This window comes from Talpa occidentalis, unplaced genomic scaffold (assembly GCF_014898055.3).
Source record: "Talpa occidentalis isolate TD23 unplaced genomic scaffold, MPIMG_talOcc4v2.1 talOcc4.6, whole genome shotgun sequence".
NCBI lineage: Eukaryota > Metazoa > Chordata > Mammalia > Eulipotyphla > Talpidae > Talpa > Talpa occidentalis.
This window is the reverse complement of record NW_023604972.1, coordinates 106,931,088-107,219,445: the sequence shown is the minus strand read 5'-3', so window position 1 is coordinate 107,219,445 and position 288,358 is coordinate 106,931,088. Positions and strand designations below refer to the sequence as shown.

At 39.5% G+C, this 288,358-nt stretch overlaps 4 protein-coding genes across 14 annotated transcripts in view; 1 reads left to right on the top strand and 3 right to left on the bottom strand.

The window, feature by feature from the left end:
* Positions 1 to 7,048, bottom strand: part of LNPEP (leucyl and cystinyl aminopeptidase) — a 96,196-nt gene extending 89,148 nt beyond the window's left edge. Inside the window, exon 1 of the mRNA XM_037529358.2 lies at positions 6,949 to 7,048. Within this exon, the coding sequence (XP_037385255.1) occupies positions 6,949 to 6,967 (19 nt within the window). The 5' untranslated portion in view covers positions 6,968 to 7,048. The remainder of the gene's footprint in view (positions 1 to 6,948) is intronic.
* A 15,777-nt stretch (positions 7,049 to 22,825) lies between these two features.
* On the bottom strand, positions 22,826 to 66,584 carry ERAP2 (endoplasmic reticulum aminopeptidase 2). 3 transcript variants are annotated; one of them, XM_037530053.2, is made up of 19 exons: positions 66,563 to 66,584; positions 63,439 to 64,122; positions 59,651 to 59,789; positions 56,040 to 56,174; positions 54,089 to 54,209; positions 50,716 to 50,870; positions 47,205 to 47,318; positions 45,675 to 45,806; positions 45,303 to 45,434; positions 42,272 to 42,340; positions 41,206 to 41,381; positions 39,029 to 39,108; positions 37,830 to 38,013; positions 32,807 to 32,963; positions 32,165 to 32,349; positions 29,111 to 29,272; positions 28,197 to 28,337; positions 26,268 to 26,349; positions 22,826 to 25,873 (listed from the first exon to the last, which is right to left on the bottom strand). In XM_037530053.2, exons 2-19 carry the CDS (start codon positions 63,993 to 63,995, stop codon positions 25,730 to 25,732), a joined length of 2,865 nt encoding a protein of 954 aa, XP_037385950.1. In that variant the 5' UTR covers positions 63,996 to 64,122; positions 66,563 to 66,584; the 3' UTR covers positions 22,826 to 25,729. The 3 variants fall into 3 exon arrangements, with proteins under 3 accessions (XP_037385950.1, XP_037385949.1, XP_037385951.1); XM_037530052.2 differs by lacking the exon at positions 66,563 to 66,584 and adding an exon at positions 66,126 to 66,366; XM_037530054.2 differs by lacking the exons at positions 29,111 to 29,272; positions 66,563 to 66,584 and adding an exon at positions 66,126 to 66,366.
* A 52,603-nt stretch (positions 66,585 to 119,187) lies between these two features.
* On the top strand, positions 119,188 to 167,850 carry ERAP1 (endoplasmic reticulum aminopeptidase 1). 2 transcript variants are annotated; one of them, XM_037529778.2, is made up of 19 exons: positions 119,188 to 119,275; positions 126,068 to 126,607; positions 128,874 to 129,012; positions 131,928 to 132,062; positions 135,116 to 135,236; positions 135,969 to 136,123; positions 136,420 to 136,533; positions 138,067 to 138,198; positions 139,872 to 140,003; positions 140,134 to 140,205; positions 141,782 to 141,936; positions 153,406 to 153,485; positions 153,998 to 154,181; positions 155,503 to 155,659; positions 156,869 to 157,053; positions 158,930 to 159,091; positions 159,528 to 159,668; positions 160,066 to 160,147; positions 165,767 to 167,850. In XM_037529778.2, the coding sequence occupies exons 2-19, from the start codon at positions 126,081 to 126,083 to the stop codon at positions 165,920 to 165,922; spliced, it is 2,829 nt and encodes a 942-aa protein (XP_037385675.1). In that variant the 5' UTR covers positions 119,188 to 119,275; positions 126,068 to 126,080; the 3' UTR covers positions 165,923 to 167,850. The 2 variants fall into 2 exon arrangements, with proteins under 2 accessions (XP_037385675.1, XP_054544229.1); XM_054688254.1 differs by lacking the exon at positions 119,188 to 119,275 and adding an exon at positions 125,190 to 125,289.
* On the bottom strand, positions 167,511 to 280,895 carry CAST (calpastatin). 8 transcript variants are annotated; one of them, XM_037530337.2, is made up of 32 exons: positions 280,850 to 280,894; positions 266,077 to 266,139; positions 247,224 to 247,295; positions 220,284 to 220,343; positions 216,431 to 216,496; positions 215,796 to 215,837; positions 214,320 to 214,376; positions 213,830 to 213,943; positions 212,816 to 212,899; positions 209,360 to 209,422; positions 207,876 to 207,974; positions 205,763 to 205,843; positions 205,152 to 205,190; positions 204,440 to 204,532; positions 202,153 to 202,242; positions 201,020 to 201,121; positions 197,759 to 197,842; positions 196,862 to 196,909; positions 195,709 to 195,801; positions 194,051 to 194,146; positions 188,885 to 188,983; positions 188,346 to 188,429; positions 186,196 to 186,246; positions 185,970 to 186,041; positions 181,876 to 181,965; positions 179,550 to 179,657; positions 178,240 to 178,329; positions 176,798 to 176,842; positions 176,283 to 176,375; positions 174,987 to 175,058; positions 170,727 to 170,792; positions 167,512 to 169,472 (listed from the first exon to the last, which is right to left on the bottom strand). In XM_037530337.2, the coding sequence occupies exons 3-31, from the start codon at positions 247,239 to 247,241 to the stop codon at positions 170,742 to 170,744; spliced, it is 2,184 nt and encodes a 727-aa protein (XP_037386234.2). In that variant the 5' UTR covers positions 247,242 to 247,295; positions 266,077 to 266,139; positions 280,850 to 280,894; the 3' UTR covers positions 167,512 to 169,472; positions 170,727 to 170,741. The 8 variants fall into 8 exon arrangements, with proteins under 8 accessions (XP_037386238.2, XP_037386234.2, XP_037386235.1 ...); XM_037530338.2 differs by lacking the exon at positions 280,850 to 280,894 and adding an exon at positions 280,173 to 280,278; XM_037530341.2 differs by lacking the exon at positions 188,885 to 188,983 and having other exon boundaries at positions 167,511 to 169,472; positions 280,850 to 280,895.
* Between the last annotated feature and the right edge of the window lie 7,463 nt (positions 280,896 to 288,358).

Here is a 288,358-nt window from a genome sequence, read left to right as displayed (position 1 = left end):
GAAGTGATGCTGCTGTTTTAAAGAGCAATGGATTTCTTATTCCCTCTGATATCCAATATCCTATGCTTAGTCTGAGTTGTTTTCTTAATCTAGTCACACAAACTAGATACTAAAAGGACAATATGTCAGTGGCCCAAAGGGCTTAAGTACATAGCATTTAGTTCAAACAACAGAGAAACTACAGCTAATAAGAACATAAATACATATTTATGGATGTGATCTTAAAAATAAAGGACACACTGGTTCCTCCCATCAAGCTGCAAGGGCCACAGCAGCCTTCTTTACTCATAATCACAGAGGCCCTTTTGACAATTATGGGTCAAGAACAAGTCAGACAAGTATTAATACATGATTTCTGTCTTCAAATCCAACTTAAAGAAATATATTTTAAGTATTTGGCTCTCCTCAATCATTCCCACTAATCTCTATCATTTTTTCCCTAAAAAGAACCTTGAAATGGAGCAATGCTATTGAGGTGATGAATATTCTTACAAATGTTGTGAGCCTTACAACAGTTAATGTGAGAAGTACCATGGCACAAAGCCTCATTCCTCACCAGAAGAGTCCCTTTATGACACCAAATGATACCTTGAGGCAGTTGATTTGGAAACACCACCACCCAGCCCTGGTCACCATTTGCTGTGAACATTCAGGAAAGACAGAAGCACATCCAAAACTCAGACGCACCATATTTTCCCATCTTCCTGTCCCCCCAGTTTAAGAAGTTCACCCCACAGAATCATCAGGAAGCCTTCTTGAACTTCCTTCTCCAGATCATAGGCTTGGCCTCCCCCATAGCACTGATGATGGAGAAGACTTTGGACCACCCAACTCCCCAATGTACAGAAGTCCAGACTATTGGCTTGTGTTTTATTTTGGCAACTGCATTCTTGAAATATGTGGGAAAAATGCCCAGAAGGATCTTCATTAAGCAATACACACTAGAAGGAGAAAAATTTCAAAGGGTCCTCTACAAGTTAAACTTCATTCTCCATTGTATTTTGGAAACTCCCTTGGAATGCCGAATTTTCTTTTTTTGGCAAATGAACTGGTTTCCTCCTAGTGTTGGGATTTAAAAAGAAAACTAGCTGGATCATTGTGCAAGCGTAAGCATCAGTAGAAATGAGAAGCAAAACCAGGCAATAAAGAACAGTAAGTGACTACTATACCAAGGGATATATTCCTATTTCCCTTAACAAGGAGGATAGCTCTACAGTCCTCTATTTTTCTCTTGAAATCTAAAACATTCAGGAAAATAAGTCTTAACTTACAAATGACCATGAGTTTTCTGACTATGAAAGAGAGAAGTACACAGTATGATTAAACTCATGACAAATGTTTTCTACCTCCTTTTCAGGGCCGCCAAATGCCAGCCTTAACTTTCTCAATTCCCTCTCGCCAACTTCATTTGTCCAAAGAGACCCACCTACTACCCTCCTACCAATCCTGATTCTTTTAACCTGCACAACAATGTTCCACTCCCCAAATTCAGGTCACTTCTGAGCCAAAGACTTAAAATTACTTAATAATCTCTGCCTATCAGCTTCCTGCTATACGTTCAATTTCATCTTCATCACCAATTCTCCTCAGTCTCAATTGTGCCTAGAAGTGTTTGTATTCAAAGTCCTTCTGATGTTCCCAGGATAACCATAATGGATTACAACAATGAATCAAGTTATAGTGAATCCTGACCACTCTTCCATAGGCACAGGAACTTTTTACTGTCACTTTCACCAGGGCAAAACTCTCCCTTATGTCAATTTCCTAATGCTCTTACAGGGAGGGCCAAACTGCTGCTGTTTCCTAACAGGAATATTATAATACATCAGTGGAAATGAGAATTTACTGGAAACAGATTATATTATTATAAACAGGTTACAAAGACAATTGTGTTCGGGCCTCCCCTGCTGGCGCAGCGGTTGAGTGCTGGGCTGCAAAGCTGTGCGCAGCCTCAGCAGTGCCGGCTCCATCCCTGGCCACAGGGCTAGGGTCCCACATGGCACGCAGACCTCTCCTGCCGCCTGCTGCTCCCCTCAGCAGTATACTTCGTCACTCTGCCAGTGTTCTGCTCTCCTCTCTGGCTCTGGTGAATTCTCTCACCCTCCCATGCTTCTGACTGTACCCAGTGCTTGTATGAATAAATAAATAAATCTTAAAAAAAAAAAAAAACTTTTCAAAAAAAAAAAAAAACAGACAATTGTGTTCATATATTTCTTAATGAGAACATTGTTAGCTTTATTGCTTTTTTTTCCACATCTATATTTCTATATTGTTATATTAGCATGAAAATAAAACTTTATTCTTTCATATTATGTCTCTTACAGAGGTGAGAATTATCTGGTGACAGATTTATATGGTTTATTTTGTAACTGTGCCTAGCAGAAATTCTACTAGAAAGGGGACATTCCAAAGATGGTATCTGATTGAATTACTGAGCAGGAAATCACTCCTTGCTTATGATAATTTCCTTACAATCTTTCAGGTTATATATCTATTCAGATTGAGTTCTCAAGGATCATTTATAGATAGATGATAATGACTGGTTTTAACGTTTCCTAAAATATGCTGTCGATCTTTCTCAAGACACTGTTTTGGAAGTCCTTTGCTTGTTATGTAAAGCAAAAAAACTTCCATCATTGCTTTCCACTTAAATACTGGATTGGTTTCTAGCTAAAGTCACAACCTTCAACTATTAAATGATGTTAACACTTGCTTTCTATATATTCCTATTTTCCTTAACTGAAATTTAAAAACCTAAGACAGAAGCTAAAACAGAACTGAACATATTTCAGCATATGGAGAAACTAATCTTCCACTTATTAAGAGTTTTTTTCTTCAGTGTGGTAACAGAACAAGAAGAAAATAGGTGGTAAGCTCACATTTTTGGACAGAAAATGCTAAAAATATTCTTTTAAGAGAAATGCATACCTATAACACAACTGTTTTTATAAGATAAAAAAGATGAAATACAATTTTATACTGCATTACAAGCCATGAATATCTACTTTGTTGTCCAAACTTCCCATTTTAGAAGTTGAAAAATACTTTTAACTGTATGCCACTCTTAAAACAAAAATAAAAAGTTTTGAAAGACAGGAAAGTCCCCCTTGTTTAATTATGCACCAGGCTACAGTGCTAAAGTTAGTTCCTATGGGCTTTGTTCATAATTTGTTCATGTTCATATGACAAATTATTTAATATATTTTCAGTTTTGAAACTTCAAAATATTAATGTTTCACCACCCTTTCGCTTTTCTAGAAAGCAGAGAGGAAACACACATATGCGTGCGTGCGCACACACGCAGGAAAAGAAGTCTTTCTCAATCAATATGCTATCAAATCCTGAATGTTTACTTAATAAATTTCTCAAAAGTTCCCTCTGCATATAGAACTATGCATGGTGGAGGATTATGCATGTTTTGGTAGTGGGTGTGGTGAGGTAACAATCCCTTAAGAGGGAGATCCTATACCTCTTAATCACAATGTTGTAAACCAATGCTACCTCAAAAAAGAAAAATCCTTTCTGTTGAGTACTTCTAGTATCCTCAAAATGAAGCTGCAGATTCCTAGAACCAATCTCAGACCAATCAGATGGTGATCCTAGCATGTATTTACATTCCTTAACATGAATTTAAGTTTTTCTGAAATACCCCAACTCTGCCTGCAAATGAGTACACATAAAGCTAGAGTCATTAAATAATTACTTGACCTAATCTAGTACATCTAACAGAAGACCTTGAAAGTTACTATGTACTTTTTTGGTTTTGGTAATATATAAGGTAATACTTCTTAATAGTTTCACCTCTACCTTCCTTACAGAAACATGACAGTGGCAATCTTGAATACTAGTCCAACACATTCTCTCCTCATAAAATGTCCAGAACCAAACTAATTATCCAGTCTTAAGAATAATAGTTGGCAGTCCTTTCCAATGCAAGACCAAAAAAATCTCCTGAGCCAAATTACTAGCACTACAATCCTTCCGTATAAGTCCCTTCTAGAGATGTGTATATTAAATGGGTTACAGTAGTGTATATTACCTAGACAGGTTAACACAGGATGTTCACAAAATAAATCCATTATCAGCAGTCCACAAAAACAAAAAACAGAACCAGAAAGACAAGCCATACCAGGTGCAAGTTTTGACAAAAAAAGCAGGGAAAGAATACCCTTCTGAATTGATTTGTATGTACTGCCAGTATGATAAAACAGAAACTAAAGTTCTGCCTCCTTTACAAATTTATAGGTCAGAGTTAAAACCACTGAGAAAATTTTAACTGAAAGTTATGTGGTCCTCAATTATTCAAACTATTTTTGTTAAGCTCCCACACCTCTCTCCACATTAAGAAAGTTTAAGTGGTGAAGATTTTATTAAAAGAGGATGAAGGTGTAACTAAAGTCAATACCAAGCTTGATAAGTTCCGCAATCATAAATCCTATGAATAATGAAATACTCTGTGCATCAGAACACCGAGAACTCTGATAGAAGAATTATTTATACATACATTTTGTACTCAAAAGGACTGAGAATAAAGAAACATACTTTCCACTATTTCATGTGCTGTTTGAAGACACTAAAACATTCTACAACTATACTTCAAAAGTTCTGCAATAAATAACCAATCTACCTGGAACATGAAAAGCACCTCAAATTGCTAGAAGCAAATTTCTTGTTGCCTTAAGATGCTGCAGTTTCTATTCTTGTTAAAGGATGTTAAATGAGGCTCTGAGGAGTGATTAACACAGTAACTAAAATGATGCATTGCCAAACTATCTCCAACATAGACTGAAAGTTTGGAAGATAGAAAAGAATGAGAAATGCAATTTACCACACAAAGGTTGAAGCATTGCTTCCTTTTTGTTCTCACTGGAATTTTTCCACGCCTTCCCAGATGTGACAAGTTGCAAATATTTACATCTAAAGTAACATAATCTATGAGATGAGAAAAGGTTATGACTTTTTTTTTTTTTTTTTTTTTTTGGTGGGACCCTCGCAGGCGAGGAACGAACCCGCGCTGCAGAGATTGCGGGCAGCCTCGCAGCCCAGCGCTCAACCGCTGCGCCACCAGGGGAGGCCCGAAAAAGTTCCAATTTTAAGACTTGAGAATGCACTTTAATTCTGTAGGCACAGGTTCACAAATCAGTTAACAATCTTAGCCAAGTGAGTGACTAACCCTTGTTATGATTACTTTTTTTTTATTTAGAAGAAATTTCACATTAAAATCTTACAAATGGGGTGCCTCCCTGGTGGCCCAAGGGGTTAAGCACTGCACTATGAAGCAATCCGAAGCCTCTGCAGCACGAGTTCGATCCCCAGCTGGCCAGGGAGCAACCCACATGGTGCAGCAGACCACTCCTGACTCGCCTGCTGCTTCCCTCAGCAGTGTACTTCCGTCAATCTGCCTGTTCTGTTCCCCTCTCTGTCTTTGGTGAATCCTCTCATCCCTCGCCCCCCCTTCCCACATCTCTGGCCTGTACCCCAGCTCTTGTATGCATAAATAATTCTTAAAAAAATAAATAAAATCTTACAAATGGGAAGCTCTGAGCATTTTACCTAGAACAAAGACTTAATGATTTGTATTAAACATATTTTTAACATTAAAGTACTAGATGGTCTCTAAGCTCAAATCTTCCTTTTCTCTTAGTAACTTTACTAGATTATTCTTAGAACCTTAGTAATTACAAATGGAACCTAAATGAAAAAGAAAATTCAGAATTAAAGCTGTCATCATTAAGTTTAATTGAAGAGCACAGACGGGAAGACGGTAGTAGAACTGGGCATTCTGAATTAGAACAGGGAGAATATAAAGAGTAGTTCAAGTCTCATGAATGAAGGACCAGAATATAACAAAGTCTAGCTGGAGTTTGGAATATAGTGGACCACGTGTCTGTCTCTTGGGTGATAACTGATCCACTCAAACAGGGGTAGATTGCGTCCATCACAGGGACAAACTACCCGCAGAAAAACACATGTTAACTAGACAGTGACTCCTTGAATTTTTGTGTAAATTCTCCCTTACCTGCAAGTTCCCTACTTCCCATCTCACAAGCAACTATGGCACAAAATCTAAGCCATCTCTCCCCTATTTGTGACTCAGGCACTTCTGGTCCAAACAAAAGCGATCGTTTTAACGAGGGTGGGATTTCTTCTCTCCATTCAGGAAAGGGCTGTGGCTGTTTTGCAGGACAGCCTGCAGGTTCCTGCGCTGACCCTCGCCTCGAGCCACACTGTGCATTCGGTGTTCTATTCTTTCCTCCACCAATATCATCGTGACGGACCCTTGATATTTAGAGTCTTCACCTGATACACTGACACCGTCGGCAGCGGGCGAAAGGAAGCTCGCGCGCCCTCGGCGCCAGGCAGAAGGGTGGCACGCGGGCAGGACTTCCTCCCGAGCGCACGTTTCCCTTCCTTCCACTAAATTAACCTGCCGGCCCCCACCCCCACCTCGCCCAATTAGGAAAAGTCACGGCGGCAACTCGCTGAAGGGCAGGCGGACAGCTCCCGGCGCGCCTCCGAAGTTGGGTTTGGCAGGGGCCGCGCGCGGCTCCCTCCCCCGGCCCGGGAGCCGAGGCCGACGCCGCCTTCCCCGGGGGCTGCCCGGGCTGCCAACTTTCCCGCAGCCTCCTCCTCCGCGCGCAGCAGCCCAAACTTTGCCGTTGGCTCAACCTGGCCGCGCCGCGGAGCGCCCGGCATGGCCGCGCCCAGCCCCCACGCCCGGCAGGGGCAGGGCCCGCCCGACCTGCGCGCCGGCCCCCGGGCCCGCGCGGCCGCCGCCCGCCCCCAGCCCCGGCCGCCCCCCGGCCCCCTTCACCCGCCCAAGCCCTCGCGGGGAGCCCGGGATGGGGCGCCCGCAGCCCGATCCCGCGACTCCCCTGTGTCAGGACTCCCCTCGACCCCCTGGGCCCCAGAGAGCCCCGGGCCCGGCGCCACAGGACGCCCACTCACCATTGGTGAAGGGCTCCATTTTCCCCCCTCGGCGGCTCCGCGCGGCCGAAGCGCCCAGGCTTCCTACTCCGAGAGCTGAGGCGGCCCGGCGGACTGAGCATGCCCAGCGCGGGCGCCCAGGGCGGTCGGGGAGGCGCCGGGGGTGAAGCCGCTCCTGCGTTCCGGCCGCCGCCGCTCCGGGTTTTCACAGCAGCTGCAGCGAGAGCGAGCGAGACCGGAGAGAAAAACAGCGCCCAGGGTACCTCGCCTGCCCGGCGGCCCAGGGGAGGGAGAGGAAGGGGCGGGGCAGTGGGCGGGGCATGAGCAAGCCCCGCCCCGGCCAACCCGGCTGTCCCCTCTAGCCCTGGCAGCGCGGGCCCCCGCTGTGGTCTCGCAACCGACCTGGTGGTCAGCGGGCTCCGGGGTCCGCCCGGTCCCAGGCGATGGGACTGGACACTGTGCGGGAAGCACACGGCCATTGCTCCACGGTCAGAAAATAAACATAAGCAGGCACACGAGGGCCTCCCTGGTGGTGCAAGGGGTGAAGACACAGCCTATGAAGCCGTCTGCAGCCATTGCAGCACAAGTTCGATCCCCGGCTGCCAGGGAGCAACCCACATGGCGCGGCAGACCTCTCTTGTCGCGCCCGCTGCTCCCCTCAGCAGTGTGTTTGTGTCTGCCTGTTCTGTTCCCCACTCTGTCTCTGGTGAATCCTCTTACCCCCTGCACCTGTCCTGTACCCCAACTCTTGTATGCATAAATAAATAAATCTTTTTTTAAAAAAAAAAGGTACACGAAACTAAAGTAAATGTCCCGCTGAGCATGAAATCAGGGTGGTATGATGGAGAGTAAGTGGGCTGCTAGTGTAACAGGGTGGTCCCCAGGAAAGGGGGAGGTTCCCTGCCCCACCCAAGGAAGGGTGGAGCTGAGCAGGAAGAGAAGAAGCTGCAAGAGACTGAGGAAGGAAGGAAGCAGGATGGAGCCAGGAGACCTGGAGGAGGCGCATGGAGCCTAGAGACACGTGAAGAAACGGCGCTTGTCTTTGGGTCGTGGACTGGGTGACACAGACGTGGGTGAGACCTGTGGGGAGGTGACAATGGCAGCTTTTATCTTGATGTTGATTTTGCTCTTTTCCTTCCGGGCTTGTCTGGTTGTTTGTGACCCTTTTCTGTGGGTCCCCACTGGAAGATGTTTTAGACTTGTGGCAGGCTTTGGGGCCTTGCTCTGGGCCGACCCCATATGGATGGAGTTTTACCCACGAGGGGATGGGTAACTTTGGGTGCTTCATTTAGAAACTAGACTCTTTGCCTCACCTGTATAGTTTCCTAGTTTTTATTAAAGATCCTTCCCATTAAAGTGTCATATGTTTTGTGTTGATGCGGCGGATGGCAGAACCCATTTAGAATAGGCAGGTTTGCGGGGCTTGGGCTGCCCCTCTCCCTGTCCTATAACACTAGTTCTGACGGCCTGGTGAGCAGAGGTGCAAGGAGTGCCACTGAAGCCGAGATCTGAAAGCACAGCAGGAGCCTGAGGTTAGGGCGCTTCTCGGGCTGCGAAGCCGTGGTTTCCCTCGGGAAACGCGCTCTGGGCCGCTCGCTACGCCAGGGCCCGCGAGAGCCAGCTCTGCGGGTCGCCTCGGCAGGGCTGCCTACTCGGAGCAGAGCGGCCCCAAGCAGTCGGTGGCCGGGCGAAGGCAGGAAAGTCGCGGATGAGCCTCCACCCACCGACCGTGGGCCCCAAGCCCCCTTCACCCGGGGTCCAGGGCTCGGGATAGCGCCTCGGGGCGCGGCCTCCACAGAGTAGCGAATCCTAAAACCCGGCTCTGGATCCGCGGAGGGGCGCGGCGCCGCAGGCCCTGGCCGAAGGCCTGAGAGAACCCAGATTTACATCAACCCCTGCCGGCGCAGGGGTGCAGCCGCTGGGGCCCGCGGCCGGGCGACCTAGACCAAAAAAGGGAAACTTCCTTAGTAGTGCCCGTCCCCCAGCACTCGCTCCATTGCCTCCAGCCCGAGCCACCATTGTTTCCAATGACAAATCCAGACAGAGCCGGAGAACCTTCGTGATGGGGCCCCCAGGGACCAGGAGGAGCCCCGGGGAAGCGCGTGGGGGCCGCTCTCTGACCCCCAGCTCTGCGAGCGCTCCGCCGCCAGGCTAGCGGCAGGGGCCGGGACCTCCCAGCGCGCAGCCACAGCCTCCTCTCCCCTCCCCTCCCCTGCGGCAGTCCCGGCCCCTGCGGCGATTTGGCTCAGGCTGTGCCTGGATGCGCCTGCCAACTGTCACACGCTCCTCCGAGGCTGTCAACAGCAGGGTGTCGGGTGCAAACAAGCCGGCGGCGAACGCAAACAGCCTGGGCAAACAGGCTGTCAGGTCGTTTGACCCTCAGGGGAATTAGAAATTAGGTTCAAAGAAGTAAAATTGAAGCACAGTGTTGTATTTTTGGAATATTGTATTTTTAAACGTCAGTTGTATTAAATAACCCACTCCCCATTTGTGTTTTGAAGCCACCGATGGACATCAATCGTACATAGAGTAAAAGCAAAACTTCTTACCTGTTTCTGGGACTGCGTCTCCTACACGTGCTCATGATGCCTTGGCCAGAGATAACTTCTTACTGTTGCTGAAAGTCGCCAGTTTCCACCCAGCTTTATTAACCATTCTCTTGTCTGTTCTTAGCTCATGAACTGCTCTTTTTGCCTGCTGGTTCCTTCTTGTCATTTCAGTCTCAGCTCAAATGTCACCTCTGCAAGGTCTTCCTTGACCACACAATCAAAAATAGACACAAACGTGGTCTACTTTATAAAGACTGAGCCCGGCTTTATTTATTCTTCATCACTGTACTCATCACTGTTTAAAACAATGTTTTTGTTTCATTATTATCAATCTTCCTCTCAAGAATACAAACTTCACTGAGATAAGGTTTTTATTTGTTTATGCATGCAAGAACTAGGGTATAGGCCAGAGGAGGGGGGTTCAGAGGATTCACCAGAGACAGAATGGGGAGCAGAACAGGCAGATCTAGTGAAATATACTGCAGAGGGGAGCACCAGGCGAGACAGGAGAGGTCTGCTGTGTTGTGTGGGTTGGCTCCTTGGCCAGGGATAGAACTCCTGTCACGATGGCTGTCGATAGCTTGATAGTGTTGAGATTTAACCCCTGCACCACCAGGGAGGCCCTGATTACCTTTTTTGAGAATGATAGCCCAATCCCTAGATAAATGCAATAAATAATTTTTAAATGACTAGCTGAACAGATGTAATGGTATTTAGAATTCTAGTTTACCTGCATTGTTGAAAAACCCTTCCATAGAACATCTCTGTATGGAATGATGTGCTTGTGATTGGTAGAGAGAATGTGTCTGTATCAGATATCAAAAGGCTCCTCTTTCCCCACAGTGTTAAAGAATATCAGAGCCCTTAGGCTAACCTCCTGTAAGGGCACTTCAGAATCAAAAATGGGAAGTGAACTACAGGGACTGGTGCATTAGTGATTAGATATTATATAGTACAGGGGGGAATGGATTTTTGTTGAAACAACACTTTGTACTGTTTAGATAAACAGCTTTTGTCTATATTTTAGGTCATATCATGATTCTTTGGAGTTATTTTTACAGCCAAAGCACTTTGTATTAGAGATATTTAAAACTCCACAGTTTGTTAAACCCCTCACCTCACCTTACCTGCAAGCTAGAGCCTATCATGCTTTTAAGTGTGAAATATATTACCTTGCATTTTGTCTTAAATACTTTAGTTCTGCAGAGACTTGTAAAAATGCTTCACCAATGCACTAGCAGAGAAATGTAGATAATCTCTTTCTGATTTTCTTTGACAGACAAATAACTTCTTTATCCTCTCTTTGTCAACCTCTTGCCTTTCCTATCTCACATTCCTACACACACACACACACACACACAATCATTTAAAGACTTGTGATTTTGTGTTGGAGGGAAGAAATAGAGTAAAAACAAAAACAAATCCTACTTATCATCAAAAGAATAACTTTTTTGTTTTATTTTGGTTTTTTTAAAAACCATTTCATATTTGAATTATGAAGTCTTTCTGAGGGATCATAATTTCACTGATTCTCTACTGGAACCCTTTATGTTTCTATCTTTAATCTCCTTCTGCCCACCCACACAGGACTTCCTCTTTAGTTCAAGGGTATAGCAGTTTAACTTATTATGAAGCTATTATTCATTATCAGAGGAGATACTGTCTATTATACCCACCTACTATTTTCAGAATCCTTGCTGTCTACTGTTTAGCGTTTGAAAACCAAAAATTTGAAGGACTATTTATAACATACAAAAAAACAAAAAAAGGAACAACATGAGCTCCCTAAATAGCAAATAGTGTTTATTTATTTGCTCCCTGGTGGTGCAAGGGGTTAAGTCTCAGCACTATGAAGCAATCCACAGCCACTGCAGCATGAGAGAGCATCCTGGGCCAGGGAGCTAACCCATATGGCACAGCAGACCTCTCCTGTCTCACTAGCTTCTCCCCCCAGCAGTGTATTTCAGTAGATCTGCCTGTTATGCTCCCAACTCTGTTTCTGGTGAATCCTCTCACCCTTCTGCACCTCTGACCTACACCCCAGCTCTTGTATGCATAAATAAATAAATCTTTAAAAAAAAAAACTAAAAAAAAAACTTGGTTTTTATCAAAAGAAGACATTTAATCTGCTGCCATGGGTTACCTAATTCCAGCCTCAGTTGCACAGATGTGGGAACTGAAGACTAAAGAGGCTAGGAGAGCTACTCACAGTCCAGTGGTAAGTATGGGCTAGAATGCTCTGTGTTCTGAATCAAAAGTTTACTCTTGCTCCCATGTTCCCACTGAAACATTTGGGTGAGTGACAATAATTCATGAAATGGATAAATAATAAGAGAAACATAGTTAACCTCAGATTACTAGATGACTATTTCTTTAATAATTAAATGATATTCTAATTTAATTTGATATTCCATATCAGTTTTAGATTTAACATTACAAAATGATCCCTCTAATTATCTACAAATAAGCAACAAATACATTAATTCAGTGTACATATTTGAAAATGATACTTGTCCAGCACTTCTACTTGTCCAACAGATGGAGGAAACGACTTGCTGCCTGGACAAGTATGACCCCCATGAGGTTCCCAGCTACTCCAGAACCTACAGCCACTTCAGGATTGTAGGAGTTAATAGCTCCACCCCTGTAATCTATTTGCAGTACTTTCTCTGCAACAGTTAGTGCTGTTTGAAGTTATACCAAGTAAAGAAATATTTAGAGCATGAGGAAAGCAGGATAATTATCCAACAGAGTTCTTGTAGTGCATAGACACTAGCAAAAAGTTCAGATATTTAGTCTACCGAAACCAAAACCCTGAATCAAACTAGTTTAAAAATCATCTCATGAATCCAAAGATAAGGCAATCTCCAGTTACAGCTCCTCAACCTCATCAAAAATCCAACATTTCACTTTGTCCATGCTGAACAATTTTCTGAAAGACCAATTGCCTTGTGGTCAAAAAAAGGTGACTGCAGAAGGGGAGGAAGAAAGAACTTGTGTTTTGGTATTTCTTTCTTAAGAGCAAGGAAACTTCTCAGAAATCTTTCATCAGAATTCTCCTTAACCCACATTTGCCAAAACTGTATTTTGTACATTTCTAAACCAGTCACTGAAAAGGTAAAACAAGGTTGCCATGATCTGTTTCTTTGACAAAGCAGAGTTTAGGAGTGCTGAGTTCAGGATCACCTCCTTTGTTTCAAATGGGCAAGGAAATACATTTGGATAAAATAATTTTTCTTCATCAGAAGGGAAAAGTAGTGCTATGCATGAATTACTAAATCTTTAAAAATAAGAAATAAAAAAGGTGGAAAGGATCTGAAAAGACTTTTCTCTAAAGAAGTTATGCAAAATGACCAATAATCGGGCATCCCCTGGTGGCGCAGTGGTTGAGCGCTGGGCTGCGAAGCTGCCTGCAGCCTCTGCAGTGCTGGTTCGATCCCCGGCTGCCAGGGAGGGTCCTACATGGCATGCAGACCTCTCCTGCCATGCCCCTGCTCCCCTCAGCAGTGTATTTCGTCGGTCTGCCTGTTCTGTTCCCGGCTCTGGCTCTGGTGAATTCTCTCACCCTCCCGCGCTTCTGACTATACCCAGTGCTTGTATAAATAAATAAATAATTTTTTTAAAAAAAAAAAAGAGTAAAAAAAATGACCAATAATCACATGAAAATAAGTTCAATAACATTAAACTGAAGAAAGTACAAATGCAAACCAAGATGAGATTCCACCTTGTAGTATGGCTAAGCATAGGCATAGGATAGCTAGAATGAAGAAGCTGGATGACAATCAATATTGGCAAAGATGTAGAGAAACTGGAACCTTTGTATACATTTGGTGGGAACATAAAATAGTGTGACTGTGTTGGAAAACAGTCTGGCTCAGATAAACAATTTTTAACTAAGATAAAGAAAAATAGTTACCATAAGATCCAACAATTTCACTCCTAGGTATTTAACCCCCAAAATTGAAAGCTTACACTCACAGAAAAATGGGTATGTGAATGTTCTTACCAGCACTATTCATAATACCCAAAAATTATAAGCACACAAATATCCATCAAAGAAGCCAGTTACAGCAAACCACATATTGTATTATTCCTTTTTATAATCAAATGTCCAGATTAAGCAAATATTCAGATTAGGCAGATTAGAGACAGAAAGTAGATTAGCAGCTGCCTGAAATGGAAGGGAAGGAGGAATGGGAAATGCTTGCTAATAGGTATAGGCTTTCTTAGTGGGTTGATGAAAATGTTCTAAAATTGAGCGTGTTGATAGGTACACTCAAATCTGTAAATTTACTAAAAACCATTGCCTCTGTTGTGACTACAGCAAGGTACTTGACCTCCTTGTGCTTCATTTTCTCCTTTGTTAAGCATCCCGTCCACGTCCCCCCACCAGCCAACATGCACACTTAGAGCTATTGAGAGGATAAGATGAATAACATAAAGTGAAAGCGCTTTAACCAGAGACTGACACAAAATAAGCATTAAAGTATATTTGCTATTATCACTCAGTGTAAATTGTGAAACTTTAGTACCATGTATATTCTATGCAAAAAAGTCTAGACTTGCAGAGTGTAATGTGAAAACTATTTGTAATTTGACCATTCAAAATAATGAAGTTCTGAGGAAACCAAGTTTTGGTGTTGAGTTGATATGCAAATCTCACATCAGGTAGGGCCTAGCTAGTCCAGAAGGGGTGAAGATGGTGGGTCCTACTTTAGCCATGAAAAATAGTTATAGGCCTTCCTCTATAAAAATCAGAAATTATAAAATGCGTTTTAAGAAACTATCCCTAGATGAACTTTTGATTGACTTGTTCTTTCTAAAGAGTTTATACTCCCGAAGATTCTGATTCAGTTTTCATTTCCCTTTATTTCTATGCTGAAGCAAAGCCTGTCTCTGGTCTATCTGTGTAAAATGCGTAAAATTTTTGTTTGTTTTTTGAGGATGACAAGGTTCTATAATATTTATGCACAAAATTACACTTGACTGCTTCTTGGCTGACTCTCCGCTGACTCAGATGCTTTTATCCTCCCTCTGACTGATCGCTGTCAGCACAGACTGTCAGCCAGCAGCATTTGAAGCATGTCACAGTATGCAGGGCCCCTAAAACAAGACAGGAGCTAAAGTTTTGCTTTTAATATGATTGCAGTACCTTGGGCTAATCAGGACAAGCACACAAGATTTCTTCATGATGCGCAATACGTGACACGATATATATAATTGTGTACTAGCCATGCTAGCTAAAAGCAAAATTGCGAAGAAGGTTTGTCTCTAAGTTTTCCTTGGTTCCTATTTTTCTTTTTCATTTATAGATGCTGCTTCACATGGTCAACAAATATTTGCCAAATGCCATCTCTGTAAACCCTCCTTGAATTAAGTCACAGATATAGCCCTTTGGGGGTTTGCCCTCATTCCAGATACTGCCTCCAATCCTCTGTCAGTTTCAGGGTCCTCTTTTCCTCTACTTTGGACACCTTTCTCAGCTAGCAGTAAGGAAATAGGTATATAAAAAACAACAAAGTCACACTAAGGCTTGACTAGTAGTCATTTTAATTATTGGCAGCCCAAAGAAATAAATCTGCACTGGTGAAATTAGAAAAGAATAGGCAACTACATTAAGGGTATTTTGAAAAACACTGTGTGGTTTCTTTTTTAAGACAGCACTTTTTTTATTTGGATTTGCAAAGCCAACACTGCAGGTGTTATTTCTATGTCCTCAGAGAGACGGAATTGCTGACAGTTAGTGTATTCCTCTTGGCCTTAAAATCCAAATAGCTAAGCTTCCTAGAGAAACAGTTTTCTGCAATTACAAGAATAATATGCTTTTCCTACCTGATAAAGATTTTTCTGTAATATGGAACATTATTTTCCAAACAGTGCTTTGATCAGCAGTGTCTTAACTGTTAGCGATATATAATGCACAGCTTAGAAAAAAAATAAACAAATACAAAGTCACCCTCTTTCATTAACCAACAACTTATTCATTATTGGCTAAGTGACCCAAATCCAGTCCCTGAGTGTGAGTTGAATAAATTCACCCAGGAAGTTGGGCCTGACCCCTTTGGGCTTTATATGGTCCACACAGGTTTTGCATAGTTGTTTCAGACAAGATCTTTTATTATTATCAATTTAGGTCTCTACCTATTCATCCCTTACCACCTAAAATGTTCTATGCGTCCTTGAAAGAGTCCCACTTTTAGTCTTTCATTTATATCTCGAGGAATGTATAGAAAGAAAATAAAATGATATGACAGCAGTCTCTTGCCTTAGAGGCAATTATTTTTCTTTTAGAAAAAGTTCCCCTTTTTCTATTTCCTAACTCCAACTCAAAGCATTATAAATGAGTTTCAGAATTCCCAAACTCGGTTTACCAGAAAACAGCTTTTAAAGGGAACTACTATTTTAAAACTGAGAAATAATGTATATTGTATCTTTTAAGTCTTTTCATAGACAATTTGTTTGCTTGCTTTAAAATAAGGTTTGTAATTAGAACTGAGGTATTGTTAGAATAACTGAAAGGACATGAAAGGTGGAATTAATCTGACATTTCTTCCAATGTCATAAACTTGAAGTGTTTCACTGAAAGAAAGAAATATGGTTACTTCAATAGAGGAAAACATGGACTTTGAAGCATGGGAAATCATATGTGTAAATACCTAAAGATGAGGATTAATGAGTCATGTACAGAGAATAGAAAACTGATTTTCAGTTGTATCTGGGGGCATGGTAAAAGATGAATTTGAGGAAAGGAGAACAAATTAGCAAAATATCTTAAAGTTATGCTTGGGAAGTAAATCTGCAGAGGTGATTGAGACATAGAAATGTCTTTCTACCTTATTAATTAAGTTTGCATTTCTCAGACTTTCTATTTCTCCTTATTGGAAAATTTTCCTAATTTAAATTCTAAGCAAGTGTTGTATTTATATTGCTTACTTCCTATGTATGAAACTGTGCTAGGTGTCCCACAATCATATTTATGAGAAATCAATACTACAGTCAATGCTGTAAACCAATTTCTATGCTAAGGATTCACTTCTAAAAATGTTATCCATTTGCATATGGGAAAATAAATTATTATGGCTACTGAAAATATGCTGGATTAGCTATCCTAATTGACCTTCCTATTACAAATAACTAAAAATGTAGGTAAAGTATATTTAAAAATTGTTTTAATGCACTGATAATCTGGAGAGCTAGTAAAGAATACTCATGAATCAAAAACGAAGTTGAGTCAGGAACCCTATGGGGTAAACAAAAGGTTGAAGTCAACTTTCATTGTGAGGTTTATATTTTTATGCCTTTGAGGTTGCAGAGAACTGATGACAAAGCCTAGGGGCTTTCCAAGTTGAGGAACATAATTAGGAAACAATATTCACATATAGCTTGTTTACAGAAGACTCATTTAAAAGAGAAAAATTCAAAGTAATAGGATACAAAAAGATCTCCCAGGCAAATAGCAGAAGAAACTCAAGGCATAGCTATACACCTATCTAGGGAAACTATAATTTGCCATGGAAGATATTATTAGATACAAGAGGTTAACATTTGGTACTGACAAGTAAGTACACAACATACAGAGAGGAAGAAAGCGCATTAACAACCTCTTTTCAGAAAAATAATCTGACACTATTTAAATATTAGATTACATAACATACACAAATGTTTCAATCCTGAAAACAATCCTCACCCTTTCTCCCTTATGAGTTGAACATGATTTTGATAAGACTAAGGGTTCAAAAAGCAGACAATATAACAGATGATTGACTTAAGTCCAAAAATGTAAAAGTTGTAAACTACCTTATGTTGAAGTGAAAAATAGTGACACATGGATAAATAAAAGAACATTAAAAGGAAATATAAGTAAAGGGAAGTTGTAGAGTAAAAAATGTGACAATTTTAAATAACCTTGTGATTGTAGCCATTAATGTTGAATTGAAAAGTTAATTCCTACAACTATTTAGAGGTCCCCTTGTAGTTTGGGGAGGAATTTGATTTGCAAATCAGATTTGCTTCTCTCTCTGATCCTGAGGCTCAAATAGATGCAGTGACACAGCATCAAAGAATGAAATACATATGTACATAAGGGCAGACAAGAAATTCCTGTAATGGAGTCCAGCAAGATGGCAACAGAGTGAAGATGCTAGGCTCATCTCTATATACTCACAACTAGATTGCAGTCAAACAAAGCCAAAAACCTCTGGAAGAGAAAACAGACAACCATAGCACATACTTGAAGCAATGGTCAGGCAGAAAGGGGTAAGAAAAAGTTTAAGTGAACCATGTTTACAATGATACTGGGGCAGTACAACCCACAAGAGAAAGGGGTGGCCTCTGTGCAGAAACAGCTACCATTGCTGACTTGGGAGCACACACTAGTATTGTGGACCCTGAAGACTTCCCCCCAACCCCACACTGAACTGAGTAAGGGGGGCACACAGAGTTGGTTCCCAGGACAGAGGGTGCACTACTGGAGAGCAGCAGGGATTGGGTGCAAAGCAAGGATTACTGGCTTGACCCTGAGGCTCTCAATATAGAACAGCTGCAGCCTAAATCATCAGGGAGAAACAGGTTACATCACCTTTCTCTCCTAGAAAAGGTCACTCTTCAGAGCCAAGATGGGGATATTCAAAACAACTGGCAACACCACCCCCACCCCGGGGCTAAAACCAAAGCAAATGAATACTTGTATAAATTAGAATTTAAGCACCTGTTAATAATGTGGGCAAACACCCCAAATAAAGCTCTGGCCTTTGACACAATATCACTATCATCTGTGTCCAGTACTGCATTTGGTGTTCTAGTATAGAGGTAGAAGTGGATACAAGGCCATAAAAAATATTAAAACAAGGAGCTTGCCTAAAGGAGCAATTACCACACAACTGGGGTACCCACAGTAACATAGGAAGTGTGAGTAAGAGTGAATTTCTGACGCTTACTGGAAGTAATTAATCCTTTGGTGCCCCACTGCCCCAGTCCTTTCTTGTACTTATTAGCCATTATCATACCATTTCTCTGGTTGCTCCAACAGCTGTAAAGACAGCAGTCCAAAAGTCTATCCTTTTTACAACCCATTAAAAACTAAAAATGAGGAGACAGAAGAACATACCACAAATGCTGGAGCACAAAAAGCACAAAAACCCGGAGGAGTCTCAATCATGCAGAATATGACTGAACAGGAGTTCAAGGTAACAGTTAAAACATTTGTAGGACTCCCCAAAAAAAAAGAAAGAAAAAAACAAACAAAACAAAAACACACACATATATATGAATGACGCAGAGAAAATATATGACGCAGTTACAATTAGAAGTAAATGAGCTAAGAAATACCATGACTTAATTAAAAAATACAACTGTGAGGGCCACAACAACAAAGAAAGAAATGGAGAGAATTAATGAGCTCAAAGAAACAATGCTTGAGAATACACAAATAAAACAACATAGGGGAAGAAGAATAAAAACAAATGAAAATAGTGAAAGAGCCCTTTGTGATAGTTTAAAGAGAAATAATGGTCCCCATCATGGGGGTCTGTAGGGTAAGGTAAAAGGTATCAGGCTTTTCTGCTCTCCCGCCATCAGGATAGATGAGGGAACCCTGTGATCCTGAATGCATGCCTGATGGCGGGCGCCTGAAGTGGGTACACCTGCGCTAAGACTGTGCTTTTTTAAGGGCGGCGTCACAGGGATGCCAGAAGCCGAGAAAGCAGCAGCAGAAGCCGAAGAGAAGCTGAGATCACCAGAGAGCCCAGATAGAGTGAGGATTTGCTGGGGGCTGGGAGGACTGCCAGCCTCCCGGCCCCCCAGCATCCCTGCCTGCCATATGCCTGGTGAACCCCAATTAAAAAACCTGCAAAAAACCACTGAGGACTCTGACTCCTCCTTTACCCGGTCTGCATGGGATCAGGAAAACTGCACTGTGGCCTGTCCTGCCTTTACAGGGTCTCAAGCAAGAAGAACAGTAGACAGATCAACAAGACAACGAATAAATAAGAAAACAATGACCTCAAATGAAGAGGTAAACAAAATAGATTCAACAGACATCTACGGAAGAATCTACCTAAAAACCACTTCATATACAGGTTTTTCAAGTACACATAAAACACACAAGGGCACAAGGGGTTAAGATGCAACCTATGAGGGTGTCTGCAGCCATTGCAGCACAAGTTCAATCCCCGGTGAGGGAGTTACCCATATGCACAGCAGACCTCTCCTGACATCCCCCTGCTCCCCTCAGCCATGTATTTCAGTCAGTCTGCCTGTTCTATTCCCTGCTCTGTCTCTGGTGAATCCTCTCACCACCACCCCCACCTCTGGCCTGTACCCCAGTTCTTGTATGCATAAAAAAAAAAATCTTTAAAAAAATATACAAAGTACTCTCTCTGACCATAATATTACGTTAGAAAAACAACAACAACAAAAATTTTAAATAGAAAAAACTTCAAATACGTGAAGAAAAAAAAACATGCTGCTTAATAGCTATTGCATGAAAGGAGAAATTAAAGCATGAATCAAAAAAAAACCTTGAAAAGAATAAAAATGATGATACAAACTACCAGAATCTATGGGATGCAGCAAAGTTGTCTTAAGGGAGAAGATAATTGCATTAAGGATCACAATAAGAAGCAAGTAAAATCCCAAATAAACAATGCTTCTGCATCTAAAGCAACTTCAAAAAGAGGACCAAGCAAGATCCAAAGTTAGTGCACAGAAGGAAATAGTAGGAATCGATGAAATAGAGATCAATGAGCCTATATAAACATCAATCAATGAAATTAAGAATTGACTCTTTGAGAAGATAGGCAGCAAAGACAAACTTCTATCTAGACTAACAAAGACAAGAGGAAACATTAATAAAGAGAATCACAACTGAAAGAGGAGCAATCATCCCACATAGCACAGAAATACAAAGGATCATAAGTGAATAATTCGATGCCAATAAACTTAATAGCCTTGAAGAAACGACAGATTTCTAGATCAATGTCATTTACCAAGACTGACCCAGGAAGAAATGATGAGTCGAACAATAACTTGTTAACTGATGACAAGCATGGAAATTGAAACAGTAATAAAAATATCTGAAAAGCAAAAGCCTGGGACCAGATGGCTTCACAAATGAATTTCATCAAATCTTTAAGGGAAAACTAATGCCCATGTAACTGAAATTGTTTTTAAAAAAGGAAGAGGGGGCCTCCCTGGTGGCGCAGCGGTTGAGCGCTGGGTTGCGAAGCTGCCTGCAGCCTCTGCAGCACTGGTTCAATCCCCGGCTACTCCCCGGCCACCAGAGGAGGGTCCCACATGGTGCGCAGACCTCTCCTGCCGCCCGCTGCTCCCCTCAGCAGTGTACTTCGGTCCTTCTGCCTGCTCTGCTCCCCGCTCTGGCTCTGGTGAATTCTCTCGCCCTCCCACGCTTCTGACTGTACCCAGTGCTTGAATAAAAATAACTAACTAACTAACTAACTAACTAAATAAATAAATAAATAAATATTTAAAAAAAAAAGAAAGAAAGAAGAGGGAATGCTAACACATTTCATGATACCAACACTACCCTAATACGGAAAACAGAGCAAAAGAAAATTATAGCTCAATATCCCTGGTTAACATTGACACAAAAATCTTCAGGACAATTCTAGTAAGTTGAATTCAGCTGCATTTCATGAGGATTATACATCATGATCAGAGTCATACAACATGATCAATTTAACAATTTTACACCAGGAAGACAAGTATGGTTTAACACATATGTATCAATAATGTAATGCATTATATCAACAACAGTAAAGGTAAAAATAATAGGATAATATTTATGGAGGCATTTGTTAAGATTCAGCACCTATTTATGCTAAAAAAAAAAAAAAACCTCCAAATAAGATGGAACTAGAAGAAACCTACCTCAATATACTAATGCCATATATTACAAACAACTACCAATATCATACTTAATGGTGAAAACTGAAAGTTTTCCCCTTAAGATCAGGAACAAGACAAGGATGCCCATTGTCAGCATTTATGTTTAATTAGAGGTTTTGGCCAGAGACTCAGACAAAAACAGGAAATAAAATCCAAGTTGGAGGGGCCTCCCCTGGTGGCGCAGTGGTTGAGCGCTGGGCTGGGAAGCTGCCCGCAGCCTCTGCAGCACCAGTTCGATTCCCGGCCACCAGCGAGGGTCCCACATGGTGCGACAGACCTCTCCTGCTGTGCCCGCTGCTCCCCTCAGCAGTGTATTTCGTCAGTCTGCCTGTTCTGTTCCCTGCTTTGGCTCTGGTGAATTCTCTCACCCGCCTGCATTTCTGACTGTACCCAGTGCTTGTATAAATAAATAAATCTTTAAAAAAAAAAAAAAATCCAAGTTGGAAATGAAAATGTGAAACTATCACTATTTGCAGATGATATGATATTATATAAAGAAAATCCTAAGGGTTCCATCAAAATGTTGTTAGAAATAATAAATACAGCAAATCGGCAGTTTACAAAATCAACATACAAAAATCGTATAGCTTTTTATAACAATGAACAAGAACAAGAGAAAGTAATAAAATAATTCTATTATAATTGTTTCATAAAGAATTAAATATCTCAGTATTAACCTAATCAAGGAGCTAAAAGACCTATACAATGAGAACTAAAAGAGGTTATTAAAGGACTTAGGTAGTGACATAAGGAGATGGAAGGATATCTCAGGCTCATCAATGGGGAGAATAAATACACTCAGAATGACTATCGTGCATAAAATGATACATAAATTTGATACAATTGCCACCAAAATGCCAGCAATATTTTTCAAAGAAACTGAACAAAAAATACTGTAATTTATATGGCACAAAAGGCCTTAAATTGCAAAAGGAGTCCTGAGCAAAAAGGTGAGAAGTGGAAAACCACATTATCTGATTTCAAACTTTGCTATATAGCCACAGTATTAAAAGCAATATGGTATTTCCATGAAAATAGACACATGTATCAATGGAATAGAATTGAAAACGGAGATAATGATAAAACATTCATGTCCATACAATGGGGAAAGGACAGTCTCTTTAATAAATGCTGCTGGGAAAATTAGAAATTAATACATGAAAGAATGAAGTTAGATCATTCTAACTTCATACATACAAAAATTCCAAATGGATTGATATTAGGCCTGCAATAATAAAATATATAGAAGAAAAATTGGTAATACATTCCATGACATCAATGATAAAAGATGTTTTTGGTAACTTGCCCTTATGCAAGAGAAATAAAAACAAAAATAAACAATTGGGATTACCTCAAGTTAAAAATGCTTTACACAGTGAAAGAAAAATGGAAGTTTAAGAAAGACACCCCATTGAATTATTTTCTTTAATTATTATTTTATTTTATATATTTTTACATCATAATTCATTTTTATACAATGTATGTATTTTCATAGTCCTCGTGAAATTCCCACCACCCATTCACCAGTGAACTATCATCATTGTTCCTTATGCTCTTCCCACCCCTGTTTTGATACCACTCCCTTCTCTTCCCCTGCAGAATATCACCCCATTGAATTAAAGAAAATATTCACCCAATACATAACTGATAAAGTATTAATATCCAAGATACATTAAAAACTTCCTACAATTCAACAACAACAGCGATAATGACAAACAACCCAATTATAAATGAATAGCAGATTTGAACAGACAGTTCACCAAGGAGGACATGGGCCTCCCTGGTGGCACAGGGGTTAAAGACAGCACTATCAAGCTATCACCAGCCACTGCAGCACAAGTTTGATCCCTCTGGCTAGGGAGCAACCCACCTGGCAGGGCAGACCTCTCCTGCCTCCCCTGCTGCTCCCCTCAACAGTGTGTTTCAGTAGATCTTAAGAATCAAAGATATATTTGAATAAGGAACTAAGAGAAAAAGAATTTAAAACTTGGAAATAAAGGGTAGGTAAGATACAAAAGAGAGAACTTTGTATATTTATGGAAATGTTGATAGTACAGCTGTACCCAAAGTCATACACATTTTTCTTCTTAATTTACATGTTATCAAAGTAGGAAAATAGTGCTCTTTACTCTTTCGATTTCCTAAAGTACTAATAAATTCTAGAATAGTAATAACAATGGTAATATGCAGACTTTAGTATGACCCTGGCCAGGGAAAAACTAGAGTCAAAAATGCTTCAGAGAGTCCAAGAAATAATATGAAATCAAACTTAACAAAACATACATTGAGATGCCTACGGTCCATCCAAACTGTATTCTCTCTGACTATAGCACTAAGAAAAGGTTCCATATCACTCTAAAATGGATTGGATAATACCTTTCCCATTTTTCCTGCCTTCCCAGGTGAGTCAATTATTTGGGTAGTGATTCAATTTTTTCTAGAACTTACATATATCTTCATTTTAACTCATGTGGGATCATAAATATATTGTTTTTTTTAAACATTTGTTTATTTATGCATACAAGAACTGGGGTACAGGCCAGAGGTGCAGGGGGTGAGAAGATTCACCAGAGACAGAGCGGGGAACAGAACAGGCAGATCTACTGAAATACACTACTGAGGGGAGCAGTGGGCGAGACTGGTGAGGTCTGCCGTGCCTTGTGGGTAGCTCCCTGGCCAGCTGGGGATCTAACTCACTGCAGAGGCTGCATATAGCTTCACAGTGCTGTGCTTAAGACCTTGTGCACCAGGGAGGCCCATAAATGTATTAAGTTTAACATTTATATAGAGACTGATTTTTTTTTTTATTCCACATGTCTTATTCAAACAATTAAAAGAAGCATCTAGAAGGACATTTTACAGATCAAGAGGTTACCTTAAAACAAGAAGAGATGCTCACACTGGCTACAAAATATACAAAATATATATTTTGTATATATTTCAAATATATACAAAATATATTTTGTATATATTTCAAACTATACAAAATATAATCTAATTCTAAAACTTTTCAAAAGAGGGCCTCCCCAGTGGCGCAGCGGGCTGAGTGCAGCACTGTGAGACTGTCCACAGCAGACCTCTCTTGTCTTGCCCGCTGCTCCCCTCAGCAGTGTATTTTGGTCCTTCTGCCTGTTCTGCGCCCTCTTCTGTCTCTGGTGGATTCTCTCACCCTCCCACGCCTCCAGCTTGAACCCCAGTGCTTGTATAAATAAATCTTAAAAAAAAAAGGAGTTTAAAAATAAATAAAACTTTTCAAAAGATTTATCAAAAATGCAATAGCACATGGATTTTTAAAAAATGGTGTGGATAATAATTACCCTCCTGTACTGCTGCAACTGCAGATTTCACTTCATCTGAAAATGACCTCATCAAACTAACCTTGAGGCTCTTCATCAAAGTGAGGATCAGGCCAAGAGCACTTCTTGGCCTGCTGCAACTGTACTGCTGCAACTGCAGATTTCACTTCATCTGAAAATGACTTCATCAAACTAAACTTGAGGCTCTTCATCAAAGTGAGGATCAGGCCAAGAGCCCTTCCTGGCTTCCTTGATAAGTTCTGACATCTAGTTTCTAATAATTTGAGATTTGCTGACAAAGTCTCCTTTACCTGATTTTTAGATTTATTTATTCATGCATATAAGAACCGGGGTTATAGTCCAGATGCACATGAGGGTGAGAGGATTCACCAGTGACAGAGCAGGGAGTAGAACAGGCAGACTGACTGAAATACACTGCTGAGGGGAGCAGCAGGCGAGACAGGCGAGGACTGCCACGCCATGTGGGATTCTCGCGGGCCGGCTGGGATCGAACCCGCGCTGCAGAGGCTGCAGACAGCCTCACAGCACTGCCCTCAACTGCCTGCGCCACTGGGGGAGGCCCCTTTTCCTCATCTTTAAGCTTCATAGTTTGTATCAGATTTTTCATGAATGGTAAAAATTAAATTAACTGTTCAGGATGACTTGAAGGAGGGGGCAAATGAGATAGAAGGATACAAATGAAAGATTAATGAATTGGCCATTATTCCTTGATGGTAAAACTGGTTGGGGAAAAATACTAAGATACTAAGGAAAGCTTAAAAAAGCATTAAAACAAAATCCTATGAAGCAATGGAAAAGGTTTGTGTTGGGGCTAAACTATTATACCTATATTTATACAGTTGATTCTGTATCTCCACATATCTCAGGTACTTATAAATTTGAACTAACTTGAGAGGTGAGAGTAGACAGTTGTATTGGCTGATTTTTTTGTGGCTTCTTATTGGTTAGACAAAACATCCAGACCATTGACTTGAACTTTGCTCACTTCTTGCTGTCAAAAACCATAACTGATGTGTCCTTTCTATTGATTATTTAAACGTTAACTAGTAGCCACGTCCTCAGAGTAGGAAGATTCTTCTGCAGCCACTTAATATTTTTGGATATGGTTTCTAGAACAGTTTGAAAAGTATCCAGGTGTAATCCTTGGACTTCAAGAGATTCAAAGAATAGTTTCACCTAAAAAAAAAAAATAAATAAGGCAAAAAAAGAGTCACTGACATGGTTTATAAAACATTTTTTCTTACAAAAAATTTTCAGAGAGCTTTCAAATAATACAAACACAGGTGCAAGCATTTCTCTGCCAACCTTTAAAAGCTTATTTTCTTCTTTTCCTTTGCATAATTATTATTTTTTATAGAAAGGACTTAACTCTCAAGTGTAATTTTAATTTTGAATGCTATGAATGCCCATAATTTAAGAGTCAGGTTTTAGTCTTGTCCCACTTATTTGCTGTGTGACATTAGACAAGGAGCTTACTGTCTTTTAATAAAATGAGAATTTCAAAACAGATCACATTCAAGTTTACTTTCAATTGTACAACTTAAACAAACAGTTAGCGATAGTTACGAACCTCTTGCAATTCATCCTTGGAAGAAAAGTGAGATGTTGTACCAGAGATGATTATTCTCATAGCAAATGAGCCCAAGTCAAATCTGAAAATAAAAAAGGAACCCCACAGATTTAATAGATATAACAGCCTTACATTTATTACCATATGTTATAGTTTTAAAGTATGTAACATTAATAGATCTATGATAAAAATTTTGCACTGTAATAGATCCTACCAAATGCATAAGAATTACTCTTATACTCATCTAATACAATTCCAATGCTGAAATTCATCAAATTTGACCATAAAATAAAAATGGAGATAAGGATTTTAGGAAATATTCCTAACTTTTCAGCTATATTCATGTTTATATTGATGTCTGTGTTCAAAGCAGTGTTGTCTAGACTTTTTTGACTATGCACGCCATCAGGAAAGATTTTTTGAATAAGAACTTCCCAATATATTTTATTTTTATGAATTATATGTACACACTATGTTATGTATGAAAAAGAATTGAATAGCCTAAGAAAAAATATATACGGTAAACAATAAAATTTTCTCCTTGTCTGCCAAAGTGTTGTCTTGCACCCTGTCTCATCTCATTTTGGACACCACTGTGTTTGAATGTATTTATTGAGGCATTGTGACAAGGTCAAGCTATCATTCACAATCAGACTGCATCCTTCAACCCAGTGTTTTAAACAGAGAATTTGTAGTGGGGTCAAAGGGATTCAAGATGAAAAAATAAAGCACAGCTACACCTCAAAAAAAAGTTTGCAAGTCCAGGCTCTGCACAAGGTCATGCAGGAGCACAATCTCCAGTTACAAAGCAGATCTACAGCATTGCAGAAAAATTCTGATCACTTTAAAAGGGAACTGATGGTTATGCAAAAAAAAACCAAACCCACAAAAAAACAAAAAACCCAATCGTTCCATTAGTTTCTTTAAGGAAATATATATATATATATATATATATATTAAGCAGTTTCTAACCCTTTGGTCTCATGTGGACTTTTTGAAGTTTTGGAGGAGGGAGTAAATGTGCTTTTTGCTAATACAAAGCTCTCTTCTGAAGGGACTTTGAATCCTTTATAACTTAGAAATGAGTGGGAAGAAGGAATTATACAGGCTAGTTGACATCAGAGATGCTAATTGACACTAAGATAAACAGAACAAATGGCATAGCTTTCTGATTCAGCATACTTTGCAGGTAGTTCACAAGTAACATTTTAGATTTGGAAAAGGAATGATTGAGCACCTTTGCAACAGGTCTGTTGTAAGAGAAAGCACTGCCATCTTGTACATTCCAATGAAATTAATCATGTTTGTTCTCTCCAGGAACATTTTAGGCTCATGAGCATATACTGAAGTGAACTCTAGTTCTCCAATAGTTGAAACCCAGAGAAATGCAGAACCCATCAATTTTGGAAGGGGTCTCCCCCAGCATTTCTGATTGGGTTTCTTTTAGCTACTCCAAAGTCTCTCCTTCCTCATCTCAGGAAACAGAGGTGGAGAGAAACAGGGGTGGAGATTAGCTCTCAACAAAATTACACATATTTTTTCTCCAGATCAAAACTATATTAACAGAGCAAAACAAGTGAAATAAACTTGAGGAACCAAATATGACTTCACTGGATTTTTTTCTGGACTGGGGAAAGCCCTCCAAGGGAATAAGGCTGGTGACTTAACTCAGCTGATATTCGCTCCCAGGAAGTCTTTGCTTGGACTGAATGAGACAAATCTGTTCTTATTCCCCTCTTCTCATTCCTCTCTCTTACACTTGGATAGGACAAATTGGTAAATTGAGTTTTAAAGCTGACAGACTTCATCTTGATATTAGGCTAAAAATGGTATCATTTATATGCCTTGGGGACATTTGATTACACTAAGTCTTAAGCAAGTGAGACATCTAGGTGGAAGAGCACACGTTGAATGTAAAAGAATACCAACTTCTTTAGGAGATGCGCCCAGTTTTCTCTTACAAAATTCCAGGTTAATTGCTGCCCACTTGGATTTCTGGCAATTGCATGAAGAAGAGCTGGCAAGTCCTGGGTCTTGATAACCTTTCCTTCCATTCCTAGTTCAATTAATCTGAAGAAATAAAAACCATTTGATTTTTCATGGCATGTGTTTTGTAATGGAAATTATAGGTTACCAATATAGTAAAAGAATAAAATGGAAAGAGTAATCATAAAAATTTGATTTACCAAAAACATTAATAAATACCCTATTAGCTAATATTTTAAACACTGCAGTTACTTTTTTCTAGCAGTAATCTTTTTTTTTAAAGATTTATTTATTTATGCATACAACAGTTGAGGTACAGGCCAGAGATGTGGGGTGCAGGGGGTGAGAGGATTCACCAGAGACAGAGTGGGGAACAGAACAGGCAGACTGACTGAAATACACTGCTGAGGGGAGCAGCGGGTGAGACTGGAGAGATCTGCTGCGCCATGAGGGTTGCTCCTTGGCCAGCTGGGGATCGAACTCGTGCTGCAGAGGCTACGGATTGCTTCATAGTGCATGCTTAACCCCTTGCACCACCAGGAAGACCCTCTAGCAGTAATCTTATTTATTCATTAGTTCAAAAAAATTCAATTAGCATCTTACATACAAGAATATATTTTTACAATAATAATTTTCCTTTACGATTCTGAAAAGAGAGCACAGTTATTTGATAAATTAAACGATTAATTACTAGGAAATAACTGTTTTCTCTGTTTGCATTTTGTCAATATATTTTTCTGGAGACAAAGTCAAGGCAATTCAAATTCTGACTCAATTAATTTGTGACTGAAAATGTGGGGACTTCGCTGAATTTGTATCAGTTAATTTTTAAAAATTTAGTTAACTAATGCACTTACTTCATTAATTTCTCCTGGTCTTTGCTGGTTGACAATGCATATAGAATTTTGATTTTTTCAGCACCTGACATTGACAGGTCATATTGGTTTAAAAGGTAATTCCATCCTGCTGTGGTCTGAGCACCCACAGAATATACAATCTTTAAGACATCTGTAGGAAGACTGTAATATTAAGCACAAAAATGAAGAAAAAAATTTATGAAAGAAAAACCTCCCTTTGCTTATAACAATTTTAAATTGCCATAAAAGAATCATCCCTGAGTTATTTTCTGTACCTACCATAACAGACGTTTTTTTTTTGCCAAGCTTTTATAAAAATATTTTATGTAATTTTGTTTTGCAAATTATTTTTTTTCTCTATTGATGATACAATATTAGCAAGCAGAAAAATCATAAAATTTTAACCTGAGATGAAAATAGTTGATGGAATCAATGAGAGCTATGACTCTAAAATATATATTAAAGTACTTATTTTTTTTTTAAAGATTTATTTTATTTATACAAGAGCCGGGGTACAGGCCAGATGCATGGGAGGGTGAGAGGATTCACCAGAGACAGAGTGGGAAACAGAACAGGTAGACTGACGAAGTACACTGCTGAGGGGCGCAGCAGACGAGACAGGAGAGGTACGCTTGCCATGTGGGTTGCGCCGAGGCAGGTGGGGATCGAACCAGCGCTGCAGAGGCTGCAGACAGCTTCATAGCACTGCGCTCAACTGCCTGCGCCACCAGGGAGGCCCTATATAAAAGTACTTCTTACACATAATTCTATCATTAAATAACTTTCATTGGTGCTATACAATTTTGAAAGAATGATGAGTACTTGTTGCCTTAATGTCATGTTAAGAGTATTTTCTAGGGCCTACCCTGGTGGCGCAGGCTGTTGAGCGCCGTGTGTGAAGCTGCCCGCAGCCTCTGCAGCGCCTATTCGATCCTGGCCGAAGGGCGAGGGTCCCGCATGGCATAGCAAACCTCTCCTGTCGTGCCTGCTGCTCCCCTCAGCAGTGTATTTCGTCAGTCTGATGTTCTGTTCCCTGCTCTGTCTCTGGTGAATCCTCTCACCCTCCCAGGCATCTGGCCCGTACCCTGGTTCTTATATAAATAAATAAATAAATCTTCAAAAAAAAAGTATTTTCTAATGGCTTGTCTGAAGATCATCTCACTCTCTCGGTCTAAATAATTGTAATTTAGCACTAATTACTTAGCATTCAGTCATTTATAATTCTGAAAAGCAGATAAGATGCAATAAGATTATTTTCTGTCCACTTAAAGAAAACACTAAGTTTGGGTGGTTTTATTTTCCTACAGGATATTAACTACTTTTGATTCTAACTTGGTCTTTGATTTTTAATTCCAAGTATTGTTAGATAGATAATAACTGGTATTCACACTGATGACTCAGAAGAAACCCAATAGAGGAAGTAAAGACAGGGCAGGAAATTTGCATTTATGCAAATACAAAATTATTCATACCACATGGTGGGGATTGTACTAGTGCCTGCACATTTTATTTAACTATCAAGGTATGCAATGAGATACCTTACTGTTTTTAAGTGGAAATAAAACTGCAAAAGTTTAAGTAAATTACATGAAGTGACATAACTAGACATTTTGAAGATGGAATTTAAACCTATGATAATGCTTATGCTATTTACTATACCATATAAATGTGTATAAATATAGTCAATTATAATCCACATTGTTTTGATTTTTGTGTAGTTCACCACATACATTTATGAAAATTGATAGTCATATATTTTAAGTTGTTTGACGGTATGACACATAGTTGTTTGTTACTCCCTACAGTAGCTCTGGGCACAGAAGTAATATGCAAAGAATTATTTTTTGATTAATTAATGAAGTAATCAATTAATCTCTGTAAGATAATTCCTCATTAGGATAACTACTATCAGTTTTGGAGTCTAGTGGAAAACCTATATTTAATTATATATTCCGAATCACAGTATAAGCAAATATTTTCCAGATTATTTTTAGAGGCATAACATCCTATTCAACATGTTGAACCATCCTGTTTACCGTAGATAGTTACTGTAGGTCTGTCATCCCTCCTGTAATTAGCTTAAAAATGGAATATCCTTCTTTTTTGTTATAGGACAGTAGGATGTATACTTTTAGCCTGACTCATACTACCCAATTAAATATGAAAAAAGAAGATAATAATAGTTAAAAGATATCATTTCTAAAATCAGTTTCTTGCCTTATAATCTCCTTGAGCAGAAAAGCCCCCAAAGTAGAAACTAGAATTACTTTTTAAAAAAGAATTCAAGCAAGGATTTCAAAAAGCTCACTAAGATTTACTTACATGGAAATTATGATGGCATATCATACTAATTTGGCACAGGAAAAATTGACACTATTATATTATACCTTTATATTACAGGGTACTGAAATTATGAATTTTTCTTCTATTTAAAAAAGTGGTGTGATATTTACATATAAGAAATTCTACATCCAAAGCCTACGTAGCATTGTAAACCAATATTACCTCAATCAAAATAAAAATTAAAAATAATAGCCACCAGAGTCAATTTTGCCACCATACACAGCCTGTAGATATTCCAAATCACCCATTTCTCATCAAAGGTGAAACTTGTGGCCAAGGTTTAGCCTGTGGTATTTGTCAATGAGAAAGTGAACTTTTTTTTAAAGTACTACCATATTTATTTTTGTAAGTTTCACAAATGATTGCTGGTGTTTTAGTTTCATGTATATTTTACACTGTTTCTTCAAACTTCTCTTTATCTTTAAAAGGCATCGCTTTTGGAGCTTGGTCTCCCCTACTTCCACCCTTTTTTTTTTTCCTGTTCCCCTGTCATTGTTTATTAGCTTCCCCCTATAGGGACCTAAAACTTACTTCCCACTAAAATCTGTTGAGCACTTTCTATGTGGGAGCATGACACATGGGTATATAATTCCCAGCATGGTTTTTATTTTCTGTCCTCACTAAAAGGTTTTAGATCTAATGTCTTGCTTGATCAAAGGCTATAACATCAAAGTTAAAGGAACAAAGGAGAGAACAGAAGTCTATATCTACTTTAATTTTCCACTGGATTCCATCCACTGAGAGAAGAGTTCAGTCGCCTTCTGGATGCAGGGAGCATGATTCAGGTAACAGGCCAGGTTCAAGAGAGTCGAACGAAGTGTCCTGTCCCAGATGGAGCCCTCATCGCTCCAGCTTTGCGTGTCAATCACGGGCTTAAAATACCGGAGAAGGTAATGCTGCAGAAAGCACAGGATGGTTTGCAGAGAGGCTAAATTTAGTTACCACAGCTCTTATTCATCCAACTGAAAGGGCTGAACTCTAAACTGTGTACGTGAACAGAACTATTTATCTTAATAGCTCTCTTTCTGCCCCCCACCCACCATACTTAAAGAGTTAGTTTCTGCATTAAAACATATGATTAAATTTCCTTTCAGAGGGCAATATCAATTGATAAAGATAAAATCACCTCAGGAGGGATATTTTGCTCCAGATCCTGGCACCTCGCTCTTAAGATGGAGATGACAAGGAGCCAGGGGACTCAGACATTAGGTGCAGGGATATTAACTGTGCCATCAGCCAGTATCCTCAGCTCCTCAAACAGTTCACCCCAACAGTTCAATCAAAACAAACCAAGTCTCACTGATCCTCCAGAATGTGTATTTACTTAATGAATTTTCTGAAAGTAACACAAACCTTGAGATTTTCAGTGACATCTGAAATATTCCGTCTCTCTGTCATGTGGTAAAACAACTCTAAGTATCCCAGTCCTTTGAGAAGTGCAGGAACACTTCTTTCATGTTGGAGGTAGCGAGTCAGGTCAAGGGCTTTGTCTAATGTCAACCTTCCTGCACTGAATTGTAAACATATGTCAGAAGTTTGTACTTACCTTACAGTTTTTCATTTTATTAATATTGAAATATAGTAAGATTATTAATATTGAAGCAATACCAAGAACAGTTCATTATTTCCAGGTCAATTGGTTTAAATCCTTGTTTTACCACTGACTAGCTGTGTGATCTCAGAAAAACCACCTAACCTTTCTGTGCCTCAGTTGCTCCCCCTATGCAATTAGGATAATAGTATCTTCTATTGCTCTAAGAATTAATAAATTAATAAAAGTGACGCACAGTAAGAGATCTATAAATGAAATGTGAGCTGATATCATTTAGTACCAAATAAAAGTAAAATTTTCACATATGTCATTCTCTAATTGTTTCATTTGTGGGTTTGAATTAGTTCTCCAAGTGGATTTGGAACTTTAAGGACAGGTGCCAGGATTTTTCTTTTTTTGATGTCACTCCTGGAGCCTAAAGGAAGCAGCCATTATTGTTGGAAGGACAAAACAAGTATTTCCCTCCTATCTAGATTTAAAATTATATGCCTTCTCTACATTTTCTTTTAATAAGAAGAACAAACAACAAAGCTATTATTCAGAATAGCAAAGTGTTAGGGTCTTTCTAGAGAGAAAATAAACCATTGCATTGGTTTTGTCTAGTGGCCTTCACAAGAGAGTGCCTGGGTCCTACAGGATATCTAAGCCATTCTCGCCAGCAACAAATTCCCAGGTGAAGTGTAATAGTTTAATATGGAAACAGATTCCAGAACAAATGATGTCTCTGTTGAATTTTTCATTAACATAATGTCATAATTCCTCTGGGTTTTAAAATATTTTAACATGATGGGGGTAATACAAATATTACTTCAATTACAAATAAATAAATAAAATATTTTAATTCTTTTTTAAAGAGGGACTGAGATTAGAAAGAAGTGAAATTAAAAAGAAACAACTTATATTGTGAATTTGTGCTTCTTGGTCACAATGTAATACTACTTTAAAACAGACTTATGGAAAATTTTTCAAAAATTTCATGTGAATACCAAGGACAGGACCAGGTGCTCTATGATTCCATAGCCTGCTATATATATATATATTTTTTTAAAGATTTATTTATTTATTTATACAAGCACTGGGTACAGTCAGAAGCGTGGGAGGGTGAGAGAATTCACCAGAGCCAGAGCAGGGAGCAGAGCAGGCAGAAGGACCGAAGTACACTGCTGAGGGGAGCAGCGGGCGGCAGGAGAGCTCTGTGCGCCATGTGGGACCCTCCTCTGGTGGCTGGGGTGCAGCTGGGGATTGAACCAGCGCTGCAGAGGCTGTGGGCAGCTTCGCAACCCGGCGCTCAACCGCTGCGCCACTGGGGAGGCCCCAGCCTGCTATATTTTAGGGAACAAATCCATAACATGTCATTATTCCTTCCCACATGGGTTATGTATAAAATATTGTACAGTTGATACATTAGTGGATCAGCAACAGGAAGAAATTGTATATTATATTTGAGGTTCACAATTTTAAAATATTTTAACTCACAAAATTCATGTTAATCCTGTTTTTTCTTTTTGCCCAGCCTAATTTATTTCTAACTAAAACCAGTGCTATTATTAGAAACCTTTATATTTGTCAACTTGGAAAAAATTTAATCATAATATTCATTTTAAAAAAGGACTCTTCTTTTTATATACAATAGCTATTGTTTAAAATACAGCTTCTTACCACCTGCCCCTATGCTTCAATCAATGTACAAAATGTTATGTCAATGTTTGTTTAAAGATTAAACACATGTGTAAACATACATTTCAGCCCAAAAGAAAAAAATCTATATCTACTTATTTGAATACAGTCTCAGCTAAGTGGCATTTTGTGAAGAAGGAAAAAAAAGAAACCATATTCCTAAGGAATCAACTTAAGATGTGGTACTAAATAAAGTTAAGATTTACTAAAGAAAACAAACAATTTTTCTGTAATAAAATTAAACTTGTCATTTTAATTCTGCTCAACTCAGATGAAATCCAAGTCTTAAATTATATTTTAAAAGTATGAAAACCAAATTAAAATAAATATCTATGCCTGGGTCAAATTTTGTCTCCAAACCATGTGTGACCACTGATTACTTCCTTTAACTCTTAAGTAGATATTTCACAACTTTGGCAGGAAAGAAACATGTATTATGGAGGAAGAGTAGCAGGTAAACATATTTAAATCTAATATGAGAGTTTTAAATTGTTTCCTTATGCAGTTACTTTTTTTTTCTTATGAAGTTACTTTTAATGTAAAAATAATATAAACAAATTACAAAACAATTGGAAATCAGAGAAAAGGAAGGAAAGAATCATCATTTCACTACCCTACACATTCACTAATAGCCTTTGGAATATTTCTGTTTTTTCCCCCCAACACTAACTTATTTTTTTTCCCACTGTAATTGCAAACATAATAATATACAAAGTCACATTCTGCTTTTTTGCAGCTTCTCACTATTTGAAATGCAGTTTTCTATGTTGTCTCATCTCCCTACTCAACATGAGATTTTTAAGACAATGTTTATTATGTAATACTAGTAACACTAACAGTTGAAATTTATTGACCAGGTACAATACTCAGTGGTTTATCCGCATTATCTTAGCAATCCTCAAAACAACCCTGTAATGATATATATTATCATTACTGGAATTTAAAAGAATAAAAAAAATAGGCTTAAAACAGTTAAGTAATTGAAGAGGTAATACTTGAATTCATCTGTTTTAAATGAAATTTTGTACCTTAGATTCATTAACTTGTGCAAAGTAAAGAAAAGATGGTTTTTCACTGTTGTATCAATAATCATAGGGCTTCTTTCATTTAATTATAGACTACCCATAAATTTATAAGCCAGAAATAGCAAAACAAAAACCAAAAACTTTCAACTATAGGTAGTCCCTACTTTTTAAAGGTTGAAATATATCACTTCACTTAATGAAAGACCTACATTAGTACCTTTTTAAGTAACTGAAAGAAAGTCAAGAGGATTTTTTTTTCCCCTCTTACAACAAAAGCCAAAAAGTGAAAAGTCTTCATTTGCCTTGTAGCAGTCACTATAGAGGCTGCATGTACCCAGCACAGTGAGAATGCCAAGCTCCTTCCCCAGAACTACTTTATACAGTTTGTGCATTTATCACTCTCGTTTTAACTGTATGTTAGTGTTATCTTAGATTGTGTGCTATTTAGTATGATTTGATATGCTATTTTAGGGGCTGGGAACTATAAAAAAAAATTCCAGATCCTCCCTGGTGGCCCAGACGTTAAAGTCTCAGAGCTATCAAGTTATCTCCAGTCACTGCGAAAGGAGCTCGATCCCCAGTCAGGGAGCAACCCACATGGCACAGCAGACCTCTCCTGAATGGCCCGTTGCTCCCCTCAGCAGTGTATTTCAGTAGATCTGCCTGTTCTGCTCCCCACTCTGTCTCTGGTGAATCCTTTCCCTGCCTCCCCAACCCCAAACCTATGGCCTACACCCCAGTTCTTGTATGCATAAATAAAAATTAACCAAAAAAAAGAGAAAAACTTTCTTGAAAAAAAATTCCATGTAAGTGAATAGCAACTGCTTTTTCACTTTGCACCAGTTCTACTTACAAACATTTTCACAGGGAACACCCTACTTTTGGATAGTGAGGGGAACCTGAAACTGATTGTTATTTGCTGAGTTGTCAGTATTCTTCATTCTTCCTAGTCTTATATTTTTAATCTACTTACTCTGTAATGTACTCAGAGTTTGTCATTTAAGCAGACAAACCTCCATCAACTAACAATAGCCTACTTCTCTAGTCTATCATGTACCACTCATGCATAGAAGAGTGTTATTCTTAATCCTGGTTTCTGATGTGCTTTGCCACCAAGATGTTCCTTAGACCTATGAGACTGAGGATTAAGATCTCAATCCTCTCCTTTTTCCTCTCCTTTTTCTAACAAGGAAATTTTGCATTACAGAGAAGCTTTGCCTGAGAGATGTCCTGCTAGTTACTTTCACTCATTAAATAAGCATCTGAAAGGAAATACATATCACAGTGAATAAAAATTAGTACATTACAATAATTCTCAGAATAGGAAATCTTACGATACATAATATTCTACCTTAACCCCAATTTCCTCCCCCACATTGGTAAGTTTGTGACCTGATTTATTCTGCATAATTTTCTGTTGATGATAAGTGAAAAAGAAAGGAAAATATTTGCCTCTCAGGAAAGGCCAAAGGAGAACAAATATAAGCAGCCAATTCCTCTTTCATTTCCTATCCATTTCCTATTGATTTCTCATGTAAACAAAATAATGAATGGGCTATGCACTAGGCTAATAACTCATTGAAAATGAAAAGGTTAAGATTGTATTTATACTTTTGGTTTGACAGATTACATAGATTTTTGGTAAAACAGCAAGCTACTAGTATAAACAAATTTTAAATTTGACATCAAAAGTTTTTTTTTTTAAATGGCTAGGGAGTTCATCCTAAGTAAGTGAAATGGGTCACTTTTGTGAACAATTTGGGATGCAGGTGCATGAGAGAGCAGGCCTGGCTTAAAGGGGACTCTGCTCACAGCACCCTTCAGTTTCCCTGTGGAAAAGAAGACTTACAATTTCCAAATCTTCTCATGTTTAAAGAGACCCCAGCAGTTAGAATGTTTATGTAAATTTTCTACCTTTTAAAAGGTTGGATTAAATTTTAAAACACTACATGGTCCAAAATACCTTATCAGTGTGTACACTTTGGCCTAGTGACCAGTATTTTACCTCCATTCAGATCCATATCATATGCATGACCAACCCAGAAGATTTGATTTTGAAATCCAGCATATCTTGTTATGGATTAGTCATTTCCTAATGAAATCAGATTAAATTTTGTATTACCTTACTAGCTGAAATGCATCATGAATCAGACCTACTCTGTCCTTCGGTCTGAAAAGTGTATGGTTCTGATTCAACTGTATAATGAGCTGGTCCCATCCATGACCCTCATAGTGAACAATGTAGTAGCCATTTGCATCCACATTGAATTTCACCCAACTGGTCTTTTCAGGTAAATCCAGAATATCTAAGAAGAGAAAGTCGACAGAGACATTTCATTATCAGCAGACAAACTAGGAACATCTACCAAACCTTTAGTTTCTAAACTATTACTGATAAATCAATAGGAAGACAAAGTTTTAGAAGAATCATGCTATTAATTTTAATAGTCCATTGGGTGGTTTCTTTGGAGAAAGATGGTTTTATTAAATGAATAAATAAACTTACAGGAAAGGATAGTTAAATTTGTTCTCAAAAACAGTGTATAGGTTCTAAGAGGTATGCATGTGTTCAGTAAGTCAGATGATGAGCATGACAGGAATTTGATCTGACTTACTGCAGCCTTAGCTCATGGTTTAGTTATTGGTTACAAAAATATGTATATGGAAATGACTCATTTATTCAGTCTTTATTTAGGTGAAATTAAAGACTATAGGGAGGACATGACATTCTGATGAAAACCCTCTCAAATTTTAGGGAAGTATTACATTATGCCTTTTCAATACAACAGACACTATACAAAGTGGTAAAAAAAATTATAATTATCATATTCTCTCAATAACACTATGAGATGTAGTCCCCAGTCAACATAAGAGAAGAAAATGGAAGTTCAGGAAGAATTCAGAAATTTTCTTTACATCCAATGGATGATAGAGTGAGGATTTGAATCAATTCCAATGTGCATGTTGTTTCACTATACTTTTTTTCCCTTGTGGTGTAAGAGCTGGATTGTAAGTATTAAAAGACATAAGAAGAAATAAGATAGTATGCCATCATTTCTTGATATAAGTACAAACCTATATCTAAATGCTAGAAGCACATAAATTCCCACTGAATGAAAAATCCAGGCTTTCTAGCTGTAGGATTCTTTTAGTAGTTGTGTATGGATAAATGAGAACTTACCAAATCTTTTACTCTTTTAATTATTAGAAGATTTTAATCTTTTATTATTAGACTGACTTACACTATCTTTCCTCCAAGTAGTCCAGAACATGTTTAATTTCAACATTGGAAAACACCTATTCGGCTAATTAGATCATTACCTGTCTTTGATTTAAGAACATGTCTGTGAATCTCATCAGAGGCACTGGTGGAGTAGGTCAATGGGATATGCCATAGATAACTGTGTTAGGAAGAACATTACAGATTAAATGAATAGTTATACGTCACAATGTCAGACATAGCCTTATAAATTTTATAGCTTAGACTAACAGATCCTTGAGTATGCAAAATTCTTCCATGATGATGATGAAGGTCCAGCAATATATATCTAGTTGAACTGTCACAATTACCTGGGCCATCTGATCTCCAAATCTCATACCACAACAAATTCTGTTTTCTTCTAAGTAAAATAAAAAACAAAACAAAACATATAATCTTCCTTTCACATTTCCAAAAACTGACAGCCTAATACTAATTCAAATAACTAAACCAAAGTGGTAGGAAAAGCTTAAGAGGTAAGGCTCTTACTTCAGTATAATTTCCCACTTACCCTTTTGTTCAGTAAAACAACACACATCCACCCCGCAACTGTGAGTGACTATGAGTAAGCAGTTAACAATACTACAGACTGAGATCTTCAGGTCGGCCAAATTCAGGGAACAGAAAAGCAGAATGGATTAGGTGAAACTGCCTCCATCTTTTTTCAATTGTCCTACTATGGTAAGCAGAAAATGGCCCTTTTATTCTAACTTTCTAGTAGCTTCTAAAATTCACTTCTATTACATCAGTCCATATTAGCTGTAATAAGCCTACACAGGTAAAATCATGTCCCTGATAACACGAACAGATATAAACCAGAAGGAAAAGTAATTGAGGAAGCACCCATTAATTCTCTGGAAAAATATAAATTAATGAAGTAAACAATGTACATGAACTCTCTATCATAAAGGGTCAGCAGAAATAATCTGCTAATCCACAGAGCTCAGATAATGAACAAAGCAATTGAAGTATTTATACAAAAAAGTAAAAATAGAAACATAGATATTGCTATAACATAATGGATTGAGATTCCTGCATGGAATCTTGACTCTAGAAGGAAAGGGATTTTTCCGGATAAACATACCTAGGAATAAAGACAGAGTCAGTAGCATTTCATGAGTTTGGACAGATATGAATCAGAGGGTAATAATTTTATAATAGCAATCAAAACAGATCAGAGCAGATAGAGGAGAAAGATCATTATGACACAAATTTGTTATTCTGGGCCATGCATACTAGTCAACTCTCTTGTGACATTTTGGTAAGTTTCAAAATGGTAAGTCCTGCTTTGCCAGTAATGAATCAAACATTAAATTTTCCAGGCTGAGTTGCCAAGTTACAAATAGTCTGAGTTCTCTGAGGTTCAAACTTCAAAAGGACCTACAGAAAAATAGAAGGGTGTGTGCATAGAAAATGGTGTAAGAGCTGCTGTTAGATTGGAAATAGGTACCTGGTGAAATAAATGGAAACACAGACCTTGAATTTGCTTTGTGCTTCTCAGAAAAATTCTAGAATTGTCATTAGACACTAGATCCTGTCTTTCTAAGGAAAAATAATCATAAGTACTAGCACAGATTTACTTGCATTATTACATTTTAAATAGCTTCATTTATCTTACTGATAGGACTAATAAAAGATGAGAGAAATATGAACAATGTAGTGTTTCTCGATTTCAGGAAAGCCTTTAACAAGTTTTCTCAGGATGGGTTGGTAAATAAGATGACAGTATGATTAATTGGATTTGTTTTCATTATTACCAAGAACATCATATGTTTGAAGACATTACATTTCTAGTCTACTACTGAATAACAAAAGGCAACAGGAGGTCTTTGCATCAAATTTATCACACAGGGAATATCTTTTCTCTTGTGATAAGATGTTTAGATGTCATAACACTTCCTAGATATGGACCTGTCACTTTTTAGAGCCAAGAAATGTCATATTGAAGAGTCAGGGTAAATTACAAAAGAAATGTAACCAATCACCCTCTGCATCAGCACCGGGGCTCAAAAGGCAGCAATAGAATTACTAAAACTAGGGCTGCTGAACAATGCAATCTGCACCTCCTGAAACTCTTCAAATCTGTTAAAGACTTAGCTTAGATCAAGATAGATGCAGACCTTGGAGTTCGATGTAGAAATGGTATCCCACCAAGTTGCCAGAGAAGCTAATAGAAAACTAGTTAAATAATGAGCAAATCGAGAGGAGGGAAACCAAATGAGAGAAGAAAATTGGTCACCTTTCCTGCAGGGCCCCCCATTCAGGGTCCTCTTTGAAAACCCCCTTCAGGAAGCGCTCCTGTTGTACTTGGAGGAAAGTGCCTTCTCGTTTAACCACCACCACGGGGATTCCTTTCTGGAGAGTCCAGGTAGTCATCATCTCTTTGACCTCCACATGTTCTCCTAAAAAACTGAGCTGAAATGACAAGTGACAGAAGAGAGAAATCAAAGAGCAGAAACTTTGACCTCCTTAGGCTTGGGGAGGAAGAAAGGAGAACTCAGGCTGACCCCAGGGCTGCTCTCTGCAAAGTACCTGAAGGAGGGTGTGAGAGCTTGAGTGTTAGCACATGGCAGGAACCATTAACCCAACAGGAAGAGCTTGACTAGAGGCTCCCTTCTGATCCTTAAAACAAAAGAAAAAAAAAACCTCTCCATTTAACAACTGTGGAATCCTGGGGACTGAGGAGGGAAATGTCTTTGGGGAAGCTTTACATATTTCAGCAGAGCAATATTATATCACTAGAGGTACAATGACTGGAAAATAAAACCTTTAGCTTCCTAACTTAGAGTTTGGATTTCTGGTCAGTGGGTGGTGCTGAATATTCCTCTAAAAGCCACAACTTATAACTCTTTTTCTTTAAATTTGTCTTTTTTTAAATGATTTTTTGTCCTTTTCCTAAAGTATTTCAATTATATCCCAGAGAGAAACAAAAAGACAAAGGCTTAAGAAAGCCATTCACTCTGTTTCCAAACCTAACAACATGTTTGGTTTGGCACTTTTCAAGCCTAGAGAATGCCAATGCAGCAGGAACCACTCAGAAGAATTTTGAGCTGAGATATTTTTAGCTGGCATTGGGCTGTGGGAAAGCTGAGTTATAGCAATAAAATTATAATAGTAACAACATCATCCACTGAATGGCCCTAACCTTCCTTCTCTAGGCAGCTCTGTTTCAAGGAAAGTTGTGGAGTCCCTCTTCCTCTCCAGTTATTTAAAGGGACAGCTGAGCTTCTTTACATGCCACACTTACATGGGATCTGGTGACATGCCCGGGTTCCTCTACTCTGTAAGTCCCTTTGGATACTTACTGTGTTGCTTGTTGTCTTGGAATCAGAATAACAAAATCCACCAGATGTCAAATCGCCTTCTAAACAACTCTATAAAAACAAGAGTAAAAAGAGCACTGTCATTAGGCACTGACAGTTGGCTGAATATGAATATTAGACTTAAGTGCAGCCATTTATTAGCATAACTATATGAAAATTTAATTCATCTAGATATGGAAACAAGCTTAGCAATTTGAGAAAATAAAAGGCATCTTCCCAGTGAGCCTAGAAAATAACCCAAATTTACTCTTCTTGTTTTATATATATGAGTAGCTTTGGGGGTACTTCCTAGGGTCACTGTGAAGAGGCCTTTTCATTTTCATGAATTCTCTGATCATGACAAGATTGGGATGAATTAACTTTTCATCTAAAAATATTTACACTTCTGGGCCTCCTCACTGGTGCAGTGGGTTCAGCGCCACACTGTGGAGCTGTCCGCAGCCTCTGCAGTGCTGGTTCAATCCCGGCCACTGGCGAAAATCCCACATGGTGCAGCAGACCTCTCCTGTCTCGCCCGCTGCTCCCCTCAGCAATGTATTTCTGTCAGTCTGCCTGTTCTGTTCCCTGAATCCTCTCACCCTCCTGAGCCTCTGGCCTGTACCCTAGCTCTTGTATAAAAATAAATAAAATCTTTAAAAAATAATAAAAATAAAATAAAATAAAAATATTTACACTTCCTAAAGAAATGGAATTACTGTCTTAGGGATGATTTACTTTGTTGAATTTTCCTTTTATTTCTTCATTTTCCCCTAGAAAAGATCCTACTCTGTTTTTTCATTGCTCATGTTACTTATGCCCCTTATTAGCACGTAGACAACTCAGTCTCCTACTAACCTTCCCCAGCACGTCACAAATTCCTTGGCAATGGGGGCAACACCTCACTTGGGTATTCTCAATGACTACCACAGTAGTATATAGCAAGTGAATAATATATCTTGAAATGAATGGAATTGAAATGTGACCTAAGTTAATCCACAAATTGGCAACTGACCTTTGAATAACCAGGTGCTTGTGCTCTAACTATAAATGAAAAATATGACATATATACTCACTAAGGCTCCCTAAGTGCTGTTAAATGATATTGTAAAAAATAACAAATAATTCTTCTGATTCTCAAGTTGCTATTGACATGACTGAAAATTAATGATATGTAATGGTGAGTAAGATATCTTCAAGAATTTATCACTTTTATACCACAGTTTCATTTGGCATCAGGGATCAATAATACTTTAGGACTATAGGAGAGGGTTAGACAGGAGACTTTCCTGATAAATAGGAGAAGCTGTGATGCAACTGAAGCAATGAATACTGGACTTAAAATCAGAATACAGGTTTTAACTAATGACTCCACACTCATTTAGTATGTGACCTTGGGCAAATTTTTCCCTCAGTATTAGTTTTCCCATTTGTAAAAAAAAAAATGGTATAAGACTGGATGGTCTCACTCATAGCAGGAATTTAGAAAACCTAAATAAGGGATCAGGAAAAAGACTAATTATAATAAAGTAAAAATCAAAATCAACAAGCAACTATAGGGCCTCCCCGGTGGCGCAGCGGTTGAGCGCTGGGTTGCGAAGCTGCCCGCAGCCTCTGCAGCGCCAGTTCGATCCCCGGCTGCTCCTGACCACCAGAGGAGGGTCCTACATGGCGTGCAGACCTCTCCTGCCGCCCGCTGCTCCCCTCAGCAGTGTACTTCGGTCCTTCTGCCTGCTCTGCTCCCCACTCTGGCTCTGGTGAATTCTCTCACCCTCCTGCGCTTCTGACTGTACCCAGTGCTTGTATAAATAAATAAATAAATCTTTAAAAAAAAAAAAAAACAAGCAACTATAAGCCAGAGACACACTACGGGGGTCAGGGGAGGAGGGATTAGGGTCAAAATAAGGGGGGTGGAAATTGTATGGGGAATATAACCAAGATGAAAATGCATACATTGTGCAAAAATGAAAAATGATGTAAAAAATATAATAAAAAAATTTAAAAATGGTATAATAATGCCTATTATATGGTTATAAACATGATATGATAAAGATTAACATAGGGGCATTCACAGTTGGCCTTAAAGAATCCTATAGTCCCTGCTCAGAACAGAAGAGGTCTTGTGAGCTTCTGCGAAACCACACCAGTGCCTACCCATACTGGTGAAAGCCTGGACCCACATCAGGGAGGGGTGCCAGAAGGGCCAGAGACCTAGTAACCTTCCACAAGACCCTGCCAGCATTCACCCGGACTGGAAGATACTTCCTGACTTTCTATGAGACCCCATGAGTGCCCACTCAAACTGGTGAAACCCTGTACCCATGCTGCAGAGGGTGCCAGAGCAATCAGAGGCCTCATGAGACACACTGGTCCCTACCCAAGCCAGCAGAGACATTGAGGACTTCTCTGGGACCCCACAAGTGTTACCCCAGACCTACAAAGGCCTTGTTATCTCCCACGAGAATCCCGCCAGCAACCACACAGACTGGTAAAGTCTGAAGCAGTCTGTAAGGAGGAGGTAAAATAGCTAGATCTGGAAAGACAGATAAATTGAATTGCTGCAATGGAGAAAGAGTGTTTCAGGTAACAAAGGCTCTAGAAACAAATGTATGATAAAATAGGGATTGAGCAGGATTTCTTTCTATGGGGAACAAGATGTGTTTCCCTCAGCAGAGAATAGTATTGGAAAATTGAGCCAGTAGAATTCAACCTTAAAATTTAGGCAGAGACGATTACATAAGAATTAAAAATTAAAGATTTTGGTAAAAGAGCAGATAAAAGTATTGAATTAACTATGAAAGGGGAGCCAAAGAAAAGGAGACCAAATGTTCACCTCCCGTGGCTAACTCAGGGTCGCATCCTGGTTTAGTGTGGTGCCAGGGGACAAAGAAAAGAGCTGTTTTCTAGGGACCCTGGCAATGTGGCAAGAGGAATAAGTGTTGGTTGACTGACTATGTGAGTATTCATAAATGTTCATAACTGGTCTGTGACATTTTAGGCTTAACAATAGTCTACTATAACCCAGTTTATGACTTACTTTTGATAGACTGCTCCACAAATCATTGTTCTTAGCATTTCTATAGCTGAACTTCTTTAAGTAGTGAATAATTCCTCTCTGAAATTTCTCCCCAGTCAGAAAATCCTTGAGCATATTCAAAATACAAGCTCCCTATAAAACAAAAATACACATACACACACACAAGAAGATAAGGAAAATATAGCATGATGTGATTTTAAAGAAAGCTTAAATTTTATAGAACATGTGTAATGTGTGGAAAATGATCAGCAAGTAAAACAATAAAGGAAATATGTAGCAGTAAACTGGAAACAACTTCTTAAACTGTTGACTTTACAGGTCTCAGTTTATTTTTACTGAAGTAGAGCTTCCTTTAGTTATAGCATTCACTACCTTGTTATAGGAAACAGCATCAAACATTTCATGTATTTGAGTAGGAGTTTCTGCTTGATTGGAGACAGGACGGGATGAATTTAATGAATCTCTGCTAATTACTTCAAAACACACATCCAAAAAATAGTCATCCTAAATAGGAGAGAAAATTTTTTCAATTCCATTTGACACCCTCAAAACCATAGAAATCATGCTGACTTAGAAAGATATTCTTAGAAGTAAATATTCAATCAATATTCTTGCACAATATTTCTTTCCCTTTATATATTTCCCTTTCACCAATTCTCTACTTCATAAAGATTTGAATCCAACATTCACTATGATATTGGATGAATATTTGCCATGTACCAAGCCCGTTACAGAAATAAACTTTTAATGGCTCCCATCTACTGAACAATTGCTGTGTGTCTTACAACCATCATCACCAATCCTTCGACACCATTCAAGGAGGTGCATTATATGCATTTTACAAGTGAGAATATGTGAAACTGTAAATAAACATGGATTCAGCACGTAGCAAATAAGAAGATACTGACTTTGAGTCCATGTCTGTTTATACTGTATTCGATACATGTTCACCCCAAAGACCTAATTAACCTTTGTTAACTGCCTTAATGTGTGATGTTCAGACCTCGTTATGCTTATTAGAAAAGACAAGTTTGAAGAAATCTTTTACACATTTTGGGGATATAAACAAGCCCTCTGGAAATGCTAAAGGAGTAAACTTGAAATCACGCTCAGTGGAAGTTAAATGCCAAGAACTGAGCATGGATCTATAGTCATGAGCATTTACCTTGTCTGATGCCATGCAGGCATATTATAGATGCATATAACGAGGTATGTAGATGGTGATATTCTTTTCTTTCACCTCATATACGCAGCTATATATTTGTGCTATTTGAACTTTCTGTCCACCAGTTTTTGGATAAAGAACTTATGCTTACTGCTCTTTAAAAGACCCAATGTCTCCTTCAAGTCTATTATCTGTGTTGTGGACTAAATTATGTTCCCACACCTCAAATTCACACTTGAATCTGAGGTACCCAGCTCACAGTACCACAGAATGGGACTGTTTTTGGAGACAGGCCCTGTAAAGAGGGATTGCATTAAAATGAATGCATTTGGGTTGGCCCTAATCCAACCTGACTTATTAGAAGAGGAAATCTGGACCTTTAGGGAGACACCAGGGTTTGTGGGTACAAAGACCATGTGAGGACACAGCCGCCATCTGTTAGCTAAGGAGTAAAACCTCAGGAGAAACCAAACCTACCTACATCTTGATCTTGGACTTCTCACCTTCAGAACTATGAGAAAATAAATTTCCATTGTTTGGGCCACCAAATCTTTGGTGCTTTGTCAGGGCAGCCCTGACAAACCATTATAAGTATGTATCTTACAAATCGAACAAAACACCACAGGTTCAAAGACACAATAGTATATTGCTTTTCCTCTAACATTTACTGAAAATTGTAATAGGAAATTGATGATTCCTTAGGACTTATGGTATGACGTATAAAATTGTAAACTTACAAGCTGTAGCTCTGGATATGTAGCACTAACAGAGACAAGTTCCATGTAGTTTGCAAAACCCTCGTTGAGCCAAAGATCATTCCACCATTCCATTGTAACCAGATTGCCAAACCACTAGAAGGTAAAAACTCAAAGTTATTACAAGTTAAATATATATATATATATATTTAATATAATGGGTATTAACACTTTTTGTCTCAATAATTAAGGCATCTACTGTATCTTTGCTGTTGACTTCTTTTGGCAAAAATTCTTTTTTTAAAAGATTTATTTTATTTACACATAAAGAACTAGGGTGTAGGCCAGAGGTGTGGTGGGTGATGGTGAGAGGATTCTCCAGAGACAGAGAAGGGAGCAGAACAGGCATATTGACTGAAATATACTGCTGAGGGGAGCAGCAGGTAAGACAGGAGAGGTCTGCAGCACATGTGGGTTAGCTTCCTGGCCAGGATTGAACTCGTGCTGCAGTGGCTGCTGATAATTTCGTATGTTGAGAGACTTAACCCCTTATATCACCAGGGAGGCCCCCTTTCTGCAAAAATTCTTAAAATGATTCCCCTGTCTTCTCTTCTAGCCACTTTTGCTTGCTTCACTTTTCTTTCTTTTGTATCCTTATTGCTCCCAATATTACAATTTCATCTTTCCTCCCAGTGTTTCCTAGTTATTAGATTTAATATTAAGGAAGAAATGAAATATTTTTGGAGTGTTCTCTATTTCTTATACATTAAACACAATTCAGATAATCTCACTTTATCCTTGATTTTTGGATTTAAGGAGAATATGAACCAAAATACACTGTTGGGTAAGTCAACTTTTTATATTGAGTAGCAGGTATATTTAAGAGAATCATAAGAATTCATTTAAGACACACTTAGGACATATTATTGTGTTACATATTATTACTGATGGCAAACAGTGTTAACCTTTTCCTAACTTACTTTCAGGATTGAATTTGGCCACTACAGAGAATTAAGTGCTGACATTTAAAATATGATAAATAAAATTTAAAGTATGCATAAAGATAATCTAAACAGAAATTTACCCATGACCTATATTTGATTTGTAATACAAATGAAATATTAAGATATTTTCATGTAGTTTTTATATTTTATTTGTATACTCAGTTTATGTATCCAATATTGTGCATTTAGTTCATCTATTTTAGGATTGCAATTGCCAGGACAGAAAACTTGAAACAGTAAGATTCTAAGATCCAGAAGAGCCTCGCTACACTTAGAGGGCAGAAAACACTAGATATGTCATTTCTAGAAGTTGGTTAAGCACTATTCCTTTTCTGGCAACCCTTAGCTCATTGCACAAGTAGGTGCCAATCTTCTCAAGGGCATCTGTGAGAAGGGACAAATGTTTCCTCGATTTGAGAATCAATGAGTATGAGAAGCATAGGCTGAGATGATTCTACTCACTTTAGTAAGACTGATTTTTTCATTCATTCATTAAATATCTATTGAGAACATACAATGATCCTGGTACCATACTATATATCAGAAATACAAAGATGTATATAATTCAGTCATTGCCTCAATACAAATGATGGCGGTAAACCAATAGACAAATACATGCAATAAGCACTACTGACACTGTGATCATTGCCTGTACAAAGGGGATTCCAGGAGTAAAGAATCAGCTCGATGGCATAGTGTATAGGAAAATCAGAAAATTATTATTTCCCTGAGCCTTGCAAGTCCTCCAGGAATGTTGGAAGTGGGGTGTGCTCTATGCAGATCTGATAGCTAAAACAAAGACACAAAGGAGAGGCCTTTCTGGTGGCTTAGGAGGTTGTCTCAGTGCTATCACACTGTCACTGTGCTGTGCCTTGAGTTCGATCCCCAGCCAGGGAGTCAACCCACGTCTCCCCTCAGCAGTGTATTTCAGTGGATCCACCTGTTCTGCTCCCTATTCTGTCTCTGGTGGCTCTGCTCATATTCCCCACACCCCGAACCGAACCTCTGGTCTACATGCCAATTGTTCTATGCATAAACAAACAAACAAACAAACAAACAAATAAATAAATAAATCCTTAAAAAGAAAAAGACACAAAGGATGGCACAATCTAGCATGTTCAGTAAGTGGCAGGCAGGCCAGCATGACTAAAGCTTAGGGTGTTAGTAAGAGATGAGGCAGGAGCAGTGGAGAAGGGCCGGGTCATGGGGGACTTGTATGCCAACCTATGAATCCTGATGTTCACCAAGTTGACCTTGGACATCTTTACTAGTGTTTTACACAGAGGAGTGTCATAGTTATATGGAGACCAGTGGTATGCCAAAATAGTCAGAGCAAAAATTTCGAAGTTGCTGGCTACTTCAGTCCTAGACTTTGAAATATTCATGAAAGAGAAGCTGTTAATGGAAGACCCAGAGGGAGCATGGATTGTCAGAGTCACATCTCTCCTATCATTTCCATACAAACATTGGGTAGCAAGATTATGAATCCCCAGACTCTCTTAAGAGTTTTAGAGTCCCCAGTGACTAATGATCAATCCTCCTAAAATGGGCCAGCAGGGAGATTCTAAACCAAAGGAAGCTGCTCAATGTTCTCAAAGTATAGTTCTAAGTATGGCTCCAATGTAATTGGGTGCTTAGGTAGGTGCTTTTTTTTTTTTAAAGAGGAACTAATTAATATAGCAATGATAATGTTGAAAGTTAAAAAAATAAGAGTTTTTACTATTTTCTACAATGGAATATTTTCCTACATGGTGAAGGAGAATTTCCAGTGCTTTTAATAATTCAGAACATTACTGGGAATTTTCAGAAATGAAGTAGAGAGGAAATAGACTCTGATATCCATAGAGCTAGTTTTACAATTTCCTATTTGTATGTAATACAGTGCGGAGGGGTCTTGGAAATCTTCTGCAGAAATGGTAACAGCAGTGGTGTGTCATCATTAATAACTAACATTTTTTGAGTGCCTACTATATGACAGGCACAAACACTTCTTTCTGATCCTCACAACATTTTTAGAAGCAGGAACTATTGTTAATGTAATTTTACAGACGAGGACATTGAGGTTTAGAGAGATTATGTTTGCCCAGTCAGCAGCCAACGACTACTGGGTCTTGAAGCACTTCATTATGGCCATTTACTCACTCTTCCTAACTGAAGGGAGATTAATTTTTCCCTGGACTTCTAGCCCTAGGAAGTGAAAGGAGAAATATTTTTAATAGATATTTCTATTTGAGTTTCCAAAGCTGAACTTACATATCTGCAGAGTTATAGTCCACCCTTCTTTCCAAGAGGTATTTGAAGGTTTTGCTTTAAAGAGTTTTAAAGGATATAGTGGCCACTTCTACTGTGATAAAATTCTCTTCTGATAAAATGTCATATAGTCTAGAAATTGAGCCCTCTGTTACTTCACATATATATTTGGTATGCTAATCCCTAAGATTCCCTCTAGAAGTGAGATGACACGACCACACATTGTTTTGTGAAGGTCAGTGATACCAGACAATGGTCTCTTGGAATGATATTAAGAGAATGCCGTAGATGTCAGTTACCTGGTGTGCTAGTTCATGGGCTATGACTCTGGTGACCCACAGTTTATCAGAAGCAGAAGAGGTTTTGGGATCAAAGAGCAGTGATGTCTCTCGATATGTGATGAGCCCCCAATTTTCCATGGCTCCGGATCCAAAGTCAGGAATGGCAATTAGATCTAAAAAAAAAGGAACAATGACACTTGATTATGTGGCATCCATGCCAGGAGTGGGCCTTGCTTCCTCCTCAAATATCTTTCAATATACAAAAGCAGACTTTCCAAAAACACCAAGAATCTCTTAACATTGGCATGTTATTTTGAGGCTGCACTGAAAATAAACAGTACCCATTACCAAGGAGAATAAACTCTGTAAATATAGTTTTGGTTGTAGCTGAAGTAACCTATAGACATTCAATCTTTTTTTTTAAGATTTATTTATGCATAGAATAGCTGGAGTGTAGGCCAGAGGTGCAAGGGTGGGGGTGAGAGGATTCACCAGAGACAGGGTGGGGAGCAGAACAGGCAGATCTACTAAAATACACTGCTGAGGGAGCAGTGGGTGAGACAGGAGAGGTCTGCTGCACCATATGTGGGTTAACTCCCTGGTTGGGGATTAAACTCAGGCTGTATAGGTAATAGCACTGAGACTAACCCCTAGGCCACCAGGGAGACCCCAATCATTTTTTTTCCAAAAGTACTGAACTCTGAAAATAGCCTGGGTGTATCACTGCTAAGAAAATAATTTATTCTAAAATAGTCATATTGTATTTTATATCAGTACTGCTAAAAACTTTAAAGATAGAAGGTATCAAATAATTTATAAAATGTTTGATATTCATCATAAGATTATGAACTAATTTCTACAAAAAAGAAAGACAAAGGATTTTCATATTTTTAAAAGATGACTTTTAGAGAGACATTAACCAAAACAAAGGGACACCCTACTGATTGGGAGAAAATTTTTTCACTCCACACATCTGATAAGGGATTGATCACAAAGATATTAAAAAACTCATATGGCTATCAATAAAAACAAAATAAACATTTCAGTCAAAAAATGGGCAGAAGAACTCAAAAGACACTTCTCCAAAGAGGAAATGCAAATGTCCAATAGACATATGAAAAAATGTTTAACATCCCTCATAATCAGGGAAATGCAAATCAAAACCATAATGAGATACCACCTTACACCAGTAAGAAGGGCACATACTAAAAAAACTAGCAACAACAAATGTTGGTGAGGATGTGGTAAAAAAGGAACCCTCCTGCACTGCTGGTGGGAGTGCAAACCGGTCCAGCCACTGTGGAAAGCTCTGTGGAGGTTCCTCAAACTACTAAAAATGGAACACCCATATGACCCAGCAATTCCACTCATAGGGATCTATCCAAAGGGCACAAAAACATTAATTCAAAAGGATACCTGCACCCCTATGTTTATTACAGCACTATTTATAATAGGTAAGACTTGGAAACAACACAAATGTCCAAAAATAGATGACTGGATCAAGAAGATGGTATATATACACACAACAGAATACTATTCAGCAATCAAAAAGGTAAACTAATGCCATTCACAGCAACATGGATGGAGCTAGAAGGGATTATGCTCCATGAAAACATCAGAAGCAAAAAGAAAAATATTGGATGGTTTCACTTATAGGAGGAATATAGGGGGAAAATAAGGGATCAGGGATTAAAAATAACAGTTAAAAAACACACACACACACACACAAAAAGATACCTTTGAGGAGGAATCTCCAAAAATATTTGAATTAATTTTTAATTCAATTAATTGATATTGACTCAATTAATGAATATTTGAATTAATATTTCAAGCATATGTGACCTGTTTTATGAACAGGTGTCCTAGGACAGTATAGGGGGAAAGCCATGGGCATTAATGCTTTCTGGCTTCAATTTTCTTTTCAATATTGATCTTTCCTTTACTTCTTAACAAAGTCTGGGGAGGGGGAAGTAAGATTTAATCACCTTTGAGCAACTCAGGTATAAGGTTTATTTACATTGTATCTCTGTGTGTAAGTATAACTTTTTGCAAAGACTTCATATAGGTTAGAAATTTTATGGCTAATATTTAATATTGGAATTCATTTTTCTTATTCTGCAAGGTCATTGTGTAAGAAGTACTATTTGGCTAAAAAGGAAGGTAAGTTTTTCCAAGTTTGTAATGAAACAATGCATTTGGTTTGTAATCACTTTTCCTGGAATTAATACTGGTTAAGTCCAGTGTATAAAGTCAATTATTTATAACATGGTCAAAAAATAAATTAGCAATATTAAAGATTAGTATTCATTAACACTTCAAATGTGGGAATGACTCCTTTCTAAATTGCATTGATAATTTTATACTAGAGGTCCCTACCACTAGAGGTGCTTGTTTTTATTCTATTTTTTTCCTTAAGTTAGTTTTTCTCTTCTTAGTTTTCAAATACATTTCATATGATCTTCAAGGTTGCATTTTTTTCATGCGCAATATAGCATAGTTGATAGCTGTTGATTGATTTTTTCCTTGACTTTTGACATACAGGAAAGCAGCAGATTATGGGTAAACTGAATTAAGTAAATCTGTACTAAGGGGTTTATAGAACCTACACTATAATAATATGGTGAGACTCAGGAACTGTAGGAATAAGTCCCTTGGGGATGTCTTTTAATGGTCCTTTTTAACTTTTCTAAGAAAAGCTGTATGGAAGTTGGGAGGAAAGGAGAGGAATTATATGATAAGGAGTATGTCCTAAAGTCCAAAGGAGAAAAAAAGGTTTTTGATTGTCAGAAACTCTAAAAACTAATCTACATAAATTATAAAACTTGTCATGCTTTTTATATGTTCTGCAACATTCTAAAAATCACAACTTTTATTTTTTGAGAGATAAAATTGAAACCAAAATAGGCTATTTGTATCTCCTCTTATAAAGATCTACCACTACCATATTCATGTTATCTGTTTTCTACAAAAATACTTAGAGTCTTATATTCCCTGGCTTAATTTCCAATCTCAATGCATTCTTAATAACATATAAAGGAATAATTTTCTGCAGTTTATATAATCCTTTTTTATATATACTTATATGAAAGATTGCTGGTCTATACGAATATGGTATAGAAAAAATATGGGCTCCAGAAAACACATCCAATTAAACCTAGTAGGCAATGCTGCTATTTTAATATCAATCTGATAAAATAATAGAAAAAAACAATTTCACTATTCAGTTTTCATATAAATACTTTATTTTCTGCACTTAAAACCACTCTGAACTATAAATGATTGTGTCCTGGGCTTACCTTTCAATCTTCATTTAAATCACATATAGAGAGGGAAGAAAGCAAAGCAAGTCTAGAAGTAAAAATAAAGGAAATGATGTGGAATTTGAACCTACCTAGCTTGGGGAGCGCATAGTTGATATCAAAGTAATTTTCATAAAAGTCAAGTAGCTTCAGTGATGCTTCCAAAGCGTAGTGCGTTTGATCCCATTTGTCTGGGGATGCATAGATGGACACCTGAGAAATATTGATCAGAAATAGTCTTAGGTGAGAACTCTGTGACAGCATAATTCTATTTCTAACAACCCTCATCCAAGAAAGGCAGGTGGCACTTTTCAAGAAATTATTAGATACCATTAAGCATAAGTAAAGTATGAAATCATACATGAGTTTGGAAAATTACAACTGGCCCACCACCTTTTATTAGAATCTATTGCCTTGGTGCTGATTGATAAATTTCCAGTTATATGAATTCATTATACCAGGCGTGCCCTTGAACCCATCACTGATATATCCTAATACTTAAGAACTAGCTTTCCAAAAGCATGACCACCAACACAAATTCAAATACAATGTAGGTCCATGCTGTGGGGAACCTTTAAGAATTTACTGAATTACACAGTGACCCTCTCCCACCGCAAGTAACTAGCCACAATGTGGGGAAAAAAATGATAAGCTGCCAAATTTCTTGGTTCAAGTATTTTCATTTCATGACCCATTTTCATGCTCTGAATTAGCCAAAGAGCCATAGAACATGTAAAATGAGAATATATATTTCAATGGTTTATCAGGTACTGTGCTAAATGCTTACATGTAAAGTCTAATTTAATCCTCTCACCAGCCCTATGAAGTAGGTGTTACCATCTTCATTTTAGAGTTGAAACAATGGAAACACAAGGAGATTAGGTAACTTCCTCTAAATCACTCATGTATAGTTATAGACCTTATCTATGCACATATATAGCTAAGTGCAGGAGTGCCTCAATATTTATGGAGTGCCAAGCTCATTATATATATGCAAAGCTCCTAATACATTTATTATGCAAAGCTCATAATACATATGTGTGTGTATATACACACACACACACACATATATATATATATCTGCATATCCACAGGAATATGTCAATTCTCTGTAGCCTAAAATGCCAACAGCTATTTTAGAATTATTTTTATAAGCATTATTTTATAGTTCTTTGAATATGATTTTATATTTACTGTTTGGTTCCTCGGGAGAAGGAATTCTTTTTTATTTTCAGTGTTTCTACTGACATTTAAAAATTTATAATTATTGAGTGCCGTTTGCAAACATTGAAAATTCTAAAAATTATGACAATCTCCTGTCATTGAGGAAAAACTTATAGAGAACAAATTAGAAAAAATAAGATTGTTTTAAATAAGATGCTGATTAAAAAATTCTTATGGTACTTCCATGTAATATAGTATCATGCAATTATAATATTCTAAAAATAGTGGCATAATTTAATGAAAATTGAGCAAAACAATATATACATTTAGTATATATTGTTACTGTTACTGTATATAGCCTCTTATATTGAAACATAGAAGATAGGTGGAAGGTTTACACTAATATCAGAAGCTATATTTTGGTGATGGTGATTATTTTATTTTTTGCCTATCTCTATTTTGTAAAATAAGCATGATGCTCTTATAGTAAGCGAAAAAGCTTGAAGAAAATAGAGGAGTCCACTGTCCTTTTCTGCACTTTTTTTTTAACCATTGTTTTATTTATGCATACAAGAGCTGGGGTACAGGCCAGAGTTGTGGAGGGTGAGAGGACTCACCAGAGACAGAGTGGGGAACAGAACAGGCAGACTGACCGAAGTACATTGCTGAGGTGAGCAGTGGGCGTGTCAGTAGAGGTATATTGACCATATATTATATGAAAATTACAGGAGAGATCTGCTGTGCCACGTGGGAGGCTCCCTGACTAGGGATCGATCTCGTGCTGCAATGGCTGTAGATAGCTTCATAGGTTGCATCTTAACCATTTGCGCCATGAGGGAGGCCTTTTTGCACGTGTTTGAAATTAGAACTCAGTCTCACCTTAACCCCTGAAGAGCTTGTGCCACTCACAGAGTTGAAATCACAAACTATGTAGGCTACAAGGTATGTACTCATTTTTACAGTAGTTTCAAAATGATCTTCCAAGAGGCCTCCTTCAAGTTCAATTGTCTTAACCTATATACAAGAAGGGAAAGAACAGAATTTAAAAACTGGAATATTTCACAACTATACCGATGACTTAAGACAGATAAATTAGAGGAAAATCTGGCACTCCCAGGAGACTGGATGCTCTAATAAGAGATTAATGGCTTCTCACACATTGCAGCCTTCCCTCCTTACTTTGTCCCTGAACTTCCTTAAAAACACAATGCAGTGCTTTGGGATCCCAAAATGATAAATCTTATTTTGTCACTTTAAAGCATAAAAACATTTTGGATGCTTCTTCTTTCTAGGAATGTAATTATTATTAACACTGGCATAAATTCAATTTCCATGCTTCTAAGTAAAAGTTCAGGAGAACGGTCCCTTTCCCTTTGTTATACAATAAGCAGTGATCTCTGTTGCAGAAGGAAACAAGAAACAACCCAGGGCTAGATACTTTGCATTATATTTAATCCTCTTATTATTTGTGTATGAGGTAGGTGTTATTTCACAGGTGAGGAACAGTTTCAGTAATGCTAACTCAATTGCCCCAAGTCACACGGCTAGTTCCATGGCAGAACCAAGACAGGATGTGAGCGTGTGACTGCAAAGGCATTGCTCATTCTTCACTCGCTGTGTGACTGCTTGAGTCATAGTCTTATTTTATCTTTGCTTCATTGATTCAGCAATGAGAGCGGTCAGGCCAAGGAGGTCATTAGTAATTTAAGCTTCTCCTATCTACTGAGGAAGCAAAAGGCTTTAAACCTACAGACTAGTCAGTTATAGCCATCAAATTCACTGTGTCATCACTAAGTTGTACCTTTATTTACTCTGGATGGTTCTTCCTATGGGTGGTCTCCACCATGGTACAATAGTCTTACTATTAAATATATATATATATATATATATATATATCAATTATTCTGAACATATCACTTTCTTCAAATTGGTAACAACTCTTAGACTACATCATTCCCCCTGCATTGCCACCCCTCTCCCCACCCCCACCCCCCCCACATTTCAGGTGTGTATGACAGTGCTAACCAAGCTTATTGTGACAGTGCTATGCAAGCTTATTGAGTGTGTTTTGTATTTGAAAAAGATTAGTTTGCTTTGAGGGAAAACAGCTTGAAGCATGACCATAAACTGCCAAGTGGCACATTTTTGTGCTATTAGATTCTATAGAATTAAATTAAAATCAAATTTAAATTTGACAGATTTTAATTCTATAGAATTCTATTTAAAGAAAACAGTTCCTAAGTTCTGATAAAGCAGAAGATACTGACTGAATACTCTAATAAAGATAAGGAGTATATAGAGGGCTGTAATTTTTATGCCTGCTTAGCAAATTAATTTTACCAACTGCAAAATCCTTTTTTTTAGGAGTCTGATTCAATCAGAGTTACATGGGCACATATTCCAGCAGAGGAGAGTGCTTGTGGTGAATGCTGAGGAAAGAGCATTGTGATTTTCTTCTGACCAAACTCAGCAACAAAACCACTTAGTTAAGTGTGTGGAGGGTGACAGGAGGAGGAAGACTTGGACTATGCGGACACAACAATCTATGACACTAGACAACTGGTGGTGGAGATGGCTAGGAGACAGATGGAAATTCCCTCTAATTCCCTCCCCCCATAAAGATGGACACTGCATTTTGTATAGGGATCTGGAGTGATCCATGTGGATTAACACTGCCTTAAATGGAAACGTATGGGGTATTAGTATACATTCTTTCAGAATGGTGATGTAAGCTCCAAGTATAAAACATTTGTTGCAAGACAAAGATTTAGCTGTTTTCTCAAGGCTGGCAGGACTGTGCTTGCATCACAAGTGTCACCCCAGCAGGTGTGAGTTCCCTTAAGGAATGAAGGGAGCAAAAACATGCCCAGAAGATAGGCTGCCTTTACCAGTGCTTGGGTGGCTACTGCACTGCCCTTAAATGTTGCATTCTTAACTAGACATTGAGAACTGAGTGTGTGTTGCTTCCTCCCATGAGTCCATAACCCATCTGATGTGCTATGATTATTATCCAGGGAGTATGATTACATATTTACTCCAGTGCTGCCTTTTTGGCTAACCATGAAAGCCTGGGTAGGGTATGTCAATGAGAAGCAGAAAGTTAACCCAGTATTTGCTGGGGAAAAAGTATGATCCAGATAACTGGTCAACAAGGCAATGCAAAGATTCAGGGATTGTATAAAATATTTCTGAAGTATTCACTTGCTTTTCCCTAAATATAAAAAGTGTTTGGAGGTTTCTGAAATTAGAAATTTTCAATTCTAATACAAAAATGAAATGGTAACTTGTGTTTGCATCACAGTTTAATTAAAAATCTTTACCAATGAAATTTTCACATTACCCTCCAAGATTATCATATGAAAAATTATATTAATAAAAAGCTGCAAGGAAAGAAACTAAATTGCCTTTAAATTCACATTTAGTTAGGAAAAAAAAAAGACCTGGAGTTAAGTCAGGAGATCATTTTACCTGAAAACGAGAGGGCTAATAAAATTGCTGTCTGTACAATCACGGAAAAACTGGGGTATGCGTCACAGGGACTCTTGTTCCTTTTTCCCTTGATCTGCTCTGCCTATATTTCAAAGCAAATACCTTTCCCAGCATTAAACAAACATCTGGGGAAATTCAGTGTCTAGCATTTCAGCTCAATTCTCCCTTTCCTCCATGGAGGGGTCACTGCTAAGGCAATGAGGACAATAGGATAGGGCCACCTGCTGGCTTATGAAGACTCAGGAGAGCCTCTATTTTTGTCCTACTTTCCAAGCAGCTATGGGGGAAATATTTTACATTGTGCTCAACAGCACAAATAGCAAGTGCATCATTAGTGAATATCAAATAAAGCTCAGGTTCTGCCACGTCTTTGAGGGTTTCTGCATTTTTGAGTTACAAATACGAACCAAGTGTTTCAAAGGTCTCTTTCAACTAAAAAATGTATAACCACAATAAATAATTTTTATAAATAAATTTAAGAAGCACCTGTGGAACTTAAAAGAAGGATTTCTAAATTTCATTGTAGAGTCCTGATCAAAATTTCCCAGAGTGTGCACCAGACTGGACCCTCAAGGAACTTTCCATTTCATTCCCTGAGTTGGCAGCAGTGGCAGCACCTGGGAGCTTGTTAGAAAGGCAGGATTGTTAGCTCACCCCAAGAACTACTGAATCAGAATGTGAATTTTAACAAGATCCTGGCTTGATTCATTGTGAGTATTATAGTTTGAGAAGTGTTGCTCTAGGTGATTCTGAATTTCATTGCTGGCCAAGTAACCCTGACTTAAAAGAACACTGTTTCCATAAAAACAGACAAAAATATAAGTCACATTCTTGTATAACAAAACCTCATGTTAAAATATAGATGGATGGGGATTATTATATATTATATAGATGGATAAAACAAATTAATGGCTTACATCCTGAAAACAGAAGAAATATTAAAAAATACCATGACAAAGACCAAAGCTCAACTTAAAGGTGATTCCCCAATTTAGCAATACCTTTGGCATGTTGGATAGTGCAATGTGTCTGCTCTCTCTTCTTATCTTGATTGAAAAGTTGGCTTTGAACAATGGTTCATCAAAGCAAGGGAAAGCCATTCGTGCTTCGGTTGGCTCAAAATCTGTTACTGCAATTGTTCTGTAAAAAAAAAATGCAACCCCACCCCAATCCCTGGTCAGAATATACAAGCGAAAATAAAACAAAACCAAAAAATGAACTTGTGCCTTTGGAATATTACTTGTAGGTAATATATTTTATTGCTCAAACTATAATCCTAGAGAACCCAGACTCTCTATGGAAGTATGAAGGGAAAATTGTATTTCATAGTTGCCAAACATTAATAACTTAGAGGGCAACTCTCTTTTGATTCTCTGCAGACAAAGATGTTGAGGCTCAGGGAACTTGGTTATCTTACTAGTAACCTTAGCCAGTAAATTACTAAGATAAGCATGCCCAGTCCCTTTGACCTCAAAATTGATCATGAATTATCAGTCAGTGCCATCTCTAAACCAGAGGGTCTCAACCAGACATTCAAAAATTACACATATGAGTGATGTCTTAAGTTGTGCCCCCAGGGAGCAGACACTGATTGATTTAGAACATGTTGCCAAGAGAAATCAGTAAGGGAGTAAGGGAAGAAGAGCAGGGAAAAAGAAGAAGTCAGACCAGGTGTCTACTTCACCTTGATCCTTGAAGTTCTGGACTGGAAATGACACCTTTAAGGTTCTCCCTACTGGAGGAGGCAGGGCTTCACTCTTGACTCTTACCCTGGTACCATTCTCAGCCCCTGGTTTTTGTGGGGGACCAAACACTAATAGCTCTCTCTTCTCTTCAAGGCAGCTCCAGGCTTTAAAATATGCAGGTAGATAGGTACTCTGGCAAATCTCTATACTTCATCACTTTGATAATGCACAAAAATGTAAAATTACTCATTTATTCTCTGGACTTAAAACTTCAATTAAGAAGTAAATCTGGAGAGCAGATTTTGCTTGGAGAAGAAGGGAAAAATAGAAAGGCTGAAGGTCAGAAAAAGGATGAGAAGGGTCAAAAGGGAAAAAGAACTATCAAGAAATTTTTGCTCAGTTTTACTTTCTTTCTATAATAGAGACTGGAGAAAAGAGACTAAAGAGTTAAATGATTTGCTTGGGACTTTTGGGGGGTTTATTTGGACCTGGTAGCAGGTAGTACAAATGTAAAGGAATTCCAAGGGTATGGAATAACTTTTACGACTTTAAAATTTTGATTATAGTAAGTATACTTTGGAAAAACCAAACATTTTTAAGATTTTCTTTGCTACTTACACAAGTAATTTTAGCTCTGCACACAAAACAATGACCTGCTTCTCAAAGAACTATTATTAACTGAATTATGTTTGTATTTTAGATTAAGGTAGTGTGTGCATGTATATGTGTGCGTGTATATATATATATATATATATATAGTGTGTGTATATGTATATAATGTATGTGTATGTGAGAGAGATTCACAAGATTCACTTGACATTGTCCTGTGAATCATCCTACATGCTAGACTTACCAGGTGCCTGGGTATGAAGAGAGCCGACTAATCTTAAGAGTGAAAAATGGCCTGTGGCTAATTTGGGAAGCACTCTGGAAAGACTTCCAGCTCTTATTCCAAAAAAAATCTCCCCCTGTAGTTTCTCATGTCTCCCAAAATGCTATTCTAAAGATTATTTCCTTGGGAAGGAGACTTTATCACTTGAAAAAATGCAAGAAGTCACCACTGGTTACAAGGTGACTTAGCGAAGGTCTTAATAAGTTTCCTATCCAATCTGTGCTGACCCTGAGAACTGAGGCTGCAGAGAGCAAGAACATCCCCAAAGGGAGGGTAATGAATGAACTCGGCAAGGGACTGTCCAAAGTAGACTGCCAAGGGCTGTAGGGTGGGCCTGTGACCCCCCAATGGGCAGTAAGTATCTAAGGTGGGAGGAGAATAGTAGCATGCAGCGGACACTGCTAAAGTTGCCTACCAATATCCGTTCCCCTTTCTCAGATCTCACAGAATCTGGACAGGCATCTGTCCACATGGAAGAATCACTGCTTCAGACTCTCTTACAATGTAGTGTAGCCTATCTTTCTGGCCTAGTTGAACTTACTGGGTAGGGAAACTTAGTCAAAGGAGGTAGACTCAGCTGGAATATATCTTTTTGCCTTTTCTTTGTGGCATTCCCTCTTATTCCTGTGAGGGATGTAAACCGAGTGCTGAGAGAGGCAGAAATCATCATGTATTAAGAAGAAAGCTATATATATGCCAAGGGTGTTGAGCAGAAAGATGAAGCCTGGGATCTGCTAATGCTAAGGAGCATTGTAACAAACCTGAGTTGTCCTACTTCTGAATTTCTTGATGCATAAGAAAAATAGCCCCCTACACGGTTAAACTATTATATTTGGGTTCTTTTAACTGACACTTGAAAACACCTGATAAAAGGTGGGAAAGCCCTGAAGTCAGACACCTCTTCTCTTATAGAATAGACCCTTAATGAGAACGCATGCTTGATTCCTCTCCTTCTCTCTCCTCACATTACCAATATGTAAGCAAATTCTGTCTGTTTCATGCTCCAGAACACATGCCAATTTCAATCACTTCACTCCATAAGCATTGCATTAACCCGGCCCAAGCCATGATCATTGCTTGCCTGAATTACTGAGATGGACTCCTAAATGGATACTTTCTTCTATTTTTCCTTTTTTTTTTTTTTTTTTTTTTTGTGGGACCCTCGCTGGCGGGGAAGGAACTGGAGCTGCAGAGGCTGCGGGCAGCCTCGCAGCCCAGCACTCAACCGCTGCACCATCAGGGGAGGCCCTATTTTTCCTTTTAATAAAGCACCCTCAGTAGACACTAGATTTTTATACACCACCAGAGTAAAGACCTAAATTCTTTACAAGCGGCCCTAAGTTATTGCATGATCTGACCCTTTTCTACTCTATTTCTTTTCCTTGTCACTCTCCTCAAGCCACGCCAGCCTTCTTTCTATTCTCAATCAATCACACCTTCCAACCTTTGCATTTTGTTGCTCCCTTTTCTGGAGACACTTTTCTAAAGATGTCATCATGATTGTCTCCTTTAAAATAAAATTTAGGTAGGTCTTAGTTTAAATGTGCCTCCTTGGAAAGGACTTCCTTTGACCATTCAGCCAAATGAGTACCAATCCCCTGCTGTACTTATTCTTGAGCTCAACACCTTGTTTTATTTCCTTCACAGCATTTATTGCTTACCTTGTCCATTTAACTTATTTTCCCACTATATCTTACCACTGTACCTTCAGTGCTCAGAACAGCGCCTGCCACACAACATGTGCTCAATAAACTTGAACTGGCTGGAGAGAGCACTGTTTTCAATTCTTCATACAGACTTGTTCCTGCTTTCTGAATCAAAGGTATGCCATTTCAAAGCACGTTTTCATTTCCTCTCAGCCCAGATCTCACTTACATTTCCTTCTGGTCCCAGATCAGACTTACCTCCACTGAGATGCCTTCCCCATTTCAACTCTTTCTTCACAGACCTTCTTTTCCAGCACAAAAATGTATGTCTTTTCTCAGACAATTATTGGTTTCTCCTCCTAGTTATTTACACTTTGGCTGTTTATGCCTTTGCATCCTACCTCCCCAACTTTACTGTGGTTTCCTTAAGGGATGGTAGAGCTTCTCTTTCAAGGTTCTAGAGTTTATTGCATTTTTGTAAGTGACCACTGAAGCCTGCTCCTAGCAGAGATGTAACCCAGAAAGAAAGTATTACAAGAGTCTAAACAGCTGGAGCAATATCTTACCTTGTTTCACCACCAAGAGTTCTATAGGTGCTTTTATAAAACCCTTCAAAGCCTTCAGCTAACTTGGCCTGGAAGTCAATAGTCACAAAATATCTCATATCAGCCATAAGTTTCTCTGGAACCAGCAGTGCAATCTGTTGATGAGCAGGGTAACTCAAAACATCTAGTGGTTTTCCTGGTTTCCTGTATCTCACATCTTCCTCTGAATGAAGGGTGGCCTTTGTGATTTCAAGATCTTTGCTGTGCAAGATGATAAATTGAGTGATGTCTCTGACCAACACTTCAATCTGCTCAGAGGCAACAAAGTCCAGGGTGGTGAGGTTTGGGTGGACATAAAGCTCATAGTGTAGGGGAAAGACCACTCTTGGGAGCCTTAGCTCATGCCAAGGAAATTGTTCTCCATTGGTGGATACATGGAAAGGCCCAGGGTTCGTACTGGGCTGATCATTAGGCAACATCGAGAGCTGAGAACAAAGGCATATTTGGGGCAAGATGATTGTTGAGTAGTAAAATCTGATGTAAACATTAAATATTAGTTTTCTGTGTGAATTAACCATTGCAGGAAAATGGAATGCTAAATGTCTTCTGTAGAACACAAGTTAACATCCAGGCTTAATCTTGTCCATCACACTCTATTAGCTCCAGTTAAGTCACAAAGGATAAGTTTCAGTCAATGGATTAAACCTGGAAGGAAAAAAAAAATATTCTAGCATGAAGAAAAATATTCCAATTCATAAATAAAAATGTTAAAAATAAAAGGATACATGTAAATTAAGAAAACCTGCCCTCTGTCAGAATCAGACCCAATGTTCACATAAGAAATGAGAAAGTTGGGCCTCCCTGGTGGTGCAGCGGATGAGCACTGGGTTGCAAAGCCGCCTGCAGCCTCTACAGTGCCAGTTCGATCCCCGACCTCAGGGCGAGGGTCCCACATGGCGCGCAGACCTCTCCTGCCGCCCGCTGCGCCCCTCAGCAGTGTATTTCGGTCCTTCTGCCTGTTCTGCTCCCTGCTCTGGCTCTGGTGAATTCTCTCACCCTTCCGCGCTTCTAACTGTACCCAGTGCTTATATAAATAAATAAATAAATCTTTAAAAAAAAAGTGAAAGTGAGCTACCATCTGATTGCTATGAATAAAAATCCTTTAAAGCTCAAATAAAAGGACTCTGCCTTAAAATTGCATTGAAAGGATCCCCTCTGCATTGCTGTGCAATGAACAGAAGGCAGGTGAGTAAATTCAGTGTATGTGGGTTGTTTTCAACATTTGGCTACATCATGTTAAGAGCATGCCTGCACACCTAAAGGAAAACTGCACAGGTGTGTCTGTCTTGTTTTAAAGAGTCATAAAGAATTTTCTATACTATTTGGATGCAAGATATTATCACTTATAATTACATTGAATAATATTACCTGAATGGCCTTAATTTAATAAATAATATTACATCGAATAATATTATCTGAAGGGCCTTAATTTTATAACTGCTGGTCTAAAGGATGGTTGTCAAGTTAGGCATTTACTCTTGGTTTGCCTCCAATATATCAAAAGTCGTGGAAATAAAATTTGATTTTATAATATTCTAACTGAGAATATTTTTTAAATTGTTTTGGTCTTTTTCATCTTGGGCTACTTTTGAAAACACAATTAAATCAAATCGAACTCACTGTCTCTTAAGACAATTTTTTTTTATTACAAGGGTAAAGCTGCAAAACATGTAAAATTAGGCCAAACAATATAGTTAAGTTATATGATTCAACTCTGAATCTACTTACCTCTTTTCTGTTCCAACTAAAACTCATGCATGACTCTTTTTCTTTTTTAATCATTAACAGATTCTTCAGAATTAATTATACAATTACTTTAGTTTTTCAATATTAAACATTAATGCAGAGCAATAGATATTGTTAAAGGAATGAAGACAGTATTTAACTTTAGAACTAGCAAAGACTTTAAAGTCCAGGTAGTACAAATCTTTAGTTTCCAGAAAGAAGAAAGTTTGAATCAGAATCATGACTGAGGGCTTCCCTGGTGGCACAGGGGTTAAAGACAGGGCTGTCAGCCTCTGCAGCAGGAGTTAGATGCCCAGCCTGCCAGGGAGCAAACCATATGGCTAAGTGGACCTCTCCTGTCTCCATGGCTGCTCCCTTCAGCAGTGTATTTCAGTCAGTCTGCCTGTTCTGCTCCCCACTCTCTCTGGTGAATCCTCTCACCACCACCACCACCACCCACCCCGCACCTCTGGCTTACACCCCAGTTCTTGTATGTATAAATACATAAATATTTTTTTTAAGCAGTAAATTGCTACACAAACAGCTTTAAAAAAAAAAGGAATTGGGGCTAATTCAAAAACAGCTCTGTGAGCCATGATCTAGTGGAAGCTCTACTATACTGCACTGTACCTTCAATAGCACTGCAGTGAACAAAACACCCAGGGATTGAAGATATGAACATTGCAACAAACATTTGAGAAAGGCAAAAAGATCTCCAAAAAAAAAGTGAGTCAGTGAAGCAGAAAGAAATCAAGTCCCACCCTAAATTGCACACGATACAGTAGAACCATGTTCACCCCTGCCCCCCTCCTTCATCACAAGACCTCCTCAACATAACAGCTCAATACCTTCAGTTCACATCATTATTTTCACTGGGAAAGTCTGATTTTAAGACAAACCCAAGAGAAACATGTGCACGTTACCTTAGTCCACGCTGTTGCAGAGTGGGGGAAATTTATTTTTGCTTTCACTTTCTGTTCTGGTGAAGCTCAGAAGGTTGCATACTTCCTGATTATAGCACTAACTCATTCATCTTGCTCATTATCATAAAAGTATACACAGGACTTAAGACAAAAGTTTTCATCCAAAAAAAGCAAAAAACAAAACAAAACACCTAATAAGTAGTTTCAGAGGGTAGGATGCTAGGTACAGCTGAGGCATCTTAGTGGCTGCCTTTCCTGCTGACTTAACTCCCCACCTGCTTATCACCAAGTGTAAAGTCTGCAGAACCTTGTTAGTGTTTTTTAGTGCCAAGTTATTTTAAGAACAATCTTGAGTTCATGTGTCCTTATTGCCATGAAATCTGATCTTTCTGTTCATCCACTCCTGAAATGGCAACCCCAGGATATCCATGACCTACCTGTTGGCATCTGTGGCCTTGATCTGAGGTAATTATTCTAGACTTTTCCAGGGCTGCAACCTCTTGCATCTGGGGCATAAATAAACTGTGTCCCACCCTCCTCTTTATCTCTTTTTGTCTGTCAGTGTGAGCGGGGCCTCTTCTTCCTCATCAATCTAGGTTGTGAGACTTCCAAAAAGAGGAACCTCTCGCATCTCTCTCTGTACTCTTCCCCTCAGACAGTATGTTCAAGGGCAGAGCTATCGCTTCTCTCCTCACTTATCCCACATTTCTCTCCCCTGACCTCTCCTTGCAGCATTCTGCTGCTGCAATTTCAACAGCTGGATGGGTTACCTTTACCTGGAGGTGCTGCCAGCTATTCAAACAATGTTTTCTTTCCCCAGACACATGCTTCTGTTTTTACTTTCTTTCAAGCTTTCCTTCATTATCTATGATGGCATAAGGCAATTATTCTGATTCTAACCTCCTCTAGGTGATTACCAAGTTCTCTTGACTCTTTTTTTTTAATATTATTCTACCTAACTTTAAAAAAAAATCCCTACTCTCAGTGAGGTAGTCCAGGTCTCTTCTCTCCATACAATGGCCTTCAAATGAGCCTCTCTTTGTTCTCCAGGTCACCCCTGCAGTGGGTGATGATGTCAAGAAAGTCACCCTTTTCCCTACAGATCATGCCACCCCCCCCCTGCTCAAAACTCCTCCAAGGTATCCCACTATTTATGCAAAAAGGCAGGTCTCCATGTAGAGACCACAGCAGCAGCTGAGAGCCCTTGAGCCACATGAACAACCTTATCCTCTTTTTGGTTGTTTTGTTTAAACCGTAGTGTAGAGGGCAGAGCACCCACACAGAAATTATGCTTGGGTAAAAGACAATAAGCTTGGGTCTTCCTGTCTTACAGACCCTCTTCATATACCTGTATGAACTACTGCGTCCTGCTATGCATTCGATTTTGTAATCTGTGCTTTGCCAAATATTCAAGTATTAGCGTGACTTGGTCCTAGTTAATTCTCAAGCCTTATTTTTATCTTTTTTATCTTTTATCATTTTGACCTTAATGAACACTTTGATAAAATAGAGGGGGAGGGCCTCCCCAGTGGCGCAGCGGTTGAGCGCTGGGTTGTGAAGCTGCCTGCAGCCTCTGCAGCGCCGGTTCGATCCCCGGCTGCTCCCCGGCCACCAGAGGAGGGTCCCACATGACGCATAGACCTCTCCTGCCGCCCGCTGCTCCCGTCAGCAGTGTACTTCGGTCCTTCTGCCTGCTCTGCTCCCCGCTCTGGCTCTGGTGAATTCTCTCACCCTCCTGCGCTTCTGACTGTACCCAGTGCTTGTATAAATAAAAAATAAATAAATCTTTAAAAATAAATAAATAAATAAATAAATAAATAAATAAATAAATAAAATAGAGGGGGAGAAATCAAGGAGAACTGGAAGACCAAGGCTGCATGGAATTTCATGTAGTAAAGAGGGGCACTGTGTGTGGGGGGGTGGGGTGACTGGAAACAGGTAAGTGGGAGAAAGTGGATGAAAAGGAGGAGGAAGCACAGGAAAATTCTTGGAAATCAAATTCTGCAGCAGGGAAGGGAAGGGATGAAGGAAGTAAAGGAAACGGGTTAGTACTGTGCCACCCATGTTACAGGGCCCAGCACACACACACGTGTGTGTGTGTGTGTGTATGTGTGCTCTCAGTACTCACAAGTGATGATGAAGAGTGAGGAAACAGTGCAATCATGTTGAGCTACAGAATCCTAGAAGAGAAAGTTGAATGGTGTCCTGGTGACTGATCAGTGTATTATTTAAACTCTGTCTCACCCAAAGTGGCTTTTAATGCTTTTGCTTCCTGATGAGAGAATAGGCTTTGGGGTGTTTGTTGCTTAGGAAATCCATATGGTTCAATCTTTTACTTCATCACACACTTCTGAACTTTCTGTTGCTGAGACAGCCTCTCTTTATTAACTCCATCTAAAATATTAGCTCTCTTTGTGGAATCCAGCCCTGCTACCAGCTTCTACCCTGTGACTATACTCTTAGCCTGTTGTATTTTCCTTCTTATCAATTCTTGATACTGTTCTGTGTCTCTATTTGCATATTTGCTTGATTTGTTTCCCCACTGGAACATAAGCTCCTTGTAGGCAGGGAGTTTGTCTTCTTTGCTTGCCATTGTGTGCCCAGAGCCCAGAGCAGAGGCTAGCACATAAGAGACCCTCAGTAAATACAGAATGGTTGAATGCATTTTCAATATTTGTTGGGGTTTTCTGCTTTTTGGATTCCCCTCATTTATTCTATTTCAGGCAAATTAAGGTACTTTCCATTTTTAGATGAGTTCAGTATCTCTTCATCTTCAATGGTTCTGTGCAATACAAGTGCACAGAATATATTGCAACACATCTTTGTCAGTGCCACTGGTATCAACTGACCCAGCACAGGCAATCACTTTTCCAGTACCTAACTTTAGGTACCTGTTGAGATAGTTCTCTTGGCCCTTAACTTATGCTAACATGTTTGTGCTCCAAATTCATTCTTAAATTATTAACTCCTTAAGGCAACGGGCAAACACTATGCCTCTACCTCTTCCCAGCACTTCTCAGAGTTGTACAGCATATAGGCCCTCAAAACACAGGTGAGAAAGAAGGAATTTTCTAGAGGTGAAAAGTACTCATTTGTCAAAACTTGTTAACATTTTTACTAATGGAAATCTTTCCCAAATATTTTACAAATAGTTCTATCCCCTTAGGGTATTCTCAACAGATTTAAATCTTAATGACTCAAGTTATTATTATTATTATTATTATTATTATTATTATTATTATTACTGGACCTGGAATCACGAGAACTGGACCTGAGTTATCTTCTTAAAATAAGTCACTTCCTCATTTCCAAATTAGAGTCATTAATACTTCCTTAATTATTTCAGAGTATTATTGTCAATCTCAGAATCAACTTGATAGAAAATGTGAAAAACAGTTTGTAAGCATTGTTCAAAGTTGTTTACATGCCTCAGTACCTTCATAATAACAATGGGTGATTATGCTATTTTCTCATAAAGCGCTGCCGTGAGGCAAGTGAGCTGTAATAAATAACCCCATGTTGCCCATGTTGAATTTGTGGGTACTACACCAAATTTATTCCAGCTCTTACATTATCATCAATTTTTTAAATTTACTTTCTGTTGTTATCTTCAGCTACCCCAATCTTCACCCAGCTTCCACCTTTAAGATTATTCCTTCTAATATGCTGCAAGATGAGAAATTAGCAAACAAAGCTAGTTGAACATTATGTAAGGCACTCAGATGCCTGAAAAATGATTTCCAAATGCTGCCTGTGTTACAGGTGGTGAGAGTCCAGGAAGAATTAAATGACAGATGGCCTGCTGACAAATGAGACATTACTGAATCCAGTCTCCCTTTTTGCTACCAGGGCTGCCGAATTTCCTCCTATTAAAAGAGGAGCCTTTATTAGTGTTCAACGCCATCCTCTGAATACCCAGCCAACTTACAGTTTTAGTAACTACTTCCTCATCTATTCCTTCCATTTCTTTTCAAAGGCTCGCGAAAAATCCTTTGAAAGCACTTCACAGAATGATTGCTACACTACTGTTCATTTTCCAGGAAAATACAGACTCTGTAATATGGTTTAAATTCTTTCAATTAAAAAATAAAAATTTTAAACAGGGCCTAAGTAAAATATAGGAGGTGTTGGTGGAGGGCAAGGAAAAATTTCAGATGGTAAAGGCAGTCTGTAGCTTCTTTTAAACTCATTCGGTAGAAAATTAAAACAGCATAAAGCAGAACTTCAAATCAGTTTAAAAAATTGGTATCTTTAGTATGCCTTCCACAACATTTACTAAAAAAGAAAAACAGAAGACCATAATGATAAAACTCTTACACTATTAAGGTGGAGAAGACTGCTAAGCAATTATTAGACAACTGAAATTGTACCACATTTAAATTTTTTATTTAATAACCAATTGAAAATGTCTGATGCTTCTGTCATTTTCCCATTAAAGATTGCCCAAATAACTAATGGCACATTTCAAACAAGAAACATGGTTACAAAATAAACCAGAATGATTCTGACTTTGTCAATTATTTTGAAAGTAATTGATAAAACCAACTTATTGAAGAAAATCTGTATTGTTTGACTCCCTACCACTTAAAGAATTAGCTCAAATATCTATAAGAACTTCCATGTCTGATTAAGATAGTGTAAGGACTCGGATTTATCCTCTAGCTTGACACAATTAAAAAAAATGGACAGAAGATAGTTTGCAAGGCAACTGAAGGGAGGGATTATGGAAGAGCAGGAAATAGAAGTTCAATGCGGAGGCTGTTCCAGTTTATTGCTGTAGGGTAAGGTAAATGATTGTCAGGCTTTTCTGCCCCCCATTAGGATTGATGGTGGATCTGCGGTCCTGAATGCATGCCTAAGGACCGGCACCTGGAGTAGGGTTTGGGCATATGTAGGTGGGTACACCTGGGCTGAGACTGTGATTATAAGGGTGGCATCACGGGGGTGCCAGCAGGGCCAAAGAGACCAGAAGACCAGAACAAGCGAGAGAACAAGCCCACAAGAGGAGAGAACACCGGAGAGCCCAGAAAGAGCGAAGACTCCCTGGGGGCTGGGAGGCCTGCCAGCCTCCCCGGGGCCCGCCCCCGGCACCCTCCCTCCACCTTCCTCCCCTGCCTGCCCAGTACCTGGTAAACTCAATAAAAGCCTGAAAAAGCTACCAAGGGCTCCAGGACTCTCTCCCTTTACCCCATCTGCTCGAATCATAGAGATCCTGCCCTGTGCCCTTCTTGCTGCTACAATTGCCTTGAGAGAGACCTGCTATGCAGGAAGGGGGTGCTGAGGCTTTCTGTCCCGCCTCCCTTTGAGAGTCCAGGGAACAAGGAAATTAGAGTTCACAGAATTAATACCTGAGGGGACAGAGCTGTAGAGAGAGGGCGAGGGGAGGGGGGGGGAGAAAGAGCGTAGAGAAAGACAAAAAAAGAAAGGGAGAGGAAGAAGGAGAAGGAAGGGTGAGTAAAGAGGGAGCAGGAGAGTGAGAGAAAGCTTTGGAAGAACCCACTTATCACTGATCAAGCACGTGCAGATGTAGAAAAAGCCTGAGCAAAGAATGAGGCATGTGATGTCCACCAGGAGCAGAAATAGTAGTTTCCTCTACCAGTTAGACTGGAAATCTCAAGATAAATGGGCAAACAGGTAAAGTACCCAGAGAGCTTTTGTCTCAATAGTGAGGAGCAATTAGCCCTAAATTACTATCTTAGTCTTGCCTGACAAATCTTATTTTTTTTATTTAAAAAATTTTTAAAGTTATTTTTGCATAAAAGAACTGGGGTATAGGCCAGAGGTGCAGGGGTAAGGGGATTCACCAGAGACAGAGGGGGGAGCAGAACAGGTGGATTGACTGAAATACACTGCTGAGTGGAGCAGCGGGAGAGACAGGAGAGGTCTGCTGTGCCATGTGGGTAGCTCTCTGGCTGGATTGAACTCACGCTGTAGCGGTGACAGTAGGTGACAACCCCTAGGCCACCAGGGAGGCCCACTGCCTAACAAATCTTAAAAGCAAGATCCAGAAGGAGCAAACTGATACCAAGTATCTGTAACTGTCCCAGCACAAAACATAGCATAGGGTGAGATGCTCAGGTTTTTACACCCTGGCCTCTATGGCTGTCACCTGTGACCTTGAATGCAGGAGGCATTTGGGAGTAAGGGCTCAGCTTACACATGCTTAATGGTGGACACCTGGAGTATGGTGTGGGCATACGTAAGTGGGCACACCTGAGCCAGGAGACTGAGGCTACAAAGTCAGTGGAAAAATTACAGCAGAACTTTTACGAGAGGACAAGTGACTGCAGAGAGGAAGGACCACAAAAGAATGCCAGAGAGAGCCCCAAAAGTAAAGATTCACTGGGGGCTACAAGGCCTGCCAGTATCTGGCTCCCCAGCCCCTCTGACTGCTCTATACCTGGTTGCTTCACAACACATAGCATTTAAGATATCCATCAGCCAGTTTGGTAAACAGGTAAGTGGTGATTTTTTTTATAAGTTAGAGTTTTTACTAAATGCCCAAAGGAAGGACGAATTCCATGGATAAGCCTGGGGCATCTCAGAAGGAAAGGACTTGTTATAGGGTGTGTTAGGTGGTTTGAGAGAGAGCTTAATGAAACAGGACTTTTGGGTTAGATGTTCTGTGAAAATAAGGCTAATTCCATGGTTGGGTATCTTATTAAGGAAGAAGCCTAAACTTGTTAAAGGGCAGCAGTAACTCATATAGACAAGAGAGTAGGATTGCTTGGTCATATTTGTGACTTCCATCATGTTTATGTTTTGCCTGTGTTCAGACATAGCTAAGGAGTCACCTTGTTTTGTTGTTGTTTTCATCCATTAATGTCCCAGAGTGGTGGTGTCTGATAGTTATGTTCTGTGAAATTGTTTTATGTTCAATAGAACACCAAGGCCTGACAGGAGAGCCAGGTCAGCTCTTGAATGTTACGGCTGCTTTTATCTCTCTCATTACTTTCATCAGAACTTAAAACTCAGTTTGCCTCTTGTTTTGTAAGACTGTCCAAAGTTTCCTTAGCCTTTCAATTTCTCTTTTCAAACTTGCAAATGCCTGGTACAAATGCATCCTTAAATGCCTCTTGAATGTCCATTCTTTCTAGAATATCAATGGTCTTTACTATCATTTTAGTCTTTTGTGCTTTAAAGATTTCTTTTCCTCCATTTTTATAGTTGTCCTCAGTGAGAGGATTGTTCCAAAAGCATAGTATGCCATTGTAAGTGGAAGCAGCTTACCCTGCTCCTGCCTCCAGGAGACTTCCCTAAACCTTAGAAAGGGTCTTCCTAGACCTTTCATCTGGACACCCATTGTAGGGTAAAGAGAATGTCAGGCTTTTCTGCCCTCCCGCCATCAGGATAGATGATGGATCCTTGCGGTCCTGGATGCATGCCTGATGGCGGACACCTGGAGTAGGGTGTGGGCATGGGTGGATGGGATTCACCTGGGTTGAGACTGCTTTTGGGGGCAGCGTCACGGGGACACCAGCAGAAGCCAAGAACAAACAGAAGCCGATGAAGAAGCCGAGAAGCAGCAGAACGAACAGAGGAGCAGAGAAGCAGAGGGAACGCCGGAGAGCCCAGATAGAGTGAGGATTTGCTGGGGGCTGGGAGGACTGCCAGTCTCCCGGCCCCCCGGCACCCCTGCCTGCCATTTGCCTGGTGATCCCAATGGAAACCTGAAGAACCACTGAGGACTCTGATTCCTCCTTTGCCCGGTCTGCTGGATCCTAGAAAACCTGCACTGTGTCCCTTCCTGGCCCTTACACCCATCATTTACCAGAACAATTTCAATCAGCTAGATGTCTGACCACTTAATGATAACTCCATGGCATTATGTTTAGATGTCAGAGTTTTCGCCACAATCATTTTAGCCCTCCCTAAGCCAACGTTCACCATCTCCTTCAGTTCTTTCCCTGAATTGCGTAGAGAATCACCTGACGGTATTCTTTATATGCAAATGTAGCTATGAAACAAGCCCACTCCCAGTCCTTCTTCCAGCCAGAATGCTGTTCCTGTGATGCTCTACTATGGAAATTCTGGATTTACCTGTTGCCTAATACCTCTATAAACTAAATAAAAGTGCCTAGGTTCATGGTTATACTCTTGAAAATATGTTGAGTAAGCTAGTTGTACATTATATATAAGAGGAACTAGAGGCTTTCTCCACGGATGTCCTTTCTTTGTGCCTCCCTGAAGCCAATACTTGGTATAAAACTAGTTTGTGTAGAGCAGAAAATGATGGGCCTATCTTTTTAAATAAATGCTTAACTAGAGAAGTCATGGATTAATCTTAAGGCCATTAAATGAACTTTAACACATCTTTGAATTTTATTGAAATTAGCAAAATGGTCACCTTACATTAAGAGCAGAGTTATTTCAAGATACCCTTGTTAAGGATTTTAAATTCCACAGCAATGTCATCTAATAGCCCAACAACACATTCTCTTGAGAACAGAGCAAAAGCAGCAGGAGCTTCATCTAGTGGTGATAGAGGTAAATGCAGAGACTCATTTGTCATAGAGCTAACTATGCAAACATATCCTGTGGTAAATTACACAATCCAAAAAGTAATTAGACCAGTTTATCTAATGTACAACCCAGACCTAAGATAATCAGATTTAGAAGTAGCCTTGGATTTCTAATATGTGAAGTTGAGGACAAGGGGTCAGAACTCACTGGATTCCATTACTAAATCTAATTTGGGTACTTAAATAACTTGCTTTGGTACTATTGCCTTCATTATATCAGTGGAGACATGAGAAATGGAGGAACTGGGCCTCCCTCCAAACCTGTCATGGCTAAATGCTTTGAAGTTAATCACATTTTTTAAATAGAAAATTTTCTACAAAATGTAGATCTTGAGTGATTTTCCCCTGTCTGTAAGAATATTCAGACACATCTCCATTTATTGGCATAAGAACTTCACTGAATTAGAAGATACAGGAAGGGTGAAGCAGGTCAGTATTAGTTCAAGGGGGAAGAACCTGGTATTTTCTCAAGGGCTAGGCTTCCAACACTCCAGGTGTTCTTGTTAATTGTTGATTCAAACACCATAAAAAGAGTCCCACAGAGAATGCACAAAAGGTCAAAAGCTAAAATAAAATATTCACCTTAGTCCAGGATTTTTCTTAATTTTTTAGCTCTCTGCTCAATTCCCGAATGTCTCAAACTACTTCTTAGGTTTTCATATATCTGTCAATAAGATTCCCAACAAATACACATATATTTTCCCAAATTGGATCTCTGATAAAAAAATTTTTATAACTTAAATAAGCAAGTCACTGTGGAAAAAAAAAAAAAAAGATTGTTTAACCTCTCAAGTCTTCCTGTATTCAAAAGAAATTACTATTGAACTTGTATTTTCAAGAGGCCCAAATCCAAACCACCACACAGGACAGTTCAATGCAAAACAGAATTTCCTTTCAAAGTTTTTGATCCTTCAAAGGGTTTGTAAATTATATAATTGACCTATCATGTTTTGCCTTATAATTGTATTTTATAAAAAATAAACTTAATCCTTTCTACCTTTTTTTAACCTGAACTCTGACTTGTGTTTATCAATTGATACAATATTTGTGGGAAATTAGTACTTCCCTGATGTATACATATGGTGGCAAAGTAAATCTGAGAATTTTCCACTATCACTTTTTCTGTACTGAGGAATATGTCATTTTCAATGTTCATTTTCCTTGAAGTGTTCAGAACACTGAGTATTATTTTTAGAGAATAAGGAAGCACATATTTGGCAATTTAATGAAAAACATAAAGATACACAGGATTGATCTATTTGACAGAAGGTAAATTTTTAGCTCACGTATGTATCAATCATAAGATATCATATTATTTACTTAGATATTGTGGAAATGCTGTTCATTTAACAGATATTCATTGCATATACATTTTGGCTAAGTACCATATTTGTTGCTACCAGGGAGGGAAGCAACTCTTGCTCCTGGTGGAAGCATCTTGTGTCATGGAAATTCGAGTATGTGCATGTGTGTGAATGTTTCTACACATTTTAAGAATCATAATCATAATCATCGATCATGTGAAAAGTCTAGTAGTAAGAAGAGTTACAGCAAAAAGCAACAGAACCTTTCCTGTTCCTGCCCACACCTGTCATACTACCCAGAAACAATTATTCAAAAGGTTTTGTTTAATTTTCTGATGGTTAGTTCCTGAATTCTAAGTGACATTTTGCACCACTACCTTAAAATAGTGTCCACCAGCTCTCTGGTTTTAGGTCATTTCTACTTCCCTCAATTTCCCCACCTCCTCCAAGTTTTTTTTTTTTAATTATGCCTTTTGTTTAAGTTCCTCTGTCTCCTTTTAATCTTTATACAATACACATAAACCTTGGTTTCTGATTCCATTGACTTTATGTAGTATCTCTTCATGCTCAAACATGTAAAATATTAATGACTATATTCTATCACGTATTTATTAAGAACCAGACACTGTTCTAAGCATTTTACAAAAAGTATCTTAATCTTTATAGCAACCCTATGATAATAATAATATAATAACAATAACAACCGTTATTAGCAACCACTTGTAATTTATAGATGAGAAAACTAGGGCATTAGGAGGGATGGGGAATAGTTTGACTAAGGTCACAGCTCAGGAAGGTGGCACAGAGCCCATGCCATGTAAATCAAGATTCTGGGGGAACCAACCCTCACCCACCCTCCCCACTTGCACACCCATCTTCTTTCTACCAGATCTTCACTTTTTTTTTTTAAGATTTATCTATCTATCTATCTATCTATCTATCTATCTATCTATCTATCTATCTATCTATCTATCTATACAAGCACTGGGTACACTCAGAAGCATGGGAGGGTGAGAGAATTCACCAGAGCGGGGAACAGAACAGGCAGAAGGACTGCTGAGGGGAGCAGCGGGCAGCAGGAGAGGTCTGTGTGCCATGTGGGACCCTCCTCCGGTGGCCGGGGAGCAGCCAGGGATTGAACCGGTGCTGCAGAGGCTGCGGGCAGCTTCGCAACCCAGCGCTCAACTGTTGCGCCACCGGGGAGGTCCAGATCTTCACTTTTAAAGCAGTAGGATACGTAATATTTTCAATCTGTTATATGGTTATATTTGAATTTTCAGCTTTTCCCCTTTCAGGTCAGTTCTAAAGGCTCTAATAAGAACAGTTATATTATGCCTATGTGCATTACTACCTGTAGAACCAAGAACTGTGTCAAGATTACATTTTCTTCTCTATCTCCCTAAATATTTGAAATCCTGCCTTCATTTTCCCTTTCCTTTATATACTTAAGAAGCATTTCTGAAAGCTTACTAAGTGTTGGGATTTGGGGAAGAGGAGGTAGAGATTACCAAAGTGAGAAATACAGTGTTGTCTACCTCATGACTTCTGCCTTCAGGAATTTATAATGTAGAATTTATAGTAAACCTGGGATCAAGAAAGATTTGGAGAAGGAATATCAACTGTGCCTTAGCGAATGATGAGAATTTGGAAAGCAAGAAAGGGCATATGAGGAAGTGATACAAAATGAACTAAGTGATAAAGATGAGATTGTTTCAAAGATGAAATTTCTAAGTTGGCTGCTTAGAATCAGGGATTTACACTAGAAGAGTGGCAGGTGTGTTTGGAGCCTGATCACATGTGCACAAAGAACTGATAAGAATTTTCACATAGTGGCCTCCCTGGTGGCACAACCTATGAAGCTATCCGCAGCCTCTGCAGCACAAATTTGATCCCTGGCCAGGGAGCTACCCACATAGCACAGCAAACCTCTCCTGACTTGCCTGCTGCTCCTCTCAGCAGCGTATTTCAGTCAGCCTGCCTGTTCTGTTTCCCACTCTGTCTCTGGTGAATCCTCTCAGCCCCCACACCTCTTGCCTGTACTCCAACTCTTGTATGCATAATAAATCTTAAAAAAAAAAAAGAATTTTCACATAGAAATCAGTGGCTGGTTAGAAATGTGAACAGGAATCCATGAAAAATTCAGTTACAAAACACACACGAAGGTGATGAAATCATGACAGCAGATGCATCTGCTAAGAGAAAATACAGATCCAGAAGAGGAATGGGCATGAGGGGGGTAAGTAAATGAAAAGGGAACTAACAAGGTCAGGAAAACAGGGAGATCCCAAAACATGATACAGAAGCCAAGAAGAGTTTCATGAAAAAGGGGTGATCAAGAACAGAATTAAAAAATGAACAGTGGTGGTGATTGAGGAAAAACCCATCAGGCTGGGTGATTCTGGTTAACCTTTAAGAGATGACTTATTTCAGAAGGTAAAGGTTGAACTCATGCTTCAAAGACCTAAGAACGTATATATGTGGTTGGTGAAGGCAAAAATGTTAATGGAGAATTAGACTTCTAGTTCCAGAAGGTTGCTGTTAAATGAATAAGAGAACAACAGAGTGATGGGGAGGAAGTGAGGAGTGGGTGCTGTCAGAGGCTGAGGAAATGCTTTTACTATTATAGAAAAAACTTGAATCTATGAAGAAGGGAAATGTGAAGAAATAATAGTGAGATTCTGAAGGAGGCACAATGAAGTAGGATGGAAGTTTAGCTTTGTAGATAAGTCCAAATACAAAATATGCCTTTTTAGTTTTTTCCTTAAAGCTTTGGGGGAAAAAATGGAGGATCTAGAGCAAGGTATGACACAATCCAATTTGCATTTTGAGAGTACTCTGCTGTGTGGGGGAGAGGAGTGGCTGGACCAGAACCAGTTGGACCCATTGTATAAATACATATGACTAATATTGGTGTTGCGATATGATCAATGAATTTTCAGTGCATTCAGAGTGTCAAGTGGACTGGGGGAACCCTAATTTGAACCCTGAAACTCAAGATTCTAGTTCCACATTTCAATTCCAGAGTACTGTGTATACGTAATTATGTAAGTCCTGATACACAATGGTACCTAGGAAGTGGGTTTTGGCATCAAACAGCCTTGGGAACAAACCTTTCTTGTGTCATTTACCAACTATGTGATTGGAATTACTTTTGTGAGACTCAAATTTCTTCTTTGGACACTGCAGATAAAAACTGCTTGCCCCTATTTTTGAGTATTAATGAAATACACTCATAAAAGGACACTTTTTGATGCTTTTCCACATTCTCTCATTACCTGAACTATTATTTAATTTTTCATAGTTTCTCTTTTTAAAAAACATAAACATATTCACTTTGAAAGGAAACAAATAAGAAAATGATAGAGTTCCACAACTCTAAAAAGAATAGTAGACAAAGAAGACTCTAAAAGTATGAGATCAAAAGCATGTGACAGGTCCCACGAGATGAAGACAACAGCATAAAGATAGTACTAGGGTTGAGGGGCATCAGGTATCTGGCAGCACAAGGGACATAAGTTTGTGCCTGGGGTAGTGGCTGGAGGGAGCAGAGCTGGTGATGGCAATCTGTAGAAGCTCTGCAACTGACAGAGGTGACTGGGTGAAGGTGTGTGGAGGATGAGACTGACTGCGGAAAACACCCCAGTCACAAAGAATTAGAAAGGCAAGGAGCCTGAAAACATACTCAGGGAATGGAAAGTGGGTGACCAAGATTAAGGCAAAATGTAGGGTTTAGAGGAGAGAGACTTGAATGGATAGTGTAGATGGTCTTGAAAGATGAAATATTTATCTTAAAAATTTAAATGAATCTGAAGTTGCCAAGAAGGAATCATTAACTTGCAGTTGTGCCACTTTTGGTTATATCCTGTTTGACCTCAGGACACAAGTTTCTGTACTGTGTCCATGGTTATGCTAATCTCTTCTGCCCCCACCTCCTTGTGTGAGGCAGGTTTCTGGTCTTGTGGCGCCTCCTTTTTTAGTTTTTTTCCTATTCTTGTCCTCCTTCAATGATGATGGAGCCTTTTAATGTTCTTTGTTCATAATCATTCAAATTTCAGAGAATTGGTATTGAAAGGTCCAAATCTCTTGTCTGACTGTCACACACTGAGATACTTGCTAGTAGCTGCATCTGATTACCTGTGGCTGGTTGGTTTAGTCTGATTGTCAGGCCACTTTTATTGTGGCTACTGACCTCAATTTCCCTAATAAAAAGGCAAGTTTGCTTATGTGTGAGGTGTGTATCAATGCATATTAAGGGTTCACTTTTTATGGAAACATAGCACTTGCATAACAATGTCTTGTCAGCTACAGAACTTAATAGTAGTGATTATCTTTTGGAAAGACTGGTTTAGTTCCCTATTTACGGAAGGAATATCTTGGTCCAAGTCCAAATTAAATACATCTTGGCTCACTAATTATACAAGTTATTTTATAACAAGGAAGGTATTACTGGATGATTTAAATTATATATGTTGATCATAAAAGTACTGGGCAAAATTAATGCTGGTAGAGCACCATAAAATTCACAGGCCATCACCTTGCCCCTGCTGTCTGAGTGGAGTGTTATGCCCATAGGCTGTGGAGTTCAACGCCTGGGTTAAATTCTGGGTCATGAGTTTATGTCAATTGTTTAAATTTGGATGCCATTTTCTCATTTGTAAAATGGGGATAAAGTACCTACTTTATTTTTTTAAAGATTATTTTTTGCATCAAAGAACAGAGGTATATGCCACAGGTACAGGGGATGAGAGGATTCACCAGAGATAGAGTGGGGAGCAGAACAAGTGGATTTACTGAAATATACTGCTGAGGAGAGCAGTGGGTGAGACAGGAGAGGTCTTCTGCATCATATGTGGTTTGTCTCCCTAGCCAGGGATCAAACTCAGGCTGCAGAGGTGATAGTGCTGAGACTTAACACCTAGGCCACCAGGGAGGCCCCTAAAGTACCTACTTTAAAGGGGTGTAGCTAGGTTCAATTAATACGGTGATAATGGGCTAGCATATACCAAGTGCTCCATGTATTTAATCACTACTGTTACTGACGGTGGCCAATGGTAGCAGCATCATCAGAATAAACATTGCCAAACCTGATTAAGGCTTTCAGAAATATCTTCAAAGTATCTTTGAAGTTGTTAATGAACCTTGAAACAATCCTCATGAAATCTTTAAATGAGCATCAGCAAATAGCTGTAGAATGCTATTTATATCTTTGCCTAATCTGCATTCAGATCCAGGGTTCATGTTGTACTTGAGAAAATTCTCCCTAAGAGAGTGCTTTGTTTTGATTGAAAGTTGCAGACAAGTGTAGGGGCTCCAAATAAGGGATCAAGAAAAAAAAAGTAATTGTAATAAAGTAAAAATCAAAATCAACAGTCAATTATAAACCAGAGACATTCTTCAGAGGGAGTTGCATCAAAACAGGGATGGGGAGATCACAAGGGACTATGGTGATGGGACACGGGTGAATGGGTGGTGGGAATTCCACAGGGACTATACTTGAGATGATAAAGCATACATTGTATAAAAATGAAGAATAATGTAAAGAAAATATATAAAATAATTAAAAAATATATCGTGACTCCCCAGTGGCGCAGCGGCTTGAGTGCAGTGCTGTGAAGCTGTCCGCAGCCTCTGCAGCTTGGGTTGGATTCCCAGCTGGCCAGGGAGATTCCCACATGGCACAGCAGACCTCTCCTGTCTCCCTGGCTGCTCCCCTCAGCAGTGTATTTCGGTCCATCTGCCTGTTCTGCTCCCTGCTCTGTCTCTGGTGAATCCTTTCACCCTCCTGTGCCTCTGACCTGTACCCCAGTTCTTGTATAAAAATAAATAAATCTTTAAAAAAATTAAGAAATTTAAAAAAGGCAACTGGAAGGACTGAGGTCTTTAAAAAAATTTTAAAAATAATATATATATATATATCTCAAGGAACAAAAAAAAAGTTGCGACAACCTTACTAAAGAATCCATGTATTCATTACCTCAGTGACATCAAGATGTTTGCAGGAAAGTTCACACTATTGCCCACTACTTCCAGATGCTGCAGCAGGAAATTAAACCAGTAGACTCTCTGGTCATCCCTCTTTTGCTGTGAAATGATTGATGCATTATTTGTGCAAATTAAAGAATTTTTGGCAAGAATTGTTAGAACTGTGGAAACAGATTTATATCTTCCAGGAAGACTACACCCACAATTTAGCTACAGGCTCACACCAAGATTGTAACCTTCCAATAATTGTTCTCTTCAATAAATAGTCAGATGTCTCTTCCTACACTTTTATTTTAAGGAAGGTCTTCAAGAAGCCCATTTACCTGTGTCGCTCACTCCTGAATCAGTGCCCCACATTAGAAGATTAAATCTGCAGTTATTTAGCTCTAAGGGAAGCTGGGAATTTGAGTCTCTCTTCTTTAAGGCAGTGGGACTGAAAATATGGGACAATAATTTGAAGACGAGAACAAGTATCCAAATAACACATCCGTATCTACTCTTCCACCATCTCCTTTAATTCCACTTCCTGGATTTTAGCCAACTCCTCCTCATAGAAGTCTTTCATTAACTGATTTTTGCTGAATGAAACCTACCTTGACTCCCTAGACTAGATTGAGTTACCAGACTACAATGCTATAATTTGGGGGGCTTGTCTGTTTTACTCATTGCAACTCAGTAGTTGTGCAACAATTTTTTCTAATTGATATAGAACTATTTCTTCTCTTCTGTAAATCTAGCCCAATACCACTACAAACAACTCAGACCCATGGTATAATTAGTACTTGTGAAATACTGTCACATTGTAGATAATGTGTATTTTGGGCTGTGGGACTATATTATCTCAATATGATGCTAAGTCCTACATATGGCATGCCTTCTAAGTCAGATAACTAAACTATAACCCAGTCCATTGCTCAGGGCAGGGGATATGTTGGCCAAAGTTTTACACCATTTGGACTGTATTTCAAATTTCATGTGAGAAAATTCTCCTTTGACAACAAAATCCTTCTTGATTTTATTGATTGTATGAAGCTGAGATAAGTAGGTCAGTCACAGAAACCAGCCAAAACTGATGTTACAAATATTATCAATAATACTAATTGCATTTATTAGGTTTGCTCTACAGTTGAAAAAGCACTTTTAAATTATCGTGCCATTGGTCCCCAGAAAAATTCTCTATAGAAAACATCTGTGCAGAATGTGTCTCATGGTACAAATAAGAAAACTGAAGCTCAAGAAGTTTAAATGTCTTTAAAGGGTCTTGACTAGTGGGAAAATTAAGTCAGAGATCTGGTCTCCCACCTCTATCCAGGGCATTCCCCAATCACCACACAGCCAGAGTGACATGAGGCATTGATTGTTGTCATTCTGGAAAGACATGAAGAAATGTACAGGGAATCCTGTACACACAGAGGAGAACATCCCTCTCGGTTCATCCAATCTATTATCACAGAACAGTCTGGGAGTCAGAGGCAGTGCATCGCTTCTAACTAAACATGCACTTGCAGAGGGCCAGCGTGTTGGGAACTTGAAGCTGGCACGTGGCCCACTGGGTGCTTGTGTGCTGTGTCTCTGAGGGGCATTCTGCCCAAGTGGAAGGAAGTGCAAAGTTCAGACTTTAAAGGACATGAAAAATGTTCCATGTGGCTCAGAGAACCAATTTAGCAAACACATGATGCCTAATAAGCCAGGCCCTGGTCTGGTCACTGGAGCACAGGCAGAGAGAGAGAGGTGTGGGTGGGGAGTGGGGTGACCTAATATCAGTTTCATTTGCACCTTTTCATCTAAAAGTGTAGCAGCCAGCACTTTGTTTTCTTCAGAGCCAAGCTTCTGGGAACTGTTGTGAATGATACTGCTGATTTGTGTGCACCTATGAACCAAGGACACAGGCAAGTTTAAGATGATGAGAATATTTTACCATTGTTAGTCTTTGTTGTCTCACTTTTTGTTCCCTTGCTGAGCCTGAAATATTGGCTAGACTGCCTATTTTCATACCATGATTCGCCTATGTTAGGGGGTTCTCTCAATATGTTATGGCGGCATGCATAGCAGATGAAATGCTGGCACCAGGAATATTGTGATACAATATAAATTTCATTAACTTTATTACTGAAGACAAATACTGCCACCCCAATTTAAGGTTCAGAGGAGTCTTTGAGAAACACTCAATATTCTTAGGCATAAACTCCCAAGTCAAATGGCTGTCACTGGTCTCCAAAATACTAGCTCAAGACTATTACGTGATAATAAGTGAAGAGTAGGATGTGATTTCAGGAGTTGCTCTATGTCTGCTGTAATCAAGGCGAAGGAGGAAGTTAGCAAATGGGTACAGATATCATTAGGAACAGGGTGACCCAAGCCTATTTATCAATCTGTACAAAGTTGGAACCAGGAGGGTGCCTTCCCCCAAGCCCAAGTGTCTCAAACTCATTTATCAAACTAAATGGGAAATGATTGGTTGGATTCAGGGTGCCCACTGACCCAATTAAAAATGGAATGTTCAGAACACCAACACAAAAACACCGTGCTGAAGCAATGGACCAAAGCTGGTTGCAGAAAGACCGGCCAGGTAAAGTGGGCTTTGGTAACCTAGGAGACCACATAGGCTCCAAACAGTGAGAGACACAATTCAGAGATACCCAATGGCTGAACCCCAACTCCTTGACCACTATACCCATATAAACTCCTGCTTTTCAGCCCCTCAGTGGCTACCCACTTGGGACACCTCTCCACTCCGAGAGTTTTCCTGTCCTTCCTTTTATCTATCACTAAATCTCTGTTTACCTGTAACTCTGGTCTCAATGTTGATTCTTTCCTTGCTGAGACAAGAACTGAGAAAGGCCCCAGGGGTCCCAGGATACTCAAGGCCCCAACTCATCGGTGTCAGATAAAAAAAAATTATCTCCATTGTGGCATATCAGCAAAAACAGAAGTAGAAATCATACTGCAACCTCTTTGTCACTTCAAACTACTGTTCTTTGCTTTATTCTCATGTATTTCCAGTCCCACTCACTTTTCTTCCATACTCCTTACTCTGGTTTCTAAGGACCTGCCATGAGTCCTCAACACAAAATATGTATATTTAGATGGAATTAAAATAGACTGAGTATAAAATATTTTGTCACCAAATATGTGGTTTTTAATTTATTTTGAACTAATGGCAAATGATACTATATTATTACTAGGATTCTATTCTAATTTAAAAACTAGAAATAGAGGGTACAGACTAGCAATTATATAGGATCTAGATATAGACTGCCTGGATTTAAAACTCATCTATATTTCTTGGCTACGCAACTTTGGAAAAGTCATTTAATTTCTCTGTGCTCAGTTTCCTCATCTGTGAAAATGGAAAGATGATACTAAAACTGCCTCACAGTGCTCCATTAGAACTATTACATATTTTATTACCTTTTTATATTTTATTACATAAAAATTGAGAGTTTTCTATGTGTCAGGAATTGTTCCAGATGTGGAGATAAAATTACCCCAAGATGCAGTTTCTTCTCTCAAGTGCTGACTTCTCATGGGGCAAAGAGTCAAACAGAGGCAACTATAACCAGTGTGACCAGCGTGTGCTAGGAGAAAAACAAGATGTTTTTGAGTGCATATAGGAGGTTCACCCAAGCCAGTCATGAGGAACCTGGGAAGTTTTCTTTAAGGAAATGACATGCTATTGACTCTTCAATAATGAGAAAGAGTTAGTCTGGCAAAGAGTGGCAATCACATCTTAAGCAAAGAAAGAATAGGTCACATTTGCAGGAATAGTAAATAAGGAGTGAAGTGACTGTGCTGAGTCTCGAACTAGAAAGATCTGTAAGTATGAGGATCTGAGGTTAGGAGGCCCCTGAGGGAAGAAGGACCAAATAGGAACCAAGGTATCTGGAACAAGGGGAGGGAAAAGAAATGGGTAATCAGTGTTCACAAGATGGAGCAAGAGGTAATAAATGGAGATCCAGCCAAAGCAAGTAATGGATAAAATGGAGGGATTTGCATTAGAAAGCTACTAACTTGGTATGGTATCAAATTGATACCATATTATCTGATATGGTATCATCTGGGGAATACTAGTGAAGACAGTACCCTCAGAAAAACTGTGCCAGAGATAGGAAAAGGGAAACAGAACAAGAGTGACTGGAGGGGTCAGCTATATATCTAGGATCAAATGCCATGAGGGCAGCAAAGCAGAAACTTCCAGAAACAGCAGCAGAGTTGGTATGAGTGGTTATAGTGAACAGGAACCAACTGTGTCAATATTCCTGAACTATGTCAATGTTCTGAATTATGTCAATGTTCCTGAGGACAGGATGGGTGCCAGGATGTGAGACAGAGCTTGAACCTGCTGGGACCAGGGTAGAGGTTGATGTCAGATTGCTCAAACAGTGTTAGACTAAAAAATATGTTTCCCAGGAGGCTAATAAAGTGTCCCTTTCCAAACTAATATTTGAACAAACATTTCTTAAAAAAAAAAATTGCAGGGAAGGTTGACTACTGTCTGTGAGAATACTTTTCTCAGTTGTTCCAGTAATTTCACTGCGGTCACACATATTCATCCTCAGAGGGCACTCAACAAGACCTGCTCCTTAAGTTGTGGTGAGTTGAACAGGACTTGAATTCTCATCCTATTTTACAACTGTAAATATTTTCAAGCTGTCCTCCTAACTCTCCATACAGTCTCTTTGACAAAAGTTACAGCAAGCATAATTTTCCCCATTGTGTGACATTTCCAGTGATGTTTTCACTGGAGGTGATTTTAAAAGTACTTACTAGTCATTACTGCACAAACACCACAGGCCCATTGGAAGGCAGTTGCCTTACACAGAGCAAGGCAGTAATCCTTTTGTTTCTGGCTGGTGAAGTCCAGAGTGGGATGAGATGGAGTGGAGTCCTCTCTTCTGGAATTCCAGGAGGAGAAACTAGGTCTACAGAGTTTTAACCTTAGGGAAGTCATATGGAAGTATTTCAACATTTTAGCAACTGGAACAACTATATTGTGCATATCTGTTAAATATCAAGTCCAGTTTTGACACCCTTCCAAGGTTGGTGACCTGGAAAACTACTTAACTCTATTTCTGAATCCAGCCTGGAATTTAGTCACGGTAAGAGGAGACGTGCAGGGACAGAAAGGCAGAGAGGTAGTCCAGATGTGATACATTGAGTTTATCCTTGAGAAGGAAATTACAGACGCTCAAAACGTGTGCATGGATGTAGGTATTTGCATGAAGTGCCAGAGAACTGAAAATTCCCTTCTTCCCCATTTTTCTGTTGCTTTTTACCTACAAAACCGAGAGTGAGCCGTCTTGGGCCTCAGATTCACTTGACTGTGAAAGCAGATCTAAGTGTGGCCCGAGCTGCTGAGTAAGTGAAGAGAGGTGGGAATGATCCAAGGGTAGCCAAAGTTCTTCTGCAACCACCTCTGTTGGTTTGCCAAGGTTTAGAAATGTCATCACCCTTTTATTTGGAGTAAAGTGCCTGGTTTCTGTGAGCCAGTGGGAAAGAACACTAATCTTTACCCTAAAATCAGAGATTGCTCTACACAATTCTCCTGGGAAGTCCCAGGAAGACTTCATCAGGCCCCACCTATGCTCAGCCAGCTGATTTTTTTCCCTCTAAAGTCTTCCTGATACAAAAGTGACTCAAGAGTGAGAGATGAAATGTAACTGGTAAAAGTTCATTTTGACAGGATCCTGTTCCCATTCTGGAAACTCAGTTTCACTGGCCATTCATTCACCTTTGCAACAATGTGTTCTTTTAGAACATTCCTCATCATTAATTGGAAATAATTTTCCACATCCCAAGGGTTAGTGGCATTATCATTACCTTTATTATCATAATGATACAAACATACAAGCTATTTTGCTACAACATGTTTCTTTAATGCTAATTCACTCATACATGTTAGAAAATAATCTGAAATATATTAAATTTTTAGGGGTTTCTTTGCAATAGGCCATTTGAATCAGGCAGTATCAAACCAGAAGTGGTTAGGAGAGTTCCACCAACAGGAACGGGGAAAAGACTTCTGGGGAAGACTTTTATGGGGAGGAGACTGAAGCAAAGCAAGGAAATCGCCTCACTGGATATAGTTTAAGTGGTTGCATTAGTTGCATTATTTGAGAAAGTCTAGTTGGCTGTGATTGGAAATCCTTAGGATTGAATTGAGGTTGTGGTTTGCAATACTGTACATGATGGACGGGTATAGATTTACACCTTTTCAGACGTTGTGTTACACACCACACCCACCACCGGAGCACCAATAATCCTCTACCATCCCTCAAGGCCTTGGTAGGCTTAGGTTTTGGCTTGCTTATTATGTAGGCTGCCAATGCATTAAAATCACTTCAATCTACTGGCCTCCTTCTTTAATTAATTTAACATATGTGCTTTGTAAATTGGAGAATGAGGTCAGTATATTGTGGAAGTTGTGTGAGTGCTTACACAAATTCCCCAGCATGTTAATGTTTTAAGGCCATTAGAGCCAAGTTTCCTCACAATTAGAGAGTTTCATAACATATTAAGACTTTAAGATAAAGGTTAAGAATCCTGCAGCAATGCCTGCCTTTTGTGGAAGCTGTGGCTTTTTAAGTGGCTCCAAGTCTGCTTTGATAAGTTCTCTGGGAAGTTCTGCATAGAACTAAAGAAACCTAAATGCATTTACTGAGGTTGAAAGATAAATCAATGATAAAAATGTTCTTGGATTGTATTTTAAAATTTTGGTTAAACTGATTTCAGTGGAAGTGCCTGAACTCAAGAACATTCACTTAAAAAGAGGAAGGAAAGGGCCTCCCCGGTGGCGCAGCGGTTGAGCGCTGGGTTGCGAAGCTGCCTGCAGCCTCTGCGGCGCCGGTTCGATCCCCGGCTGCTCCCCGGCCACCCGAGGAGGGTCCCACATGGCGCGCAGACCTCTCCTGCCGCCCGCTGCTCCCCTCAGCAGTGTACTTCGGTTCCTCTGCCTGCTCTGCTCCCTGCTCTGGCTCTGGTGAATTCTCTCACCCTCCCGCGCTTCTGACTGTACCCAGTGCTTGTATAAACAAAACAAACAAACAAATATAATAAATAAATAAATAAAAACATGCCTCTATATAAAAAAAAAAAAAAAAAAGAGGAAGGAAGCAGGACTCCAGTGTAAAAGGCCACAAAAATTGGAATGACAAATTCTGTGGTAAATGCCCATGGAAATCTAACCACACAAGTACAATTTCTTTTCAGGATTCTAATTGGTTTTGTTAGGGTACTAATTACAAAGTGGCATCAATTTGGAATATTCTAATGTTAGTTATTTTCTTCCCATTGATTTTGTTATTTTTAGTATGGGATTTTTGCAAAATGTGAAAAATTTCAAGACAACAAATAGTGTTATTGTAAATGCCTATATTTGTCACTTGAACAAAAAGATGCAAATATTAACTGAGTGCTAAGGGTTCTTCTACACCTTTGACCTTCAACCATTTGAGCACATAAATCTGTTTAATCTGATTTGTTTATAAATCCAAGCAAATTTGAAGACTGTAGAAAACTTCATCATCTTTACCTACTTGGGATGTCTATTGAATAAAAACAGTGTACTAATTTGCATCAATGACTATAACTTTTATTGATCTTTACGACCTGCAAGACAGTTAATATGCTGGGTGCTTTGTATGATCATTTCATTTGTTCCCAGAAAACACTTAGGTTCAAGGTAACCCAACTGTGTATATGGGTGCATTTCAAGACTGGGGGTGGAGCTGTCAGGAAGGGTTAGAACAGTATTATTTAACTCAGGGCAGGGAAATGGCAATGATTGTAGATTTCTTTCAGAGAAATAATGTCCTTCAAAAACCCATCCTTGTGCCTCCCTCGTGGCACAAGGGGTTAAGCACAACACTTATGAAGCAATCCACAGCCTCTGCAGAAAGAGTTCAATCCCCGGCCAGCCAGGGAGCAAACCACATGGTGCAGCAGACCTCTCCTGTCTCGCGCGCTGCTCTCTTCAGCAATGTATTTCAGTCAGTCTGCCTGTTCTGCTCCCCACTCTGTCTCTGGTGAATCCTCTCACCCCTCGTATCTCTGGCCTATACCCCAGCTCTTGTATGCATAAATAAATAATTCTTTAAATAAAATAAAAATAAAAAAATAAAAACTCATCCTTTACTGTCCTCTGTAAGTGAATGCTTCTTGCCATATGGTACAAACGCAATTGCTACCACTATTACGAACCTGAACTGCTTTGCTTACCTTTCTAAAGTGCAGAGGAGTTCTCTTTTCTTTGAACTTTTAAGTACTTGAGGCAAGTTGGTTTTCAGACTTGTAGACACTCTACTCATAAAACAAATTTTAAAAAATTGTATGAAGAAGACAGTCATTCATTAAAGCCACATTTCACTGATTTTCAAATTTACACCTGCTGTGTGAGAAAGGAATTTCATCTTTCTAAATTTGTTTCACAGTTTACAGAATGATTAGATACAACTCATATAGTCCAAACCCGTGGTGGGGAAAGATGGGTGCATTGGCCAGATTAAACTGTAACCCCTTTTGTTGATAGCTACAGGTGTCTTTATATCTCCCAGTTCTTGACATTTGTCCATCTATACACTCTTCTCACTAGAGATGTAAGCAAAGCATGGATACTGACTTTGAATCATATTTTGAACTCTGTGGGGGACTATATTCTTAATAGCTGTGAGGCTAAGTCAAGTTTAGATTTTCTGTGTTGGCCTCATGTAATCAGATTTACCTTCAGACTTCTGGATTATTTTACTGCTGTCTAGATCCTCTTTTCCCTTACCTTCTGCCCACAGGTTATTTCAAACCAGAGCAGAAAACAAACTACATCTCCCTTGGAATCAATGGCCCAGTCCTGTCCTAAGAGAACATTGTTGGTCCTTCTTTCCTAGGGGAACTTCTAGAGCCGAATTGCTCTTCCTTGTTTAATCAGAGCATCTTGCTTTGATCCCTTATTTGCTTAACTCTGTAGTTTTGAATGAAGGAACAAGGGCACGTACAATCAGCTCAGTCTCCCAATCCTGTTCCTAAAAGTGTCACTGTGATATCCATAGAAAGGGGAGGTTCCAGTTTCCCTGCCTCACCTAAGATAGAGTGGAGCTGAGTAAGGAAGTGAAACTAGAAAAGACTGGGAAGAGAATGGAGAAAGAGGGGAGAAGGCCTAGGGGAAGAAGTGGAGAGAGAGAAAGAAAAGACGAGGAAGGAAACACATGGAGCAGAGAGACATGTGGAGAAGCTTTGCTTCTCCACCTTGGCCTTGTACCAGGGACTTGGGGGACAAGGAAGGAGACAGTTGGAAAAGACAGAGACATGAGTGAGAGACCTGTGGGGAGTCTGACTGTGCAGCCTTTATCTTGACTTGGATTTGAGATTTTTTTTTCCCTCCAGACTTCCTTCTCCCCCTTTCTTATGGATCCCCACCAAAAGGTGCCTTAGATTGTGGCAAGCTTTCTGGCCTCAGTGGCTCTTCTTTGAGCCAACCATGTTTGGCTGGGCACTTACTCACGAGGGCATGGGTAACTTTGGGTGCTTAGTTGGAACTTATTTTAACTATGTTCTGTCACTTCTCTCTATTGCTCACTAATTGTATTATAGTTCTTTTTTATTGAAGGTCTTAGGCACTAGTTGATGTGGAGGGTGGTAAAACTTTTTTAGAACAGGCAGGTTTGGGGGTTTTTGGGTGGCCCTACTCTGCCCACTAACAAATGGAGTCAAGGAGCATGATCTTTAGCCACCTAAAAAACTTTCCAATAAAATATCTTTAGAGAACCAAATTTAAAGACATCTATATCTACTACATATCACTCTGCCTTGTTGTAGGTAGAGTGCACTCATTTTTCAAGGTGGAAGAATCCTAATTTAAAATCATTTAGCCATGAAAATCCCTGAAGCATGTGAAGAACTAAGATTAAATTTAAGCCAATAACAATTCTCTGTCAGGAGAGAATGAATATATTCATCAAGATGCTTCATTTGAAAAGTAATTGACTCACCATTTTTATTCACATTACCATCTGAACACGATAAAACTAAATTAAAAACTATGGGATTGTAACATGGCTTTTTGAAATTTCTATTTTAATTGTCAGGCTTGAATATGACACTGCATCTAAAGTAATTTTTTTTCAAAAGTAGGAAAGCACAGAATTATATTTATGGAACACAATACCATTTTTATTATTGTTAAATAGAGATACTAAATCATTCCTGGAATTTTAACTAGATAATTTAGGGAATGAAATTTTCCAGTATTTCTTCCAAAACAAACCTAACAACTTAACTTTTTTCTTTTTCCCCCAGCTTCCTCTCATCCATCTGGAATATACTTGGCCACCTCTCTGCCAGTGACCTCAATCCCCTTCTTTTATTTCTGTCTCTTTTCTCTCCCATCTTTCACAAAGTTTATTGTTCAGTGATTCTCAAGAAAAAAAAAATCCACATAAAATTGATTCTCACCATTTCTTGTGTTAGCCTGCTGCTGTGATCCTCAATTGTATTTTTAATTCGGTCATAGTATTTTTTAGCTTACTTTTTTTTTTTAATAGAGGCATGTTTATTTATTTATTTATTTGTTTGTTTGTTTTGTTTATACAAGCACTGGGTACAGTCAGAAGCGCGGGAGGGTGAGAGAATTCACCAGAGCCAGAGCAGGGAGCAGAGCAGGCAGAAGGACCGAAGTACACTGCTGAGGGGAGCAGCGGGTGGCAGGAGAGGTCTGCGCGCCATGTGGGATCCTCCTCTGGTGGCCGGGGAGCAGCCGGGGATCGAACCAGCGCTGCAGAGGCTGCAGGCAGCTTTGCAACCCAGCGCTCAACTGCTGCGCCACCGGGGAGGCCCTATTTTTAGCTTACTTTTAATTGTTATGCATCATATTTTCTGTCTTTATTTTGTTCCTACTTTATATCTTCCTTTTTTTTTTTTTTTTGACTTCTGCAAATGTCATTGTAACTGTTACCTTGACCTCCTCTCAGTCATGTTCTGTAGTTCTGCTGGATCGAGACTCTTCAGGGCTTTTGTGCTCCAGCACTAGTGGTATGTTCTTCTATCAACTCACCTTTAGTTTTTATTTGTTATAACAGGGATAGACTTTTAGACTGTTGCCTTTGTACCTTTTTCTGCCCACTAACAAATGGAGTCAAGGAGCATGATCTTTAGCCACCTAAAAAATGTTTCAATAAAATATCTTTAGAGAACCAAATTTTAAGACATCTACATTGACTACATATCAGAGAATAGGTATGGCAGTGGGTAGTAGGTCCAAGAGAGGCCCAGGAGAGCAGGACACGAAAGGCTCGAGCACCTCCAGTGAGTGTCAGTCCACGCTTCCTATTTGCTGTGGGTATGAAAGCTGTGTGATGGTGTAGTAGCAGCAAGGCACAGAACAGGATCTCTATGATCCAGGCAGACTGGTAAAGGAGAGTCCTAGAGCCCTCGGTGGCTTTTCAGGCTTTTATTGCACTTTTTACAAGGTAGGGGGAGGGGCCGCTCTTTCTGGGTTCTCTGGTGTTCTCTAGCAGGCTCTGCTTTTCTGCTTCTCCTACACTTTCTCCTTCTCCCACTACCAGCATCCCCATGAAGCTGCCCTTATAAACCCAGTATCAACCCAGGTCTGCCCACCTATGGTTGCCCAAACCCTACTCTAGGCGCCTGCCATCAGACTGCATGTAGGACCTCAGGGATCCATCATTAGTGCTAATGGGGGGAGGGCGGAAAAGCCTGATAATTTTTACTTACCTACTGATAGGAATCCTCAGAACCCCTTCACCCTAGGGCAGCTGCTTGCTCTAAGTGTCTCAGAGTCTCACCTCAGCTTCTACCTCCAGGCTATTCTTGAGCACTAGGTGTAGCACTGGGCAGAGATTGTAGCTGATACAGCATCACATGCCAGTTGTTCTCTTTTGGAGCATAGGGCCTTATCCTGAGTGTTTGCACCTATGGTTAACAGGTGCTTAAACTTTGGCCTGTATAAGTGTTCATTTATTGTCTTGGTTTTAGCCTTAGGGGTGGGGTGCAACAGGTGTTTTGAATATCCCACCCTGCGCTTCAAGTAGTCCCTAGTCTATCATGAGTCACAGGTGATCCGACCTGGTTCTCCCCACCAGTTCAGGTGACAGCTTTTCTATACTGAGAGCCGCGGGCTTACTCGGGTGATCCTTTTGTTGCTCCCCTTTTTCTCTAGTTCTCCATCAGCGCACCTTCCTTCTTGGGCGCTAAGTCTGCATACCTCCTTATCTAGGTCAGTGCCGGGTCACCTTGATGTTGGTGTGTGTCCTTGAATCAGCCACTATAGGGGTTCTGCACAGCAGCTACCTCTCCCCCTTGTGGGTTGTACTGCCTTGGTATCACTGTAAATATAGTTCACTTAAACTTTTTCCTACCTCTCTCTGTCAGACCATTGTTCCGTGTGTGTTTGGTCACCTACTTTTCCCTCAGGCGGGGGAGGGTTGACTTTGTTCTGCTGCAGTCTAACTGTGAGTATATGGTGTGGGTGAGCCTGCCATCCACACTCTACTGTCATACTGCTGGCCCTCTGGAAACATAGCGGTTTAAGTCACAAACCTTGACATGAAAAAATTTTTTTTGGTAGAATTTTTTTTTTTTAAGATTTATTTATTTATGCAAGCACTAAGGTATGGTCCAGAGGCACGGGAGGGTGAGAGAATTCACCAGAGAAAGAGCAGGGAGCAGAGCAGGCAGAAGGACTGAAGTACACTGCGGAGGGAAGCTGCAGAGGCCGAGGACAGCTTCACAGCGCTGTGCTCAACCCACTGCGCACCCGGGAGATCGCGCTAGAACTGATTTCTACCTTGAATCCCAAATCCAACTGATAGGGACTTACTTTTAGAAGTATAGAAGGTAAAGGAGGTTCATCTTAGTGAATTCTAGGACTCTCTTTCAGGACATATCTACTATCTGGAGGTGGGGAGGGACCCAGTCCTCAATCAGGTTTCATCCCTGATGGCATTCCTTATTCATAAAGATATTCATCTATATTATCTCTGCCAGATTTCAAGCTCCCAAGTATGTAAGAGCTGAAAAAGTGACACTGTCTTTGGAGCAGCAGATGAGGGACTCTAATCCCTTTGTTCCAGCAGAAGTAGGAGTTTGGAAGTGAATCAAGTTTAGGCTTCTGCAGGGAAGAAATCAGCATTTGCTGAAAGAAAGAGTGAGTGAAAAGGGAATGCCTTCATTTCCACATGTTTGAAGGCAAGAAGCCATTGTCTTCCTTTTCACATGACAGAGTCATCTCTGAGTTTCTTTGTCCCTTTTTCTCTTCTCAGTGGTCAGCACCATTTCCACTCTGTGCTGTCTTTCCTTTGGGCTCCTACATGCTTCCTGTTTTTTTCCCATCTTTTGTTTCTTCTGACTCTTGTCCTTTATCCTATGCTCAGATCTCTCAGAAAGGTGACTATTTCATTGCCATTTTCAGCAGAGTAGTCAACATTAGTGGTTTAGCACACAGCACGTGGCTGTGTTATCAGGCTCCTTTTTTAAAAAGATTTATTTATTTATGCATACAAGAACCAGGGTACAGGCCAGAGGTACAAGGGTAAGAGGATTCACCAGAGACAGAGTGGGGAGCAGAACAGGCAAATCTATTGAAATACGCTGCTGTGAGGAGCAACAGGCAAGACAGGAGGGGTCCACTGCACCATGTGGGTAGCTCCCTGGCTGGGGATAGCTTCACAGTCCTGTGCTTAACCCCTTGCACCACCAGGGAGGCCCTGGCTTCTTTGACTATGTGGAAACTCCAGTCCTGGAATGGCCTGTCCTCATAATGGCTCCATTTCCTTGGTTCAAGAGGCAGATTGCCTGAGAATGAAGGTTTTACTCATCATCCAGGATTGAATACAGAACACAAAAGCAGCCTCTGTGAGTGGGTCTACCAGATCAGTCTGTGGGTTGCTCAGACATAAACTTATAGAACACAGACTAGAAAAAGAACCAAACAAAACCAACATCAAAAAAAAAAAAGTTTAACCTTATCAAGCAAGTGGCCAGGCTGGCTATAGTAATAGACCATGTCAAACCCTGATCTTTTTCATAATTATAGAGGGTGGTAGTTTTTTGTTTTCTTCAGTGTTTAGTTTACAATCCAGTCAATGCATTGATTATGATGTTCCTGATCACTCATCATCAGTGAAAGGAGATACAGGATGTAAGGCGTGGAGCTGTCTAAGGAAATCACATTTGCCCACTTCTCAAATTGATGCTCGAATAGAGACAGAATTATTGCTTAGAAAATTACTTTCAGATAATCAACTCTGAAAGTCATGCCTTCAATTAGAAGAAAAATTCATTTAATTACTCTAAGCACTAATAAAAAATAAACCATAATCTAATTATTCAGGGCTTTTAATTACAAGAAGTCATTTCTTATCAGGAATAATTTTCATGGATGCTATTAGATATCCAAATAGATATATCTGAGGAGTAGAAAGAAAAGTGAAAGATATTGATACATTAAAATGTTTTCTGACTCCTTCAACCTCCTATTAGACCTATGACTCTAAAGCAGCATTTATTACCTGTGTGCCAGGGCAGCTAATGTGTGATGGGGAAAGACATGGGGTGTCCTTGGAATGATAAGTTGGGGGAAAACGTGGCCAAGAGAGCACTGAGCAATTTAATTTTTTTATTTTTAGTTTTAGCCGGAGACTTTAGTAACATGCCAATATACAGTATGAATTTCCAAGATAAAGAAATGTAAACAGTATTTACCAACGTTATTTGAAAAGAATGGTAGAAGATCTTGTTTTCTTGCTTCCATTGAACACATGCTAGGAAGTCTACACTATACAAATAATATTATAAAAGTAATCTTCAGGACACATTTCAATATGATGTTTACATTAAAGGAGAGTTAAAAATTGGTAATAGAGCAACACATGGGGAAAATAAGCTGTGATGAAGCAATTACACTTGGTACAAGTCCACCAGGATTTATTTGCACCTATATCAGTCTTGCCAGTGGGATTAGGTTGCTAAACTAAATACCCGAAGTTGAACTATATATTCAGCAGAAAATGGATGAGTTACTTAAAAATCAATGCAATTTGGGCCCCCCTCGTGGTGCAGGGGTTAAAGACAGTCTTATCAAGCTAGCTCTAGCCATTGCAACATGAGTTCTATCCCCAGCCACAGGACTGCACCACATGGTGTGGCAGAACTCTCCTGCCTCACTCGCTGCTCCCCTCAGCAGTGTATTTCAGTCTATCTACCTGTTCTGTTCCCCACTCTGTCTCTGGTGAATCCTCTCACCTACCCCACACACCTCTGGCCTACACCCCAGTTCTTGTATATATAAATAATAAATCTTTAAAAATAAATCAGTGTAATTTGATGGAAATCAATCAATCATTTCATTTCTTATTATTCAAGCAAATAAAGGATTATTGAAACTGATTAAATAGCATCCATTTCAAATATGTAATATATAATAATCACAAAGTTAAGCTTATAGCATTTATAGGACATTTCCCCCTAAATTTGTATTCTTTCTTACAAAAGGAAGATTTCATCAGAAAAAGTTTCTCATAAGGAGTATTTTGGCCTTCATTCCTTTCTCGCAACTCTACTGATTTATAAATACTGACTTTAGGGTATTGTAAGGTAAATAAAGTTTTCCAGCTAATGCATCTTCCACCATTAGCATCTATGAGCAGCACCTGAGGTCTTGCATGCATAGCCTATAATTGAGGATGCCTGAGCCCTCAGAGCCTGGGGCATGCACATGTGTAAATGGAGACACCTGTGCCTAGGAGCCAGCGGCCATGAGGGCGTCATCACCCTAAGGCAGGACGATGACTACTATGGGAAGAAATAGCCAAAGAAATAGAGAGAAAGCTGGTCTGTCCCCTGACGACCATTAAAAGCCTGTAAAAATCTACCAAAGGCCCCAAAATCATCTTTTAGTCTGCAAGAACTGAAGATGAAACTACCTGGCCTGGGATGGTAGAAAAACAAATAACTTTAGGCAACATCTTTTAAAAGCTCTATTTCTCTCATTTGGACTTTACTTTTAAATGTCCATTTCATGCATCCCTGATTACAACATCCCAATAGGGTCTTAGATTCACCATTTGTTCCAGTTTTAATTTTTTGTTTATACCAGCAGCAGCATTTTCAAAACCAACCATGGCTTCTATATTTTACCATGGCTTCTATATTTCTGAATTTCTAACTTTGTTTCACTTTCTGGCTTGTTGGGTAGGGGAGAAGTAACTGGGAGTTTGGGAAAGAGAACAAAATATTAAATAGTCATCCAGGAGCTTTATTATTCAGTATTCATCCTAGACCAGCAGCGATGGCGTCTCTGGGGAGTTTGTTAGAAAAACATAACCTCATTCCCTACCCCAATCTGCATATTAATACAATTCCTAGGATATTCACATACATGTTAAAGGTTTAAAAGAACTGTTTTAACTTTAGAGGTAGAAGATACCAGGGTTCAAACTGGGCAGCGCTTTGCAATCACCCTGGGAAATTGTGAAAGTACATATGCCTGGCTCCCCCTTGTGGATCCTCAGATTTGATGGGGAATCTGGATTTTGAGAAGCTCATTCAAACATGCAGGAAGCTTTGTGAACCACTGGCCCTGAAGGTGGAGCAGTAAATGGATCAGAGCAGTGGCCTCAACCTTTGGTGTGTCACCACCAAATAAAACAAGAATGTAACAACGATGGGCAGGATCTGGAGCAGGATAGCTCCTGAGCCTTGGTGAATATACCACGCCTCCCATTGATAAACACCAATGTTTAAGATTCATAGACCATTGGGTAGATACCTAAAAGTGGAATTCCTGGATCATATGGAAGCTCCATTTTCAGTAGATTGAGGAATCTCCACACAGCTTTCTATAGTGGTTGGACCAATTTGCACTTCCACCAGCAGCGTAGGAGAGCTCCTTTTTCTCCACATCCTCACCAAATGCCCATAAATAGATGACTGGATCAAGAGGATGTGGTACATTTACACACTGGAATATTACTCAGCAATCAAAAAAGATAAACTCATGCCATTTGCAGCAACATGGATAGAGCTGGATGGGATCATGCTCAGTGAAATAAGCCAGAAAGAGAAAGAAAAATACCAGATGTTCTCACTCATAGCAGGAATTTAGAAAACCCATATAACAGATCAGGAAAAAGACTAATTATAATGAAGTGAAAATCAAAATCAACAGGCAACTGTAAACCAGAGACACACTATAGGATGGGAAAAGGGAGTAGGATCAAAACAAGGGTGGTGGGAATTGTATGGGGACTATAACCAAGATGAAAATGCATAAAATGATGTAAAAATATATAAAAAATAAAAAAGATTCCTAGACCAGATAAGTGTATATCACCAGGCAGCCTTCAGGCCTATTTGAATTTTCTGGAGCTCTCCCTTCAGTTGTTTTTGTTTTGTTTTGTTTTGTTTTTTATGAGTAAGTTAGAGTATTGATGGAAGCTCCTGTGTATAAGTGTATAACCTGGTCTATTATATACCTGTTTTATCATTTAATATGTAGTGAGAATTGATTCTCCAAGGGATTAAATTATGCCACTTATTTCCTTGATTAGCACTATTAAGAATATATGAAGGTTTTAATCCTATATATATTCTTTCCCTCTTTTCAAATGTGCATGCGCAAAAATATTTAGCTCCATAAACTTTTAGAGCTAGAGTAGGTCTTAGAAGTGATTCAATCTAATTGCTATTTGGAGCACCAGAAGAAGGGAGTGAGTACCTCAAGGTCACATAGAGAATGGAAGAATAGGAGTAATAGTTCTGATAATTTTTTAAGCTTAAGTAGGTAAACCTGCCATATGGGCTAAGTATTGTAAGGATAAAATAGTCAAATAAAATAACCAAATTTATGGGCAGTGCATCTATTGATATACATCTAATTAATAACAATATAATTAAATACAAGCAATGAGGTATTTGAATAAATGTACATAATTAGTGTTACTTTTACACCAATACTTTTTAAAATCAAATTTCCTCTTCCCAGTTTTATTTCTTATGTACAATCACCACTAAAATTTAGCTTTCCTTCCAGTAACATAGTTTGTTATAGTAAACACATACACCATCCTGTAGACAAGTTTATTGCTTTAGTGCCAGCTGATCTGGAGGAGGCTCAGCACTCACTCTCCTTACTCCATTTGCTACTTCTGACTCCTCTGCCTCTCTTCCCTAGTCCTCAAAGCTGCAGGATCTAGCTTCCTTACAGGATGGGGTTGAGTACTTGTAAATAAACCAGCCTAGCTGTGTGGTGTGAGGGTTAATAACCTTTTTAAAGCATTGGCACAATTCTCTCCAAAGGAGGTATCGAGTGCCAGGAGTCAAGCTAGGCAGAATTCTAAAAATAAGTTTGTTTCTATCACTCTCTTGTCCTCTACCCCACCTGTCACCCTCTCTTTCAGTGTCTCCCAAGAAGCACATAGTGCCTTTAAGCCACCATCTGGCTGCTGGGCTCCCCCTAGAACCCTCCGACCAGGCTTATCCTCTGAAATGTTTTCCTACTTCTCTCAGTCATTTGAGCATCTGATAAATGTATTGAACTAATACGCAAATTCATTAAAAAGCAAACTTTTTTTAAAGATTTATTTATGCATACAAGAACAGGGGTGCTGCCCAGAGGTGTGGGGGGGTGAGAGGATTCACCAGAGACAGAGTGGGGAGCAGAACAGACATATCTATGAAATACACTGCTGAGGGGAGCAGTAGACGAAACAGGAAAGGTCTGCTGCACCATATGGGTCACCTCCCTGGCTGGGGATGGAACTCATGCTGCAATGGCTGCAGAGAGCTTCAGAGTGCTGCAACTTAACCCCTTGCACCACTAAGGAGGCCCCAAACATTATTTTAGGTTCTTTTTATTGCACTAATTAAAAAATGATTGTGACTGGCTTAAGCAACACTTTCCTTCCCCACCCCAAGCATTTATTAGGATTGTCTCAGGGAAAGTTGTAGGACATAACCCTGGGAAATGCAGGCAAGTCAGGAAGTGTACTTGAATATCATCTCAGAGACAGACATGACAGTGACTTTGGGTGTGATAGAACTGTTTAGAGTAGCTTTGGGAGAACAAGCTGTTAAATCTTCATCTTTGCAAACCAAACGAATATACTTGGTAGCTTGAAATTGCCATGATGCACTTACACAAGGACACTGGAGAATGCTACAGAAAGTATTAGCAGCACAGTCACTCAGCTCTGATATTTCAAACTTAAAACTCTTAAGGAAGATTATTGAAATGAGACACTGTCCATTATGTGTGAATGGTGTGTGGCAGGAGGACAGGGTGATAATATACAGACATAGCAAGCCAAGGTCTGTATATCAGTGGTACTCTCTGAGAAGGGAATTCTTATGGACTAGACTCTTAAGGGCAGCCACCAAAGGGCTTTCTGTGAAGTTACTATCCCTTTTCAGATAATGTATTTACATCTTAGTGAGGGCTAAGCAATTAGGAAATTAGGAATCATGAAAAGTGTCCTCAGTGAGAGAGAATGTATGATCCAGCCAGAACTGTGATGGGTACTACAGCTACCCCAGTGGGTCACAGCCAATTGCACATTATAATTTCCTGGAACCTTTAAAAATAAATGAGTACCTGGGCCACATTAAACACAGATTCTGCTTTAACTGAGCACTGGTATGTTTTAAAAGCACCCCAACATGGGGACCATAGTTAACGGGTACTGTGTTGTGTGTTTGAAAGCTGCTGAAAGAGTAGATCTTGAAAGTTCACATCACAAGAAAAATGATTTGTAACTAAATGTGGTAGTGACTGTTAGTGATGGTGGTAATTGCTTCACAATGTATGCATATATCAAATCATTGTGTTGCATATCTAAAACTAATACACTGTCATATGTCAATTACATTTGCAATTAAAAAAACCCAATGCATGTAATTCCAATAAGCAATCAGGATTGAGAACAAGTGATATAATAAATTGTCATCATTAAGGTCCTTAGGGAAGTAAAATCTTTACATATGTGTCACTTGCTTCTAAGTCAGAACTATTATCTATGGACTTTTATACTACTGTGTATGGCAGACATAAATTTTATGTTATGAAGTGGATCCTGCTTCATTGGAGAAAGTGTGAAAATAAAGCAATTGATATGTCCTCCAGGGCCAGGAACAACCTCACTCTTTGGGGAGTGAGAAAGACTATAACTTGGGGCTGATGAACTGAAAAGAGATGACTCTAGTAACATGGCAAAGTGTGTAAGACACCCTATGAGTATTAATGTCACATAGTACTTCTATGTAATTCTTAAAAGGTTTGAGACAGTGGAGATCAGGAAGTTCTCACTTTTGGAAAGATAGGGGTTCTGAGGAATGCTTAAACACATCATTTACTCATTTACTGATTCTATACTTTTTTCTTTTTGCAACTATTGGTTGAGCGATTACTATATGTTAGAGTCTGATGATATAGTACATGATGTATGGAAGAGTATTTATAACAAGAAACCTAAAACCAAAGCTATTTGTAGTATCATTCTCCCCTTGTATGAAGTTATCTACTATTATAGAACACTTTCAGGGATGAAATGCATTTTATAAGTCCTTTCCATTTTTATGAAGATGAGATAAATATTTTCATGTATAAAACTCATAAAATGATAGAGCTAGAAAGAACCAAGATTTTTTTAATCCATTTCTCAAGAGAAAAACATTAATTATGATATGATCAACACAGAATAATTCTATATTTTAGCAATTTATCTTAGTCTTTTGCTGTTGTGTGTGCACCAAATTCCATTCTATCAAGACTTTCCAAAGTATTCAATGAGGTGTCCACAGATGCAACAACAACTTTGATTTTCCCACCCACTGTTTCATAACATGTCACTAACTTGAGCATCTGAATTTAGAATGTAACTGGCAGAGCAGGATTGGAACAAACTCAACTGAGTCCTGGCCATCATTAACCTTGTTAAGAGTAAAGTGTCTGGTACAGCAGGAGCTAAGTTTGGTATGATGTCATTCAGCAAGTTTTCCCAAGGGAAAGAGAGCTAAGGTCAACCTACTGAATCAGTTTTTGTACCCAATCATTGTGAAAATGGTCATGAAGTGGGGCTCTGGTTTAAGTAGATTTACTATCCCCCCAACTATCCCAGCACATTCACTCTCTGTTGAGCTAGCTCTTTCATTTATTGGATAAAATCACAGCATCTCCTCTGGTTATTCACAGATAATAAAAAAGTTCTAGTTATTTCTATCTCAAAATACTCTTACTGCAGTAGTATGTTCAGTTTACAGTAATAATGATGATGATATATTTTTAAAATCCAAAACCCCGCTCAAAGTTAAAGCTCTCCAGCTTGATTTGGTCCAGAAGGGAGTCTGTGGTGGTCAAAGGGATGGAATAACTTCTCTACTTCACCATGTTTATCTTGTACCCCTGCTGAGGTTGGCTTCTAGGTGAAACAATAGCCAGACAAATACTGTCCTGGCCAGACAAATGCTATGTCAAGAACTGATGGGAAAGAAAAGGCCATCCCAGACTAACTAGCTGATGTGAGCTGAGAGATGCTACAAACTTCCATGTTGGAATGGGCCCCTAGGGTACGGCATCCTGGAGGTTTTGGTAGGTCTGAGGGTTTATCAGTTGTATAAACTGCTGAATGGCCTTATAATCAACAAAAGTCACCTTTGCACAGTGAATCTGTTCTTAGGATATATTTGAAGGATCAAGAAGGTGTGACTGCACAGAAGGTAGAAAGGAAAGTCAACAAATGTTACTGGGAAAACTAGGTTAACTACATACAAAAGACCAAAACTAGATCTATATTTCATATTATACACAAAAAATTAATTCAAAATGAGTTAAAGATTTGAATGTGGGCCTCCCTGGGGGCACAAGAGGTTAAGTCACAGCACTATGAATCTATCCACAGCCACTGCAGCACAAGTTCAATCCCCAGCCAGGGTGCAGCAGACCTCTCCTGTCTTGTCTGCTGCTCCGCTCAGCAGTGTATTTCAGTAGATCCACCTGTTCTGTTCCCCACTCTGTCTCTGATAAATCCTCTCACCCCCACACCTCTGGCCTATACCAGAGTTCTTGGCTTCATAAATAAATAAATCTTTTTTTAAAAAAAGACTTGAATGAAACCATAAAATACTTAGGAAAAAACCACTGGCAATGTGCTCCATAGCATTTATCTTAGAAATGTCTTTTGGGGCATGACTCCAATCGCAAAAGAAATGAAAGCAGAAAGAAACATATGGAACTACATCAAATTGAAAAAATTCTGCACAGTGAAAGAAACTGGTACACTGTTGGTGGGAATATAAGTTGGTTCAGTCACTTTGGCAAACAGTACAAAATTTCCTTAAAAATTAAAAACAAAGACTATATGAGTCAGTAATTTCACATCTACATATCTATTCAAAGAATACAAAATCATTAACTTGAAAAGATATGTGCATTCCATTCCAGTGTTCCTTGCAGCAGTGGTCACAATAATCAAAGCATGGAAAAAGCCTAAATGACTATCAACAGATGAGTGAACACCAAAGATGTGGTATATTAACACAGTGGAATACTATTGATATTAGAAAGGTGAACTTTTTTAATAACATGAAAGGAACGTGAAGGGATTATGCTAAGTGAAATAAATCAGGAAAAAGACAAATACAGAATGATCTACTCATACGTAGAATATAAAAGCAAAGGAACAGGCAAAACAAAACAAAAACAAACCTTTGGATTCTAAAGACAAAATTCTAAATCCAAAACCTTTGGATTCTAAAGAAAGAAAGGCAAGGGTGTGGCAGCAAAGGGTAGAGGGGATTGAGTGGACAGTGGTGGAGAGTCATTGGTACCTGGTGTGAGCACGGTTTGATATCATACATCTGAAAAAGTGTGAATGTGTACACCTAAAACATATATACTACTGTAAGACGATGATACCCAATTTACAAACAAATTAAATTTAAAACAATAAAAAGCTCTTGCTGTCAAAGTCTAAAGCTGTAGAAGAAGGACTGTTAAGACTTTACTACTTTGGTCTTAGGAAATAAAAATATGCTGTATAGTCCTTGTTAAAGAAGAAAAAAAAAAAGGCCCTCCCTGGGGGCACAGGCAGTTGAGCACCACACTGTGAAGCTGTCTGCAGCCTCTGCAGCGCAGGTTCAATCCCGGCTGGCCTAGGAGAAACCCACATGACGTGGCAGACCTCTCCTGTCTCGCCCACTGCTCCCCTCAGCAGTGTATTTCATTAATCTGCCTGTTCTGTTCCCCATTCTGTCTCTGATGAATCCTCTCACCCTCCCGCACATCTGGTCTGTACCCCGGTTCTTGTATAAATAAATAAATCTTTAAAAAAAAAGGTGTGGCTCTGGAGATAAGTGACTTAGATAACTGAAGGTCCTGGCAAATGTCTTCTTCTCCAGCGACAACCGCTAACCTGAAATTTATGTTTGTTGTTCCCTTTTAAGTTTGACTTCATGTGGATATATTCCTGAACAACATATTGTTAATTTTGCTCTGTTTAGAACTTTATATATTATTAGTATCACACTATATATAATCTTTGCTACATGTTTTTTGAATATTACATTTGTGAGATTTATCCATATGGATGCACGTAGCAACAGTTCATTTCTTTATACTGCTCTGCAGTGTTCAATTACATAATAACTCATCTTGCTGATGAAGATTTGGATTATTTCCAGTTTTCAGTCATCACCATATTGTAGTGCATATTCTGGGTATGTCCCTGGTGCACACTGCTACAGGTTTCTGAAGTTACATACCTGGGTGGGGCTGGGGAAATCATAGAGTCCACACATCGCCTCTTCTAGAAACAATTTGAGGGCCAGCATGATGTTATTTTCCTCCAGAGAGGATTTTCATTTCCTTCTGTCAAGTTGCAGAACTAGCAACCAATTTGGGGGCCTCCTTGAGGATCGTGAGCTGTCTGCAGCCTGTGCGCAGACTTCTTTCCTTCCAGATTTATTCTTATTCCTTTTAACAATTTCCAAGATTTTTTAGTTGTTTTCTATTGCAGAACTGACACAATGCCCCTTGTCTACCATCAATAGAAGTGGAAGTTTCACACTTTCAATCTTACTAACTAATGCCAATTTACTGTCCAATATGGTTCATATACCCAGTAGCAATGAATAGCATTCCCACTGATGAGAGGTGTTTGCTTTCTTGTGCACACCAATTTGTAATCTTCACCTTTTGGGTTCTGAGCATATGTTCCTTATTTAAATACATATATATATATATATATATATACACATATATATATAAATCATTAAAAATAAAAAGAGTAAATCTTCATTAATTATGAAGGCAGTTTGCCCTTCAGGAAACTAAACCACATGTTGTAATTGCTTTACTCTGCTTCCCAGTGTTTTCTTTAATTCAATGTTGAGGTAATTGTTATATCAGTCAGGAAATTTTTTCTGTAGAAGATGAAGTCTGTATTCAGAGAATATAAAATGATTAGTGTCGTGGCTTAAAATGTATCAGAAGATCACAGTGATAGGAAAAATTCAATCAGGAAGTCTTAATGTATTTCAGAAAAAATGACTAGTCATTTGTTGCTATGGGGAAAGTGATGTTTGCGATTCTGTCCCCATATAGGGCATTCTTGGATTTAGTAAAACTCAAAAAGGCTAATATGCCAGTAGTACTAATGCTACAGGCTTCAGTGCTGTAAATAGCCTCAAAGCATATTTTAGAAATTTATTATATTTTATTTTGTATATGATAAAAACAAGAACTCTATTAGGACAATACTGTTTTTGCACATGTTAAGTTGTTAGGCATGTGATCTAAAGGACTTCAGAGTTTGTTTAAAGTCATGAAAAAGCAGAATTAAAATGTCATGATGGGGCCTCCCTGGTGGCACAGCGGTTGAGCACTGGGTTGCGAAGCTGCCTGCAGCCTCTGCGGCACCGGTTCCATCCCCGGCTGCTCCCTGGCCACCAGAGGAGGGTCCCACATGGCGCGCTGACCTCTCCTGCCGCCCGCTGCTCCCCTCAGCAGTGTACTTCGGTCCTTCTGCCTGCTCTGCTCCCCGCTCTGGCTCTGGTGAATTCTCTCACCCTCCCGCGCTTCTGACTGTACCCAGTGCATGTATAAACAAAACAAATAAATAAATAAATAAAAACATGCCTCTATTAAAAAAAATAATAATAATAAAAAAAAATGTCATGATGTGTATACTATTAAGCTCATTTTGATGGGCAGTGCGTAATTTATTAAAATCCAGATTGTTTGGAAGCTTAATGACCTTCCCACTCCATCCTTGACATCAAACATTGCTGAAATAGGACATGTTCAGAAGTAGGACAGATTCCTTTAATCCAGGATGATATCACTATGGCCATCCTCTAACATGGAAAGAGGCCTCTGAAAGTCTCTTGGCCTCTTTTTACCCTGATGATTCTGTAATTATGATCAAAATATTCCCCTAAGGGATACATGTTCTTTCATCTCCTTTTTAATGTTAGTTTGAGATAGAATACAAGTGATTTAAATATTAAAAATAAAATTGAAATGCTTCCCGCTGTTTACAAAATAAAGATATAAAAATGTTTTCTGGAATTGGCTGTTTTTAATTATTTTCTATTAATTTCCATCTCACCCTCCTCTTCACCTTGTCTCCTGCCTCCACCATTTGTGTGCTACTTTCTTCTCCCTCAAAGAAAGTTTCCAAATACTTATCTGAAGAACACTAAGTCCCTTGAGTTGCTTGGAGCCCCAAGAAGGGAATAGAAGAGTAATGCATTCTGAAACAGTGACTATTACTTTCTCTACTGGGCCATTTGACATTTAAAGTCAAATTTATTAGATTTCACGCTTATTCTCCAAATATGACATTTTAATTCACAGACTAACCTGTTTAAAACCACCATGATATATTAAGCCAATTAAATATGAATGGCACTCATCTGTACATTATTTTAAATTTTAGCCTGGAATTCTCTGGCATTTATTAAAAAGTTAAAAAAAATTCTAGCATTCTCACAAAGAACAAAAAACATTGAAAACCGACTCTGCTGTCATATGTGGTATCTAAACAGGGTCAAATCTTTCATTTATAGGTTCTTTTTTATCAGTAGACTTTATTTTTATTTTTTATTTCCCCTCCACCGCTATCCTTTTTGTCCCTTTGATCTTTTCTCCTGCCTCCCCCCTCTTAATCGCAGAAACCTCACTCACTATTTATGCTAGGTTTTATTAGTATTTTACTTTGTGAATCATCTGCTATGTAAATATCCAATATTTGTCTTTCTTTTAGCAGCTTTTAGGTATATAATATGGTATGGTTAACTGCAGTCACACTACTGTGTATTAGATGCTCAGAATTTGTTTTTTAAGCTGCCAGTTTGTACCCTTTGACCGATGTATTTCCTCCACCCTCAGGCCCTTGGTGACCATTATTCTACTCTGTTTCTATAAAACTGCTTTCTTAGATTCTCCATATAAGTGATCAATCATACAATATTTATCTTTTTCTGACTTCTAAATGTAATGCTCTCAAGATCCATCCATATTGTGTTAAATGCAAGATATCCTTCTCATGACTGGATAACCCTCTATCTCTCTCACATACACACGCACGCCTCTTATTTTGCTTCAGCTATTAATGCTTAGATTGTTTCTACATCTTGGCTACTGAACAAAATGCAGCAATACACATGGACGTGCAGATATATTTTCAATATCTTGCTTTCATTTCATTTAGATATATACCCAGAAGAAGTATTGCTGCACCATATTGTAGTTCTATTTTTTAATTTTTTTGAGAAAACTTTATGCTGTTTTCCATAGTGGCAGAACTAATTCACATTCCTATCAGCAGTATTTGAGAGTCCCCTGTTCTCAAGATTCTCACCAATTGTCTCCTGCTTTTTGTGATGATAGTCATTTTAATTTGTGTGAGATAATAATCTTGTTATGGATTTGATTTGTGTTTCTCTGTTGCTTTGTGGTATTGGGCATTGTGTACCCATTGGTCATTTGTATGTTTTCTCTTAGACAATGTCTATTCAGATCCTCTGCTCATTTTTAATCAGATTATTTCTGTAAAGTTGTATGAGCTCCTAGTGCATTTTTGGATGTTAGCCTCCTATAAGATATAGGTTTGTGACTATTTTCTCTCATTCTGTAACCTTTTAAAAAATTGTTATTGATCTGAAAATTGAAGACCACAGACTTTGATGAAAGAAATTGAGGAAGACACAATTGGACACAAATGGGGCTCCCCAGGCATCTAGCTGGTGAGAGTTAGTGGAGTGAAGGCTTGTGATTATGTAGCAGAGACTGTCAATGAATCTAGAAAATAGAGTTGTACTTAGAGGTTGCTTCCTTAAATTTGAGTGCCATTACCAGAATTACTTATGCTGGTATATTAGAAAGATAGTTCAGGTTGAGGCTTCCCTGGAAATTAGATCAATCTCAATATATGGAAAAAAAGAAAAATTGTCTTGGACTCCACCTTCCTTCAAGTGACTGCTGGAACTAATAGGCTATGTAATTGAGGATGTGATTTGTTATGATTGACCTTAATCCAAAAGGAGGGATTATTGGAAGTATGAACTAAGAAATTGCTGCAGGAAAGAGGCAACTTCAGGCCTAAGGCAATATCTGAAAAATTGTAGAGTGAAGTCTTTCACTTTTTACCTCTTTGGTGTTGGTTTTACTTCCTCAGACAGCATCCTACAGTGGGAACATGGTCATTAACTATAAGGCACATTCTTACTGTGCTGAAAACACAAAGAAAATGGAAAAACTTCAGGCAGAACCATCCTGGACAAGGTCTCTGATTACCCTGGCTCTGATCATGTGCCAATCCTTGGAGTAATCACTGTGGTCAGAGAATGGAGGTGCTACATTCACCCCAGATGCAGGCTGAGTTATGTGACCAGACATTGCCAGAGAAGGGAAAGAAGGGGTGCTGAACACACAAAAGGAAAAAAGAAGAGCTCTAGGAACATTTCAAAGATACGAAATCACAACCCAATGCTGGGTCATGTGTATGTCACAAAGTTAAATATTCATCACGCCCCTATGTCCCCTCCTCTCCATATCTAAATCTACAATAGATTTCCCAACTATATTGTTTGTCTGTGAAACATTCCAAATTATTTGAAGCCATCTCTTAATGGTTTTATTTCTTTATTTGTTCAGTCTATATGCAGTTTAACATTTGTGATAGGCTCACTTAGTACCTCTCCCAACCTCTTTTCAGAATGCCTAACTCCTCTGCAGCATCTGGAAATCAAATACTTCATTTCTGGCCTCCCTGGTGGTATAAGGGGTTAAGTCTCAGTACTATCAAGCTATCAACAGCCACTGCAGCATGAGTTCCATTCCTGGCCAGGGAACTAACCCTCAGCAGTGTACTTCAGTATATGTGCTTGTTTTGCTCCCTATTCTGTCTCTGCTGAATCCTTTCACACCCCCCATACCTCTGGCCTACACCCCAGTTCTTGTATGCATACATAAATAAATATTTTTTTTAAATACTTCATTTCCCAGAAGCCCTTGCTCCCAGGTTCTGGATGTGTGTTAAACCCTGCCAGACACCCTGCTGATGGGAGACTTGAAATTGGAACTGAGTTCAGTGGGGAGAGAGGGTAGGGCTTGAAATATCCATTTCGTTGGGACAGGTTGTAGCATCTATGACAAGATTCTTAAGCCAGCAGTTGTCTTAACAGCTGCCCAAATGAACACATGACTATTGGGTCTTGGCAAGAAAAATCACTTCCTTGGTGGTCAGGTTTTACGCTGTGGCTTTGGGATCATTTCTGGAAGTTCCCTCTGGCACATGCATTTTATTTTTTATTTTTTTTAAGATTTATTTATTTATTTATACAAGCACTGGGTACAGTCAGAAGCACGGGAGGGTGAGAGAATTCACCAGAGCCAGAGTGGGGAGCAGAGCAGGCAGAAGGACCGAAGTACACTGCTGAGGGGAGCAGCGGGCGGCAGGAGAGGTCTGCGCGCCATGTGGGACCCTCCTCTGGTGGCCGGGGAGCAGCCGGGGATTGAACCGGCGCTGCAGAGGCTGCGGGCAGCTTCGCAACCCAGCGCTCAACTGCTGCGCCACCGGGGAGGCCCAGGCACATGCATTTTAAGCCTTCCCCATGATTATGTAAGTCATTTAACAGCCTGCAACAAATCCTTTTCTTATTAAATAACTTCAGTAGGTTACTGTTCTCTGTAATTAAACGCTGAAACCCTGACTTATACAATGTAGAATTTGTTTTAAAATGTCACTGGCCTTTTTGACTGTTTTCTTTGTCTTTTTGAAATTTGTAATTACATGGATATATGAGGTGAAGTGAGGTTGGCATTATTTGTAGCTGTCAATGATCAGCTGAATTAGGAGGTGATCTCAGTCCCTAATTGAGAGATGGAGAGTTGGAGGCATAGGGAACACCTGCTATTATTCCACATGCCTATGCTGGATAGCGTCCATTTGTTCCTTCAGATCTGCTCTCGACCTTTCTCTGTCCCACTTGATGCCCTGGGCCTGATGAGTAGCAACAGTCTTTGCAATGTGGAAGTAACCTGGCTAATGTTGGCTGTTTGTTCCTCTCACCCCCCTATTGGGCTAAAACACATGCTTTTTCAAAAGTATCCTTGTTGACCCAGACATATTTGATTATTGTGATTTGCTTCATTGTACTTCATAGATATTGCTTTTTTTGACAAATTGAACATTTGTGTCAACCCTGCATTGAGCAGGTCTCTTGGTGCTATTTTCCTAGTAGAGAATAGAATTAGGCTTAGGCCTTGAGGGTCCTTTGGCCCCCAGGGGTTGCTCTGGTTTCTTGTCTTTAGCAAGGAAAGAACTCAACATAGAGACCAAAGTTAGAGAAAAGCAAGAGATTTATTGACAGATAAGAGGAAGGACAGGAAAGCTCTCCGAGCAGAGGAGGTTCCTAAATGGGTAGCACTGAGAGGGCAGGAAGTCAGTGCTTATATGGGTATAGTGGGCAAGGCATGGGGGCTTGGCTATTAGGCATTTCTGTATTGTGTCCCTTGATGGTTGGCTAGGGTCTGTGGGGTCTCCTAGGTTACCAAGGCCCATTGAGTTTTCCCACGTTAGCTGGCCTGCCTTCCAGAACCAGCTTTGGTCCATTGCTTTAGCATTGTGGTACTGTCTTGGTGTTCGGAACATTCTATTTTTAATTGGGTTGGAGAGCACCCTCCTGGCTTCATGATTGTTTCGCAATCAGACTGATAAATTGCCTTAGGGCACCTGGGCATGTTGATGATATAGAGAAAATATAAGTGGTTTGAATGCCTCAAACTAGCCACAACATTTCCTTAGACCAAAGCCAAATCCAGAGAAAGGCCCTATCTCTCTTCAATTCTATGAAGGTTGATAGAGGTGAGGAAGCTGCAGAAAAAAAGTTTAAAGCTAGCCAGGGTTGATTCATGAGGTTTAAGTAAAAACCCTGCCTCTTAAACATAACATAAAAGTGTGAGGTGAAATAAAAAATGCTAATGTAGAAACTGCAGCAGTTTATCCAGAAGATCTAGCTAAGACCATTGACCCGTGAGAAGTGGGTATGGGGGGTCAGAAAGGGGCACACTGAACAACAGACTATCAATGTATGTGAAACAGCTTTAGACTGAAAGATAGTGCCATGCCATCTAGGATTTCCATAGCTAGTGACAAGTTAGTGCCTGGCTTCAAAGTCTCAGAGGACAAGCTGAATCTCTTATCAGTGTTTAATGCAGCTGGCAATATTACATTGAAGTCATTGCTCACCTACCATTTCAAAATCCCTAGATCCCTTAAGAATTATGCTAAATCTAGCCTGCCCTGTGCTCTATGAGTGAAACAGCAAAGACTGGATAACAGCTTATTTGCTTACAACAAGATTTAATGAATATTTTATGCCCACTGTGGAGAACTAATGATGAAAAATAATTACTCCTTTCTAAATATTACTGTTCATTAATGATGCACATGATTACCCAAGAACCCCAAGGGAGACATAGGAGATGCATGTTTTCTTGCCTGCTCACCAGTGTCCATTCTGTAGCCCACAGATTAAGATTTCATTTTTACTTTCAAGTCTTATTATTTAAGATATACATTTCATCAGGATAGACCTGACATAGATAATGATTCCTCTGATGGATCAAAGGAAAAGTCAGTTGAACACCTTTTGGAAAAGATCATCATTCTAAGATTTCATTAAAAATATTCATTCATGGGAGGGGGTCAAAATACCAATATTATATTTGGAAGAAGTTGATTCCAATATTATATTTGGAAGAAAATGATTCCAACTTTCATGGATGACTTTGAGAATTCAAGACTTTGGTGGAGGAAGGAACCAAAGGAGGAGATATGGTGAAAATAGCAAAAGAACCAGAGATACAAGTGGAACCTGAGGCTATGACTGGATTGTTGCAATCTCATGATAAAACTTGAACAGATCGGAAATTGCTTCTTACAGATGAGAAAAAAAAAAGTCATTTCTTGAGATGAAATCTGCTCCTGGTGAAGATGTTATGAACATTGTTAAAACAAGACTTAGAACATGGCATGAATTAGTTAGTAAAGCGGTGGCAAGGGTTGCAAAGAATGAATGCAATTTTGAAGGAAATTCTGTTGTGGGTAAAATAGTCACAAACAGCTGGACATGCTACAGAGAAATCTTTTGTAAAAGGAAGAGTCCATTGATGCAACACCCTCATTCTTGTCTTATTTCAAGAAATTGCCACTTCCAAACTCAGTATCCAGCAACCACCTGGTTGATCAGTCAATAGCCATCAACATTGAGGCAAGACCCTCCACCAGCAAAATGATCACCATTCACTGAAGACTAGCATTTTTTAGCAATAAATTATATAATTAAAATTAACATCTGTACATTATTTTTTAGACATAATGCTATTGCACACTTGTAGATTGCAGCATAGTGTAAACATGACTTTCCATGTACTGAGAAGCCAAGACAATTGTGTGACTCACTTAGTTGCACATTGCCTTCGTTGGAAACAAACCTACACTATCTCAGGTGTGCCCATATAGTCTTTCTACACAGAGTCATCCTTCTCCTTAGCGCTTCTGCTCTCTAAACAGTTAAAAATTTAACAATTAACAGTTAAAAATTTTTTAAATTTTTAAAAAATTGATTTTTTTTTAAATTTAAAAATTAACAGTTAAAATTTAGTTCCTTACTGTGCAGTTTCTTTTTTACAAACTGAGGATTCAGATATCAGAAACCACGAGCAGAATGGCCTCCCTGGCACTTCCCCTGCACTGACCTAACCTGTCCAGTAGGTCCTCGAGTAACTTTTCATTCAACATCATTTTGTTATAACATTGATGAGAAAAAGAAGTTCCTAGAAATCTTGAACAAAACATCATTATTCCAGGATCTGGTTTCTTAGTACATTGTTTCACTTAAAGTTGAAGTTTCCAAGAACCTATCAAGGATTTTAAGTGAGGACTTAATGTATTTTGATCTCCAAGCTTGTAATTCTTGTAATTCTCCAGGGAGGCCCTGGATCAGGATTAGTTATTAATTGGTTAAAAAAAAAGAGGGAATGGTCCAGACAGTTGTCAACAACCAGATCTGACTCCAGCTTCTGTCTGCATTTCTTTCTTTCTCTTTCTGTATCATCTCCAGTAGTTTCTTCCAGGCTCCAGAACTCAAAACAGTTGATGCTGCCCACTTCTAAGAGTTGGCCTTAAAGTTCACTAATCCTATTTCTTCTGGCTAAAGGATCTAGAATCTCCTTTGTTGTCCGTGAACAGAGATAAAACAAATTTCCCCACAAAGAAAGTTTGAACATGCCCTTGAATTCGATGGTATGTGCCAATCAAGACCTACAATGCAGGGCCTCCCCGGTGGTGCAGCAGTTGAGCGCTGGGTTGCGAAGCTGCCCGCAGCCTCTGCAGCGCCGGTTTGATCCCGGCTGCCGGGTGAGGGTCCCACATGGCGCGGAGACCTCTCCTGCAGTCCGCTGTTCCCCTCAGCAGTGTGTTTCGTCATTCTGCCTGCTCTGCTCTCCCCTCTGGCTCTGGTGAATTCTCTCACCCTCCCGCGCTTCTGACTGTACCCAGTGCTTGTATAAATAAATAAATCTTTAAAAAAAAAAAAAAAAGACCTACAATGTTAGGATTTCTCAGGGTTTGGATCAGGAAATTTTTTTTAGATTTATTTTATTTATTTTGCATACAAGAACAGGGGTACAGGCCAGAGGTGCGGTGGGTGAAGGATGGTGAGAGGATTTACCAGAGACATAGTGGAGAACAGAACCAGCGGACTGACTGAAATACACTGCTGAGGGGGACAGTGGGAGAGACAGGAGAGGTCTGGCTGGGAATCAAACTCATGCCACAGTGGCTAGCTATAGCTTGATAGTGCTCAGATTTTAGCCCCTGCACCACCTGGGAGACCCCGGATCAGGAATTTTTTATTCGGGTGTATTTCTTCACTTTTATTTAGTCACTGAATCTATTAATAAAAGAGAAAGAGAGAGGCATCAATTCAACTGTCTGTATTCTATTTACTTTGGAGTGTGCTACAGAGGTTAAATGAGTAATATAAATTTTACATTGTTATGTTTACTATATTCATCCTTTAAAATGGGGATTGTCAGACTGCTAAACTTACACAGATTTTAGAAAAATTGTCCTGATGGCAATCTACCATCGGACTAGGAAAACAAAGGAAAAGGTCAATACAATGCTACAAAAGAAGAGCCCAGGAGTCTCACCAAGGTAAGTAAAATTTCATTCTTAGATTTTCAGTCAGTCACCCAGTTTGTCCAGAGTGCTGCTTCTCTCTTGGCATGCTGGGTTGGCAGAGGGACTCTCAAATTTCTGCCCTGAGGTAGATTTGGACTGGCTCTGCTGCTGGAGCTAGTTAGGACTTTGGATCGCTCTAGAACCTCTGATGGTAGGCCCAGATAACTCCATTAGAGCTGCAGGCAGTGTCCTGGCCTTCTCAGGTACGGCTCTGACCCGCCAGGACTAATTACCCCTCTTGTTTTGCTTCTTGCTCTTGAAGTCTCTTTGACTTTGGACTTTGAACCTGTAATATATTCCCTAGCCTATAAAGCTCTTTCTATCTTTAGTTATCTTTTCCAAGAAGTATTCAAATCTAGATATTGGATCCTGGCTTTTTTATTGTTCATCATCTCAGAGACCATCTTTCTCCTGAGTTTGGAATCAGTTCTCTTGGTGGTCAGAAACTGACTCAATTTCTATAAATGAAAATGTTTAACCAGCTATTAATCACTCACTTCTTATTTGAGGATTGACACATTTTCAGATCAGTAAAGAATTTAATCTTTCTAGTCTATAAGCTCCTTTCCTACAAGGGGGGTCGGGGAACACTATCACCATTAATTAAAATAGAAAAAATTTTAAGTGTCTCCAGGCCCCAAAATTAACCTACCAAGTCACATCAAATAGGAAAGTTCTACTTCCAAACAGAGAGGGAAACCTGTATCTCTGTAGGCTTGTCCATATGAGATAATAATGACAGAAATACCTGCAATGTACACTAATGGGGCAGACAAGTTCCTCTTGCCCCCTCAGGTCATGAGAAAACATGAGAACTGTTTGGAGTATGTCAGTATGGTCCTTTAGGAAAAAATGTAAACCAACCTACCTATTTTTTTTTTAATCCCAATATTTTTATTATTCCTTTTAGCATTTACAAAGAACATGCTTACTCCAGGTTGGATAACTCATTCTTTGAGCAATTGCTGTGGCAGAAGGAGCCATAAACAAGATAATGTCAGGACACCAGGTTTCCTGAGCCAAGGTGTGCTTTAGTGCCCAGGCTGACAATATCTGGTAACTTCCAACATCTCAACATTGCAGGCAGCGATCTGGATTTTTTAAGCAGTTGATATGATTCATCTAGACATAGGGTTGGATTGCTTTGAGACAATAGACACTTACTGGCTGTGTGATGTTTTCTGTTTCTAATGGAGTCCATGGATTTCTCTTGTGTGCCCCAGATAATTCTTATATAATTAAGCAATGATATTCCACTAGAGAAATGGTCAATAAACATAAACATAATACTCAAATGAGGAAATAAAAAGTAAAATCACTGAACCAACATATGCTCAAGGCATGTGTTCAGTCTCATTAGCAATGAAAGAAATGCAAATTTAAAGAACTTGTTTATGGTGATTTACCTCCTTATTGAAACGGGCAAAAGGAAAAGCACACGAATACAGTATGAATGCTGGAGATGAACCTTCTCGCACACTGAGGAGAGATGGAAGGGGAAGGGTTTCATGGGGTCTACCCAGCTGCAAGAATGTGGCTGTGCTCAGGTTACCAAGGTAAGACTTTCAGATGCCAGAAGAGGGAGGGAATATGGCTATCAAGTTACCCACAGTGTTCTGCCTGCTGGCAGCCATAGTAATGTGACAGCAGTTTTGATCACTGAAAAAGAACTCTATGTGTTCATACAGAGCAGATATCCATTGCTTCCTCTGCTGATGCTTTCAGAAATCTCAGGTTAGCTAAATCAACAAAGGAATTCATTGGTTCTCTTGACTGGAAAGTACAAGGCTAAAGCTTATTAAGGACAGCCTCAGTGGAGTTATTCTTACTGTCTCTCTGTCAGCTCTGCTTTCCTTTGAGTTGGCTTCATTTTAGAGCAGGCTCTTTGTGTAGTGGCCCTCGGATACCTCATTCTAGAAAAATAGAATTATAAGCCACCTACACACTTACACTGTGAGGTTCCAGTAAGATTACATATACAAGCTTTCCAACCACACCATTTCAGATCAATTTTGTTGAACATTGGGAATGAATGAATTCAACTGGCCATGTGTAGTAAGGTGTAACAGTCTAAAGTCTGAGCAGGGAGAGGATAGAAAACAGTCTAGAGGCAGTAGCACCCTCCATACCGACTTTTCAGCTACCTTCTGCCTAGTTTAGGTGCAAGCACTCCCCTGCTCCTGACTCCCCATATGTCTTACAGCAGCCTCCAGTCTGTTTGGTGCATTTAGCTTCTGCCAACATGACCTTCAAGAAATATTTTTAAAGAAACTGTACTGTAAACTATCACATCCAAAAACATCAATATAAAAGCAAAGAAATGCATGGCTTTACTGGGCCAGAAGTTCTGAGTAGTGGGATCCCTCACCCACATCTGACTTGGGTGGCTACAGCTCTCCCATGAAGTCCTTGTCTACTACACCTTACCGTCACAATTAGGAGAGTGCAGAAATTACCTGATCCCAAAGCCTCTGTTTTTGGTGAAGTTATGTTGAAAAAAACTTCCTTTGATCCAACCCTGGGTGAGAAAAGGGTGTTAATTTTACACCACTGAATAGGGCAGGGGAGGTGTCATGGAAAAGGATGGTCTCAACTAGCGATAAACTGCAGAACAAAAATATTGTTTTCCAAAGGGAATTATAAGATTGACCCCCAGGTTCTCAAAGGAAGGAGCCTAAAAAGGAAATGAAAGGAGAAATCTTGAGTATCGCATGAAAAGTGTCCCAGGGGACCACGATCCACTCTCCAACTTGCACATCTGGGAAGTGTGGACATTTATGTGCTTGGTTTATTACCTCGTTTACCATATATAAGCTCAGAAGTGATCATTTGATTTGAAAAAGCAGAGGGAAAGGCTTAATGTGGGAGCAGCAAATCCATGAGGCCCACGAGACCCGTGATAGCGATGGGAAAGTTCTGCATCGGTTTCCACAATCCCTCCGCCGCCTTTAGGGCGTCTCCCCGAGGGGGCGTCTCCTAACCGAACCCCTCCCACTGACAGCGCAGAAGGGTCAGCTTTTTCCCGGTGTTCTGGATTCCGGTTTCTTTCTGAGGCGGGTCACAAATTCTGAAGTTCATTTGCGGAGAGGAGATGATGGACACCGCTTAAGTCCAATGGGCGTGGAGCCCGACCCGCCAGGGAGGAGACCTCTGATTAGGCTCGGACCCACCCCCACAACTCCACCAGCCCTCTTCTTACGCCCCAAACTCTGTCTCTACTAAATTTTAACCAACGAAAGAAGTATCTCCAAAGACACAGGAGAAAACACGATCTCTATTCAAAAGGGATGCTCCTCGCCACCTGATACCCTCTGTCCGGCAATCCCAATGTTTCCTTGGCCTGAGGCACGCCTTTATGAATTCCTGTCTTGGGAATGGCAGTCTCCCTCGCTCGGTCTCCCCCGCGGCGTCCCCTTTCCCAGCTCTCGCCCGAGACTGGGGTTCCCCGGTGCGCGCCACGAGGGCTCTGGCCCATGAACCCCTGGCGCCCGCCGCCCGCGGTCCCCGGGTTCCACTTTCACTTTCGGTCCCGGGGCTGCACTGCTGGCTGCGGCCGCACATGGTGAGCGGCTCGACCCCAGCGACCCCAGGTACTGTGCCCTCGTCCCCGGTGCACCCCGCGGGGGTAGAGGTGGGAGAAGAGGCCGGGGTCCCGATATCTTATCTGCGCTGGCTGGGGAAACACGTCGGTCAGGGACGCCAGGAGAAGTGGGGCTGGGAAGCGGGGCGGGGGGAGTCTTGGGGCCGGCCCCGACTAAGGGAGGGGAGCGGCGGGGCCCGCGGCCAGCCCATTCCGGCTCAGATCCTTCCCCACCCGCACAAGGCGCGGGGCGCAGGGCGCTGGGCCTGGCGCTTGCTCCGCGCGCTCCGCTCCCCCTGCGCGCTGCGCTCCGCCTCGCTGCTTGCTTCTGGCCAGCGGCTCTGTCCACCAGATGGACTCCGGAGTCGGGCCAAATGAAAGGGCGTGTTGGCTGGGGCGAACCCCTGACACAGGCGCCTTGGAGACAGTTGCCCGAGAAACGAAGGCGATTTTGGGGTCTTTACTGAAGTGGCGATATTGTGGGATCAGCGTCCGGGAGTTCCCACAAACATCAGTTTTCTCCCTCTTTCTCCTGTGTTTTTTACACTTACCTGTCCTCACTTCACTCTGTTTGTATGTAGCCTAGTTAAATGCAGGTAAAACTCTCCTGTTTGAGCAAATTCAAATTTCCTGCTCAGTTGTGTTAGTCTCCGGTCGGCCTGCAGGTGAATTTCGAGAGGAAGAAGAGCAGACTCTTACTTGCAGTTTTCACGAAGTTCTTTGTGTAGGCCAGGCTTAGAAAGAAATGCTGTTTTCGACTGAGTGTCTAGTATATTTGCTGTCCATTTAGGATATGGCCAACAATTTAACAAACCTTTTTTAAAAAGAGATTTATTTATTTATGCATACAAGAGCTGGGGTGTAGGCCAGAGGTGGTGGTGGTGGTGGGGGGTGGGTGGCGAGAGCATTCACCAGAGACAGAGTGGGGACCAGAACAGGTAGATCTACTGAAATACAGTGCTGAGGGGAGCAGCGGGCAAGACTGGAGAGGTCTGCTGCGCCATGTACCTCACCTCCACGGCTGGTGGGAAATCTAACTCGCATGCTGCAGTGGCTGCTGAGAGCTTGATAGCGCTGTCTTTAATTAACCCCTGTCCCACCAGGGAAGCCCCATTTAACAAACTTTTATAAACTGGCCAGAGTTGTCTTTTTTCCCCAAGGAGTTGGACCTTGTACTAATTACAGCACATTTTCAGGTGCCCCTAAGTAGAAAAATTCTAATGTTAAAAAAAAAGTCAGTATTTTTATCATTTACTAGCAGTGACACGCAGTTACCAGTGGTTGTTAACATCACTGAACATTTTGGCAGAAGGTCCATTACTTCTTGAAGGATTTCACATTCCATAGTGTCCCAATAAAGGGAAGGGTGACATACCTGAGGCCTGTTGCCTCTCCTCTCTCTCTGACTTCCTGTGTCAGTGGAAAAAGTGACAGTCACCAGTTAAGGTTCCTAAACTATCTTGAGCTCCTCCTGTAAAATAAAGTTAGGTTCTCTGTTACTGCTGCCCACTCATGGACAGCACTGCCCATAAAAGATGCCCTAGTGAGATCAGAGACCAAAGGAAAATCCTTTTTAAAACTTCAAAGAAACATGGTCTGGGTATTCAACTGCCTGCTTTCAATTTCCCTAGGATAGCTCATAGATGTCACAAATTAAACATTTTAAAAATAACACTTGATTCTCTCTTCTCCCTTTTAAAACTGTTCCAATGGCTGATTTTCTCTATCTCAAGAAAAGGAACATATGCCTGCCCACCTGTTTATTCTAGAAACCTGGCAGCCATCTTGATATGTCCTTTCCCTCGAATCCACTCCAGTCCACCCCAAACGAAGATGTTGAATCCACTCATCTTGCCGTGTCTCTCACTTCCTCTGCCTTCTCCTCCTAACTCCAGCTTACTCTAGCTAAACTACTCTCTAATTTGTCTCTTGGCTTTTAGTCCTACTCCTTCAGTCCTCCATGTTCCACACAGCAAGGAAGGTAGTTTTCTTGAAGTGGAAACTATCTCCTGAGACTTCCTGGCTCAAAACCCAGTGGCTCCTCATTGCACTTAGGATATGATCCAAAATCCTTGATGTGCCTTCAAGGCTGTGTGGTGGTCTGGCCTTTGCCTGCCTTCCCACATGCGTCTTCCCTCTGCGTGCTGTGTTTCGGGTTCATTGGCCTTTATAACCAGCCTCTGAGCCTGCAGATACTGCTGTTCCCTCTGTTTGGAAAACTCTGTCTCCTCTTTTCTTAGCTAACTTGAACTTGTCCTTTGAATCTCAGTTGAAAATCTCAGACAACACCCAATGTAAATTCATCTGCTATTATTTTATCTTTCAGTGTATATGTGTGTTTTGATCTTTTATGGCTAATTGTGTTGGTAACCACATACATATATATTTAACCACATATATACATGTGGCTTATTAAAAATACTCCCCATAACTGTAAGCTCTTTGCAGTCAGAGACCTGTGTTGTCTTACATTAGTAGTGTCCAGCAAAACTCCTGACATTTAGTAAGGGCTCAATAAATATTTGTGGAATGAATGACTGAAAATATGTGTAGCGGCAGGAAGGGCACAGGTTCTCTATGACCCGAGCAGACAGGTAAAGGAGAGGAGTCCTGGAGCCCTTGGTGCCTTTTTCAGGGTTTTATTGAGTTTACCAGGTACACAGCAGGCAGGGGTGCCAGGGGGATGAGAGGCTGGTAGGCCTCCCAGCTCCCAGCAAGTCTTCACTCTTTTTTGGGCTTTCTGGCGTTCTCTTGTAGCCTCTGCTTCTCTGCTGGTTCTCTTCTGGTCTTTCGCTTGTTCACTTCCTGTTAGTTCTGCTCCCTCTGGTGTCCCCGTGATGCTGCCCTTATAAGCCCAGTCTTAGTCCACATGTACCCACCTACGTATGCCCACACCCTACTCCAGGTGCCCGCCATCAGGCATGCATTCAGGACCGCAGGGATACATCATCAATGCTAATGGCGGGAGGACAGAAAAGCCAGACAATCGTTTACCCTACAATATGTTAACTCATTTAATCTTCTCAATAATCCAGTGAGAGAAGTGTTCTCATCTTACGCATGTGGAAAGTGAAACTGAAATTAAATAACCTGTCCAATGTCACACAGTAGCAGGACAAGTGTGCAAAGTCAGATTTTCTTTTCTGACTGTAAGCTCTGTGTGTGTGTGCACATGCACACATATATTATTGATATGCTTATATAAATACGATATATGTATGTATACATTCTGTCTATATTATATGTTCCATTTTGGATTCCTGGCACTTCATCCTTCTTGAGACAGCCATGTACTTTGAGACAGCCATGTACTTTGAGACAGCCATGTACTTTTTGGCCTCCACCCCTGCAATGCGTTTGATATGATGTCCTCCTTTATATTTCCTGCTTTATACTTCCCTTGGATAGCTAATTCCTTCAGCAGCCCATGGGTCTTGCTGTCAGCTCAGAACCAATTAGAATTTTTGGATCTCTTATTTGGGTGTTGGAGAAGCTAGGGGGCTTTCAGAGTTTCGGTACAGGCACAATCTTTGCTGAGTGTCTACTTCTTAGGGCCACACCCACTAACCTACTGCCACTGCATTTCCAAATGGATGCATCACACAAGTTCCCTTTACTTCTGCCCTTCCCTCCCCCCACAACTTCAAGGGAGAGTCATCATTCAGTCCCTGCCCTGGGATTCTACCTGAGCAGGTAGGGCATGAATTCTTTACCATTTGGGTCTTTAAACTTTATTCTTTCCCTCCAAATTGGGCAAATGTTTTCTGGTTTGATGTACCCTTTTGTTGGTTCTTACACACACACAAAAACAAGAAACAGCAGCAACATGGGGGAAAAAAAAAGGTTTTGTCTTGTCACAACTTTCCTCTCACCTGGGTGGTGCCTCCTTGTCAGCTTGGATCTACTGTGTTGGTGTCCTTTCTGTTTTGCCTGTAGATTCATGCTGCAAGGAGGGGGAAGTAAGCACTTTCAACTGTGTGTGGGGACAGGCACAGGATGGGGAGTGAAGAGGGGGCAGAATACAAGCATTTTAAATGAATATATTAGCGAGAAGCATTATAATCCCTTCGCAGAGGGATTCTGGGTTAGGAACATGGTTTGGCAAGGATTATCTTATCTTTGGCAAGGAGCTTCTTAACTGCCTGTACCATAGAGTTTCTGGAAAGTTTTACAACAAACCCTGATATCCAACCTCATCACCATAGATTCCTTTTTAGTTGTTGTGGACAGGTTTTTTGGCATCAGTCATTTAAAAATCTTCCCAGGTGACATTAATGTGCAGCCGGAGTTGAAAATCACGAAGATGGAGGGAGAATCCCATGCACCAGGATCCTTTTGAGGGATGCATGTTACAGTATTATCTCTTTTCTCATCTGATCCAAATGTGCAGGAGCCAAAGGAACTGGAGGGAATTAAGACCAATTAGCTGAGCTCACCTGACTGGGGCTCCTCCTGCCAAACACCCATTAAAGAGGCGTCTTTGTCTAAAAGAGAAAGAAGTATGCTTGGTTCTCAGAGTGTGGATTGTCAGCTTTCTGAAATTCACTTTTTTGTGTGTGTCCTGTGGCCTTAAAGTGCAAATGATGATCATGGTGATCGGCAGCTTGGAGCATGGAGACACTTCTCAGCTGGCCTCTCCCACAAGTTCTCCTGGGTTCCCTTCTGTCTGCCTGGTTGCCCTAACAGCAATTTCCTTTCTCCCTTTGTGTTTTAACTCCTGCCCTGACTTGCTCCCCTTGCCTTGCCTTGAATGCACACCTTCCTTTCCAAATCCAGCCTTACCCAACCAGCTCAGATGCTGGTCTTGCATGAAAGCAGTCCAGCACCCCTGGCTGCCAAAGTCACTCTGTCCCTTTGGAAATATTCCTTTCTCCCCCACACCCTTTTATGTCCTTATCCTTAAGACACTCCACACTTTCTCTGTTGTCTTTCATGTGGGTGCGTGTTTTCTGGCCTAGATTTTGAAGCCCTGGAGAGTGGGATTTATGTTTTGTGTATTATCTCCCAAATAGTACTCAGCCCCCAGCTTGTAGGGAGTGGGAACTATTATTTGTTGGATGATTCTAAAGAGAATGTAGGTCATTGGTACCCTGTCACAAACTATGATGAAAATCACTTGTAAACGGTTTAATTATTCCCAGCTAAATAAATATAAATTAACTTTTGGCATGTAAATTTGACAAAAACACCACTGTTACAAAAAGTCACTGTAATGGTGCCTTTCACCTCTCCCCTCCCCCTTTGGTTTTCAGTCTCTGTAGAGTAAGTGAATTGGTCAAGCTTTTATGCCATTGGCCTCTGTGGCTGTCACCCTTTGCCTTGAATGCAAAAGGGTCTTGGGAGTGTGGGTGCCTGATGGTGGACACCTGGAGTATGGTATGGGCGTGTGTAAGTGGGCACACCTGAGCTGGAGCCTGAGGCTATAAGGCCACATCACTCAGAGACAAAAAAAAAAAAAAAAAAACACCTGCTACAGCGGAATGGCAATGAGAGGAGGAAACCATCAGAGAATGGCAGAAAAAGCACAAAGAGAAAGGCTAAAGATTCGCTGGGGCCAGGCCCCGGCCTCCCTGCCTTGCCAGCCTGCAGGCTTACCCCACAATTGACATAGAAAGAGCATTAAAGCTTGAAAAAAAGCCACTGAGGACTCCAGGACTCTTTGCCGGACTCATTTGCCTGAATCAATAGAGAACCTGCCCTGTGCGAGCTGGCACTACAGTCTCCTTTCTAGGTTTCCTATAGGGTAAGGTAAACAAGTATCAGGCTTTTCTGCCCTCCCGCCATTAGCATTGATGATAGATCCCTGTGGTCCTGAATGCATGCCTGACGGCGGGCACCTGGAGTAGGGTGTGGGCATATGTAGGTGGGATTCACCTGGGCTGAGAGACTGAGCTTATAAGGGCGGCGTCACGGGGACGCCAGCAGAGCAGAGCAGAGCAGAACAGATGAGGATGAAAGAGCAAAGGGAGCAGAGAGGCAGAGGCCATGAGAGAACCCCTGGAGAGCCGTGTACCTGTGTACCTGGTAAATCCCAATAACAGCCTACCGAGGGCTCCAGGACTCCTTACCCCGTCTGCCTGATCATAGATATCCTGCCCTGTGCCCATCCTGGCTCTTACACCTATGTTTGGGGAATTCTTGGTTAACTTGGAGGGAGGCAAGGTTGATCTCCCACTGCAGAAGCTGGGAAGTCCAAGTGTTTGTTTTCTCCACCTTCCTGCCAGGTAGTTTGGACACCTTCCCTCAGTTCAGACAGTCATTCAAAGTTGGGATTTTGAGGCTGAAACGAGAAATACAAAGTTGCGGGTTGGTGGCAAGCTCAAGCTACTGGTGGCTGCAGCCATGTAGCTTCAGCATTTAGGCTTCAGGCTGTGGGGCTGCTTACCCCCAAGGTCCAGGGAAAGTAGGGTGGTCGCCTTCGAAGTCGCTCTGGCTGTGCCCTTTGCCTATTTCTGAGCCTGCTTTTCCAAATGTGCTGGCAACTCTGTGACCTACTTAGGGCTTCTGAGACCCAGCTGGTTCTGTTGTTTTCAACAAAGAACCCTGACTGCTAGACTTAATTTAAACATTAAAAGCCAAGTGATGCTTTTTATTGGTAGGTGTTCATAATTATTGCTAACCGCACAATTTTTTCTCCTATGAATCAATGATACAATTTTGCTTTCAGGAAAGACCAAGTACTTTTGAAAATTTGTATCTAATAGCTATTAACCCTGCACAGATCTAAAATTACGCTGTTCTGAGATTTTAATGTCTCTTATTTTTTTTATTTTTGCATTTATACTTTTGTGCCACTAAATAGTTTGAACAAGAAGATGAAATCTCTGCTCTCCAGATGGCCCCTTGCCACCTTGCCATTTCTACTTTCCACGCTATTGATTCTCTTAACGGTGGCAACTCCTACCTGGTGTGAGAGCAGGGAAACTACATCTCCAAAAGCTAGTGATGGGACACCATTTCCATGGAGTAAGATGCGACTTCCTGAGCACATCATTCCTGTTCATTACGACCTCATGATCCATGCAAATCTCACCACTCTGACTTTTGGGGGCACCACTCAAGTGGAAATCACAGCCAGCCAGCCCACCAGTGCCATCATCCTGCACAGTAACCGCCTGCAGATATCAAAAGCCACCCTCAGGAGAGGCACCGGAGAGGGGCAGCCTGAAACACCACTGAGAGTCCTGGAGTACCCGCCTCACGAGCAAATTGCACTTCTGGCTCCCGAACCTCTGGTTGCTGGGCTCCCTTACACCGTGACCATCGACTATGCTGGCAACCTCTCTGAGAGTTTCCATGGATTTTATAAAAGCACCTACAGAACCAAAGAGGGGGAAGTGAGGTAATTTTTTCTATTTTTTTTAAGCTTCAAGTGCTGCCCACATTAAGTTGATTGTTTCTGTGGATTATCTTCTAAAATTCCCTTGCTTTCTTATTTCTTTGTTTTGTTTTTGCACCTTCTTTGTAGAATAAAAAATGGCTAATTTCCCCCTTTTTGTTTTGATCTTTGTCATTCTTTTTAGCCAAATTTCTTTCCTCTAGCTCTAGTAGAATAACTACCTATTTGCTTATTTAATTAGAGTATGGGCTATAATGTTATAATTCTCTTTGTTTTCTAGGGCTACTGTAACAAAGTACAGCCCTCAGTGTTGTCCATAGATTCTTGGAAACTGCATCTTTAAGCAAAGTGACATATAATTAAGTCAGATAAAATCCTTTCATTCGACCTTCGCTGGCATTGTAGTATTCTCATCAGCATGACAGCAAAATGACATTGTTAAAGGACCTGCTTTCCATAAACTGGGTGGCTTAAAACAACAGAAATTTACTCTATCACAGTTTTAGAGTTGATTGTTAGAAATCTAAAATCAGGGTGCTCGTAGACTATGCTTTCTATGAGTCTCGGGGTGGAATCCTTGCCTCTTAGCCAGTGGTGGCCATTGCTCCTTGGCTACATTAGTTCGGTCTCTGCCTCTCTTGGCACCTGCCTATTCTCCAAATATCCCTCTTTGTATGAGGACACCATTCACTTTGGACCTGGACCCATCGTGATGGCTTTGTCTTAACTTGGTTATGTCTGCAAAAACCTCATTTTCAACATTCGTAGAGACCAGGGATTGAGACCAGCATACCTTCTTTCAGGACAAAGTGCAATCATCATAGCTTAGTAGTAGAAGTACTTTTCTCTCCGTTAAAACTTTTTATGGGATCCTCACTTGCCTTGCTTAGTTCTGTTTCTAAGGGGTATAGGGTAAAGGAAGATTGTTCAGGCTTTTTTGATGTTGGCCTCTGTGGCTATCACCTGTGGCCTTGAATGCAGGAGGCATTTGTGAGCGTGGGCTCGGCGTACGCATGCCTGATAGTGGGCACCTGGAGTATGGCGTGGATTATGTAAGTGGGCACACCTGAGCTTAGAGACTGAGCACATAAGGGCGTCGTCAGAGGACTGAGTGCGGCAGAGGCCCATGCGGTGGAGTGCTTTGGAGCATGGCTGCGAGAGGAAAGAGTGTATAGAGATTCTTAGGGGGGCCCAAGTGGCTATATCCCTGCTGGCTTGTTTCCCCTCCGTTCTATTAGAAAACCTGTGGGGATGGTGCCAAGGGCTCCAAGAGTCTCTTTTAAGCTGCCTGAACCAACAATGAAGCTACCCGGCCTGGGCTGGTTGGTTGCAGGACAAGGGGGTAATTTATTGGGGAGATTTTATACTAAATTTTAAAAATCAAATTTCATTTGTTAGTAGATTATAACTAAGTTGTTTTCCTGATTTCATATCACTTTTGAGGTTAAAAAGTCAGATTTTACCCCTAAGAGTTTTTTAAAAAGTAAAATTTATCCTACTCATAGTCCCTAGATATAGCTACCTTTTTAGGGTAACATCCTTCCAGACTGCTCTAGAAGTCTAGAATAATGCATGCACTTTATTTTATATAAATGGAATTATATTTTCTGCTTTACTAGACAGTTTTTTTTATATGCTAAAGAGATGTTTTATATGGATGGCTATCACTATACATCATTTTAATGACTATTAAAATATATGTGCATGGAATTTTTAAACTAATTCCCCATGGATGGAGGTTAGGTTGTTCCTAATTTTCCAACATCAGCAATACTTTGACCAACATCTTTGTATATGAGTAAGTGCCTAGAAGTAAACTTGCTAAGTCAAAGGATCTACAAACATTTGTTATTCCCTGTCGTATTGCTTCACCTCTAACCAATGCTGTGTATTGGCAATCATTTTAGAGTCCTGAAGTCAACAATTATCACCCTTCCACTGACACTCCATTGACTGAAGAAGTTGAGCAGCTTTTGATATATTTGTTGAGTACTTGTAGGTTCTTTTGTGAGTTGCCTGTTTAAGGCATGTACCTGCTGTTCCACATGGTGGTTACTCATTAAAGCTATTAACCCTTTGTAAAATACTTTGCATTCCATGTTCCCATTTTTTTTACTTGTTTTTAAATTTTAGTTTATGATAACTTGTCACATATCTTTTATCACTAAAATCCAACTATCTTATGGTAATGTTAGGAATTAAAAATCACCCCTGTTATAGAGTCCATGGAGTTTCATGCTGTGTTTTTATTTCACGTGCAACATTTTAGGATACTTGCATCAACGCAGTTTGAACCTACTTCAGCCAGAATGGCCTTTCCGTGCTTTGATGAACCTGCCTTCAAAGCAAGTTTTTCAATCAAGATCAGAAGGGAGCCAAGACACCTAGCTATCTCCAATATGCCATTGGTGAGTCCACACTCTTATGGATCTGCTCACAGGAAAAATCCATTGATTGTTGTGACATGTCTTACTCAGTGACAGTTAACATTTGGGTCACCTATTTTGTTTGTTTTATTGCCTGACAGATAACTAACTTTTCTTTTACAAACCTTTTGTTTTAAACAATTTTGTTTTTTTTGTAGTCACAAAAAAAAAAGTTTCTTAAAAACATGCAAGATTTAAGAATGACATTTCAGGTCATCAATGCTAATAGGAGAGGTACTGTGGAAGGAATTGAGGTCAGGTGTGGATGAGCGTGCCCCTCATAAAGCATTTGCACCTTTGTTTTTCCTATGATCTTTTAAAAGGAGTTCAAAGAAATTGCTTCATTGAATAAGGTCATGTTTCTAGTATATAGTTGGTTTCTATAGTCACCGGTGCCTGCTCTTCCCTTTGGGTGCTGGATAGGTTAGTATGCAGTTTTAAAAACTCTATCTGTTATGCTTAGTGACTCTGTGTTAAATACCTTTAAATTCAAAACCTGGATTTCTATATACTGTGTCCTACTACTAAGGATATAGTTTACAACTATATGCCGGAAAGTGAGCACACAGATAAAGAAAAAATGTAATCTTTCTGATTATAATACAGAGTAAGAATAGATGGCTCTGATTCCTTTAAAGAAACCCTTGAACTCTAATTCCAAGCAGATGTGGACAGTGTTCCTTCTCCTTTTTAAAAGTGACGAGACCGTGCCAATACCAGTTATCTTAAGCTGAGCTACACTCTGCAAATGTTGCATATACCCCCTGGAAGCATACCAGCCCTGGGTTCAGACTCGGTGTAGAATAAGGTTTGCCCAGAGTCCTGAAGGGCACCTGCCTCTTCCCTGTTCTGACCAGGGAATTATTATCCAAGCAGGAAGGGACTCTGAGGGCCACACACCAACCTCTAGTGTGTTCTCAACCTTTTCAACCTTTAGCTCTACTTTCCCTCACCCAAATTACTATAAGGATCCCTTCTGCAAACAAGATTCTGACAGGACCTCCAGTGAAAAACACTCTTATGCAAATCCCTACCAGTTTTGTTGCACCCTCTAGCCAGCCACCCCCTCTGTCTGTGAAAAGATGAACAATTATGCCATTCTCCAATATAAGTTTGAGATAGACAACATGCTTTTTCCAGTGATAGTTCCCTCCTTGAATATGATATTGCTCTCTGGGACAGGAGTGAGTCTCTCATCAGAGGATTACAGCTTTAGAAGAATAATGGAACACAGATGGATGGAAACTAATAAGACTGGAGGAATCTGTAGACTGGCAAGGGGTGGGGGTGAAAGCCAGGAGTCCCTGAGGCATCCCTAAGGTGCTGAAGTCTAAATCCATGTATATCAGGACCTATTTGGTAGGAAAATCTAATGTAATCTTGCCTCCTAGACAGAAAGCCCAGAAATCTAATAGGAGTGACCAGAGCTGCAGACATGGGGTTGAAGAAATAGACAGTGGGTTTGAAAGGATCTTTTGGGGGATAGAAAAGCAAATAAAGCTATGGAACATTTAAGTCTACAGGCAGTGAACAGGAGTTAATCACATTTAAATTAAATTAACCCAGTTTCCTAATAATTAGCATAACTTCAGGAACAGAAATTTGGATTAGGTGTGGGTGGAATGCATTTAAAAACAAAAGGTAATTTGGGGTTCTTCTAGAGTAAACCTGTGTTTGCTCTCAGAGTCAGGGTTAGAATGACTGATGACCAGCAGGCACCATTGCTGGTGGTGCATGGGTATTAACAAGGATGTGGGCACAGGAGAGAGGTGGAAATATGAATGCATGCTTACCTCCAGACCATTACCTCACTGATTGCATTTCAAAGCTGATTGCAGTGATGCATTCAGAAGAGGCTTTGTGGGCTCCGGCCCAGGAACAGGCCACTTTCAATTGTATAAGAAAATAGAAGTTCATTTTGGGTTGTACATGTGTTACAGGGAAAAGATGTCCTAAAGCTAATTCCATACAGGCTTTGTAGACTCCACCCACCACTCCAGACCAAAGCCAAAAGACACTGGGAACTCCAAATCCCATCACCACCAAAGGGAAGGTGGCTGGGACCTGAGGGTGGGGTTAAGCAGCCAGGTTTGGTATAAAGCCAGACACGTGGGCTTTGGAGGGGATCCCCCATTTTGGCTCTAAGCCTGCTCGCAGCATTCTGCCAGCTCAGAGAGTGCCTTTGGGTTTCCAGGTCGGCTGATCGGGTAGGACGCATTAAAGACTTTATTTCCCTATTTTCTCCCTGAGTTGTACATTTCCTTAATTCCCTTTCCCTTGTAAATAAACCTTTTATTAACCTTTTTGTGTGTGCCTGTAGTGGAGATTAATAAGTCCCTTTTAAGCATGTGGGTGAGACCCACAGCCAGGCAACCCGTTTTTATATCGGGGTTGCCCTATAACACATGGTCACATTGTTTTCCTAGTGTAGAATTAAAAAAAAAAAATAGAAATTGCATTGCCACAATTCTTATACCTGTATTTAAAGATAAGTGGACTCTATCTTGGCAAAGGCAGTAACTTTAGTTTTGCCTCTCCTGTCTCAGGAACCTGCCTCAGGTTGCAAACATGACTCAGTTTGTGATCATATGGATTATTTAAAAGTGAAGCGGTGATGGTCACACAACTGTGAACATAAATAAAAAAATATATAAAGAAAAAAAAGTTGAATTGTGTACTTTAATTGGTGAATTTTATCGTATGGAATTAAAAAATTGCTTAGAATCGTTTGGCCTTAATGTCTAAATGACAATCAGATGTTAGAGAAAATGTTAAATAATTATACCAATGGCATGCCATATACTTTCAATATTATGTCTTGTAGTTAGGAAATTTCTGTTTTTAACATGTGTTCAATGTATTGGGTTATTTGATGACTTAAATTATTCTGATTTTAGGTTAAATCTGTGACAGTTGCTGAAGGACTCATAGAAGACCATTTTGATGTCACCGTGAAGATGAGCACCTACCTGGTGGCCTTCATTGTTTCAGATTTCAAGTCTGTCAGCAAGATGACCAAGAGAGGAGTCAAGGTGAACCTGTGATTGTCACACGGGGTGACCAGCTTGTCCTGGCCTGCCCGGGACTGTACTGGTTTTAAAACCGGAAGTCCCACGTCTTGGAACCCGCCCCCCTCAGTTGGGCAAATGGTTGCTCAATCTCTTGTGACAGATGCTCATATGTGCAGTGAGTTCTAGCAACAAAATCATGCGGAAGGCCTGGCCTGGGCCATTGCCCTGGCTGCACCACTAACTGGCTTTCTGACCTCAGTTGGCCCTGTTCCCTTTGGAATTTTTTTTTTAAAGATTTATTTATTTATGCATACAAGAACTGGGGTACTGGCCAGAGGTGTGTATATGGGGGTGGATGAGAGGATTCACCAGAGGCAGAGTAGGAAACAGAACAGGCAGCTGAAATACACTGCTGAGTGGAGCAGCGGGTGAGGCAAGAGAGGTCTGCTACGCCATGTGGGTCACCTCCCTGGGTGGGGATTGAACTCATGCTCCAGAGGCTGCGGATAGCTTCATACTTTGCATCTTAACCCCTTGCGCCACCAGGGAGGCCCTTTGCGGTATTTTTGATACTTCTTTAAAATGTCAGAGTTGGACTAGATCTGGTTTCTTGGGTTCTTTCTGGCTTTAACTATCTGCAATTTGGAAGTGAACGTTACTTAACCTGAGCACGTGATTTCTGGCCTTGGGAAGGGAGTAAGATTGGTGTAGTCTGCAGATTAGATGGGCCTGGGCTGAGCATCTGAGCCAGGAAATACTGGAAGACTTCAGAAAAGGTCTTTTCTAGGAGCTCTTGCCCCTTGTCTCGCTGCCATGGTGTAGGGGGCCTGTGGAACTGCTGTGTGGTTCTGAATACCAATACCTGTTTTGGAAAGGAGAGCGTGCACTTTATTTGAAGATAACTTATTTATTTGTGTTGGTTTTCACAGGGGCCTGAAGTTAGGACTTCTCTGCTGAATTGGCTCTTTTTCTATAGTACTAAGTGTCTTATTCTTGTGAAGATATCTCTAATTATTTGGTACTTAAAGGTCATACCTGAGATTTGGTAGGGAGCATACTAATTTCAGCAATGAAGCTCTATCGGCAGAAACACTCAATTTTTATATCCTTTATAAATGATTCTTTTTATGTCTCTTCCTGTGATACTGAGATTTATAAATAAAGGAGATATTGGGTTCTCAGAAAAGTCATGACTTTTTCCTGTTTTTTGAAGCAAAAATGCATCATCACTTTTCCAACAGGCCAATATATTTGGTCTTCATCCTGATTCTGGGACAGAGAACTCGTAAAACCCTAGGACTTTATTTTAATTTTATTAAATTTATCTTCTTACATCATTGCTCATTTTTGTACGATATTTGATTTCTCCTGTCAGTTGTCATCCCCAGTTCTCCCTCCACTACAGCACCTGTGTCCTCCCCAGTTTCACCACCCCCCTTCTCTGCTTGTGTCTTGCAAATAAAACCCTAGGCATTTTCTAAGTGCAGAGAACCTTAAAGGTGTCTCTTGTTATGTTAATGAGGTGACTTTGGTAGTCTGGAGAGGGGACTAATTGCCAGGGAACCAAGCAGGTGATTGGAGAATTGCACCTTTCAGTGCCTCACTGACCTCCAGCTGGAGTTGAGTTCAATCACCAGATGCTAATGATTTTATCAACCCGATGATTTTATCAACCCCGTCTGTGTAATGTAGACACCATAAAAACCCCAAAGGGCAGGTGGGTTTGGAGAGTTTGCAAGTTGGAGGTGCTGGAAGAGTAGCCATCTGGAGGGGGAGAGTGTGGATGTCCCCAGCTTGGCCCCATATCTTGCCCCATGCATCTCTTCCATCTGGCAGCTCCCAAGTTAAATCCTTTTATAATAAATTGGTAATCTGGTAAGTAAAATGAGTTCTGTATGCTAGGCTAACATTCATTTGATGAAGGATGGGGTTGTTGGCATCTCAGTCAGAAACCTAGGATAAACTGGACTTGAGGTTTGCCTCTGAAAAGGGAGTGTGAGTAGCCTTGTAGGACTGAAATACAATCTGTATTATCTAGAAGGGCAGTTAGTGTCAGAATTAAATTGACTTGAAGGACACTCATCTGATGTCAGAATTACTTGGTGATTGGGGAAACCCCCTCTCTCCCCACATCCACATTGATTTTGTGTTCCAGACATACAGGTATCTTTAGTCCCCTATTTCTTCAAAAATTTTAAGCATACGTATAATATGTTCTGTGTCTAGTAATTGTCATATCAGAATCCTTGTATATCTGGTTCTGAGGTTATTGCTTCTGCCGGCTCTTGCTCACGGTATCTTATTCCTTTGTGCGTATTGTGGTTTATGTCTTTGAATTTCTGTCACCTAAATTGAAGGTGGATTGTTACAGAGATAATTCGTTTGCTCCTGTCAGGTGGCTGGGAGCAGTTACCAGTCCATGTTAAGCTACTGGCTTATTTATCCTAAGTCCAGCAGCTAAACATGGTAAAGGTTAGGCTACAGCTACAATTTCCCCTAGTAAACCCCCTTCTTCTGTGAAGAGTACCAAGGTCTGAATAAGACATTTCCCCCTTGCATTCCTTGAAGAAGGGGGTGGCTGTTTCTCATTTTCCCTGACCATAAAGGCATGATCTTTTAGAGTTCAATTTTATGCAGGGGCTATCTCCTGGTGGACAGACCCCATGGTCAGGCTCTGGATTTTTGTCTCCTAGCCTCTGAATATCAAAGCTCAAGCCTGTCTGTGCTGTGATAGTGTTTCAGGACAAAAGCTTACTGCAGTGCTTGTCTGATTTCTCAAGGTCTCACTCTCTCTTCCGTTTTGGCCTCTAAGTCACCTTACTTTTTCACTATTTCATGTGAACATTTAAAGACATTTTTATATATGTTGTATTTGTAGTTGTGGTCAGAAGGTGAATTGATCATGAAGAATGAATACAGAATTAAGGAAAGAACAAGAACATCCAGTTGTCTTGAATTTTGGCAACCATATCCCATAATATGAAGTTGCTAATGGTATAATGTTAGTCTTCCATCTAGTTGTGGAGTGAAGCTTTGATAGCATTGGAGTAACATTCTTGTATCTTTCCCTTCAGGTTTCCATTTATGCTGTGCCAGAAAAGATAAATCAGGCAGATTATGCACTGGATGCTGCAGTGACTCTTCTTGAATTTTATGAGGATTATTTCAGCATTCCATATCCATTACCCAAACAAGGTAGAGATTTCTACAGCTATTCCAAACTATAGCCCTTAATGGCCCCAGCCATAGACTATATCCTCCTAATTGGCATCCCCATGGTTGTCCCAGCAGCGCCTCAAAGTTATTAAAAACCTGGGTAGTTGTGAGCCAAGGGGCTGATCTTTCTGACCCCTGTGTATACAGTGATCCTCTAATGATAATAAAAGTGGATCTGGGTACAGTTTCCTGGGGCATTTGGCATGGGGATAATTCTGATTTAAAAGGCAAACCTAACTGTACTAGTGGGTAGTCAGCAAAGGGCATAGGCAGGCTGCATTTTTTCATTATTGACACATACTGGGTAGGAACATTTAAGGCACACAATGTATGTTTGAATGAATAAATTTACATAACATTAGAAGAATCTGCATTTTCTTTATCACATGAGTTTTTAAAATGACTGTTGTCAGTTAAATAGGAGTTTGGGGTATCGGAAGTAGTGGATTTTTGAGCCATTTGTTAACATTCCGTCCCCAGACTCATTGTCAGAACCTTAGAAATGGGAGTCAGGAAGCCTGAATACCAAGTTGATTATCACACAGCACCCAAGTGAGCAACTTTTTCTCTATTGTGAAAGGTTGTCTAGAGTTTGATTCTGTACGGGAAGCTAAGCTTTTCTTTTGATACTTACACCTGCTCATTCTGAAAGTGTGTTTGGATGAGGTGTTATTTAGAGATTGGTAATGTTTTTACTGCTTTCTTCCAAAGATCTTGCTGCTATTCCTGACTTCCAGGCTGGTGCTATGGAAAACTGGGGACTGACAACATATCGGGAATCTGCTTTATTGTTTGATGCTGAAAAGTCTTCTGCCTCCAGTAAGCTTGGCATCACCATGACGGTATCCCATGAACTTGCTCACCAGGTAGACAGTCCCAAATGTGTGTCTTTAAAAATATCATGTGACTAGGTCTGTGTTGCTTTTATGGGACATATGTGGCTACTCTTAAATTGTGTGAATTGTATTGATTCATTTGTTTTGTCTTTTTCCCGTAAGAAAAATTATTGAACCATATTTTATAACTTATGTCAGGTTTTTCTTTAACATTCATATGCTGACATTGTACATATAATTTGTATTTCTTAGTGCCTTATGTTTATGGCTATATATTCTGTTATTCAAGGAAAATGTGAATAATTTGAGAAATACTTTTCTTCCAGTGGTTTGGGAACCTGGTCACTATGGAATGGTGGAATGATCTTTGGCTAAATGAGGGTTTTGCCAAGTTTATGGAATATGTGTCTCTACTCGTGACTCATCCAGAACTGAAAGTTGTAAGACATGTTTATTTGCCTTTACACTTGAGATAATTTGTTCTGTTTAGTGTCACTGGGAAACATTTACTAAACTTTGATTTTATAAATCTTAGGTTAATAATTTCCTTGTCTCTCCTGCCTCCCTGTGACTATGCAGGTGTTTCTTTTCACCTTTGCAGGCTCTTCCCTTTGCAAAGAAGCAGCAGCTGCCCTTTCTCCCTGATTGTGTCTCTGTTAGCATCTACTTCTTTCCCTTTCCTAGTAATCCGATCTTTTTAAAATAGGGGGAAAAATCCTTGTAACTTTAGATATAAATCATGTTTTTAAAATGCAAATGAAATCCAAACATATATCACAAAGACATTTCCAGATTGGATTGTGAAACTGTGTCCCTTAATAACAAAAAGTAATGACAACATTTTCTTCATTTCCCAGCTCACTGAAGATAGGTACAGATTGCTATTTTTTTTTTTTTAAAAAGATTTATTTAGGCATACAGGAACTGGGGTGCAGGCCAAAGGTGGGGGGGGGGGTGAGAGGATTTACGAGAGACAGAGTAGGGAATAGAACAGGCAGACTGACTGAAATACACTGCTGAGGGGAGCAGCAGGCCAGTCAGGAGAGGTCTGCTGCGCCATGTGGGTTAGCTCCCTGGCCGGGGATCAAACTCCTGTCACAGTGGCTGACGATAGCTTGATAGCACTGTGTCTTTAATCCCTGTGCCACCAGGGAGGCCCACAGATTGCTATTATTTTAAGAGGACCCTTGCTGTTAAATCAAATGAATTATGCTTAGGTAACTGCACATTTGATTGTGTATGAAGCTAAACTCAAATGGGCCACAAATTTAATGTTTGAGAACCTGTTTTATTTTCATGTATTTAATTTGTGAAAATCACATATAGTAAAATTAAAAAAAACAGTACCTTATGTATACAATCCTTTGCCCTACTATAATAACTTTCATTTAACATAAATCATTTTCTTCTTCTGTACACATAGTTTACACATTGTTGTACTAATATACATGTTATACTACAGAGAATCACAAATATTATCCTAGGTGCCACGTAATCTTTAACAATAAGAATTATTACTCTTACTCTATTGGATAATATGTTTTAATTGGGTTACGTTGGAATTTGTTCTTTTTTTTTTTTTAAATTAGGTTTTGAAGCTAAACTTCTTTGCTTTAAAATATGGAAGGTGATAATTGGAAATGTTGAAATTACTAGTTATATTTATACTAATGCATAATTTTGTGCATTTATGTATCTTGATCATTTTCTCTTGGTAATTTGCATAGCTATGTTTTAAGTTAATATGAAATTTTCTTTAAATTGATAAGTTTTTAAGATCAGCAAAATCTGGAATTTTTACCCAAATCATTGTTTTTGAAGGATGTTCTTTAGAAAATAGTAATTCTGTAAATATTAAATAGGCTTTACCAGAAGGGTGAAGGATAAACCTGTTGCACCAGATCAAACTTTTTTCCTTTGATCTTTTCCATCTAAATGTAACTCATAGGTGATTTTCTTTTTTGTCTCAATAGGAAGATTATTTTTTGGGCAAATGTTTTAGTGCCATGGAGGTAGATGCATTAAATTCCTCACACCCTGTGTCCATACCAGTGGAGACTCCTGCTCAGATTCGGGAGATTTTTGATGAAGTTTCTTATGAAAAGGTAAAATGGACTCTATAGCTACAGTTTGGACACTAAACTTATTACTGAGTGGAGGTTATAGGTGGGGGTGTGGGGTGACTTTCTCTTCTTTATGGCCAGTGAATCAAATGCCTTCTGTTCTGACCTGTGCTGAGTGGAGTTAACTCTTTTAGACTTACCTTGCAATTGGGCTTATAATCCAGTTCTTCATTTACTTTCATAAATTGAACATCCATGGTCAACAGAAGCTCTGCCTTCTGTTTATTTAACAAATAACTGTTCATCGTACATCAACTCTGAACCAGCCAAAAATTCTGCCCTTGTGTAGCTGACCTTTCAGTGCCTTATAAAATATGGTTTGTAGTATTGAACTGCGAAGTATTATCCTGCACAATGTGTTTAGTTTATTTATTTATTTAATTTATTTATACAAACACTGGGGTACAGTCAGAAGCGCGGGAGGGTGAGAGAATTCACCAGAGCCAGAGCGGGGAGCAGAGCAGGCAGAAGGACCGAAGCACACTGCTGAGGGGAGCAGCGGGCGGCAGGAGAGGTCTGCGTGCCATGTGGGACCCTCCTCCGGTGGCCGGGGAGCAGCCGGGGATCGAACCGGTGCTGCAGAGGCTGCGGGCAGCTTCGCAACCCAGTGCTCAATGGCTGCGCCACCGGGGAGGCCCCTGCACAAAGTGTTTAATTAGAGAATTGGGGATTGTTGCCAACTTTTAATCCTTGGGAGATTTTATATAATAATCCAGAATCCTGCCTTCTCTTACCAGCCCTGTGTTTCTCTATGTAGTGTCGTGACTTCCTGATGAGAGCAAGTTTCTGTTTTTCCACTACCCCTTCCATCACCAACCATTTCTATTTTCTTCTCACTGAGCATTTATTTACCTTTGCACTTGACTGCTCTATTTGTAGTCAGTAGCATTGTCATTTACCTTTGCACTTAACTGTAGTCATTAGCATATGTCATTTACCTTTGTACTTGACTTTTATTTGTAGTCAGTAGCACAGTGTTTCTTGCCTGCATCTTTCTATTAAAAGTGCAAGGAATAAAAAGGATAAAAGCATTTTCTTACCCTCATTTATGTAACCTGTCCATCATAGGAGGCATTTGAGCTTGTGGCCCATAATCTACAGTAATGGGAGTGGAGGGGAAATAGCTCTTCATAGGCACACAGACAATCTAGAAAATCTCCAGCTTTCCTTCTCACTGTGAATCTTGTCCTCTCGAGTCCTCAGGTCTTGAGGCTGCCTAGTTTGCACCATTCCTTACCAGCTACTCACTTTTGTTACACCTCTTGTACCTGTCATTCCCAGTACTGCCCCAGAGTGGCAGTGGGGGAAGGCCCACATGGTGGTTGAAGATCAATGTTTAATCGGTGCCATTATCTATTCAGCTGTCCACTGTGGGAGCTGGCAGGTGATGCTAACTTGCTCCTTGGGGAGACTTGACAACTGAGATAATAACTGTCGCCAGTGGAGGATTAAGAGTCCATGTTCCACCTCCTTTCCAGGTGAATCCAGATTTAACCCACTTGTACTAATTAACTCATTGATCCCCCAACCTCAAAATCTTACTTTGCATGTATTTGCATTTGAAAGAATTCTTTCAAAATAATATAAGACAGTAGATTAGATTGCAACAAAAGTATAGATAGCTATAGAGTCAATTATTCATATTATTTTTTCAGGGAGCTTGTATTCTGAATATGCTAAGGGATTATCTCAGTGCTGATGCATTTAAAAGTGGCATTGTGCAGTATCTCCAGAAGTACAGCTATAAAAACACAAAAAATGAGGACCTGTGGAATAGCATGGCGAGTGTGAGTATGTTTTGTGTATCTCTACATTTGATATTTTCAAGTTTTTAATTTTTTTTTCGTATCATAGCCCTCTGGGAAGAATCATGAATGTTTTCTATGGAAACTAGTGATGTGTTTATTATCCGTTTAGATTTGCCCTTCAGATGGCACACAAGGGATGGAAGGCTTTTGCTCTAGAGGTCAACACTCATCTTCAACCTCAGTAAGTGTTTACAACTGTACGTGTTAGCGCTCGCTCTTTACTCCATATTCTTTGAGGAAAGCTCTTTGCCAAACTTCCTGACATCCTTGGTAATATCGCCCTTCCTCTAGATAAGAAAGCCTTAGACTGATCATCATCTTTCACAATTTTACTTCATTATCTACACAGGGAGTTGCGTAGCTTTCTTTGGTAACAGTCTGCAGTGATACTAATTTCTTCTGCTTCACTCTCTGTAAAGTAGTGAATTTATGACATGTTTCTGTGTAGATTAGGGGTGTATCAGTCAAGATGTATCAGTCATTTCCATAACTGTATTTGTTATTTTTTTTTTAAGATTTACTTTATGCGTATAAGAACTGGGGTGTAAGCCAGAATAACAGAGGGTGTGGGTGGATAGTGAGAGGATTCACCAGAGACAGAGTGGGGAGCAGAACAGGCAGATCTGCTGAAATACACTGCTTAAGGGAGCAGCAGGTGAAACAGGAGAGGTCTGCTGCGCCATGTGGATTATCTCCCTGGCCAGGGATAGAATTTGTGCTGCAACGGCTGCTGATAGCTTGATAGCACTGAGACTTAAGCCCTGCACCACCAGGAGGCCCTCCCCCCCCCCCCGCACCCCCACCTGCTTTTTTTTTTTTAACAATGAAGAAACAGGCCCAATGCAACAAGGGTTCTTGAGCAGTTACTATGTGTCGGGCATGTGCTCAGCCCTGATAAGGTACTAGTGTATCATCTTTACTCTTCACACTAAATTTAAGAGGGAGGTACTGTTATCCCCATCTTTCCAGCTGGGAATATGAAATTAAAAGGCATATGGTTAGTAAATTATAGGGCAGGGATTTGAATTTAGCATTTCTCAGGTTTTTAACTGCTAAGAAACATAGAATTCACAGTATCTGAGTCACAGAACAGTCTGATTCCCTTTATCTGAACTTGTGAGTCTGGTTATTTTATTTTATTACCAGAATTTTATTCACCATGTTTTTATTTTCTTGCCTTTATTAATTTTTTTCTTTTTTGGAAATGACTTGATTCACTGGTTTCTAGAATGTCCTATAGCATATTTTCCCTTTTATTCTTGCTTCAATATTTAAAAAAATATTTTAAAAGATTATATGCTCTTGCATTCACCACTCTTTGACTTTGGGCTGTCTCTGTAAAAGCACTCCCCTTCGCCATACATTCTTCTCTTCCTTGCTTGTCTGACAGCCAGCATAGCGAGGCATGTATTGAAAACTAGCCACTGTCTCCCTCATTCATTCATTAACATGCTTGCTTTGTGCCTGCTGCCAAGCCTGAGGTATGTCAAACAAAACCAGATATTGTACCTGCTCTCAAGATATGTACGTGCAGAGGAGGAGAATGAAGAGTCAGTATTCAGTGCTCTGATGGGGGGGTGATGACAGGAAGTGGGGGAGGAAGGAGCAGGACTGGGGGCCAGAGGGGCAGATGAGAAAGAGCTTCACCGAGGAGGTTGTCAATCAGTAGCAGCTCTGTGAATCCAAGCTGGAGTTCTGCCTTTTCTTAGAGCATGGTCTAAGTGGGTCATATCTCTGCTTTTTTGTGTATAAACCAGCACTGGCGACAGGAAGGCGTTGATGTGAAAACCATGATGAACACCTGGACACTGCAGAAAGGCTTTCCCCTGATAACCATCACCATGAGAGGAAAGAATGTTCATATGAAGCAAGAGCACTACATGAAAGGGGCTGACGACGCATCAGAAACTGGGTAATGTTCTTAAGAGAAACGAATTTTGTTGCTGCTGTAACATCTGACTTGCAGGATAAAACTTTCTTTTTTTTTTTTTTTTTTTTTTTTAAAGATTTATTTATTTATTTATACAAGCACTGGGTACAGTCAGAAGTGCAGGAGGGTGAGAGAATTCACCAGAGCGGGGAACAGAACAGGCAGACTGATGAAATACACTGCTGAGGGGAGCAGCGGGCATGGCAGGAGAGGTCTATCCCTCGCCAGTGGCCAGGGATTGAACCGGTGCTGCAGAGGCTGCGGGCAGCTTCGCAGCCCAGCGCTCAACCGCTGCGCCACCAGGAGAGGCCCGCAGGATAAAACTTTCTTACAATGAACCTGGGAAGTTCGCTGATGTCCATCGAGGGACTTGCCATGTCCAGCCAGGCAGCTCTTCACCCAGACCGCCACACTGACTGAAAACAGGAACTAATTTCTCACACCTGCCACTCTACGTTCATTTGTTTATGGAAGTGAGATCTTGAATAAGTAAAAACATGAAGAATGAATTACACTTCCCTCGCCCCATGTCCTGAACTCTCTGCTTAAACATAAATGATGGTTAATGCCTTTCAGCAAAATATGGGGAAATGGTATTAAAACAGAGCTGTTACAGTCTCTCGTGTTAGCTAGAAAGAATTCTAGCCGAAAGTGTTCTATACTCTGGTTTTAAAAGTTTGATAGGTGTAGATGTAAATTTCAGAAGTGAAGCCATGTGGATGAACACTCTAGTTTTCAGTGGCAACAAGATTTAATTCATACTAAGCAAGCAAAGCTTCTGAGCATTTAGCACTCACTGGGTCCCACCGACTAACCAGGCACACTTTAGCCTTTGATTTTTTTTTTTCCTGTTAAATATTCTTTTTCTCACAAAACATTGTAAAAGCAATAGCATCAGCTTTGGAAAATTAACCCAAAATAGATATTTTAAATCCTTTCTGTGGAAAAACACAAGATTAAATGTGACAATAAATGAGCTCACAGCAAGTCATACTTATAATTATAGTATTGAATCCTTCTATTGATCATGACACAAATTAACCATTTGTAGGTGTTGCTACAGGAGCATAAAAAAATCTTTTAAATAATGCCCCTACCTTTATCACTAAAATATTTCAATAGAATTTATGTATCCTATGAAGTTGACTTACATACCACCATCTTCTCAAAAGATGACTGACATTATTGTCATAACATTGGTGTGCCACACTGTATATGACTCAGAGGTATAGAATCACACCTCTTCTGATGCAGATCATGACACCACACCCACCACCAAGGCCCCCATAGTCCTGCACCATAGTCTGTGAGGCTCCTTCCATACTTTGCTCTCCCCACTGTCCTTCCCCATCTGGTAGCCTCAGTTCTACACTTGTGCTCTAGAATTTGTTATTGGTATGGTTTTATCTTTTGTATTCTCTATAATTCTACATATGAGTGAAACCATCTTTCTTCTGACTTCTTTCCCTTAGCATTATCCCCTCCAGCTTCGTCCATGTTGATTCAATTGGCAAATTTCATCTTTTTTTGTTTTTGTTTTTCACATCTTAATCCACTGATCTGTTCCTGGGCACTTGAGTTGTTCCATAACTTGGCTGTTGTAAACAGCCAGTGAACATAGGCATGCATGTATCCCTTTGAAATAGTGTTTTTGCCTTCTTCAGGTAGATTCTTAGGAATGGGATTGTCTGGTAGAGCTGTTCTAATATTTTGAGAACTCTCCTTGCTGTTTTTATGAGGGCCATATCACTCTAGATTCTTACCAACAGTGCACAAAAACTCCTTTTATTCTACGCCTTTGCCAACACTTTGTTGTTTCTATTCTTTTTGATGTGGGCCATTCTCACAGGTGTGAGATATGGTATCTTCTTGTGATTTTGATTTGCATTTCTCCGATAAGTGATGATGAGCATTTGTTCATGTGCCGTGGCCATCTGAGGAAGTGTCTATGTAGCTCTTCAGCCCATTATTTTCTTTATTTAATTGTATGTATTTCTTTATTTAATTTACAGATCTTAGATATCAGCCCCTTGTCAGATGTACCATATATAAGTATTTTTTCTCATTCAGTAGGGTGTATTTGTTTTAAGGATCATTTCTTTCTCTTTGTTGAAACTGTCCTACTTTTCTCATTTCTCTTGTTGGAGATGATTCTACAAAGACCTCACTGAAACCAGTGTGGTGCAATTATTTGTCTGTCATCTGAGTTTTATAGTTTCAGGTCTTGCATCCAAGTCTTCAATCCATTTTGAGTTAATTTCTGTGTAAGGTGTGACAGTGGCCTAGTTTTATTCTTTTGCATGTGAATGTCCAGTTTAACCAACACATTTGTTGAATACACTTTCTTTCTCCAATGTATAGTTTTGACTCCGTTGTTATTGATTAACTGTCCATATTATAAGTGTGAGTTTATTTCTGGGTTTTCAGTTTTTTTTTTTTTTTTATTAGATAATAAATTTTATTGTTATATTCCCCATACAATTGCAGCGCCCCCATTCTGACCCCAATCCCTCCCCTCCCGCCCCTGCCCCCCTAAAAGTGTCTCTGGTTCATAGTTTTTTGTTGATTTTGATTTTCACTTTCTTATAGTTATTCATTTTCCTGGTCCCTTATTTAAGTTTTCTAGATTCCTGCTATGAGTGAGACCATCCGGTATTTTTCTTTTTCTTTTTGGCTTATTTCGCTGAGCATGATCCCTTCCAGCGCCATCCATGTTGCTGCAAATTGCATGTGTTTATCTTTTTTGAATGCTGAGTAATATTCCATGGTATATATGTACCACATCTTCTTGATCCAGTCATCTATTTTTGGGCATTTGGGTTGTTTCCAAAGCTTAGCTATTGTAAACAGTGCTGCTATAAACATAGGGGTGCAGGTGTTCTTTGGAATTGATGTTTCTGTGTCCTTTGGGTAAATACCTAGGAGTGGAATTGCTGGATCATATGGAAGCTCTATGTTTAGTAGGTCCAGAAATCTCCACACAGCTTTCCACAGTGGTTGGACCAGTTTGCACTCCCACCAACAGTGCAGAAGAGTTCCTTTTTCTCCACACCCTCGCCAACATTTGTTGTTGCTAGTTTTTTTAATATGTGCCATTCTCACTGGTGTAAGATGGTATCTCATGGTAGTTTTGATTTGCATTTCCCTGATGACAAGTGATGTTGAACATTTTTTCATATGCCTGTTGGCCATTTGCATTTCCTCTTCAGAGAAGTTTCTTTTAAGCTCTTCTGCCCATTTTTTGACTGGATTATTTTCTTTGTTGTTGTTGAGTCTCATCAGCTCTTTGCAGATTTTTGTGATCAGTCCTTTATCATTAGTGTTGTGTGCAAAAATGTTCTCCCAGTTGGTGGGGTTTCTCTTTGTTTTTGTTATTGTCTCTTTTGCTGTGCAGAAGCTCTTTAATTTGATGTAGTCCCAGCTGTTTATCTTCGCCTTCACTATCACTGCTTTGGGTGATGTGTCTGTAAAGATGTCTTTGATGTGCAAATCCCGTAGTGTTTCGCCTATATTTCCTTCTATATATTTTATGGTTTCAGGTCTTATGTCTAATTCTTTAATCCATTTTGAGTTGATTTTTGTGTATGGTGTGAGGTAGTGGTCAAGCTTCATTCTTTTGCATGTAGCGACCCAGTTTTCCCAGCACCATTTATTGAACAAACTTTCTTTGCTCCAATGCATAGTCTTTGCTCCTTTGTCAAAGATTAGTTGACCATAAATCTGTGGGTTTATTTCTGGATTTTCTATTCGATTCCATTGGTCTGTATGTCTGTTCTTGTTCCAATACCATGCAGTTTTGATGATTATGGCTTTGTAGTATAGTTTGAAGTCTGGGAGTGTGATGCCTCCATTCCCTTCTTTTTTTTCAGGAGAGCTTTGGCTATTCGGGGTTTTTTGATTCCATATGAATTTCATCAATAATTGTTCTATTTCTTTGAAGAATGACATTGAAATTTTGATTGGAATAGCATTGAATCTGTATATTGCTTTTGGAAGGATGGCCATTTTAATAATGTTTATTCTTCCAATCCATGAGCAGGGGATATCTCTCCATTTCTTTGTGTCTTCTTCTATTTTTTTAACAGTGTTTATAGTTTTCTTTGTATAGGTCCTTTACCTCTTTTGTTAGATTTATTCCCAAATATTTGATTTTTTTTGTTTCAATAACGAAAGGGATGGTTTTTTTTTGATTTCTTCTTCTTCAGATTTATTGTTTGTGTATAGGAAGGCTACTGACTTTTGCGTGTTGATTTTGTATCCTGCCACTTTACTGAACTGATTGATGAGTTGAATTAGCTTTTCTGTGGAGTTTTTGGGGTTCTCTATGTATAATATCATATCGTCTGCAAATAGTGATAGTTTGACTTCTTCTTTTCCTATTTGGATTCCTTGGATGTCTTTCTCTTGTCTTATTGCCCTGGCTAGGACTTCCAGTATTATATTGAAAAGCAGTGGTGAGAGTGGACATCCTTGTCTTGTTCCAGATCTTAATGGAATTGCTTTCAGCTTTTCACCATTGAGAATGATACTGGCTGTTGGCTTGTCATAGATGGCCTTTATGATGTTAAGGTATGTTCCTTGTATCCCAAGAATTTCAAGGGCTTTTATCATGAATGGGTGTTGCACTTTGTCGAAAGCTTTCTCAGCATCTATTGATATTATCATATGGTTTTTATATTTCTTTTTGTTGATGTGTTGGATAACGTTGATTGATTTTCGGATGTTAAACCATCCTTGTGTCCCTGGAATGAATCCTACTTGGTCGTGGTGAATTATCTTATGGATACATTGTTGGATTCTAATGGCTAAAATTTTATTGAGGATTTTTGCATCAGTGTTCATTAGGGAGATTGGCCTGTAGTTTTCCTTTTTTGTGTTGTCCTTGTTCGGTTTTGGTATTAGTGTAATGTTGGCTTCATAGAACGTGTTTGGTATTGTCCCTTCCTTCTCAATTTTTTGGAAGAGTTTGTGAAGGATAGACACTAATTCGTCTCTGAATGTTTGGTAGAATTCATTTGTAAATCCATCAGGTCCTGGGCTTTTGTTTTTGGGGAGGTTTTTGATTACCATTTCAATTTGCTAATTGTAATTGGTCTGTTTAGGTGTTCTATTTCTTTATCTAGCTTTGGGTGATTGTAGAGTTGTAGGAATTTGTCCATCTCCTCTAGATTGTTAAACTTGTTTCCATATAACTGTTCATAGTAGTTACTGATTATTCTTTTGATTTCTGCTGTGTCCGTTGTGATTTCTCCTCTTTCATTGATGATCCTGTTTATTTGTGCTTTCTCCCTTTTTTCCTTTGTGAGCCTGGCTAGGGGTTTGTCTATTTTATTGATTTTTTCAAAGAACCAGCTCTTGGTTTCATTGATCTTTTGGATTGTTTTTTTAGTTTCAATTTCATTTATTTCTGCCTTGGTTTTTATTATTTCTTTTCTTCTACTGGTTTTGGGTTTTTTTTTGTTGTTCTTTTTCTAGATCTTTGAGCTTCGAGATTAGGTTGTTTCTTTGAGTTCTTTCTTGTTTCTTGATGTGAGCTTCTATTGCTATATATTTTCCTCTTATTACTGCTATTGCTGCATCCCATACATTTAGGATATTGGTGTCCTCCTTGTCGTTCAATTCAAAAAATTTTTTAATTTCTTCTTTCATCTCCTCATTAGTCCAGTGGTCTTCCAGTAGTGTGGTTTTTAATCTCCATGAGGTAGGAAAGTTCCTTGCCTTCTTTTTATGGTTTATTTCTAGTTTGATGCCTTCATGGTCAGAAAAGATGGTTGATATGATTTCAATCTTGGTGTATCTGTTGATGTTTGTCTTGTGCCCCAGTATGTGATCGATCCTGGAGAATGATCCGTGTGCGCTTGAGAAAAATGTGTACTCCGTTTTTTTTGGGTTTAGTGTTCTATAGATGTCTGTTAAGCCCAATTGCTCTAGGTCCTTATTTAGAGCTTTGGTTTCTTATTTTTTGTCTTGTTGATCTATCCATTGTTGATAGTGGTGTGTTGAAGTCTCCCACTACGTATGTGTTTTCTCTGATGTCTGTTTTCAGAGAGGACAACAGTTGTCTGATATATTTTGGTGCTCCTTCGTTTGGTGAGTATATGTTAATGAGTGTTATTTCTTCTTGAAGTATTGTCCCCTTGATCATAATGTAGTGACCATTGGGGTCTCTTTTTATCTTTTTGAGTTTGAAATCTGTTTTATCTGATATAAGTATAGCTGTTCCTGCTTTCTTTTTTGGTCCATTTGCTTGTAGGATTGTTTTCCATCCTTTAACTTTGAGCCTATTTTTATTTTGTAGCTAAATGTGTTTCCTGGAGACAGCAAAAGGTTGGGTTTTGTTTCTTAATCCAGGCTGCAACTCTGTGTCTTTTTATTGAAGAGTTTAGTCCATTTACATTTAGAGTTAATATTGATATGTTAACATCTGTATTTGCCATTGTGTTTGTCTTTCCTTTGATTTTATTTATTTATTCTTTAATAACTTTTTTTTTTTTGGCCTTCTTTCATTGTTATTCGTCCCTCTGAGGTTCTGGCTTTAGGACTCCTTGTAGTATTTTTTGGAGTGGGGGTTTAGTTGCAATGAAATTCCGGAGTTTCTGTTTGTCTGGGAAAGTCCATATTCTTTCTTCAAAGAGGAAGGAGAGCTTTGCGGGATAGAGTATTCTTGGTTGGCATCTGTTTTCTTGGAGTCTGTTGACTATGTCCCTCCACTCTCTCCTTGCCCGTAGTGTTTCTTCGGAGAAGTCTGATGTCAGTCTGATTGGCTTTCCTTTGAATGTTATCTGTTTCTTCCCTCTTGCCAGCTTCATTATTTTTTCCTTGTCCTGGATTCTTGGGAGCTTTACTATTATGTGTCTTGCTGTATTTTTCCTTTCGTCGTGGAAGTTTGGTGTTCTTCTTGCTTCTTGTATATCAATTTTCAGCTCCTCCTTCACATTTGGGAAGTTCTCTTCAATTATCTCTTTGAATATTTTCTCTGTTCCTACTTCTCTCTCCTCTCCTTCTGGTATTCCTATAACTCTTATATTTCCTTTCCTCATGGAGTCAGATAGTTCCCGAAGTCTTTCTTCATTCTTTTTCCTTCGTACTTCTCTTTCCTTTTCTGTTTTGGTTCTTTTTATTTCTGTGTCTTCAAGAGTACTTATTCGTTCTTCCATTTCATCAATTCTGCTTTCATTGCTTTTCCCAGAATTCTTTAGTTCTTCCATTAATTCTTTGATCTCCTGCATTTCTTTTACTTCCCTCTTTAGGGACTCAATTTCATTCTTCTGATCGTTGATTATTTTTCCCTTATCATTGTTTTCCTTTATGACTTCTGTCAGTTTTTTAATCACGGCAATTTTAAATTCTCTTTCTGGAAGGCTCAGAAGTTCTTCCAAGTTACTGTCGTTGCCATCTGGGGGCTGGTTTTCTTTTTGTGGTGTGCTTTTTCTCTGGAGAGTTGCTAGGTTGCGTGTGGTTCTCCTCCTCCCTACTGTCTGTTTTCTAATTTGCCGTATGCGTTGGGACACTGTGTAGTTGGGACTGGCCGGCATCTTGGGTGGGCTTCTCTGCTCCCCCCTGGTTCCTCCAGGAGTCATCTGTCAGTTTCAAGCAGTCTTTACTGGAGAAAGGTCCCTGTTCTAAAATGCCGATGTGGGGACACACTCCCCTGTGCGCCTGGTCTGCCCCGGCGGTGGGTTCCTGCTACCCCTCTGGGCTTGGACTGCAGGCCAGAGGGGTTCTGGCGTGGGCGAACTTCCCCCGCTCACCTCTGGCTCCTGAGGAAGCCTTCTGCAGGTAGTCTTTACTGAAGAAATGTCCCTATTCTATAATGGTGTTGTGGGACACACTCCCTGCGCGTCCGGTCTCAGGCACACTCTTCTGCGCGCTTGGTCTGCCCCGGCTTTGGGTGCTCGCTCTCCCTGTGGGCTCAGACTACTTGTTCGGAAGGGGCCCGGCGTGGGCTAACTCCCCAGCTGGCCACTAGCTGCTTCAGGAGCCTGTGCTGGCTTCAAGTCGCTAGGTGGCGCCAGAGATCTCTCCTGGAGCCCTTGGGGAGCTGATTTTCCACCCAGTGGGACAGGGAGCAGAGCAGGGATGGTAGGGTACACCTCAACGGCTTTGGGGTGCTGTGTCTGCCTTGTGCCCCACCGTCGTGGGGAACCCACGCCCCTAATTTCGTGCCCCGGGTCTCAGTTCCAAAGCCCTCAGTTCCAGGACGCGGGCTGTAGCCCAGATCAGTGGCGCAGGAATGGCGCCTTTTGAATCCCGCTCCCCTGCCTGGGCGCCTGGTTGCTGCTCACTCCGGGAGGGCCTCCGCGCGTCTCCCCGCAAGCCTAGGTCGTCTCCCCGCAAGCCTAGGTCGCAGGCGCGGGGACCTGGGCAGCTGCGATCCGATCCGCGCAATCCGCGCTGCTCCCGCGCAATCCCGCTCCGCGTCTGCTTTTCCAGCGCTCCGCTTTCCGCGCAGGCTTACCGGGCGGCTGGGGCTGTGTGCTGGGGCTGGTCTCCTCCTGGGCGGGGCTCTCTTCAATGGCGCCCGGAGCTCACCTCCGCGGCGGCTCCTGCGGGGGTTCTCCACAGCTCCCGTTCACAGGGTGTGGTGGCTGCAATAGTTCCTTTCCACTCCCAGTCCCGCTTGCTGCGTCCTTTGTTCTTGTTGGCCGTTTTAGTTTGTTGTTTCCTCCTCTCTGCCGGTCGGAGAGTGCCGCCTCTGTGGGCGGGGGAGGGGAGCAGGGTTCTGCGCTTCCCTCCCTTCTGGTCCTCTTTTATGGCCGCTTTCTTCTTCGGGCAGTTTGCTGGAGTCGTCCGTTTATCTTCCGTGTCCGGTTCTCACTGGGACCTGCCGCTTTTCCTCCCTATTAACTTTTTTTAATGGGAGATCTTACTCGCAGCGTCTCCTCGCCGCCATGTTGCTCTGGGTTTTCAGTTCTATTCCATTGGTCTGTGTGTCTGTTTTTATTCCAGTACCTCACTGTTTTGAACTTTGTAGTATAATTTAAAGTCTGGGAGTGTGATAGCACTATTTTTCTTTTTTTCAGCATCGATTTGGCTATTCAAGGCTTTTCTTGTTACATGGGAATTATAGTAATGCTTGTTATATTTCTTTGAAGGGTACCACTGAAACCCTTACAGAGATCCCATTAAATCTGCATGGCTAGGCTAGCCATTTTAACAATTATAATTCTTCCAATCCATGATCAGGGAGTATCTTTCCATTTCCTTTATTTCTCTTAACAATGTCTTAAAGTTTTCATTGTGTAGATTTTCACCTCCTTTACTTATAGGCAGTTCTTTTTGGTGCAGTTGTAAATAGGATTGTTTTCTTGATTTAGTTCTCTTCTAGCTCATTATTTGTATGTAGGAACACTGGTTTTGGTAAATTGATTTTTGTAGCCTTCTACTTTACTGATTTATTATTTCAATTAGTTTTTTTTTTTAGTGGCATCTTTAAGGTTTTCTCTTATCTCATCAAAAATAGTGATAGTACCTCTATCTCAATTTAGATTCCTTTATATCTTTTCTCTTGCCTCATTGCTCTATCTAGGACTCCAATACTATCCTGACTGGTAGTGGTAAAAGTAGACAGCCAAGGAAATTGAAACAGTAATCAAAAAATCCACCCCCAAAACAAAAGCCTAGCACCAGACGGTTTCACTAGTGAGTTCTACCAAACCTTCATAGACAATATCTATCCCTCTCAAACAAACTCTTCCAAAAAACTGAGAAAAGGGGGAATGCTTTCAAACATTTTGTGAGGGCAACATCACACTTATAACAATAGCAAACAAAGATAACACACAACACACACACACAGACCAATATCCCTGATGAACATACATGTAAAAATCCTCAACAAAAAACCTTAGCAAACCAAATTCAACCAAAATCATATATCATGACCAAGTGGGATTTATTCCAGATATCTAAGGATGGTTCAGTATCCAAAAATTGATCAGTGTAATTCACCACATCAGCAAAAGGAATGACAAAGATGTAGAGAAGCATTTGATAAAATTCAATATTCATTTATAATAAAAAATCCTCAAAATGGGAATAGGTGGAACAGAAACCGCAGTATAATAAAGGCCATATATGACAAACCCATAGTTACATTATTTCAGTGGTGAAAAACTGAAAATGCTTCCTCTAAGGTCAGGTACAAAACAAAGGTAATTTAAACCTTTGTTCATCTCAGTAAAGCTGAAATATATAATTGTTTAACATGTTTGTTTTATAGTTTGATAGCACAATAATTTCCTGTTAATGGCTTGAAATTGGCTCCAATCTAAACAACTGCAACAAAAGTAAACTAGTGCCTAGCATTGGGTTGGAGTTAAAAACCTAAATATTTAGGTGACTTCTGGGAATTATTAGACTCATTTCTCTCCTTTGGAAGTTATCATTAGATCCTGGAACCTGTTTGTCAAGTTAATGCTACAGAAAGATCACTAGAAATGAGGTGTTACAACTTAATTGACCCCCTTTGAAAGCTATTTTTAAAAGTTTAGAAGTTATTTCAGACTTATAGAGAAGTTGTAAGATTCCAAAGAATACCCTATATGATTTACATATGTATACCATATATATGTAATTTCTCTAAATCAATATATAATCTATTCTAAAATACAGCCTCTCAATGTAACCTAAGGCAATCATTAAAAAATGTTCTTCTCTCTCTGTGCTGCTATATAGCATTTTTAACTGTTTGAGAGTAAGTTGGAGACACAATGCTCCTTTACCCCCATGTACTTCAATGTAACCTTTCCTCAAATCCTTACATTCACTTAAATAACCAAACTATATTTATCTGAGTTATGAATTATCAAAACCATTATCTATAAACCTTATTCTACTTTTTCCAGTTATCCTTATATCTTTATAACAAATGAGAAAGACATTCTGGTTCATAGTTTAGTGGTCACATCTCCCAATCTCATTTTTTGGAAACTTTTCCTCAGTCTTTTTCTTACCTTGCTATTTTTGAAAAGAACAGGTCATTTATTTTACAGCCTGTTCTTTGACTTGGGTTTTCTGCTACTACTTCATGTTATGCTATACATCATTGGTAGGAATTTGCATTCCACAGTAGTGACATTGTATTTATTTACTTTAGTATATTATATAAGAGGCACATCATGTCGATTTGTGCTATCGCTGCTTGTCACGGTTCTTAGGTATGTCTGATTGGAGCTCAGAGAGGGCCTCACAGGGCCTAAAGTCATGGAGAAGTCTGTCGAGGTCATGTGAACCCAAATTCCTAGCTCCTCTCAAAGATTTCAAGAAGGATCAATCCTACATGGGTCAGTGCCCCCTGAAAATCCGGAAAATAGGCTGATAATGTTTTGACCTCTTGGCTATAGCATCTGTTATCATCATTTCCTAAGCTAGCCAGTCCCTGGTGCATGATAGGTGATTTAAAACTGTTGATAACACAATAAATGAAGAACCCATCTTCCTTTACCTTAGGTACCTGTGGCATGTTCCACTGACATTCATAACCAGCAAATCAGACTCAGTCCAGAGATTTTTGCTGAAGACCAAAACAGGTAATTTATTGTAGAAATTAAGTTTCATTGCTATTTATCTGGTTAAAACAAAAACGATCAGGTCAACCTTTATCATTAGCAAATCTTTGGCTTTCAATATCTAGTGAAGAAGATAGTTTTCAGAGTACAATTCAGTAGCCATATCTTGCCACGTAGAGATTAGAACATTTGAATTATGTAATGTTTAAAAAAATGAAGGATTATTAGTGAAATTTGTCATTGCTTTCTTAGCATTGCAGGGTTATCATGTATATTTGGCCTGAAATGTGGCTGCATTCTTTGTATAAAACCATAAATCTCACAAAATTGGTGACTAAAACTAGTGTTGGCTTTTGTGTATTGGGATCCTGTTTTCTGGTTTCTAAAAGAAATGTGCTCAATATAAAAATCATTTTAGTATTGAAATTGCTCAGTATTATATTTGCCTTAAGTTTTTTGTCCAGTCTTCGGTCAGAAAAGCTTTCCTTAGTCAAGAGAGGAAATGAAGCTATGATTTATTTTATTTGCTCTAGATGTGCTCATCCTCCCAGAAGAGGTGGAATGGATCAAATTTAATGTGGGAATGAATGGCTATTACATTGTGCATTATGAGGATGATGGATGGGATTCTTTGACTGGCCTTTTAAAAGGAACACACACAGCAATCAGCAGTAATGACCGGGCCAGTCTCATTAACAATGCATTTCAGCTTGTCAGGTAATATAAACTGCTCCAAGTCTTGGTTTATTTCTGAAAGCAGCTGTTATTGTTCAAATTCTCTTCTAAAGATGGAAATGATTGATTGCTAATAGGAAGTTGGAGGGTGTTTTCCCTTAAGTTGTTCTACCAACCCAAGGTTGCTTTTAGCCTTATAAATAACCTCCTGTCTGCTGAGTAACTTGAAGGAAGGAATCTTTATTTTAATCTTTATTAACAACTTGGATCAGACTGAGACACAAGTATAGAAAACCAGGAGATCAGCACCTAGGGAAAGTCCTTTGCCTTCTCTCTAAAGCCTTTTTTTCCTGCTATATATAACAGGGTAGGTTTTCCCTGCTGGGTTTTTACCAAACTTGAAGTCTCCTTAGACGACCAGGTGGCTCCGTCTAAGTTGTTTGCGTTACATCCTTCAAATTAATGGAGGGATTTTTCTCCCCCTCTAAGCTGAAATACCTGAACTTTATAGCATCTTTATGGAGTAGGGCTTATAAAATATGGCCCAGTCAGATGATCTTTGTGTGGTTGATAGAGTAAATGCTATCCAATTTTTTTGCCCCATGATAATGGTTAGTAAGGAAATAATCCTCAAGACTAAAACTCTTAACTTCATTATTCAGGCAGAATTGAAATTGTAAGGGGAATCATGCAGGTGGAAGAAATTACTCTATCATTCTCCACATTTCCCATGTTCCTTTGCTCTAAATGGTGAATTATTCCTTCTGGTTCTTTTTACTGGGCTACTCTGGGCCTGCCAGGGGGACTAAAAGCAATGGAGGATGCAGATAGCTATTTCGCCTAATGTAACTATTCCTCTCCTCGTGTTACTTAAATTTTAGAGGGCTTGGCATTTTCTTATATAAGCATGTACACCACTACTGAGGATTTTAACACTAACCCTCAGTGATGGTTTACTGTTATTTCAGCTTCATTTTTAAATGGAGCCAAGGATGTGTGGAGTTTAGGTACTCACACTGTTGATTAAATGGTAGTCTCTGAAGGACCTCTGATCAAAACCCCCATATTATTCTGGAAGTTCATATAATCCAGTGTTTCATTAAGGGACAGATGCTGACATGCTTCCATTTCGCCTTAACTACAAGTGAGCCCTCGCTCTGTTATAGAAAACTTCCTTCACTGTATAAAACATGCCAGATGTTATGTGTGACTGAAAAGATAGTAGCATAACAGTCACTATTTACAAGGGGCATTTATACCTGATTGGCTGTTTTGCTGGGAGATTATTAAAATATCTTTTAAAAGTAAAGCATTGATATTTGTGGATTTTTTCCAACTGCTAAACATCACATCTCTTGACCAGCATTGGAAAGCTATCCATTGAAAAAGCCCTGGATTTAGCCCTGTACTTGAAACATGAAACTGAAATCATGCCTGTGTTCCAAGGGCTAAATGAGCTGATACCTATGTACAAGTTAATGGAGAAAAGAGATATGGATGAAGTGGAAACTCAATTCAAGGTAAAAGCCTGAAATAAACTGAGTAGTGATGTAACTGTGGTTTGCTTTTGGGTTGGTGTAGAAAATAATTCTATTTTATGGTGTGTGTGGATGTGTGTGTGTGTGTATACACACACATATATAAAATGTCTGTGTAATGGTAGAGCTATAAAAGAAAGTAAGATACAAAGTCAGTTTTTGGCTTGATAATGGAGATTTTGGTTTCACTGTGGCATTAAGTCCATAGCAATGTTGGAGTCTACTTAATTTTCATGGATTTGTTATTCCCTTTTTTACAAATCCTCTGTTTCATCTTCTGCATTATGATGGTGGCTATTAAGATTTTCCAGGTCCCTGGAACTTGAAGAAGAGACCACATATTTTTAGTTTTGGCAAAATGTCATGAAATTTCATTGTATAATTTGCTCTAAAACTTAGTGCTATCAACTTTCAGTTTAGTTATTTTTTAAAGATTTATTTATTTATTCATACAAGACCTGGGTTATAGGCCAGAAGTGCAGGGGGTGAGAAGATTCACCAGAGAGAGAGTGGGGAACCGAAAAGGCAGACTGACTGAAAATATACTGCTGAGAGGAGCAGCGGGCGAGACAGGAGAGGTCTGCCATCCCATGTGGGTAGCTCCCTGGCTGGCTGGGGATCGAAATCATGTTGCAGAGGTTGCGGATAGCTTCACAGTGCTATGCTTAACCCCTTGTGCCACCAGGGAGGCCGTCAACTTTTAGTTTAAATGTGGCTGTTCAGGGGCCTCCCTGGTGGCGCAATGGGTAAGGACAGCACTGTGAAGCTATCCACAGCCTCTGCAGTGTGGGTTTGATCTCGGCAGGCCGGGGAGATACCCACATGGCACAGCAGACCTCTCCTAACTCACCTGCTGCTCCCTTTAGCGGTGTATTTCAGTGGATCTGCCTGTTCTGTTCCCCGCTCTGTCTCTGGTGAATTCTCTCACCCCCCACACCTCTGGCCTGTACCCCAGTTCTTGTATGCATAAATAAATAAATCTTTAAAAAATGTGGCAGTTCATCCAAAATAAAATCATTGTCTCCTCATTTCTTGGTTTGGGTCATATTTGTAATTAAATATAAATAGAATTACATAGTGGTTAAATCAAGAGTTTAATATTTTCTAAAGCTTAATCTGTCACCTGGGGGTATACTGGAATATGTAAATGTGAGGTGACCTGGGACAAACTGACAAGTGGCTTTCTCTCAGGCCTTCCTCATCAGCCTCCTGAGGGACCTCATCGATAAGCAGACTTGGACAGATGAAGGCTCTGTCTCAGAGCGAATGCTGCGGAGCCAGCTCCTCCTCCTCGCCTGTGTGCGCAAGTACCAGCCCTGCGTGCAGAGGGCAGAAGGCTATTTCAGAAAGTGGAAGGAAGCCAATGGAAATCTGAGGTCTGTTTTTACCCGACAACTAATTTTATCATGTAAAGGTTATCTTTTCTGCTAAATGTTGGGAGAAGAAACAAATGCTCACAAGTCTCTCCACTGCCATTTCTGGGGAAATGTATTGCTTTTTAAGATTAACCATGTCTTAACCATGTCTTTCTCATTGAGAGAGTGATGAGGGATGCTAGGAGGGAAACTTCTATGCACAAAAGTCAAATATCTGACAATTAGAATGGAATTAGGTAATTTCCCATTTTTTTTTATAGACAAGAACATAAACCTCGCCAGAACTGAGACAGCCATGGTGGACGGAAACAGAGCTGATGCATCTCATAGTCACAGCTGCTTTCTACAAAGTCCCTTATGTGCAGCGTTAGAGTAGCCTGGTCTAAGCAGGGCAGATCTTCCTCTAGTGGGAAAGTCATTCTTGCCACTCTTCAGTTCTTTGATATTTGGGGCTTAAATCCCATCCAGGAACTATTTATATATATTTTTATTATATATATATTTTACATTATTCTTCATTTTTTGTACAATGTTTGCTTTCTCCTCTCAGGTGTAGCCCCCGTGAAATTCCCACCACCAATTCACCAGTGCACCACCACCATAGTCCCTGGTGCTTTCCCTCCCGTTTTGATCCTTCTCCTCCCCTGCAGAATGTTTCTGATTTATAGTTGTTGCCTGTTGATCCGATACTTTTCTGTTTTCTTTCTGGCTTATTTCACTGAGCATGATCCCTTCCAGTTCCATCCATGTTGCTGGGAATAGCATGAGTTTATCTTTTTTGATTGCTGAGTAGTATTTCATTGAGTATATATACCACATCTTCTGATCCAGTCATCTATTTTTGGGCATTTGGGTTGTTTCCAAGTTTTACTTATTATAAATAGTGCTGCAATAAACATAGGGGTGCAGGTGTCCTTTTGTATTAATGTTTTTGTGTCCTTTGGGTAGATCTCTAGTAGTGGAACTGCTGGAAAATATGGAAGCTCCATTTTAAATAGTTTGAGGAACCTCCACACAGCTTTCCATAGTGGTTGGACCAGTTTGCACTCCCACCAGCATTGTAGTAGAGCTCCTTTTTCTCCACATCCTCGCCAACATTTGTTGTTGCTAGTTTTTTTTTTTTTTTTAAATATTGTGCCATTCTCACTGGTGTAAGATGGTATCTCATTGTGGCTTTGATATGCATTTCCCTGATTATTAGGGATATTGAAGATTTTTTCATATGCCTGTTGGCCATTTGCATTTCCTCTTTGGACAAGTATCTTTTTAGCTCTTCTGCCCATTTTTTGACTGGATTGTTTACTTTGTTTTTGTTGAGTCTAGTCAGCTCTTTGTAGATCTTTGTGATCACTCCCTTATCAGTAGTATTGTGTGTGAAAATTTTCTCCCAATCAGTGGGATGTCTCTTTGTTTTGGTTAATGTCTCTTTTGCTGTACAGAAGCTCTTTTATATGATGTAGTCCCAGCTGTGATCATCCAGGAACTATTTACACCCAATGATACACACGTATGCCTCACACAGTGGTCCTGTTGGATTCTTGGCTGCTGTGTGGGAACTTCTTTGAGTTAAATTTGAATTTATTTCTATTGGTTTGAAAAGTTGCTACCTATTAGTCACCCAGCATCACGAAGGAATATTAAGTATGTAGGTATTTTTAAAAGTGGCATTTCACATTACCCTTTGAGCTATGAAAGAGCTAATTTTAGATACTTCCTATTGAATCTTTCATATTACTGAAGGAAAGAGGTTATTTTTGTTTACATTTCCAGGCATGCTGCTTGATCATGGGGCAGTTCATCAGTTCATAACTGGTACCGTAACACCTCCAGATGGCACTCCTCCCTCTGACTCTCAGCGGGTGTGTTCTTTCCACAGCCTGCCCAACGATGTCACCATGGCAGTATTTGTAGTGGGAGCCCAGGACCCTGAAGGCTGGGAATTTCTTTTTAATAAATACCAGTCATCTTTGTCCAGTTCCGAGAAAAACCAAATTGAATCTGCCCTTTGTATCAGCCAAGATAAAGAAAAGCTTCAATGGTGAGTGACTCATTTATGTTCTTCTGACCAAGAGCCTCCTGTATTTTCCTATGTACTCCTAACCAGGAATTGCCTGTTGTATTGGGAACATTCATGCAAGTGGGTACACATCTAATGTGTGTTGTAGGTTAAGGAAAAGGTATCAGAAAAAATATTTAAAGGAGTATGTATTGGTGTGTTGTTAAAATAACCTGTTTAGAAATATAGACTAGGGATACCTTTTAGGAGCAAATGAGAGACTGTATGGGAATGGGTGTGGCAAATGTTACATAGATACTAGCTTTTATTTCATACCTGTAATGTGTTTATCATGTGTTTACCTACTTTTCCTTTATTGTCTCTATTATTGGTATATTGACTTTTCTTTCACAAATTACAGAAATCATAACTTTTGTGTGGCCTAGTCACAGTTGACATTTCTTCTTAATCATTTTAGGCTACTAGATCAAAGTTTTAAGGGAGATATAATAAAAACTCAGGAGTTTCCAGATATTCTTTCAACTATTGGCAGAAACCGAGTAGGATATCCGTTGGCCTGGAAGTTTCTGAGGGAAAATTGGAATAAACTTGTACAAAAGTAAGTAGTGACAAAAATTGTACTATGACTGGAAAAGGTCTTGGCTTCGCTGTGTTTTTCGCTCTGTTGCTTGTAATACAACAATACTTACTAACGGGGTTTTTGAGTGGAGAGATAGAGGGACTGACCTCTTTGCAGCTTTCCTTCTCACCATGCTTGAGTCTGCCCTGATCTGGCTCCTATAGCGCTACCACCTTCACCATTTTCTTTAGGGCATTTTATATTTTATTCAGCTGTTGATTTGTGTTACTTTTTGCCATTAGATCTTAACCCACTGGAGAGTAGGGATCGTGTCTTTTCATTCCTAACCAGTTCTTAGTTAACTGTTACTATAGATGAGGCACTAAAAAATGTCCAGTGATTATTGGCAATACATTTTGGCAACTTCTTTTTCTAGGTTTGATCTTGGCTCATCTTCTATAAGCTACATGGTAATGGGAACAACTAATCAATTCTCCACAAGGGCACGACTTGAAGAGGTAAACTTTTACTAACTTAAGTGACACTAGCTAATAAATGTGGGTAAGACAAAATACTTTAAGGCTGTGATGAGTTAGAAGTGGATTTTGTCTCCTAGTAGGCATTCTGTTTGGATTCTGTTAGATGGTGTGTTTGACATAAGCAAAAATGTTACAACTGAACTAGAGAAAACTATGCTTCTTTTCAAACATGTTAAGTACTATTCCTGCTATTAAAAATGTTAGGGTTTTAAAAACTTCAGCCATTTAGCTCCTATTTAAGATGTTACAAGTGAGCATTAGAGGTGCAGACAACTGAAGTAATTACACAGCTATTGTGGAAGGCAGGTCTGCAATCTCCATTATTAAATGAATATTATCATGATAGCCTGTTATTTATCTACTTCAGAAAGAACTTGAGGAAACTTATAAGGATCATCTATAAAAGAAATGTTAAAGAACAAAAGTTACATAATGGAAAGAAAGAGGTAACTGTATGAGGGATATAGGCTGAGGATAATTATTGCCATTAAACTCTAAATTTAATACAGAGCTTCCTAGCAGTCAAGGAAAAATGAGAAAACAGTATGAGTTATTCTTACTGTGGTAAGAGGGAACCATGAAACATATAGCCTTCCATCAAAGCAGATCTTCTCCCAGTCTTAAACTAAGCACTTTGACATGTAAGCCATTGTTTTACAGTATCCCTTTTAAAACAATGATTCCTATAGTACAACTGTAGAACAAATTTCACATGCCTTTTAAAATATGTTGCATTTAGCAAATCAAAACTACAATGAGATACCATCTTAAACCAGTGAGAATGGCACATATTAAACAATCTAGCAACAACAAATGTTGGCGAGGTTGTGGAGAAAAAGGAACTCTCCTGCACTGCTGGTGGGAGTGCAAACTGGTCCAACCACTATGGAGAGCTGTGTGGAGATTTCTGGACCTACTAAACATAGAGCTTCTATATGATCCAACAATTCCACTCCTAGGTATTTACCCAAAGGACATAGAAACATCAATTGCAAAGAGCACCTGCACCCCTATATTTATAGCAGCACTATTTATAATAACTAACCTTTGGAAACAACCCAAATGCCCAAAAATAGATGACTGGATCAAGAAGATGTGGTACATATACACCATGGAATATTACTCAGCATTCAAAAAAAGATAAACAAATGCAATTTGCAGCAACATGGATGGTGCTGGAAGGGATCATGCTTAGCGAAATAAGCCAGAAAGAAAAAAATACCGGATGGTCTCACTCATAGCAGGAATCTAGAAAACTTAAATAAGGGACCAGGAAAAGAATAACTATAAGAAAGAAAATATCAAAATCAACAAACAGCTATGAACCAGAGACACTCTAAGGGGGTTGGGGGGCGGGGAAAGGAGGGCTTAGGGTCAAAATAAGGGGGTTGTAATTGTAAGGGGAATATAAAAATAAAATTTTAATTAAAAAAATTTTAAAAATTAAAAAAATATAAGTTTTTGAGCCTGAAAAAAAAATATGTTGCATTTAGATGAAAATTGAGAGTTCTAATATTAAATTTTTCAGGAATAGTTCTACTGTGTAGTCTGGAGAGCATTTGAAAATGCAAAAAGAATGAAGGGTAGTCATATCCCTTAGTTCTTCACTGGTTTCCAATTGTCTTACCAAGGCTTGTCAACTAGTTACACATAATAACTCAAGCAAGAACTCCTAGGACGTATTCTATAGCAGAGGTATATCTGGTCATGTCCATTGGCTGTGACCAGGTAAGACGGCTGCCAGTAGATGAGAAACATTTTTTCTCATTAATGCACTCAAGACATGTTACAACTCTATGTCAGGCGTAGTTTCAGGTTCTGGGGCTACGAAGATGAATAGAATAGAGATGGTCCCTAATAGAGCTTGAATTCTGTAGAGAAATTAGATAGTTACAGACAAATCAACCTATGTTGGGTAGTGTCATGCTCGGATGATAAGGCAAAAGGAGGAGACAGTGACTGGGTAAAGGATGCCGCTGTGTTCTATGGGATCATTAGGAGACCTTGAGCAGATAAGGACTGCTCCTAGATATCTAGGAGGAAAATGTGTGCAGAGAAAATATCCAGTGCAAAAGCCCTGGGGCACGGGACATGAAAATGAGAGGCTGAGGTATTGTCAGAATGGACAGCATCCTATTGACAGTAATTGTGTAGGGTCATCCTGAACTCTTCCTCTCATAGCCAGTTGATGAGAGTTCTGTTGGCTCTGTCTCCCTCATATGCCCCCAGTTATGCATTTCTCTGCCCATGCCCATCCAAGCCTTTCTTATTGCTTGCCTAGTCTGTATGGTGATAACCTACTAACTGGTCCCTCTCTGCCACCTTGCCAATACTAAACCATTTTCCACATTTAAACCTGAAATTTGGCTCATAAGTGGTTCCTTTTTGAAATCCTGCCTATTGCTCTTACAATAAATTCCCAGCCTTTCTTTCCTTTTTGCACAATACTGGGATGACCTGACTCCTGCCCTGCCCATCTCTCCAGCCAATTCTCACACAAGGTCCAGTTCAATTCTCAACACACCAGCCACTCAACCTCACTTGCTTTTGAACACAGGTGTTTTTCCTAGCTCTATGCCTCTACTTTTTCTTCTATCTGGATTTCTCTTCACCACTTCTCACTGGAAAGGTTCGTTTCATACTGTAGCAATCCCAGCTGAGATGTCCTTCCCAGACCACTCTGTCTACAGCAGGCTACCCTGTCCCCACTTATTATGGCCCCGGTTTATTTTCTTCACAGCTGATTTGCAGTAATCATAGTTTACTGCTTATCTCCCAGGCAGGCTGTAAACTCCACGAGGGTAGGGTAGGATGCTTGCTGATTCACTGCCTCATCAAATGTTAGCACAATAATTAAGGCAAAGGGATGAGAATCAGTGTACTCATGCACAAATGGATGGGCTTGAGTCTCTGATGTGTGCTGAACATAGGGTTTTATGCTTCATCCACATTATATAGTTGTATTCTCACCATACTCTGAAGTGTGAGGATCATCCTCAATTGAGTCCCAGAGAAGTTATTTGTTCAAGGTCAAACAGGTTAGTAGGATAAACCTGTTTTTTTCTTCCCTGTATCATCCAGCTTATTGCAGAGAAAATTGTTTTTAAGGAGGCATGAAGCAAAAAGTCCAATTAAAATGCTACATTTCCCAAGGTGGATGAAGCTAGGGAGGTTTGGGGGGTCAAGAAAAATATAAGGGCAAGGGTTAGCAGCTAGTTTAGTTACAGCTCTCCCAAGTTTGTTTTTTAGAGGTAATTTCATGATAGTCTCCTTTAAATTAAATAATTTGATCAATTTAGTAAAATAATTGATCTGGCTGGACTGTTGAGTGACTACCATGATTTTGAATTACTAGTTAATTTTGAGTTATGAGAGTATGAAACAGTAGGTTGAGCTATAAGTAGCAACAGAACAGGGAAGAAAGGATCCTGTTTCCTAGGTTGCTACAGCAGGTGGTCATGCCTTCAGCTCACTGAGAAGTTGGAATGAGATAATTTTAAAACAACTCTGCATAATTTAAAATTGTAATTTGATCTTTCTAAAGCCTGTTCTTGCCCACCCCCTTATTCCCAAACCTATGATATTGTGGCATGGATTTTAAGGAACTAACTATTGGAAATCCACGCTGAATAAATATCTTGGCCTAGACTAGTTTCCTATCTATAAAATCAAAAACTGATGGATTAAGGTTGTGAAAATTTAGGAGAAAAAGACCCTATAAGGGCAAACAGTCACCCAATGGTGAATGCCAGCCTGTTTCTCAATGTGTGCTTAAAGGTGTTCATGTACCAGGGATGAAACAGAGGCAAAGATAATTTTGAGGAAAATGGATTAAAGAACCAGACATAAGACCTGAAACCATAGAATACATAGAAGGAAATATAGGCAAAACACTACATGACATGCACCTCAAAGACACATCACCCAAAGCAGTGATAGTGAAGGCAAAGATAAACAGCTGGGACTACATCAAATTAAAGAGCTTCTGCACAGCAAAAGAGACAATAACAAAAACAAAGAGAAACCCCACCGACTGGGAGAACATTTTTGCACACAACACTAATGATAAAGGACTGATCACAAAAATCTACAAAGAGCTGATGAGACTCAACAACAACAAAGAAAATAATCCAGTCAAAAAAATGGGCAGAAGAGCTAAAAAGAAACTTCTCTGAAGAGGAAATGCAAATGGCCAACAGGCATATGAAAAAATGTTCAACATCACTTGTAATCAGGGAAATGCAAATCAAAACTACCATGAGGTACCATCTTACACCAGTGAGAATGGCATATATCAAAAAAACTAGCAACAACAAATGTTGGCGAGGTTGTGGAGAAAAAGGAACTCTCCTGCACTGTTGGTGGGAGTGCAAACTGGTCCAACCACTATGGAGAGCTGTGTGGAGATTTCTGGACCTACTAAACATAGAGCTTCCATATGATCCAGCAATTCCACTCCTACGTATTTACCCAAAGGACACAGAAACATCAATTCCAAAGAGCACCTGCACCCCTATGTTTATAGCAGCACTATTTACAATAGCTAAGCTTTGGAAACAAACCAAATGCCCAAAAATAGATGACTGGATCAAGAAGATGTGGTACATGTACACCATGGAATATTACTCAGCATTCAAAAAAGATAAACACATGCAATTTGCAGCAACATGGATGGAGCTGGAAGGGATCATGCTCAGCAAAATAAGCCAGAAAGAAAAAGAAAAATACCGGATGGTCTCACTCATAGCAGGAATCTAGAAAACTTAAATAAGGGACCAGGAAGAAGAATAACTGTAAGGAAGAAAATATCAAAATCAACAAACAACTATGAACCAGACACACTCTATGGGGGTTGGGGGGCAGGGAAAGGAGGGCTTGGGGTCAAAATAAAGGGGTTGTAATTGTATGGGGAATATAAAAATAAAATTAAAAATTCTACAGTAAAATACCAAAAAAAAAAAAATATTTTTGAAGAGATAACAAAGAATCTCTTATCTCTTTAAAGCCTAAGGAACTTTCTGTGGATTTTATTATGAGGAAACAAAACATAAACTGTGGATTAGGATATAAAAGATTTGGCAAGTTTTGTGTATTACCACCACAATTTGCTAAAAATCCTGTTTCCCACAGTGTTTTTCTAATAACAAAGACAGAGCCATGGAGAGAGACTGCATTTAAGTGGATGAAACTATTTTGCTTGGCAAAATGATACTCTGCTCAATCTGCTTTTTAGCTATCATGTTTTAAAAAATTAAGTTTGCATCTGTGTGTATATATAACAGAATACACATTAATAGACACACTCAATTAAACCTTAATTATAAAATGGTAAACAGTGCAGTCTTTTAGAATCTGGCAACTGTGAATAAATAACAGAGCTGCAGAGAACAATCACAAAACTTGACATCATGAGGCATAAGCTCAGTTCCTATAGCTTAAGTTTATGTGTATATAATCGTCTCCAGACACCCAGAGCTGCTGTCTATACCGAATTTTGACAAATGGTAGAATTTTGGCTTCAGTTTTCTTTGAACTAGACTGAAGTTAGATGTGCTTCCTGTAAAATTTTAAAAACACAAAATTTTTCTTCCTCACAAGGTAAAAGAATTCTTCAGCTCTTTGAAAGAAAATGGTTCTCAGCTCCGTTGTGTCCAGCAAACAATTGAAACCATTGAGGAAAACATACGTTGGATGGACAAGAATTTTGATAAAATTAGAATGTGGCTACAAAACAAAAAGCTTGAATTGCTGTAACAACTGGTTTCTCGTGAGTTCCTGTGATTTGCAATCACCAAAATTTTGTTGAATATGAAATATTCAAGTTAGAGATGGCTGTTAGTTTCTGCTGAAGATAGTTCCTCTCCCTTCAACTCCTTGGCCATAGCTAAGAAAAGGCTGCTCATTTTTTTTTTTGATGGGTTATTAACTACCATGTGTTTTTTATTTATAGCAGTTGCTCTACAATGTAAGCCCAAATGGTGGGTTCCCCACTGCAGGGGAGTAAGGCACAGTAAGTCCTCATTTAACATCATTGTAAATTTTTGGAAACTATGCCTTAAAGTGAAATAACTTAGAACCATTTTACCATAGGCTAATCGATGATTAACAAAAGTTCCTATAGCACATTTCTTATCACAAAAACATCACCAGAATTCCAAGTAAATACTCAAGCAATTCTAATATTAAACAGTAATTTGTAAAGTTCATTTTCCAATCTGTTGATTCCAACTCAGGATGTGGTGGCCAGAGCATCACCTGGCAGCTCAATGCATGATGGAAAACATGTCGCCAGGACACCCGTCCATCACAGGGCACACTCACACCCAAACCACACTCAGACTAGGACACGTTAGATACAACAGTGAACATCATTTGCATGTCTCACATAATGTGAAGAAACTGGAACACCCAGAGAACACCCACTCAGAAATGAGGAGAAGGTGTGCAAATTCCACACAGGGGCCTATGTAGGGAATTGATTTTTTTTCACTCATAACAAAATTATATCTAATGAAGTGACTCAGGACCATCTGTACCTATTCTCACTTAACATGTCATGCCTAAACACTACAGGCGCCCCACAAGTTTGTTGTTCATAAGCTGTTACCTCACTCTCCTTGGAAAACTAAAGAGAACAATGAACACCTGGATCAGTGAGTGACTAAGGCAGAACAGGCCTGTCCAGCTTGCTGTCTTCCTCATCCTTGCACCATGCATGAGGCGATCAGAACTGGGGTGAGAGAGCATAATGGGGCTGTTTCTCTTGTTCCCTGGCATGTTGCCTATGCTGCCACCCCCACTGCCCCCCAGTGACAGTCTACATAGCCTTCTCCATCTCTGGGTTCTAGTAATTACTCCTTTCATACCCTTAGGATGAGGGGTGAGTGGGAAGCTGGCTCTTACTACTCCTGCATGTACATGTGGTTTCCGCAGATCCTGCTCATACCTTTATAAAAGATCCATATAGAACCTTCCCCAGATGATCCTAATTGAGTGGGTCATCTGTTTTCTCAGGGACTGACTGGTAAGTGTCCCTCCTGAAAAAGCAGGGTGCATTCAGGTCTACAGGAGAAACCTTTTATATGAAGTTGAACTTGAGAGCTGTTGATCCTTAGGTAGGTAAAGTTTCTTTTCCCTGCTCCTTATTTTGGCCCAGTTCATATTTTTCAAGTAACTCATTATTGGCACTTTTACCAATAAGCTGTTGTAGAGTTATAAATAAGGAATAATGTGGTATAAAACTAAAAGTTTGCTTATATTCTAGTGAATATAGTGATTCTAGTTGTTTTTGAATTGAGTCTCAATGAATTTTTTTGAATATGTTGCAAAATGAAAAAATGTTTTAATATAGAATGTACATAAATGCATCCAATTCCATGTTAATACATATTGCAGGGTTTAATGGTTTAAAAGAAATAAACAGAAATCACTGATTACCCCCTGGGTATTTTCCTTCTAAAAAATGTACAAAGCCAAGATTCATGTAAAATATTTTTACTTATATTTTATACCTTGATTAATGAAACATGTAAATAACTGATATCCAGTTTTGGTCATCTGAGGGGCCTATCTTTGCTTTTGGAGAAGTCCAATTTCTAAGTAGACATATTGATACAACAGTGTGCAGAAACCTTTTTGGTAATAAATTGTTATTTACCTCTAAGCAGATATTTGTTATTATTTCCTCCTAATTAAATCAGTTTAAAAGAACTGATTTAGATCTGTAGTTTACTCGAGTCATTAATTACTAGCAACATTTCAAATAAAGCCTATTTGGAGTCCTTTAAATGTTTACTTTCACAGGCACTTCTTCAAATACTGGATTTTGGTACGTACTCAAAAATACTTTGACGTATGATGGAATAATACTGCAGTCATCTTGCAAAAACTAGTCAAAGTCAAAAGGTTTCATTTTGTTTTAAAATGAATTAAAACACTTTATACTACCCAAATGGACATTCTAGGTAGGTAAGTCATGTTTTATTTTTCTTGCTAGTACTTTGAAAAGGTCTGTTTAGTTACCAGAACAATGGCTTATAGTTCCCAGATTTAGAGCGGAATAATTATCTCCGATGGGATAGACATAGCATTTAAAGTAGATGAAGTCTGAAATCCTTTAAATATATGCATGGTTTTTAAAGAGAATTTTAGAAGCTAACAAAATTTGCCTATCAGTGTTTTTAATCCTCTCCCCATTAGACAGTATTGGTGAAGTCAGTCAGCTAAGAAAGGCTGTGCTCTCTGAAACAAATTCCAAATCAGTTTTATAGTATCCGATCTCTTTCTGCATTCATAAGCAGGAAATAAGGATGAAATTAAATATTAAACCCAGTCTACAGTAGCAGTACTGTATTCCCAAATAGTTCATTTAGAAATGAATGAAAAACCAAAATTAGAGGAAAGATATCAGAATCTAGTTTTTAAATTGCTGTGGGGAGGGGAAGCATATTTTTAATTTCAGATGTCTTATCTTGAAGCAGACATTCGATTTGGTAAGCCTAACTTTCCTAAAGCCCAGCTGGGTGCTGCGCAGGCAAGGCTAGTGTGTCAGCGGCTCTCAGCAAACTCCGCAGAAAAGCACAGTACAGTAAACTGAGATCAAGCTATGTGAAGAACATTGTTTTATTTCTTCTTGGAACTTGCTAGGCAGGGACATATTCTTGTGCTGACTTGATTCAAGTCTTGGTATGTTTGGTTATAAGGTACAGAAATCCTAACTTCTGGCAAAGAAGAGTTTAAACTGAAACAGGAGTACAGTGCTTCCTGGTCTATCCAGGTTATTAATTTATTATTAGCAGCCCAAGAGGAGATATGTGCTCAATGTACAATTTTTTGACTTATGAACATTAACCCAAAGAGTTCAAATGCCAGAGGACGGTGTAATGAGAAATCAGAACACTAAAGTGTTTAGAGCATTGTTTTCCAAGTGCTAACCAAAAAAAGTGCAAACTGAAAATACTCATGAGATTTACAGGCACTGTGTGTAGAATGTGCAAAAAATTGCAAAGGTTTTTTTTTGGTGTTGCTGTAAAACTTTTAGCAAATATAATCTTAGAAATATAAAGTTCCTTTCTCTCTCAACTGAAGGCAATTTTAAAAAATTCAAAGTTTATCAATACTCAGGACAGCATAGGTGAACCAGACATTCACTTTCTTTTCTGGAAAAGAATTAACAAACCAATGTGTAGGATGTCAGAAGTCTCAACAAACACCACTGTCTAGAAGCCACCCAGAAAAATGTTCTTTTGTCTTTTTGTTCTTCAAAAGCCACCATCCACCAGCTGAAGATTTTATATGCAGATACCTTGAAAAGTTAAAAAAGATCCAGTGACTCATTGATAGATCCTCTTGTTACATAGTAAATGTATCATTTACAAAAAGCATTACAAAACAGACAACAAGGATTAAGTATGAATAGATTAGCATTTTTTATCTGGAGGGAAATCTTTGCAGCAGTTCTAATCAACAAACCTTCATTGTTATAGTAAAAAAAAAAAAGGGGATCACAGTAGAGAACTTAACCCAATTTAACCTGGCATTTTGATTCCTCTTAGGCTTTGGTAAGCCAAATGGTTATAAGCTTTTTTATATCTTAGAATAAGATCTCCTGTCTGTGAGTAGTAAGGGCCAAGCTTTTATTACAGAGCTCTGCAATTCCCTGGGGCACATGACTGCTTCAGTCACCAATAAGTAAAATCAAACATAATACAGATATTTCCTGCTTTTCGGAAGTTTGTGTTACGGCATTTTAATGTTTTGAACGATCTACATTAGCGCCTGTTCTTGCTAACTGAAAGAAAATGGAGAGGAATTTTACTTTTAAAGGCAAAAAGCTAAATAGTATTCAGTTTGTTTTGCAGCAGCTGCTCAAGCATGAGTGATGCCAGCAAGCTCCTTTCCCAGACCTACATCATATAGGCTGTATATGTATCACATAATTCTCGCTCTTACTAGGTGTTGTTTCAGGTTTTATGTTATCTGGTATGAATGGGTGGGTTATTTTAGGTCTAGGCACACTCATTTTCCATGTAAACTGATGGCAATTGCTTCTACACTTCATGCCATTTTGGCTTATGAAAAGTGTTACAGGAATGCTCATCTTCCTCACTGTGGGGAGAGCCTATGCTTTATTTTCCTTTGTCCTTGGTTTGATAAGAGTACCTCTCCCCAGCACACCATGTGTTAGTATGTAGGGTAATCTCAGTATTTTAAGAATATTTCACATAAAGGGTAACCTCTAGTTCTGCTTTGCCATAGCACCTGTAATCACGAGTATTTGGGTGTCCAAAAAAGTCAGACTCAAATGGTCATTTTTTTAAGACCTGGGTCTAATATTTTAAAGAGCTCTTAATTATAAGATTAATATTTGTAAATATTCCAGTTAGTCATCCCATTTAGTGTTTCTCAGGTACTTAGTCCATAGATTTAACTATTGATATAAAATGCTTATTGCAAAAAAAAAAAAACCAAAATACTCAAGAAGTGGACTTCGTTTCTCTCATGTGTAAACACACAGGTTAGTAGAAAGTCTTCATTTTGTAACATACACCTAACTTACCAAGTAGTGTAAACTTTAGCTTGTATTTTTTTCATCAGTTTTTGCCTTGGAAGTTTCTTCCTTTGCCTAAAAAGGAACACAAAATCATCAATTAGCTCTTATATGCCTTCTGTACTGGCATTATTGGCTGACTAATCATCTAAGCCTATTGGTCAAAAAGGCTTTTTTTTTTTAAGAGTTGAACTTTGTATATCTTAAAGTCAATAATTATTAAATCTGTTTGAGGTATGACAGCATAAAATTATCAACCCAGCTTCTTGTATTTGTGGATTTCATGATCTTTTATGGCAGTATAATTGACATGTACCATTATTTTATTTTCTGGTGTACAGCAATGATTTGATACTTGTCTATTATGAAATGATTGCCACAGTTAACATCTGTTGCTATTCATAGTCACAATTTTTTTTTCTTATGAGAACTTTTAAGATGTGCTCTTTGCAACTTCCAAGTAGATAATTTTATAACTGGAAATTTGTATGTATCTTTTGACCCCTTCTCATATTCCTCACACTTCCAACCCCTGCCTCTGGCAACCACCAATACATCAGCTAGTTTTTTTTTTTTGTTCTGCCTTTAGATTCCACATATAAATATGATCATATGGTAATTCTTTCTTTGACTGACTTAGCACAATGCCCTTGAGGTCCATTCATGAAATGGTCATGTTGCAAATGGTTAAGATTTCCTTTTTTTTTTTTTTATGGATGATAATCAGTTGTATACATACACTATTTTTTTTCATCTGTGTTCAAGGACTATGTTGTGCATATACCTTTTCAGTTAATTTTCCTTTTCTTTGGATAAATGTCCAAAAGTGGAATTAGTGGGTCATGTCATAGTTCTATATTTAATTTTTAGGAACCTGCACTTTTTTATAGAGGTAGGAATGTAAATTGGTTCAGCCAACAGTGCACAAGGGTCCCCTTTTTCTCCACATGCTCAACAATTAGTCTTTTTGATTTTAGGCTTTCTTACAAGTGTGAGGTGATAATGTCATTATGGTTTTGATTTACATTTCCCTGATTAGTGATGGTAAGCATCTTTTCATGTACCTGTTGGCCATTTGTATGTCTTTGGAAAAAATATATTCTGTTCGTTTTTAAATTATATTTATTGAGTTGAGTTCTTTATGAACTTTGGATATAACTCCTCGTTATAGTTTGCAAATATTTTCTTCCATTTGGTATATTATGTTTTCACATTATTGGTTTCCTCTGCTGTGCATTTTAGTCTAATGTAGTCCCATTTGTTATTTTTGCTTTTGTTGTCTTTACTTTTGAAAAGTCAGATCCAGAAAATCATTGCCAAGAACATTGTTAAGCTGCTTATTGGTTAAGCATTTAACTCAAAATGGACTAATTTTTATATTATGGTGCAACATAGGGTACACCTTCATCTGCATGTTGCATTTATTGAAGACACCATCCTTTCTCCATTTTATATGGTTGTCTCTTTGTCTTAACCAAATAGGAGTGGATTTATTCTGGAGTCAATTCTAATCCATTGATCTGTGTATGTTTTTATGCCATTACCATAGTGTTTTGATTACTATAGCTTTGTAAAATAATTTTAAGTCAGAGAAGGTGATACCTCCATCTTTGTTCTTTTTCAAGATTGTCTATTTGGGTTTATTTTTGTAGTTCCATACATACTTGAATTACTTTTCTACCGGGTTGTCATAAAAGTCATGATGTAGTTTTGTTTTTAAAGCAAAAATGCATCATGACTTTTATGACAACCCAGTAGTTCTATCAAATATACCATTGGCATGGGAATATTCATAGGAACTACAGTGACTCCAGAAATTGCTTTGGAAAGTATGGATTAGATTACTTTGGGTAGTATGAATTATTTAACAGTTACTCTCGCTATGACTTCTAACACTATATTGAATGAAAGCATATTGTAGACATCCATGTCTCATCCTGGTCTTAGATGAAAAACCTTCAGCTTTTCACCAATGAAAATGTTACATCACATATGGCCTTTATCATGTTGAGGTACATTCCTTCTATACCCACTTTGACTTATTTTAAAATAAAACTATTGAAGTAGCATTACCTATAACATAAAAATTTCAAGTTTATGCATCATAAATTAACATCTTTATGTACTGCATCAAGTTTACTATGAAAAGTCCAATTTGAGAGTTTGTCATAATGGAATTTCACTTCTGTTAAATTTTCTGCATCTATAGAGATTATCATTTCATCTTTTAAGTGAAATATATTTTATCCTGCATTTTGTTGATGTGGTATATCCAGTGATTTGGCAGATGAACTTGTATTTAAGCAGCCCTCTGGATATGTATTCAATTAAATGTCTGTCTCTTAGGTAAGATAAGCCATTTAGGCTTCCGTCAAAGAAAATGTGTATGCTCTTTATCTAGTTGCTTCTGCTGGATTCTGACTCTGTGGCAGGTGAGAGTGAGTATGTGACCCCTGTTGGCTTTCAAAGTTAACTCTTTTGGGGGGGCTAATTTAATAGGTTTGTATCTCAAAATTTGGGGTGCTCAAAGTAGATTCAAATCCTTCAGTCATCAGGAAGAAGCTCCAAGTTTTGAGTACCCTACTAAGCTGTAGGTTGCTGAGCTTGGGAGTGATGTTTATGAGGAGACTGTTTCTCCACTGCTGTTCTGAGGTGGGTTTTTTTAATTTGCCAATACTACATCTTTTTAGAGGAAATTATTCTATATTTAGATTTAGGGTGTCCATGCAAGGAGGTGGATTCATCTTGAACTGGAAGTCACATCTTATTTGAGTTTTGATGTAGCTATAATACTGTTTTTAAAGCTTCACCTTTCATTTTTCATTGTAATCAGGGGATCATGGTAATAACCATGAATCTTATGTTAGTGGAACTAGAAGGAACCTAGAAGCTGCCTCATCCAACTTCCATTCCTTTCCTGACCAAATTGAGTAATTTTAATAGGAAATTCCCAACTGTTATGCTCCATTAATGCCCAACTCTAAGAAACCAGACGCTACAACTTACTCATTGGCCTTAGTTCAACTTTCTAGAGGAACATGAAATATACTGTATTAAACAGTCCTCCCTCCCCAGTGTTTTAAAGAGACACCCACTTTTTGCAAGCTCCCTTTATGCCTCTTCACTTTATGACTAATTTGAAGAGGATTTGCCTTTTATTACAAAAGGCAAAAGCAGCATTTGACATGTTTTGCAGCAGCGTTGCACACTGAGTGGCACTGCCAGAGCTCCTTCCCCTGAGCCACTTCATACATACTGTGTACATATCATGTAATTCCTGTTTTTACTATATGAGTGTTATTTTAGGCTTTATATCTTATTTAGTAGGTTATTTTTGGAACCTGGGAAGGCTCAAAAAGTTTTCCATACAAGTTAATGGTAATTGCTTCCTTTTTGCCATTTCAGTTTATAAAAGGTTTCATAGGAATTGCTCTACTTTCTGATGGTGGGGGAAACTGGTATTAGATCATAGAAACTCTAAAATCTTCCCTAATTCTATATATAAGTCGCATTTGCTGGTTTTGCCACATACTCCCCTGATTTTAGTATTTGTTTGCTATGGTTCTTATGATAAACAGCTGACTTTTTTTCTCTTAATGGTAAAGTAATGGCTTATTTTATAATTAATGGCAATTTAGATTTGATGAAATACAGTGTATGAAACTCTACTGTGTTATCCAAGTGGGAATGTGCAGTAGGAACTAATGCTCTGGGTCTTTGGAGAGGTGAAGGTGCAAAATATATTTACCAAATTCAACATTTCCCAAAGTCTCAGTCCATTACAGCCTCAATTTTAAGGCCCCAAAGCAGCCAACTTCAAGATCAAGTAAACTAGGATTGATAAAGAACCAATGAACTTAGGGAGAAGCCAAGTAATAGTGGTAGTAATAGTAATTCTAGATTTTTAAAGGAGGTAAAGGGATGGAAGGAAATAGAGCATAAAGACTTATAAATTTGAGGACTACTTTTAAAGTAATGGAAGAACTTGAACACATTTGTATAATTACAATGAGTTTGTCCATTATGTCATTTTGTGTGGCATTCTCCAGAGCAGTGTGGAACTCTGGTGGTGCTTTAACAAGACTTGCGAATTCAGGAACTTTGAATTTTATCAAAGTTCATTTAATTTCTAAAGTACCAGTTACTTAACAAGAATTTCTTTAGCAAGATGGAGTCTACTTAGAATAAAATGTCCTAATCAAAACTAAATGACTGAAAGAATAGTTATATATAATTGCTAAATTAATTTGTGGTATATTTACTGTTTACCTTTGCAGAGTTTTTTGCTTTACCCCCATTCTTGGGGACTTTGGAACTGGAAACATTCTTCTTATCTTTGTCCTAAAGCAAAAGAAATGAGGATATTGCTATCATCAATCCATCTAGCAATTAGTTAACTGGTTACAATAAAATCAATCTAGACTATTCTTTTTAGTAGCCTGGAGAGCTCCAATTTGATTAAATAATGGCAAACTTTGGGTTTAAGCATTACAATGGTGATGTATATAGTAATGTTTAAGGTAGGAGAAAAACATGGGTCACATTCATGATTTACCCAGATCTTTATTTTGCTTGTCAAAACAGAGCTTGTTTCTATCAGAAGTGGCTTTTTCTGTGCCAACAGAACAATAGGTCCCTGTTTTAAGTGCTGTGGAAGAGAAATAGAATAATAGAAACCACCACAGATGGCAGGTCACATAGAAAAATGAAGCACATTAACCAAGAGGGTACTATTTACAAATTTTCCAGGAGTGAGAAATTAAACCACTCAACACAGGAACAAGTGGCAATTCAACAAGTGAAAACACTTCATAACAGCCAAAATAATAGCAAATAGATGTGCTATGTTAATTCTTCTAAAAATAACCATGAGGGGCACTCATTTTACTTTTCTTCCTATTTGATTTACGAAGGAAGAGTGTGGTTTACAGGTAAAATGCCATATACTTATTGAAACAGTTTCTCTCACTTTTTAGTCACATGTTGAGCACTAGCTGTGTAATAGGCTTGTCACTAATGCTGAGCACAGAGGGAAAGGACACAAAGCTGCTGTATAAAGTGCCCAGCACAGTGGTGTGATACATAGGCAGCCCGATACATAGGCAGCCCAGAGAGCAGGGAAGCATGGGAGAGATACCTTTGACAGTGGCCTGGGAGGGGAGAAGTCATAAAAGAAGTCTTGCTAAAGGAACTGATGCTTAAACTGGGCCCTGAGGAATAAGTAGGAGAATCAACCTACAGGGCATGGCTGAAAATGGGTGGAAACCCCAGGGCACCATACAGAAGGGGCTGTTTTCATTTTAAAGGAGCTCAGGCATAGCACTGATGCTGTACAATAGTGTAGCAATCAAAAGTGATGCCTGTAGGACTATAAAACAACGTGGAAAACATTTATGAAATAATGTCAAGCAATGTACTATATATGAATTAGAACCAGACTAAATAATAGTGTTTGTGGGAGAAGTGGAAATACTCTTTCTGTTTTCAACTTTTTGGCACCACTGAATTCATATCACAGTGAAAATTATGCACAATCAAAGAAGTCAATGTGAAAAACCACAATACCTTTGCTGTTTGCTCTGAGGCTTCTGTAGTTGGGGGACAGCTGTCAAAATCTCCTGAAAGACTGCTAATGGCGTCTTGGTCATCTTCAGGTTTCTGATATATTAACAAACTACCATCAATGAAGAGGCACAAATGCGGAGACATTTTCCCACATCACTTTAAATGAAATGTGTGTCTCTGTGTATAAGCACAACTTGCAGCCTTTCTTCCCCCAATATAATAAAGGAGATGTTAAAACATGAACATCCTGACAGCTCTGTTTTCTTCTACTCTTTTATACAAGTCGCCCAATATTCTCTGAGCCTTGATATTCTACTCTGGAAAATGGAACTGCCTACTATCTTAAGGAGTCTTGTGAAGACTAAAAGAGAGAGAGAATACATCCACCCATACACACTTGCGCCTAGCATCATTACCAAGTACATGGTGGGCAATCAATAAAATTTCAAGTTTCTAAATGCAAAATAAACAGCTAAAATTTTTTTTTTAGGGAAACAAGCTGTTACAGTGTTTACCTTTGATGCCAGGGGTTTCTTTGTAGGTGGCTTCACTGGTTTGTTCTGAAAAACAAGGCAGACTACTGGGTAAGCAGATTTTTGTAAAGGTTTATTTAGGTATAGTTGGAATTTATAGACTGTTATCCAGTAACTTATGTAAGATGGAATACAGATTTGCCTTACTACTTCTCTGCCAGCTTTGCTTAACTTCCCGATAACTATTTTAAAAGTCTTAGGAAAAATGCAAGAAAGTCTGGTCCTAGAAGTAAAAAAAAAACAAAAACAAAAAACCCAGCAACATTTAGGAACTTCTGCCATCCTGTGTTATAATTCTACTTAAAATGCTACAAAAAGTACCTTGTTTCTCTGTCTTATTTACTATATAGCTTATTACACCATGGAAAGACTTGAGGCACTGAAACAATCTACAGATAGATTTTTTTCAGTCAGGGTTGTAAATAACTTGTCAGGCATTTTCTTGTCTAAAGACAAGGGCATTAAGAAATATATTTCCTGAAGAATACAAGCAGGATTAGTTAGTGCTATCAAAGCAAGGATGATTCTAGCAGGATGCAGAATTGCTATTCTGAGGAATACTAAACAAACAAGATGTAATTTTTTTTTTTTTGTGGGACCGTCGCCGGCAGCCAGGGAGCGAACCCGGCTCTGCAGAGGCTGCGGGCAGCCTCGCAGCCCAGCGCTCAACTGCTGTGCCACCAGGGGAGGCCCCAAACAAGAAGTAATTTCTATAATAGGAATCAAGGAAGCTCTTTAAACCAGGGAATCATCAAAACTATCAATGAATCAGTACAGAAAAAGAAGATGTAATTTAGGCTTCCTCATTATTTGATGAACAGGCCTAGAAAGGGTTATTTTTCATCTAATTGATTTGCAACAGGAGCTGAGTAGGATGGGGTGGACTAGATTGACCTAGCCTTGGCTTCCCTGTCAGAGACAGAAGGCTGGGGATTACTCCAGCATATATTTACATAAGGAAATAGAACTTGTGATTAGAAATATGGTTTTGCTTGTCTTCACTCAACTGTGCTGAAGTGTAGTAGGGGAAACCCTAAGTCTTGGAGGTGCCACATTTATTTGTCCCTTTTAATTCTAGTACTAGTTCCCTCTTTCTGCTCGCAAGATTATATGAGTCATTTTAACAGCCTCGTTTTTGCAAAGAGAATCATCAGTGCACGCATCTTGGAATCATTATTAAACACGAGTGGTGAGTATTGTTCAACTCTACGCCACAGTTCCCGCATGGCAAACTACAATGCTATTTGCACCAACAAATATTAAACAGCATTCTTAATAGCCTGCTCTTCAGAGGTATAAAAAGCCCTTCATCACATTATATTTTTATGGTATTGTTAAAATGTACCTCCTACCTCATTCAAGTGAGATCTGCATTTCACAAGCTTTGTACTATTAGTCCAGCCCCGACATGTCCCTTCACTTACGTCGTCATTATCCAAGAGATGTCTATATTCAGGAGGGATAGTGTCGTCTCTTTCTCCCAGCTTGTCTCTATGTTCAGCTTTAGTTCTTTCCTATAAACATCAAACAAGCATAATTACTATTCACTTCCCCCTTCACATGGAGAATACATTTAAAAAGCAGCATTCTACATTTATTGGACTTTTCTGAAGCAGAATATATAGCCTGTTTTTATTTTATAAGCCACAGACCAGTGAAATGACTGCAGTGGACTCTTAATGAAAAAAGGTAAGTCTATGCATGTGCTTCTATGTCAATCCACAGTGGTGCTTTTTCTACCTATATTTTAAATTGAAATAGATGACTAAATGTTTATCCTCAGAAACCATATAAGGAGCTAAAATATCTTTTTATGTGAGTCTGAGTCTAACTTTTCATTAAAGAAGTCATTGTACTGTGGCATTTAGAGGTACCATTTGCCACTTTGACTATTTATAAGCAATTCTTGAGAGACTGGAATAGGTAACAAATTTGAATGGGTGTGAGGCTTGCTGGTGACACAGGCGAGGAAGTCACGGACTGTTAGGTGAGCAGTTCCTGCCTCCAGGCACCTCTGCCTCGGTGGGGCTGGGTTGTTCAGTCATAAATCCAGTTACATAGATTTTATTGTCCTGCATCATTATAATTCCATTTTGCAAAAATAGGTTAAATTCACATCAGTATTTCTAAGAAAATGATAGGATCAAAATTAAGGATTCTTAGAAATGTCCTTTTCTTCTGGACATGGATATGGCTGGTTACTTCCTAGTTCCAAGCTAAACAGATTGTTAAGTACATTGTTCAGTACTTACACATGTTGTATAAAATGTCGCCTGTCAACAGTTTATGCCTTGCAGACACACCATTGCATGGTGCTGAACGCTTGGTCCAGTGCTCTTTGATTTAGGAGTTTGTACATAGATTTGGTTATGAAGGCTGCTGGGAAGACTTGTTCCACTTAGGTGGCCTCTGCCACTACAAGTCTGCCTAAAAAGTGCATGTGTGTTTATCATACTTATGTTTTTAATACCAAATAAAGCCACGGAAAGATAACATTGGAAAAGGCAATTTACAAAGCAGAGCTATGCTCTTCCACCATAACAAAATCTGGTTTCACAAACAGGACCTTTGCCTGAATCTGCACAACACAGTCCTCACTGAGGAAATAAAATACAAGATAGACTGCAGTGTAGGGAAAAAAGAGACTTAAGCTAACCATTTACTACTCTAAAGGGTGAGCTTCTCCTTACTTTTTGAGGAGGGTATGCTATAAGAATAGCAATTTTTTTTTTACCTTGACCTTATCCTCCATTGGTTTGTTGTCGTCTGGATCAGGCTGCCTTTGCCCTAGACTGTCAGAAAGTTGATCCAAGGCATCGTCGAGGGCTTTACTGTCACTCGGCTAAAATGAAAATCTAAATTAGTTAATGGTGTCCAATGACATCACTTGTTGGAGTGTGATCCTAACACAACACTAGGACTTCCATAAGCTTGTGGGATTTTCACCAGGGAGCTGGGCAGGGTGGGTGAAAGGCACGGCTGCCTGGTGGTCTTTGTCTGGGACCTTCACTCACACATCGCTGGGCCTGTCTACCCCTGTACCCCCAGCCCTACCAGATGTCTTCATCTTTCAGGACCACAGGTCCCTCCTAGAAAGGTGGTGTTCTTGGCCTCATTTGTTAGAAAATGCCTTAAGATGCTTTCAGTGTATGTGACACTACTGGTGACATTCTAATGTTCCCAGCAAAGAATGGGTATAATTACGATTGCTTAGTTCATTCTTTGATCCTCAAGTGTATTCATTTAAATAAAGCTTTAATTCTAGGTTTTTGTGATATGTTCAAATAAAATATTAACTAAAACTAGATAGGAAAAGTGATGAAAAAGGTGTCATATTAAAACATACTTGTGAAATGCAAATTGTGGACTTCTTAGTAGAGTCTCAATTAGGGCAGAACATCTGATCAAGGTTAAGAATTGAATGGGTATGACCCAGCAAATCCACTGCTAAGTATTTATCCAAAGAGCATAAAAACACTGATTTAAGATGAAACCTGCATTCCTATGTTTACTGCAGCATTATTTACAATAGCCAAGATATGGTAACAACTTAAATGCTCCAAAACAGATGAGCGGATAAAGAAAACGCAGTATATATACACAAAGGAATACTACTCAGTGATCAAAAAAGATAAGCTCATGCCATTTGCAGCAACACAGATGGAACTGGAAGGGACTATTCTAAATGAAGAGAGCCAGGAGGAAGAAGATAAATACTGGGTGGTTTCACTTACATGTGGAATCCAGAGGAACCAAACAAAGGATCAAAGACAAACTAAGTCTGACCCTTGAAAGCAAACCATAGATCTGAAACAGAAGGGACGGGGAGGGAGGGAGAGTAGAGAACATGTGGAGAGGAGATCTGTGCGTAGTGTAGGAAGGACTGTGGGCACTTTGGTGGTGGGAGAACTATGGTGACCACACTTGAGAACAGAAATCCTATACTGCAAAAACAAAACAAAACAAAAACAACAAAAAACAACCAAACAAGGATGTTTAAATGCTAAAAAATAAAGAATTGAAGTAGAAACTTTAGCCTGAGTTACTAATGGTGTCTCCTTTCTGTTGCACAGGAATGTCACCATTGTAGGTGTACATACACACACATACACACACACACAGTATTTTACTCGTTTTAAGTGCTTCATTAGCACTCAGGACTACAGATGCTAGTGGTGCTATACATGCTACCACAGCCAGATCTGGGTTTTGTCATCTGTGCCTCTGGGTATTTTCAGATGATCCTCAGGCTAACCCAGCAGGATAAAAATTCATTCAGGATCTGAGACTACAGCAGTAACTCAGCTTTGATGCTACATCAAAAGGAAAGGAAGCAGAGCTGACTTCATCAAAGCTACTTCATCTCCATCTAGCAACGGAGCATTTGTGTTTTAATCCAAGGAGACGGGTTATCTGGTTTAGGGCAATCTCTTTATCTTTTGATGTGCCCTTGTCTCCTTGATTATGTGTAATTTTGTGCTTCACAGAAAATTAATCAAGGAAATCTGGAAAAGCTTTGGTCCCACAATCCTGCCTCAGAACATGTGAATAATTAAAACAATATTGATGCTAATGCTTTTTTCTATTGCTGACATGAAAATGACAAATTTTTACTGGTATGAATGGTAGAAAAATAATGCTATTCCAAAGTAGGTTTGTGAATTCTGGGGGGGAGAAACTCAAACACTGGGAAATTTCATAAAATAAACTTAAGGTTAAATAGTGGGTATTATTTACAGCATGTGTCAGGAAAAATATAAAGAAGAAAATCACCAGGAAAACTAAAAATTTTTTCAAATGTAACAATGTGAACATATCCATCTGCACATCACTGCACTTTCAATTCTAAAAAACAACTGTGGTGAAAATATTTTCAGACTTTTTTTTCATTTAATCATTCTGGATATTTACTATCATCTCCTTAAATCACTAATCATGACTCTCTTGAAAAAGAAGGTGCCTGATCTTCCTAACAATTTGGTTTATTTTCACTTTAAGCAGGTACCCTAATTTCCCCCCTAATGTTGCTGTTAGAAAAACAAATAGAAGATATTGCTTACCCGAGGGGCTCCTGCAGAGTGGGTGGTTGGAGCTGGAGTTTTGGAAAGCACTTCAGAAACAGCAGCGGAAACTTCAATGTTTTCAAGTTCCTTTTTCAAAAAGAAGTGAGATTTTTATGATTTGTTGTATATAAAACTGCCGTTTCTCAATACAACTCTTAATTAGATTTATGATTATTTAGTCTCTAGCGCCAAGAGATGGATAGTGATACTATCTTACAAGTAATTTTTATTCTACTTCCTATTCCATACTAGTATTTTACACAATTTCTTATTCCTTATTCATATTTATTATTCTAAATGTCAAGTAATCTAATGAATTAAGAGTTCCAAGCTTTGTTTACCCATTTCTTGTTGTACATTCAATTATTTGTGGTTTTTGGGCTTTCTTTGTTGTAATTAGTTGCTCTAAGTTCCTGAACTGCTTTATTATGGTACTAGCTATATCCTGCCAAAAGTCCCTCTCAAAAGTTGCTAGAAATTCTTGTCTCTTTATAAAAATGTGATAAATTTATTATTTATGTTTACATCTTGATTCTTTCCCCATTGACCTATGGCTTTGCTTTCTGAATCAGAATTGTGGTTTTTGTCATTATTGCATGTTAAACCTTGGTGTCTTATTGAATTAGTTTGTCTTCCCCCAAAATACTGAAAAGTATTTTTCTTTTGAAATGCTTTTCAGTATTTTTCTGTACTTTTATGCATTAATTTTTCAGATATATTTTAGGAGAATTTTATTGAGTTATAGAAAAAACCTTATTGCAACTTTAGTAAAGAAAATAACAAAAGGGTTGGAGAGAATTGTCATTCTTTTAAGACATTTAATCAAACTCTTAGATGTTTTAATTTCTTCGTGCTCTAATTTTTCTATTCATTCCTTCTATTGCAATTTTCTTTACATAGGTCTGATGTATCATATTAGATAATTATATCTCCTAATCTGTTAATAATATACATAGCATATATAACATTATCTACAAATGTGTTAACTACAATTAGACTGTAATTTTTTTCACATGGGTTGTTAATTACTCTTCCACATACCATCAAGCAGAAATGACAGTAAAATGAACTTTTCATTATTTTCTGATTTTAAGAAAAATATCTCTAGCTTAATACAAAATATCTGATTCCTGGAATTAAATACACTTTAACATATAAAAGACTGTTTACTTCTTGAAGGTTTTAATTTAAATATATATGTAAAATCTGAAATGTATCTTTTACATGGACATAATTATTTGATTATCCTATTTTGATACACTGTATTATTTTCCTGCCATTGAATATTTAGACAATGGCAAACAATTACTTTAAGAATTTTATATTCTATTTGCTAATTTTTCATCTATAGATTTAAGTGCATAAGTCGATAATCTATATTGATCAAATCTTAATAGTAGGGCTATCACTAGTTGTAGGAGCAACTATACAGAGCATCTTTTTCAGGACATACTTATGTCACACAGGAAATATTTAGTGTTAAACATTTCCAAGTGTTAATTTTTTTTTTTTATAGAGGCATGTTTTTATTATTTATTATTTATTTATTTATTTATTTGTTTGTTTGTTTTGTTTATACATGCACTGGGTACAGTCAGAAGTGCGGGAGGGTGAGAGAATTCAGCAGAGCGAGAGTGGGGAGCAGAGCAGGCAGAAGGACTGAAGTACACTGCTGAGGGGAGCAGCGAGTGGCAGGAGAGGTCTACGCACCATGTGGGATCCTCCTCCGGTGGCCGGGGAGCAGCCGGGGATCGAACCGGCGCCGCAGAGGCCGCGGGCAGCTTCGCAACCCAGCGCTCAACCGCTGCGCCACCAGGGAGGCCTCCAAGTGTTAATTTTAAGGAAAGTTTGAGCAGAGTTTTAATCTCTTCAGTTTTTCTTTTGTTGGGTCTATGAATTGTATGTATTTTTGTTTAAAAATTTCTTAGAAAATTAAAACCCATATTTCATATTTAGTTGCTCTTTTATAATCATCATCACTTTCTCAATTTAAAGTTACATTTTATTTCTAAAATTTTTCACTATTGTATCTGCCAGTGTTTTCTAAAATCTTAGACATGCATAAAAACTGACTTTGAACTTTGAATTTAGTTGATTCTTACACTGATGACTTGCCATTTTAAAATTTAATTATATTTTATTTGTAAGATGTTTTTCTCTTTGACTTTTGTGGTATTTTATTGTATTAGTTATTTCAAAAGAAACAAATCTTGGCCAGGTGCCTCTCAGGCTGCTATTTCTATCTCCTAAACACAGTTATTGCTACTTTCTTTTTAAGAGGTTACTTTACAATAACTATTTACATTTAAAACAATAGCTTCTTTATAATTAATATTAAAATTTAAAATTCAATAAACAATTGATTAATCACATTTCCCCTTTTCTCTATTATTTAAGAACATTTTGACAATCAATATAACTTATTAATACTGCTTTCACTGTTTATCAAAGATTTTTATTTGTAATGTCTTGATTTTTATTTATTTATGCATACAAGAACTGGGGTATAGCCCAGAGGTGCAGGGGGTAAGAGGATTCACCAGAGTGGGGAGCAGAACAGGCAGACTGACTGAAATACACTGCTGAGGGGAGCAGCGGGGAAATCAGGAGAGCTCTGCTGTGCCATGTGGGTAGCTCCCTGGCCAGGGATCGAATTCGTGCTTCAGTCACTGTGGATAACTTCATAGGTTGCGTCTTAACCACCAGGGAGGCCTGTCTTGATTTTGTAAATAATGTATTCTGAGTTTACCTTTTGATTTCAGTACGATTACTGGAATTTTTTAAAAATTCTCTTTTTAAATGGAATTTGTTCTATTTTATTGTCATTTGTGCTATTTTCAGATGATCCTCAGGGTGACCCAACAGGATAAAAATTCATTCAGGATCTCAGATTAGAGCACCTTTAAACTTTTATATTTTTATATTTGAACATTAATTATGAGTCAGTATGATACTTTTCCCCCAAAGTTCTTGGAGCTTATTCTCAAATAATTTTCTATTTTGATCATTTGACTTTTACTAAAACTTTTATACTTTTTTAACTGTATCAGTGACACACTTTCTTGCTGGATTGTTAAAATCCAGCAGAAGAGTAAGATTTTTTTGTTAAAAAAGTGGTTGTTTTATCTCATCATTTCACTGTTATATCCCTTTCTGGGCGGAGCAAATAAATTTACTTGGGGAAGGGAATAAATGAAAGCATTGGTCCTCCCCCAGCCCCACTTGTTCATATGTTCTGCATTATTGTCAGGACCTGATACCACATTCCAGGGATATTGCTCACTTTACAGTCTTCCCTAAATCTGGGTTGGGCGCCTTTCTCTGTCTTGATGTGTTTGTGTGGATGAGGATGACAGGAAGGCTCTGGGCTGGTGTGACTGAACTGCCCTGGTGTGGTGCTTTAATAGGGATGCAGTAAGGAGCACATACTGGTTATTAATTTCTTCTTTGGTGGATTAGTGCTTCAGGCTACTGATAGGCTATTTGAAGGAATTATAATTTTTTCTAGTTATTGCTCACTATTTCTCAACTGATATGTATTGATTGTCCATGCTGTTATTCACATAGGAAGCGTGAAAACAGATAACCCAGCTTCCACAAAAGAGGTTCTGTAGTGATGTTTGGGAACTCTGCTGTACAATGTATGTTTGCATATAAAAGCCAACATAAATGCCCTGAAAATCTTCCAGGAGGGAAACCTGCTTACTATTACCTAACACTCCCCAAACTTTCTAGTAACAGAATTTCCTCTATTCCATATGGAGTTCATATGGAAGACAATTTTGAAAATGACAAATATACAATTATCAACAGGTAAAGTTGTCTGAGAAGTAATTTGGGATGAACTCAATGTTAAGTTCTCTTTTCACAGATCTACTTGATAAAAGACATGCTCATTGGTTCAATCAGTTGCAGTGCTGAAAACAGTGTTTATTAAAAACATATCTCATAATACGATAAATTTTTAATGGCTATAAGTTAAAGGTCATAACTCTTTCCTCAGCTCCTAAGTCAGATTCTAAGTTTCTAAGTTTCCATTTATTTCTGCCATTCTGAAAGTAAGGAAAGAAAACCAAACATTTCACACTTACAAGAGGTGAAGTATCTGTGGGGCTGGTGAAGTCCTTAGACAAAGCATCAAGGAGAAGGTCGTCATTCATGGGCTGCAAGAAGCAGGAAATGTATCAACAAGCACAACCTCATCTTCAAAATGTCATTGTTTACGTGCGGATCACTGCATTAAGTGGAAAGCTCTTTCCTCCCTGAATTAACAGTGAGAGCCAAATGAGAAGACAGATTCAGAGAAACAGTACTTACTGGAAGCAATTCCTCGGGCATCTGGGGCAGAAGTGGTTTTCCATCTTTACCCTGTCCACGGAAGAAAAACATGGCACTGAATTATTTCCCACTGACCTTAATGGTAAACCTCTTTTAAGGGGCTGACCGGTTATATGTGATGTTGTTGGACATTAGAAATTAGATTCATCATTTCAGGAAGCAAATTCTCTCACTGGAGAATATGCTCTAATCAGTTCATGTCAACAAGCAGCTCACATTTAGCAGGCATTCCCTAGGCACAGGGGTGTCAAGATGATTTCCGCACAGCTTTGACCTCACTCAGAAGCCCACAAACTAGTGCAGGAGATCAATGTTCCAACAGTGTGTATGTGCCATATGGTGTTATGGGAGGACACTGGTGTACAGGGATAAGGATCATCTTGGCTGAAATCGCAAAGACACCTGGAAAAAGCTAATTAGCTTTATCAACCATGCATCTGAACTGTAAATCAATTCTGTGTCAAGCTGTATACAAAGTCTTGGGAAAACCACAGCAGCTAAGACTGAAAGTCCCTGCCCTCAGGGAGCCCACTCTACAGGCAGTTCCTGAGAAACTTGTGGCTTAGATGTCATCAACCTTCAAATGGTTCTATGGGCCACTTCTGAGTGTTAGGACAAAAATCATTAAAGCACTTGAGACTTTAGTAAAATGGGGATTTATAAATAAATGGTGGATCCCATTTACTGACACGCACAAAATAAATAACTTCATGACTATCAGTATAATTTCTCCCAAGACAGTGATCAGGTATTTGATTATTTAAAATGCGAGGAGGTGTGATGGTTTATAGTATCTCCTGGTCCCGTCTAGACTCATGTCAACTTTACTCCCCTTCGCCCTTTCTTCTGAGGGTTCTGACTTCTTCAGTTAGGAGGGAAAGGAAAACCTGGACTTGTTCTCCACCATGCCTTAGCTGCAAAGGCAGTAAATTTCCCTTGTGACACACAGGGCCAGGGGGGACTGGACTGCCTCTCCACACTCCACATCTAAACAAGTTCCTATCTCTTCTGGAAAGGGAAATTTGCAGTCTAGCATCTGAAGAGGCCTGATACCAGCATAGCTGATACATAACAATGCAAGATTTTAACAAGAGATTATACTGCATCTGAAAATGCTGTAAAGCATTTGGTAATAATGTGTGAGATCAACAAGTTCAGAGGCTGATAAAGCAGTGAGAAAAAGCTAATCAACTGCTTTCTTAAAAACTGCTGTTAAAATTCAGAACAAATAGGGAGAAAGCAGTCATCCTCCTATGAAGCTACCTGCACCTGATCAGCCTTTACCACATGGGGCCTGTAAGCAGGTCTCGTGAACTGCAAAGCAGCATATAAACAAGCCCAAATTAACAGAAATGCCCTGGTTTCAACTGTATTCTAAAATGCAGAAAGGAAGCAGAATAAAGGTATCCAGAATTAAACTTTAATCAGGGAGAGCTCAGTACAGTTTCTGTCTTTGTCAAATAAATGGACTAGTGCATATGGATGTGTAAGGAGAATATCAACTTAATTTTCCTGAAAGGTTAGTGCAGTTTGGCTGAGTATTTTCTTAGGCAGTAACATGTTGTGAAAATGACATTTGTTTCATTGTCCATACATCAGCCCATTCTAGTGACTACACGTAACCTACAAGATTCATAACAGGTCTCCCTGTGTGACTTGTTCTGTGCATTCAAAATAAAGGAAATGGGCCAACTTTACTCAAGTTAAACAGGCCATCTTGTAGTTTATATATAGACATTGCAAAGTGTTCTTTAAAGGAGTTATTATTCCTCACTTCTGTTTTCCTAGCCACAATATAGTTCTCTAATTTTTTTTTCAATTACTGGCACTATAAAACCATATATTAGATGGGGGGAAATGAGACATTAGATTTCTTTCACTTAAGAATGAATGGCCACTTGGAAATATTTTAGCTTCATAGCTAGTGCTTCTAACAGTATTTTGGTGGACTAATACTATCTGATGTTTAAGATATTAGGAAACACTCAATCGCTGCGCCACCAGGGGAGGCCCAAGATATTAGGAAACAAGATCTTTACATACCAGGTATGTCTCTCTCCCTTCTTTATGCACATGGAATTCAGTGCACATGAATTAAAATAACAGAAAAAAAAGAACAGCTTGTTTACCTTCATCTCTTCTAATCTATAATCAGGGGGAATTGTTTCTTCCTTTTCTCCAAGCTTTTCACGATCCTCCTCTTTGGCTTTTTCCTGAATAAAGATTGTACCATTTCCATTAATACAGCTTTTCCCCATGTCCAAGTAGCTAAATTTGGTGCAAATAAATCATCACTAGGTTAAAACATACACGTGACTATATGTGTGGGGTTCCTACATCTACCTGATCTTTAACAGTGTGTCCAGCTGAGAGGCTCGGAAGTCAGCTGGGCTTGGGCAGTTTTGAGGCGCGTAGGTAGCTGCCACTTCTGAGTCCTCAGCAGGAGGAACGCAGGTGAACAAGGTAAGATTCAGGACTCTGATATATACTTGCTGTACACCCACTGCTGAGTTTAAACATGTGTGGCCACTCAAGTTTAGCTTAATAAGAGGAAGCCAGCTGGTTGCATGTTGTGGAAAATACCTATATGTAAAAGTGACTACCTGAACTAGGCCAATGAGCGTGATCCATGATAGTTACTTTCCAAAAGTTTCTGAGCTGCCATTACCTTGACTTTATCCTCCACAGGCTTTCCATCATCTGGATCTGCTTCCCTTTTCCCCAGGCTACCAGCCAAGGCTTCCACAGCATCATTTGGCACCATGCCCTTGCGAAAGCATTAGTGGATATATTAAATAGGTGATTCATCAATCCTTTTTGAAAGACTATATCAAACTTTGCAGAAGGGCATAGCCTTATTTCAGGCATAGATAAGAAGCACATATTATCATTTAATAATTTGAATCATTAAAATCTATGTTTAAAAATGTTTTAGAAAACGTGTTAAAATTAGAGAGCTTTTTATATGAAATGTTAATATGTGCAACTTATATATTACAAGATCTAACCCAGTGTTTTGGTTTCAAAATCAAAAAAGCAATGGAATGGATATACCACAGAGAAGCTGAAAGCTAGGACAGAACAAAATGATCTGCAGGGTGATGGTTCTGGAGCTGGCACAGGAAGATTTTCAGAAAGGCCCAGGAGATGACATTTTTCCTCATGCATCGTGAAACAGTCTAGTCTGCCCTGCAGATTCAGCGGCTCCTGCGGCTGGTTCTCCTTGAGGTTTCTACTGGTCAAAGCGGCTTTGCTGGTTCAGGGGGCTGCCTGTCACTGACTAACCTGTGTGACTACCTGTGTCTGGCTGATCAAAATGAAATGGCATGAAGGGGAAATAAAGGAAAAACTATGGTGAGACTAACAGAACTAAATCTGACTTTTTCCAAACCACAGATCATGATCCATCTTCTAGTGGCTCACAAACAATTTAATAGTTCATGGCCAAGGCTTAATTTGTTTAATGAAAGAATACATTACAGAATGAATTATATATAAGAAGTATAAGTACCATTTATGAACTGTTATTTCTATGTATGGACATTAAGTTTTCTATTGTTGGTTTGTCAAAAGCGTGAAAGCCCCTGAATTAGTCTTAAAGTTTATACTTATGATCAAAGCCTATGACCTCATATTGAGTATATATTGGAATTTTAGAATCAAAGTGTCTGTTTTACATGGCTCAGATATCATGCCAGAAACAAAAAGTTTTTTTCTGCCTCTCCGTACTGTAAAAGGAAACTGAGGACAGGGAACTGTGTGGGAAGTGATTTATCACCATCTAGTGGTTGGACATGGCATAGATTTTATTCTTGGGAGCAACAGAAATCCCTGATGTATCTAAACTGCTTGGGATTATATCTAAAGTGAAAGAGTTACAGCATTCCCCAAGCCTTACCAAACACTCTAAATTACTATAAGATCTGAGGGAGCTGCTCACACTTTATTTCTGTTTTCTCCTACTCTCTGTTGTAAAACCTTTGGAAGCCACTGTTCCCCAAACCTGTGCCCTTTGGCTTCCAAGTAAGTGAAACAGAGTTAGAAACCTAGGAGAAACAGCTATCTTAAGAACTAAGTAATCAGAATTGAATAAAACAACAACAAAGTACCTAGAAATAAACTTAAGGGAGATGAAAGATATATACAACAAAAACTAAAAGACATTGTTAAAAAAATAGAAGATGACACAAAGTAACGGAAAAATAACCTGTACCCATGGATTTTGAGAACATTGTTAAAATGACTGTCTAACCCAAAGTAATATACATTCAATGCAATCCCTATCAAAATTGCTAATGGCATTCTTCTGTAATTAGTATGGATCCACAAAAGATCACAAAGAGCTAAGGCAACACTGATAAAGAGAGGAAAAATGGTGTTACAATTCCAGACTTCAAGCTATACTACAAAGCCACAGTAAGAAAAACCATGTTATTAGAATAAAAGTAGGCACACACAGATCAATGAAATAGAACTGGGAGTCCTGAAAAACCCAACCTTACATGGGCAGTTAATATAGGACTCAGGGGCCAAGCGCACACACTAGAGAAAGAAAAGTCTCCTCAATAAATGGGACTGGGAAGGGCCTCCCCTGGTGGCATAGGCGGTTGAGTGCTGTGCTGTGAAGCTGTCCACAGTCTCTGCAGCACCGATTTGATCCCGGCCAGCGAGGGTCCCACAGGCGTGGCAGACCTCTCCTGTCTGCCCCCCTGCTCTCCTCAGCAGTGTATTTCAGTCAGTCTGCCTGTTCTGTTCCCCCTCTGTCTCTGGTGAATTCTCTCACCCTCCCGCACATCTGGCCTGTACCCCAGTTCTTGTATGAATAAATAAATCTTAAAAAAAATAAATGGGACTGGGAAAATTGGAGAGCCACATACAGAAGAATGAAGGCAGAACATTATCTCACACCCCACACAAAAATGAACTCAAAATAGACTAAAGACTTGAATGTAAGACCTAATGCCATTAAAATACATAGCATAGGCAAATACTCCATGCTATCAGCTTCAGTGATGTCTTTGGGGACCAGACTGCAATGGCAAGGGAAACAAAGGAAAAACAAGCAAAAGGGATTACATTAAACAAAAGGGACTGTATCAAACTAAAAAGCTCCTGAACAGCAAAAGAAATTATCATTAAAATGAAAACACACCCTACTAAAAAAAAGTATTTGCACATCATACATCTAACATGAGAGCAGTAGCCATGCCTTATAAAGAATTCATACAATTCAACAAGACGACAAATAGCCTGATCATAAATTGGGCAGAAGACCTCAATACACACTTCTCCAAAGACAAGCTACAGATGGCCAGCAAGCACATGAAAAAGTGCTATTCATCACTTATTATCAGGGAAATGCAAATCAAAATCACAATGAGCTATCATCTTATATCTGTGAGAATAAAAAAGAGACCAGAAACAAGCGTTGGCTAAGGTGTGGAGAAAAAGGAACCGTCGTACACTGTGGGTAGGAAAAGTAAATCGGTGCAACCATTTTGAAGAACAGTATAGAAGTTTCTTAAAATATTAAAAATAGATCTACCATATAAATGATCCGGCAATTCCACTTTCAGGTATCTTTCCAGAGAATATAAAAACACAAATTTGAAAAGATATATATACATTCCTGTATTCACTGCAGCACTATTTATACTAGCCAAGTTATGGAAACAACCAAAGTGTCCAATGAGGGATAACAGAACAGAGAAGATGTGCTATATATACAAGGTGGGACAGTACCATGAACAAATAAAGATGAATGGTGCATTGTAACATGGGTGGAATTGAAAGGAATGCTAAGCAAAATAAATCAAAAGAAGAAAAAAATACCAGATGATTTTATTCATATGTAGAATGTAAAGAAACAAAGCAAAGGAACTGACTAAATGAAACCAAAACAAACATAATCTGACTGCAGAACTGAAGCTACCGGACTGGAGGGGGGGGGGGCACATGGGGAGCAAAGCTAGGAGGGGCCCAGCGTACTGTGGAGGACTAAGAGTGCTTTGGCAGTGGTCATGATATGGTAACATAACATGGAAAGGTGTAAGTCTAAAATCCCAAAACATATAGTGATGTAAACAATTTTAAAAAAGAAAACACTTAAGGAATCAGGAAATAGGACTAAGGATTCAATCTTCTATTTAGTCAAATTTAGAACAAATCTGAATTTGTTGCAAAATCAGAATTGGAAGTCAGGTCTCTGGATTTCCTCAATAAATTGTTTTTTAAACATAATCAAGAAGCACACAATGCACTCACACATGTTCTTCCTCCAGTCTTTTTGTTTCCTTTTACTAATTCAAGACTTTTTTGAGGCCTCTGACCTTTATCACACTCCAGCTCTTGCTGGCTTCCAAGAGTGTCGCAATCCCAGAAATGCCAACTAACCTCAGTGATGGTAATCCAGGCAACTGTGTCAACCAGACTTGTGGAGAAGCAGCCCAGAGAAGGAGGACAGAGAATAAAAAACCAAGAGCTTTTTTTTCTTCCTGTCCACTAAAAATCCACTGCTTGACACTATTGTCAGAATAAAATTGGAAAGGAAATGAGTCTTCTAAAGTCACACCAGGCAGGAGGTAGATGGCACATATTTAGATCACAAGAGTTCTGCCCTGGAATGCTGCTATTGTCATTTTGATTCCAATCACTGTTCTGTTCTCCAGTCTCATCCTAGATTCTCTCTTTCTCTCTTCTTCCTTACCTGTTGGCCTACGTTGATTCCTATGCTGATTCCCAGTGTAAATGAAGCCTGAGGTCTCAAAAAAAGGAGGACGGTGAAGTTGGCACCAAGGAATTCCTTGGGGGGAAGCAACCACTTTGGGCCCCCCCAAGATACCTGTCTATAATTTCTTCAAGGACTCCATTCTCCCCAAGATACCGGTCTGTAACTTTTTTCAAGGGCCCCATTAACATATCCCAAGTACACCAAACACTTCACATTTTTCTGCTGGCCCGTCCTTGGCTCTCTGGCATCCCCAGAAATCAGTCCTAGTCCCACCCCTTGGTGTGCTTCTGCCCTCAAATTGCAGGCCTCTCCCAATTCTCCCTGGGAAATGATGTTCCCTCTGCTCTTTTTATTCAACACATATGAGAATGACCAAATTGAGATCTGGCTATATCCACACTCAACCTGATGGTAGCTGAGTGCAGGCCAAATCTTTGATATGAACTGCAGCTCTGAAAGGTCAAAAGGCTTATGCAAGATCAACTCAAAACTTCATTTCCTTCATCTATAATAGAGATGGTTAGAAAAGACTTTAGAAATCTAATGAGAAGGCACTGTCAAGCATCTAGAACAGTTAGTTATTCAGAGCCCAGATCCACTAAGTCTGCAGAAACATAATTCCATCAGATGTTATTCTTGAAGATTCTAGCAGATGATGGAAACAAAACCCACTGAGTTCAAAAGGAAACAAAATTGAATGCTTTAAATATCACACTTCACACAAATATAACAAAGAGAAACAAGCAATGAAGAGGGCAAGGGAAAGGAATTGAGTTAACCTGTCCTCCCTTTACTGACATGAGGCTATTTGTGAAACTCCAAATAGGCTAGAGATGCAGAGACGTGAAAAAGCATGGTTATCCACAGTAGCTCAAATACTAGAAAGAACTCCAGAAGGTGAAAGAAAAACAGATTGTAGCAGTTTAATTCTAAATCTAGCCTGATTTTCTAACATACACCTGAAGCCCGAAGAGCAAAAGATACTAAACCCACATAAGATTTTATTTGACAGAATAAAATAATATGACTGTAATACACAGAAGGAAATGCAAGGACCAAGACATTACTTTCAAGACAATTCCCAATGCCCAGAGGATTGCTCACCGTCACAGCTGGTTTGGGGGGTGCCGACTGTACACTACAAAGAGAGGTCCGAGGCACAGCCTCTTCCAGAGGAGTTGGGGTAGTGGCCTGAGCTTCCTGCGGAAAGAGGCAGGTATGTTGATGAACTTTTAGAAATACCTGGTTAGTAAGACTGAACAATGAACCAATCAATAATATACTCTGCTATTATTATATGCTATGAGCATGATTTTTCTCAGGTAGCTAAGGATTGCTGAGTAGTAAATAACTGAAGGCTGGTTAAAACTCTTCTACTATTATTTAAACTTGGTTTTATTTTTTATCTTAGGAAGTTTATTTAACTTGACTGAGACTCAGTTTCTGCATCTGTAAGATAACAGCACCTACATCTAAAGGGTTAACATGGGGTTTAATGGAATAAAACATGAAGTGTTCTGATTAGTAACTGAGAACAGAGCAAAGATAAATTTTGGCAATGAGTAATACTATTTACATTATTTACTTGTCATAATACATAATAACAAACCTATTACATAATGTAATGCATTTTATATAACTACATTATTTTTATATATCTAACAGCTCCTTGTAAATTGTAAATAGCTCTATACAAATGCAAGGTGATCCCAGGAGTTCTCAAAGTGTGGTCCCTGGACCAGCAACCAGCATTACCAGGAACTTATTAGACATATACATTCTTGGACTCCTACTCCAACAGACTAAATCAGAAATTCTGAGGGTGAGGCCCAGCAAACCCTCCAGGTATGCTGATGTGTGCTACAGTCTGAATATTACTGTGCTATCTTCTTTTGTCACAAGAGTAAAATTTCAAACAAATTATTTTTAATCTAGGTGTTCACAGAATCTTATTCTACCATGCAAGTTGTTCCATAAATGATCATGATTAGGGTATGATGTCTTCTTCAAAGAATTTACTATCTGCTTAATACCACATAAAATGATAGAGATGAACAAGTACCACAGTTAAAAACCCTGTTTGTAAATAAAGCCTTAAAGGGGGATGGCAATGCCCAGCATGTTATATTCTGCTCAACAAGGATTGGAAGGGTCGTAAGGTTAGGGAGAAGGAGAACATAAAGGAGGTCATATTTTAGCAGAGACTTCAAGGGATGACTAAGGTTTTAGTGGCTCTAGAATTAGGAGGGACAGACTGAGAGAAGCCACGCAGCCACAGAGAGCATTTACTGTCATAGCTTAGTGACTTGGGACACATCTTGGTAGGAAAGGAAGAGGCCAGAACACATTAGCAAGGGCTTTAGAAAGAAGTTCCTGAGGATTGAAGCAGGATAATGATGTGACAGCAAACAAACTTAAGAATGCTGGGAGGCACAGAATGGACGGGAAGGCGACTAAGGCAGAGGCCACCGCCATCTGAGGTGAGGTATGTTGACAGCTTGAACCAGGTCAGTGACAGAAGCAGGAAGAGAAGGCATGGGTGTGAATGTTTTCCTAAAGGAATAATTACAGGAGTCAAGATGCAAGAATATCATGTTCAGCTTGAGAAAAGGAAGCACATCCAGAAAAAGGCAAGACAAAAAAAAAACCAGAATGGAAAAAATACATGGCATATGAGGCCTTATATCAACTGCTTCACGCTAAAATAGTTTTGGGCTCACTTTATAAAGTTATTCAAAACTACAGATTTTTCAGAAACATACTTTTGCTTTTTCAGTTGGCTTAGACTGCTTCTTTTTACGTTTTGAGTCAAAGTCTTCTGAAAGTTCATCAATTAGCTCTGATTCAGTCAGGGGCTGTAAATAAACATTTATATTATGAAGTAACAAATCATACTTTGTTCAGAAAAGAAAGTTTTCATAGGTTATTTTTCTCTGGTCAACACATTTTAGGTCATATTTTAAGCTCTAAAATCCAAGATTAACTTACACAGGTATATTTTTCGTTTATCAATGTAAGACAGATCATGCAGCAAATAAGGAACGCATCTCAGTACCAAAAAATATCAACAGTTTATACAGTCAAGTCTTTTTGACACTTTAATATCAAAAGAGGCTTTTTTAAAAATACAATTTCCTGGTCCTTCCAATGAGGATCAGTGCATTTTCTTTATTATGTGATTTTTTTTTTCCTACTTCTTTAAGTCAGAGGAAGCAGACCATCTACTCCTTTCCTATGACTTTGTGCATTTTGGCAGAAAAATTCCACTAGTCCTAGTTCTGTCAGGTAAAGTGACATGTGTTTGGGCCTACAGAGATTTGACTGATCACAGTAATTAATCTATGACTGAATGGCAAGTGATTCAGATGCTGTCTCAAGTGGACAGCCTGAGCTCTCAGTTCTGGTCTTTCTCTTCTCTATATGTATGACGTTGAGCTACTTAGATTTAACGCATCTGCTCACTTTCCTCACCTGTAAAATGGGAATAATAAACATTTTCCTCATGCAGTGAAGACTCAAAAAAGATAACATACAAAAAAGCACCTAGTGGCAGTGTCCAGCATAAATGCTGTTGCATTACATTATGCTATGTAATTATGCTGGTTGAAACAAACTTAAGGTAGCACAGAATCATGAAAGTATTTGATGCTAGAATTAGGATAAAAACACTAAGTGCTAGTAATCTAAAGACCATTTTAACATCAGCTTCTAACAGTCAATGAAAATCACCTAGAAAATTATAATAGTTTAGTTATAATTCATGAGAGGAAAATGATCATCAAAATATGGGAGAAGGAATCAGAGATGTGAGCTAAGTATTGCTTGCACTTCTCCCCAGTAAAATCATCTGTCAAAATCATCTCAATTTACACTATTTTTTTTTTTTTAAGTATCAGAAAAAACTTTTTGCCTAACCTTAGACTTTTCCTCGGGTTCTGGCAATAGTGGTTTTCCATCTGTATCCTGTAAATGAAATTGAAAACACTGAAAATGAAGTAGAAGATTTGCTTTTTTCCCATGAAGTTTATTTTAGGGAATTCCAAGATAGAAGAAGAGATCTTCTTCTGTTTCTTGTATTTGAACGAACCTGTGTTTCAGATTTACATCCTATAAAGTTATCAGTGATTTGTAAAAATCGAGTACAATGTTTTCAAATATAATATACATTTACTTTTCTTTAAATTAACAAGAAAAATTCTATCAACTGGATAGGGAAATGGAATTTTTGAAAAAGTTCTTTGGCAAGAATGATACAGTTATATTAATGAAAGATTTAAAAATAAGTCTCAATTCTTCTCCCCAGAGGGAAGAGATAGGTATCATTCCTGTAATTCTATTTTCAGTTTTAGAATATTCCTAAAAATGATAAACTTTCCATATAAAAGCATATCGAAGAATCACAATTTTTTCTACCATGTGTTTATGTGTATTAGTTCAAAGATAAATTACAAAAACAGTCACAGGAATTAGACCACTACCCTCCCTTCAATACTGGTAAACAGTTATGCATTTATATGCACCACTCAGAAGATCTATGGTGCTTTTATCCATTTATCAGTTAGAGAAAAAAATTCTTACCAAATTGTTCCTTCTGCTTTAAGGTTAAGGATATATGTCAAGCATGATAGTAGTTGAAAGCACATGAATTTGTGGAAATTTTAAGGACCAGTCACTATTTAGGAAACCATCCCTTACAGGGTGCAATGGCAGAGAGCAGAGAAGAGAGAGTTCAGGGGTTTCAATGAAACACACTGCAAAGGTGAGAAGTGTGTGTTGCTAGTTTGCACCATGGCTACACACATTCAAACATACCGTGACTGTTTTTAATCTGTACTCTGACGGGACCGTTTCATCATCCTCACCACACTTCTTTAGTTTCTCTTCTTTGGATTTTGCCTGGAAAATGGAAATGGAAAAATGTAAACAATTGGATACTACTTGTAAAATAAGACAAGACCACTTGATGTACTTCATGGGTGTTGTAGAGGACAGCCAAGCAGATAAAAGTGTCTGGAAGGGCTTCGTAAACTACAAAGCACAATACCCTGGTGAGCGCCTGTGAGGGATGCAGACAAAAGTAACACAACCAGGCATCCCTGGGAGGTGTCCCACTCCACTCCCACTGCTCCCTGACACTGGGAAGTCAATCTTTCATTGGTTCAGTTGCCTCGGCTCTAAAATGCGGCCACTAATAAACCTTACGTGGGCCACTGACTTATTAAGCTCCCAGAGAAAAGTAAATTAAGCATGGAGCAGCAGTTAGTTGCAATTTTAACAGGCTTCATCTCAGCAAGGCCGCTATACAGAGGGGCAGACACACAACCAGTTCTCACATATGTCAAACAGTTCAGAAATAGAGAAACCATCCATTACACAACTTGGCTGATCAATGAAGACTTAAAAGAATCCTTATAATTTCATGTGGAGGATTAAGAAATAAAACAAGGAAAAAAACTCTTAGACTGTAAGCATAAACTCTTGTTCATCAGAAGAAGGGAGAGGGAGTGGGTAAATTGGGTGATGGGGATTATCTGGATGGTGGAAAATGTAAACTAGACTTTGATGGCACACATTTTATATATACAGAGAGAGCTGTCAAATTATAATGCTGTACACCTAAAACCTACATAATGTTATAAACCAAGGTTATGTCAATAAAAAACAAAGGACTCCCATCAATAAACCAGACGTCACTGGATTACTGAACCATTACCAACCCAACGCGTCTAAAACATAATATTTGCATTTTAAACCAGTGGTGAGTAATTTAAAGTTCCTTAATTTGTAATAATTTGTACCCCTATCATGCATAGATTTAAATCACAAATACATGGAACACAGGTGGGGGTGGGGGGAACTTAACCCATCCCAGCTCACACCCCTGCTCCATCTATAGCTCAGCCTAAAATTGTAGTTCTCCATTGAAAGACTGGTTAGCTTACTGATTAGTCAGCACTTTGCTAGGCTTTGGAATTAGCTTTATTGTTCTAGAGAATAACAACTCTTGTTAAGAAAGGCTATCTTTAAAAATATTTCCAGTTTTAGTCTATTGCAGCACATGCAGTATGCCCTACTATTTAGTGATAGTCTCCAATACAGAGATTTGTGGGCCCTCCACCTACCAAACGACCTCCCTGAAGGGGCAGGGCCCCTGTCAATAAGACTGTCCTCTCCACCGCAGTGAGAGCTACATGCACAGCAAGATCCTCCCTCTTTCTTCTTGATCTATATTTTCTTTACATGCCTGCGATGTGGTTTGCATACCATAGGCACTGAGAACAAATTAGCAATGGAACTGAAATAGCACCGGAACAGTAGCTATACATGAAAATGGGAAATTTAGAATAATTTATAATCACTATAGAAAATTTATTTTACATTTTACTACATTATGAAAATAATAAGGGGGGTAGACTTTTTCTCTGAAGCACTGAAAAGATGTTGAAGACTTCCTCAGAGAGCTCTCTAGTGTGGAATGTGCCAGAGGAGCAGTGGCCTCTATGGCATCTCAACCTTTATGAGCCTACTCACAACATCACTTTCCAGGGGGTGATGAAATCACCATCCGGCAATACACATTCAGTTTAAGAATCTAGAGGACTGAAGGATATTCCCAGGAAACACACTTTATACATGATTAAGAAGTGTGAGTAGAAAGAAGAGTTCTTTTTTTTTTCAAAATTTATGAGTTCTCTCCTATGCCAAGGTTTTCTAGAGGAAACTCAATACATTCCTCTGCATCCCAAAGCTAGTTACCCAAACTGCTTTATAATTTTATGTCACTTTTTTTTTTAACGTCTACTTACATTTGGTTTTAGTCACTCTAATAAAAACTTTTATTCCCCTTGGATTTATATTGTTTCCCCCCTCCAGATTATTGTCTTATTAAAACACTCTCAGGATCTATAAAATGCTGAAGCAAAAGTGCAGTAGGTTCCCCACCAGCAGTCCTCTGCGGTGGCACCACACTCCAGTGTGGTCTCCATTTTCCCCCAGGGTTCTCCCAAGATCACCCTCTCCCCAGACACAGCTTCTCACTGGCTGCTCTGAGTAACATGCACTTTGCATGGTGATTTAATCAGTCTCACAATACATTACTTGGTCCTGGAGGACAAGGACTGCTTCTCCTGCTCCCGTGTGTTCACCTTCACAAAGCTTGTTATGCCATACCATGCTTGGGGAGCCCTCTAAGAAAGTCGAAGATAGAAACTGGCCCATTTGGGACTAGAGCAGTCCCAGACTCAGGCAGAGCTGCTGTGAGTCAGGGAGACTCACCTTCCCCAGTGACTCAGAAGAGGAAGTGACAACGCAGGCAGGAGCATTGTGACAGCGTCACCTAGCAGCCCCTGCCCTGAGCAGAAAGGATGGTGTGATCCTGGGGGCCTCGGGCTGTTCTCCCATGGCCTCACTACATTGTCTTTTTTTTTGAGAATGCCCAGCATCCCCCACCCCAACTTCTACAAAAATTCTAATTTAATATTAAAACTCTCCTACACCACATACAGTTGTGGTAAAGCTCAGGCCTGCTAAGACCTTGGCGTGAGTAGGATAAACACTCCACAGGGCAGGAGTTCCAGTTATGGAGTTGCTACTGGATTTTATTCTCATTTTAGACAAATTTTCTCTATTATTCCCCATAGGTACACAAAGGTGGCTCTCTCCACCCCATCTACAGCCCATCTCCCTTCTACCTAACAGGAGACATGCCCAGTACTCTTCAGAAAATACAAATTTCCAATTTTCAGGGGAGCAAACAAACCTATGTCTCACCAGGCCACTCCCTCATTTTATCTGCTGTAGTCAGGGGTCATTTAAGTGTTGGCAAAGGAGATTAGTGTTTAAATATTAAAATTCTAGATGTTTTATGAGACAAACACTCAAATATCCTTCTTGGTTACTAACTCCTCAGCAATAAAGATTTAAATTAACTAGAATTAGAAGGGAAGGCAGAATGAAGAGTATTTTCAATCACCGATATAATAAAAACTGCAGAAGAATTCTAAACAAGCATGATACATTTAGTTTCAGAAGCTGCAGATTAACAGGCTCGTATGAGAACTCCAAGGGCAGTACCTCATCGACTTCCTTAATGGAGCTGAGGTCCAGCTCGGGTTCCGACTTCCGGCTGCCCAGGGATGCCGACAGAGCCTCCAGCGCTTGATCGCTCATCGCATTCTGGGGAAAAGGAAAAAATTCTATACAATAAAGAAGAATATCCCTTTAGCCTGAACAGTCCACCCACTTCTTCATGAAGTAAGAATTTCAAATATATATGGTGAATCATGGATTGATGAAGAACTTTAGGAAGACAATGAAAGAATTAAAGAGAATAAAAAAAGAACTTACCAGTGAGTAAATGTGTAGACAAGTTTCCACAGTACCTGTGCTCCCAGGGATGCACTTCACCCCTTATCTAATAAACTAGAAGTATAACTATAATTTTATAAAATACTCTTATCAAAATAAAAGCTGCAAGATGTAAACTTCCACTAAAGACTGTCTTTTTCCAAAAAAGAGTTTCTAAAAATGACTCCGACAACCCTGTTCTTTTACAAATCATCCAAACCAGGAAACAAGGAAAGCTGAAGTGGCTCTTGTCTGGAGGCACAATGGCTGGTGGCTGCAGGACTCCCACTCTCAGGGGTGTGGCAGCTCAGTGCTCCCACAGCCGGCCAGATAAAAATAAACTGTGCGCTCCAGGAGGGGAGAGGCAGAGCAGCTCCAACAGAAATTGCTTACTGAGTCATTATCTCGATCGTCTGCAGATGGGATGTGCTTTTCATCCAGCCCAGGGCTGGAGGACCACTGCTCAGGATTCGGAGAATTAAGTGAGTGGACTGTGGGTCAAAGAGGTGGATAGACAGAGCCACAATGACACCCCTCTAAGTGAGTAACGGGGCCCAGACTTCTTAAGAAAATCAAGTGGAAGATTTAATGTTCTAAGTGCAATTCTTTTGGGACTCTGCCTTTCTGTGTATTGTGATATTGTTTTACAACCAAGGAGTCAATGCTGAAATCAATAGCAACTATTTAAAGAAACAGAGAAAGCCTGGAGATGACCAGTGGAAGGTTGATTGGTTTCAATATCCCAGAGGCCCCGAGAGATAAGGCACTAAAGGGATTCTCTGGAATCAGGTAGATCAGGCTCAGGAGAGCCACTGCTATCAGGATAGCTTAGTTATTTTCAAAAAAGAAAGCATGGATACCTTCTCCACCTTTCTTTTCTTCTCATGGGGTGGAGCAGCACTTTTGATGACACTGACTGACTGAGCTTTTAAGACCTCTCCTGTAGATTTCTGCAACAAAAGATGCAAATGATTAAATTTAGAGAGAAAGAAAATGTAATTAAATAATTGGAACCAAAAAGTTGTGATTATAAAGTTGAGGTGATTTTTAATAAGTTTTCCATAACTACATTGCAAACTATACCTCTTTCAGGTAAAGGACCTATACAAAGAAAACTATAAAACATTGTTAAAAGAAATAGAAGAAGACAAAGAAATGGAAAGACATCCCCTGCTCATGGATTGGAAGAATAAACATTATTAAAATGGCCATCCTGGGCCTCCCCGGTGGCGCAGCGGTTGAGCGCTGGCTTGTGAAGCTGCCCACAGCCTCTGCAGCGCTGGTTTGATCCCTGGCTGCTCCCCGGCCACCGGAGGAGGGTCCCGCATGGCACGCAGACCTTTCCTGCCGCCCGCTGCTCCCCTCAGCAGTGTACTTCGGTCCTTCTGCCTGCTCTGCTCCCCGCTCTGGCTCTGGTGAATTCTCTCACCCTCCCGCGCTTCTGACTGTACCCAGTGCATGTATAAACAAAAAACAAACAAACAAACAAACAAATAAATAAATAAATAAAACATGCCTCTATAAAAAAAAAAATTTCCCTTAAAAAAAAAAAAATGGCCATCCTACCAAAAGCAATATACAGATTCAATGCTATTCCAATAAAAAATTTCAATGTCATTCTTCAAAGAAATAGAAATATTATTGATGAAATTCATATGGGATCACCAAAAACCCCAAATAGCCAAAGCACTCCTGAAAAAAAAGAAGGAAATGGAGGCATCACACTCCCAGACTTCAAACTATACTACAAAGCCATAATCATCAAAACTGCATGGTATTGGAACAAGAACATACAGACCAATGGAACTGAATAGAAAATCCAGAAATAAACTCACAGATTTATGGTCAACTAATCATTGACAAAGGAGCAAAGAATATGCATTGGAGCAAAGAAAGTCTGTTCAATAAATGGTGCTGGGAAAACTGGGTCACTACATGCAAAAGAATGAAGCTTGACTACTACCTAACATCATGCACAAAAACCAACTCAAAATTGATTACAGAACTAGACATAAGACCTGAAACCATAAAATACATAGACGGAAATATAGGCGAAACACTACATGATATGCACATCAAAGATCTTTACAGACACATCACCCAAAGCAGTGATAGTGAAGGCAAAGATAAACAGCTGGGACTACATCAAATTAAAGAGCTTCTGCACAGCAAAAGAGACAATAGAAAAACAAAGAGAAACCCCACCAACTGGGAGAACATTTTTGCACACAACACTAATGATAAAGGACTGATCACAAAAATCTACAAAGAGCTGATGAGACTCAACAACAAAGAGCTGATGAGACTCATCCAACAAAGAATATAATCCTGTCAAAAAATGGGCAGAAGAGCTAAAAAGAAACTTCTCTGAAGAGGAAATGCAAATGGCCAACAGGCATATGAAAAAATGTTCAACATCACTTGTAATCAGGGAAATGCAAATCAAAACTACCATGAGGTACCATCTTACACCAGTGAGAATGGCACATATCAAAAAAACTAGCAACAACAAATGTTGGCGAGGGTGTGGAGAAAAAGGAACTCTCCTGCACTGCTGGTGGGAGTGCAAACTGGTCCAACCACTATGGAGAGCTGTGTGGAGATTTCTGGACCTACTAAACATAGAGCTTCCATATGATCCAGCAATTCCACTCCTAGGTATTTACCCAAAGGACACAGAAACATCAATTCCAAAGAGCACCTGCACCCCTATATTTATAGCAGCACTATTTACAATAGCTAAGCTTTGGAAGCAACCCAAATGCCCAAAAATAGATGACTAGATCAAGAAGATGTAGTACATGTACACCATGGAATATTACTCAGCATTCAAAAAAGATAAACACATGCAATTTGCAACAACATGGATGGAGCTGGAGGAATCATGCTGAGCGAAATAAGCCAGAAAGAAATAGAAAAATACCGGATGGTCTCACTCATAGCAGGAATCTAGAAAACTTAAATAAGGGACCAGGAAAAAGAATAACTATAAGAAAGAAAATATCAAAATCAACAAACAACTATGAACCAGAGACACACTATGGGGGGTGGGGGGTGGGGAAAGGAGGGCTTGGGGTCAAAATAAAGGGGTTGTAATTGTATCGGGAATATAAAAAATAAAATTTAAATTAAAAAAAAAAACTATACCTCTTTCTTGGTCTGCTCCCCACCGGCAGCAGGAGAACTGCAGGTGAAGTCAGATGACAAGGAGTCTATGGCGTCATCAGGCCCCATGGGTTTCTAGAGAAACAGCACCAGGAGGGGTGACAGAGGGGACTCACTCACGCACAAGAGCAGATTATGAGCCCAGCAAATTAACTGTACTTTTGGTTGATTAAATGCACATTGTACATTTTTTCTAGTATTTATAGGCATAAGTAGGTAACATTAACTGTAACCACACTATGGGCAGGGAAGAGAAGACAAAGCAATAAAAGCACTGGGAAAGAGCAAGCAATTAATCTCCAAAACTTAAAAAAAAATGTACTTCTGTTATTCCTTGCTGACCTTATTTTAGTGAAATAACTCAGATGGAAGCCTCTTTGCAAGGATGTAGGTGCTCAATAAATGCTATTTCACTATTCTCTTCTAAATGTACCAGTTACAACATTCCTATTAGATTTTATTAACATTTATTTTATCCTAAAACTTTTTTTCTCCATTCTTTTTCCCCTTAAAAAAAAAAAAACCCTACATATGAAACCACTGATGCTGAAACAACCCCTTCTCTGACTAGATCAACTTCACTTGATTTAGAAACTAGTTTAGTCGTCATCCCAAGATACAGAATAGCCCTACTCCTCCCTCCCAACCAGAGATATAAAAATTGTTCATTTGGAAGGTATTTATGTAAACTCACCAAAGTGTCTGGAGGAGGCGCTGTAAACCCTTCTTTTTTCTGAAACAAACATTAATTTGATGATGTTGAGAAGGAAATATTAATCCTTGTAATTGGAAAAAATTATTGTTCAAAAGTGTGATGGCTGAAATGTGTCCTCTCAAAATTCATCGTTGAAGTCCTAACCACTAGCACCTCAGAATGTGACTGTGCTTAAAGATGAGGCCTTTAAAGAAGCAATTAAGATAAAATGAAGGAGCAGGGAGACTGGATGTAAAAAGAAGAAACACGCCCCAGAGATACAGAGTTGGACAAGGTGAAGATGTGTACACACAGGGAGGTGTTCATCTATAAACCAGAGAGGCCAAAACAGATCCTTCCCTCACAGCTCTCAGAAGTAAACAACTCTTCTCACAGCTTGATTTCAGTATTCCAGCCCTTTCAGAATTTAGATAACATATTTTCCTGTTCTTTAGGCCATCCGGTCTGTGGCACTCTCTTATGAAAGCTGAGTGTCAAAGTAATGACCAAGTATGCCCCTTTCAACCTCCTACATTTAAAAAATGGTGATTATATAGATGTAGTAAAAATTAGATAGCCAAAAGGAAACCAAAAATGATTATTTAACTTACTTCCAAAAGTTCTCTATATTTTGGAGGAATTGTGACTTCTCTTTTACCCAATTCCTCTATGTAGGTAGAAGTCATTGGATCCTGGAACAAAATCATACATGTAAATGTGCTCGCTTCAGCAGCACATATACTAAAATCACACACATAAGAGATGATGCAATGAATTAGCTGAGAATGTTATATGAATATGCTGAAACCAGTACTATTCCATTATTAATTTAAGGAAATGAGATGAAACATAAATCATTAAGAAGTTAATGCTTTACAAAATGTCTGAAATATTAAGGTTATACAAATACTTGCCCATATTGCCCATGGCTTAACTCAAAGTTTAAAGAAAACATTCCAACCACTATGTTAAATTTGGCTCCTATGTTAAAGTATAAGTTAAAAGTGTTTTTCATTATCAAATGATACTTGTTTCCAATACTTACAAAGTGCAGTTATTAACAATGAATTTCTATATAAACTCAAATCCATCTATCAGACCTATAGTTACTTTTATGTAATTTCTAAGTAAAAAAATCAGATAGAGTGAGGTCTGTTGAGTCATCTCCAATATCATTCCTCTTCCTTGTGACCCAAAGGTAGTCACTATCCTGAATTGCTACTTAAAAGTCAGCATTTTTCAAAACATTCCACAGTAGGTAACCACAAATAATATACACCACCACTTCTCCTATTTTCAAATGTTGTGGAAATGTTGCAATATTCTATGCATCAGTAATAAGGGATCAGTAATATCAATTTTATTTAAAATTATGTGTTTGTAACACGACCATGTTGATACATGAATACCTTTTTAAAGTATTGTCTCTAAGGTATTCCACTACATTATCCCCTTTCCTGTTGAACAAGCTTGTTTCCTATCTTTTCACCTGTTCTTACAAGTCCTGGAACCCATCGGCCAGGCCCCTCCTTGAACATTCTGGATGTGAATTTGCTGCTTGATGGGTGTGGACATTTTCAAACCCACCAGTTCTAGGCAGCCTGTCAAACTTTGGTATTTTGCCAATCTGATAGCTAGAAAGTGGTATCTTTCCACTTTATAATACCATTGTCCTAATTACTAAGGAGACTTTTACTTCATTTAGTTGCCTTTTTTTTTTTTGTTATTTTCTTCTGGACTGCTTTTGACACTTTTTCAAATTCCTCATAAATTCTTCACAAAATAAAAATCCTTCATAAGCAAAAATCCTTTGCTAGGTCTGTTGCAAATATTTTCTTCTACTCTATGGCATATCTCTTATTTTCTTTGTTTTAGGAATAGGGCTGAAGTGAGGGTGATAAATATCTAGAAATAAAATAAGTTCAAGTTACAGGATGGGAAGCATCTGGGAAATGAGCTCAAGACCATCTTGTAGCACTATTTACAATAGGTAAGATACACTTTACAACAGGTAAGACAGGGAAACAATCCAAATGCCCAAAAAATAGATCAAGAAGATGTGGTATGTATACACAATGGAGTATTACTCAGCAATCAAAAAGATAAACTCATGCCATTCACAGCAACATGGATGGAGCTGGGAGGGATTATGTAGGAATGTAGGGGAGGAATGTAGGGGAACAAAATAAAAGATCAGTTAAAAGAATAATAAATTAAAAAGAAAATTAACAGGTAACTATAAATCAGAGAAATTCTGCATGGGAGGAAGAGGGAGAAGGATCAAAACATAGGAGGGAAGAGCACAAGGGACTATGGTGATGGTGCACAGGTAAATGGGTGGTGGGAATTTTATAGGGACTACACCTGAGAGGAGAAAGCATACATTGTACAAAAAGGAGGGATAATGTAAAATATATATAATATTTTAAAAAATGAGTTCAAGTCCATTTGATAAAATTTTGAGGACAAAAGATAAGTCTGTGATCCCAGAGGCTGAATTCCAGCCCATCTCAGCATAAACCACACAGTAAATGTCTGCTGAATGAATGTAACGCTAGAGCTGCCCGTAAAGCAATGGTTTTCATCCCGTAAGCAGCTATTACTGATTCTGACATCACCCTGTTTCCTTTAAGCAACAAAGTACCAGGGATTCTTTGCATCACGATCATGACCATACTCTCTACCCGCCAAGAACAAATCTTCACAGAAGACAAGATCACATACTGAAATTTCAGGTCCAGTGTATGTTGCATTATCTTGTTCTGTTTCTTCAGGTTCCCCTAATGTGTCTATTAAGTCATCCAAAGCAGCATCCATGCCTGACTGGAAAAAAAAAGACAGCAGATATTAAATGTTACTTGTTATACATATTTCACTTTTGTAGACATTTCACTTTTGATTTTTTTAGCCACAAACAACCATTCTATGTAGAAAAATACCAAACATGAAAAGTTCTTCAAATATCAAAATAGTCCGATCTCCTATAGACTATTATTTAACCCTTTGCACTCCGCTGTCCCCTCTCAGGGGGACATCGGAATTCTAGCATATCACTTGGATGTCCCCTCTCAGGGGACATTGCAATTTATTAGTGATTACGGGGAATTGAGGTTATTTCAACGCAACTTTTTGAGACATGCATGTTTCCCTGAAGTTTTATCTTGAAATGGCACAAGAAACTAAATCAAAATATTGTAAAATGGTTCGGAGTGCAAAGGGTTAAGGTCCCAGAGTACATATTTTCTAAGTTGGAAAGATAAAAAACTTATCACATAATAACTCCAAATTCAATAAATCTAAAGGCATTAAGTATATGAACAAAGAGTACAGTTCATTAAAGCTGCCAGTCCAATATAGTTACAATTAACTATGAAAAATACGAAGAATTATGATCATGTTGTTATACACAGGAGAAATGCTTAGTATTGGTTGCTTATAGTTTCCCAGAGTTTTATGTACAAAGAACACCAACAAAATCTCTACATAGCACCTTCTTCCAAACAGGATTTGGTGAATAAACAAGTTGTCTAGTGATCTTTCAGCCATTTGTGATTTGTGTTTTCTGTTCACTTACTTGCCCAAGGATGTTTATGAATCAGAAATCACCAGCCTGGGTGTTACACTCACACAAAGGACAGCAAACTGTCTCTATGGGTTTAAATCAGTGTAATGAACATTGCAAGAGTGCCTTCATCCTATTTTTGAGGTTAACGATGGTTCTAGGTGAAGAATAGCCTAAATTTTAAGGGGAAAACAATTTGGGGGGAAGATCCTTTACTCTCTCTCTCTCCCCCCCTTTTTTTTGCCATGACCACATTCCTACCACAATTTTAGGAGTTCACTTGATCGAGTAACAGAACTTGGGGCCTGTTCACATTAGGTTGATTCAACTGGGAATTTCAAAATGAAGAAGTGCCTGACATTCTTTAGTGATACAGCTGGTTAAAGAAGGTATATTTGCAGCAGGAAATGGAGTGTAAACTCCAAGTAATGTAACTGGAGTTTTCTAAAGTTATAAAGGGGTTATAAAGTAGGGTTATAAAGTAGAATGTTGCAACCAGTCAGCTCTTCCTGAAACAATGATTCATTAAAAAGGCTCTTTACATTCCCCCACCTCATATCGTTTGCCCTCAGGAAATCAGATCCTGATAAACAGAGCATGAAAACATATCTTAAGCAGAAGTGCTTAAGGTATGCTATCTCCATACCTTTCCAGATGGTTGATTGGGTTTGGATTCAATGGATGCAGCTAACAATTTAATTTCTTTTTTCTGGTGGGAGTTTAGAAAGAAATAAAACTCACATACCTTTATAAAATTCAATAATATAACATTTTAAATAATATCAATAGCACTGATCATACAGTGAACATTTGCTCTGTGCCAGACACTATACTGTCTGTTATATCTTTTTTCAGGACAGCACCAAAAGTACTGGGTTGTCAGAAAAGTAAAAAACTGAGACATTTTTGCTTGAAAAACAAAAAAAATACATCATTACTGTTCCAACAACCCAATATTAATCTCTTCAGTGACGTGGAAAGCAAAACTCAGCAAAGTCACAGAAACTTTCTTCCGGTCACGTAGTAAGGAGCCGAATCAAGTTTATAATCCAGAAGTACCCACTTCTTTCTTCACTGTTCTTGGTTACCTCTCTAAGGCCCCTCAGCCAAGATTGCCACATCCATAAATTCTTTCTCTAAGTGGCCACTTCCCCATGTTTGCCCTCCTCCGCATCACATGCTTTGGCAACTCTTTAATCCCTAAAATGTGTTTCCTTCCCACCACTGCTTCAGTTGCTCTGTCAAATATCACCAATAACTTTCCAATCTGCAATTTCCATGCCTTTACCCAGACAGAATCTTCCCCGAAGTTTAGCGCTGACGAGCCCGCCTCTCCTGACTTCACTCTACAAGTAGCCATGACCGAGCATGACTCTGGCATTTGTGCTCTCTCTGCCATCTCTGGCCCTGCGCGGGTGGTGCTATGCAAAATCATTCTCTAGGGCAGGGGCCGAATACTTCCTGGGCCTTGCAGGAACTACATGGATGAAGCTGTCAGCATGGAGACCAAAGAAAGATAGTAGGTGTCCTATTTTATGTTCTGGACCCAGAACATGAAGGCGGGGTGTCCACGTTCCCACTGCTGTTTGCATGGCCACCACAGCACAGGCTGCAATAGCCAGCAGGCAGGCCTCCTGAGCTCAAGGAATTGTGCAAACTGGATAAAATAACCCATTTCAGTGGGAACGCCAGGGTCTAGGCAAGCTAAGCACCATGTAAGTACATGAAATACAAGTAAGTGCTAAAGAAAGACGGCCTCAATTTTTATGCTAAAAATACTGTGGGAGCTACCAGGTGTAAGGCTGAATCTGGGCAACAGAATCCATTTCCATGATTCAATCACAGCCTTAGATTTGTGATCACTATATTCTCCCTTTCTCTGTTCTCCTGTACTCCAAAATAGCATTTCAAATATCTTGTGAGAATTCTTTCTTGCTTCACCTCCAATACTTAAATTCAGCATCTCCCAAATGAGACATCACTCTCCCTCTACAACCAATTCCTCTTCTCACATCTGTTCACAAGTCAGCAGTAACCAGCGAAAGGACTCACAGAGGAGGAGGCACTCACTCCTGGGGTACTAGCCCTGCACCTGCAAGAATTTGTATGGGGCACTCACTGGCCTCACCTTTGGGTTACCCACCTAGTTCATTCAGAAACAAAGACCAGGTTATCTGAGACTAATTCACCCTTTGCCCACTGCAGCCAATCATTCCCTGCAACCTGATGGTTTTAGCTCTGCAACACCTCTTTTATTACCCCCCACTATCTGAGTCTTCCCCAGCTCTAATTTAGGCTAAATCAGGACTTAGCAAGATGACTGAAATTGTCCCTGAGCAACCTTCCACCTTCCTGTTTCTATTCTATTCATCCCACCCACTCAGTCACTTAATCTTCCCACACATTGCACCTCACATCATCCATCTATAATCTTCAGTGCTTATCGCCGTGATGGAATCACTACCATGTATCAACTCACCTGAGCATTCCTGCAGCACACACCAGCCCATACTTCTGGCCTTAGAGCCTCACCAGTCTCCTCCCCTATGCTCCGTCTACACTGGTTGTATGTGGTACCCACAATACCCCTGAGGCTTTTCCACCTTGATGCATTTTCATCAGCAATCCTAGTTTCCACGCCTAACTCAAATTCCTTGTGAATTCACCCCAATCAGACAAAAATTCCTGTTCCTCATCACAGAGCTCACGAGGGCCTTTCTTAACCTTCCATGAATTGTCTCTTCCCCACTCCTCACAGGGCCAGCCTGCAGCTCAGTGCCCTGCAGTTAGACCACAGAGCTTTAAACATGGTACATACTGAAATAAATACAGATCTGGTCACCTCATTTTATGGACGATGAATCAGAAGCCAAGGAAAGTAAAATGACTTGCCACAAATCCCAGTACAAGTCAGCACACCAGAGTCCATAAGCCTCTCCCAATTTTATTGTTCAGACTTCCTGATAACCCTGGCTAAACTTGTATGACGCATAAAATTTTACATTTGGATGACGTTTTAAAATCCACTCTATCAAATCTTTGCCTGAAATCTCTTCATTTTTCAAGCCATTTCTCTAAGGACTTTCTCATCAATACAAGAGAGCTGGAGGGGGGTGGCGGAGAATGTCTCAAGATTATATATAAGTGGCCTCCTGTGAGAAAAGTATTTTTTAAGTTGAACTGGGTATTTTTACCTAACAGTTTATATAAATGTTGCCATTACCCCATTGGATAGCTATCTGAATTAGTTTCAGTAAAAAACTTTTATTTTCAAAATCTGAGAGAAATGAATGTTTAGGAGAGACGTGCCATACTTTCATCCTATGACTTACTTTATGTAGCCTACGGGGGATATATTTCCCATTTTAAGAAGCAGAGAAATGGATATATACTACTCTTCCCCCATTGTCATCTCCATCTTCTTTTTGTTTCAGAACCTGTGCCTTCAAGAGAAGTAAGTTATTTCTAGGGAGACGTAGCTCCAAACTGTATTGCTTTAGGTAGAAGTGGTAGGCTATGTCTTACATTTCCAGGCTACTAGCTGAAGGAGCTCCTCAAAGAGTCTAAGAAAGACTGATCCATAACCAGTCAGCAGGAGACATAGACTCTGTCCTGAGGTGGTTTGGGATGGGTCCTTTGAGACCTCCCAGATCAATTCCTGCAGCTGTCATCACTGACTTATGCCTACTAAAAGCAGATAGTAAAGCTTATTCAAAGGCTCATGGCACTTTCATTTGCTTAATTTCAAACCTATACATCTTGAAGGCTGGATCTAAATTAACTGACATGCTAATTTTCTTGGTACTGACACCAGACTTTATACGCCGTATAAGCCCAATAACTATTCATTGAATATGTTAACATAAAATCAGCTTTGGCATCCTGTTCACTCTAAATCCTTTAGATGCATACTCCTCTACAGAACTGCACTGATAAACAGTGTTCAGTTTTACCAAATGGTAAGTTAGTGTGGTAGCACCAGATCTGAAAGGTTAGTGAGAAAAGGACAGAAAGTCCAGGAGCCATCAGCATTCAGTTCTCATAGGGACAGCTACTCAGCACCAGGCCCAAAGACACCCTGTGTCTGCTGATGTGCGCTCACCTTGTCTCCTGTTTTGTCAGATGCTGCAGCTACACCAGCAACAATGCTTGTTTTATCAGCAGAAAGCTTGTCCTGTGATTTTGTCTAAGGATGAGGGCAAAAGATTTACAGGACTAAGCATCTTTGGAAGAGGATTTTTAAAATAATGCATGCATACTGACACAGTTTACCCCGTGGACACCTTGTAGTGGAATGGCTAGCTATACCCACTGCGAAGGGTGTAATGCCCACCAGATTCATAAAGCTGGACCTAAGAGCTTAGAGTCCCTGCAGGTAACACAAGTAGGTGGGGCAGGTCAGGTAGAGGCTGCAGTTAACAGGAGCATATATTCCAGGTGCAAATTGGAGCCACAATTTTATGTGAATTTTTCTGACTTTAATTGTTGGCAGCTAACTAAAAATCATTTTAATAATACCACCAAGTCAAACAATATAGATTTGAACAAAACACACATGTGTTGCATTTAAGTGGGGGGGCACAAATTTTCAATTCCAGATATAAACTATATTGGCAAGCAGGCCTAGTTCTTGCCTTCCAAGAATATTTAGCATTCTAATAGTTGACTCCCATTAGCTCTAGAAATATGGAATCTATTTCTCCATTTGGGTTCCATGAGTTCACCTCTTCAACAAGACTGTAAAATTGTTTAAGACTTCCACACACAAAGCAGATCATACAGGGTCCCTGTGATCAGCCAGGAGAGGGGTCCAGGAGGCAGCCTCAGTTCAAAGTGTCATGTCTGAGATACCAGAACCTGCTTCCTTGCAGTCACAACTGAGAACTGCTAGGCAGTTGGGAGAACTGGATGGAATGTCCCTAGGCCCATCTGATGCCCTTCTTAGGACTTTACCAGGCCCATGTTTCTACAAGATGATTAGCATAACCAGTAAAACAAGAGCCTTACAATACAGGGTAGACTCAGCATAGCTCTACAAATCACCACATGCACAAATGTTTACCTTAGTCCCTAGTTGATACTACTGTTTTACTAGCTATCAATCTGCTTTATTTACCTTTGGTTTTGTTGCTTTCTCTGAAGTTGGCTGCTCACTTGATTTAGAAAATGCTTTTTCACTATGAGCAAGCTTGCTTCCTGTATCTGATCCATGCTTGGAATGGCTTTTCAGCTGGAAACAAACACACAATACAACATACTGTTAAATAAGATGGCAAATTCTGATACTTTTATATGGTGGAAACGGTTTATAACACATACTTTATATAGCTTCAAATTATTTGAAATTAAATTAGTGTGACAGAATTTCACTGTATATACAAAAATCGAAATAATGCAAATCTTTTTCCCCAAATTCATAATTACATGAGTAAACTGCAAGTCCTGATACTGCCATATGGTGGCACCACTTTTCTCCAGAAAAACAAATACCAGCCATTGCTGGTGACACTTAGATCTTGTGATGAATTCAGAATTTTATACACGCACACACACACACACATACACACACACTCTTCATCTTATGATACCAAGGCCCTATCATTTACCTCTGTGTGCTCCTTTGGTTTTACTTCTTGGGTTTTCTTCTCATGAACCACAGATGGCTGTCAATTTCAAAAGACAATCTGAATTACACTGGAGTCACAGAGTCACATTGTTTTCATATTTCCAAAGTGTATCGAAAATCCCAATTAGTATATCCGCCTCGCTTGGGAAAGGCCCACATTAAGTGGGCATGCACTATCTGGTTAACAGCAATCCTACCCAAGAGTCTGGTAAGGACAACTATCAGAAAAATACAAAAAAAATTTGGTATTTTATCTGGAATGATTTTTCAAACATGTATATATCTCTAAATTATTGTGTGTGCTTCACAATTCATACAGATCACTGGTAAATACAGGTCCATCCACAGAGATCTGATCACTGTGAACCACTGGGTTTATTGATAAGGGATCCTACTGTAGAAATGAATTTTTAAAATCACCTGTTAGCAGGTGAGGTTTCTTCAACTAAATTATTTAAGTTTCTATAGTTTCTTCAACTAAATGATTGACATTTAATCGTTTCTGTTATAAACAGAAATGATGGTATTGCCAGAAACCCGAACTCACTTTAGATTGGTAGATAAGCCAAAACATTGAAAATGCGATAGAAGACTATTGCTACCTTTCTGAATTTTTCTTCTACAGTGGACTATGCATTGCCATCCTCAGGGGCCACAAGAGGCCTTCCCTAAAATCTGATAAGCCTCACCTTTAACCCAGCTGGCCTCACCCTCACCTTCACTTAAAATGCCGCAGCCCAAATTATCTCTGCTTTCCCACAGGAAACCATCCAGTCTTATCTGAGTATTTGCTTAAATGTGCTTGAAAGAAATAAAGTGCAGCACCTTACTGAGGAGAAACAGCTGCCTTCCCACAGACAGACACCCTGGCCTCCACCCCCATGTGGGCACAGACCGTCTTTCAGTCTAGACAGTCTTGAGTCCAGGGAAAGTTGGAGCTGTCTCCTAAGTGACTGAGAACTAGGTCCACCAGCCAGGATAAGATGTGAAGATAAACCCAGCTGACTTGGGAAAAATGATCCTCTTTAAGTTACTTAGGTATGGGTTCCACAGACCATAGTCTTGATGTTCAATTTTACTATCCTTTGCTTTTCATCTTTTATTCCTGTTGCTTATATTTTTAAGAATTATTTTGCCTATAACAAGAATCTAGACTTGCATAAAATGACATCTAAAATATATTGTTTTTGCTTACAAATGTCAGACATTAGTTTAACAATTTCTGAATTTAATATATATTTATAAACATATATAACTATATATAATTTAAAAATATATGAATTTATTTTCTATATAGTCTATGTAATCATGTACAAAAGAGTGATCCAAAATTAATTAAATTAGCTACAAAAATCCTTTAATCACTTAATAGCACCAGTGGGGGAAAATGGTCATTCAGTATATCACCAAGAATTCGAGTAATTTCGTAGTTATTCAGTTGACTTAAGTCACTTACCTTAGTTGACTGTGACTTTTTTTCAGGTTCTGATTTTACACCCTAAACTCAGAAGCAGGAAGGAAGGAAAGACAGAAGAAGAGTGGACATGATTTACAAACATTATCATATATTTTCAACTAAGGAAGCTTAAAAGATGATTTTGATGTAATTATAAACTTTACAAGTTAAATATATCTTGGAATGTAACTTCAGATTTAAACTTTTATGCACACTAATAAATATTCTGTTCATACTAACTGGATCACAATTTATATCTTTCACCTTGATATGTATATCAAAGATAGGTAAAGGTTTATTACAACAGAAATTGTTAACTAACGCATAAGCAAAAGAAATAAAAACACTTGACCTCTAAAGTCACTAACACAATACATCCCTTCATAAGTGACATACTCACCACAAGTTTCTGCTGACAGTGTGAAACAATAGGGTGGTGACAGAATGGAGAATGGAGGAAGCAATGAAATTTATTTTTAGTGCCAGAATGAGAGATGGATAACTAAGCCTACCAGGAAGATGGTGATGTGCCGGAGCACTACAGGAAATTGTGAACTGCAGTGATTAGCTCGTGCTAAGCAGCGAAAGTGACCATTAGTAAAAAGAAATGTCCTTTGTTACAATAACCACATCACCTGTTTTTTGTGCCTTTTCTTGTGAGGCGAATGCATTCTTTCCATCTTTTTGCTGACTGGAATGTCCTAATACAAGAGCACAGCCCCAAGTGTGATTTATTTGATGGGATAGGCAAATAGGTAACATGTATAAACAGTTAAAGTGTTTCTATTTATACCAAAATCTACTCTATTCATCGACTGCATCTACTCCATGCATACATTTCCAACAAACTGTAGGTGCTGAAATTCTAAGGTCTCAGGCAAATATTTCAGAGTTTGGGTTTACTTTTTTTTCAGTGGGAAATCTGAGATTTTCATTACAGGTTTGCCCCACTATCTGCAAGTGGAATGCTCCTGTTTGGGACGATGTGATTCATTATTTTTTGGGGTCTGGAAATGCTCTTACAATTAGTTTATTGGAAAAATCTTTGAACATTCCCAGACTGCAAAAATAAGCCTACCAAAAAAATAACCAACCAAACGGGAGCATTCCATTTTCAGAGAGTGGGACAAACCAAACCTGCCACAAAATTAATTTCTGATTCCTTTCTTTTCTCTTACTTCTCTGTGTAAAAGTTGCTTGAGCAATATTTATCTACCTACATTTCTAATGTTTGGTTATGATCAAAGGAATAGTCGGAAATTCCATCAAATTTTGTCAATATAATCTCAAAACAACTTGTAAACAGTGCAGGCTTTTATTGCATAGTGAAAACATAAAAATCAAATTTGAAGTTATAGGAATGCTTTAGGATTCCTATGATTTAGGATCTTTGATGGGACATTTTATAGAGTTTGACCTAAACAAGGGTTATATAACCTATCTCAAAAAAGATAATTCATTAAGTACACACCTGCATTCTTAACAGACAAAGTAGAAAAAAAGCTCAATTAAATGATTTAGTAATTTTTCAAAGATTAAAAATCAGCTCTAATTTTTTCTATTTTTTTCTTTTTCTCTGCTGGTGGTATCAACATAAACTCCTATATTTTATTCTATTATGTGAAGAGGTTAACACTACATATTTTCTAAATTTATCATATTGATGTGTTTCATTAATGAAGATACATTCCTTGTTTTAGGAAAACCCATGTTATGTCAACACACTTCATTGTTTTGGGAAGGAAAGAATGTCATGATTAAAGACATGTCTCCAAAGAAATTCTGTATACTTTGGATCCTTTTAAACTGGATTTGTTAACGGTTTCTGTGTATGCTTTTTTGAGTTTATACAAATACACTTTATTAAATGATTAACAACAACAACAAAAAAAAAAAAAAAAAAAAAAACAGGCCAGCTTGCACTGTAGTGATTTGAATCTATTAATAGCTTCTAATTTGTAATTTGGCAATCAAGATTTTGCATGGAATAAATCTACAATACAATTAAGAATATATGCTCACAGATGCAAGCAACTTATAAGGAGATGCACATTTTAATCAGTAATCCCTACATTTCCCTCATTTATTTTTGGTGGTAGTGGTGCTGTTAAACATAATAATCTGACAATAATAACTAATGTTTATTGATTGCCCCTTAGTACCAGGATTATTCTAAACTTTACAGGTGTCAACTCACTTATGCCTCAAAATAATCTTATAAAAAACAGGTATTTTTTGATGAGGATGAGATGATGATATCATTCCTAGTTCATGCATGAGCCTTTGAGGTACATAGAGGTAAGTATCTCTGGAGTACCACTCCCATAAACTTCCAAGGATTCTGGCGGTGGAGGTGGGGTTATGTGTTCTCAATCATGGCATTGCTGTCTCTCCAGTACCAACCACCCTCTGCTGGGCACTTGCTGTGGGGCAGAAACTGCCTAATACCTTATTTATTTCCTTAGTCTTGGTAAATGGGTACCACTATCATCCTCGTCCAATCTACAGAGCTAAGGAAATCAGAGCAAAGTGAGGTTTTTCAACATTGCAGTATGCATGGAACCAGGATTCCAGGCCAGGCCATGTGCTCTGCTGCCCAGACTACATGGCCTCTCAGGAATCTCACCTTAATTTATCTTCCATCTTAGACCCAACAACGTGATGACTAATTAGAATGTGCCAGGCACAAGAGAGATACAACTTACACCTCGACACCTCACTCCCCTTCAGAGTTAGACTGACTTCATTTTATAGGTACAGAACAGGACATGAATGTGGTAAAGTTATTACTTGAATTAACATTTTTTTCTAATGGCTCAAAATATTTGAGGAAATACTCTTATCAAGGTCACAAAAATCTACAAAAGGAGACCACCATAAATGTTATCAACCAAATGCCAAAAGTTAATGAAGACGAGATGATCGGTGGAATCGTGAATGACACCTACCCAGGAAAGGGAATTGAGGCCAAACTGGCCCTGAGTCAGGCACTGGGGATACTCTTCATGTGCACCTCATTTTTGTCTCTCCCTCTCTTCTTTCTATTTTTCTCTCCCCCTCATCCCTTCCCGCAGTTCCAGAGGACTGCCAGGAATGTTCATGATTATTGCTTAGTGCTTTGCTGACACTTGCTGTGAAAAACAAGGCACACTTAAAATAATCATTGGTCCTGGAACTTGGGATGGGGAGGGCGGGAGGTATGTGGATCAGAATTGGGCAGTGGGTCAAATGCAAACCAGAGCAATAAAAGGAAACCCATATTTCTGGCAATTCTTTCCAGCGCCTTTCTTTCGTTTTTATGACTCTAAGTCCAATGAAAAAAATCTGTTAGATGTTTCTACTGTAGTTTTAAATTTATTTTAAGATTAAGACTTTTTAAATTTAAAATTAAACATGGCATAAATAAGCAGTCATAGCTAATGTATATTTTGGAAATAAGAAATCAGATGCAAAACACTAAAAACAAACAATTTTAGAAATAAATTCCAGATGAAAATGAATGCTATAAGCTGATTTACAAGAGCTTAGATTTAGACCACATATTTTAAGATTTTGCAATGTTTTTTACAATTCAAGATGAGGCCATCAGATCCCTCAAAAGAACTAATGACAGTTCGAGTTCTAAATTATGGCACTGGATTCTACCTATGGAATAGTAATATGGACAACAAAAAGCAAAAGTGTGTTGGTAATTTTAAAGAAAAGCAACTTAATAATAATGGAGCTAGGGTAGCTCTTAAAAGACACTGAAGAATCTTGGCAGAAGAATGAGTTGAGAGTATGTTGAAAATCTCCCCTTTTTCATTCCCTACCTCAGAATATTCCTAAGACACAGACCTTGAGACATGGTAACTAAAGGAGAGGGTTTAAGGTCACTGCAGCCAGCTCCTCAGAACTAGGCTTACTTTATGTGGCAACACCACTGAGAACATTCTTTTATTGTTCCTTCTGAAATCTCAGAAACTAATTGTTACATTAAGTTCCAAACAGATCTGAACAAAGGTTTACCAGTACAATGTTGTCTGACATGACTCAAATTTCAGAAACAAACTTCAGAAAAACCAAATAACCTTCTGTTTCACTTATTTCCAGTATAACCTCTCATATTTAGTTTCAAGTGGCTAGAATAATAAAACCATTTTACTAAGAAGTTAAACATTTTTGTTCTTATTTAGATCCTCAGATCTGTACTTGGATTATCTTACAATTAAAAAACTCAATCAAGCATAGGACCAAAAATACTCTATTTTTCTAGCTATTCTAAGAAGATGTAGAAATGAGCAGATAGTGTTTGGGGTGAACACTGAATTGAAAGCCAAGCTTCCAAATACCCCCCCAATAAGTCAGGAAGCAAATGTTTATTCCGTAACTTATATTTCCCAGAACACAAAACTCATCTCTCAACAATTTGTCTACATTTGTTTTCCTTTACAACGCAATCAACTTCAAGGCTACCATCCCAGTTACTCTTAATGACTCTTCATATACCTTGGTTTCTGTGGAATTCATACCGGAAGACTTGCTGGTTGAAGGAGATGAGGTTGACACCTACAGGAAAGAAAGAGAAAGGTTTGTAAATCAAATTCTATTGGTTTACCACTCACCTGCAAATGTATATAATGTGAGAGTTCAGTGTCACACTTCAGTATGTGTATACGCTTCACCTGCCAACCACCCAAGTTCTCATAACATCACTATCAAATTGACCCCCTTCCTTTGCCTTCCATCCCTCTACCTCTCTCCCTTTAGTAACCATCATATTTTCAGTTAACCTCTGTGAAGAAGTAGAAGGTTTGATTCTAGTTAACCTACAACCTACGTTGCCCTTCAGCTGCTTTTAATCATACTTGGTCTTAACTCTTGACTTGGTCTTACCTCGTTAAGAGGATCATTTCAACAAAAGTTCAGTAGGGGTTACAAGGTTTACACCTACTGGGTAACTCATGTCATATTTGGGGTATGCTACTCACCCAAATAATAATGGACAAGTTACTTAAATTTTCTGATTTTTGTCTTCTCTGTTATCTTTTCTTTAATAGATATTTACAACTACATTGTAAGTTTATTACTGCCTGGTGCATAAGTCCTCAGTAATTATTGTAATTATTAGTTACTGTTACACAGAAAATGAACTTTAAAAATGACTGAATTCTGTTCAAAAGCCACCTCTGCCAATTAATTGCTCTGTGACTATTAGTTTCCTGGGTACAAAACAATAGGGCCCGATACCATCTATTTGTCAGTATTTGAGGTAATGTATGTAATATGCCTGGCACATTGTGTGTGCTTGCTAAATTATAAATGCATCATTTCTAAGATAATATATGAAATAGAAGGAGCAGGAGATGGATGAGGAAACAGATTCCAATGAATTAGCAATGTCTTTTCAGTGTCATATACGGAAGAGAAGGTTGGAGAAGAGACTGCAGAGAGGCTATTGCTGTTATCACCTGCTCATCCAGGCTCCTCCATGGAGGGCACATGGTGATGGACAGTAACAGAAATATTTAAGAAGTCCCTTTTCTAGGGATGCAAGGGAGTGATGGGTTAGCCCTGCCATCTACTCATCTGAGCAATGCTTGCCTGGCACTGAGCGCTACTCCAGGACTTAACTTGCGCTACACCTGGTTAATATTAAATAGACTATTATCTTTTCAAATTCCAACCCAGGCTCATTTAACCCTCCTTAACATTTAAGTCCATTAGCTTTTAGAGCCCAGGGATTCCACCTGGCACAAGCTGCCTCCTTAACAGTCCTTCAGTAAATAGCTGCTGTCCTGCCAACAATATGCAGAGCCCTGTCCCTGATGCCAGGCTCTGGGCCACTTCTGAGGCAGACCTCAGGGCACAGAGAGCCCATCCTCCTCCTCGCTGACCCCCAAACATTACCATTCAAGGCAACTGTATGAACCCACATAACCCATGGCCCAGGAACAAAAATCACCTCCATACATCTCACTGAATGCAGAAGATGTTGATTACAGTAAACTACCAAAATTCACAGATGAAAGCCCAAAGATTTAATGTACTGATTTTTCAAACATAACCATAGGAACTAAACTATTCCTGAGCACTCTTAGGCATCCCTGGGCAATCCCCAGTCCTAAAACACTGTCTCCCCCTCCCATCCCATGATTACAGAGCAGGACACAGGTGTCTTCTCATTCTATTGGGGTAAGAAACTGAAAGATGTCCCAAAAGATGTATTTTTTCCACCATCAAATCAACAGAATATATGAATATTCATTTTTCTTTGAGAATATTTTTTTTAAATTGTGGGAATTAACAAGCCCATATTTATACACTTCTGTCGTTCCAAAATTAGAATTAGTTGTGTAAATTTCCACTCAAACTCAAGAAGTTCCATCATCCAGTAAAAATCACCAAAGACCAAACACAATACATGAAAGAACTTTTTAAGCAGCAAATCTTCAGGTCAACATTATTTTCAAAACATCCAAATTTATTCAAACTTTTCTGAAATCACATAGCCTGGAATGCATTGGAATGCTATGACCATTAATTTACATAAGATAATCTGAGCATTCCTAGGATCCCCAAATAACCTACCAAATGCTTTCAGATAGCATGGGAATATTTATTTGTCCAGAATATAGTTTGTATCAGGTATTGTGTTAGGGAACAGCAACACAGTGGTGAATGAAGCCAATAAACAGTGCTGTCCTTGAGAAAGATACACTTTTATCATCACTTTGAGAATTATTTGTGGTAAGCATTACGAAGGAAAATTACAGGGTGCCATGAGAACATAGACTAGGCAACCAGAGCAAGTTCAGGGCATAGTGGAGACAGGGGATGCTGAAGATGTGACAGTCAACATGTGATTAAAGGACAAGGGGGCCGATCCCCCAAGCAGAACCTCTGAGTGGTGTGTGCAGGGCTGGGACTGAGGCCACCTAACTTCTAAACCACTGACTCTTTGCTGCAGCACCTACCACTCAGCCTGTCCTGTGAATATCAAGGACAATTTCAATGCACAACCATTAGTCCCTCAAGCATGTAAACTATCTCTTTGAGGTTAGTGTTGAGGTTAGTGCAAACCAGACTGAGTGTAGCTATCACACTACACTCCCTACCAAATGACCCATGCAACCCTCTTCACATTCTGAGTAAAATGTCACTTTTGACAATGAATTAAAGCATAAGTAAGAGGAACAAAGACTAGAGGAAATGTATCTCAATGTGATCATTTCTACCCACCCATCAAATATGTCTATTTTAAAAAGCAATGATCCTCAGTTGAGGGTATAAGATTCAGTTACAGCCTTGAAAGAATTTATAAGTCAGTGAGATAAATCGACATCAAGCAGGTTTAGGCTACAGCCAAAGTGTCCTAACGGAGCAGTGGAGAGGATCTTCTGTGGCAAAGCAAACATATGAGCTCTAAATGTTTCAGTCCCACCTCTAATAATCTTGCTGTATTGTTAACTAGCATGAAAATAAATCAACACTGACCAAAGACAGTAATAGCAGCCTAGAAAAAGATTAAGACTTAATCCTATACTGAACCAGTACGGCATGTTATTTTGTGACATTATTCAACACATTTGCTTTAATGTTTTAGAGTAAGAATTTTGGAACTTTACTGCAGTAAGCTATGAGAGCTAAGAGGGAAAGATAAGTTTTTAAGGTCTTCGGAAAACAGAAATCACTTCCCCCCCCCCATATACATTTTGCAAAGATCTCCCAAAATCCATTCTATTAGCTCTCAATTGATTGTGGCCATTTTAACCTTCTCATGTGTCACTCTCACACACATTCCCTCTTAACACACATTCCCATCAGTGGCCTAATGGCCACTGTATCATACAGAAATCCTCCTTTTGCCTTTAAAGTCCCCCAGTCTCCAATCCCATCCCATCTCCCAGTGCAGAATGCCTAGCGTAGGCAGCCAGCCCATCCTCACTTAGTGCTCCCTGACTCATCTCTCACTTTATATATTTGACAGAAATGCCACGGACTGGGTGGTTTCTTTTTGTCCACTATCCAAATCCGATGTGGCCTTCATTTCAAGTGGATCTCACCAGCGCAGAGCCCTGCCAGCCTACCCTTTGAACACTGCAATTAGTCCTTGTGGGCATCCTGCTTCTCCAATCCTGCTCCCTTCCTGACAGCATCACACACACACAGCAGGTAATCATAACTACATCATGAATAAACTGTCCTGTCCACCAATGGGTTCCCTTTATGCCTGCTGGGTACACTAGTCTGCTGAGCCCCACTCTTACCCACAGCCTGTCTCTATCCTTGATTCTGTGGAGTATCTAATGAGGCTGCCTGAAAACTGACCTCGACCATCTTCCACTGATAAGTTCGTGGAGAAGGTTGTGAGCTGAAGGACTGCCTCAAAAGGAACTGCTCATGCCTCTACTCTGCTGCCATTAAATCACTGCCTCGGCGCCTTTCTTCTCTGTCTGCCACATAATAGCCCTTCACTTGCTTGGGTTCCCAGAAGAACTTCTGCTTCTTTCCAGACATTGCCAGATGACTTATAGGAATTCTCACCCCAGGCCTCCAGCTACTAGGCCTCCCCTTGAGCAACCCCTGGGTCCAGCTGGCAGGAGTTCAAAGAGCAGAGAGAAAGGGCCATGGGCACGTTAGAACAGTTTTGCTGCCTCTCCCCAGCCCTCCCTGGATACTCCCACATCTTCCCACCTGCACACTACTCACCTTCATACCCCACCTGCCCTGTCTGCTTTGTTTGTTGAGGGTTACTAAGGGCGCCATGAACAACAACATCCTTTCCACCTGATAATTCACTGGCAGTTCCAACTGAGTCGCGCACCATCCTCTCCCCCAAGGATGACGCTAGGAGCCTGTAAGGGCAGGAAGGACCACAGTGCAGGTTTTCTGATCCCATGCAGACCGGGTAAAGGAGGAGTCATAGTCCTCAGTAGTTCTGCAGGATTTTTATTGGGGTTCAGCGGGTATATGGCAGGCAGGGGTGCTGGCTGGGGGGCTGGGAGGCTGGCAGACCTCCCAGCCCCCAGCAAGTCTTCACTCTATCTGGGCTCTCTAGCGTTCGTTCTGCTGCTTCTGCTTCGGCTTCGGCTTCGGCTCTCTTCGGCTTCGGCTTCGGCTTCTGCTGCTGCTACTACTGCTGCTACTGGTGCTGCTGGCGTCCCCCCGTGACGCCGCCCTTAAAAGCACAGTCTTAGCTCAGCTGAATCCCATCTACCTATGCCCACACCCTATTCCAGGTGCCCGCCATCAGGCATACATTCAGGACCGCAAGGATCCATCATCTATCCTGATGGTGGAAGGGCAGAAAAGACTGACATTTTCTTTACCCTACAGAGCCCCAGGTTGTTCCCCATCCCTCTGGCCTGCTTCCTTCTGGAAGTCTCTTCCAATTGCTCTTTTCTGTGTCCTTGAATATTCGGTCACAAATCCTCTGCATCCTCTCTTGTAATTGCTCCTTCAGAAAGCTGCTTTCTCCCCACAATTTTAATTAACAACGTGACCAACTCTCCAGATCTTAGTAGCAGTCCCACTTTATCACCAGACTCTACTATTTCATCTTGAAGAAACCAAGACAGCTACAGGCTCAAATCCCTGCTCCAGCACTTACTAATACTCATTAACTTCATGGAGCCTCCAATTCCTCACCTGTAAAATGGGCGGAATATCAAGTGCCTCTGGAGTTGCTGTAAGGGCGAAATGATGTAGTGGGGAACTCATCAGGCCCTGAATCACTTGGATTAAGTTGCAGTGCTGGTTCGAGAACTCATCACCAATCCATCCTTTGATTTCTTCTGACACCCACACTCTTGGTCTGATTATGTAATTCCCACACCTGGATTACATCAAGGCTCTTTAATAGTTTCCATGCCTACTTCTCTCCTATCACTACACCCTTCTCTAGCTCTGAATCCTTTCGGACTATGCCTGACTCATTTCCTGAAATAAATGTGTACCTTGTTCTTACTGACGAAATACTTATCTCATTGGTTTCCCACTAGACGTTCTAGATAAGCTTCACTCTCTTCTGTCTTACACTCTCCACTATTTCTCCTAATTAATTTCTTCCACTAATTTTCACTCTGGTCCACACACCTCCCCGCCAGCCAGGATGGTGTCTTTCTGTGTCACAAGCACTTCGTCAGAGAGCAGAACTCACTAGCTAATAGTATGGCGGGGGAAGGAGGGGTTAGATTGAAGACTGGAGGAATTCCAGCTGGCACTGAATCCCAGCAATTTGACTTGAACTGGAGCAAGCTGCCTAACCCTCTCTACCTCGGTGTCCTCATGATTAAAATGGGAAGAGTAACAATTCTTACCTCATAAGGATGTTCTAAGAATGAGTGAATATAGTACCAGCAAGGCACAGTGCAGGTTCTCTATCAATTTGAGCAGACGGGTAAAGGAGAGTTCCGGAGCCCTCAGCGGCTTTTTCAGGCATTAATGATCTTTCTTCACCAAAATAGTGAGGCAATCAGGTGCAGGGCATGCAGCGGGGTCGGGAGGCCTTCCAGCCCCTCGTGAATTTTTACTGTCTGGGTTTGCTCTGACATTCTCTCATAGCTGTTATCTGCTGCACACCGACCTCTGTGATGCCACCCTTATTTGCTCATTCTTTCAGCTCAGGTGTGCCCACTTACACATGCCCACACCACACTCCAGGAGCCACCATCAGGAACGTGTGCCCCGAGCCCATGCTCCCAAGGGCCTCCTGTATTAGCATAGTCAAGGCTGCAGGTGATAGCCACAAAGGCCAGCGGCACAAAAGCCGACCAATTTTCATTTACTCTGTACTGAGTTATGAAAAATGTTTATCATTACTTATTTTCAGGGAAAAGCAAATCAAACCACAATGCGATGCCACCTCAAACCTGTAAGAATGGCACGTATCAAATAGACCAGAAGCAGTAAGTGCTGGTGAGGATATAGAGAAAAATGAATCCTTGTACACTGTTGGTGGGAAACCCCTATGGAAAACAGACTGGGGTTTTTCAAAACATTGAAAGTATCAATAGATCTATCATATATCCAGAAATTCCATTCCTATATCTACCCAAAGAAAGCAAAAACACTAATTTGAAGTATGTGCATTCCTATGTTCACTGCAGCACTATTGACAATAGCCAAGTTATGGAAAAAACCAAAGCGCCCAATAATAGATGCATGGATAAAGATGCAGCAGATATACACAGTGCAAAAATACTGGCTATAAAAAAATCAAAGATGAAACTTTGCCATTTGCGAGAACATGAATGGAACTGTAGGGGGTTATGCAAAGTGAAGTAAGTCAGAAGGAGAAGTCATATTGCTCGATAATTTCACCCACATGTGGAATATAGAGAAACAAAGCACAGGACAAAACGAACCTTAGAAATCCGACTACAGAACTGAAGCTACCAGAATAATCAAATAATCAAAAAATTTTAATAAATATAAAAGTTCTTTCTTCACAGGAAGTATAAGACAAAGCTAAACTTGAACCCCCTGAGGGCAGGGGTCATTCCTGTCTCAGCTGCTGGATTTCCCCAGAGCCTGGTACAAAGTAGTTGTTTAATAAGCAATGTCAAATGTATGGATTTGTACATGAATAAACACAAGAATATTAATGATGGCTCAAAGGCAAGGTTATATGAGTTGTATTGAATTACCAGAAATTTTGTTCAAAGCACAAGTCAGAAAGCTGCTTAGGTTAATGTAATTTAAACATCCAATCATTAACATCATTATCATCAATCCAAGAGTTACACAACTTAAAAAACACATGTACACCAAACACAACTTAAAAAACACATGTATACTAAACCTCCCTGCGCTGCTTTCTGTAACACCTGGAACAAACAACAGGCAGCTGGTGAGAGGCTGGTCTGGAGAAAGCATTGATGTTCTCCACGGAACACCATTTATGGGCCCTGTGAATGCTGGTTTATATTTTTCTTTCTGTAAAGGTGGATTATTGATATCAAAAAATGAATATTCAGATGTTTGTCTATTGTTTGTCATGCTGTCACACCCTGACATTTTTGCATTACTCTCTATTAGCATAATAATGTCGCTTTTCAGTATGGAGGTTTCTCAAGACTAAAAATACATCTGCTACACAACTCAGCAATTCCACACCTAGGTATCTACCCTCAAAATACAAAAACAGTAATTCAAAAAGAAAACTGCATGCTCATGTTTACAGAAGGACGTAGGGGGCAGGAGGACAAGGAGCAGGTTCTCTATGACTTGAGCAGACAGGGTAAAAGGAGGAGAGAGTCCTGGAGCCCTCAGTGGCTTTTCAGGCTTTTATTGGGATTTACCCAGTACACAGCAGGCAGGGGTGCTGGGGGGCCGGGAGGCTGGCAGGCCTCCCATCCCCCAGCAAGCCTTCACTCTTTCTGGGCTCTCCGGCAGGTGTTCTCGGGTGGTTGGTCTCTGCTTCTTTGCTCTCTCCTCCTCGTGGTTCTGCTTTTCTTGGCATCCCTGTGAAGCCGCCCCTATAAGCCCAGACTTACCACAGGTGTACCCACCTATGCATGCCCACACCCTACTCCAGGTGCCTGCCATCAGACATGCATTCAGGACTGCAGGGATCCATCATCAATCTTAATGGAGGGAGTACAGAAAAGTCTGACACTTCTTTACCTTACCCTACAAAGGACTACTTTCAATAACCAAGATAGGGAAACAATGTAAATGCCCCCAAACAGATGAGTGCATCAAGATGTGATATAGATACACAATGGAATACTACTCAGTGATCAAATGACAAAAATGCCATTTGCAGCAACATGATGGAACTGCAAGAGTTTATGCTAAGTGAAATAAGTCAGAAAGAAAAAGAAAAATACTAACGGTGTCACTTATAGGAGGAATACAGGAAAGTCAAACAAGGTATAAGACAAAAACAAACCTTAAAACCAACCCTTGATAACTGACCAGCGATCTGAGGCTTTCAAAGGGGGAAGAGGAGAGGAAAGAAGTGAGAGAGGGGTGGGGAAAGGTCACAATGTACTTTTTATTTTTTTTAAATATTTATTTATTTATGCATACAAGAACTGGGGTACAGGCCAGAGGTGTGGAGGGGGTGAGAGTGTTACAGGGTGGTCCCCAGGAAAGGGGGAGGTTCCAGGTTTCCTGCCCCACCCAAAGGAGGGTGGAGCTGAGCAGGGAGGAGAAGAAGCTGCAGAGGAGACTGAGGAAGGAAGGAAGCAGGATGGAGCCAGAAGGAGACCTGGAGGAGACACATGGAGCAGAAAGACACGTGAAGAAACTGCGCTTGTCTTTTGGGCCTGGACTGGTTGACAGATGTGGGTGAGAGACCCGTGGGAAGACAACAATGGCAGCTTTTATATTGGTTTTGATTTTTTCCCTCAGACTTGCCTGGTTGTTTCTGATCCTTTTCTGTGGGTCCCCACTGGAAGATGCTTTAGACTTGCGGCAGGCTCTAAGGCTTGCTCTGGGCCAATCCTGCTTGGGTGGACTTTTACCCACGAGGAGACGGGTAACTTTGGGTGCTTGATTTAGAAACTAGATTCTTTGCCTTTCCTGTATTGTTTCCTAATTGTACTAAAGTTGCTTTTCATTAAAGTCTCATATGTTTTGTGTTAATGTGGCAGATGGCAGAACCTATTTAGAGCAGGCAGGTTTGCAGGGCCTGGGGTGCTCCTCTCCCTGCCCTGTAACAAGAGGATCCACCAGAGACAGAGTGGGGAACAGAACAGGCAGACTGACTGAAATATACTGCTGAGGGGAGCAGTGGGTAAGTCAGGAGAGGTCTGCTGCGTCTTGAGGGTCACCTCCCTGGCCAGGGCTCGAACTTGTGCTGCAGTAGTTGGGAATAACTTCATAGTGCTGATACTTAACCCCTTGCGCCACCAGGGAGGGCCCAACACAATCTACTTTTTAGATGGGTGTTTTTCGGTGGTGGGAGAGTTACAGTGAGTACACCTGAGGGGGGAAATCCTACACTATCAAAACATAGGCAAGGATGTAGAGCAATGGTACTCTAATACCAATAAATCAATCACACTTTTAAAAATAAATTATATATAGTGTTGTAAACCAACATTATATCAATAAAAAAGCAACATAAAAAAATGTTGCTTTTAAAGAGATTTGCAATAGTGTCACCCAACAAGTAGAGTGTTAATTAAATCGTAACACAAACCATGGTTGTGATGAAAGATAAACAAGAGATCATCTATGAATAAGGTGGAGTCATCTTTCAGGGAGAACTTGGCATTGTGTCAGCAGGTCTAGTTTTCAGGGAGAACTTGGCATTGTGTCAGCAGGTCTAGTTAGGGTACCGAGTTAGACCACAGCATGTAGGTAACATGAGATAAGGTTGATTGTGATAGAATCTTAGCTACAGTAAAATGTTACAAGTGATCAGAAAGGGGTGACTATTTTTTCAATTTGATTTGGAAGATGTTTAGCAAAGACTTCACAGAAGAGATATGAAATAGTTACTTAGTATTTATTATATGATCAAAAGGAGGTAGGGGCTATAGAATCTTCCATGAGCCAGGAATTGTGGCAGGTGCTTCAGATATCTGATTTCAGTATATCTTTATAAAGTTCTAAGAGGTAAGTACTATAATCTGCATTTAATAAATGAGAAAACTGAGGTCCAAGGAAGGTAGGTAACTTATCCAAGATCTCACAGTAAAGCCATGGCAAAGCTTGGATTTGAACAGATTCTGACAATACTGTCCATGAACTTTTTGCTATGAATAGTTGACTCCCCTACTTTCAAAATTAAAGTATTTGGATTTTCAAAAAAAAAACCCAATGGAAATGGATGCTGGGATGTTGTCATTCCAGGTGAGGAAAACAGCTTGAGCAAAACTTAAAAGGTGGGAAAGAAGCAGCAATATTTAGTCCAAAGAGCCATAGGCTAGATGAAGAATACTGAGAAATGAGGTGTTCGGAGACTTTACCTCAGCTAGCATGATGTATGTAATGACATGTATTAAAGGGAACACACAGATTTAAGATTAAAAATAGAGTGGGTGAGCTCCGCTTGCTCTGTAAGTGAAGAGTACCTGAAGCTTTGACCTCTGATATAAGGTAATGTGTGGGCAGATCTCAAAATAAACATCAGATGTTGCCTGGTAACTGAGACAATAGCCACAGCTGACCTGTGATCTAAATCCAGCCCGAGACACTACATCTGGTTTGACAACAACCTGCCAGTGCCTGATTATGAGCTCTGACAATGGCCCACCTCAATTGCTAGAAAAAATCCACAAAAGGCATGAAGTTGAGCTTCTCCATCCCCCATTCTATAAGGCAATTGCTTTATTTTGATTGATTTGCATTCTCCAGTTTTTCAAAGTTTTGTTTTTATTTCCTCAGATGATTAATCATTTTTGTGGGCAAGGAGACGATTGCATCTTACACAGTCCAGATTAGTCATCAAGACTAGAAAAACAGCCTTTTTTCTGAAGTTCATGCCTCTAGAGATCATTGTTTGCTTTTCTTGATGCATGAAATAATTCCAACTATGGCTGAATTTGCCCAAAACAAAGAAGTAGAGAAGTCAGGCTCAGAAAAGGCAGCCTCCTTTCCTCTTCTGGTCCCTCCCTAAAAAGGTTTGTGGGGCCAGCACTGAGTGGAGCCTGTGAGTCAAGACTTCCAGCATAATAGAAGCTACATAATGTGCAAGGAGGAAGTCTGCCCTTGACAAGCTGTGTGGCTTTGAGTGTGAACTTCTCTGGAACATATTTTCTCATCTGTAAACTGTCAGGCTTGAGATTTCTTTAGTTCTGGATCTCTATAAAATTACATGTTATTGTAATTATGTGAGGGTTATGAAATAATGTACCCAGTGATAGATATAAATGGGAACCATGTAGGTTAGCCTCTGGAAACCCACAAACCTGGTATCTAATTCTAGCTATGTAACTTGAGGCAAACTTCTGAACCTTTGCAAACTTGAGTTTTTTATTTGTTAAGTGGGTGTAAAAATGATCCCAACTTCTTAAGATGGTAGTAGAGATTAAAGGAAGAAGGTGTATTCAAAAGTCAAATAATAAAGTGCTTGGCTGGATGCCTAGCACATGGGAAGGCAGTCAACAACAGTGATTTTATTATGTTATGAATACCAACAGTCATTGTTTACAACTGTTGAATACCAACACCAAAAGTTTCTCTTTCCCATCTCAGAATGGTAGAGTAGTTCTGTGCTGCCCACTGCTTTAGGAAATTATACACTAATATTGCTTATCTTTCTTCTAAAAAAGGGAAACATTATTTTCCATTATGGCATTTTTTTATTATTCAACCGCATGGCTTATTCAGGTCCTGTTCCAGGAATCTTGATAACAAGAGCACAGGTTTGTACACATTCCAAAAGATTATGACTCATCTAAATAATAATAGTGATTGACAGGATTATTGTATAAAGTAAAACATTCTGAGCTCTACTGAACAACTATCTTATTTTCAGCTTTATTTCCACGGTGCATCGAGATTCAATCTTTAGGTGTACACCTAATGGAGAATCAGTGAACACGAGGATTTTTACAGGTTCTTGAGCTATAAAACCAACCACCAGCTTCAAACTCTACAGGGATTATAGACTCCAAGTGTCTCCATAGAAAGTGAGGGGAGATTTATGGGAAAATACTGAGATAGAGTCAATCAGTGGCAGCTCTCATAAGGACCTTTCATATGACCATCCATATAGCAGGCTTCCCAACGAAATGTGTTCTTAATAAAAAAAGGTTTCCATGATGGGAATTATAATTAGAGTCCCTTAACCAAGTTGATTTTCAAACAATCAAAACATGATGGAAATAATAAAATGTCATTCCAAACACCACAACACCACACAAGAAAAACAAATTCACAAATTTACAATGACAAGTTCAAATCTTTGCAAATATAAATTATGCAGTTAGGTAAATGATTAAAGGAGCTAGACACTACAGAGCCACTACACTACAATTCTAGCTCTGCTACCAGCTGTGTGATCTTGAGCAAATTCGTTAACTCCTCTGTGCTTCAGTTTTCTTACCTATAAAATGGGAATAATAATATTTTCCAACGCATTTCATCCACTTTCCCCAGGTAATATTTTGTGGAATAGAAGAATCAATTTTAAAGTGGGCCTCATTTGAATGTGATGTGAAAATAATGTTCACTGCTGCTTATCCTTCAATCTAATCAAAAGTCTTTTATTTTCTAAATAAGGGAATTTTTAGTTATATACTATATAATCCTGATATTTAAAAATTTCACCACACTGGAAGATGACTAATTTATTCCTTCTCTACGGCCTATTAAAACATGTAAAGAAACTGTCAATGAAACTACTATTTGCCAAGTCTAGTCACTCAATTCACTCTCACACAAGCTTTCAAAACCTCATCGTCATCGTCAGAGAGAATTCCAACAGTACTAAGATACGGAGCACAATAAACAGCACAATATTGATTTCTAGTGCTTTTTTTGAGTTCAGGTACAAATTCCTCTCTGTTATTTAATTTACCTAGATATAAACTACTGGTTGGGGAATTTTAGAACACCAGTCTAGTGAAAAGAACTTTAAAATCAAAGAGGAACTTGCTCTCTTTGTGACCCACGTTACATTTTATAATCTCTCTGGATGTTAGTTTTCTCATTTGTAAGACTGTCCTAATATGCCCTTATCTAGTTGCAAAATATGCAAATCTTAAAAGGATTAAATGAATACTATAAAAATCACTTAGCACAGTGGTTGTTCAATAAATTAAAGAGTTGCTTTTTTTTTTCCCATTTATTTTCAAACATATTTGTATTTTCCACTCTTAAGGCCCTAAAATCAGGGACACTTGATCTTTGTATTTGTGCCTGTAAGCCCAGAACTTTCTTACACTAAAAGGAAACTATATGCTGTAGATATCACCAATTCCACTATTATCATTTTATAGGCAAATAAAAAGAAAAACAGAAAAGAAAAAGAAAAACAGGATGCAATTTTCAGATAACTTATCAATTAAGTTTTCAGAAAATACTTGTCTCTCCCTATAAATCTGTAGTCTAAAATTAAAATGAAATTATAAGTGTTGGTAATATGAATGGGTCTGTCAAGACAGTATGAAAATTAAGAGTGAGAGAGGGTTTTGTGACAAAGTAGTTTGAAAATTAAGAGTGAGAGAGGGCTCTGTGACAGAGTAGCTCTACTTTCCCCATGCAAAGACTTTCAAACATTTAAAATACACTGCGCAGGCCTAATACAATTAGTCTTAATTGTGATGGAAGGAACATCTCTGCTCTAGGTCCATAAAAATACTAATTAAGATTTAAAGTAAGAAAGAAAATGAAAAAAAAAAAAAGATAAACAGATAGAGAATCTGAAGAAGCAGCAAAGAACCCTAGAAGATAAAAAAAATTCTGGTGTCCAAAAGTCAATTGCTATAAACCAAGTCCTCTGAACCCAATACTTTTTGTAAATAAAATATTATGAAAAGATGCATATCTAAAAGCTTATGAGGCACTTTTTTAGACTTAGTGTCAGCAAGACAATATTTATATTCTAGGACTCCAATGATGACTAGATATAGTAATGAGTTATGTGAAAGGATTTTATTTGACTTGCTGGATATAAACACAATCTCCTATTTTCATGTTAAGAATAGAAAAAAAACATGTAACTGAAAAATGTGCAAGTAACTCTATTTTCAGCTACTTCCTCTTAGATAGTCAATAAAGAAACAGAAGTTTTGAGAATGAGTCCTGGTTTCTCTAGAGGAACAGTATAATCTCACTCCACATCCAACATCTCCATCCTTACCAACTCTGGAGACTTAGAGTTCTTTGAACTTTAGGCATTTGTGCAGGGGACCTAAATCTATTACAGAGTCCAGAGGGTATGTTCTTATAAGAAGCTGGTCTTAATTTTTTTTACTGAAATAGGAATGAACAGGGTCTAGGCCCTGCTTAGGTTCCAAAAGTGGACCTTGAACATCCATTAGTTCAGTTCATGGGGGACTCTCAGTGTGATTCAGAAATAGGAGGCCCTGTGGACAGCTCAAGTTCTAACCAAGATTTCACTGCACTGTTAAGGCCAGAAGACTACTTAGTTCAGTTCAATTCTTAGGGGCAGGAGCGGGGGATATCAAACTTAAACAGGTATTATAATTTATATAACATATGAAGTATTGATTCCTCAGTGATTCTAACTGGGGAGGTCTGAGGTAGGCCTTGGAAATCTCCATTTTTTTTAAATTTTATATATTTTTAACATCATTTTTCATTTTTGTACAATGTATGCATTTTCATCTTGGTTTTATTCCCCATACAATTCCCACCGCCCTTATTTTGACTCTAATCCCTCCTCCCCTTCTCCCGCTTCTTCCCATAGTGTGTTTCTGGTTTATAGTTGCTTGTTGATTTTGATTTTTACTTCACTATAATTAGTCTTTTTCCTGGTCTCTTATTTAGGTTTTCTAAATTCCTGCTATGAGTGAGACCATCTGCTATTTTTCTTTTTCTTTCTGGCTTATTTTGCTGAGCATGATCCCTTCCAGCTCCATCCACGTTGCTGCAAATTGCATGAGTTTATCTTTTTTGATCGCTGATTAATATTCCATCGTGTTTTTGTACTACATCTTCTTGATCCAGTCATCTATTTTTGGGCATTTGGGTTGTTTCCAAAGCTTAGCTATTGTAAATAGTGTTGCTATAAACATAGGGGTGCAGGTGCCCTTTTGAATTAATGATTCTGTGTCCTCTGGGTAAATACCTAGGAGTGGAATTGTTGGATCACACAACACTAATGATAAAGGACTGATCACAAAAATCTACAAAGAGCTGAAGAGACTCAACAAAAACAAAGTAAATAATCCAGTCAAAAAAATGGGCAGAAGAGCTAAAAAGGAACTTCTCCAAAGAGAAAAGCGAATGGCCAACAGGCATATGAAAAAATGTTCAGCATCACTTGTAATCAGGGAAATGCAAATCAAAACTACAGTGAGATACCATCTTACACCAGTGAGAATGGCACATATTAAAAAAACTAGCAACAACAAATGTTGGCAAGGATGTGGAGAAAAAGGAACTCTCCTGCACTGCTGGTGGGAGTGCAAACTAGTCCAACCACTATGGAGAGCTGTGTGGAGATTCTTCAACCTGCTAAAAATGGAGCTTCCATATGATCCAGCAATTCCACACCTTGGAAATCTCCATTTTTAAGTAAGCATCTCCAGTGTATTGGATGTAGATGCTTCCCAGATGATGTCTCATGAAATACTGTCTTAAAAGAATTCCAAAGGGGTGCAACACATCCCCAGGACAAAGATTGGGAGAACCCCAGGCCCATCGATCAGTTTGGAATTACCCTACAAGCCTGCATTCTCTGTATGAGGACCAAAAACTTCTCTTTTCTGAGGAGATGCCAACTGTAAAAGTGTATATCTTGCCATTAAGGAGGCAGAGATTACAATTAGTCTTCATTCCTTAGTAGTCCATGAGCAAGATGCACGGGGAAATTTTAGTCAATATTGCCTAACCAACTCGTATCCATAATCCATGCTCCTCAACATCTTACCCATTATGATTTATTTGCATGATAGGGCCTACAAAAAATGAGGGAAATTATAAACAAGTTGATATTTAATTTTTTTAAAATAGTGACCTGAGTAGTCAATACAAATAGGCCCAAATCCTCTTTCCAACAAATAAGAATTTCTCCCCATATAAACGCTAGTAGCTTTTTAAAATGTTATAAAGGGGTCAATAAAAAGAAACAAACACCACCACCAAGATAGAACAGCAACTCTACCTAAGGGGTGCCAACTATGCCTGTAAGAGGAGTCAGCAAAAATGATAAAAAGTGAGCAAAACTGGTGCTGAGGTTCTCCTTGACTTACTAAAAAGTATATGTATCCACCAAGTGGCAGCTGCAAATATGAAATAAGAAACGGGATTGAGACAAATGTATCCTTAGAAAAAGAAATGTCTGGAATTCAGACAAGTTATTTTGACTATTGAAAGTCTGTCTCTCCTATCTTGTATTGGGGTTGGATGGTAATAAAGGAAGCAGGAAAATGAGAAGCAGGAACGCGTCACCCTGAAAGCTTATCTGGAGGGCTGACAACCCAGACCCAGTCAGCTGGGCGTGGGGGCTCTCCAGTTAAACTCTGGAGAGTCTACAGCAAAATGGAATTCTCAGGTACCGCTGACACCTGATGGAATCCTGTCTGTCTACAGGGACAGCTGTCAAGACCATCTCATCAGAGAGCCTTAGAATTAATCAGAACTCTCAGCCCCACATAACAGCACATGGGAAAGTGTGCAGGGGGAGACTACCATGACTTAACTGGTAGTTAGGGGTTAAGCATGAACGGAAGAGATTTAGAAAATAATGAGCTGTTGAACGAGGAGAGCAATGCTTGGGAAGTTGGAGGAGTATCATATTTCTAAGCGTCCTGCCTCCCACTGACTGTATTCCACTTGAACAATATCCCAGTCCTTGGAGTCTGTGTTCCTCTTGGCTGTGACATTTTCTACTTTAGAATGACCTGGTTACAGATCTCCTAAAGGACTCATATTTCCAATGTCTACTCCCAGAAAATAGGCCCCTGAGCTTAACTTCCTCCTCCTTCCCTCACCCTTGTATTACAGCACCTCAATGTCAATGCTATTTAGTACTTTTCACATTGTGTTCATTTCTATACTCCTGGTGCACTGCACCTAGTTGGAGAAACTCAAAAATTTCTTATTGATCTTTTTTGATTGTCTACTCTTTCATTTTCAGCTAAAGAACAAACAGATACTAATTTCCAAAAGTACTTTAAATCCTAGAGAACAAAAATAAAAATGATTTACCTTTTCCACTTATTTAGGATAAATACTCTAATGCAATGGCATCTTAGCACTCTATTCATATTAATACCCATCTTCTTCTCAACTCAGTAAGTATCCACTGAGCAATTGCTATGTGGAAGGCACCATGGAGGATCCTAAGGGTATACAAAGATGTGGAACCTATCTTCAAGTGGTTTACAGGGTAGGAAAAAACCTGTATGCTAATAACAGAAGAAACTGCAGCTTCTGTCCATGTAAACACTACTACATAAGCAAATGAGCTTTTAGCATATCCTAAGTGTTCACACAATAAAGTTCATTTTATGGACAATATTTTCTAGAGCTCTATAAAATACATCCTAAGAAAACAGTGTGTTTATTAAGAGATCAAGCTCTCACTTTCTAATCTACAAAATGGGGATAATACACCACCTAGCTGCAATTTTATCATCTCATGAAATGTGCTTTGCATATGCCCAGTAATTTTCAGCAAATGTAGTGATAACTATGAATGTTCTAATAGAGACTATGCTGATCTATTCTTTTTCTGCAATCTTTTGGTCACTTTCTAATAATATATTATTCTTGTCTTATGTGCAATGAAGAACTCTAAGCAATGACATCACCTTGTTATCAGGATTATCCGGGTTCCACCTAAATCTCCAGAGTACAAATATATGGACTTACTCAGAGTTCCGCATGTTTTAAAAGATATTGCAAAGTATCCTTAAAATCTGGAAATAATGGACTGAGTAATAATTATTTTTATGGCTTTCCATTGAAACAGTATAGCTCAATTGTTCTTAACCAAGGGAGGTGCCACCCAACTAAAAGGTATTTTAATAAGTGTGAGAGTGCCTCTGGTCGTGCTCCGCTTCAGTGGGACAGGACAGCTCTGTCCAATTAAGCATTGTCACCCCAAAGGGCGTTAGTACCAGCTTGGGAAATGCTAGGTTGCTAAGATTTTGAAATTGAAAGCTATTCGTGGAGGAATAAAGGAAAATGCAATTGTTTGGGAAGAATCACTGTACTTTCCTAGTATGCAGATTCTTGATTCAACATATCAAAAACTATAAAATAAAATGAGAACCTCTTATGTGCAGAATGGTACTAAAACATATATTCTAGTTTCAAACAGTCTGCAAAATGAGGGCATTGGGAACTATAATGTAAAATATATGTTTACAGGATATATATGTGGATTTTTTTATATATAGACAGGACTGACCAATTAATAGTTCATATTTTGGGGGGAAATAAATAGCTCCACTTAAGTAGAGTTGCCTTGAAGATATAACTGTTATAAGTAATGAATAGTAATACAAATACTTGGCTGGTTTTATGAAGTTAGTTCAAATTAATTACCTAATGTTTTTCTCTTTTGGGTTGTTGTTTTTTTAATGATACCTTTGAAATTTTCACTGGGGGACTGGAATTACACTTGGTCACCTTTACCAAAAACAGCAAGCAGAAAACTTAAAAATTCGCTAATTCTAGAAATCAACTCCTCTCCTGCCCTGGGAATCTTCTCTCAAAGCATGTGAATTGAACCACAGACAACTCCTTACACTTGAATGTGCTATTTCATAAATGCTGTCAGCCTGCAAAACTCATATGCATAACAGTCACTGAACAGGGACTCTTGCTCCATCCTCACTGCTACTGCCAGCCTATACCTTAACATCTGTCTGCCCAGTGCTGCATGATTTTTGCTCAAAGTTACCACTTTGTTTAAATCCTAAGCTGTAGGGCCTCCCTGGTGGCCTAGGGGTTAAATCTCAGCGCTATCACTGCTAAGACCTGAGTTCAATCCCCCGCCAAGGAGCTAATAATCAACATATGGCACAGCAGACCGCTCCTGTTTGCCTGCGGCTCCCCTTACCAGTATATTTCAGTCAATCCACCTGTTTATCTCCTCTCTCTGCCAAATAAATAAATAAAGCCTATAATGTCTCTTGGAACCCAGGCAGCATGTTCCACCATGTTTTAGATACTAAAATATCAGCGTGCCAATGTTAAATTCAGTGCCCAAACAGGAAGAAAAGGCACACTAGAGCTATTCATCAGAAAATACACCATATGACTTTACTCAAATGTGGTCTACAATGAATGAAGAAATCAATGAATTAAACAAAACAATAAAGCAAAAATAAACTTTTAGACTATAACATCAATCACTGGTTACCAAAGGAAGGGGAGTAGAGGTGGGTAAACTGAGTAAAAAGGGTTAATTATATTTTGAAAGATAGAATTGGGCTTTTGCTGAATTTAATGTAGTACAGACATGTTGATTTTTAATGATGCACACTTAAAACTTATATAATGTTATAAAGCAAGATTACTTCAATAAAAAGAGAAAATATACTTTCCCCTTTTGAGCAGTAGATGCCACTCCTCATCAATGCAGAGGTTTTCTTTCTAGACAACTACACAGCAGGAACTTTACAGAGTTGCTGATTAAGCATTCCAAGTAACTGTGATGCTAGGGGGCAGAGCCCCCTAAGTAAAACCCTAAAGTAAGTTTCCTTAACTCTGCGTCTTTTGCTCAAGCAGTAAAACAGGAATAAAGAATTTGCCTCTGGATTTTAACTTTGTCCCCTTTTTATTTCTACCCAAAGTTCCCAATCCCTGCTTAGGGAATCCAAGCACAGATACAAAGCACCCCCTCAGAGATGTTATCCCACAACAGTCTCAGGTTGTATTCAAGGAAACGCAACCCAAACACTTGGTACATCTGCCACACCACACCCAACATGTGTCAGGTGCATGGAAAGGTTACACAGAGTGAGCTCATTCTCCAACACCCAAGTCAGCGCAGCGGCGGGGGCAGGGCTGGCGGAGAGAGAGAGGGTCTAACCCTGGAGAATCAAATGCCAATCCAATGGGCACAGGTGCCACTTTTCTGCTTTCAGCATTTTGCCAGATCACACAAATCCCTCATTTTGTAACCCTACCGCGTCTGGCCACCGGATACAGTTTCAGCGGATGTACCAGCCCCTTGTACAGGCAGAAGGGGCTGCCAAGCCAAGTCATTTAACTCAGAACGCATTTGGAATAAAAAAGTGCAGCTCCGGGGTCAAGAGTACTGGCACCGGCGCACGTGCCGGGCTGGGGAGCCGGCGGGGTCCGAGCCGGGGCGCGCAGGGCGCCAGGGGCGGCGCGGGCCGGCGGCCTGGGAAGCAGCCGCGGCCAAAGGGCGCAAATCAGTACTCACTCTGCGAGCGGCTCCGGGGCCCTGGGACTTCGGCGAGCCTTTCGCGATGTTTGCATTCCAGGTTGGGCTCGCCCCCAAGGTTTCGGTTTTGAACCTCGACCGTGATCTCAGAGAGGGGCGGGTCCCCGGACGGCGACGTAGTTGCTCCCCGCCCTCCCCGGCCGACGCCGCCCTGCAGCTCCGGGCGCAGGAGCCCAAGGAGGCCGCGCTCGGCTGAGTCAGCCGGACGCCATCCGCGGGGCTGGCGAGCTTGGGGCGCAGGCGAGGCCCCGTGCACTCTGGGCGGATGCTAGAGGCCTGTCGCGCCTCCGGCTGCCCCGCTTTGACTAGCAAAGGTGGATGCTCTTTGCAGAGCACGCCCCCAAATATCACCTTTACAACCCTAAAGTAGGGCCTCCCTGGTGGCGCAAGGAGTTAAGCCACAGCACTATGAAGCTATCAGCAGCCACTGCAGCGCTAGTTCGTTCCTGGCCAGGGGCTAACTCACATGGCACAGCAGACCTCTCCTGGCTCGCCCGCTGCTCCCCTCAGCAGTGTATTTCAGTAGATCCGCCTGTTCTGTTCCCCACTCTATGGTTAATCCTCTCACCACCCCGGCATCTATGGCCTACACCCCAGTTCTTGTATGCATAAATAAATATATCTTTAAAATAAAAAATAAGACCCTAAAGTAAATTAATGAAGCCCACAACCAGGGATTCCAAAATACTTTTTAATTTTATAACGGAGTTTTTTTTTTTAAAGAAAAGTTTAACCGAATTCTACTGACTTAATTACATTATATATATGCTTTAAAATGTCAAAAGAAATAATAAATTTTAAGCCATTGAATAAAATAAGAATTGATGCTTCTCTAAGGCTATAAATAAATGAATGGATAAATAAGTATACAAAAATATAAAGGAAACATTCTTTCTTTTTTTTTTTTTGGTGGGACCCTCGCCAGTGGCCAGAACGAACCGGCGCTGCAGAGGCTGCGGGGAGCCTCGCAGCCCAGCACTCAACCGCTGCGCCACCAGGGGAGGCCCAGGAAATGTTTTCTTATAGACCAGTGACAACTGATAAATACATAATGATGGAGTTAAAGAATCATAAAAATTTAAAAGAAATATGGAAACCAACCTCCCTCCAAACCATAAACTAATTGCAATAAGCATTTTGGACATTGAGCTCGGAGCACACATGGAAGTGGTGGTGGGTGGTGGGGGTTGGGGGTGGTCAAGGGTTGGGAAGTAGAGACTTGAGGCTTAGTTAGTGACAGCTGAGTAATGACTCAGTGCCACATCCTGCCAAGGCAGAGGTGATTTCCAGCTGGCGCTGAAGAGGCAGAGAGCTGTCTGTACAGCTTTGTACCCTGACCCCAAGAGGCAGTCAAAGCAGGTGAGGTTCCTCTGACTTCCCCTGCAAACTGGTACCCACAGTCACATTTGTTTTCTTTTTCAGTTTACTTCTTCTAAATAAAACTGGTGAAGAGTACTTTCAACTCCAATAGTTTATAATTCCCTGAGCAGGAGACCCTGTCTTTAAAATTCTTCTAAATGAATATATAGCTTAAAGAAAACTTTTTTGTTTATAATTTGTATTTTCTTTCATCTTTTTTTCCAACTAAAACTTAGATGACCTAGGTTTCACTGACAGTTATTTCTCCTGTGACAAAACCAGATGGGATGATTTATTTGAATAATACATCCCAATGAGGATGATCCCTGGGCCTTATCACCTCGGTATTAAGTAGCTTATCTCCCTCCATGAAGGTCAGTATATCTGTGTTCCTGCAAATTACAGGTAAATAGTTACACGGTTATAAAATGTTGTTTTTGAAGAGATTTTTATCCTCCAGGGCAGGTAGAAAAGGGTTCCATACTCAGACATGAATAGGGACATTATTGCCCCCTAGATGAACTAGCAATTCCAGGTCCTGACTTACACTTTCTCCAGGTGTGCTTCTCAAAGCACCTGCATCTAAAACACTGGAAGGGTATGAGGGGGTGCCTATCTATTAAAGATATTAAATCCTTGGCTTTATCCCACTCTGCTAAATCAGAATTTCTTGTCTAGAACCTGAGAATCTTCATTTTAACCATATCGCCAACCACTTCTTGGGCAAGGGAAAGTACAGGTATAATCAAAACCACCATCACAGGGCAGAATCCTTGCTACTCAAGGTCTGGTTGCCCAACCAGCATCAGCAGAACTGGGAGCTCATTAGAAAAGCAGAATCTGGGCCTCCCCTGGTGGCACAGCAGTTGAGCGCTGGGCTGCAAGGCTGCCCGCAGCCTCTGCAGTGCCAGTTCGTTCCCCAGCCACCAGCAAGGGTCCCACAAAGAAATAAACGCAGAATCTCAACATCACCCCAGCCTTCCTGAATCAGAACCTTCATTTTAACAGAAACCCCACTGATTAAAGACACACAATAAAATGAGAGGTATTTCTCTGGTCTTTTCCCCAAACAGGTTACTTGCGCATTGCCTGCATAGTATTTTTCAAACCTGTCATAACTATATTTACTTAGTATTTAAAAAATAGATTTACTTTTTAACCTTTAATTCAGTCTTATTTTAAACAAAAATTATGGGATCATGGGTTTACTTTTTAAAGCACGTTAATATATATGCATAGTTATTAAAACAAAAAGGGTTGTCTGTTTGACACAGTCACCTCACAAACTACATGCAGCCCAAGGGGCCTGTGGGAGAGGCTGACGCTGAATGCCAGAATACTTTCCATAACACACAAGTCCTTCAGCCCCTCACTCATATTACTGAGGGGGAAGGTTAGCACCTGAAAGGAGAGCCATCTGCCAAAGTTAGCACAGCTCTTTATGGCAGAACTGGGACCCAAATCACAAAAGTATTTCTCTGATGGGTGCTTATTCCTTGGCTTGTTTCTTCTAGCTTATTAGCTGGGAGAAAACTTGCTGGTATCTTCTTCTGTTTAAAAGGTTTAAGGTTGCTGAACAATCTACCATTAGTTATTTTCCTTTGCTTCAATTAGGTAATTCTGTTCCCTTTCTATAGCGGGGATCTGTCAGTTGGGAGCTGGCCACGCATTTGAGAACCCTCACCACATAGCGACAATTTCCTAGCTAAGCAATATGCCCTTCCAAACTAGGAGCCAGAACACTCACATGAAAGAGTTCCCCGTGGCAGGGTGGAGGCATATGACTCACCAGCCAATCAAATGTGCCTTACAAGAGTGAGTGTGGCAGTGAGCAATGCAATGAGGCCGCCGCCCCCTGGGAATTTTGTTATTATCAGGCTTTCAGTCCTCAAGACTGACTGGCCCTGGCAGTGTTTGATATCACATCCGAAAGGTCATAGGTGCTAAATTGTGGAGGCAGCAGGGCAAGCTCCCGAGAGGGAATGGGCATTGTTCCTGGCTGGGACTTTAGATTCTTTCTGCTGGAGACTTTTGAATTTCTCACCAAGTGACCCACTGTCCCTTAAGAAATTCCTTTTTGGCCTTAACTAGTCAGGGACAAAAAACCTTAACCATTGCATGTTCTTAACAGTTGTGATCTTCTGCAGAGACATTCTTAATGCAAGCTCCACCTCAGTTTCCTCATCTGAACAAGGAGATGGTTACAACAGAGATTACAGTAGAAGATGTCTGAGAACTCTTCTAGACAAGTAAAATTGCATGACTGATTATGGATCACAACTATTTTCATACTGAATTTAATAAGAATCTGTATAATTTCTGTAGCCTCAGTAATCCACATTATTAATCTATCAAAAATTGAATTTTTAATTTTTAAAATTTATTTATTTTTGTGTAGAAGAACTGGGGTGTAGGCCAGAAGTGAAGGTAGGGGGGAATGAGAGGATTCACCAAAGACAGAGTGGGGAGCAGAACCTGTAAATTTACTAAAATACACTGCTACAGGGAGCATTGGGTGAGACAAGAGAAGTCTGCTGCACTCTATGTGGGTTAGCTCCCTGGCAGGGGTTGAACTCAGGCTGTAGGGGTGATAGTGTTGAGATTTAACCCCTAGACCACCAGGGAGGCCCCCAAAATTGATTTTTTCTAAAGCACTAAACATCTTTCAGTAATTAACCTGAGTTAGAAATATCTATGCCACTAAAGTGTTTTGGATCATCCAAGGCCAGCACTGCATGACAGAAGTGATATTACTTGTGCACATTATTTGCTCATTGTGTAAAAATTCTCATGAAATAGTTCTGCAATACATGGTAACTATTATGCAACACACAGTGCATTTTTAAGGCATATTCTAAGGTTGTATTAACAATGGTAAAGTATCACTAATTTTAACTTTCAAGTTGACTATGTCTAGAATCAAGAAAACCAGGACCAATACTCATGGCTGATTATATATTTACTACTGTGTCATGCCTTTTCTGAATGTGTTGGGAGAATATTGTTTTGTTTTTGTATAATAATTAATTGTACAGTAAAAGCAATCACAGTTATACAATCACAAATAATATCCCCAGCTTTTCTAAATGATGAATCAGAAATGATAATTATTTTTAAATGATCATACTGTGTTAAAGCCCTTTCAACTTGTCATTAAAAAAAGAAATAGGTGTGTTGGGTCTCCCCAGTGGCGCAGCAGTTGAGCACTGGGTTGCGAAGCTGCCCGCAGCCTCTGCAGCGCTGGTTCGATCCCCGGCTGCTCTGGTAGAATGACCCACATCAAAAAGGCCAAAAACAGCAAGTGCTGGCTGGTAAGGGTATGAGAAAAAGGAATCCTCGTACACTGACGGTGGGAATGCAGACTGGTCCCATCACTATGGAAAACAGTGTGGAGGTGTCTCAAAAACTTAAAATAGAATCTGCAATATGACCCAGCAATTCCACTCCTAGGTATATACACAAAGAACACAAAAACACTAATTCAAAGGGAAACCTGCACTCCCATGTTCATACTAGCACTATTAACAATAGCCAAACTTGAAAGCAACCTAAGTGCCAAATACAGAAGAGTGGATCAAGAAGGTATGGTGTATATAGATGGTGAGTACTGTTCAGTTATCAGAAAAGATAAATTCATGCCATTTGCTGCAACATGGATGGAGGCGGAAGGGATTATGCTAAGCAAAGTAACTCAGAAGGAAAAACACAAATACTAAATGGTGTCACTTATAGGTAGAATATAGAGAAACCAAACAAAGGGTCAGATAAAGTCAAACTCAAATATCAACACTTGAAAGCTGACTATAAGGTTATGGCTGGGGGAGGGGGGTAAGAATAAAGTGGAACAAGAACAAAGTGGACCAGGACACAATGGTGGTGGCCTGTGGGTGTTTGCTGGTGGGAGCATTATGGTAACAACCTAGGGCGATATTCTATACTTCCAAAATATAAACAATGATGTGAACCAGCACCTCAATACAAACTATTTACCTCAATTTAAAAAAATTAATAAAAAACAAACAGTGTGGAAATAATCCTGAAATAAGCTAAGGGTTTGGAGGATCTTGAACATACTGGAAGAACATAAGTTAAAACATATTAAACAGGGCCTCCCCGGTGGCGCAGCGGTTGAGCGCTGGGTTGCGAAGCTGCCCGCGGCCTCTGCGGCGCCGGTTCGATCCCCGGCTGCTCCCCGGCCACCAGAGGAGGGTCCCACTTGGCGTGCAGACCTCTCCTGCCGCCCGCTGCTCCCCTCAGCAGTGTACTTCAGTCCTTCTGCCTGCTCTGCTCCCCGCTCTGGCTCTGGTGAATTCTCTCACCCTCCCATGCTTCTGACTGTACCCAATGCATGTATAAACAAAACAAAACAAACAAATAAATAAATAAATAAAACATGCCTCTATAAAAAAAAAAAAAAAAAACATTAAACATAATTATTTTATATTTTGGAAACTAGCTAAAACTGTAGTTTCTTGTCTGGAAAGGCAAAATTTCAGTGATCTTTATAAGTTTCAAAACTTTGAAGTGTTACATTGCCAAAGAATGTTCAATAAGAGCTCCTGAGGGCAGGCCTATTGAGTATCTTGCATGAACAGGAAACCTAGATTTGAACACTCCCTCCATCTTACTAGCTCTGTTTCTTGTCAAGGTAACTTCATGTCTCTGAGTCTTGGTTTTCTCAGGTATAAAGCACTAAGATTATAAGGGAATTACAGAAGATAATTACACAAAGTATGTAGCAGGCAGCTAAATCTAAATTATTTTCTGAATTAGAGGAGGACTATATTTCTACTCACAGTATATACAGAAGTCCAATAGAGATCCTATAGCTATTCATGGTACTTTATCAGACACATTACTATGTATCAGGAAGAATTATAACATATATGGCTTTACTAGGTTTTAAATTATTCAAATCATTATCAATAAATTACACCTCCCTCCTCCAGCACAGAAATGAAACTTTGTTCACAAACTTTGGTGACATCCAGGCACCATGAGCCTTCTTAACAGGCCCTGTCCACTAATGAAACATTTGTAGAGTCAGGTTTTTTTCTGATGAGGAAATGACTGACCTTGGTGGCTGAGGCCATTGCACCAACATGGAGTCTGGAGGGCTGACTGATCCCAAGGCTGGTTGCATTTTTCTTAAAAATAGAAAATATTAGTTTCAGTGGGGCAAAATCTTAACAATGTAGTCAAGTGCAGATTTTCATATTAATACGCATGTATTTTCAAGTAAAAAAATCAGACTAATATATTTAAAACATAAAAGAACCTGCTTTTAATGTTTTCTTATCTTTACCTGAAGACTATATAACTATTGAAAAGGAATAGTAAGTTGAATGAATGCCAACTAGCTGATGATTCTGGAGAACTGCAAAAATCCTCAACATGAGCCATGGTTATTTTCCACTATAATCCACTTCCAGAAACCACGTCAGCCACTGTGCCATGGGAGGTGTCATTGTGGAATGTGTGCTTTTTCTCTTACAGTGCTATAGGGAATACACATTAGAACAACCTCTGTGGAGGTGATTCAACAGTAAGTATCAAAGATTTAATTCTATTCCTAAAACTTTATCTTAGGGAAAAAATAAGAGAAAATCCTTTCCTCTTAAAAGATATTCACGGCAGTTTTATAACATCAAAAAGTTGGAAACTGTAAGTAAATAACAATAAATGTTTGCTGACTACTTACCATGTGCAAACTAATTATAAATGATAAAATAATAATGCCTTAATAATAGAATCTGTTAAGAAAATTATTTTAAGTGCTCTAAGTGTTTTAAGTACTCTATGAAATAGTTTATTTAATCTTCACATTAACCAATATAAGGTCAGTACTACTGTTATCTCTATCTGAGGAATGGGATGAGTACATAACTTGGTCATGGCCACAGCTAATAAAAAATAAGATATCTGCTTCAGACCTTATACTCTTAACGACCCATACTGCATCCCATAATATGGAGTTATGTCATGTGTAACTACAGGACAAATTACCATGAAGTTAATATAAACCACCATGTTTAGAAGAACATTTCATTAAGTGAAAAATATTCATGTTTCACACAAAAAAGTCAGAATGTAACATAACATGTTTGAAAAAGTAAAACTCTGACTATTTGTAAATGACATCATCATATACACAGAAAACCCTAAATTCTCCATTAAAAAAAAAAAACTATAGAAACAATCACTATAGCAAAATGGCAGATTAAAAAATCAACATACAAGTCTTTTGCATTCCTATATGCAAATAATGAGCCAGAAGTGAAAGAAATCAACAAAATCTCATTTAAAGTAGCATCAAAAAGTATTAAATACCTAAAAATAAATCTAATAAAAGGAAGAGAAAGACATATTCAGTGAAAACTGTAAGACATTGCCAAAAGAAACAAAAGAAGATACAAAGAAATGGAAAGATAATCCATGATTGTGGACTGAAAGAATTAACATAGTTAAAATGACCATTTTACCCAAAGCAACACATAGATTCAATGTAATTCCAACCAAAGTCTCAATGGAATTCTTCTAAGAATTAGAGCAAATATTACTGAAATTTATATGAAATCACAAAAGACCCTGAATAGCCAAAGCAACCTTGACAAAAAAGAAGAGGAGGAGATATTAATGCTCCTAGACTTCAAACTATACTATCAGGTATAATAATCAAAATAATATGGTATTGGAACAAAAAATAGACACAGACCAATGGAGAACTGAGAACCCAGAAATAAACTCATACTTATATGGACAGTTGATCTACAACAAAGAAACCAAAAGTATACAATGGAGAAAGAAAGTCTCTTCCACAAATGGTCCTGGGAAAACCTGACAGCCACATGCAGAAACATCATAGCAGTTCACTCTCTCACACGACTCTCAGCACATAACTTGGTCATGGTCACAGCTACAGGACAAATCACTTCAGGAAGATCATGAAAACGGAAGGGGGAAGGGGTCAAAATAGGGCAGGGGAGAGAACAAGGGACTATGGCGATGGATCACGGGTGCTATGGTGGTGGGAGAACTATGGAGACTACACCCGAGAGGAGAGATCAATAACAAAAATTAACAATGATGTAAGAAAATAAATAAATTTAATTTAAAAGAAAATTATGAAAAAAGCAAGGGGAAGGCACACAAATGGATAACTAGGGAGCTTCAGAAATCTTTGGAGAAGTTCCAGGCTCCAATGCATCACCTGTAGACTACATAAATATTCTCTCCAAGCATATAAGCACTATCATTGGCCAAGTGAAGAAACAAAAATACTAGATAAATGTGAAGAAAATAGACAGCTAAAAATCTAGTAATGTGGGTGTGATGTGGGAGATGGTAGAAGGAGGAGATGGGCTAAATTTTATCCACACTTTTTTTTCAAAATATAAAATGTATTAACAAATAGTTTCAGGTAACCATATGTATAAATGAATTTATGTCAGATACCAGACACTAGAAATAAACACAAGAATATACCAATTAGGGGCCTCCCCAGTGGCACAGCGGTTGAGCGCTGGGTTGCGAAGCTGCCCGCAGCCTCTGCAGCGCCAGTTCAATCCCCGGCTGCTTCCCCGCATGGAGCTCAGACCCCTCTGCCACCAGCTGCTCCCCTCAGCAGTGTACTTGGTCCTTCTGCCTGCTCCGCTCCCCGCTCTGACTCTGGTGAATTCTCTCACCCTCCCTCACTTCTGACTGTACCCAGTGCTTGTATAAATAATAAATAAATAAATCTTAAAAAAAAAAAAGAATATACCAATTAGGTTATTTATTTTAACCTTGCTATCCATTCAAACTCTTCATTTTCCAGTAAGGAGAATGAAGCCCTGAACAGTCAAGTTATTGTCCAGTGTGCCACTACTGCCCTACACTCCACCTAACTACAGCTTCCAATCACATCAAAGCCCACATACTAGACCCAGGCTCACCTACAAATGAAGTCCTCTGTTTACAACAAATCATCTAGGATATACACATAAGAAAGATAAAAATTTGCTTTTCAGCTGAATTATGAAACTATTAAAGTGAAAATAGTAACTATTTAATTGTCAAAATGGCCACTCTACCTAAAACAATATACAATGCAATACCTATTATGATCTCTAAGGCATTCTTTGAAGAAAACCAAAAACTTGCATGAAACACAAAATCTCTTAAATAGCTAAATAATCCTGGGGAAAATAAGGAACAAAAATGGAGGTATGATGCTCCTTGACTCTCAACTATACTACAAAGCTACAATCAAAACAGTATAGTATTGGAATAAAAACAGGCTCCCTGACTAACAGAATGGAACTGAGAGCCCATAAATAAAAGCACACATATATGAGCTAAGTCTTTATAATAAACGGTATGAGAAAAACTAGACAGTCACATGCAAAAGAATGAAATTAGATCGCTCTTATAAACCAAATAGTAAAATCAATTCAAATGAATTAAAGACTAGAAATATAAGACCTGAACCCATAAAATATAAGGAAGAAAATGTATGTAATAAGTTCTTTGACATCAGTCTTAGTGATGTCTTTGTGGATTCTTCTCCAACAGTTTAATTTCATTAAAATTTTATTTAACAAATAGTTATTAATTCCTAACAAGAAAAACAAAAAAGAATATAAATAAATTTAACTACATCAAACTAAAAAATTTCTGCACAGCAAAAAAAACCATTGTTAAATGAAAAGGCACTCTACTGACTGGGAGAACATATTTACAAACCATACATCTGGGAAGTGGTTAATATCCAAAACAAATTAACAACTTTACAACTCAACAACAAATAAACATGTAAAACACAATCTAAAAATAGGCATAGGATCTAATAGAAATTTCACCAAAGAAAACATACAAATGAAAAAAAAAAAAAAAAAAAGAAAACATACAAATGGCCAACAAATCCATGGAAAGATGTTTTATATCTCTTATCATTAGGCAAATGCAAATCAAAACCATAATGCAATTTCACCTCACACCAGTTAGAATGGCTGTTGTCAAAAAGTGAAAATAATCAATGTTGCCAAGAATGTGAGAAAAAAAGGAATCTTCATACACTCTTGGTTACAATGTAAATTGTTGTAGGTACTATGGGAAATGGTATGGAGATTCTCAAAAAATTAAAAATAGAACTACTGAAAGGAGTAGGATCAAAACAAGGGTGGTGGGAATTGTACGGGGACTATAACCAAGATGAAAATGATGCAAAAAATATATTAAAAAAAAAAATAGAACTGGGCCTCCCCGGTGGCGCAGCGGGTTGAGTGCAGCGCTGTGAAGGTTGTCCGCAGCCTCTGCAGCATCAGTTTGATTACTGGCCAGCCAAGGAGAGTCCCACATGGCACAGCAGACCTCTCCTGTTGTGCCTGCTACTCCCCTCAGCAGTGTATTTCGGTCATCTGCCTGTTCTGCTCCCCACTCTGTGTCTGGTGAATCCTCTCACCCTCCAGTGCCTCTGGCCTGTACCCCAGCTCTTGTATAAAAATAAATAAATTTAAAAAAAAATAGAACTATTATATGATCTAGTCATCCTATTTCTGGGTATTTATTCAAAAAATATGAAAACACTGACTAGAAAAGACATATGAAACCTCTGATGTATACTGCAGCACAATTTACAATAGCCAAGATAAGGAAATAATTTGAGTGACCAACATCAGATGACTACATAAAAAAGATGTGATAGATATGAACACTGGAATATTACTCAGCCATGAAAAAGATGAAACCTTGCCATTTGCAACAGCATAGATGGACCTTGAAGGGATTATGCTAAGTGCAATAAATCAGAAGGCTAAAGACACATACCATATGATTTCACTCATTTGTGTAACACAATGAAAGCAAAACCAAATTCTTAGACTCTGACAACACAATGATGGTTGCTAGAGGGGAAGAAGGGTGTAGGGAACAGGTATATAGATTTCTTCCCAGAGGATATAATCTGTCATTCTGAAGCTTGGCTTGTCCTCTGAGTAAACTGGATTACCTCATCTACAAAGACCAATTTAATTAAGCTGTAAGGAAAACAGAATTTGTAAAATTAATCTTTCATTAAAATTTTATTGAACAAATATTTACTAAATCCTAGTAAATGTCAGGCACTTGAAAATAATACAAAGCTTAGCGATATAAGCATATACCAGGGCATAGATTTCTTATTTGAATTAGTAACCAAGATTTAATTACAGCTTGTTTTAGCTGGTATCTAAGTCTTGACATTCTTTCTTCAATTGTGTTGGACTTCAGTGAATGAATGACTGAAAGAACTGGACATTTACTGAATCCTGACTATGAGCCTGGTTATATTCCAAGTAGTAGTAGGAAGCAATTAAGCAGAAAAAACACCTGCTCTCATAGTGTTTACATTCCAGTAAGAGAAATAAGACTCTAAATAAGAAAACAAAACCATGTGATTTCAGGGAGTGAAACACTCAATAAACACTCAATAACACTCAATAAAACAGGGTGACATAACAGAATGAGTGGCTGAGGGTAGCTTCAGACAGGACAAAGAAGTGACATTTAACTGAGACTTGATTATAAATAAACCAATTATATTAATATGGGATGGGGAAGGAGGCATTCTAGATGGATAGACTGGCATGTGCAAAGGCCCTGGGATAGGAATGACGGTGGCAAGCTGGAAGAACAGAAATAAATTAGAGCAGTTAAAACATGGTGGGCACAGGCATAAGTGGTATAAAGTAGCAAGACGGTGGATCAAGATATGTGGTCTGAAGTGACAAGGGTTTAGGATGGCCTTACAGTTAGGTGTTGGAAATCACTGCTTCTTCCAGGTTGTGGCCTGCTTCCTAGTCTTCTCTAGGTATCCTCTAGACCTTATCAGTCCTCCTTTGCCTCCAGGGGAATAGTCTTCTATCTCCATCCCCCCTTGTGTTTAGCTGTGCAGTGTTCTTCTCATTCCCCTCTACTCTTATCATCCACATTGGCCCTTAAATATCCACTCTGGTCTGGACACAGCTCTTTCCTGGCTTGGTCTGCATATTCATTCACTAATGAGAGTTGGATTGACCTTCAAATAGAACAGAATCCATCTGCTCAGAGCAACCAGAAACTTACCAAATAAGTACATTTTCCTATGATTCTTCATTTGTTCTAACATACAGATATTCTCTAGCCTCTAAAAGATTAAGATCTTGAATGAGGATGTCAAACCAATGATAATTCCAATTTTGAGTCAAAATATTTTTGTTCATTTCTATAAACACATAGATGAAAGGCCATTAAGCAGAGTTTCCTTGCCAACCAACCCATTCCTTCTAATATTGATGAACACTTCTTTTTTTAAGTTTTATAGAAAGGATATCATCAGGAACAATCTGTCCCTCATCCCTGTACACTCAAGTCCCAGTGCTGGCTGAGTCATTCCCTCCTTGCAGCTCAGCATGCCACAGGAGTGTCATGTCCCAACATGCCAGTATGTCCTCACAATTGACAGGGACAGAAGTGAAATCCCCCACACACTATTTATCACCACTGGACTCAAACTCCAAAATACCAAGTCTGGACCATTTAATTTGTTTGTGTTTTCTCTCCTGCTTAAGTATAGACTCTTGAGTGGAACACAGGTCCTATTTCCATGGACTAAAACTCCACACCTCCACACCTCCATGCTTGAGCAGCAAAGTTCAATAAAGAGTGCATTAGATTAGATCAATTCAATCTGCAACTGCAGGAAGGCATTTAAAGGATTAATCACATATTTTTTATGCTTGTTGTAGCTCATAATAAAAAATTTTTATTTGAGTGAGTAAGAACTCGTCTTAAAAACTTTTCAAAACAATGAGGTCCCAAAGGCTAGGCAGCAATATTCTTATCTCTGCAAATCTCAGGAAATCCCCCTCAGAAAGCCTTGCGTCATCCCAAGACTTAGTCACTGCAGAGAAAGAGGCTGCATTCTCCAGGGTAAAGGGCCCACCTTTTGATAAGTGTAGCAGGAATCCTGCTGCCACCAAATGCCATCTATGAGACTCTGGGGACATTTATGAGCATTCCTAGAACTCTGATTTTCTCATCTGGAAAATAATAATAACCATACTCATACTCCCTCTCAGAGAAAACTGTGAGGATGATGTGAGAGGAGGTCTGGTCTGAGGTCTGTGGCTCACAGGTTGGAGAGTCTCGCTCTAAAGAGAAACCCCAAAGCCCTCAAAGAAATAGCAATGGAACAGACCCATCTCTCAAGGCAACCCCAGTGGGTTTCCTGCTACTCATGTCTTAGTCTGTAGTGGCTGCTGAGAATTTTCTGTGAGCTTTAATTATTTATATAATCAGAGAAAATCACTTTTTCAGTGAGCAGGAAAAAGTAATTTTTATTTGGACTAACCATGATTTTAATAGTAGACTTAGAAATGGTCTCATCTGTGTGAGATCTGCTTTTTAGCTTTCTGAGGCTAAAGTTGCTTTGAAAAGCAATCTTAGGAGTAGTACTGACTTATTTTCAATACTGTGATGACATCCTTCTGAGTACCCTATGCAATGATTCTGACTGTGGGAACAAGTCATTTCTGGCCCTCTATGAGCTTTGAATCACATGAAATTCTACATGGGGAGCATCTAGCCCACAGCCAGACATACTGTGATGACTCAGCAACTGCTAGCTAGCTAAGGGGAGGTGGGAAACACTCACAGGGCTAACACTCCAACTGTCTGTTCTGGAACCAGAGCAGCAGGCCCTAGTGTGCCCACATCAGGTGTCAAAGATGAAAGCCCCTCAGTGTGCCTCAAAGGGCCCCTCAGTGTGGGGGGAAGGTGCGGAGAAGTTCAAGGTCAACAAAACCTGTAGAAATAGGCTTGACCTCGCAGTGTGCTTCCTGACAGTTGCGAGGACCTTTGTGAGGCACTGCACAGTGCCTGGTGAGGCTATTGTACAAATGAAAAAATATTTAGCGGGGAGAAAATTCTTCTGTGCTCTTAATGCAAAAGTAGAATTACTTCCAACATTTGAACAATGTAAAATACTTAAAATGTAAAATTTTTCAGTTAAATTGTATTGATTTGAAGTCACTATTTTCTTTCCTGTTTCATGCCTCTAGCATACACGTGTCTGAAAATCATTGTAAGGGTTCGTCAGAGTAGTTGATAGTGTTTTTTAATCCTTAGCATTTTCCAGTAAGTGCTTTTTTAAATTAATGAGTCTTAGACATGACAAAATGTGGTATTTTTCAGGATAAAAACTCTCATTAAAATTTGTTTTGACATATTTGTTAACAAATCAGTTCCATTACTAAATGGCTGCCCTATGAAATGAACAGAAGCATTGTTTCCACAAGAAACACATGCTTTATTGGAAAATAGTATCTCAAAAGATTATCTTTTAAAACTAAAAGGGTAGGCAGATTCCCCAAAACTAGCATGTGCAAAGCTCTGACTCTCATTTACAAACGATCCTTTATACCATATTTATAAACAGCCTACGGATAAAGACAAGTTACTCTCATTACCAGAAGAACAAAAAGTGTGCTGCCACAAATGCAGTGCAGAAACACTGAGGATACTCATAACATTACCTAGAAATTCACTTATCAAATGAAACAACCCAAGCACAATGGCCTCAATAACACACACTATGGTAGCCACACATCAGTGTGTTGGTTTGCTGAAAACTCAATGACCACTTATCCTCTCCAAGTAGAGTCGTTGAAGTCCAGCTCATGTGTTTCTAGTCAGTAGTCAACATAGTCTTTTTTTCTAACTCTGGCTCTGTTGTTACTTAGTTTTCCTTATGCCTCATTTCTTATTTACAAACTGGGCATAACTGTCCCTATACTATCCTACATTTTAGATTCATGGGAATTGGAATGATTTAAACTTGCTCTATGATCTTTTTCAATAAAAGGAGGATACAACACAAGGAAGAAAGGAGAAGACTTAGCGAAATGAGTTCCAAAAACTGACAACAGTTGTAGGAAAGTCTATGGAGTTGATGTTAGGTAGAATTCTTGCAGTAGGTAATTTTATAAACAGTATCAGAACTAATATCAGGTACTATCAGTATCAGTTAAAAGACAGACTCTGAAGGCCTCCCCTGGTGGCACAGGCAGTTGAGCGCCGTGCTGTGAAGCTGTTCGCAGCCTCTGCATCCCGGGTTCGATCCCGGCCAGCAGGCAAGGGTCCCACATGGCGCAGCAGACCTCTCCTGCCTCGCCCCGCTGCTCCCCTCAGCAGTGTATTTTGCCAGTCTGTCTGTTCTGTTCCCCGCTCTGGCTCTGGTGAATCCTCTCACCCTCCCGTGCATCTGGCCTGTACCCTGGTTCTTGTATAAAAATAAATAAATAAATCTTAAAAAAAAAAAAAAAGATAGACTCTGAAATTTGAGTTCCATTCTGAGCTCCACTCCTAAATAACTGTGTGACCTTGCAGGTACTTAATCAAACTGTGTCTTAATTTCCTCATAAGGGAGAATGAGGTTGGGGTAAGAGTGGGGGGTGCATGTGGGGGGAGGTGTAAGGCTTATATATGCTTTAGCTAGTATTATCAAAAGATCTCTAGTTCTCTTCATAAAATCTACAGAAAAATAATGCTTAGATAATTATCCTCCCCTCTTGTTAAACTACTTCTCACTAAGGTGTTGATAATTAATATATTGTCCTTCCTAGGAACATCTATAATTTAAAAGAGGACCCAAGGGATAACAATGCTTAACCCACAGGATAAGTAAGTTGCTGATGACAGAATTTGAAATACCAACAACAAGCCAACTGGGAAAATATTATTAGATGGTGCCTCCTAATTGTATCTACTTGATAAGATGGTCCCTGTAGGGACAGGAATGGAGCATACCTCTAAACCTCTATAATGTGTATTTCATTTTGGGGGATATTTTTTGTAATCATATATGTTTGTATTCTTCAGAGGAAAAAGATTATAGTCCTAAGAATCCTTGACCTCTAAGCTGCCTTAGCGCTTAAATCTGTATTCTCTGGGGCCTCCCCTGGTGGTGCAGGTAGTTGAGCGCAGCCCTGTGAAGCTGTCTGCAGCCTCTGAAGCGCAGGTTAGATCACAGCCGGCCGGTGAGGGTCCCACATGGTGAGGCAGACCTCTCCTGCCTCGCCCCGCTGCTCCCCCCAGCAGTGTCTTCCCTCCATCTGCCTGTTCTGTTCCCCGCTCTGTCTCTGGTGAATCCTTTCACCCTCCTGCATATCTGGCCTGTACCCCAGTTCTTGCATAAATAAATAAATAAATATATTTTTTTAAATCTGTATTCTCTGTCTACACTTAAGAGACACAGTTCTACTCAGCATTGCTCTGAAACTTTCAAGTGTTCCAAAGAAAAAGGCTTACATGTAAAATACTTCAAAACTTCTCTCTTTAAGGTCGAAGCTGACAGTTGCACAGATTTAGTTGTGATCATTGTTAATAGCTCTGATGATCTCTTCCATTTTTTTTTATACTATTTATTGTTCTAGTCCCTCGAATTAAAAAAAATACATTTAGAAAAAGTATAATTAACTCAAAATCCTGCCCGTTAAGACAACTACTTTCAGCCATTTTTCTTATTTTTATGTAAACACAAAATGTCTACAATATGCTATAATTATGTACATAAATGGAATTGTAGGCTGTTCTTTTTTTTACTTAATAAGTATTTCCCTATGTCACTAAATGTCCCTCAAAGCATGTTTTTGTTTTGTTTTATTCATTGAAGTAACAGTAAAGCACGGTTTTAAAGATGCTTTAGCTGTATGTTACTATGCCTACTGTAATCTCAGTAATTCATCATTGTTGTACATTTGTCCCTCTCTTACTTTTTAATACTATAAATAAAATTATGATGACTATCCTTGCACATAGTCATAGAGTATAGCTCTAATTATGTACTTGGAACAAATTCCTGGAATTTCTGGGTTAAAAGGTATTTTTTTTTATTCATGACTCACAGTCACTTATTTCACATTTCTAAATATCATTTATGATTTATTTATCTTTATTAAAGGAAAAGTTAGATCATATTTCTAACACTTCTAATGTGATAATGTCTAAGTCTCAAATGTTAAGAAAAGGTATGAAAGAAGTGAAAATCAAGCTCCTTTCTTCACACACACACATCTGACATCTGATGATTGAGAAAGGCAAAGTCATCAACGTATTATCACTATGAGGTGAGACTTAAAATTTATGCCATCAATTTTTGAACACCCACCCACAGTAAGGCATTTCCTCCTTTTAGCCACTGGGTGTCCCCGGAACTCTATAATTAGCATCCAGGCAGCTCTCACCACATAACATTTAAAAAGTATTTCAACAATCTTTTGTCTTTGCAGTTGGTAATTAGGAACACTCATTATCTTTCAAATACATCATATTAACAATTCACTAGTCACTTGGCTCTCCATGCAATGTTCATTATTAAGTAAAATAGATGTATGGTCTCAGATTTGCTGTCTCAGTGTTTAAAGAGAGTGAGGAGGAAAAAAGTAACAAAATTATATTCCAGAGAAACAATTTTTACCCCAAGTACTAAGTGAAACCAAAATTGGAATGTGAATATAAGATCATTTTAGCTCTCAATTTCCTATTGAAAATTGTTTTTCTTCAAAACTGTACTTGCAAATTTCAGATTTGAGTGATATATTTCTGGACTGTATTAAAGTCCAAAGTCTGCTTTTGAGTTCAAATTAGGCCACTTAGGAATGAGAGGTCTGATTTGCAAAGAAAGCACCCGGGGATGTCAATCTTAATGTGAATAATCAGCCACCAACTCTAGAGATCTAATGAATAATACTAACATGTTTAAAATTCACTATGAGTTCTTTCCAAATGTCTTTCTTATCCATATTGTTCAGTTCATAACTGACTCCATTTACCTATAAACTGACAAACCATTAAATGAATTCGAACTAGCTGCATCCTGTGATACCTCATTTTATACAAACAATTATTTCAACTTCATTTTCATTTTGTTTTATCTTTTATTACAAAAATCCATGCACACTGAAGAGAAGAGTCATCTGCACTTACTCAGCACCTCCCAATCAAAACAAACAGCCCCAAAGGGGACCTACAAGGTTCCAATATCCAATTGAGGGCCTTTTCTTGGCCCTATAACTCTGGAAATATTAGCAGATCAGACCCTTTTCCAGCTTTTCCAATGACAACACAAGAACATCCAGGCTCTTCTATGATTTGGTTTCTGCTTCTTTGACCTGTTCACTGATGTCTCCTTCATATCCTCTTCATGCAGGCATTTCTCAACATTTGCTTTTAGTTTCTCTCTTCTCGTTTTACATTCTTTAATAATTTCAACCAAGAATTTTGGCAGATGGAAGTAGGAGATTAAGCAGTTGAATGAAAATATTTTAAAATACTTTATGATGAGGGAGATTGAACAAACACTGTGTAGTCTAAAGAGGAGTCATTAAATGGAGAATAAAAGGGAAGAGGGAATAGGCTCAAGGGAGGAGGTCCTGGGTGAGGGAAGGCCTCCCCAGGTTAGTGCCTGCTCCCTACAACCAATGCTTCCCAGCCAATCCAATGACCCATCACTCCAATGTGCATCAGAGCCAGGCTGCCCCCGAACATGGCAGAGCAAAAGTGTCTGAGGAATGGGGACTATTAGAAAACAAAAGAGGGGGGAAAAGAAATACTCTTGTGCCAGGTATTGTGCTATGCTCTCTGTAAGTAATTCAGTCTTACTCGAAATGTGCTCTGAAGACCACTGACACAAGATAATTGATAGAAAGGAGAAACTGGTTTAAAAAAATACTGATGTTTGATTCCCATCTTTGATATGCTAAGTCAGAAACTCTAGGGATGAGGCTCAGGAGTCTGAGTTTTAATACTACCTCCAGGTGATTCTTAGGCACATTGAAATCTGAGAATTACTGCATGTAATGTCTTGGAAAAATGAGGAATACATAATTTTAAATTTTTTTTATGCTACTACCACAAGTGCTCTACATATCTAAGCATTCTGTAATAATGCTGATTAGAACATAAAAATTTTATGTTGTCAACTTGCCATGAGTTTTCAATTTTACATGAATTGTTTTATGTTGTTGTCTTTATGATAAGAATCACACATACATTAGATAATGCTGGTATCTTGCTATGGGCCTGATAATCAAGTTATTTTTTTCTTTTGAACCATTCATTCTATTATCTTTGAGAATCTAATCAAATCTAAAAATATATCAATTTTGAAATGGGATATCTCAGGAATAATATTTAATCGATCTGTCCATCTAGAACTTAAGATCTACTTTGTAGTCAGTAAATTTAACTGCCATTCAATTCCTTTTATATTTTGTTAACATTTGAGTCTGACATAACAAACTAAAGTACAATCTTCTCAGAGACAATTTTGGTGGGACCTAAGTTCTGAGGTAATTAGGCACATAAATCCAAAGTACAATAGTATAGGGTTTACTATTGACATGTGGTAAAATATTGATATATATATATATCCTTTATAGAGGCAATGTGATTGTTTCTTATTAGCCATTCCCTAGCCTGTGATATAATATTTTGTGTCTCAGATTCTTAATTTAAAGGCACATTATTTTCATATTGTTCACTACAGGGACATCCTTAGCTTTTGATAAGACATATTTATTGATTGATGATGCAGAAGGTCTCTATATTCTAGCTGTTGGCATGTTTCTAGTAGTTCTGTTTCAAAACAAAAGGAGTACTAAGCTTAATGAACCACCAAATGCTCTCTCTTTTTAATTGGGAAAGGCTAATCAAGATATATATTCAACAAAATAATTTAAGTCTTGTCCTATCCCATGGTTAGAAATCAATAAGGGACTCACTTTTATTGCTAAACAAGCTCTTTTTGTTGACTTAATAATAGCAATAATAGTAAAGTTTAATAGCTTAATAGTAAAACAATAATAAGAACAGCAGCAGCAGCTACAGCTGACACTTATAGAGTACTTTGTATGCCCCAGGCTCTAATCTATACATAATCACATTAACTCCTATAGGGGCTATTTTCTCCATTTACAGATGAAGGAAGTACACTTTGTGAGGCAAAGTCATTTGCCTAAGGACACGCAGCCAGAAAGTGGCAGAGCTGGTACTCAAATCCAGTCCATCAGACCCCAGAGCCAACAATGGGCAACCACTATATGCCATATCTGAGGACACACCCAAGGATAACATGTTAATGGCTTGTGGGTATGTCCATTCAAAGCCTCCACAGTATTATATTTACTGATACCATAACGTTACCTGATCTTATAGGAAAATCCACATCTAAGTAAACCCTTGAAGTTCAAACCCATGTTGTTCAAGGGTCAAACGTATAAACATATAGAAAAAGGCTGATGACATTTTTTGTGAAAATTTTCAATACTTTCTAAATTTTCTTCAAGGGCTATTTTAGCTGTATGGTCATTAAAAAGCTACTAAAATCAGTGTAATCATTTAGAATATACAATGCTATCACATTCATTTGAAAATACATATAAAATTTTGTAGCTATACTATAACTAAGGATGACACTTTGGGTGGAATTGTTTTTCAACAGTACATATTACTTTTGTGATTCAAAAAAAGACTAATTTCATGAACATAAAATAGAAAGAAAATTTGGAGTCATTCAATATTTAAATCATGTATCATAGAAGGATGAAAGGTAAACAAGTGAGAAGAATACCACTGATGCATTTATGCTAAACATATCAAATATCATTTCCTTTAAGGTACAATTTCTATTCTCTTCTTTTATGTCATCCTTTACCCATAAAAATATCTCCATTGTAATCAATGGACCTAGAAGGAATTATGCTAAGTGAAATAACTAGAAGGAAAAAAGATAAATATCAGATGGATATGTGGACTACAGCAAAATCAAACAAATGGGCAGGAAAAATACAAAACATGCAAGCTTACCATAGATCTGAGACACACAGCATGGGTGAGGGAAGAAAAGGGGTCAAAACAGGGAAGGGAAGAACACAAGGGGCTATGATGATGGATCATAAGTTCTATAGTGGTGGGAGAACTATAGGGACTATATGTGAGGGGAGAAATCAAATATTGTCCAAAAATCAACAATGCAAGAAAATAAATATTAAAAAAAATTAAAATATATAAAAAATATTTCTGTGGTTAAATTTCAAATAGCTCTGTGAGCTTATGCATGTTTTATACTTTAAATTCCATTCCTCAGGACTGCTGAATTATGTTGCTAAAATGCTCATTCTCCCCTACTATGGCCAGATGTGTTCGCCAAATACTTTTAAATAGGTTTGATTGCAAGTTTGGTACTTTAAATAGGTTTGATTGCAGGTTTGGTAAGCTTCTTTGCTCCACTGTATTTAAAGGTGCTAATGTTAAATATTTTAATTTTTCTTTTTCCTGCTCTTTAGTCATTTTATCTTGAACTTGTTATATAGTTCATGCAACTTTGGATCTCTGCATCTGAGAAGGACTTAACAAAGTCATAATGATTTGTACAAACAAGCACATTCTCACAAATACTAACTGTAGTCCGCTCTCAAGCATCTGTATAGCTAATGCTATATGACAAAGAAAAATTTAGTTGCAAGATTCTACTGAAATTGCTGCAGACATTTTAGGATCACTTAGTAGTTGTATAGGAGTTATAATCTAAAAAATATAATTTATGATAGCAGGAGAGAAAGTACTCTGAAATTCACACAGCTACATTCATCTCCAGGTGTTTTTACATATGACAACATTATAGTAGTTCTTACTTAACACCAATGTTTTTTCTGCTTGTATCTTCCCTAACTCATCTTTTGTGCCTTTATTTTTTGTATCTCCAAATGAAATGCATCAGGAAGAGGGGGAAAATGCCAAGTATTCGAATATAGAAAGCAAATTTCAAAGTGAAGCTCTTTCAAAGCACATTGGTTTTGACCTTAGAAATCTAACCAGCATGTCTGCATATTCTTGGGAACAACAGGTTATTAATCTTTGAAGTTACATATTAGCTTGAAAAGGGAATACTAAAACCAAAACTAAATTTCTTAATCTCACTTCTTGTTCTATAGAACCGTAGATAAGAAAACATTTGGGAAGAAAAAAATGAGTTTTGAAAATTCTTTTCTCTGGTTATCTTGAGAAGAAAAAGGTAACCAACTACAGATGGCTGCAGATTGCATATGGGTATATGACCTTTGCACACATCGGTAAAACAGTACTTAATACAGGATGGTTTCCGTGAATGTTTGCAAGGCCACAGAATCTTATCAGTGACTTATTTGCATATAATGTAAAAAATTAGAGACTCTTTGGAGTCAGACCATATTGAAAATACACCTTGACTACCAAATCATCCTATTCACAGGTCTGCCCACCATATAATAGAAATGGGCAGAGTTTGGGCGAGAGGCTAAACAATCTTCAATCTCAGACTGTAAGAATCTATGGTGACTCATGCCACCCAAGCAGGGCAAAGCATCATCCTCCTTGGCTTCTGCTGGTTGGAACAGAGCAAAACACACAAATATGTCCAGCCTCTGGCACAAATGTGAGAGTTGTTCTCAGAAGGATTATGAAACAATGTCAGAATTGCATGAGTTGCTGATGAAGAGAAAAGAAATTTCTTCTATTGAGGTGGTTCAGTCTTTCAGTTGCAAACTGAAAGTACAATCTGCCCCTTCAGACTCAGAAGCTTTCAATTTTCCCCTGGCTACGCTTGTAACAGGCTTCTTACCAGTTTTTCCAAGCCCTTTATAAATATGGGAATAAGATATTTTATAGCCCAGATATTACAAAAAGGCTGTGCTAGCAGTCACCTAAACCAACAATGCCTGTAATTCAAGATATAATGTTTAAGCTTCCAAGTAACAACACAATTGGTAAGGACGATCCTATAAAAACTGGCCTATGTACTAACCACACTTTAAAAGATTTCCTCTTGTGCAAATAGTTTAATCTCACTTAATATTAATACATCCAACACATCATTTCCTGACCTGGGAAATAATGAAACAATTTGTTTCAAACACAAAATCATTTGATAGATAATTTATCCAGGTATATATTTAAAGGTAAAAATCTATGCTACTGCATAGATTTTCATGTTAGTAAATGTGAAAATGTGTTTTTTCATAAAGAAATTTATTTTTTAATAATTTATTTAGGAAACAGGATACAATCTTAATAAAAGTTTACTTTTTAATTTTTTTCATTTTTTATTTTTAAAGTAATTTATTTATATGCATTTTATATCATTCTTTTTTTTTTAACTTATAGGAGGAATATAGGGGAACCATACAAGGGATCAAGGAAAGAAAATAATAACAATGAAAAACACAATACAACAAAACAAAATAAACAGACAACTCTGAATCAGAGACATTGTGCAGGGAAGGAGGAGAAAGAAGGGTCAATACTTTTTAACTTTAAAAAAAATTTGCCTTTCTCCTTTACAAAAACTTCACTATAAATATGCCTGGTAAAAACAATGTAAATTCTATTTTCATGGGTACTGATAACAAACAATAGTAGAAAATTGAGGAGTAAATCTTAGCTCAGACTCCATGGAGCAGGCTGTAGCCGAAAGAGCCTCCTCTCATACTGATATTTCAAAATTGCATGCAGCACTATTTACAACTACCAGCAGAATGGGGGCAGCCTAAATGTTCATCAATGGACAGCTGCATGAGAAGATGTGGTCTATCCACACTACAGATTATATTTAGCCATAAGAAAGATGACATACAGCCATTTTCAGCAACAGAGGTAATAATGTGGAGTAAAGCAAGTCAGTATGACAAAAACAAATACAGCATATTTATATAGCAGACAATTTGATAATGTAAAATACTTCCCCAAACTAGTAGATATTAATAAACAACATAATGAAAGTTCAGAAGTGGAGGGGAAGAGACAGGGGAAGTAAGTAAGAGTGTAGGGGAAAATAAAATAAAATGGTACAATAGAGTGTGGGAAATAAGCAAAAACTAGGAGCTAAAATTGAAAATACAGAGGAAAATAAAAGGGTCCCTTAATGCTTTCTAAATTTTCAAAGACCTTTCAGAGTCTGGCTACTCTACATGATGGAAATGTCATAATTTCTACAATGAAGATGAAGATATCTATTGAGATTTAAAATGTGAAAAGCAGCTATAGAGGCAAGTCCAGTGCCTTCAGAGGACAGCACTTTCACAAGACCTTCCATGAAGAAGTAGGCCAGTGCTGACAGTTCACATAAAGGAGCATCATTCAACGAAAAGGTAAAGTCTCAAACACAAAGGAAGCTCATCTCATTTGGGGACATTTGGTTTCAGTAGTGTTTCCAGAGTGGACCCAAATAAAAGTAGTTCTTTCTTCCTTTTGTGTATGAACTTGAATGAGCGGTCGATCTAAGCTACATCTTGTCCTCTTTTCTTTTCTTTTTTAGATTTTATTTATTTATTCACCAGAGACAGAGCGGGGAACAGAACAGGCAGACTGACTGAAATATACTGCTGAGGGAAGCACCGGTAGAGACAGGAGATATCTGCTGTGCCACATGGGTAGCTCCCTGGTTGGCTAGGGATCGAACTCACTCTGTAGAGACTGTGGATAGCTTCAGAGTGCTGTGCTTAACCCTTTGTGCCACCAGGGAGGCCCCCTTGTCCTCTTTTCATGGTGCACTCTCATGAGAAGAGAGGTCCTTTGCACTGTATCCATAGTGTCCCCTTTCAAATCTACCATGTCCAACAACAAACCGTTAAGATTCACCAATCCCTCAAAAATAATGAGCTCCAGTTCTCCATGGAACTATATCCAAAGTTTCCTTCCCCAGGAACACTTTAGTTTTCATTTATTTTTATATTCTTGAATCAACTTCTACTTAAACCTAAATTTTCTAGTATTCTAGTAGAAGCCCTTTGCTACTCATTAGTTTATGTTTCAAGGCAGAATTCACAAGTTCAAAGCAAGACAGCATTTATAATTTCAAAGCAAGAAGAAATAAAAATCCAGTTTTCTGGAAATTACCTCATCTGATCCTTTCTTGTCTCCTGGTCTAGAAGGTGATCCACTGGTTTTTTCATTGACATGCTAAAAAATATTTAAAAAAGAAAAAAGAGGTAATGTATGATAGAAGAAGGTGATAAGTGATAATATAATAGCAACTTTAATCTCGGAGAGCTAAATATACAGACTTTAAAAACAAAGTCCTTTAATCTTCTTCCTGAGAATGTTGATAATTCCACACCAGTGTAGGGGGGTTTCAAAAATCAAGGGAATCTACAGACTTATTTGGGACACAGAAAGGTAGTCTGTAATTAATCAGGCACAGATATGATGGTGATCCCAAGGCGGCATCTCGTCTCCTACAAAATGTCCCTGCAATTTAAAGCCCAAATTGCCAGCGTGGGAGACAGCTGGCTACCCAGGGAGATGAGATGTCTAGGACCATGCTTAGCCTCAAGTCATATTTAACCCTCAGTTCAGCATGAACTTTAGAGAGGACAAAAGCCTCACAAGTCAACCTTCATTCTGAGGCCCTTGGCGATTCCCTGGAGTTCTTCCTCCCTGGAGTGCTCACCAAGCAGAAAGATCAACCCTGAAGTAGCAAAAGCAGACCTGTGACTTCAACTTATTATGGTTTTAGGGTTTCATTATGTCCAGAAACAGATTTTCTTTTTTCACTAGGATACACTGGGGAAGAATGTAAGTATTTTTATATAGCCTATTAAAACTTTAAGCCACCTATATGTTCATTTGTTCTGATAACATAAGTCATGCTGTTTAATTTTTTGTGTGAAATGAAAGAAAATTGCATATTCCTGAGAAGGGAGTGCAAAGATTTTCACTTTTTGTTCATTGTAGGATATGCAAGGAAGTGTGGATCCTAGATATAACAAAATAAAAAGGCATCATTGGGATTCAAGCCTGATCACCTTCAGTTAAAACAGAACATAAAATCCCATTATGTTCACAGCCTAGGTCAAAGAAATTAAAAGTAAGAAGAGTGATAATAATAGTAACAATAATAATTTGTCGTTCTTTATATAGCATTTTCACATGCATTCTTATTTGATAACCAAAAAAAGAGGCCCATGTAATTTTACGCATTTCAAAAACTAAGAATAAGAATTACTTGGTGTGCATTTAACAAGGACACATACCTAGTAAATGTGAAAAGTTTACAAAGCAGGTCTCAAACTTAACATCTGTTGTTTGTCACTATAATGTATCAAAAGAAATAAGATAGTATTCCCTAGAATCTAATGAACAGATATGCTAGCTTATAAAAAAGTAAAAAAGAGGGCCCAGGAATGCTAGGCACAGTGCTGCAGCTTTCCTTAACAGTTCTTTGCATGATGAACTAGGGAAAAAATTACTTTCGTGAATGAAAGATTCTTCCCAAAACAAATGCTCATGGATTAGTGAGTGCAATCCACGCATAAGCAGCCAGGCAGCAAGAGTTTAGTGAAAGAAGCCTCTGCTGGGCTTATTTTACCTAGATGTCCTACTCAAGGGTTTGCGTGTCTACAGTTGAAAGCAATCAGTATTGTGTAATGAATGAATCTTGAAGGGAAAAAAGTCATTTAAAATCCACATTTATGTCACAGCTAGGTGGTAATTGTTGCGTTTTAGAATAACTGGTGAGCAAAGAGTCCTGAAGGACAGGCTGGGGAAAGGGTTGGGGGAAGAATCGTTGAACATTTGGAGATAGAATCTGAGAGGGACAGATCTACGATAATAGAGATCTACCCAATCTGTCTCCTTCCAAAACTGTAAGTTTAGAACCACGCTATCACTTCATTTATTACCTTCCATTACATATCTTTTTTCAGATTAGATACAGATAATGATCATATCCACTGTTTTAGTGAGCATACTGCATTTATTTTTCAGGAGGCATTATCTCTCAGGAGTTATTATTATTCCATTTACAAATGAGAAAACTGAACAAGGTAACTGGTTCTCAGGCAAAGTTCCAGGTTCTCCACAGGGTCTCACTCTGCTTCCTGCTAATGCAGCAAATATATGATTTATTACCGCACAGTAAATGCACAGACAGCCTTTTCTCCCTTAAAATATATGCATATAGAATTTTTCCTTTAACATTTTTTAAAGTTGTTGTGAAATTGCCCTTTTCTAGATTGACCAAAATCAGTTGCTTGTATCCAGTGAGCTATTCAAAACTATGTAAGTTCCAAATAATAGTTTGGGAGGCATCCCATAATGAATGCCTTTTTAAATCTGAGTTAAAAGGACAACTTCAACTCTTGAAAATTATATATTCTTACAATTGTATGGGGAATATAATCAAGATGAAAATGCATACATTGTGCAAAATGAAAAATGATGTAAGAAATCTATAAAAAAGAAAAAAGAAAAAAAGAAAAAAATTATATATTCTAAGAGTTGGTATTTTGTGATTTTAAAAAAAATATTTTCTCTGAATAGGAAGCTTTTTATAATGCACAAAAAGTATAATGACATAAATAAAAATCACATAATCAAATGGTGAAACTTTTGGGGAACATTATGAATTATATTTCCCCAGTTAATTTTTTTTAAGATTTATTTCTTTATACAAGAACCGGGTACAGGCCAGATGTGCGGGAGGGTGAGAGAATTCACCAGAGACAGAGTGGTGAACAGAACAGGCAGACTGACGAAATACACTGCTGAGGGAAGCAGCGGGTGAGACAGGAGAGGTCTGCCACACCATGTGGGACCATCGCTGGCCAGCCGGGATCAAACCTGTGCTGCAGAGGCTGCGGACAACTTCACAGTGTGGCGCTCAACCGCCTGCGCCACCAGGGGAGGCCCTCCCCAGTTAATTTTTTTATCTCAGCTTTTTATTATGAATTCTTCTAGCAATCAGAAAAGTTGAAAAAATAAAACAATGGCTGCTGACATTCCCACGCTTAGATTCAACAATGAACATCGCTGCCATGCTTTGCCCTATTTGCACATTATAAGCAGAGAGACCTATTTATTACATTTGTGTCTATACCTGTATTTGAGAATAAATTGCAGGTATCCTGAAACTTTGCTCCTAAGTCCTTCACCAGGAGTCTTTCACCATCTCCTGTTATTGAGGATGCCCCCTCCATATAGCTGCAATACTGTCACCACTCTAAGAGAATTACTAAGAATCACTTAATGTCATTCAATTTCTACTAAATAGCAACCTATACAGTGAACCATTGCTCTGACCATTTCTTGGGACTTATTCAGTATTCGGTAGTCTATTAACACTGTAAAATCAGTTACATTTTTATTGAGAGATTCAAAGTATTTGATTTTTTTTTAATCCATGGAATAATTGAGCACTTTCTATATAAATTGAATTGGGAGAATGAAATATTTGGGAATGATATATTTATAATTTGATCCAACTCAGGAATCCATAGCAAGATTTTCTAAAAGCAAACAGAGAAAACACTGTCTACTACTACTTGTAACTGATGGAGCAGGCAGGAGAATAGAAGGAGAAGTGAACCAACAAACTGCTAAATCCACAGAGCTCTTTGTTTTCCCAAGGCAAGAAAACAAGTCCAGTGTTGGGTCTTTCCTCTCTGATCTCTTTACCCCAGAGCAATTCCAGGGGCAAACACTGTCACTCAGTTTTATGGATAAAGAAATGAAGGTCCTGACAGGTGAGCTTCTTCTTTGTGGCACCACATATTAGGACATCTGACTAGGTGTCTAGTCAGAGACAGGATCCAATTAAAAGTTATGTGAGATGCTGTGATTCATATCCAGAAACACTCAGGGCTTCTCAAGTTTCTCAAGAAAGGCTCAACCCAAGATTCTAAAACAAAATCAACAACAAAGGAAACCCAAACCCAAAAGAACCACAAGGAAACCTTCTTGTTTCAAAATTTCTTTTTAAATAAAATTAATCAGGTATATAATGCTTATAAATTCTATCCTACAATAGCAGCTGGAGAGGAAGCCAAAGAAAGGAAAAGCAGGATGCCAGGCATAGGCAGTAAAAATTTCACTGGGAACATAAGGTTACCAAAGTCAGGAAAACAACACGGAGCCAGGAGCTAAGATGGACAGAGGCAGTATGTGCCTCGGGAGTTCAGAGCAGGGAAAAAAATCAGATAAAGAACATTCCATATCTTTCCTCAAAAAGGAATAATTTTCCAAACTGTTTTTACCCTCTGGCATCACCACACATTCGGTTGTCCACTGTCCACATTCTAGGAGGAAGCATCTATCTGCCTAAAATCTTCAGCCCCTGAAAACTCATAAACCTGTCAGGAAATCAGCAGGCTAGGAAGTCTGGCTTGGAGTCTGCACTGCACAGCTAAGGACCTAGTGCTGCCAAGACTTGGCATGGGAGCAATCAGGCACCTTCTTGTTGTTACCCAGAGCCACTCTGACACAACATGAGATAAGAAGATAATTGTTGGATAAAATCAAAGAAATGTCTGCACTTATCAAAGAAGAAAGGCAGGAAAAAACCCAAAGCTTCTAGAAGTCCAAATCAAGCTGTGAAAGAGTACCAAATGCTGATGTGCCTCTAAAACACCTTTGCTTCATAAAGCAAACAAAGAAATGGAAAAAAAAAAAAAAGTTTTTAAAAGAATGGAGTTTCCTAAAGGGGTGTGTGAAAATTTTCTAAAACTTAATTGAGATGGTGCTTTCGGGTCTCCCCGGTGGCGCAGTGGTTGAGCACTGGGCTGTGAAGCTGCTCGCAGCCTCTGCAGCGCCGGTTCAATCCCCAGCTGCTCCCCGGCCACCTGAGGAGGGTCCCGCATGGCGCACAGACCTCTCCTGCCGTCCGCTGCTCCCCTCAGCAGTGTGCTTGGGTCCTTCTGCCTGCTCTGCTCCCCACTCTGGCTCTGGTGAATTCTCTCACCCTCCCGTGCTTCTGACTGTACCCAGTGCTTGTATAAATAAATAAATCTTTAAAAAAAAAGAGAGAGATGGTGCTTTCACCACCCTGTGAACGTGAGATTGGGTTCTTGAGGGCTTGGTAAGGCCACAGACTGATGAGTCAATTGTGTAGTGTGCGAACTACATTCAAATAAAGTTGTTTTAAAATATCAGTAAAAACAAAATTCAAAGTTTCCAACTTCAACTTGGAGATGGGGCCATAGAGATGAGTATTTGCATGTCCAACAGTAACTGAAGCAAAATCACCAAGCAAGAAAGGATATCTTGGTGCTCTGGACGCTCCCAGTGCATCCAGCTCAGCTCCTCCACTGCACCACCAGTGCGTAAACTAGGAAAGGATTGTTTGGGGAGCCCCCTAGCAACATGGTGCTTTTGGGAACTCATGCCAGCACTTAGAGATCTGGATTTAGATTTCATTTAAGGTAGGGCCTGGGGTGGGGGGGCCTCCCCGGTGACGCAACAGGTTGAAGTACTATGAAGCTGTCCCACAGCCTCTGCAGTGAGGATTCGATTCCCAGACAGCCAGGGAGATTCCCACATAGCACAGCAGACATCTCCTGTCTCGCCCACTGCTCCCCTCAGCAGTGCTTTGGTCCATCCATCTGCCTGTTCTGCTCCCTGCTCTGTCTACAGTGAATCCTCTCACCCTCCCACACTTCTGGCCTCTACCCCAGCTCTTGTATAAATAAATAAATCTTTGGGAAAAAAAATAAGGTAGGACCTGGGCATGACTATATTTATAAACTTCCCCATCAGATTCTCAAATTCAACTAGGATTGGAAACCACTAGTTTGGAAGAGAAATTTGTGGTCACCATGACAAGACATGGAAGTTTTTGCTCCCTACATCACCTCACTGAGTCAGCACCCATGGAACCTTGGCCGATCAGGAGACTGGGCAGCTCTGGGACCTTTTGGGTAAACCCAGTGAAGAAGCACTGCACCCTGTGTTCACACCAGCTCTTCCTGACTACTTCTGTGTCGTGCCCTATTATTGGTACATCCTATCTTCCTATCTGCATACGAGCCTGTTTTTAATGAAACCTACAAGTTAGCCTTTTAATGTATTCTCTTGTTCACTGATTACATCATAAATGTATATTCTGCCTTTCCAACCAGACAGTAAATTATATTCTTTGTTTTCCTGTTTATGTAGTTGGGATGTGACAAATAATTCTTTACTGAATGATTACATTTCCACAAACTTCTGAATGTTCCCTGACGAGCAGTTTTGCTCTTTTCAGGTCAGCAAACTCAATAAAAGAGAAAGAAGCTGACAAAAGAGCTTGAAAATTAAGAAACAAAGTGCAAATTGATATTGCCTATAAAACCCCTTAAAATCTTTCCTTATATGTATTCCACTTGCTAAAACAAGATCATTCACAAGCAGGACTAAGATGCAAAGTTGGTTTTGCTTGAAAATAGTCTCTCTGGTATGTATCTGAACCTGTCTGCCAGCAGGTGGTCTCCTTGCCCTGCCCCAGCTCTGTGGGGTAGCAAGGATGATCCCTGGCTCCTTTGTTCTGTGGCCTCAAGAGCTGGGTTAGTGAGAGGCACTGGAGGAAACTGGGGGTGATGAGGAAGTAGTATTTCCCCTTCCTTTCTGCCTCTGGAGCGTCTTTAGAGCAGTTCCAGCTTCCAAAGGGCGATCCCTCTTCCCTAGTCCATTCCAATCTAGGAATGGTAGAAGCTTCCGCAATTTCTAATCTCTGAGTTGCCTCACCCTGTCCTAGTTGGCTTCCCAATCTTTTCGTTTCCTAGGTAACCAACACATTGCATTCCACTCCCTGACATACTCTAATAGGGCAGAAAGAAACTGGATTTGAAAGGCTATATGACCCTGGGCAAATAATTCAACTTTTCAGTTTTCTTGTTGTAAAATGGAGTCAATGGTACCTATGCCTAGGGCTGGCATATTTCAAAAGGAGCTGATTGATCAATAATAAAGAGTGTGGAAAAAAAAGAGTGTGTCCCATGCCAAAAACATTTACTTTACTTCCTTCTTTTTCTCCAGCATCAATGTGATCATGGTACATTATAAGACAATGACATGAATGTGAGAAGGAAGCAGAGGTTTAAAGGTTTCATTATCCAAGGCTATAAATGTTAGAACAGAGAATGCATTTAGTACAAAGGAATCAGGTTCATCTGACAAGTTTTTGTTTAGTGTTTTGTCTGTCTCATGACTATATTAGTTTCATATCTCCATATAATATCTAGGGGAAAAAAGGACACAGGGAGTAGAGAAATCATTTTATATTCTACACCAAGTTGGTCGTAAAATGACAGCTAAATGTATAATCCCCATACTTCAAAATACTTTGGAAGGTTGTATGTGTGCATGGGTTACAATGCTAAAAATTATTGAAGCCAGGTGATGGGTACATGAGGAGTTATTATATAATTCTTTCTTCTTCTATGTTAAGAGGTTTTGAAAAATTTACAGTCCTCTCATGTCAAGAGTTGGTAACCCCCTAGCGTCACCCAAAGCAATATCTAGCCATTTTCTTGTTTTAAATACTGAAAATTCCAAGTTAATGGGGAAGGTTAGTGTGGGAGGTAGAGTTTATTTATTTAAAAAAAAAATCCATGAGAACTCACTTTGAAAGCATTACGGGTAAGTTTTATGGGGAAAAAAAATTGAAGAACAGAAACAATTTGAAGAACAGAACTTTGGAATGACATTAATAGGATACCCATCCTTAAAACACCGCAAGAGGATTCTGGGTAGACGGCAGAGTAGGAGACATAAGGAATCCAGGTCTCCACTGGTAGAATACATCTTATACAACTACTCGGAGATGGCTTAGAAGGTAGGAATGGTTAAATTTTAATCAATTTCAGCTCTTGGTTCAGCAGCAATTACCCATCTCCCTTCCCCTTGTCCATAGCAGGCAGCTCAGGACTACAGCACCACTGAGTATAACTTGCATGTAGTTTGTGGGTGCCAGGGTGGATAAAAAGAGCTCTGCCCTCCTAATTTGGGGGATCTATATTGTGATCACTGATTGCCACTGTGATCATGGAGGTGACAAAGAGGTGAGCAATCACTGTTGGAATCACTTCTGTTGGAAGACAACTCTCAGGGGATTTAAAAGACTAGCACTCTTCTCTTCCCCATTTCATTTTTCTCTTTTTTCCCTTTTTGAGTACCAGGCATTAAAGAATAGGATATTCGGGCCTCCTCGGTGGCGCAGTGGTTGAGCCCTGGGTTGCGAAGCTGCCCGTAGCCTCTGGAGCTCCAGTTCGATCCCCGGCTGCTCCCCGGCCACCGGAGGGTCCCACATGGCGCACAGACCTCTCCTGCCGCCCGCTGCTCCCCTCAGCAGTGTACTTCGGTCCTTCTGCCTGCTCTGCTCCCCGCTCTGGCTCTGGTGAATTCTCTCACCCTCCCGCGCTTCTGACTGTACCCAGTGCTTGTCTAAATAAATAAAATTAAAAAAAAAAAAAAAAGAATAGGATATTCAATGGGCCTCCCTGGTGGCACAGGTGGTTGAGCATAGCACTGTGAAGCTGTCTGCAGCCTCTGCAGTGTGGGTTCCATCCCTGCCAGCCGTGGAGCACCCACATGGTGAGCAGACCTCTCCTGTCTCGCCCGCTGCTCCCCTCAGCAGTGTATTTTGTCAGTCTGCCTGTTCTGTTCCCTACTCTGTCTTGGGTGAATCCTCTCACACTCCCATGCATCTGGCCTGTACCCCGGTTCTTGTATAAATAAAATAAATCTTAAAAAAAAAAAAAGAATAGGATATTCAAAAGCAGCTCTCTATATATAAGGAAATAGAAAGTCACTGTTCATGCCCAGGGAAGAACACAGACTCAAAAAAAACCCTTAAGTTAGTACTTCTGGCTTCACCTCAATGCAGACACAATCTACATCAATTAAAACAAAAATAATACAAACGAGCAACCAAACAAACAAAAAACCATCTAACACTATGGGAGAGTAAGCATCTAATGTTCAGAACTACTACATTATCAGATTCAAATGTCTTGTTCTCAAACAACAACAGAATCACAAGGCACACAAAGAAACAGGGAGGTAGACCCATCAAAAGAAAAAAATAAACCAACAGAAACTTTCCCTGAGAACAAGCAGACGGCAGATCTGCTAGACAAAGATTAAAACAACTGTTTTGAATATGCTTAAAGAACTAATGTAAGATGTGGAGAAAGTCAAGAAAACATTGTATCAATAAATGGAAATATCAATAAAGGGATAGATAAACCAAGATTAAATTCTAGAGTGGAGGGGCCTCCCTGGTGGCACAGTAGGTTGAGCGCAGTGCTGTGAAGCTGTCCGCAGCCTCTAAAGCGTGGGTTCGATTCCTGGCCAGCCAGGGAGATACCCACACAGCGCGGCAGACCTCTCCTGTCTCGCCCGCTGCTCCCCTCAGCAGTGTATTTCTGTTGTCTGCTGTTCTGCTCCCCGCTCTGTCTCTGATGAATTCTCTCGCCCCTCCCACTCCTCTGACCTGTACCCCAGTTCTTGTATAAATAAGTAAATCTTAAAAAAATAAATTCTAGAGTGGAGAGGTACAATAACTGGAATGAAAATTTCCCTTGAAGGATTCAAAAGCAGATTTGAACAGAGAACGAACCAGTAATTTTAAAATAGAGAAATTACTGAGTCTGAAGAATAGAAAGAAAAACAATTGAAGTAAACAGAACCTAAGAGAACTGAGGGATACCATCAAGCAAACCAACATACACATTGTAGCAGTCCCAGGAGGAGAAAGAAAAAGACAGCAAGATTATTTGAAGAAACAATGGCCCAAACATCCCAAATTTCATGAAAGACATGAACCTGAACATCTGAGAAGCTCAACAAACTTCAAGTAGGAGTAACTCAGAGAAACCCGCACAGAAACACTTATAATCAAACTGCTCAAAAACAGAGAAAGAGAAACAGTTGAAATCAGGAAAAAATAATGACTGGTCACATACAAGGTGTACTCAAGGAAATAGCTGAAGATTTCTCATCAGAAACCAGAGAATAGAAGGCAGTGAGAGAAGAGTTGTTCAGCATATGAAGGAACAGGAATCCTTGTGTCATGGTGGTGAAATTGTAAAATGGTATAACCACTGTGGAAAACAATAAAGGGTTTCTAAAAAACAAACAAAATTTAAAACATGGAAGCAACCCAAGAATCTATTAATATATGGATAAGCAAAATATGTGTGTGTCATCTCCCTATCATCTATCTATCCATCCATCCATCCATCTTTTTTTTTTAAGATTTATTTTTTATTTATACAAGTGCTGGGATACAGGCCAGATGCGCAGGAGGGTGAGAGGATTCACCAGAGAGAGTGGGGAACAGAACAGGCAGACTGACAAAACACAACGCTGAGGGGAACAGTGGGCGAGACAGGAGAGGTCTGCCGCGCCACGTGGGATTCTCACCAGCTGGCCATGATCGATACTTGAATACATTGTTATGTACTAAAATGGATGCATGTAAATCAAACAGAGATTTATAACTTTATGAATGGAGTTTTAATTTTGCAAGATAAAAAGAGTTCTGGAGATGATGGTGGTGTTGTTTGTACAAATACATGAAGGTATTGAATTCCACTGAACTTTTCACTTAAAAATTGCTAAGATAGTAAATTTTATGTTAGCTTTATTTTAACTTAATAATAATAATAAAAAGCCTTAAGAAAAAAAAAGAATAAAGATGGGCTGCATAGAAAAGGCTCTCATTGCACCAAAAACAACCTATTTAGAACTAATCATTGACCTATACAACTTGGAACCACAGATGACCACCCACTGTGTCTATAACATTCTTTGAAAAGTATTTGAAGAATATAATTTTCTGGGAAGTGTAAAAGCTGATTAAAGAACAAATCATCATATGTGACTCTTATTTTAAAATTCTTATTGGCAATGGGAAGTAGCAAACCAATTCAGAAATTGTCAAATAAAAGAGGAAAGTTGTGTCTAGCTCCATTTTCCAACACCCTAAATCCTGTGCCCTTTTTGCAGACTATAATTTGCATTCCTAACTCCTCAAAGTCATTGCAGCCAAGTAGTATGTCCTGCCATGGAAGGCTTGTGACACTCTTCCCAGGCTGGCCACAATGATGGAGCCTCCCAAATGACTGGGTTCCTTGATTATGCTGCCACTGGGCCTATGGGTCTAATTAGGTTCAGAAACACCTTTAATTATCATGGCTTAATAGAGTCAACTAATGACTGAGGAACGTGATTACTAGTGTACACCAAATTTACTCTCCTTCATGCCTCATCTTTACAATGCTTATCACCTATCTTCAGATCTAGCTTTTTTGTTGTCTTTTTTTACTATGACCACATAATTCTACAGAAGGTAAGATGAATGATATTGATGGTATTTATTGTAGAAATAAACACAATAAAGTTTCATTGACTTGTCTTTAAAGGTGGCACTCAAACACATCATATTTTTTAATTTTTTAATTCTAAAATGAATTTATTGGGCCTCCATGGTGGCACAAGGGGTTAGGCACCAGCACCGCGCTATGAAGCAATCAGAGGCCTCTGCAGCGCAAGCTCGATCCCCGGCCTCCCTGGCCGGCCAGGGAGCAACCCACATGGCGAAGCAGACCTCTCCTGTCTCACCTGCTGCTTCCCCTCAGCAGTGTATTTCAGTCAGTCTGCCTGTTCTGTTCCACGCTCTGTCTCTGGTGAATCCTCTCACCCTCCCCACCCATGCATCTCTGGCCTGTGCCCCAGCTCTTGTATGCATAAATAAATAAATATTTTTAAAAAATGAATTTATTCTAAAACTCTTAAGTTAGGTTATTCACAATTTTTTTCAGTATTTACAAGATCTCACTAAATATATTTTGATTATAGGATTTACCAGATAAATACACATACATCAGTAAACATATACATTTACTATATCTTATAATATTTATAAGACATATACACCTATATCATAAATTCGTACCCCAGACCTTTAGGGAACTTATGGGGCATTTTTGTAAGTTAAATGCATATTTTATTGTGAAAAAATGACCCTGATTTTCATTTGTTCTCAAAATGGTTTGGGACACCCCTTATAGCCACCAAACCAAAATGGTTAGAAACCTATGTCTACAACTATACTGTGCAATACTATAGTCATTAGACACTTGTGACTTACTCAGAACTTGAGCACTTGAAATATACCAAGAATTGACATGGGCTATAAGTATAACATACACACAAGATTTTGATGAATTAATGTGAAAAATAAAATGCAAAATATCTCAATTATTTTTGCACTAATTGCATACTGAAATAATAAAGTTTGGGATAGAGTGGGTTAAATGAAAAATATTAACATAGATTTCACCTGCTTCTTTTCGCCTTTGCTAACACAGTTATTAGCAAACTTTAAATTCCATATGTGATTCATACTGTATTTGTATTAGATAGCACTGATTTGGGAATAGCCAAAGCTTGGTCACAAGCCAGTTGCTGAGTCTAGCAGGTTGACAGTTGTGAAAGTTTTTAAAATAGTTCCAAAATTGGATTCTGAGAGATTTTAGCAAAAATGTAAGCCTATGTCAAAACACAAACTGGATCAAAAACATAGGTTTAAGCCACTTTCATCCAAATATTTCAGCATAATTTCCTTTAAAGAATCATAAACTTGGAAGATATTTGATATCAACTCTGAACTACTGCACTCTACATTAACAGATAATTCATGTAGAGCATTTTGATAAGAACTTTAAGCCAATTATGACTTAAAGCAAACTTAAACTTAGTACATCAATAAAATGTATCATAAGGTACATTTTAACAGTCTAGAAAATATTATAGAAACATTCACAAAGAAATATCTCCAGGGAAGCATGAATTTAGATTCTAATTTGTCTTCACCAACCTTTCCATGGTATGTGTTATCACCCCATTTTATAGATGTGGAGGCACATTCAAAAGGTTGAGTCACTGACTTTTGAGAACAAGAACTCTGTCTTGTTCTCCACCGTATACTTGGAGACTAGTACTCCACCTGATACACAATAGATACTCAGTAAAAAACTGCCATTGTTTGATGAGAAACAGTTCACTGATTCCAACGCATGGTTTTTCTCCAAAGAGTGCACTATTACAACATAGCTTTTTGTAATACCACACGCTGAGAGAAAGAAGTGAACTTAATTATTTAAATTCTCACCATCAGGGCCTCCCTTGTGGCACAAGGGGTTAAGACGCAACCTATGAAACTTATGAAGCTGTCCGCAGCCTCTGCAGCAGGAGTTCAATCCCCCAACCGGCTGGGGAAGAACACACATGGCACAGCAGACCTCTCCTGACTCACTTGCTGCTCCCCTCAGCAGTGTATTTCAGTCAATCTGCCTGTTCTATTCCCCACTCTGTCTCTGGTGAATCCTCTCACCCCCACACCTCTGGCCTGTACACCAGCTCTTAATAGGCATAAATAAACAAATCTTAAAAAAAAAAAAAAAGACGTTGTTTAAAAAAATAAATAGATTTTCACCATCAATCAACAGACTATAAATATGTTGACTCTGCTACAAAATGCGTGTGTATTTTTTGAAAAGGAACTAATGTTAAAACCATACTTCCTGGTTCCAAAACATTACAAGTGCCAGCTTGACTGGATATCACACTTAATCGGTTGGACAGACATTCAAAGGATTAAAAAAATGGGTCATCTTTATCCCTCATCTAAAATAATACAGCACAGTGCCTGCTCTCTAGCTCGGTTGCTTTGTTCTCCCCTTTCACCCCAATACACTCCCCTAATTCCCCATTTCCTTACCCTAGATTTCAGCTGCTACTGCCCTCCAGCCTTGCTCTGGAAGAATACACGTTCAACAACATTGCTCTAAAATGCCACTAAAAGTTTTTACTTGTATGAAGGGGTTACAAGCAAACACTGGATCTGAACTCTTTCGAGCTATGTATGAAGTCATCTAGGAATCCAGGTCCAGAAGCTGAATTCCTCCAGCAACTCCTGTTCAATTCAACTTCAGAGCAGGACCTCAGGCTGAGGCATCTGCCCTGGCCGCCCCTCCAGCCCCGAGGCGCACCCACATACCACAGCAGGGCGGGTCTCCGCCGCTCCCCAAGCCTAACCAGAAGACTTGCAAGGAGGTCGCACCCGGTCCCTGTCCCTGCTGCGCCAAACCCTACAACACTTCGTACGCCTGCCCAGGACGACAAAACAAACACTCCCTCCCCGATCTTGCCCAGGCACGATCGCTCCAATTTACCGTCTTGTACCACCAGCTCGCGAAAGCCATGGCGACAGACGGTTTGCTCTGAGTCGCGCAACAGAGGACCCAGCGTGGACGCGGTGAGCTGTGCGGAAGGCGCGGGGCTGGCACGCCGAAAGCCCTGGACCTGCCAGGCACTGACCTGGGCTAGTCTTGGAGCTGCCAGGTGGGCGGGGGCCCGGGGGCGGGTCTGGAAACAGGCCCCGCCCTCCCGCCAGGTCCGCCCCGCCCGGTCCGCCCCGCCCGCCCCGCCCGAGTTGGTTCAGGGCTGGTTCGGGAAGATGTTTTACTCCGGGCAGCCACTCCCTGCGGCCCCGACATTACAAAGAACGCAGGATCCCAGAATCCAGTGAACCCCCCATCCATTCAGGGAGTCCCCAATAAGTTCTACTCCCTTTTCATCCCCATTCTTTTTCACCTACGGCTCACCAGCCAACTCTTCCCGCCTTGGATCACCCTCTGTCCGCGCCGCGCCGCGCCTAGCGGACTTGGCCCGGGTCTGGGAATCCCGGGACACCTGCCCGGAGGCGGGTAATGCACCCCGCGTTTCCCCAGGCGGGGAAGGGCCTCCGAACCGCAGGCCGGGCAGACTACGCCCAGAGGGGGCGGCCCCCCAGCTCGGGGCCCGGGTCCTCCCTGCGCCCGCCCTGCGCCCCGGCAGGTGGGACACTCACCTCCTGGGTGTGGCGGGCGGCCGCGCGCCGGGGCCGCGGGGAAGCAGCGGGCTTCTGGCGGGGCTGGGACATCGCGAGGCCGCGACGGACGCTGCCTCTGGGAGCTCGCAGCCCGGGCTGGAAGCGAAGGGGGAGCGCCCGTGAGGCAGCTTTTCCGACCCAGCCCGGAGCCCGCGCGGGGGCTCCTCCTCGTCTGCTGGGCCCTCCCCTTCCTGCCCGGAGCTGTAGCGGTCCCGGCTCGCGCCGGCAACTTAACACTCTCGGCCCCTAGTCTCCATCCAGGGACCCCCCCCCCAACTGCTGGGCCCCCAGTTGGTCACCGGGAGGAGGGGCTAGAGGTAGGGGGGATCCTCCTTCGACTTGCGGGATCTGAGCTCGCCGTCGGGCTGCGGGAGAGTGAGACCCGGGCGCGGCCAGCTTTTGCGTCGACCCTTCCCCTATGAATTTCGAGAATTTAGACAAGTTCTCTGCAGTCTGGCAAAGTTTAGCTTCGAGAGGAATTTGCTAACTTAAATCTGGGCCTAGCCTAGACTGTCCAGAAACATCACAAAAACAAATGTGTGTGTGTGTGCGTGTGTGTGTGTGTGTTTACACGTGTGCGCGCCTGTGTTTGTCTTGGTGACATTTTACTTTGGGGTTTTTAGAGTCAAACTTGAACTTTCACTAATGTTTTTGGGGGAGGAAACCATAGGCTGATCCAAACCGAAGACCCTTCCCAAGACGTCATCCCTTCTAGCTCTTCTGGAGCTTGGCCGTGTTCTTTTAAGAGGCTGGATTGCTTTTGTCTCTGACTCTTCTTAAACAGGACTTCCTGGTTTGGGGGTGACAGTGAAATGGCACAATCAAGACTGGAAAACGGTTTTCTGGACAGACCATCAGCCTGCGGTGGCTGCCAATGTGTGCTCTGTTAACTCCACAATGGCATTGACGCCTTGGGACTCAGTCAGGGTCGCTGCTCCCAACAGAGTTGTGGTTTAAACCATTGGAGGGGGGCCAGGTTTTAGGGGAAAATTTGTCACGCTCTCTGGAGCTCTGCAGCATGGAAATGTTTGCCCCATCCTCTTACTTTTGAGGATTCAGATGTGCCCTTAAGCAAGGGAAGGCTAGGTACCTCCTGCATTCATTCTTAAAGGGAAGAGCTTGGAGGGGGGATTTAAATGTATTTCCTCTTAAAGAGTTTCAGTTAATATCTATGTATCTAGTTTCCATCAAACAGGCTTTATACATAAAAATGAAATGAATTGGATATGGGGTGTATTATTGTCCAGTAAAGAAAAATTGATTGGTAGCATCATCTATATTCATGAATGGGGGAAATATGTCATAAGCCTGAAAAAAAAATAGTGATTTTTAATTGTGACCATAAACGTACAGTAATTTAAACATACATAAAAACTTTAGGAGTGATGTGGTAAGCAGCCTTATCCCCAGGCCCAAGAACTGGAATCCACTCCTTACTCCAGAGTCTGGAGAGCCTACTTTCAGGTTTTAGATCCCTGAGAACATTATTCTAACTCTGGAAGAAGTTTTAATGATTAACACTTGAAGTATTTTCTAAATGTATTTAAAAATCTATTTTTTTAAAGATTTATTTATGCATACAAGATAAGAATCGTAAACATAAACTTTTTTTTTTCAATATTTCTCAAAAACTTCCTTTCAAAGCACTGTGCATAAGTACATATGTGCTTCAGGAGTTTGGGGTTCTGTAGGTTTGGGTGATTATAGGAAAAGAAAGAAGAGGTTTCAGCAGGTTGGCTGGCTGGTAGGATGTGAATAAAAAAGAAAGGGTGGGGGGCTGTCCAGGAAATAAAAAGAAAGGTGCTTGCCCTCCTGGCTGGAGTTGCTGGTTCAAATTCAGGATTCATCGATTCATTATCAACTTACTGTTTACTGAGCTCCCACATTGCGCTGCTTGGTAGAGTTGATACCAAAACCTTAAGACATAATGACCAAGGGGCACCCAGGACCCTCTAACTCACATGAGCGTCTGGCCTCTTTGCACACAAGACAAAGGAGACTCTTAATGTGACAGAACTTAATAGAATTAGTATACAAGGAGAAGAGAGGAAGGAAGAGTATTCTGAATAAAACACCTCAAATTATCCATTCCCTTGTTCATAAATTCCCAACCAAAGAGGATCAGTCCCAGGCAAGCAGGGCCACTGAGACCTGAAAGCTTGCCACACATCTAAGTCACCTTCTGGCAGGGAACCATAGGAAGGGAGTTGTGAAGCAAGTCCCAGAAAGCTGGGACAAAAAGAGTAAAATCAAAGTACTAATCAAGGTAATGGCTACCATTGTCAGCTTCCCCATGTGTTTCTCACCCACATATCTCCTTCAAATTCCTCACACAAGTCCATAGCCAAGAGGTAATCATACCCTTCTTTGTGACATATCTCCCCCTGAGCCTACCTGCCTACCATGTGATATAGCTTCATCTGGTATTCAGTTCTGCCCATCCTTAAGTGGGGTGGGGAACATGGTACCCTAACAAACTTAGCTGTCAGGTTTTGTTTAAAAATGAGAACTCACATACAGAACAATTGTGAGCTAACCAGTATTGATGGTCATAAGTAAAGAATTTTAGTGGAGCTGGAGAGTGTTGTTTCCTTTCTCTTAGAGTCAGCAAGGAGTTATTGCAATTTTGATACCATAACCAGCATTTGAGCATCTTGGGGAAGTTCTTTTTAAGTATGTATGGCAAGTTTTGCTATATTTTTACTTATACATCTTGTTAGTATGTTTATTCATTTATTTAGTAAGTAAAGAAAGAGCTGCTATGTGTTCAATTCTGCAGAGGTACCAGGGACCTCCTGCATCCAGAGATCCATAGTTCAGGAGGAAAGACAGACAAATAAATAAATCCAATACCTCCTGAACAGAGGTATTCTGAGAGTGCTGAGGATCCCCAGGGGGTGGCTTCTCATTCTGGATTGTATTTTTTTTTTTTTTTAATTTTTGCATAGAAGAACTGGAGTGTAGGCCAGAGGTATGGGGGGGAAAGGGGGAGGAATAAGAGGATTCATCACAGAGCAGGGAGCAGAACAGGCAAATTCACTGAAATACTAATGGGAGCAGCAGATAAGACAGTGGAGGTCTGCTGGGCCATATATAGGTTAGCTTGCTGGCCTGAGACCTAACCCCTAGGCTACCAGGGATGCCCAGATTCTCATTCTCAACAGGGGGGGACAGGCTGCAGAGAGGAGGGAACTCCCACTGCTTCCTCTCCCACGTTTGACTTGAGTTGAAACCCCAGCTGAATAATCTCCATGTTTTATCTTCTCCTCTTTATCCCCATCACTATTGTAGCTGTTCAAAAACTCATCACTTCTCATCAGGAAACATGTAAAATTAGATAAAGACAGGATGGAATCCAGGGAAGTCGGTGGAGCTGCCCTGCGGCAGAGGAAGCTAGTAGAGAAGCGGATGCCAAAGGCTGAGGGAGGAGGGCTTTCCAAATGGAGCAGTGGTTCACAATATAAAATATCACCCAAAGTGCATGAGTGTCCAATTGATCTGATAGCTCTGAGGTTTGGGGAACCAGCCAGTGGTTACATTGAGGAGGAGGCAGTTTTTTTCTGAGGTACCAAGTTAGGATAATTCCCTCTTTGATTGTATTTCATTCTACACTATCCCACACTCCTGGAAGGAAAGTTACCCCCAGATAACCTGAACCCACCCCGGCTGACATTTGAGTGTCTTCTAGACCCCTGAAATATACTTGTCCTGGCTGCTTCAAGATTTTCAACCAAGTATGCTCCACTCCACAGTGATGTGTTCCTGAGGAAACCAGATTGAAAAAACAACCTTTATAAATAAGTAAAGACTAATTCGCCAAATAAGCAAGGCCTGCCGGGGCCTCCTTTACCATGTAACTTACATGTATCTTAGCAGAAACTTCATACTTCTGTGTGTTGAATTATCAAAAAAAAAAAAAAAATGGTTTCCATGGTGAAGTTCTGTGCATGCTAGCCGATGGGAGAATATGTTTAGACTGCAGGGGACGATGGTCTGAATTAGCAGCACATGAAGAAGGTTTTAGTTTTCATTGCTACCAAAAAAAAAAAAATGTGTTGCCCCCAAACTCCTAGGTTGAAATCCTAAACACCAATGTGATGGTCTCAGTAGGCTGAGTCTTTGGGAGGTAGATTCAGGCAGGAGTACACAGCTCTCCTGAATGAGATTAATGCCTGGGAGACCTCCACTCCCCCTCCTACCAAGTGAGAGTAGAAGTCTGCAACTCAGAAGAGGGCCCTCTCCAGACCATCTGAAACCTGATCTTTGGCTTCCAGTCTCCAGAACTGTGTGGAAAAATTTCTGTTTATAATCTCTCCAACCTCTGGTGATGTGTGACAGCAGTCTAGTCGAACTAAGACATTGTGCTTCTCAAGTCACATTGGGTTTGTGCATGGTTGGAATAGAAAGGAGGAAAGAATGAGAGGAAAGGCTGGAGTGACAGGAGGAAGAAGAGAATCCAGAGCATATGAAGTAGTTTTTAGTGTTCATGGCTATGAAGCAAGAACTTGAGTCATCCACACCTATCCCTAGACCCTCAGGTTTTACCTTTCAACTTTATGTCCCTCCAAGCAGTTAAAACCTGCAAAATTCTTTTAGGTCTTGTTTTTTAGCATGACAAAACCTCCTCATTCTTATGTATGTGGACAAAAGAGAACTGAGATCATCTCTCCAGAAAAGGCTTTACAAGGAATCTTTAATTTATTAAGATTCCAGGGCTCTTGGGATCTACACCTGTGGAAAGGAAGGAATGGGCAAATGAGCCAGCAGAACCTCAGATAACCCTACAAAGAATGATGATGGTGGGATGGGCCTATAGAGTTGTCCTTGTGTAGGGTAAAGAAAATGTCAGGCTTTTCTGCCCTTCCGCCATCAGGATAGATGATGGATCCTTGTCCTGAATGCATGCCTGATGGCGGGCACCTGGAGTAGGGTATGGGCATAGGTAGATGGGATTCAGCTGAGCTAAGACCGTGCTTTTAAGGGCAGCGTCACGGGGACGCCAGCAGCAGCAGTAGAAGCTGAAGCAGAAGCCGAAAGAGAAGCCGAGAAGCAGCAGAACGAACGCCAGAGAGCCCAGATAGAGTGAAGACTTGCTGGGGGCTGGGAGGCCTGCCAGCCTTCCAGCCCCCCAGCCAGCACCCCTGCCTGCCATATGCCTGGTGAACCCCAATAAAAAACCTGCAAAACTACTGAGGACTCTGACTCCTCCTTTACCCGGTCTGCATGGGATCAGAAAACCTGTACTGTGTCCTGTCTGGCCTTTACACCTTGTCAGCCTGCATTAACCAGCCATTGAATGTAGATGAGGGGGGAAGGGAGCATGGCTTTAAGGCTGAGGGGTGGCTCCCTTAAGCTATTGTAACCCCCAAAGCGGGCTGAGAGATGAGGGCTGTTGGGCAGTGACACTGAGGAATAGAGCAGGGGCAAAGTCTTATTTATTCCTGAAGGGAATGCAAACAGTTTTTCATATTCATGTCACTCCTCAGTACATATAACATCCTAAAACTTTGCAAATATAATGGAGGACAGAATCCATATTGCAAAGGCATACTGCTATATGCTGTACAATTGCTATATGATAGAACATTTTGTTTGATAATATTACCCATGTAATATTACCCATGTAATATTTCTACAGTGACTTTTACCTTCAAGAGCAAGCATTTGTTTCAGAGTAGCTGCGCTGTCAATACTATCTAGATACACAGAAATGACCACTTCACAACTGTGATTGCCCAGAATGGTTAGAAATAAAGGAAAAATAAAACTTTTGCTTACTAGTTTTTTCTAGTGGTATTAAAGCAAACCACAAAGATTATCTGACAGCAGGAGGTGGGTATCACCTGGGAGAGCCTTCAGCTGTCACTCACTTGCCTTAATAATTCCCCATCGACTGGCAGTTTTCCATCCTCAGGAACATAAGTTCATGAAAAAAGCAGAGTTCTCAGACTCGGTACTCTTTGTAGGGTGAACAAGTAAGCAGTGAGGCAGCAATGAAATACATATCCCTTGCTGCCTTGAAGAAAAGCACTCCCTTACCTTGTAAGTTTAACAAAACTTGACGTGTATGTTTAACTAACATCTTGCTTTTCCCTTGCATGCCGTGGCCAAAGGTTCTTGCTGCAAAGAAACTTCAAAACAAAGCCAAGGGTGATATTCTGCAAAAATAACATCAGAATTGCTGAACACTAGATGCTCGTGTTGCAAGGTTGGGCGTGTTCCCTGAACCCACTCCCATTTTCATACCCTTGTGACTAGTTAAATACTCCTTTTGTTACCCAACGCCGGCCTCAGTTTCCCTCAGCCAATAAAAGGAAACTAAGTTTGAGGAAAAGGAAAGTGGTTTTATTTGTCGACAAATGAGGAGGGAGGCAGACTCATGTCCGAAAAACCACCGTCCTCCTCTTTGGCAGTGGGCAGGGGTATTTATACAGGGGGAGATGGGTAGGCATCCGCGAAGGGGAGGGGGAAGGGGTCCGCACAGAGACAAGTGGGCGCCAGCTCAACAGAGAGATGGATGGGTGTCAGCTCATTCATCTTAAGGGAAGGGGAAGGTGTCAAGGCACAGAGAAGGGTGATCGCCAACTTGTTTTCCTTAGGGCGAGGGGGAAGGGTCTACAGGGAAACCGGTGGGCGCCAGCTTTTTTTTTCTTCCCAAGGGGAGGGGAAGCTGCAACAAATGGGAAAGACAAGTCATCAATCCTGTTAATGCTAGATAAGGGGAATTGCAAAAAATGGGGGAAAGACAAACTTGTTAACTGTATCACTTTCTCCTAGTGAGCAGAATGGTGCTTTTTTTAGGGCCTCCTTGGTGGCCTTGAGGTGACGTCTCAGTGCTATCACCATTATGGCCTGAGTTTGGACCCCAGAGCAGCAGACCTCTCCTTTCTCTCGCCGTCTGCTCCCCTTAGCAGTGTATTTCCGTAAATCCACCTTTTCTGCTCCCCACTCTACCTCTGTGAATCTTCTAACCACCCCTGCCCCCCACCCCACACCCCTGGTCTACACCCCAGTTTTCTATACACACAAAAAAAAGAACAGTGGCTTGTTAGATTCTGCTACCCTCCTCATTTGTCAACAAATAAATGAAACTACTTTCCTTCTCCTCAAAACTCTGTTCTTACTGGAGAAGGGGAACCAAGACCTGGAATTCTGGTAAAAGTGACACTGTGGTGAATCATCCCTCTTCATTGTTTTTTTTTTTTTTTTTTTTTTAATTTTTTTTTTCTATAGAGGCATGTTTTTATTTATTTATTTGTTTGTTTGTTTGATACATGCACTGGGTACAGTCAGAAGCACGGGAGGGTGAGAGAATTCACCAGAGCCAGAGTGGGGAGCAGAGCAGGCAGAAGGACCGAAGTACACTGCTGAGGGGAGCAGCGAGCGGCAGGAGAGGTCTGCGTGCCATGTGGGACCCTCCTCCGGTGGCCGGGGAGCAGCCGGGGATCGAACCGGCGCCGCAGAGGTCGCCGGCAGCTTCGCAAGCCA

What these genes read in the sequence shown, in the direction of transcription:
- ERAP2 (XM_037530053.2), bottom strand. Translation starts at nt 63,995, where the DNA reads ATGGTTAATTCACACAGAAAACTAATATTTAATGTTTACATCAGATTT. An exon ending in TGTGGAGCAGTCTATCAAAA is followed by an intron (nt 42,341 to 45,302) that starts GTAAGTCATAAA and finishes TTGTTTTTATAG; the next exon opens with AGTTGTTTAGAAGGCGATTT. An exon ending in TGGGCGCATCTCCTAAAGAA is followed by an intron (nt 26,350 to 28,196) that starts GTTGGTATTCTT and finishes TTTTATTTTCAG; the next exon opens with ATTTGACTTGGGCTCATTTG.
- CAST (XM_037530338.2), bottom strand. Translation starts at nt 280,202, where the DNA reads ATGGCTTTCGCGAGCTGGTGGTACAAGACG. An exon ending in AATATAGAGAACTTTTGGAA is followed by an intron (nt 205,191 to 205,762) that starts GTAAGTTAAATA and finishes TGTTTGTTTCAG; the next exon opens with AAAAAAGAAGGGTTTACAGC. An exon ending in TGCCCGAGGAATTGCTTCCA is followed by an intron (nt 186,042 to 186,195) that starts GTAAGTACTGTT and finishes TGCTTCTTGCAG; the next exon opens with CCCATGAATGACGACCTTCT.
- ERAP1 (XM_037529778.2), top strand. Translation starts at nt 126,081, where the DNA reads ATGAAATCTCTGCTCTCCAGATGGCCCCTTGCCACCTTGCCATTTCTA. An exon ending in TGTGGAATAGCATGGCGAGT is followed by an intron (nt 140,004 to 140,133) that starts GTGAGTATGTTT and finishes TTATCCGTTTAG; the next exon opens with ATTTGCCCTTCAGATGGCAC. An exon ending in AACACTCATCTTCAACCTCA is followed by an intron (nt 140,206 to 141,781) that starts GTAAGTGTTTAC and finishes TGTATAAACCAG; the next exon opens with CACTGGCGACAGGAAGGCGT.